Source organism: Pelodiscus sinensis, chromosome 31 (assembly GCF_049634645.1).
Source record: "Pelodiscus sinensis isolate JC-2024 chromosome 31, ASM4963464v1, whole genome shotgun sequence".
Taxonomy (NCBI): Eukaryota; Metazoa; Chordata; order Testudines; family Trionychidae; genus Pelodiscus; species Pelodiscus sinensis.
In genome coordinates this window covers 11478345-11763846 of record NC_134741.1, presented here as the reverse complement: position 1 = coordinate 11763846, position 285502 = coordinate 11478345, and the positions used below count along the sequence as shown (strand labels likewise).

General features: G+C 50.1%; 6 protein-coding genes and 1 long non-coding RNA gene across 24 annotated transcripts; 4 read left to right on the top strand and 3 right to left on the bottom strand.

Annotated features, from left to right (window-relative positions):
* Window positions 1-10289: 10289 nt before the first annotated feature.
* Window positions 10290-13206, bottom strand: LOC142821507 (uncharacterized). Its single transcript, XM_075912648.1, has 2 exons — window positions 11031-13206; window positions 10290-10835 (listed from the first exon to the last, which is right to left on the bottom strand). The coding sequence occupies exons 1-2, from the start codon at window positions 11584-11586 to the stop codon at window positions 10441-10443; spliced, it is 951 nt and encodes a 316-aa protein (XP_075768763.1). The 5' UTR covers window positions 11587-13206; the 3' UTR covers window positions 10290-10440.
* Window positions 13207-69738: 56532 nt separating this feature from the next.
* LOC142821495 (uncharacterized) lies at window positions 69739-96931 on the top strand. Of its 9 annotated transcripts, XM_075912594.1 has the most exons (5): window positions 69863-69879; window positions 72471-72559; window positions 82384-83546; window positions 83886-85665; window positions 92204-96931. In XM_075912594.1, the coding sequence occupies exon 5, from the start codon at window positions 92278-92280 to the stop codon at window positions 93946-93948; it is 1671 nt and encodes a 556-aa protein (XP_075768709.1). In that variant the 5' UTR covers window positions 69863-69879; window positions 72471-72559; window positions 82384-83546; window positions 83886-85665; window positions 92204-92277; the 3' UTR covers window positions 93949-96931. The 9 variants fall into 9 exon arrangements, with proteins under 9 accessions (XP_075768707.1, XP_075768706.1, XP_075768711.1 ...); XM_075912596.1 differs by lacking the exon at window positions 72471-72559 and having other exon boundaries at window positions 69740-69879; window positions 83890-85665; XM_075912593.1 differs by lacking the exon at window positions 72471-72559 and having other exon boundaries at window positions 69740-69879.
* Window positions 69745-220080, top strand: LOC102461324 (uncharacterized). The gene is made up of 7 exons (XM_075912497.1): window positions 69745-69879; window positions 110770-110897; window positions 111774-111974; window positions 195319-195519; window positions 207786-207851; window positions 213354-213467; window positions 213947-220080. The coding sequence occupies exons 3-7, from the start codon at window positions 111788-111790 to the stop codon at window positions 216427-216429; spliced, it is 3051 nt and encodes a 1016-aa protein (XP_075768612.1). The 5' UTR covers window positions 69745-69879; window positions 110770-110897; window positions 111774-111787; the 3' UTR covers window positions 216430-220080.
* On the top strand, window positions 126661-134987 carry LOC142821502 (uncharacterized). The gene is given in 3 exon segments (XM_075912632.1): window positions 126661-127859; window positions 128631-129702; window positions 129704-134987. Coding segments are annotated over 3 exon segments (1377 nt in total). The 5' UTR covers window positions 126661-127831; the 3' UTR covers window positions 129981-134987.
* Window positions 148435-167909, bottom strand: LOC106732200 (uncharacterized). Of its 7 annotated transcripts, XM_075912583.1 has the most exons (6): window positions 167550-167909; window positions 166804-166835; window positions 158967-159036; window positions 157754-157880; window positions 156530-156643; window positions 148435-152864 (listed from the first exon to the last, which is right to left on the bottom strand). In XM_075912583.1, exons 2-6 carry the CDS (start codon window positions 166827-166829, stop codon window positions 151363-151365), a joined length of 1839 nt encoding a protein of 612 aa, XP_075768698.1. In that variant the 5' UTR covers window positions 166830-166835; window positions 167550-167909; the 3' UTR covers window positions 148435-151362. The 7 variants fall into 7 exon arrangements, with proteins under 7 accessions (XP_075768698.1, XP_075768700.1, XP_075768699.1 ...); XM_075912585.1 differs by lacking the exon at window positions 158967-159036 and having other exon boundaries at window positions 167550-167908; XM_075912584.1 differs by lacking the exons at window positions 166804-166835; window positions 167550-167909 and adding an exon at window positions 165670-166069.
* Window positions 220081-259586: 39506 nt separating the features above from the next.
* Window positions 259587-272961, bottom strand: LOC142821513 (uncharacterized). Its single transcript, XR_012898259.1, has 4 exons — window positions 269434-272961; window positions 267896-267971; window positions 267698-267812; window positions 259587-259820 (listed from the first exon to the last, which is right to left on the bottom strand). It is a non-coding gene; the product is annotated as an uncharacterized LOC142821513 (long non-coding RNA).
* Window positions 264723-279105, top strand: LOC142821498 (uncharacterized). 4 transcript variants are annotated; one of them, XM_075912623.1, is made up of 7 exons: window positions 265685-265731; window positions 267706-267793; window positions 268509-268635; window positions 272954-273067; window positions 275718-275918; window positions 277534-277647; window positions 277912-279105. In XM_075912623.1, the coding sequence occupies exons 2-7, from the start codon at window positions 267755-267757 to the stop codon at window positions 278826-278828; spliced, it is 1512 nt and encodes a 503-aa protein (XP_075768738.1). In that variant the 5' UTR covers window positions 265685-265731; window positions 267706-267754; the 3' UTR covers window positions 278829-279105. The 4 variants fall into 4 exon arrangements, with proteins under 4 accessions (XP_075768739.1, XP_075768740.1, XP_075768738.1 ...); XM_075912622.1 differs by having other exon boundaries at window positions 277531-277647; XM_075912624.1 differs by lacking the exons at window positions 265685-265731; window positions 267706-267793 and adding an exon at window positions 264723-264792 and having other exon boundaries at window positions 277531-277647.
* The last annotated feature ends 6397 nt before the right edge of the window (window positions 279106-285502 follow it).

The window sequence follows — 285502 nt, the reverse complement described above, 5'->3', positions numbered from 1 at the left end:
ACGACGTTCGTCACCAACAAGATTTCCCTGGTCCTTGCTTACACCGTGGATAACGCAAGCCTTCTTTCTCACTGACAAGAAGATTTCCGTAAGCTCTAGCTACATCGGTCTGCATAAGCTGGAAACCTTTTTCAGTAATGCCATTCGTGTTTGCAACCATCGTCTTTAGAAAACGCTGACTAGGTGCGGGCACAACATTCTCCACATCAGTTTTGCTTCTGAGCCTCTTTTCCACACACTAGCTACAGTGAGCTCAGAAGTACTTATCCTGCCGTCCCTTCTGCAAACCGCAGCAACTCGCTCTACCGCCAGATTAGCTCGTGCGCTTCTTAACATGCAGAGCACTGACTCGTTCACTAGGTCTCACACGATCGTTTTGTCAACTACCGCTTCACTCAATGTCCCTCATAGATGAAATCGATTTGGATTGATTTTTAGCAATCACGGAGCTGTTCGCAGCCACAGCCATTCGTAAACTGCGACTAGCTGTACGCAACAGTCCCCTATTTCAGTTTCGCTTAGGAGACGCTCTCTTGCCAGGTTTCTTGTGTTGCTTCAGAAATGTGTGAAAAATATTCCACACGTTCTGGAGGACGCAACAAGTCTGTTGAACTAGATCAATGTTTCCCAATTTTATTTGGCCGAGGAACCCTTTTTAGCTTTTCAGAATTTCAAGGAACCCCTAGGTTTGTCAAGCAAAAAGAAGAAAAGAAAGGGGGGGAGGGAGAGGGACCCAGTAATTCATAAAATCCCCACCAATGCATGAAAATCACATTCCTTCCCCAAGACCCTGCCATCCTCCTTCCTTGAGGACTCATTCTCTCTGTTCCCCTCCTCTCCATCGCTTGCTATCCCCAGCCCTTATACACTCTCAGGGTATGTCTACACTACCCCGCTAGTTCGAACTAGCGGGGTAATGTATGCATACCGCACTTGCTAATGAAGCCCGGGATTTGAATTTCCCGGGCTTCATTAGCATAAGCGGGGAGCCGCCATTTTTAAATCCCCGCTGCTTCGAACCCCGTGTAGCGCGGCTACACGGGGCTCGAACTAGGTAGTTCGGACTAGGGTCCTATTCCGAACTACCGGTACTCCTCGTGAAACGAGGTGTACCGGTAGTTCGGAATAGGCACCCTAGTCCGAACTACCTAGTTCGAGCCCCGTGTAGCCGCGCTACACGGGGTTCGAAGCAGCGGGGATTTAAAAATGGCGGCTCCCCGCTTATGCTAATGAAGCCCGGGAAATTCAAATCCCGGGCTTCATTAGCAAGTGCGGTATGCATACATTACCCTCCTAGTTCGAACTAGGAGGGTAGTGTAGACATACCCTCACTAGGTTGAGACAAGAGGTGTGGGGTGGGAATGAGGGATTTGGGTGTGGGAAGGGGTGAGAAGTAGAAGCTCTGGGAGAGAATTTGGATGCAGGAAAAGGGGCTATTGGCTCGGAGAGGGGGCTCCAGGCTCGGGAGTGTTAGGCTCAGGTGGAAGGTTGGGGTACTGAGCAAGCCAAGGGCTTGTGGCTGTGAGGGTGCAGGAGTTTGGGCTGGATATGTGAGGAACTCAGGGCAAGAAGGTTGTGAGTATGATGGGCTCAGGACACAGATTTGTGATGTGTGGATGGTGCAGGAGTGTTGTGGCAGAAGACTGAGGGTTTGGGGATGTAAGAGGCTCAGGACAGGGGGTTCCAGTGTATGATAGGAGGAAAGGTCTGGGTGGTAGGTAGGGCGCAGAAGCAGGCTGGATGTAAGGTGTCTGGCCAGCGGGAGGGAGCAGGAGCAGATTGGGGGTAGGGTGTCTGGCTATGACAGAGGGTGCAAGGAGAGGACTTGGGTAGGAGTCGGACCTCCCTGATCTGGCACCCTCTGGACTTGAGTGGTCCCAGATGAGGGATTTTTGGACCAGGGGAGGTTATTTCAGGGCTCCTGGTTTCCCCCCCACACACAATAGGCTTCTTTGCACCTCTATCCCCTGTAACTCAACTGAGCTGCCCACCCCTGCTGGTTCCCTGCACCTCCCCCAAAACCATCCCCCACAATCCAAGGGAGTGCAGCACCAGTTCCCTTCAGCCCCTCACAGCCCAGCTGAGCTGCCCGTCTGTTCCGTACGCCCTCCCCCATCCACCTCAGCCCAGCTGAACCCTGCACTGGTTCCCTGCATGCCTCCCCCACAGCACAGCTGAACCCCGTTTCCCTGCACCTCCCCCAAACCCCACAAAACTGCTGCACCAAACGCCGATTCCGTGCCCCTCCCTCCCCTTGAGTCTAGCCCCGGTTCCCAGCACCTTCCTCATCCTGCAGCCAAACTGAGCTCTGAGCTACACACACACACACACACACACACACCAGCTCAGCCCAGCTCCCGGGACCTCCCCAATCTGCAACCCAGCTGAGCTCAATTTCCCTGCACCTTCCCCCAAACCATGCAGACATGCTGAGCCAGCACTGATTCCCTGCCCCGCCTCCTTCCCTCCCTCCCCTTGGCTGTGTCTACACTGGCACGATCTTGCGCCAAAGCGGCCACTCTTGCGCAAAAACTTGCTTCCTGTCTACACTGGCCATGTATTCTTGCGCAAGTAAACTGACGTTCTCATGTATGAAATCAGGGCTTCTTGCGCAAGAACTATGATGCTCCCGCTCAGGAATAAGCCCTTTTGTGCAACTGTACTTGCGCAAGAGGCCAGTGTAGATAGGCAACATGAATTTCTTACGCAAGAAAGCCCTGTGGCTAAAATGGCCATCGGCACTTTCTCGGGCAAGAGAGCGTCCACACTGCCATAGATGCCCTTGTGCAAAAGCACAGTTCGCACATGGCAGTGTGGACGTGTTCTTGCACAAGAACTCTTGCACAAGAAACCGCCAGTGTAGACATAGCCCAAGAGTTTCCTCCCATGAGCAAAATGAATTTTGTGTTGTGCACCAGCACTGAGTTCATGTGGCTTGTTTGGATGTGCCACTGTGGCACCCAAGTTATTAATAAATATTTTTAAACCTTTACCTTTTCTCTCTGCTGCCATGTCTCCGCCACTTGCTCCATCAGCTCCCCTGGTGCCTGCTGCCTCCCCCCCCAACTCCTCACCATCCTCTGCTGTCCTGACTCCTGCCCTTCTCACTGCCCTCAGCCCTCCTGCAACCTGCCCCCCTCCACCAGCCCTTCTCTCCACCCTGTGCCCACTCCTCCAGTAGCCCCATGTGAGCTACCCCTCCTCATCCCCTCTTCTAACACCTCCCTCTACAAACCTGCCCTGTGTCTCTCCTCTGGTGCTGGTCCCATCCCCTGCAGGTGTCTGCCCTTCTGCTTCACCACCAGAATCCCCTGGCACTTGCACCTTCTCTTACTCCTGCACCCTCCTGTTGCCTCCCCCTTACCTCACTGCACCTACCTCCTTTGCCCTCTTTTTTCCCTGATGACTACCACCTCACTGCCCTCTGCCCCCGTTCCCCTCATGTCCCTGTGCTCATGCCCCTGTGCCCTCCACACATGACTTGCTCCATCCCAGCCTTCCTCATGCCCACCCCTTCTTTCAAGCCTTCTCCCAGCACCTCCCCCTCCCCTCTCTAGCCCCCAATGCCCTTACCCTCTCCCCTCCCAGCATCACCCTGTCCCCCTCCCACTGACACCTTCTCTCCTGCCTTTTTCCTCATTGTCTGCACTTGGCCCCCTGGCATTTGTCTCTCCTCTACCCTGTCCTTTTGGTGCTTTCCCCTCTCTTCCCCCTCTTTTCTCCCCCTCTGCACAAGCCCCTTCCTCTCCCAGCCCTTCCCCTTCCCCTACCTTCTGCCTTCCACTTTGTGGGGCTGGAGTCTGTGCTCCATCCCCAAACTCTGAACCCACAACTCAGCCACACGGTGCAACGCAGCGCCCAGCAGTTTTAAAATCCCGGGCCATGACGTTATGTCACACCCGGGCGTCTCCCCGCCTACCGGTTTGAGCACGCCATGCAGGGAAGCAGCAGCCAGCAAAGAGGAGTTCAGTAAAGGTCGTACGCGGCAGGGACGGGGATGGGACTGGGGGAGAGATGCTCTGGGACCGGAGTGGGAGGACACACAGGGCCCGGGCCCGCTTCAGTTCCAAATATTGGGAGCATACTCTGGGAGCAACCAGACACAGGACAAGGGACACCCTAGAAAGTAAGGAGGTGGGATGGGTCAGGAAATAAAGCACCTGCCCAAGAAGGACAGGGTTGTGGGTTGGAGCCTCCACCCAGCAGCCCAAGCCCCACCCACCCTGGGAGTGACCAGACAGCCAACACAGAACCCACCAAAGTCAGGGGAGGTAGAGAGGGCTCAGCTCTGGAGTGGCCTAGAGCAGTGTTTCCCAATTGGTGCTCCGGGGAACCCTGGGGTTCCGCAAAGCAAAACTAGGGGTTCTGCGAGGAGCTGGCACTCCCCCACCCCCTCTGAAAGAGAGAGAGCTGGCTAGCCAGCAGAGGCATGGGCAGCAAGTTGTATGGGCTCGTGGTGTCCATGCTCCACCAATATTTGGAACTGAACCTGCTCCCCCAGCTGCCCCTCCTGCTCCCGCTCCTGCTTCCTCCACACCCCCCGTCCCTCCTGCCCCACCCTCCACAACCATTCCCCACCGACGCCCCCGGACCCGCAGAGACGGGAGAGGCAGCCGGACTCCCACCCCTCAGCTTTCCTTTCCCTTCCCTCCCCTTCTAGCTCCCTCGTCCCAGGTTTCCCCCTCCTCTCTCCCACCCTCCTTCCTCCCTCCCCCCATCCCAGTTATGTGAAATAAACAGACGTTTTTGGTTAAAAAACAGGTGTCTTTATTTTACAGTAGCCTGGTGTTCCGGGGCACGGATGGGGATGTGTGTCCTGTCGATGGCCCCCCCGCAGTTGGGGAAGCCGAGGGCGCCGAATCCCCGGATGACGGCGTCCGGGTCGGCGAGGCGGACCACCCTGCGGAACAGCACCCGGTTGATGGCCTTGACCACCTGCGGAGAGAGACACAGCAAAGTGCCAATCAGTGGGGCGCCCGGGTGGCTGGGAGCGTTCGTGCCCTGGCAGTGCCCCGCGCCCCACTTCCGGAAGCAACCCCTCTGGCGGCGTGTAGTACGGCCGGGACAGACCAACCCCTCCGGTGCGGGGTGCTTTCACCTCCTCCTGCCCCCCCTTTGTCCCTGGGGCGGCCCATCCCCTCCTCGCAGCCCCCCTCTCCCCCGGCTCGGTGGCCGACGAGTGCCGTACCTGCATGAGCACCGCTCTGACGGTGGATCTCCCCACGCCGAACTGGTTCCCGACGGATCGGTAGCTGTCCGGCGTGGAGAGCTTCCAGAGGGCGATGGCCACCCGCTTCTGGAGGGGGATGGCGGGTCTCATGCGAGTGTCCCTTCTTTGCAGGGCAGGGCCGAGCCACTTGCAGAGCTCCAGGAAGGTGTCCCTCCTCATCCTGAAGTTCTGGGTCCACTGTCGGTCGTCCCAGCGCTCCAGGATGATGCGGTCCCACCAGTCGGTGCTGGTGTCCAGACGCCAGATGCAGCGGGGCACGCCAGTTCCGGGGCGCCGCCGCGGCTCCTCCACGGCCCCCTGGGCGGCCAGGCGGAGAGGCAGGGGGCTGACGTTCACCAGGTGGTGCCAGGCAGCCTCGAGCCATTGCTGGCAGGCTTGCAGCAGTAAGTCCAGAATGTGCACCAGAAGGTGCAGGGCGAGCCGTGGCTCCATGTTGCCACCTGCGGCGGCCCCCCCGAAGGGAAGCACCGACACAGACGGGCACAGAGACCGACGCTTTGCTGTCCCTCGGCGAGGTTGTCAAGCAAGCAGGAAAAGCTGAGAACCGGCTGTCCAGGGGGGTCCCTTTAAGCTCGAGCCTCAGATAGCCTCAGACAGCAGCCACACAAAGCAACTACTGACCTGATGCCCTGCCAGAACCGGTTTCAGCTGCCCTTAAATGCCCCCCTGCGTCCAATCAGTGTGGACGCGCTAGTTCGAATTAGCAAAACGCTAATTCGAACTAGTTTTTAGTTCTAGATGTGCTAGTTCGAATTAGCTTAGTTCGAATTAACTAATTCGAACTAAGTTAGTTCGAATTAACGCTGTAGTGTAGACGTACCCCTTTGGATTCTTCCAGCCCAAGTCCAGGACTCTGCACTTGTCATTATAGCTAGAACATTGAGGTCCAACAAGGACAAGAGGTGCTGCAGATTACTGAACAATGTAGACTGTCAGCTTTCCTGCAGCATCTGCCAATTAGGGATGTAATAGTGTCACTGGTTAAACAATTAACCAGATGCTTATCGGTCAACACTAGCAGCTACAAGCCACCTGTATTTAAAGTATTTTCAGAGCCTTTGGGGAGGCCATTGGCTCAGTCCCAGCTCATGCTGGAGCCAGCAGCAATCACACTGCAGCTCTGCAGTAAAAGGATTTTCAGAGCTTGCGATCATATGCAGAGCACAACGGGGGTAGCTGCCCGACTTGGAGTGAGCCAGGACTGAGCCAGCATGCCTGCCCACTGGCTCTTAAAGTGTTTCTAGTGCAGAGCCACAGCAGGGGTAGTTGACTGGACCAGGCACACACTTGGACTGAATATTTGCAGTTCTAATTCTAACTGATTAATCGTGTGACCAAGAAAACATTGGTTGACTACTCGATTAACAAATTACGCACTTCTTAGCGTCCCTACTGCCAAGGGGCTGAGAGTCTCATCCACACAGACTGGTAAGGTGCAAAGAGGATTATGCTGCAATGGGGAAGGGAGGCAAAGAAGCAGGAAGAAAGGGAAGTGCAGCTTCTGCAAAGGAAAATTGTACCCACCTCGCTCCCATCTCGCTCCTCTCAGCCCCATGATCCCTCCCCAACAACGCTGCCCCTCCTCCTCCTCCTGCCCCAACCCCTGTGTCCCCGAGCACACACCGGGCTGTAGCGACAGCAGCGTCTCTCAGACTCGGCTCCTTAGGGCGCGCTTTGAAGACGCCCCCTACCCCAGTGAACCATGCGCAATATCCCGGGCTGAGGTGTGCGTATAGCGACAGAAACAGCTGCGCCGCAGAACGCGCTGCGAAGTGTTTAGAGCATGTGCACTGGAACTGAGCATGCTCAGTAAGAGCTGTTGTTGCTGTTGCCCTCACTCTGCCCTTATGTGGATTCGGACACTGCTCCAGCTCTTTACCAGCTTTACCGACGAACGCGGGGGCCAGAGGGAGCAGGGCGCTTCAGGATGGAGCAGAAAAGCGGATGGACTAGAAAAATCAGGCGGGGGGAGGATCTGGCTCGGGGGGAGATGTTGTCAGCCCGTGTGTGTGGAGGGGGTAGAGGCTGGGGTTGTGCTCAGTGGGGAAATGCTGCCAGCCCCTGTGGGGTGGGGGGCAGGAGAGGGAGGGAAGGCGTGGAAGCTGAGGTCTCTAAACTTCCTGTTAGCACTCATCAGTAGTTCTGCAGAAAAGGATCTGGGGGTTACAGTGGATGAGAAGCTGGATATGAGTCAACAGTGTGCCCTTGTAGCCAAGAAGGCTAATGGCATAGTAGGCTGCATTAAAAGGAGCATTGCCAGCAGATCCAGAGATGTCATTATTCCCCTTTATTCGGCTCTGGTGAGACCATACCTGGAGTATTGTGTCCAGTTCTGGGCTCCCCCCCCCCTTACAAAAAGGATGTGGATGCTTTGGAGAGGGTTCAGTGGAGGGCAACCAAAATGATTAGGGGGCTGAAGCATGAGACCTATGAGGAGAGGCTGAGGGAGTTGGGTCTGTTTAGTCTGCAGAAGCTAAAGAAGTGAGGGGGGACTTGATAGCAGCCTTCAACTTCCTGAAGGGAGGTTCCAAAGAGGATGGAGAGAGGCTGTTCTCAGTAGTGACAGATGGCAGAACAAGGAGCAATGATCTCAAGTTGTGGTGGGAGAGGTCCAGGTTGGATATTAGGAAAAACTATTTCACTAGAAGGGTAGTGAAGCACTGGAATGGGTTACCTAGGGAAATAGTGGAGTCTCCATCCCTAGAGGTGTTTAAATCTTGGCTTGACAAAGCCCTGGCCAGGTTGATTTAAGTTGGGATTGGTCCTGCCTAGACCAGGGGGCTGGATTTGATGACCTTCTGAGGTCTCTTCCAGCTCTATGGTTCTATGACTCTATAGGTTTCGCACAGCAGCTGCCAGCGCGCACACGTGTGTGTGTGGCGGGGGGAGTTAGAGGGGTAAGAGCTAGGTTTTGGCTCAGAGGGGAGATGCTGCCAGCTCCTGTTTGGGTGGGGGTGGGGGTGGGGGTGGTAAAGGCTGGGGTTGGATTTAGCTGGGAGATGCTGGCTGTCAGCCCCTGTGTGTTTGTGTGGGGGTACGTCTACACTACAGCGCTAATTCGAACTAACTTAGTTTGAATTAGTTAATTCGAACTAAGCTAATTTGAACTAACTCGTCTAGAACTAAAAACTAGTTCGAATTAGCGTTTTGCTAATTCGAACTAGCGTGTCCACACTGATTGGACGCAGGGGGGCATTTAAGAGCGGCTGAAACCAGTTCTGGCAGGGCATCAGGTCAGTAGTTGCGTTGTGTGGCTGCTGTCTGAGGCTATCTGAGGCTCGTGCTTAAAGGCACCCCCCTGGACAGCTTCTCAGCTTTTCCTGCTTTCTTGCCAACCTCACCGAGGGACAGCAAAGCGTTGGTCTCTGTGCCCGTCAGTGTCGGTGCTTCCCTTCGGGGGGGCAGCCGCAGGTGGCAACATGGAGCCAGAGCTTGCTCTGCACCTTCCGGTGCACTTTCTGGACTTGCTGCTGCAAGCCTGCCAGCAATGGCTGGAGGCTGCCTGGCACCACCTGGTGCACGTCAGCCCCCTGCCTCTCCACCTGGCCGCCCTGGGGGCCGTGGAGGAGCCGCGGTGGCACCCCAGCACCGGCGCGCCCCGGCACCGGTGTGCCCCGCCACATCTGGCGTCTGGACACCAGCAGCGACTGGTGGGACCGCATCGTCCTGGAGTGCTGGGAAGACCGACAGTGGACCCAGAACTTCAGGATGAGGAGGGACACCTTCCTGGAGCTCTGCGAGTGGCTCGCCCCTGCTCTGCGCAGAAGGGACACTTGCATGAGGCCCACCATCTCCCTCCAGAAGCGGGTGGCCATCGCCCTCTGGAAGCTCTCCACGCCGGACAGCTACCGATCCGTCGGGAACCAGTTTGGCATGGGGAGATCCACCGTCGGAGCGGTGCTCATGCAGGTATGGCACTCGTCGGCCACTGCGTCGGGAGGAAGGGGGCCTGCGAGGAGGGGATGGGCCGCCCCAGGGACAAAGGGGGGGCGGGAGGAGGTGAAAGCACCCCGCACCGGAGGGGTCGGTCTGTCCTGGCCGTACTACACGGTGCCAGGGGGGTTGCTTCCGGAAGTGGGGCACGGGGCACTGCCAGGGCACGAATGCTCCCAGCCACCCGGGCGCCCCACTGATTGGCGCTTTGCTGTGTCTCTCTCCGCAGGTGGTCAAGGCCATCAACCGGGTGCTGTTCCGCAGGGTGGTCCGCTTCGCCGACCCGGACGCCGTCATCCGGGGATTCGGCGCCCTCGGCTTCCCCAACTGCGGGGGGGCCATCGACAGGACACACATCCCCATCCGTGCCCCGGAACACCAGGCGTCCTGGTACATCAACAGCAAGGGGTACTTCTCCATCCTCCTGCAGGCCGTGTGTGACCAGTGGGGACAGTTCACGGACATTAATGTGGGCTGGTCCGGCAAAGCACACGATGCCCGGGTGTACTACAACTCCTCCGTGTGCCAGCGGCTGCAGGACGGGACCTTCTTCCCCAACCGCCACATCAGGGTCGGGGACGTGGACATGCCCGTGTGCCTGGTGGGGGATGCCACCTAACCACTGCAGCCGTGGCTGATGAAGCCCTACACGGGGCACCTCAATCCCTCCCGCCTGGCCTTCAATGCCAGGCTGACCAGGGCCCGTATCATGGTGGAGGGGGCCTTTGGGCGACTGAAAGCCCGCTTTCGATGCCTCCTCACCCGTCTGGACCTGGCCGAGCACAACATCCCTCCCGTGGTGGCAGCATGTTGTGTGCTCCACAATTTATGTGAGCGAAAGGGGGAGGCTTTCCTGCCAGCCTGGATGGCTGAGGCTGACCCCATGGCTGGCCACTACGGTCAGCCCCGCACCGCCTCCGTCCGGGAAGCCCAGTGGGGGGCCGTCCGGATCCGGGAAGCCCTGTGGGAGAGCTTCCTGGTGGAGGAGGAGGACTGACCTCTCCCTGCATGCCCCACTGGGGCCTTCGTCCACCCTACCCTCTTCCCCTTTCCCCTCCCTACCTACTGTCAAATAAAGACACCTGTTTTTCAAACAAAAATGTCTTTTTATTTTACATAACTGGGGTGAGGGGAGGGAGGATGGAGGGTGGGAGAGGGGAGGGGGAAACCTGGGACGAGGGAGCTGGAAGGGGAGGGAAAGGAGGAAGGGAAAGGAAAACTCAGGGGTGGGGGTCCGGCTGCCTCTCCTGTCTCGCAACGCTGCGAGTCTGGGGGCGTCAGTGGAGAATGGTTGTGGAGGGTGGGGCAGGAGGGACGGGGGGTGTGGAGGAAGCAGGAGCGGGAGCTGGGGGAGCAGGGGGAGGAGAAGGAGGAGAGAGAGCAGGGGGAGCAGGAGCAGGAGCAGGAGCAGGAGCAGGAGGAATTGGGAAGCGGTCCAGCAGGCTCTGGAGGTGGCCTCGCAGGGCACGGCCCTGCTCCTCCAGGGCCTCCAAACTCCTCCGGCGCAGCCTCAGGTCCTCCTGGACCCAGTGGTCCTGGATACGGATCTGTTGCTCCAGGAACTGGAGGTGCCATCTCTGGTACTCCTCCTGGTTCCTGGCTCTCCTGCTTGCCCGGGCATGGGCAGCTGCTGCAGGCGGGGTGGTGCGCCCTACAGGCCCAGGTGCTGCGGCTGTGGTGAAACAAGACCAGCGGTCAATTACCCCAGGGGCCAAGGTGTGTGAAACCCAGCTCCCCTCTGCAAGGCCAGGGCCCCTGCAGGATCCCCAGCTGCTGCTCCGTGGTGGGCAAGGCCCAGGCGCATGGTCCCGGGGCTCCCTCTCACCCCAGTCCCCCGTACACATAAGGGGAGCAAGATGGTACTCACAGGTGGATGCCTCCCCGGCCTCGGACAACACAGGCGAGCGGCTCTGTGGGGTGCCTCGGGGGTCCCGGGTCCTGAGCAGGCTGCTGGCAGGCTCCTGGCTCTCGGAGCCCTCCTCCTCTTCCTCCTCCTCGGTCTCTTGGAGCGGTCCCTCTGCCCTGGCGTCTATCACGTCCCGGGGGGCAGGGACGGCATGAGCCCCCAGGAGGCGGTCCAGGGCGTGAAAGTGGGGGCACGCCTCCAGGTCAGCTCCTGGCAGGCAGGCCCGGAAGTAGGACTGCCGCAGGTCCTTGATTTTGTAGTGCGCCTGCTCCCAGCTGCGCTGGTGGCCCCTGGCAGCCAGGCTGTCAGCCATGCGGCCGTATACAGCCGCATTCCTGTGGCTAGTGCGGAGATCGTGGACATTGGAGGCTTCCCCCCAAACCTGGATGAGGTCCACGATCTCCGCACTAGACCACGCGGGCGCCCGCCTCTTGCGGCCCCGGGCAGGGTCCTGGGAGCCGCCAGGCTGGTCCCGGGATGAGGGGGAGGGCTGGGTTTCCTCGGGTGGCTGGCTCATGGGTGTCAGGTGCAGGGTGTGCTGGCACGGGTGCTGGCAGCCTTGCAACTGGCACAAACTGTGTAGCCAGCCCGTGGCCCTTTAAGGGCTCCTGGGCCAGGAGGGGGGCAGACAAGTTTGCCTGGTGTTGGCCATAGTGGCCACCAGGGCAAGCTGGGAAGGGCTAGCCTCCCACTAGTTCGAATTAAGGGTCTACACAGCCCTTAATTCGAACTAGCAAGTTCGAACTAGGCTTAAACCTCATGGAAATAAATTCGAACTAACGGAGCGCTAGTGTAGCGCCTATGAAAGTTAGTTCGAACTAACGTCCGTTAGTTCGAGCTAACTTTGTAGTGTAGACATACCCTGGGTGGGTAAGATCTGGGCTATGTCTACATTTGCAAGATTTTGTGCAAATACTTTTAATGAAAGAGTTTTTGCATTAAAGTATTTGCACAAAAGAGCATCTACACTGGCATGTGCTTTTGCGCAAGCATCCATACCAGTGTAGAGGCTGTCTTGCGCAAGAAAGTTCCTATGGCCATTTTAGTCATCGGGCTTTCTTGCGCAAGAAATTCACGTTGCCTGTCTACACTGGCCTCTTGCGCAAGAACACTTGCCCAAGAAGGCTTATTCCTGAGCGGGAATGTCATAGTTCTTGCACAAGAAGCACTGATTTTTTACATTAGAACATCTGTGTTCTTGTGCAAGAACTTGCGGCCAGTGTAGACACAGCCCTGGGGTTTGGCTCAGGGGCGATGCTGCCAGCCCCTGCGTTTATGTGTGGTAGGAGCTGGGGTTTACCTCAGGGTGGAAGATGCTGCCATCTCCTATGAGTGTGGGGGTAAAAGCTGGGGTTTGGCTCAGGCACGATGCTGCCAGCACCCATGTGGTGAAGGGGAGTAGCTAGGGTTGGATTCAGGGTGGAGATCCTGCCATCCCCTATGAGTGTGGGGGTAAGAGCTGGGGTTTGGCTCCGAGGGGAGACGCTTCCACTCCCTTTGTGTGTGTGTGTGTGGGGGGGGGATAGGAGCTGGGATTTGGTACAGCAGGGAGGTGCTGCCAGTTCCTGTGTGTGTGTGTGTGGGTAAGATCTGGAGTTTGTCTCAAGGGGGAGATGCTGCCAAGTCCTGTGTGTGGGGGGGATCTGGGGTTGGGCTTAGTGGGGAAATTATGCCAGCCCCTGTGTGTGGGGGAGGGAAGGTATAGGAGCTGGGGTTTGGCACAGCAGGGGGATGCTGCTAGCGCCTTTGTGTGTGGGGTAAGAGCTAGGTTTTGGCTCAAAGGGGAGATGCTGCCAGCTCCTGTGTGTGTGTGTCGGGGGTAGGAGTTGTGGTTTACCTTAGAGGGGAAGATGCTGCCAGCCCCGTGTGTGGAGGGGGGAGTAAAAGGCTTGGGTTGCCGTCAGTGGAGAGATGCTGCCAGCCTCTGTATGTGTGTGTGTGTGTAGGGAGTAAGAGCTGGGGTTTGGCTCAGAGGGGAGATGCTTCCAGTTCCTGTAGGGGTGGGGGCTTAGGAGCTGGGGTTTGGCACAACAGGGAGATGCTGTCAGCCCGTGTGTGGGGGTGGGGAGAGAGCTGGGGTTTGGCTCAGGAGGGTGATACTACCAGCCCTTGTGTGTGTGCGGGGGATAAAGGCTGGGGTTGGGTTCAGTGGGAAGATGCTGCAAACACATGTGGTGGGGGTAGGAGCTGGGGTTTGGTTTGGGGGGGTGGGGGCGACTCTGCCAGTCCCTGTGTGGGGGGGTGTAAGAGCTGGGGTTTGGCTCATGGGGGAGATGCTGTCAGCCCCTGTTGGGGGGTAGGAGCTGGGGTTTGGCTCAGGGGGGAGATGCTGCCAGCCCCTGTGTGTGTGGGGGGGGGTACAAGCTGGGATTAGAGTTGGGGGAGATGCTGCCAAACCATAGGGCGGGGGGAGGGGAGGAAGAGCTGGGGTTGGGTTCAGGAAGGAGATGTTGTCAGTCCGTGTGTGTGCAAAGGCTGGGGTTGGTCTCAGTGGGGAGATGCTGCCAATCCGTGTGAGTGTGAGGGGGAGTAAGAGCTGGGGTTTGGCTCAGGGGCAGATGCTGCCAGCCTCTGTGTGCAGGCTGTGTAGAAACTGGGGTATGGCTCAGGGGAAGATGCTGTCAGTCCCTGTGCTGGGCTTTTGCACATGGGGCAGCATGGGGTAACAGTTAACCAGGGGAATAAGCCACCTTTCAAGTATGCAAAGATGGGGGGCAGAGAGGGGTTTTTATTTCCCCTCTCAGGGCAAAATGTATCAGGACCTGAGCATAGGACAACTTCCTGATCATGCTCATAAAGATAAGTGTCCCTAATGCTCTCCTGAAACAAAAGACAGGACTATGCAGCACTTTAAAGACGAACAGATCTGAGGAAGTGGGTCTGGCCCATGAAAGCTCATCACCTAATAAACCATCTTGTTAGTCTTTAAAGTGTTGCATAGTCCTGTCTTTTGTTTCAGCAAGACCAGACTAACATGGCTACATTACTATTCTAATGCTCTCCCTGGTAGCCCCCGCTGCGCCTCTCTCTGCACTGCTACAGTACAGGTGACTGAATGTGAAGCTGTATCCACATGTTGGGTGTGTCTACACTGGGCCACTTATTCCGGAAAATCAGCCGCTTTTCCAGAATAAGCTGTGAGCTGTCTACACTGGCCCTTGAATTTCCGGAAAAGCATCGACGCTATACTGTACAAAATCAGCCGCTATTCTGGAAACCGTATGCTGCTCCCGCTCGGGCATAAGTCCTTTTTCCGGAAAAGCTTATCCGGAAAAGGGCCAGTGTAGACAGCTTTTCCAGAAAAGCAGAAGAAACGGAAAAAAGCGGTTTGGACGGCGGGAGACCCCGTAGAAGCTGCGGACTTCCGTGTTACCCGAGGGCTTAAAGAGCCCGCACGCTACTGGCCGCACGTGGCAGGAGCCCCCCAGAGACCACCCTTCCCCGCTCTGCCATGTGGCAACTGTGCTGCCCAGCCACCTCAGTGCAGGCATGGCAGCTCCAAGTGATCGTCAGCCACCGTCACCCGGGGCAGGGGAGGAAGCCCCCAGGGGCCGCAAATGCAGGGCCCCCTCCTGGACCCCTAGGGAGCTGGAGACCCTCCTGGACTTGTGAGAGGAGAAGGAGGGTCTCCATGACCTGCAGTCCCACCGCCGGAATGCAGAGCTGTACACCCGTCTGGCACGGAACCTGGCCCAGCAAGGCCACCCCAGCTGCAACTGTGAGCAGGTGTGCTCCAAGGTGAAGGAGCTGCAGCTGGGGTACGTGCGGGCCATGGAGGGGAGGGGAGCAGGACCCGATGCCTGCCCCTATTTTGAGAGGATGCACTCTTTTCTGGGTGAGCCAGCCCCGCAAGCCCCAGCTGTCCCTGTAGACACCTGCCAGCACCCCCCATCAACCATCCCACCGAGCCGGAGGAGGGAGACGACAGTGGCGGCGCGTCGGGAGAGGAGGCCAGCATTGCCACCCAGCAGGCCCCCTCCAGCAGCTCCTCTGTGGCCGGGGAGGAACCCACTGGTGAGTCTTTGCAGGTTACACTCCCAAAGGGCGGGGGGCGGAGGGCGGGGGGGAGGGAGAGCCAGGTGCCCGGAGGGGGGAGGGGGAGAGCATGTCACTCAGGCCATGTCAGCTGCACGCTGCATAACATGAGGCAGTTAGCAGCACGTGCAACCACGTGCAGCCTGGTGACCGAGCGGCAGGTGGCCGTGGCAGGCAGCTGCAGGGCACGCCTGGGACCGTGCTCCTCGCACACATTCAGCGGGACCAGGGGGAAGGGTGGATGCCGGCTGGAACCGGCCAGGGCCCCAGGGACTCAGCCCAGAGCCCGCAGCCCCACCAAGGGGTGCAGCACAGGGAACGGCACACTGTCCCATGCCTGGCTGTGAGGCACAGCCAGCTGCTCCTGGGATAAGCGCAGTGTCACAGTCCTGTGACCGTGGACCCCCACCAAGCCCCTCACCTGCTCCCAGTGCCTTGGCAGGTTCCCCGAGGGAAGTCCCCACTGTGGCCACAACTGTCCCTGGGCTACCAGGCTTACGGGAGGGATAGTGGGAGGGAGAAGGGCCCCTGAGTTTTGCTGCAAGGATGGGACATCCCCCACCCAGTCACCCTTCTGGTTCTGTCCAGGAGATATCCCACGCGAGGGGATCTGAGAGCCCAGACCGCCACTGACAGGTGTGCATCCAGGCACTGCCGTGGGGATGCATCTCGCTCCCTGTCAAACACCACTGATTAGCCCTAAGCTTTTCACAGTGTCCACCGGCAGGGAGTTCCACAGGTGAACGCAGCATAAGCACCCTCCCGCCCTGCACGGGGCCAGGATACAGACTGGTGCTTACAATACTGGAGGGAGGACCCTACTCCAGGGGCGGTCCTCCTTGGCAACATACAACACTGGAGCAGGAGGGGAACCGAGTGGGCCCAAGCCACAACTGTGCGGTCACCTGGGCTCCGGGGTGGAGGGCATGGAGGTGTGGGGACAGTGGACGGCCTGCTTGACTGACCCATCCTTTCTTCTCTTCCCTGCAGCGGGACCCAGCACCAGACCCGCGACTCCAGCAACAGCAGCACCCCCAGCTGCCCAAGCCCGGAGGTCCAGGCTCCGACACCGGGACCAGCTGCTTCGGCGTCACGTCACTGCGGTGGAGGGGATCCAGACCTCCATTGCGGAGCGTGTGCAGGGGGACCAGGAGTGGCGGCAGGAGGGATGGGCTGCGTTCCTGGAGGAATGCCGCGAGATGCACGCCACAATGGGCACCCTGACGGCACATTTAATACATGCCATCCACTACGGCATGGCCGGACCGCATGCCCCTGCCATCCCTCCCGGAGCACAGCCCATACCCCCTCCTATCCCTGCTCCTCTCCCAGCTCCTGCTCCTCTCCCTGCCCCTGCCCCTATTCCTGCTCCTGACCCTGCCCCTGCTCCTGCTCCTGACCCTGACCGTGCTCCTGCTCCTGACCCTGACCGTGCTCCTACTCGTACTCCTTCTCGTGGCCACCTCAGCGTGCAGGCTGCCCCAACACAGTCTGCCCAGCGTGGGCAGGTCCGCCCCCAGAGGGGCACTCACAGGGGCCACCCGTCCCAGTAACTGCCCCCCTCCTTCTCCCAGTTAAAGGTCCCCCCCGCCTCTCCTTTGTAAATAAAAAGTTCTGTTTTCATTTGAATCTTGTGTGGTTATTGTGTTCCTCTAGTAACTGTAAAGAAATTATGTGAGATGCCAATTAGCCACTTCAATTTAACAGGGTTACAAACTGTGGACAACAAATTCATGACTCTATCACCGGGGGGGGGAGGGGGGAGGCCTTTTTCAGTGGTCATTGGTTTGCGGCGCATAAAGAAATACTGAGACTTTTCAGTAAAGATGTAAACCACAAACTATATTTACATAGCAACAAACAAGCACAAATGGTTAAAAGATGCAGTACAGTACAGATTCTAAAACATAGTCGGCGCAGGGAGGACGATTGTGGTGTTGCTGGCCACCTCAATCCTTTGGTCCTTCCGGGCCTCAGGAGAGGAAGAGCCAGGAGATCCCTCGACAGACAATGACAGCGAAGCTTGCCACGTCAATCCTTTGAACCTTCCGGGCCTCAGGAGAGTAAGAGCCAGGAGATCCATCGAAGATGGCACTGATGTGAGCCTTCCGCACAAGTCCCAAATCCTGTTGGCTGTTCTTCAGGACAGGCGATGGTGGCCTAAACCCTAGCCTAACTTAAAAGTAAAACCCTAACTACGCCCGATGCACCCGATGAACAGACTCGATGACGGCCGATGTGCTGTGACCCGACGCTTTACTATTGGGGGGGAGATAAGGGGAGGAAGTGGGGAAGGGTAGGAGCTGGGACGGAGTACTCTGGGGTGACCCAAGCGACCCTGCTACGGGGCTTGGGCAAACATGTCCACCAGGGCCTCTCTAATGCACACCGCCTCCTGACGCGCCTGGCGGATGGCAGCTGTGGCAGGCTGGTCCAAGGTCTGTGCCTCAGCTGCCACCCATGCAGGGAGGAAGGCCTCCCCACTGCGCTCCACAATATTGTGGAGCACGCAGCACGTGGCCAGCACCTCCGTTGCATTCTGCTCACCCATGTCGAGACGGGTGAGCAAACAACGGAAGTGGGCTTTTAAGCATCCAAACGCCAGCTCCACTGGGTTTCGGGCCCGGTTGAGGCGGTCGTTGAACCGGGCCTGGTTCTGGTCCGGCTGCCCCATTTAGGGCCGCATGAGCCAGGGCATCAGGGGGTAGGCTGCGTCCCTGACGATGCAGATGGGCATTGGCACATCCCCGACAGTCAAGTCCCGCCAGGGGAAGTAGGTGCCCGCCTCCAACCTCTGAAACAGTCCTGAGTTCCGGAGGATGCGGGCGTCGTGTGCCCGGCCGGACCAGCCGCCGTAGATGTCCAGGAAGTGGCCCCGGTTATCCACGAGGGACTGCAGGACGATGGAGCAGTACCCCTTGCGGTTCATAAAGTGGGCTGCTTGATGCTCCGGGGCCCAGATGGCGATGTGGGTGTCGTCCAGGGCTCCCCCGCAGTTGGGGAACCCGAGGGCAGCGAAGCCGGCCATGATCTCATCGACGTCGTGCAGGCGGATGATTCTCGGGAGCAGGACGTCATTGATGGCGTGGACAACCTGCAGAAGGGTGCAGAGAAACACAAGGGAACACATTACATACAGCCAGGGGTGAGTGTGCGCTCCCTTGGGTCCCCCCCCTTGATTCCCTCTGTCCACACACACACACACACACACACACACACACACACACACACACAGACCCCAGGGCCCCCCTTGCCCCACGCCCTCCCCCCACCAGCGGGCCTGTGCAAGGGAGGGATGGCCGAAACCCCTGGGCGACCCAGCCTGGAGTCTTGGGTGTCCCTGGGCCTGGAGTGGAGCACCCTCCCCCCATCCCACTCCCCCTGGGACTTACCTGGATGATGATCACTCCAACGGTGGATCTTCCCACCCCGAACTGGTGTGCCACCGAGCAGTAACATGTCCGGTGTGGCCAGCTTCCACAGCGCGATGGCAACCTTCTTGTTCACGGGGATGGGTGCCCGCAGCGGGTGGCGGTTCTCTGCAGCGTGGGGGTGAGCCAGGTGCACAGCGTCATGAAGGTCCGCTTTCTCATCCGAAAATTCCGGATCCACTGGTGGTGGTCCCATCGTCCGAGGACCACATGGTCCCACCAGTTGGTGCTCGTCTCCAAAGTCCAGATGGGCCGGTCTATGGTAGGGTGCTGATGCCACGCAGTTGCCAGGACCTCCCTGGTGAGGGAGTCCAAGGCGATCTCTGCCTCCGGGTATATGAACGCCAGGGCACCAGCCTGCAGCACAAGCTCCAGGCACCTGTACAGGTCCAACAGGGGCCCGAGGAGGTACATGGCCACCCACGGCTCCATGGCAGATAGAGCAGGGCAGACAAAAGAAGACGCTGGGAAAAGCAGTTGGGGGCCAAAGGGTGGTGTCCCCAAAACTCACAGGGCAACCACTGACCCTGCAAACGGTGCCAGTCCCTGGCAGAGGTCCCAAGGCACGGGAGCACGAGACCAACAGCTGCCCGGCGAGACCCCTTTAACCACATGTCTGGACGGAGCTCCGGCCCTGCCCCCGGAAAGGTCTGGTGGCCTTTGCCCTTTTCAAAATGGTTCCGGGCTTTTGCTTTTCCGGAAAAGCGCATCGTTATCACGGAAACGTCGCGGCCAATGTAGATGCTCCTTTTCCGGAAAAGCTGAAAATGGAATAGTATTCCGTTTTAAGCATTTCCGGAAATTCATGCCAGTGTAGACGTAGCTGTTGTGTGTTAGGGAGAGTGTAACATGTTTTGAGGATTTTGAAGTCTCATCAATTTATATGTCAGTGTGAAGTCTCATAACAGTTTTGTCTTATCTGTTGCCATGAATCCCTGAATTGCACTGCATCCAGTTCTTGTAATCCATTTTAATTTTGCTCCTTTACACATTATTTCTATTTATCTTATTACACTTCATCATTTCTCTGTATTATCATTGTGCAATGCATGTCAGGGCACCATTTGTTTTTAAGAGCTAATGCTCAAAACCATTTAAGTAAATAGTAGTTACTGATTTTAGCAATTCCATCATTGCTATGGTTTTTGTACTTTCTTTTGTAACTTGAAGTTTATTTTACCTTTATTTTTATAGAACAAGTTTTATTCTATTGGGTTTGTTACTACCAGCTCTGTATTCTTGGGGAACGAAGGCATAGTATCTAGCCTATCTGACTCATGAAAGATGCCCTCCCACACAGACTCACCTGTCTCTGCTTGAACCAAAGCTGATCAGAAGAAAGACTTAGAAAAAGAAGTGAAAAGGCAGGGGAAGATGCACCCTACTCTCCCTCCACCCTTTGAAAGCTCCTCAGCCTCATGTGCCTCACTCTGATAGTGTACAAAATGGAGAACAGAAAGTCCAAGGCAACAACCACATTGAACTCTGGTATGCAAAAAGCAGGGAAGCAGTGCCTGGTGGGAAATCCCTGCTCCAACTGCTAATGAGCCCTTGCCTACAAGCCATGGGTTGCATCCACCCCATGGACACTGTCTGGTAGGGGGAGGAAATGGCACTGAACAGCAGCACAGTGAAGCTGTATCCCTATGTTCGCTTGCAGGCTACACCCCAGTTTTTCCTACTGGCCAGAAATTGCAGCCAATGGGAGTATGGGGGGGGGGTTGCCTGTAAGTGGAGGGCCATGCGGAGCCACCTGCCATCCCTGAGAGGTGCACCAGATAGTTGCCCCCATGCTCTGTCCCCTCCTGCCCAGGAGACACACTCCTAGTTCCTTCTCACATCATCAACCTTCTCAGACTCTGCACCTCACTTCCTACCCAGACTCCCCACTCCCTCTGTACCACACATCCTGCCCATATCCTGCACCTCTATCCCCAGCCTGCACCCCAGCTTCCACCGACTCCCCACCTCGCTCCCACACATCCCACCCTACCAGACCCAACATCCCCAGCCTACTCCTGTGCCCTACATCCTGCCTCAACCCTTCACCCCTAGCCTGTTCCAGGCAGCCCTCTCCCATATATTGAACCCCTTATTGTTGGTCCCACCTCTGGGCCCCACAAAATCTAGTTGCCCTGGGTTTCCAAAAGAGTTAATCTGGTTTTGGGGGAAGCCCTGAGTCTCAGTGCCTTCCCTGCATTTGTGAAGCAAGAATGAAGTGTGTGCGTTAAGGAAGGATATTGATATGAAGCATCACAGAAATACGGTGGAATGAAGCTAATCAATGGGACATAGTAATACCAGGGTACAAAATATATTGTAAGGACAAAACAGATGATGATGGTATGGAAGTGGCTTTGTATGTGAAAGAGATAGATTCATATGAAATAAGTCTTACATGAACCAAACTATCATCTCTCTTTAGATAATAATTCCTTGCTCCAATAATAAGAATATAGCAGTAAGGATATATTGCCAGCCACCTGACCAGAATGATGATAGTGACTGTGAAATGGTAAGGGAGCATAGAGAGGCTCTAAAAACAAAAAAACTTAAAAGTAATAGGTGTAATGGCATTGCGCAAGAGGGTTTTTCTTGCACAAGACAGGGCAGTGTAGATGCTCCTTCTTGTGCAAGAGCCTCTTCTGGAAAAAATGGTGGCTCATTAAGTATGCAAATGAGGCTCGGTGATATTCCACGCTTAGCCTCATTTGCATATTACTCACAGAAGAAACCGCGAGTGTACACATAGCCTAAGTGATTACTCATGTCCATTCAACTTAGGTGTGTGCAGAGCTCATGGAGCACAGCAGAAAAAATGCTATTGGGTGTCTTCACTGTCACCAATGCATTAGCATGGTCACACTTGTGGCACTTTTGAACAGTGCACTCCCACAGAGCACCTCTTCCTCTTCTGCCACAGAGGTTTGTGAGGAAGTGCAGGGCATCTTGGGTCCTATCTCAATGCCCTGCGGTTCACTGCTTTACACCCCAGCAATTCCCACACTTTTATCTGCATTTGGCATAGTCTTTCAACAGCTTCTGTGCTGCATACAAGTACTTCTCCAGTGTGTAGGAATGGCTCCCTGGCTTTTGACAAAAATGTGACTGGTCTCACTTGCATGCTATGCATGGCAGTTGATTTATTCCTAAAACAACAAAGTGACGGTGAGGAGTCCCAGCAGTGTTTGTATGACACAAGATTTCTTGTGGCATTCATAGGGATGCTGACCACAATAGAACACCACTTTTGGGCTCAGGAAACAAGCGCTGAGTGTTGGGATCCCCTCATAATCCAAATCTGGGATGATGAGCAGTGGCTGCAGAGCTTTCAGATGAGAAAAATATATTCCACAAGACTGTTTGTTGAGCTTGCCCCCACACTGTGGCGCAAGGACATGGGTATGAGTACTGCCCTGCCGGTAGAGAAGTATGGGGTGATTGCACTGTGGAAGCTGGCTACTTCAGGCAGTTTTTGCTTGGTCACCAATCATTTTGGAGTGGGAAAGTTGACCATTTGAATCATGCTGATGGAAGTGTGTAGGGCCATCAATCATTGCATCCGATTCTGAAAAACATGACTCAGTTCACGAAACTGTGGCTGGCTTTGCACAGATAGACTTTCAAAATTGCAGTGGAGTTATAGATGGCACACACATTCCAATTCTGGCACCAGACCACCTAGCCTCTGAGTACATTGGCTCCAGGAGAAATACCCCTTGAGCTTAAAGATCACTGTGGAGGAAGTGAAAATGCCCATTGTGATCCTTGGAGTCCTTCCCTACCCCTTAATGCCATGGCTCATGAAAACATACACAGGGAGCCTTGACAACAGAAAGGGGTGTTTCAATAACAGGTGAGCAAGTTCAGAATGACTGTGGAGTATGTTTTTGGCTGTTTGAAGGCCTGTTGGTGATGTTTATACAGGAAGCCAGACGTGGTCAATGATAGCATCCCTATGGTTATTGCTGTATGCTGGACCCTCCATAATATTTGCAAACGGAAGGGTAAAATCTTTATTCAGGACTGGGCTGCCGAGGCACAGTGCTTGGAGGCTGAGTTTGAACAGCCTGACAGCAGGGCTATGAGGATCAGAGATTCTTTGAGGCAGCAATTTGATGCTGAATGTCAGTAAAAATGGTTGATATGCATGGGATTACAGTGGCTGCATTGGGGTTACTCTCATTGGTCCATGTACTGGACTTAGTGCTACACTGACCTTAGTTTTGCTGGAGTATTCTTGCTTGCTTTCATATCTAGCTTCTCATTCACTGTAATCCCCAGGTCCTTTTTTGCCGAACTGCTACTTAGCCATTCGGTCCCCAGCCTGTAACAATGCTTGGGATTCTTCTGTCCCAAGTGCAGAACTCTACACTTGTCCTTTTTGAACCTCATCAGATTTCTTTGGGCCCAATCCTCTAATCTATCCAGGTCACTTTGGACCCTATCCCTGCCCTCCAGCGTATCTCTCTCCCCCCCCTAGCTTAGTGTCATCTGTGAACTTGCTGAGGGTGCAATCCATCCCCTCATCCAGGTTATTAATAAAGATGCTGAACAAAACCGGTCCAAGAAGAGATCCTTGGGGCACTCCGCTAGAAACCAACTGCCAACCTAACATCAAGCCATTGATCACTACCCATTGGGCCCGACAGTCTAGCCAGCTTTCTATCCATCTTACCGTCCATTTATCCAATCCACATTCCCTTAACTTGCTGGCAAGAATATTGTGGGAGACTGTATCAAAAGCTTTGCTAAAGTCAAGGTATATCACATCCATTGACTTTCCCATATCTACAGAGCCAGTTACCTCATCATAGAAGCTTATCAGATTTGTCAGGCACAACTTGCCCTTCATGAATCCATGTTGACTATTCCTAATCACTTTCCCCTCTTCCAAGCGCTTCAAAATGGATTCTTTGAGGATCCCCTTCATGATTTTTCCAGCGATTGAGGTAAGGCTGACTGGTCTAGTTCCCTGGATTGTCCTTCTTCCCTTTTTTAAAGATGGGCACTACATTTGCCTTTTTGCAATCATCTGGAAATCTCTCCTGATCTCCACGAGTTTTCAAAGAAAATAGCCAAAGGTTCCACAATGACATTTGCCAACTCCCTCAGTACCCTGATGGCCGAGCGGTGTGATGTGCCCAGTGTGGGCACTCCGGGCACTCCAAGCCAGGACTGGTTTTCAAGCAGGGCATCCCTGAGAACTGTCTGTCCGGGGTGGGGGTCGGGTCCCTTTAAGCGCAGCCCTCGGCTAGCCTGAGACAGCATCTCCATGCTCTAAGTCCTCCTCTGATGCATTAAATCTGGCCCCATGGATTTGTGTATGTTTTGCTTTTCTAAATAGTTCATAACTTGTTCTTTCCCCACCAAGGGCTGTCCACCTCTTTCCCATGCTGTATTGCCTAGTGCATTTGTCTGGGAGCTGACCTTGTCCATGAAAACAGAGGCAAAGAAAGCACTGAGTACTTCAGCTTTTCCCATATCATCTCTCATTCATCCAGAAAGGGTATGTCTATACTACAGAGTTAGTTCGAACTAACTTAGTTCGAATTAGTTAATTCGAACTAAGCTAATTCGAACTAACGCGTCTAGAACTAAAAAAGCGACGAGGAGTCCTGTGGCACCTTATAGACTAACTGAAGTGTAGGAGCATAAGCTTTCGTGGGCAAAGACCCACTTCGTCAGATGCATGTAGTGGAAATTTCCAGAGGCAGGAATAAATATGCAGGCCAGGATCAGGCTGGAGATGACGAGGTGGATCCAATCAAGGAGGATGAGGCCCACTTCTAGCAGCTGATCTGGAGGTGTGAATTCCAAGAGAGCAGAAGCTGCTTTTGTAGTTAGCAAGCCATTCACAGTCTTTGTTTAATCCAGAGTTGATTGTGTCAAACTTAAAGATGAACTGTAGCTCAGCAGTTTCTCTTTGAAGTCTGGTCCTGAAGTTTTTTTGCTGCAGGATGGCTACTTTTAGATCTGCAATTGTGTGTCCAGGAAGATTGAAGTGTTCCCCTACAGGTTTTTGTATGTTGCCATTTCTAATATCAGATTTGTGTCCACTGATTCTTTTACGTAGGGACTGTCCTGTTTGGCCGATGTATATAGCAGTGGGGCATTGTTGGCACATGATGGCCGGAAGCAATGCCGGCAGGGCATCAGAGGAGGACTTAGAGCATGGAGATGCTGTCTCAGGCTAGCCGAGGGCTGCGCTTAAAGGGACCCGACCCCCACCCCGGACAGACAGTTCTCAGGGATGCCCTGCTTGAAAACCAGTCCTTGCTTGGAGTGCCCGGAGTGCCCACACTGGGCACATCACACCGCTCGGCCATCAGCCCGGCTGCATTTGCCGCAGGCTGCCATCTGGGGAGAGGGGGCAATTGGGGGGCTGCAGGAGAGCTTCCACCCCCAGAAGGCTGCAGAGCCAGCCCAGTCCTCCCCATCGGGGGCTCGTACCCCATTCCTCCCTCACCTTCTTCCACTTACCCTTCCCTAGCCCTCCTTCCTGATGTACAAAATAAAGATAACGTTTCTTCCAACATTGACTCTGTCTTTATTGAACAAAACTGGGGGAGACTGGGAAAAGGAGGTGGGAGAGGGGAAGAGAAAGGCTGGGAGAGGGGAGGGCAACTAACATGATCAGGTCCCAGATGAAGAGAGGCTACAGAGACTGGGACTGTTCAGCTTAGAAAAGAGGAGATGGAGCGGGGACAGGATAGAGGTCTCTAAAAGCAGGGGTTGGGTGGAGAGGGTGCATTCAGTACAGTTCTTCATGAGTTCCCATAAAGAAGGACTAGAGGACACCAAAGGAAAAGAATGGGTAGCAGGCTTCAAACTAGTAAGAGAAAGTTGTTCTTCTTCCCAAAGCAAATAGTTAACCTGTGGAACTCCTTGCTGCAGGAGGCTGTGAAGGCTACAACTAGAACAGAGTTTAAAGGGAAGTGAGATCAAGTCATGGAGGTTGGGTCCATGGAGTAGTCTTAGCCAGGGGGTAGGAGTGGTGTCCCTGCCCAAAGTTTGTGGAAGGCTGGAGAGGGATGGCACGAGACAAATGGCTTGGTCACTGTCTTCGGTCCATCCCCTCCAGGGTCCCTAGGGTTGGCCGCTGTTGGCAGACAGGCTACTGGCCTAGATGGACCTTTGGTCTGACCCACGACGGCCATTGTAAGCTCAGGGTTCAGGGACGGGGGTCTCAGTGGACCCCCTTGATTTTCATGCACACCTGCTCCTGGGTGGCCAGGCTGGCAGCTGTCCTGCCCTAGACGGCCACTTTCCTGTGCCTAGTGCGGAGATCGTGGATGAGGTCCACGATGTCTGCACTAGCCCAGGAAGGTGCCCGCCTCTTGCAGTCCCGGGCAAGCTCCCAGGAGCCGCCAGCCAGGTCCCGGGAAGGGGGGGGGCTGGGGGGCATCGGGTGGGTGGCTCTGTGCCGTGCCAGGTGCAGAGTCTGCTGGCTGGGTGCTGGCAGGCTTGCACCTGGCACGGGCACCGTAGCCAGCCTGTGCCCCTTTAAGGGGTCCGGGGCCGGGAGGGGGGCAATAGAGTTTCCCTGGTGTTGGCCAGAGTGGCCACCAGGGAAACCTGGGGAAGGCTAGCCTCCCACTAGTTCGAATTAAGGGGCTACACACCCCTTAATTCGAACTAGTAAGTTCGAACTAGGCTTAATCCTCGTAAAATGAGGTTTTCCTAGTTCGAACTAAGCGCTCCGCTAGTTCGATTTAAATTCGAAATAGCAGAGCGCTAGTGTAGCGCCTATGAATGTTAGTTCGAACTAACGTCTGTTAGTTCGAACTAACATTGTAGTGTAGACATACCCTAAGTTACTTCCCTCATCCAATAAGGGCCTCACACCCTCTCTGATCACCCTCTTATTGCTAACATGCCTGTAGAAACCTTTCTTGTTATCCTTCACATCGCTTGCTAGCTGCAATTCCAATTGTGCTTTCGTTTTCCTGATAACTCCGCTGCATTCTCGAGCAATATATTTATACTCCTCCCTAGTCATCTGTCCAAGTTTCCACTTCCTGTAAGCTTCCTTTTTTCTGTTTAAGCTCACCAAGGATGTCCCTGGTAAGCCAATCTGATCGCCTAACATATTTGCTTTTCTTGCTGCACATCGGGATGGTTTCCTCCTGTGCCTTCAATAAGGCTTCTTTAAAATGCGGCAGCTCTCCCGGACTCCTTTCCCCTTCGTGTAAGAATCGAAGAGAATTCTGCCCATCAGTTCTCTGAGGTAGTTAAAGTCTGCTCTTCTGAAGTACAGGGTGTGTATTTTGCTGCTCTCCTTTCTTCCTTTGGTCAGGATCCTGAAATCTATTATCTCATGATCACTGCTTCCCAGGTTGTCACCCACCTCTACTTTCCCTACTAGTTCCTCCCAGTCTGTGAGCAGCAGGTCAAGCTGCACATGGCCCCTGGTTGGTTCTCTTCAGCACTTGTACCAAGAAGTTATCCCCAACATTCTCCCAAAACTTCCTGGATTGTCTATGTACTGCTGTAATGGTCTCCCAACAGATGTCAGGGTGATTAAAGTCGCCCATGAGAACCAGGGCCTGTGATCTGGAAGCTTCTCTCAGTTGTCCAAAGAAAGCCTTGTCTACCTCATCCACCTGATCCGGTGGTCTATAGCAGACCCTAACCACAACATCACCCCTGTTGCTTCCACCTCTAAACCTAAACCATAGACTCTCCATGGGCGGCGAGTTGTATGGGCTTATGGTGCCCATGCTCCACCAATATTTGGAGCTGGAGCGGGCCCAAGCCCTGCTGCACATCCTCCCATCCCAGCCCCAGAGCATCTCTCCCCCAACCCCGGAGTGTCCCTGCCATGCACAACCTTCACTGAGCTCCCCCTTGCTGGCTGCTGCTGCCATGCACGGCGTGCTCAGACTGGTGGGCAGGGAGACCCCCAGGCATGACGTAACGTCATGGCCTGGGATTTTAAAACTTCTGGGTGCTGCTTTGCGGGTTTGGAGTCTGGGGATGGAGCACAGACTCTGGCCCTGCAAAGTGGAAGGGAGAAGGTAGGGGAGGAAGAGGGAGAGGGAGAGGGCTGGGAGAAGAAGGGGCTTGTGTGGAGGGAGAGGGGAGGGGGGAAGAAAGGGGAAGGCACCAAAGGGACAGGGTAGAGGAGAGACAAATGCCAGGGGGCCAAGTGCAGACAATGAGGAAGGGCAGAAGGGGAGGTGTCAGTGGGAGGGGGACAGGGTGATGCTGGAAGGGAAGAGGGTAAGGGCATTGGGGGCTAGAGGGGGGAGGGGGAGGTGCTGGGAGAAGGCTTGAAAGAAGGGGTGGGCATTAGGAAGGCAGGGATGGAGCAAGTCATGTGTGAGGGCACAGGGGCATGAGGGTGGTGAGGGGGTGGGCATCAGGGAAAAAGAGGGCAAGGGGGCAGGGGCAGTGATGGAAGGGGGAGGCACCAGGAGGGTGCAGGAGTAAGAGAAGGTGCAGATGCCAGGGGATTCTAGGGTTGAAGCAGAATGGCAGACACCTGCAGGGGAGGGACCACCACCAGAAGAGAGACACAGGGCAGGTTTGTAGAGGGAGGTGTTAGAAGAGGGGATGAGGAGGGGTAGCTCACATGATCAGAGTTGGGCTACTGGAGAAGTGGGCACAAAGGGGAGAGAAGGGCTGGTGGAGAGGGGCAGGTTACAGGAGGGCTGAGGGCAGTGAGAAGGGAAGGAGTCAGGACAGCAGAGCAGGGTGAGGAGTTGGGGGGGCAGTAGGCACCAGGGGAGATGATAGAACAAGGGGAGGAGACATGGCAGCAGAGAGAAAAGTTAAGGTTTAAAAATATTTATTAATAACTTGGGTGCCACAGTGGCACATCCAAACAAGCCACATGAACTCAGTACTGGTGCACAACACAAAATTCATTTTGCTCATGGGAGGAAATTCTTAGGCTATGTCTACACTGGCTGTTTCTTGCACAAAAACATCTTGCGCAAGAGTTCTTGTCCAAGAAGTCTTGAGCAAGAATACATCCACTCTGCAATGTGCGAGCTGTCCTTTTTCACAAGACCATCTATGGCAGTGTGGACGCCCTCTCGCCCTTTTTAGCCATAGGGGTTTCTTGTGCAAGAAATCCCTGCCAAGCATCCACACTGCCCTCTTGCACAAGAGAGCTTACACTTGTTAGAAAAGAGCATAGCTATTGCACAAGATACCCTCTCTTACCATGCCGTACTGTAAATTTCCTTGCACAAGAGCAGGCGGGCAGTGTGGATGCTCTGTGGGTTCTTGCACAGGAACGGCTGTACTTGCACAAGAAGCCACAAGTGTAGACATAGCCTTAGAGGGAACACTTCCCCCAGCCTCTCTGCCCCCGAGTTAATGTCCCACACATTGGGTTAATGCAACTGCAGGATAGTTGCATGAGAGGGATTTGGTGGGGGCCAAACTAATCCCTGTTGGTAGGAGGATGGTGGGAAAAGCCCTTTGAGAGGGGTGGCATGTCACCTTTTACTTCTGGTCATGTGTACCTCCAGAGGCATAGCTAATGGGAGGCGGGGGACCAAGGGGCATGGCTAATGGGGCACCACCAAAAATTATAGAAACCTGCCACCCATGAGACTCTCAACTGTCTTTTCTTCCTCTAAATACTAGAGCTCCGAACAATCATACTGCTCTCTTTCATACAACTCCTCCTTTTCTCCCCCACCTGTTCTTCCTGAACAGTTTATACCCTTCCATGACAGTGCTCCATTCATATGAGTCATCCTACCAAGTCTCCGTTATTCCAATCAAATCATAGTTCTTTGACTGGGCCAGGGCTTCTAGTTCTTCCTGTTTGTTTTCCAGGCTTCTTGCATTTGTGTACAAACACCTTAGATAACCCGTTTATTGCTCTACCTTTTCCATCCGAATCAGGGGTCCTCCTTTATTGCTTGTTCCTCCTTGTGATTCTTCCTGGTGTCCAACTACCTCACAGCTTTGGTCACTATCCCCCAACGAACCTAGTTTAAAGTCCTCCTCACTAGGTTTGCAAGCCTGCCCATGAAGATGCCCTTTCCTCTCTTGGTTAGGTGGATCCCATCTCTTCCTAACAATCCTTTTGCCTGGAACACAGTTCCATGGTCGAAGAAACCAAAGCCCTCTTTCTGACACCACCTGCATATCCACGCATTTAGTTCCTCAATTCGACGATCCCTACCCGGACCTTTTCCTTCAACCGGAAGGATGGACGAGAACACCACTTGCGTTTCAAATTCCTTGATCCTTCTTCCCAGCACTACACAATCTGCTGTGACCCACTCAAGGTCATTCTTGGCCATATCATTAGTTCCTACATGAAAAAGCAGGAAGGGGTAGTGATCCAAAGGTTTAATCACTTTTGGAAGACTCTCCGTCACATCCTGAATGTAAATGCCCAGTAAGCAGCACACTTCTTGAGACTGCAGGTCTGGACGGCAGATGGATGACTTCCTCTTAGGAGGGAGTCTCCGACCCATCTTCTTCTTTTGGGGGTGGTGGTCGTGGAATCCCCATCCCTAGGACTACGCATCCCATGCCTTCCGGTAGATGGTGTTCCCTTCTGATTCCTTCCCTGAGAGGTCCCTGCCAAAGCATTCTCCACTGCAGTGCCTGTGGAGAGAGCCTGATAGTAACTTACCTCTACAGCAGTGGTCTCCAACCTTTTTCCACCCAAGATCACTTTTTAAATGACAGACCAAGCCAAGATCTACCGCCCGCCCCTTCCGTGAAGCCCCACCTCTTCCTTGAAGCTTAGCAAGGGTGCACCACGCTCCACATGGGCAGGCGCAGAGGAGAAGCTGCCTGGCCAGCTGGCTGTGGCCTTCAGCCCAGAGGAAGCTGAACCGTGCTCCAGCTGATTGGGCAGTTTCCCCTCTGCGCCTGCCCACGTGGAGCTTGGTGCACCCTGGCTGAGCGCCATGGCCAGCCGGCCAGGAAGCTGCTTCTCTTCCCTCCAGCCTGGCTGCCCTGTGCTCAGCCCGGGAAGCTTGCTCTAGCACAGCAGGAGCCTGACGCAACCTCCCTGGGCTGGGCGCAGGGCAGCCGGGCTGGAGGGAAGAGAAGCAGCTTCCCGGCCATCTGGCCATGGTGCTCAGCCAGGGTGCACCAAGCTCCATGTGGGCAGGCACAGAGGAGAAGCTGCCGATCAGCTGGAACGCGGGGCAGCCTCTTTCAGCTGTAAGCCACAGTCAGCTGGTTTGGGTGTTTCAGCCCTCCCAACTTCCCAGCTCCCACCATTCCTTGCAGCTACTCACCTGTGGTGTTGCTCGGTGAGTAGCTGCTCCTCAAATGAGGAAATCTAATGTAAATGTACTGCGCAGACACGCAGTTCAGAGAGGGCTCAAGAGCTACTCTTAGGGTAGGTCTACACTACATGGCTCCATCGACGGAGCCATGTAGATTTGTTTATTGGGCAAAGGGAAAGAAGAGGTGATTTAAATAATCGCCGCTTCATTTAAATTTACATGGCTGCCGTGCTGAGCCGACAAACAGTTGATCAGCTGTTTGTCGGCTCAGCGCGCTAGTCTGGACACTCCCCGGCCGACATCAAAGCCCTTTGTTGGCAGCCCCGGTAAACCTCATCCCACGAGGAATAACAGGGCTGCCGACAAAGGGCTTTGATGTCAGCAGGGGAGCGTCCAGACTAGCGCGCTGAGCCGACAAACAGCTGATTAGCTGTTTGTCGGCTCAGCGCAGCAGCCATGTAAATTTAAATGAAGCGGCGATTATTTAAATCGCCGCTTCATTTCCCTTTGCCTACAACCCTAATCTACATGGCTCCATTGATGGAGCCATGTAGTCTAGACACAGCCTTAGAGCCCCTGAGATCTACCGGTAGATCGCGATCTACTGGTTGGTGACCACGGCTCTACAGGGATGGGGGATACCGGAGTTGGCCTTCTCCTTCTAGAGGTTACATGCTGCCAGTTCTCTTCCTTAACCTGTACTGCCCTGACTGGTTGTTCAGCCTGCTGTGCCTGCAGGATTAAATGCTGCCTTGTATTAAGGAAGTGTTCATCCTCTCTGATAGAACATAGGTTCAATACTTTGCCCTCAAGTCCTCTAATTTTTTCTTCCAAAATGGTGACCAGCTTGCTCTTAGTGCAGATGGAATCCCTTCTGTCTTCTGGGAGGAAGACAAACATGGCACATGCTGTGCAGGTAACAACAGCAGACCTATTACCATCCATACCTGGCTTCCTTCTGAGAGACTCCTCAGTTGTTATTAAATGCCTCCTTGAAGGGAAAGAGTATAGTGAAAAGATGTTAAAGAATGGTGAGTATTTCACTCCCTTCCCACTCCCCTTCCTAATTCCCTCTCCAAATTTCCTGTTAACGCCCCTGTTCACAAGCTCCTTGGTCGCTGACTCACTCCTTGATAAAGCTGTTGCAGAAAAGCTATAGTTCACGAGGGCTAAGCTGCATGCAGATTGTTGTTGAATGCATTGGCAGCTTGTGGAGGCTGTATGGGTGGAAGCTGGATGGGCAGGTGTGGAATGTGGCAGGTTGCACTTGGAATAGAGTGATCTCCAAATTGTGCTGGCAGGGATGGGGGTGTTTTGGGACACTGCCTATAGGTGGGGCTAGTTGCATAGCTGCAGTTTCAGCAGTGTCTCTAGTGCAGTGTGTGACGTAGTGGGGGTACTTGCTGGGCTGTGGTGACCCCTGCTGTCTGGAGCAAGACCCAGCAGGGAAAACCTCACTAGGCAGAGGTAATGCCAAACTTGTTGAACCAGTGGCCAGACACCCCCCATGGAGAGGAACAAAGGAAGGTGGATGCTGCCCTGGCTGGGGGGCAGGGCTGTAAGTTAATGAGTTGGTGGCTGGCTGTCTGTGAGCATGGAGGAGACAGCCTAGGGAGAGGAGCTGGAGTTTAGGGGCCCAGTCTCCCCCCAACTCAAGGGGGCCTGAGGCATCCTAGCCCAGCTCTGTGACCAGATTCCATCTGTGCTGTATCCTGGAGAGCCAATAAACTTCCTCTACTCCACCGGCTGGTGCGGTCTGTTTGTGCCATTTCGGGGTGCAGGAGACGGGGGACCCCCAACGCGCCGTCACACTGGTGTCAGGGGTGGGATGCACTGCACCCCATGGATGGAGCTTCCAGCGGTGAGCGACAAGGCGCTGTAGAAGCAAGAGCCCTGGAGCCAGGCGTGCTGGAGACAGAGCGAAGCGGTTCCTGGGAATCGTGGGGCGCTGCAGCACTAGACTGGTGAGTCTGCACCGAGGGGACCAGCGGGCAGATGGCCTACGCCCGACTCTTGAAGGCAGAGCTGGTGGGGCTGTGCAGAGAGAGGGGCTTGCCTGTGCGGAAAGCAACCAAGGCCCAGCTGATTGCTCAGCTAGAAGAGAACGACCAGCCACAGGGCCAGGATCTTGTCCCCAGGGGAAGCAGCCAGACCCCCCCTGAGAGTGTGTCAGGCTCAGAGATGGGGAGGAGTGCTGGAACTCACCGGAGAGATGAGACAGATTCCCCCAGGAGGCCTGCAAGCTGCAGCCCATCTAGGGCAGGGGCCAGCCAACCAGAGCTGCGGCGGCTGGAGATCCAGCTGCGGATCAAGGAATTGGAAGTAGAGGACCGAGAAAGGGATCGCCAAGACCGAGAGAGGCAGCGGCAGCATGAGCTGGCCATGGCAGAGCGGAGAACCGGCGGGGCACCGGCTGTGCCAAGAGTGGATGGGCAACAGGGTCCCAGGACTGCCAGATGCTTGGAGAGGCTCGTGGTGGCCCAATTGAAGGACATGGGCGACATAGACGGGTTCCTCAGCTCCTTTGAGAGGGCCTGTGGACTGCAACGGGTTCCCCCAGCTGACTGGCTGCAGGAGCTCATCCCCGCACTGAACCAGGAGGCGGCCGGAGTGCTCAGTCAGCTGGAGGACCTACAGCCAGGGGATTACAACCGAGTCAAGGAGGCCCTGCTGCACAAGTTCGGGCTGACCCCCGAGATGTACAGGAAGAAGTTTCGGGGGGTACAGAAAGGGCCACGGGAGACCTATGTGGACCTGGCCTCCCGCCTGGCGCAATACTGCCGCAAGTGGGTGTCTGGAGTCGGAGCCCAGACCGCAGAGGAGCTGCTCAAGCTGGTCATGATGGAGCAGTTCTGTGAAGCGTGCCCACCCAAACTGAGGCTGTGGCTCAAGGACCGGAGACCAGAGAACCCCCAGGATGCCGGGAGACTGGCGGATGAGTTCACGGAGAGCCGGTCCGGGGGTGAACGGGAGTCCCGGAGAGAAAGAGAATCGCGCAGAGACCGGTTCTCGGCGGAGCAACGGAGAGAGACACCTCCGAGGCGAGCCCCAGGGACCAGGACCAGTCATCGATACCCCAGAAAACCAGCCAGGGCCCGGGCAGAGCCGACCCGAATGGGCCCACAGAACCTAACTTGCCATCGCTGTGGGCAACGAGGCCACAAGAGGGCTCAATGCACCAGGCGCAAGAACAGGTCCCATGACCTGGGACGTTCCAGGGTTAACTGGCTGGGGCGGGAGGAAGGGCCGGCTGCCCCAGTGGCAGGAGTTGGCCGGCAAACCTCCGCTCAGGGAGGGAGGAAGGATGCTCAGTGCACCTCCCCTTGGAGGTCCGACCCTCGGGAGACAGATTTCTCCGTGCACCGGGTGGGGGCGGGGCGGCCCCTACGGAGGGACTGCCTCGTACCCCTGGAGGTGGATGGTAGGAAGGTGACGGGTTTCTGGGACACGGGGGCGGAGGTGACGCTGGCCCGGCCCGACATAGTGGCCCCAGACTGTATGCTACCCGACACTCAGCTGACACTGAGGGGCATAGGCGGCACCCCCTTTAAGGTACCCGTAGCCAGGGTGCATCTGAAATGGGAGGCCAAGGAGGGCCCCAAGGAAGTGGGGGTGCACCCGCACTTGCCCACCGATGTGCTAATGGGGAGTGACCTAGAGGAGTGGCCAGACGGACCCCACAGGACGCTGGTCACCACCCGTAGCCAGAGCAAGCGAGGGGCTTGCGGCCCGGAACTCGAGGAGGTTCCCCAACAGGGGGCCCAGGGCCCCGTCCCAGCAGACCTAGAGTTGGACCTAGGCAGTGGGGGGAACCACGGCCCTGTCCCAGCCCCAGCCGCTGAATTCCAGGCGGAGGTGCGAGCGGATCCCTCCTTGCAGGCCCTGAGGGACCGGGCTGACCTGGGCGCCGCTCAACCCCTAGGAGGAGATTGCCAGGAGAAGTTCCGGTGGGAGAGGGGATTTCTGTACCGGGAATGGCTTTCCCCCGGGACGGTAGGCAAGTGGGGGCTCCAGTGGCAGCTGGTGGTTCCCCAAAGGTATCGCCGCAAGCTGCTATACCTGGCCCATGACATCCCGTTCTCGGGACACCAGGGGATCCGGCGCACGTGGCTGAGGCTGCTCCAAAACTTCTATTGGCCGGGGATGTTTGCAGCTGTCCAGCGGTACTGCCGGTCCTGCGACTCCTGCCAACGAGTGGGGAAGGCCCAAGACAGGAAGAAAACTGCATTGAGACCCCTGCCCATCATAGAGGAGCCTTTCCAGAAGGTGGCGATGGATATTGTGGGGCCCTTCAACAGAGCGACCCGGACAGGGAAGAAATACATCCTGGTGGTGGTGGACTTTGCCACCCGCTATCCCGAGGCCGTGGCCCTGCCCTCCATCGAGGCAGACACGGTGGCAGACGCCCTGCTGACCATTTTCAGCAGGGTGGGGTTTCCCCAGGAGGTTCTCACAGACCAGGGATCCAACTTCATGTCGGCCCTGCTCCGGTGCTTGTGGGAGAAGAGTGGGGTGCAACACACCTGGGCCTCGGCGTATCACCCCCAGACCAACGGGTTGGTGGAGAGGTTCAATGGGACTCTGAAGCAGATGCTACGGACCTTTATGCACAAACACCCGCAGGACTGGGACAAGTACCTACCCCACCTGCTGTTTGCATACAGGGAAGTGCCCCAGGAGTCCACGGGGTTCTCGCCGTTCGAGCTGTTATATGGGAGGCGAGTGAGGGGCCCCCTGGACTTATTGAAAGACGAGTGGGAGGGGAAGGTCTCCCCGGAGGGTGAGCCAGTCGTGGAATACGTCCTGACATTCCGGGAAAGACTTGCCGAGCTCATGGGCCTGGCCAGAGAGAACCTGAGCAGGGCCCAGAGGAAGCAGAAGGTCTGGTACGACCGCAATGCACGGGCCCGCGCCTACGCTACCGGGGACCAGGTGATGGTCCTGATCCCCGTGCGGAAGAACAAGCTGCAAGCCGCCTGGGACGGCCCCTTCAAGGTGGTTAAGCAGCTGAACGAGGTGAACTACGTGGTGGAGCTGACGGGCCGGACGCGCGGCCAGCGGGTATATCATGTTAACACGATGAAGCCGTACTGGGACAAGGAGAACTTGGTGCTGGCCGTGTGTAAGCCCTGGGAGGAGCAGGGGGAGGATCCCCTGGTGGGCCTGTTCCCTGGGACCGGAGAGGACTCTTCGCTGGAGTCAATTTCTCTCTCGGACCAGCTCACCCCAGCCCAGCAGGCCGAGATCCGGGAGGTGCTGCGCTCCCACCAGCAGCTGTTCTCCAACAAGCCGGGTCTCACCAACCTGGCTGTCCACCGGGTGCAGACGGGCACTCACCCCCCGGTGCGCTGCGCCCCATTCAGGGTCACAGGGAAAACAGCCCAGGACCTGGAGAGAGAGGTCCAGGACATGTTGGCCCTGGGGGTGATCCAGCCATCCTCCAGCCCCTGGGCCTCTCCCGTGGTGCTGGTTCCCAAGAAGGACGGGTCGATCCGGTTCTGTGTGGACTACCGGAAGCTCAACGCCATCACGGTGTCCGACGCCTACCCAATGCCAAGGCCCGACGAGCTCCTGGACAAGCTGGGGGGAGCTCGCTATCTCACCACCCTGGACCTAACCAAGGGCTACTGGCAGGTGCCGCTAGACCAGGAGGCCAGACTGAAATCGGCTTTCATCACGCCACTGGGGCTCTATGAGTTCCTGGTCCTGCCCTTTGGCCTCAAAGGGGCGCCGGCCACCTTCCAGTGCCTGGTGTACCAGCTGCTGAGGGGAATGGAGAACTGTGCCCTAGCGTACATCAATGACATCTGCGTCTTCAGCCAGTCCTGGGAGGACCACGTGGCCCACGTCAGCCAGGTACTGGATCGGCTGAGGGAGGCTGGGCTGACTGTAAAGGCTGGGAAGTGCAATGTTGGAATGGCCGAAGTGTCCTACCTGGGCCATAAGGTGGGGAGTGGCTGCTTGAAGCCAGAGCCGGCCAAAGTGGAGGCCATCAGGGACTGGCCTGTGCCCCAGACCAAGAAGCAGGTCCAGGCTTTCATTGGGATGGCGGGGTACTACCGGAGGTACTGAGGGGGAAACAAAAGTTTTAATGGCAACTCATTTCCACAGGCTGTGCCATCTTGGAAAACATTTAATAGTTTAGGGTGAGCAGGGAAGCAAAGGAAGGTCTTTTACTAGACTGTAGGTTTCATCCAGTACCATACATGCAACATACACAGCTTGCCTTTGTGCAGCGATGGTCCTCCACTCCCTCCTGATGACGGCACAGTAGGGAGGGACTATCAGCCTTCAGGGCCAAATACCACATTTGCTCTGCCAGCTTATTTGAGGAGATGGGTGGCACAGCAGCTGCTTGAAGATTTTGATGAGGTCTGTGAGATAGATTATCAAGACATCTGTGATGTTATTGGATTTTAATAAGTGCAAGATCATTGTTGCACCCACTGTTGTGTGTTTGCCCCAAATTCTGTGCTTAGTTTGCTATGTGACATGTCCAATGAAAGCTTACGCTACACTGATTTTATTTATGCTACTCATGAGCTACGCCAGTCACCTTCCAGGTCTAGCAGGAAGATGAGTGCTACTGTGCAGCTCTGGAAAGGCAGTGGGTGAGCTTAGAATTTTTTGTGCATGGCCGCGCAGGCATGCACCATAGAGGGAACGCTGCTGGGAAGCCCCCTGCCACTCCATACTGCAGAGGCAGCAGGGCAGGGTGCCAGGCAGGAGCTCGTCTGTGAGGGGAACCCATGTAAAAACCACTTCTCCACGCAGACTGGCTGCCAGCAGCAGCATGTGGTGGCAGTAGCCTGTCTGTGGAGGGTCCAAGTGTAACCAATGCTTCTGTTACAGCCAGCTGGAATGGGAAAGAAATCCTGGGTATGTTTATGTAAATACAGTTTGCCCCTATTTTGCTTACATGTGTTAGATATTCAACTGTTACAATGGTGTTTTGTCAACGAATTTGGCTGTTGTGGGGTCACAATTTGTGTAAAAAAAATAAATGGAGGAATTGTGAGAGATGATCAACAATGCTTGCATGCAGTTGCTGTGGGAACACAGAAAAGTCAGACTATGTTTAACTCAGTTAAAAGGAGAAAACATGTCAGGGTACATACACTTGGCTGGACAGAGGCTCGACTTCCAGAGCCCTATAGGTACTCTGACCATATGTCCCCTTTTTTCCAGGACTGTCCCAAATTTAAATGCTCCATGCTGGTGCTCTATCAAGTAGTGAAACATCCAGAAAAGTCGTTTACATTCCTAGTCTGTACATTATTCTGTAATAATGTAATATATCTGTAGCTCCCTTGATATTAGAGGTGGGCTATTTGCTTCCCTCCAGGTCTCTAGTAGAGTAGCTGTTTTCAATGCCAATGCATATTCTGCTGGCAGCTCAGACCATTATTCAGTATTTCCTCCAGAGCTCTGAGCTGTGTCCATCTGGGATTTGTTGCTTTTTCCATGGATCAGTCTCCTCCAGCCCTGCTCTGCCCCTCAGCTACTGATAACACCTCATTGGGACTGCCAGAAAATAAGCCTGTCCCAGGGAGACCTCTCCCATCTCATAGACTCATAGACTCATAGACTTTAAGGTCAGAAGGGACCATTATGATCATCTAGTCTGACCCCCTGCACAGTGCAGGCCACAGAATCTTGCCCACCCCTCTTAGAATAATCCTCTCACCTATGTCTCAGATATTGAAGCCTTCAAATACTTTGAAGGCCCCAACATGCAGAGAGTCCTTCAGCTGTAATCTGTGCCCAATGCTACAGAGGAAGGCGAAAAACCTCCAGGGCCTCTGCCAATCTACCCTGGAGGAAAATTCCTTCCTGACCCCAAATATGGCGATCAGCTAAACCCTGAGCATGTGGGCAAGACTCACCAGCCAGACACCCAGAAAGTTCCCTCTAATGAATGGTCAATTAGTTACCAAGATCATGTTATTTCATCCAACCATTCCCTTATCATAGAATCATAGAACTGGAAGAGACCTCAGAAGGTCGTCAAGTCCAGCCCTCCGCTCTAGGCAGGACCAATCCCATCTAAATCAACCCGGCCAGGGCTTTGTCAAGCCGAGATTTAAACACCTCTAGGGATGGAGACTCCACTACTTCCCTAGGGAACCCATTCCAATGCTTCACTACCCTCCTAGTAAAATAGTTTTTCCTAATATCCAATCTGGACCTCTCCCACCACAACTTGAGACCATTGCTCCTTGTTCTGCCATCTGTCACTACTGAGAACAGCCTCTCTCCATCCTCTTTGGAACCTCCCTTCAGGAAGTTGAAGGCTGCTATCAAGTCCCCCCTCACTCTTCGCTTCTGCAGACTAAACAGACCCAAGTCCCTCAGCCTTTCCTTGTAGGTCATATGCTCCAGACCCCTAATCATTTTGGTTGCCCTCCGCTGGACCCTCTCCAATGCGTCCGCATCCTTTTTGTAGTGGGGGGCCCAGAACTGGACACAGTACTCCAGATGTGGCCTCACCAAAGCCGAATAAAGGGGAATAATGACATCTCTGGATCTGCTGGCAATGCTCCTCTTAATGCATCCTAATATGCCATTAGCCTTCTTGGCTACAAGGGCACACTGTTGACTCATATCTAGCTTCTCATCCACTGTAACCCCCAGGTCCTTTTCTGCAGAACTACTACTTAACTGGTTGGTCCCCAGCCTGTAACTATGCTTGGGATTCTTCCGTCCCAAGTGCAGGACTCTACACTTGTCTTTGTTGAATCTCATGAGATTTCTAGTGGCCCAATCCTCCAATTTGTCTAAGTCACTCTGGACCCTATCTCTGCCCTTAAGCGTATCTACCTCTCCCCCTAGCTTAGTGTCATCTGCAAACTTGCTAAGGGTGCAATCTATCCCCTCATCCAGGTCATTAATAAAGATATTGAACAAAACCGGTCCTAGAACCGAACCTTGGGGCACTCCACTAGAAACTGACCGCCATCCTGACATCGAGCCATTGATCACTACCCGCTGGGCCCGGCCTTCTAGCCATCTTTCTATCCATCTTACCGTCCATTTATCCAATCCGCATTCCCTTAACTTGCTGGCAAGAATATTGTGGGAGACCGTATCAAAAGCCTTGCTAAAGTCAAGGTATATAACATCCACTGACTTTCCCATGTCCACCGAGCCAGTTACCTCATCATAGAAGCTAATCAGATTGGTCAAGCACGACTTGCCCTTTGTGAATCCATGATGACTATTCCTGATCACTTTCCTCTCATCCAAGTGTCTCAAAATGGATTCCTTTAGGATCCCTTCCATGATTTTTCCAGGAACCGAGGTAAGACTGACCGGCCTATAGTTCCCTGGATCGTCCTTCTTCCCTTTTTTGAAGATGGGCACTACATTTGCCTTTTTCCAATCATCCGGGATTTCGCCCGATCTCCACGACTTTTCAAAGATAATGGCCAAAGGCTCCTCAATGACATTTGCCAACTCCTTCAGTACCCTTGGGTGCATTAAGTCTGGACCCATGGATTTGTGTACGTTTAGTTTTTCTAAATAGTTCCTAACCTGTTCTTTACCCACCAAGGGCTGTCCATCTTCTTCCCATCTTGCGTCGCTTAGCACAGAAGTCCAGGAGCCGACCTTGTCCGTGAATACAGAGGCAAAGAAAGCATTGAGTACTTCAGCTTTCCCCACATCCTCTGTCACTAGGTTACCTCCTTCATCCATTAGGGACTGCATACCCTCTCTGATCACCTTCTTCTTGTTGACATGCCTGTAGAAACCTTTCTTGTTATCCTTTACATCCTTAGCTAGTCACAACTCCATTTGCGCTTTCTCCTTCCTGATAACCCCCCGGCATTCTCGAACTATACATTTAAACTCCTCCCTAGTCACTTGTCCAAGTTTCCAGTTTTTGTAAGCTCCCTTTTTGTGCTTAAGTTCACCAAGGATTTCCCCTGTAAGCCAGTCCGGTCTCCTATCAGGTTTGCCTCTCTTGCTACGCGTCGGGATGGTTTCTTTCTGTGCCTTCAATAAGGCTTTAAAATACTGCCAGCTGTCCTGGACTCCTTTCCCCTTCATGTTAACATCCCAGGGGATTCTTTCCATCAGATCTCTGAGGGAGTCAAAATCTGCTTTTTTGAAGTCCAAGGTGTGTATTTTACTACTCTCCTTCCTTTGGTCAGGATCCTGAAAACTACCATCTCATGATCACTGCTTCCCAGGTTGTCACCCACCTCTACGTCCCCTATTAGTTCCTCCCTGTTTGTGAGCAGAAGGTCAAGCTGTGCACGGCCCCTGGTCGGATCCTTCAGCACTTGTACCAAGAAGTTATCCCCAACATTCTCCAAAAACTTCCAGGATTGCCTGTGTACTGCCGTATTGGTTTCCCAACAGATGTCAGGGTGATTAAAGTCCCCCATGAGAACCAGGGCCTGCGATCTGGAAGCTTCGCTCAGTTGTCCGAAGAAAGCCTCATCTACCTCATCCACCTGGTTCGGTGGCCTGTAGCAGACACCAACCACAACATCACTGCTGTTTGCTCCTTTATACCTGACCCATAGACTTTCAACAAGTTTTTCTCCCTCATCGTAGTGCTCTCTTACATATAGAGCAACTCCTCCTCCTTTTCTCCCCTGCCTATTCTTCCTGAACAATCTATACCCTTCCATTACAGCGCTCCAGTCATGCGAGTCATCCCACCAAGTCTCTGTTATCCCAATTAAATCATATTTCTTGGTCTGGGCCAGGGCCTCCAGTTCTTCCTGCTTGTTGCCCAGGCTTCTCGCATTAGTGTACAAACACTTCAGGTAACCAGTTGATTCTCCATTCGAAACTGGGGTCCTCCTTTCTCGCTCCTTGCTCTATGCATTTCTTCCCGGTATCTGACTTTCCCACTCCCCTCAGGGTTTTGGTCACCGTCCCCCGACGAACCTAGTTTAAAGCCCTCCTCACTAGGTTTGCAAGCCTGCCCGCGAAGATGCTCCTTCCTCTCTTCGTTAGGTGGATCCCATCTCTTCCTAACAATCCTTGCGCCCGGAACAGAGTCCCATGGTCGAAGAAACCAAAGCCCTCTCTGCGACATCACCTGCGCAACCACGCATTTACATCCTCAATTCGACGATCCCTGCCCAGTCCTTTCCCTTCAACAGGGAGGATGGACAAGAACACCACTTGCGCTCCAAAGTCTTGGATCCTTCTTCCCAGCGCTACATAATCCGCAGCAACCCGCTCAAGGTCATTCTTGGCCGTATCATTCGTTCCTACATGGAGAAGCAGGAAGGGGTAGCGATCTGAAGGTTTGATCAGCTTGCTAAGCCTCTCAGTGACATCCCGAATGCGAGCTCCTGGTAAGCAGCACACCTCTCGAGATTCCAGGTCTGGACGGCAGAGGGATGGCTCAGTCCCTCTTAGGAGGGAGTCCCCGACCACCACCACCCGTTGTTTCCTTTTGGGGGTGGTGGCCGTGGAACCCCCATCCCTAGGACTATGCATCCCATGCCTTTCAGTAGATGGTGCTCCCTTCTGGTTTCTACCTTGTGAGGTCCCTTCCAGAGCTTTCAGCACTGCAGAGCCTGTGGAGAGAGCTTGAAAGCGATTGCTTACCTCTATAGCATCGGGGGAATCCCGTGCTGGCCTTTTTCCCCTTCTAGAAGTTACATGCTGCCAGTTCTCTTCTTGGTCGCGTACTGCCCTCACTGGCTCCTCTGCCTGCCGTGCTTGAAGGATCAATTGCTGCCTTCTATCGAGGAAGTCTTCATCCTCTCTGATCAAGCGTAAGGTCGACACTTGGGCCTCCAGTCCTCTAATTTTTTCTTCCAAAATCTCGACCAGCTTGCACTTGGTGCAGATGAAATCCGTTCTTTCTTCCGGGAGGAAGACAAACATGGCACACACCGTGCAGGTAACAACAGCAGCAGACGCATCATCAACCATCGCTGCTGTCCTGGAGAAGGGATTTAAAAAGAAAGACAAGAGAACCTCCCGCCCTTCCCTCTCCCCTTGCGAACTCCCTCTCAAAACTCCCTGTTAGCAATCACCTGTTCGCAAGCTCCTTGGTCGCTTGCCCACTGCCTTATAAAGCCCCTCCCCCTACCAAGGCTCAGCCAATCAGCAGAGGCTTCTAGAATTCAACTTTAATTAGAAGCCAACAGTTTCCACCTGCCAATCACAGCCCCTACCAATCACAGCACAAACTCTATCAAGGGGAGGGGGAAAAAAAAAAAACCTCACTCTCAAACACAGGGGAAAATAAATAAATAAACAAACAAACAAAAAAGAACACACACAACCCTTACTCACAAACACAAGCTCAGCATACAGCAAGAAATCCCCAAGCACAACACCCACTTCTCCCAAGACTCCTGTATCTACTTCTCCTCTACCTGGAGAACTCCCCCTCTAAAGCCTCACTCAAACAGGGGGGGAGGAGGGAAAGGAAAAAAAAACCCCACAAACCACCACACACCAAACAAACACAAGCTCTGCACACACTAAGAAAGCCCCAATAACAAAACACACTTCCCTCAAGAGTCCTGTATCTGCTTCTCCTTCTCCTGGGTTGGAAACTGATGCACACAAATCTATCACTTCCCAACAAGGGTCTGATTTCTTCCTTTAAAGCTTGCTGCAGCTTCCTGATCCTTTCTGCTGGCTTCACTCCAGCTGGATTTCTATTTCCTGCAGATCTCTGTCTGTGTTGAGCAACCTAGGTTAGTGACAACCTAATCTTGTCACTTAGCCAGACCCTCTGCTTTACAGACTCCCTTTCTGCTTCCCTTGCTGTTCAGACTGAGCTGTGCTTCCTTCAGAGACTAGGGCCTTTATTTAAGTAGCATCCACCTCAAAATTAAGGATTAACAATGTTAGTGTCATTAAGCTAGGTGTTTTAGCCTGCCTTTCTCAAGGTATTTTATCTGTGTAAAAGCACTTAGAAAATTGCTGCATTAAGAAATTGTCACCACTCCAAAACAATCCTTCTCACCAAATAAGATTTTAAATAGGCCACTAGTATATTTACCAAACTCATCAGGACAAAGAAACATTCCAAATGCAGTATCTGGTGAAACAGCCATAGTTTCTGCTGTTCTGACAATGAAATGACGTGCGCTAGTAAAATGTGCAATTACTGATCAAAATGCATGCTGCATTGTAACTGTGAAAAATTAACCTCTCATTGCTCTGCCCAATTTTAAAGAAATCTGCAAAAGCTATTCAGCAGATTCCACCTTGTTCACTTGCAGTTTTTTACATGAATCAAAGCTCCCATTACTGATGATTCCCTTCTTCTACAACCACTTTAGTGTAAAAGCAAACAGTCAGAAATATGACAGCAGTTTTCCCATGGTTTTGTATTTACTGTTTAGATTTTCCGAGGGGAAAAAAATCTTGTGACCCAAACAAGTTACTTTTCTGTTTATTAGACAGAAATGCAAGTGAAAAATCTTCTTATTGTAGTTGTCAGATAACCTATTGTATCTTGGCAGATTCTTATCACTGTTCAACCACAAATTAACAGTTATTAGCTAGGGAAAGGATGTTCATCATGTGACAGAAGATTTTCAAAAGTATTTGATTTTTGCAATTCTGTGCCCAAAACAACAGGAGTCAGAGCAACATCCATCTGGGAAATCTGACCCTATTTTTCTAACTGAAATAAAAAATTATTCCTGATACTGAATACTTGTTGGCTTAGGATTTTTAACATAAATAGCTACTTCAACATCTACATGTAAAAGTGAATCAATGTTCTTTTTTTTACTCTTAGTTTCAGAGTCACACAGATGCCATAGGAACCACAAATCTCCATTATAACCCAGAAAGGCACCTGGGATACCACCCTTCCCCTTCCACAGATAGAAGTACAATTACCAACCAGCCACAAGGATTTTGATTTGCAGCTATTTGGCTGCATTCTCACCCTCTCACCTTTTCTGCATTACTCCCTCAAATCCCTCCCATACCCACACACTCTCCTGCTTCCAAACTCCTTCCCAGAGCCCTCCTCACCCCTCCTACTTCCCACTGTCTTCCCCAGCCCAAAGCCTGCACCCCAAATCCTCTCCAACATCCAGATTCTCTCAGAACTTGCCCTTCTCACCCCCTCCTGCAGCCCACCCAGCCCAGAGCCTGCATCCCCAGATTGCCCCCCAACCCAACTAGGGTTGCCGGATGATTTCAACAAAAATACCGGACACACTAGACATTACATCACAATCGACATTATGTCTTATTTAGAAAATACTGGACATTTATATTTTCTCAATTTGTTTTCTGAACAGAAAGCTCAAATACTGGACTGTCTGGTTCAAAACTGGACACCTGGCAATCCTAAATCCAACCCAACCCCTCTTCCAGGGCCATAGGTAGGTGGGCGAAGGGGTGCAGGCTCAGTGCATTCTGGGCACAACCAACATTTCTGAAAACCTGCCACCCCTGCCAGCAGCTACCTCACCACCCCACCATCTCTGCAGCCTAGGGATGTCCATTCCCTTAGCCTGTGGCAGCTCAAGGAGGGCTGCAGAAGCTGGACACATCAGATACTCCTTCCTCACCTAGGGTGTGTCTAGACTACATGCCTCCTTCGACGGAGGCATGTAGATTAGCGAGATCGGAAGAGGGAAATGAAGCCGCGATTAAAATAATCGCGGCTTCATTTAAATTTAAATGGCTGCCCCGATCTGCCGATCAGCTGTTTGTCGGCAGATCGGGGGAGTCTGGACACGATGCCCCGACAAAGAAGCCTTTCTTCATCGACACAGGTAAGCCTCGTGAAACCAGGCTTACCTGTGTCGATGAAGAAAGGCTTCTTTGTCGGGGCATCGCGTCCAGACTCCCCCGATCTGCCGACAAACAGCTGATCGGCAGATCGGGGCAGCCATTTAAATTTAAATGAAGCCGCGATTATTTTAATCGCGGCTTCATTTCCCTCTTCCGATCTCGCTAATCTACATGCCTCCGTCGAAGGAGGCATGTAGTCTAGACACACCCCTACAGGCTGGGCAAGATCAATGTCGAAGCAAAAAACGCTCCTCTCTGTTTAGGCAGCTAACAAGCAGCTTTATGAATTAATAAAGCACAACATGAGCCAAACGTGGTCCCAGCAAAGCCAGGCCCAGTAAGGCTGGCTAATACAATCAATCCTAGTATCTTTATACCCTTAGCCAAACAGTCTGATGTCAGGTCATCCAATTACAGAAATCCTCAATTAAACTTGGAAAAACAAAGCTTTATCAACAAGATGGCAGATAGGTACGAAGGATTAATGATAGAAATGTAGCCATGTTAGTCCAGGGTAGCTGAAACAAAATACAGGACTATGTAGCACTCTAAAGACTAACAAGATGGTTTATTAGATGATAAGCTTTCGTGGGCCAGACCCACTTCCTCAGATCAAATAGTGGATTGAAAGAGAATCCTCTGAACTGTTATTCATGCTAAAATTCAACACTTTACGCCGGGGTCTTAAAGACTCTAGTTATCTTACCCATTACAAAGATAGCTTCCCCAATTATCACCTCTAGTATCATTAGCTCACAGACATTTATCTCCCCCTCCCCCCCGCATCCTCCTTCTGTTCTGAAATTTGATTTGTCCTTTTCATATGTGTTCATTTTTTTAATTGTATCCTTTGGTATCTATGGTTGTGACTATTTTCTTCCACTATTTGATCTGAGGAAGTGGGTCCGGCCCACGAAAGCTCATCATCTATTAAACCATCTTGTTAGTCTTTAAAGTGCTACATAGTCCTGTATTTTGTTTCAGATACGAGGGAGTGCATCTCCTGTCCCAACCAGCCCAATTAACACATATCAATAGCCCATCCTGTAGGCCTCTTCTCATGGGGTGTCAGAAAATTCACTCTGGTCTACGTGCTTGAAAGAAAAGCTGAAATGGTTTCTGTTATACAAGATGGCTTCTAGCTAAATATGAAATGGTTTCTACAGTTTCTACAACTCCCCCCCTTTAGTCTTTTAAAGGCTAACCTTGAAACCATTTTATACCTCCATTTCCATTAAAGTATTTATGTACATTTCTTGTTCCTTTCTCTGCTCATCATATTTTAACAGCTCAGTCGGGGCCTCCTGGAAGGCGTCCTTAACCTGTGAATGATAAAACTGTACACACCTCATAAGTTCCTGTCAACACTTGACTATGCTTCCTTTAATAAGTGTAGCATCAGCCAGGTCAATGTCTGGGCTGCTTAACGGTCTCATAGGTTGGCCACATGAAATCTCATGTGGACCGAGTCCAATTTTCCAATTAGGGGTGGTTTTCACACTCATAAGGGCAATTGGGAGTGCTTCTGCCCAAGTTAAGCCAGAGTGTTCTCATATTTTAGCAAGTTTGTTCTTTAAAATCCCGTTTCATCTTTCTACTTCTTTTGTGCTCTCCGGGTGTCACGTGCAGTGCAGTGCTTGTCCGATAGAGTAGTACTTTGCCAGGTTTTTTTTTTTTGAACAATTTGTCCAGTAAAGTGGGTACCTCTATCACTGGAGATCACAAGGTGTATCCCCCCATGATGGGATGTAATGATTTAGACGTTTCTTTGCCACTGTGATGGCATCAGCTTTCGTGCAGGGATAAGCTTCTACTCATCTCAAAAACAAGCAAACAATACCAGCACATATTCAAAGGATTGACATTTAGGCAATTGAATAAAGTCCATTTGTAAATTTAGAAATGGTCCCAAAGGCAGAGGTCTGGTTGCCGGAACTGTCTTTACAGGTTTACTCACGTTGTGGGCTTGGCAGACAGGGCAAGCCAGACAGTAATCTTTGGCTGCTTGGGAGAATTTGGGAGCAACCCAATTTTTTTTTAAGGTTGCTACCATACCCCCTTTGCCAATGTGCAACAATCCATGGAGCACGGAGGCAAGGTGAGGTAGCAAGACCACTGGGGCAACAATGTGGCCATCAGAACTGCACTACAAGTGGTCTGGGTGCAAGGTGCATCCTGCCAGTCTCCACTCCTACTTTTCCAATTCTGGGGCTTGGTCTTGCAGGAGGGCCAGTTCTGACAGAGACAGCAAAGGAGCTGGTGGTGGTAGGAGAGAAGGGAAAAACAGCAGGTACAGGAGCCGATTCCTCTAAAATTTCACTAGAATTATAAAAGCAAAAAACCATCTGTGTAAAGCACAAAGTTAAGATTATTCAAGGGACTTAAATTATTCTTTCATTAAAACAACAATATTGTACACACAACAATGTTTGAAATACATATATCACAATTAAGACACACAAGAGACATCTGGACAGAACACAAACTTATTATGTCATGACACAGAATCATGTTTTTTTTCTTCAGTTAGTTTTCAGCTGATATTAGCGCTTCTTGATGATCTGAAAGATAAAGAAAACATTTCTACCCACATTGGGTGGTGCATTATATTTTAGAATACTTCTTCTTTACAGATGTTTTTGCTACCTTTTGATCAGCCTGCTGTTACCCAATGGTATGCTTTTATTTTGAACATCAGCTTCAGAGGGTTTGAGTAAATTACTTCATTGTTTAATTATTAAGTTAAAGGTGGCATGCCTCAGATTTCCTTTTGTACTGCAGACCAGGCTTTTTTTACTGTGTAAAGCTTCAAATGATTTACTGCCACAGAAACTTTTTCTTAGAGCAAGGTGCTTGCTAGTTACTATTTCAGCAAACAAAAAAAGTTTTCTTTTCCTGAACAGAATCACATGCAATGTTACAGGCTTACTTATGGGGGACAGTGCCCCCCCCCTTCCAGAACAGACAGGCAGTTTGCAGACCCACACAACCTTGGATCTGAAAGCAAGCCAAAAGTGCTATCAACTCAGCCTTGAACAGAAACACCATGAAGATTCTGGGCTTGGATTTTTAAAACAATAATTAGTTTCCTTGGAAGACACATTTAACCCTTAGGGTGTACGTTTTACGAATTTACAATGTATAGATTCTGTTCTTCTATGCAGTGTCAGCCAGTGGTCAGGGCAGTGAGTGGTGTGTGTGTGTGTGTGTGATACACCCGAGACTTCAACTGCTGGGACCGGGATCCCTTTGCAGCGGGCAACCTGGAGAAGGATGATGAGCGCCCCAAGAAGTTTACAGATAGATACAAAGACTCCCTGCAGTTTGATTGACAAGTTAATTGGATTCCGCCGTTTATAGCTAAATCACCTTGCCGAAGGCGGTTTTACAATAGAAATGAAGCAGTTTGACTTAAGAAACTATAATAGATTAACTAAACTTATAACATAGTAACAATTAAAGTGTACACAAACACATTGCAGGTATAATTCTCACCCCCTGCGTTCCAGACTTGGCGTGGCCAGTGTCTTTCTCTCAATCCCTCGGGAAGAAGTAGGGCGAGGTTGGGCGTCCCACAGACCTCGGGAGACAATCAATACCTGCCAGCAGGTGTAGGTGATTGGAGCTCAAATGGGGTGGGCTACTAAACCCCTCTTTATACTCCTTGGGTTACGTAGGCTTCTTTCTGGTCTCAAGTGGCCAATTAGGAAAAATGGCTTTGAACACCAAGTTTCCCACGAAGGGTGCAAAGCATAATTCACACCTGGGACAATGCAGACAATGGGCACTTCTAGTATGTGATGGGCGAAGATTCCTCTCCTGGGACAGTGCGGACGTGTTGTCAGCTAGCCCATTTACTGTCTAGTTTCTGTTTATGGTAGAGTCAGGGACAGGCAGCACACCTGTGTTCCCAGGGCATCAAAGGCTGACTGCCTTTCTCTTGCTCCCTGGGGGGATGGGGGGGAAACAAGATGGGGTTCATGTCTGGCTACATGCAGTTAACCAATTAAGTTTCAGTAGAATTCCTTATTTTCCCTTTAATAGATTTAACAAAGCGTCTGTAGCCAAATGTTTAACTTGATTGTTTCTTTGCTTAGATGATTAGAAGAGGCTGCAAGAAACAAGGAGTCATTTTTAAAGCAGTTTTTTTTCCCCCTTAGGATTTGGAAGAACACTTTCCTCACACTGTTAAACTTATTTTAAACTTGGCGTTTTGCTTTGGATCAGGCAAGTTTGTTACAGGAGCCCGTGTTTTCAAAGGGAAGAGCGAATTCCTTTCAGTTATTTTTCATGTTTTCTTTCTACCTGTGTATGTGTTATAAAGAGGGGTAGAGGGGCGATGTTGTGCCAAATGAGAAATCTCTTTTTCCTCCTCCCCCCACTTCTTGTGCATTATTTTGGCACAGAGGCGCTGCAGCAACTTTTAAGTTACATATCTTACTACAGGGAAGATTTTTGCTTTTCTGAGCTTTACTTTTATCCCTCAGGGCTTTAATTTTTCCTCTTTTCCAATTTGTTAAATGCTTACAGGTCCTTGTACCATTATGCACATACATGTAGTACACAGGGGTGCCTTTTGGCAGAGTGGGGGAGTTTAGACTAACCCCCACCTAAACTAACTTTACACACACCAAAGAAGGAGTCTGCCGGGTCTAGAGTGTCAGACCTTAGCAGCTCATGAAATAAGGGGAGTTGTCATTCCCTCACATATCCACTGAGTCTCGAGGTTCAGCTGACCCCCCCCCCTCCTTTGCATTCAGAGCTCCCTCATGGAAAAGCCCTGGTGCAGCTGGGATCAGCTCAAGTCTCAGACCTATGCAGCGGCATTCATTCTTCACTCATTACATTCATACTCATTTTCCACGCACATTTTTTTTCTCTACAGTTTTCACACTTAGATGCATCTTTCTTTCTGTCCAATTCCCATGGGTTTCTATTAAGTGGCGCTGCCCTAAGACACCCAGCACTGAATATCAGACTTAGACTTTAGACTTTAAGGTCAGAAGGGACCATTATGATCATCTAGTCTGACCCCCTGCACAGATTTCCTTAGGATCCTATACCAGAAGGCCCTTATCATAAAGGCACTGGAATTCCTGTAGACTGACCTACCCCCATTTTCTGCGCGTGCTTAAAAACAGATTCTGTAAGGCACCGAACCAAAAGTCCACCTGCTTACACTATTCTCTTCTGCAAGTCACCGAATGAAGAAGAATTTGCCTGCTCACACTGATCCCCCCCCCCCTTTGGTTGCGAGGCACTGGATTCAAAGTCCACCTGGCTCGCAGGGGTTTCCGGCACCTGCCCCTGCCCCAGCCCAGCAGAACACCACGTCCTGGCGCCTGGAGACAGCCTGGCAGAATGGGGAAATACTATGGCCTGGGGTTAGCCTCAGAGGTCAGTACTACGTCCACAAGTGACAGAAAGAGACGACAAAGCTTTCCCACAGTTCCGTGCGCTAAGAGAGAGTAATGGCACCACACCAGTTTTTAGCATCCGAACACAGAGGGTCCAGCTCATGGCTGCCTCACTAGAGACACCAGTGTGTCCTTTTGGAACTGTGACACATAAGACATGCCTAATAGACAAAGAGACACAGACAGACAAAATGTTAGCCACTCCACAAAATTGAATTCCGTAGCTCCCCTTACCCAATGGCCGGCCATCACTCCAAATCCCAAGCCCTCAACCAGGAGATTTCGTAACAGGTATCCCCTTACCTTCTATTGAGCGCTCTGAGAGGTTTGGAAGTGGAGTGCCGGTCCATCCATATGGGCAAGTGGCGCGTTAGGAATCTCGCTGGAACCTCCAAATCATCGAAGCAAAAAACGCTCCTCTCTGTTTAGGCAGCTAACAAACAGCTTTATTAATTAATAAAGCACAGCATGAGCCAAACGTGGTCCCAGCAAAGCGAGGCCCAGTAAGGCTGGCTAATACAATCAATCCTAGTATCTTTATACCCTTAGCCAAACAGTCTGATGTCAGGGCATCCAATTATAGAAATCCTCAATTAAACTTGGAAAAACAAAGCTTTATCAACAAGATGGCGGCCAAGTACGAGGGAGTGCATCTCCTGTCCCAACCAACCCAATTAACACATACCAATAGCCCATCCTGTAGGCCTCTTCTCATGGGGTGACAGAAAGTTCACTCTGGTCTATGTGCTTGAGAAAAAAGCTGAAATAGTTTCTGTTATACAAGATTTAGCTTCTAGCTAAATATGAAATGGTTTCTACAGTTTCTACAGCAAGGAGAGAAAAGCTGCAGAGATGGGGCATGAGAAAGTGTGCCAAAAAGTGAGAAGTACCAGAGGGGTAGCTATGTTAGTCTGAATCTGCATAAACAATAAAAAGTCCTGTGGCACTGTATAGACTAATAGATTTATTGGATCATAAGCTTTCGTGGGCAAAGACCCACTTTTTGTTAGATGCATGTAATGGAGATTCCAGAGGCAGGTATAAATACACAGACAAATGAAAAGAGTACCAATCAAGAGTAAGGCTAGATATAACGAGGTCAGCTCAGTCATCTGACAACTTCTTGTTGTTTATTCAGATTCAGACTAACATGGCTACCCCTCTGATACTTGTCACCATGCAAGGCACTGTATTTAGCCCTATGTAGTGGAAATCCATCTACCTCATGCACTTGCACAAGTACAGACAGATACCATCTTCCTCTCCAAATGCAAATGGATGGGCATCAAACTAAATGGACCGAAGCTAAAAAATCCACTGCAATTGACATACTGTACAGACTATGGTGAATAGTGATAGAAATGTAGCCGTGTTAGTCTGGGGTAGTTGAAGCAAAATGCAGGACAATGTAGCACTTTAAAGACTAACAAGATGGTTTATTAGATGATGAGCTTTCGTGGGCCAGACCCACTTCCTCAGATCAAATAGTGGAAGAAAGTAGTCACAACCATATATACCAAAGGATACAATTAAAAAAAATGAACAAATATGAAAAGGACAAATCACATTGCAGAACAGAAGGGGGATGCGGGGGGGTGGGAAGGGGGAGGAAGGAAGGTAAGTGTCTGTGAATTGCTGATATTAAAGGTAGGGAGAGTGGGATGTTTGTGAGTTAATGGTATTACAGGTGATAATTGGGGAAACTGTCTTGGTAATGGGTGAGAAAGTTCAAAGTCTTGTTAAGTCCTTGTTGACAAGTGTCGAATTTTAACATGAATGACAGTTCAGAGGATTCCCTTTCAAGTGCAGATGTAAAAGGTCTTTGTAGCAGAATGCAGGTGGCTAAGTCATTTAGAGAGTGTCCTTTCTGGTTAAAGTGGCAAGAAACTGTTTTCTCTTTGTAATCTTATCTGATATCTGTTTTGTGATAACCTCCCCAATAATACCATCCTTGCCACCATGGATGTAGAAGCTCTATATACCAACATCCCACATGAAGACGGATTACAAGCAATTAGAAACACTATCCCAGAGGACACTACTGCCAACCTGATAGCAGACCTATGTAACTTTGTTCTCACCCACAATTATTTCCAGTTTGAGAACAACTTATACCTCCAGATCAGCGGCACAGCCATGGGTACACGCATGGCCCCACAGTATGCTAACATCTTTATGGCTGACCTAGAACAACGTTTCCTCAACTCCCGTCCCCTTTCACCCCTCCTCTACCTACGGTACATCGATGACATCTTTATGATCTGGACACATGGCCAAGAAACACTGGAGATATTCCACAGAGATTTCAACAACCTACACCCCACCATCAACCTCAGCCTGGACCATTCTACACGAGAGATCCACTTCCTGGACACCACCGTACAAATCAACAATGGAAAATTAGACACCACTCTCTACAGAAAACCCACCGACTCATACAGTTACCTACATGCATCCAGCTCCCATCCAGAACACACCACACGATCCATCGTCTATAGCCAAGCCCTTCGATACAACCGCATCTGCTCTAACCCCACTGACAGAGACCAGAAGCTTCAGGATCTCTACCAAGCATTTATAAATCTCAACTACCCACCCAGAGAAATAAAAAAGCAAATTGAAAGAGCCAGACGAATACCTAGAAACCATCTACTTCAAGACAGACCCAAGAAAACCAACAATAGAACACCACTTGTCATCACCTACAACCCCCAACTTAAACCTGTCCAACACATTATCAATAAACTACAGCCTATATTGGAACAGGATACCATACTCAAAGAGGCTCTGGGAGACAGACCCATAGTCTCCTATAGACAACCACCTAACCTCAAGATGATTCTTACCAACCACCACAGGACATACCACACTAATACCAACCCTGGTACCTTCCCTTGCAACAAACCCCGTTGCCAGCTTTGTCCACATATTCATTCTGCTGATTCCATTATTGGACCTAACCAAGTGAGTTATAAGATCAAGAACACATATTCCTGCGCATCCAGAAATATAATCTATGCTATCATGTGCCGAAAGTGTCTGTCTGCTGTGTACATTGGACAAACATCTCAGACACTTCGCCAAAGGATTAATGCCCACAAAACAGATATCAGACAAGATCACAAAGAGAAAACAGTTTCTTGCCACTTTAACCAGAAAGGACACTCTCTAAATGACTTAGCCACCTGCATTCTGCTACAAAGACCTTTTACATCTGCACTTGAAAGGGAATCCTCTGAACTGTCATTCATGTTAAAATTCGACACTTGTCAACAAGGACTTAACAAGACTTTGAACTTTCTCACCCATTACCAAGACAGTTTCCCCAATTATCATCTGTAATACCATTAACTCACAAACATCCCACTCTCCCTACCTTTAATATCAGCAATTCACAGACACTTACCTTCCTTCCTCCCCCTTCCCACCCCCCCGCATCCCCCTTCTGTTCTGCAATGTGATTTGTCCTTTTCATATTTGTTCATTTTTTTTAATTGTATCCTTTGGTATATATGGTTGTGACTACTTTCTTCCACTATTTGATCTGAGGAAGTGGGTCTGGCCCACGAAAGCTCATCATCTAATAAACCATCTTGTTAGACTATGGTGAGAGATTGTGCCATACACTCTCAAAGAAACTGAGGAACCAACTGATTAGCATCCTGTATAGCAAAAAAGAGCTCTCAAATCTGGAGAGTCTCATAAAAAACCAACCTTCCACACAAACTTCCACATGGCTGGACTTAATTAAAACAAGATGGAAGATTTACATTGCACACTTCACTTCTCTACAGAGGAAAAAGGACTGTAAGCTACTCCTACTTGCCACATGGGGCCACAATAGTGATACCCTTAACTCACCCAGAAATATTGTCAATCTATCCAACTACACACACAGTCCAGCAGAAGAGTCTGTTCTATCTCAGGGACTCTCCTTGTGCCCCACCCTTCCACAAACATGATACAGTTCTGCGTTGATCTGGAAGCCTACTTTCACCGTCTCTGACTCAAGGAATACTTTCAACGCAACACTGAACAGTGCACTGACACACAAATAACCTCCTACCAACAGTACAAGAAGAAGAATTCTGCATGGACTCCTCCTGATGGTTGAAATGACAGACTGGACCTATACATAGAATGCTTCCACTGATGTGTGCAGGCAGAAATTGTGGAAAAGCAGCATCACTTGGCTCCATAACCTCAGCTGTGTAGAACACAATGCCATCCACAGACTCAGAAACAACTCTGACATTATAATCAAAGAGGCTGATAAAGGAGGTGCTGTTGTCATCATAAATAGGTCAGACTACCAAAAGGAGGCTTCCAGACAACTCTCCAATACCACATTCTACAGGCTACTTTCCTCAGATCCCACTGAGGAGTACTCAAAGAAACTACATCATCTGCTCAAGACACTCCCTACACAAGCAGAGGGACAAATCTATACAGACACGTCCCTAAAGCCCCATCCAGGGTTATTCTATCTACTACCCAAGATCCATAAACCTGGAAATCCTGGACACCCCATCATCTCGGGCATTGGCACTCTCACTGCAGGACTCTCTGGATATGTGGACTCTCTGCTCAGACCCTACGCCACCAGCACTCCCGGCTATTTTGGAGACACCACTGACTTCTTGAGAAAACTACAATGCATTGGTGATCTTCCAGAAAACACCATGGATATAGAGGCTCTCTACACCAACATCCCACATGTAGATAGAATACAAGCTGTCAGGAACAGTATCCCTGATGATGCCACAGCACAACTGGTGGCTGAGCTCTGTGACTTTATCTTCACACACAACTATTTCAGATTTGGAGACAATTTATACCTTCAAACCAATGGCACCGCTATGGGCACCCGCATGGCCCCACAATATGCCAACACTTTTATGGCTGACCTGGAATAATGCTTCCTCAGCTCTCCTCCTCTACTTACGCTACAGTGATGACATCTTCATCATCTGGACCCATGGGAAGGAGGCTCTGGAAGAATTCAACCACGATTTCAACAGTTTTCACCCCACCATCAACCTCAGCCTGGACCAGTCGACACAAGAGATCCACTTCCTGGACACTACAGTGCGAATAAATGATGGTCACACAAACACCACCCTATACCAAAAACTTATTGACTGCTATGCTTACTGTGGAGGCAGGAAAAGGGAATAAGGGAATTTGTGTGCAGCCATCTTGGTCTTGTTAACAAGAGAGCAAGAGTCAGGCTAAGTCTGTGGCCTGACAACGCAAGATCTGTAATTAGATGCTGCCTTTGCCTCTCGCCTCCATACAGAGATAAGGATAGAATGCTGACTCTGGCAGGGACCTTGAGATAAGGAGCATCTGGGTGGAACTAAATAACTGTTAACCATTGGTGTTAGTAATGGGAAGGAGATTAACTTTTATTGTTATTATATCTAATAGACAGTATATAAACTGCTTCATAATTGCTTGTATTGGAAGATCTACCTCGGAAGGGGGGGGGCTCCCCCCCGTCTGAACCAGTTTTTCCCTTGCTGCAGCTCGTAATAAAACTGCCTCTGGCTACTTGTTGCTTAAACACAACACAGAGTGAAGGCTTGTTTTCTTCCACATTACTTACATACCTCCAGCTTCCATTCTGGATACACCACACGATCCATTGTCTACAGCCAAGCACTAAGGTACAACCGCATTTGCTCCAACCCCTTAGACAGAGACAAAAACCTACAAGATCTTCACCAAGCATTCTTAAAACTACAATACCTGCCTGAGGAATTGAGGAAACAAATTGACAGAGCCAGATGAGTACCCAGAAGCCTCCTGCTACAAGACAGGACCAAGAAAAAAAACAACAACAACAGAACACCACTACCTATCACCCACAGTTCCCAGATAAAACCTTTCCAATGCATCATCAGTGGTCTACAACCTATCCTGAACAATGTTCCCTCACTATCACAGACCTTGGGCCAGTCCTCGCCCACAGACAGCTCACCAACCTGAAGCAAACTCTCACCAGCAAATATACACCATACCACAGTAACTCTAACTCAGGAACCAATCCCTGCAACAAACCTTGGTGCCAACTCTGCCCACGTGTCTATACCAGCGACACCATCACAGGACCTAACCACATCAGCCACACCATTACAGGCTCATTCACCTGCACATCTACCCATATAATATATGCCATCATGTGCCAGCAATGCCCCTCTGCCATATACATCTGCCTACGTAAAAGAATAAAACGGACACAAATCAGATATCAGGTATGGTAACATACAAAAACCTGTAGGAGAACACTTCTATCTCCCTGGACACACATTAGCAGATTTAAAAGTAACCATCCTTCAACAAAAAAACTTCAGAAACAGACTTCAAAAAGAAACTGCAGAGCTACATATCATTTGCTAATTTGACACTATCAGTTAGGATTAAACAAAGACTATGAATGGCTAGCCAACTACAAAAGCAGTTTATCCTCTCTTGGGCTATGTCTACACTCGCGGCTTCTTGTGGGAGTAATATGCAAATGAGGCTAAGCATGGAATATCGCTGAGCCTCATTTGGATACCTAATGAGCCACCATTTTTTTCAGAAGAGGAGAGTCTACACTACCCCTTCTTGCACAAGAAAAACCCTCTTGTGCAATGCTGTTACACCTATTACTTTTCAGGAAGAATGGCATTGCGCAAGAGAGCTTTCTTGCACAAGAAGGGGCAGTGTAGACACTCCTTCTTGTGCAAGAGCCTCTTCTGAAAAAAACAGTGGCTCATTAGGTATGCAAATGAGGCTCAGTGATATTCCACGCGTAGCTTCATTTGCATATTACTCGTGCAAGAAGCCACGAGTGTAGACATAGCTTGGGTGTTCACACCTCCACATCAGGTGCTAGAAGTGGGCATCATCCTCTCTGACTGATTTGACCTTACTCTTGATGGGTACTCTTTTCATATGCCTGTATATTTGTACCTGCCTCTGGAATTTCCACTACATGCATCAGACAAAGTGGGTCTTTGCCCACGAAAGTTTGTGCTCCAATAAATCTGTTAGTCTGTAAGGGCCACGGGGCTTCTCGTTGTTTTACCAAGAAGTGAGGCAGCTAAAGGGAAGCAAGGTATGCAGGGTGTCAGCCTGCCAGCAGAGAGTCACAGAAGCCCAGAGAAAGAGAAGTCTGCAAGTCCCATGGTGTAATGGGCAGCGTTCAGGGCTAGGGCGGTGCTGAGTCCTGCGGTGTGAGGCAAGGTGCTGGGGCCAGGACGGTGCTAGGGTGGATGGCAGGGCTGCCAAGGAGTGGGATAGGGATGGGGTGCAGGATCTGGGAGGGATCTGGGGAGAGGAAGGGGACAAGGTCTGGGTAGGGTGCAGACCAGATAGGTCGGGTACAGAAGCAGGCTGGATGTAGGGTGTCTGACTACGAGGGAGGGGACTTGGATAGGAGTTGGACCTCCCTGATCTGGCACCCTCTAGATCTGACTGGTCCCAGATGAGGAATTTTTGGACCAGGGGAGGTCATTTCAGGGCTCCTGCCCCCCCCCCCTTCCCCACTAGGCATCTTTGCACCTCTATCCCCTGCAACCGAACTAAGCTACCCACCCCTGCTGGTTCCCTGCACTTCCCCCCAAACCATCCCTCACAATCCAAGGAAGTGCAGCACCAGTTCCCTGCAGCCCCTCACAGCCCAGCTGAGCTACTTGTCTGTTCTGTATGCCCTCCCCCATCCACCTCAGCCCAGCTGAGCCCTGCACTGGTTCCCTGCATGCCTCCCCCACAGCACAGCTGATCCCCATTTCCCTGCACCTCCTCTAAGCCCCACAAAACTGCTGAGCCAAGAGCCAATTCCCCGTCCCTTCCTCCCCTTGAGTCTAGCCCTGGTTTGCAGCACCTCCCTCCTCCTGCAGTCAAACTGAGCTCCACACACACACACACACACACACCGCACCCCACAGCCCAGCCCAGCTCTCCAGACCTCCCCACTCTGCAACCCAGCTGAGCTCAATTTCCCTGCACCTTCCCCCAAACCATGTAGACATGCTGAACCAGTGCTGATTCCCTGCCCCTGCCTTCCTCCCTCCCCTTGGCTGCATCTACACTGGCACGATCTTGCGCAAAAATTTGCTGCCTGTCTACACTGGCCGCGTGTTCTTGTGCAAGTACACTAACGTTCTCATGTATGAAATCAGAGCTTCTTCCACAAGAACTACAATGCTCCCACTCAGGAATAAGCCCTTTTGAGCAACTATTCTTGCGCAAGAGGCCAGTGTAGATAGGCAACATGAATTTCTTGAGCAAGAAAGCCCTATGGCTAAAATGGCCATCGGCACTTTCTTGGGCAAGAGTGTCCACACTGCCATAGATGCTCTTGTGCAAAAGCACACCTTGCACATGGAAGAGTGGATGTGTTCTTGCACAAGAAACAACCAGTGTAGACATAGCCTAAGAGTTTCCTCACATGAGCAAAATGAATTTTGTGTTGTGCACCAGCACTGAGTTCATGTGGATTGTTTGGATGTGCCACCCAAGTTATTAATAAATATTTTTAAATCTCTACCTTTTCCCTCTGCTGCCATGTCAGCTCCCCTGGTGCCTGCTGCCCCCTGACTCCTCACCCTCCTCTGCTGTCCTGACTCCTGCTCTTCTCACTGTCCTCAGCCCTCCTGCAACCTGCCCCCCTCCACCAGCCCTTCTCTCCTCCTTGTGCCCACTTATCCAGTAGCCCCACTCTGATAATGTGAGCTACCTCTCCTCATCCCCTCTTCTAACACCTCCGTCTACAAACCTGCCCTGCATCTCTCCTCTGATGGTGGTCCCTCCACTGGGCAGGTGTCTGCCCAGAATCCCCTGGCACCTGCACCTTCTCTTATCCCTGCATCCTCCTGGTGCCTCCCCCTTCCCTCACTTCACCTGCCCCCTTTGCTCCATTTTTCCCTGATGCCCACCCCTCACCACCCTCTGTCCCCATTTCCCTCATGCCCCTGTGCCCTCTCACATGACTTGCTCCATCCCAGCCTTCCTCATGCCCACCCCTTCTTTCACGCCTTCTCCCAGCACCTCCCCTCATCGTTCTAGCCCCCAATACCCTTACCCTCTCCTCTCCCAGCATCACCCTGTCCCCCTCCCACTAACACCTCTCCTCCTGCCCTTTTCCTCATTGTCTGCGCTTGGCCCCCTGCCATTTGTCTCTCCTCCACCCCTGTGCCTTTGGTGCCTTCCCCTCCCCCTCCACACAAGCACCTTCCTCTCCCAGCCCTTCCCCTTTCCCTCTGCACAAGCTCCTTCCCTTCCCTCCTCCTCCCCCTCCTTTTCCCTCTCCCTCTCCCGTACCTTCTGTGATGGCGCATTGGGGGTCCCCCGTCTCCTGCACCCCGAGATGGCACAAACAGACTGCACCAGCCGGTGGAATAGAGGAAGTTTATTGCCTTTCCAGGATACAGCACAGCACAGATGTAATCTGGTCACAGAGCTGGGCTAGGATGCCTCAGGCCCCCTTGAGATGGGGGAGACTGGGCCCCTAAACTCCAGCCCCTTTCCCTAGGCTGTCTCCTCCATGCTCCCAGACAGCAACTAACCAACACTCTTCCAGCCCTGCCTCCCCCAGCCAGGGCAGCATTCCACCTTCCTTTGTTCCTCTCCATGGGGGGGTGTCTGGCCATACTGGTTGAGAGATCCCTTTGCATAGTGACTCACCCTGTTTTGCTGGGTCATGGTTACCCCAGAGCCAGCAGCATAGAAACCAGCCAGGTACCCCCACTACATCACAGTTCTCCCCCCTCCGAGAGAGAACTGAGCAGTGTCACTCTGCTCGTGACCGAGGGAAGTTCAGGTCCTCTGCGTGGGAACCCATCCTGGGGACATGGGTGCTCCCCTTGTCTCGGGCCGGCCGCGGCAAGGCCCCACATGAATTGGCTTCCCTCTGTCCACTCGCCGCCCCGCTCCAGGGCAACTGGCACAGGCCTGTCCTCGGGGGTCACACCCACCCTTCTGCTGGCCTTGATCTCTGGCCAGGGTCTCTCGGGAGGGGGCCATGAGCCCAGCGAGCCTTCTCTGGATAGCCAGGGCGGCTTCCACACCCGACGCTCCATTCAGGGGGGGTCTTCCCCTCCCATAACTCTTTCAGCGAGCCCAGGGGGTCCTCTATATGGGGTAGGAACCCCCAAGCTGCTTTCCTCCTGTCATGGGCCTTCCCGCCCCTCTGGCAGGAGTTGCAGGGCCGGCAGTACCGCTGCACCGCCGCAAACATCCCCGGCCAGTAGAAGTGTTGGAGCAGCCTCAGCCGGGTGCTCCGGATCCCCCGGTGGCCCGCAACGGGGATGTCGTGGGCCAAATACAGCAGCTTGAGGCGATGCTTTTGGGGGACCACCAGCTGCCACTGGACCCCTCATTCCCTCACCTTCCTGGGGGGAAGCCATTCCCGGAACAGGAATCCCCGCTCCCACAGGAATCTCTCCTGGCCACCTCTCCCCAGGGGCTGAGCTGCACGGAGGCCAGCCTGGTCCCTCAGCCTCTGCAAGGAGGGGTCTGCCTGCACCTCAGTCTGGAATTCAGCCGCTGAGGCAGGGATCGGGACCTGTTCCCCACCTTTGCCTAGGTCCGGAGTCCCAGCCTGGCTGGACCCCATGTCCGCTGGGATGTGACCCTGAGGACTCTGCCTGGAGTCCTTCCCTGGACCCAGGTTGTCAGCCCCCCGCTGGCTCTGGCTCCGGGTAGTGACTAGAGCCTGCTGGGATTCATGGGGCCACTCCTCTAGGTCATTCCCCATCAGCACCTCGGTGTGCAAGTGCGGGTGCACCCCCACTTCCTTGAGGCCTTCCTTCGCCCCCCATTTCAGATGCACCCTGGCTACAGGCACCTTAAACGGGGACCCGTCTATGCCCTTCAGGGTCAGCTGCGTGTGGGGTATTATCCTGTCTGGGGCCACTATATCAGATCGGGCCAGAGTCACCTCCGCCCCCGTGTCCCAGAAGCCCGTCACCTTCCTACCATCCACCTCCAGGAGTATGAGGCACTCGCTTCACAGGGGTCGTCCTGCCCTCACCCGGTACACGGAGAAATCCACCTCCCGAGGGTCAGACCTCCCAGGGGAGGTGCACTGAGCATCCTTCCCCCCACTCTGAGCTGAGGTTTGCCTGCCGGCCCCTGCCTCTGGGGCAGCCTGCCCTTCCTTCCGCCCCAGCGTTAACCCTGGAAAGTCCCCGATCCTGGGACCTGGTGCACTGAGCCCTCTTGTGGCCTTTTTGCCCACAGCGATGGCAAGTTAGGCTTTGGGCTGTCTCTGTCCAGGCCCTGGCTGGTTCTCAGGGGCACAGACGACATGTTCCTTGGGCTCGCCTCGTAGTTGACTCCCTCCGTCGCTCAGCTGAGATCCGGTCTCTGCGCGATTCCCTTTCTCTCCGGGACTCCCATTCACACCCGGACCGGCTCTCCGTGAACTCATCTGCCAGTCTCCCGGCCTCCTGGGGGTTCTCTGGTCTCCGGTCTTTGAGCCACAGCCTCAGTTTGGGTGGGCACGCTTCATAGAACTGCTCCATCAGGACCAGCTTGAGCAGCTCCTCTGCGGTCTGGGCTCCGACTCCAGACACCCACTTGCAGCCGTATTGCGACAGGCGGGGGGCCAGATCCACATAGGTTTCCCGTGGCCCTTTCTGTACCCCCCGGAACTTCTTCCTGTACATCTCGGGGGTCAGGGCTTCCTTGACTCGGTTGTAATCCCCTGGCTGTAGTCCTCCAGCTGACTGAGCACTCCAGCCGCTTCCTGGCTCAGTGCGGGGACGAGCTCCTGCAGCCAGTCAGCTGGGGGGACCCGTTGCAGTCCACAGGCCCTCTCAAAGGAGCTGAGGAACCCGTCTATGTCGCCCATGTCCTTCAATTGGGCCACCACGAGCCTCTCCAAGCGTCTGGCAGTCCCGGGACCCTGGGGCCCGTCCGCACTTGGCGCAGCCGGTGCCCCGCTGGTTCTCTGCTCTGCCATGGCCAGCTTATGCTGTCGCTGCCTCTCTTGGTCCTGGCGGTCCCTTTCTCGATCTTGGCGCTCCTTCTCTCGGTCCTGGCAGTCCCTCTCTTGGTCCTCTACTTCCAATTCCTTTATCCGCAGCTGGATCTCCAGCCGCCGCAGCTCCGCTGGACTGGCCCCTGCCCTAGATGGGCTACGGCTTGCAGGCCTCCCGGGAGACGCTGTCTCATCTCTCCAGTGGGTTCCAGCGCTACTCCCCCTCTCTGAGTCTGACACACTCTGAGGGGGGGTCTGGTTGCTTCCCCTGGGGACAAGATCCTGGCCCTGTGGCTGGTCATTCTCTTCCAGCTGGGCAATCAGCTGGGCCTTGGTTGCTTTCCGCACAGGCAAGCCCCACTGTGACGTAGTGGGGGTACTTGCTGGGCTGTGGTGACCCCTGCTGTCTGGAGCAAGACCCAGCAGGGAAAACCTCGCTAGGCAGAGGTAATGCCAAACTTGTTGAGCCAGGGGCCAGACACCCCCCACGGAGAGGAACAAAGGAAGGTGGAATGCTGCCCTGGCTGGGGGGCAGGGCTGGAAGTGGGTTAGTTGGTTGGTGGCTGTCTGTGAGGATGGATGAGACAGCCTAGGGAGAGGAGCTGGAGTTTAGGGGCCCAGTCTCCCCCCAACTCAAGGGGGCCTGAGGCATCCTAGCCCAGCTCTGTGACCAGACTACATCTGTGCTGTGCTGTATCCTGGAGAGGCAATAAACTTCCTCTATTCCACCGGCTGGTGCAGTCTGTTTGTGCCATTTCGGGGTGCACGAGACGGGGGACCCCAACGCGCCGTCCCTGCCTCCCCCAGCCAGGGCAGCATTCCACCTTCCTTTGTTCCTCTCCATGGGGGGTGTCTGGCCATACTGGTTGAGAGATCCCTTTGCATAGTGACTCATCCTGTTTTGCTGGGTCGTGGTACCCACGGCAGCCAGTGGGGGTTACCCCAGAGCCAGCAGCATAGAAACCAGCCAGGTACCCCCACTACGTCACAGCTTCTGCCTTCCACTTTGCGGGGCTGGAGTCTGTGCTCTGTCCCCAGACTCTGAAGCCGCAACTCAGCCATGCAGTGCATCACAGCGCCCAGTAAGTTTAAAATCCCGGGCTGTGAGTTTATGTCACGTCTGGGCATCTCTCCACCCGCTGGTTTGAGCGCGCTGCACAGGGCAGCATCAGCCAGCCAGGGGGAGCTCAGGGAAGGTCGTGCACAGCAGGGACGGGGGAAGAGATGCTCTGGGGCCAGGCTAGGAGGACTCTCGCACGCGGGATCGGGACCAGCTCCAGGTATTGTGGAAGCATGGGCACCACAAACCCACACAACTCGCCAACCATGCCTCTGCTGGCTAGCCGTCTCTCTCTCTCTCTCTCTTTCTCAGGGGGCCGGGAAGTGCCGGCTCCTTGCGGAACCCCTCGTTGTGGAAACCAATTGGGAAACACTGCCTTAACCAAACAAGTCTGATGCCAGGGCATTCCATCAAAACAAACTCCAAAGAGAAATTGTTATCAGCACAGAAAGAAACAGGTTTTTTTTTTTAGGGAGTTTGAGCTTCAGCTCAAAATGGTTCATTAACACATTCCAACAGCCCATCCTCCTGGCCTCTCTCACATTGGTGAACATCAGTTAACTTTCTAGTGTACGTGCAGAAGCGAGAAACTTAAATGGCTTCTGTTACATGAAGTGGCTTCTAGTTAAATATGAAATGGTTTCTACAGTTTCTACACTGGGAATCCAAATGTTTGGCATCCTTGTCCTTAAATGCCCCAGAGTCTTTTCCCTCCTACTGGGTGACTGATACTCACTGGAGTTAGGACTTTCCGCCATCTGTTTCAATGGGGTGGCTACTGAATGCTGGGCCCCTAGAACTTACAGTCTGGCTAGAGATTGAGGGGGACTGAGGTTGTGTCTCATGCTGCTTCATCGGATGCCCATACATTTGGTCCCTTTATTGTCAGCTTCCAGGCTCTTCCCTCTTTCCTCCATGGAGCTTCAAGGAAGAAGCAGCAGAGCCAGGCTTAATAGTCAAGGCAGAGTTGCTGACTGGACCTCAACACACCTTTCCTCCTCTAGGCACATGGAGCAACAGCAGCTAGGACTGACAGCTCTGTGGTAAGGCTCAAAAGCCAGAGAAGAGTCAAAAGGAGGGGAGGACCCTGTTTAAATGTGGCCTGAGGACCTCCACAAAGATCCCAGACTATCTACTCCCCACTCCCAAATGTTCCCTCAGGCCACTCCCAGAGTGTTCTGTAGCGAGCATCACAAGGTGTTAGCCTGGGGTCAGCAACCTAAGGAACGCAAACCAATTTTCAGCTGCGCATAGGAGGGAGCTCAGACCCGCCCTTCTTCCCCCACACAGATGCTGGAGAGCGCTCCCTTCTCCCTGCAGCAGGTTAGGCTGATGTTGGATGAGGCGCTTCTGTGGTGGTTTTTTGCTTCTCACTTGTTTGGTCCCTAACAGATTTTTCTGTGGGGAAACCCAGGGCTTCCTCTTATGTGGGAAGGGTCATGGCTTTCATATCTTTCAGCTGGCTAATTGGTAGCACCTACAGGACTGTAACAAGGGGGAGGCAAGCAGGGCACTTGCCCCGGCACATCATATTCAGGGGCACAAATACAAAATACAGACAGTCCCCAACTTACAAACGAGTTATGTACCAAGCACTTGGTTGTAACTCGATGTGTTTGTAAGTGGGACCCCATTCATTTAAATGGGACCACACTGTTTGTAAGTGTGATCACTGTTTGTAAATTGGGGCAGCACTTAATGGGAGGTTGGTCATAAGTGCGGCTGGTGATATGTTGATGCATTTGTAAGTCTGGGACTACCTGTAAGTAAATCTAATAAGCTGCAAAAGTAAAGAATGCACTTCATCCTAAGTTAAGGAGATGGGGCACCAGTTGCCTCTGAGAACAACCCTGTCCCCACTCACAAGCACAAAGTGGGGAACAGAAAACGCAAGGGAAGACGCTTGTATTAATGTGGGGAAAGAGCACAAGCAGGATGCTTCCGAAAGCACCAGAAGCCAAACGCCCCAGAGAAACCTGGGCAGGGCCCTTTCACTTGGGTCCTTAAAGCCAGCCACCAACAGCTCTTGTGAGTCACCCTCCCTTCCCTGCCCCGCACTCACGGCAGGTGGGCGGTTCCAGCATTCAGTCTGCTGCCGAGCTAAAGGCGCTGCAAGGAGAGACCAGGAACTAGCCCGGCAGGACCTTTCAGAGCAGAGCCGGGGAGCTACCCTGTGAGGGGCAATAGCTGCCCTCCAGCCCTGCCTTTGCATCCCACTGGGGTAACTCGCAGGGGCTGGCAGCATCTCCCGCTAGGACAAAGCCCAGCTCTTAGCCCGCCCCTCTCCGCCAGTCACTCTTTGCTCCTGCTCAGGCCCCGCCCTCCTCATTGCAATTGGCCCCTGGGTAGGGCCCGCAGTAGCGTCTAACTCCACGCGCGGGCGTAGGGAGGCAGCCTCGCCCATTGTGGTCACTGCGCATGCGCTGCGCGCACTGATGAGCGAATACTGAGAGAGCCGTTTGTGCGGTTACTCGTTCGCGCTACTGCTTCCGGTTCCGCGCCCGGAAGGGGGGAGCGGAGGAGCAGAGGTGAGGCGGGGAGACACCTGCTGGGGATCGGCGGGTGCGAGGGGGAGGGCCAGGTGGGGAGCTGGGGGTCAGATACTAAAAGGTGCCAAAACCAGCGCGCGGCCGGTCTTCGTGCGGTGGGGAACTTGCGCTTCAGCCGCAGCAGGGCGGCATCGCGCGGAACCTCTGGCCGGGCTGGAGAGACCCGCGTGCGGGTTTGGGGAGCAGCCTGTGCGCTGCTCAGGCACCGCCGAGACTCAGCGTTTGCCCGCACTGCAGCGCGGGGCCCGTCTGGGGAGAGCGGGGTTAATGCCCCGTGTTCCCGCTAAGATTTCCCATCCACGAGCGGAGTGAGTCTTGTCGCGCGCGCCTGTTCGGATGCGAGCTCCCGGCACTCCCGTTATAAACCTCTACTGCCTTGTCTCCCTCCCTCCATCTGTCCCCCGGGGCCTGCAGCTTCCCCTCACCCTCCTCTGCCCTTCTCACTTCCCTCAGCCCTCCTGGGACCTGCACCCGCCCTTCCCTTCCCTCTCCTCTAGCCCCTCTCAGCATCCACTCTGCTAACAATTGTCTCTACCCACCTGCCCTGCCTCTCTCCTCTGCTGCCCATCCCTCCCCTTCTGCTTCACCCTCACAGTCCCCTTGGTACCTCCACCCTCCCCCTTCTTTCACTGCCCCAGCCCTTCCATCAACTGCCCCCCTGACCACTCTTGGTGCCAGTTCTCCTCATGCTTCTCTGCACCCTCACACGTGACTTGTTCTGTTCCCTGCCTTCCTCATGCCCTGGGGCCGCAAGTTTGTATAATTTTCCCCCTCCTCTCCCCACAAGCCTCTTCCACCCATTCCTGCTAGTTTTCCCTCTTCTCTTCTCTTCCCCTCCCCTCGCCTCCCCTCCCTTCTGCCTTCTATTTTGTGGGGCGGAGTCTGTTCTCGGACCCCAGAAGTTCCTGGTCTCTGAACCTGGAAGTAGGCTGCACAGTGCACCGCCGCACTGAGCAGTTTTAAAGTCCCGGACCGTGACGTCATGGCAGCAGCAGCCAACTGCAGGGAGCTGGACTGAAAGCTCCGCACGGCAGGGACGGGATAGGGACGTTCTGGGGTTGGGGTGGGAGGATGCGCAAGGGGGCTGGCAGGCAGGGCTGGGGGAGAGACCCAGCTCCAAATATTGCTGGAGCAGGGCCTCTGGCTCTAAATATAGCTGGAGCCCATATACCCACGAGCCCATATAACTAGCCGCCCATTCTCATGCCATCCCTCCTTTCTAACTCTCTTCTCCCAACATCCATTCTCCCCTTCTTCCTTCCTTTTGCCCTCATTGCTCCTCCCCCTGCCCTTTCCCTTTCCCTGTAAGGGGCTGGGCCGAGTCTGGGCACTGCTGAGAGTGTCCACTCAGGGCAAATTGCTCAGAACAAAGGCTCCTTACAGCCCCTGACTGGAAACCTTTCCCAACAGGTCACAGACCAGTCACTTCATCTGCCAGCAGGAAGCCTCACGAGCAAAACCCCTCAGACACCCTAGCTCTCCTTGTGTGTTAGGCCCAGGGCTGATTGTGGCACAAGTGAGGGGTTATAGAACCCAATCTCACATGCCCCGAACTGGTCCCAAAGAACAAGGCACAAATCCCTGGTCAGTTTACACTTTGGATCTTACCCACAAGATCACAGTGGGTCAATCCTTTAGAACGTGGATTCCCAAACTGGGGGTCGTGAAGAAATTCCGGGGGGGGGGGGGATTCGAGGCGACCTAGCCACACACACCCCTGTCAATCCCACCCCAAGTTTTGCTGCTATTTTTGGGGGGGGTGAGGGTTTCTCAAAAATCAAAAAGGGGGCGTGATGTGGAAAAGTTTGGGAACCACTGCTTTAGAATCTAAAATCTAAAGGTTTATTAATAAAAGAAAGAAAAGATGGAGAGTAAAGTTGTTAAGGAAAAATACATTACATGCACCAGTCACCAAGCTCTTGATGAAGACTTTCAGTGGAGATGATACAAACTGCTATCTTAAAAGTCTCTGGTATACATCCTATGTCAGGATGGGTCAGTAGTCCTTCACGGCTATCTGTTCCTTGCGAGACTGCATCTAGGTTCAGTAGCAGAATTGAAGACCAGATGGAGTCCGCCTCATGGCACTTGTATATCTCTCCTGGAGTCCTCCTAGCCAGAGCAGGTCACATGGTCAAGTGACCTGTTTGTGTTTCACATGCTGGCAGCCATTATGCCCTGGCTGGTTTGCATGTTCCCAGATATTCCTCAGGTGTGTATTGGGCACCTTGAGAGCCATTCCTTGGTGCTCTGCTAGTTAACGTAGTCATTTATTGGACATTCCTTCCTTACAGCAGGCAGAGAACATCCACAGTATAGGCACAGAGTCCGTATTCATAACTCCATATACAGACATCACACAAGTACATGAGTAGCATATATAGAATCAGTAGAATATAAGCTTTCATTTGACACCTCACATGGCCCCCTTTGTATATAGTTTGGGGCAAACACCTCCCCTGCTGGCGCAGCAGTGATCTGGCTGCTCCCCTTAAAATCCAATAATTTGACAGTTCTATTCCCTGCCTTCCTCATGCCATCCTTCCTTTCAACCTCTCTTCTCCCAGCACCCACTCTTCCCTTCTTCCTTCCTTTTGCCCTCATGGCTCCTCCCCTCTACCCTTTCCCTTTCCTCGCCCAGCATCCCCCTGTCCCATCCCTTCTTTCACCCCCACTGACACCTTCCCATCCCCTCCCCTCTGCTCCTTCTGCCCTTTTACTTCATTGTTTCCTCTTGGCCCACTGGGATTTCTCTCTCCTCTTAGTGCTCCTTAGTGCCTTCCCCTTTCGTATGCCCTGGCCCCTCCTCTGGCCTCAGCATCAGCCCCTTTCACTCCTCACCCCTGCCTTCCCTTTAGTTCTCTCCCTGCACCTTCCTCACCTTTGCGACACCTGCACCCCTCAGTCCCCTTTAGCCCTCCTGGTGCTGGGACTGGAGCTGGGGTTGCAGTGCTGTTTTTACCAACATGCAGCATTCCTTCAGCCTGAGGAAGGGCTGAAGCTAGAGCCAGGGCCATGTGGTTACTGCCCAGCTGCTCCTGTGGTGGGTCATATGGAGCAGTTACTTCATGGCTTTGCTGAGGAGATGAGTGACAGGCAAATTTTTGGTGCTGCAGGACACATCTTAGGGGAAACTATGTTGAAGCCCATTCTGAAATGTCTCCAATTGCCCTTCTCATCCTGACAGGCTGCCGAACACCCATGTGTTGCTCCAGCTCATCCATGAAGAAACAGGCAAAGAAAATTGTTGTGGTGGAGCCAGTGTCCTTTGAAGACGTGACTGTGCATTTCATTGAGGAGGAATGGGCTCTACTGGACCTGGGTCAGGGAGCCCTCTGCAGGATGTGATGCAGGAGAATTATGAGTCTCTCAACTGGCTGGGTAAGGATTCCTGTCCCCTTAGGTATCAGAAGCTGGGTTGGGTCTGGAGCCACTTGGCTGAGTTTGGTTCAGGTTCCAATGTCAGAAATATCAGCCCCAATAGTGCTGGCTTCTGTGTGAGACACCTCTTCTGTGTGAGAACCTCCCAGGGAAAGCAGGTTCAGGCACATGACATAATGGCTCTTCCCATACTCAATGTGCTTCCCCACCATCTTGCCCTTGTTCTGCCTTGGCTGGAGGTATCTGTGGAAATGCTCAGGCAGGAATGGCAGGTGGCTGAGTTCTGGTGTTGGATCTGGATGCTGTTAGTGCCTGCAGGACCCTGGAAGGACGGTGCAGTTCCCAGAGTCCTTTCCTGGCTGTGGCTAATCTTTGTGACATGCTGGTTCCTGCCTGTGGTGTTGGGGCTGAGGGAGGGTTGATGAGGCAATTCAAGCTGTACGAGTGCTTTATGGGGTGTATTGCGGTAGTGCTTAAACGTGAAGACACTTTGGGCAAGTGACTTAGACTGTCTGTGCCCCAGTCCCCAAAATAGGCATTATAGCATGTCCCTGTTTCACAGGGCTGGTGAAAGACAAATACATTAATTAGGGGAGATGATCAGCTCCACATAAACACCCCGATAGCACAGTGGTGTCCTGGAGGTCCCAGGTCTTGCTGTGACTGATAAGCTTTGTTTCCTGTAATGACTGCAGTGCCATATGAATTGCTGCTAGTGCTGCAGTGTGTTGTTAGAGCTGCTCAGGGCGGCTCTTGTCAGAGCTCTGATGCCAGCTGCACTGGCAGAGTGTGCGGCTTGCCCATGCAGCACAGCTCAGGGTTATTGCTAAAGAAAGGCACAGGCTCCATTTGGGAACTAAGGTGCTCGGACAGGCTTGTTGTTGAAGGAGCAGACTAGTAATTCAGCTCCTTAGGCACAGGTATAGTAAGATAATACCTCCAATAATGGTACCTGCTCAGTTAGCAACCAGAACACTGCTTTTCAGCCAAACACCAACATGTCCCTTGTGTGACTTCTCCTTTCATATATTAACACAAACAAGGTGAACATTGCACTCTGGGTGTTGCTACTTCCCTTTTCCTTGTTCCCGTTTGTTAGAACAAAACATCTGTATCCATTATACCCTCATCCCCCCTCCTGTCTCTCTCCCCCCCTTCGCCCTCCCCCCCCGATTTGCACAAGGGTCAGTATGTTCCTCTGACATCTCTTAGGAGTGTGTGTTTGCAGGTACTGCAGAGATCGGTGTGTTCTGAATCCTCTTTACTCATCTGGAATGTGCTTACATGGTTAGCTGGTACTTAGTGTAAGGAGGTTAAAGACTAATCAACTATCCAATAAGCATTTGTTTATTGGGTAGTTTTTGACTACTCAACCCGTCGATAGGCATTTCCACATTCCTCCTTTGAAATGTACAAGAGCCCCAACAGGTTCTGGAATAACATGTGCCTTAAGATGCAATCTTACTGATCTAAGTCACAGAATACATTCCCTGCTGTGCCCTCGTCCTGCAGTGATACGTGGTTGCCTTTACTAGAATGAGAAAGACGCCAACAAAGAAGCTTGAAGACTTGTGGAGACAAATGTGGGCAGTGAGTCCATACAAATGTGAATGCAAAAGTGCAGCTAGAGTCTCAAAAAGAGGTTCTGGAGGAGGCAGAACAGGGGCTGTAACCTGGAACACTCCAGATACAGACAGGCCTGAGCTCTGGGACTCCCTCTTGCCTAGAACAAACAAGTGCCAGGGAAAGCTGAAAAGGGAGTCAGCTACATGACCTTGCTTCGCTCTTCCCAGCCATCTCTAATTCCTGCTGGGCCATGGAATGATGGCGGAACACAGGCTGGCCTCTCTTTAAGAGGAGGCAGCATATTCAGCCTATGTGTATCTGGGTAGAACACTGGCCCAGGGGAATGACTGGGGGCAGTGTGAGTGTGCAGAGCTTCTCTGGGGGTGAGACAGAAATTCTCAGAGTTATCTGAAATGGGAGGTTCAGAGCAATGGGTGGGAGCTGATGTGGCAGGGACCTGACATCAAGCTCTAGCGAGCCTGGTGATACAGGCAGGTGGAAAACACTGCCTGAGAACAGCCATAGAGGCAGGGGACAGGGCAGCCTTTACCTCTCGGAGCACACTATGGAAGACGTGGTTGAGTTGGGAGTGCTATATCCTGGGCAAGCACACTGGGGTCCACCCTGGGCTCCAGCCATAGTCCAGAAGGTCACTGACTTGGGTGTCCCAGAGGCAGGTCTTGGTGACACCATCCAAAGGAACCTCCAGCCCCTGTGCCACAGGATGGAGGTTGTGCTAAAGGAGTTCAAGCAGGAGGTCTCCACCCTCAGGATATGGGGCAGATCTGGTTGCAGAGACCAGCTTTCAGGAGCTGAGGAGATCTCTGCAGCTCTCAGAGATTTTAGAGAAGACTTGTCAGAGGGAGGACAGCAAGTTGCTCATGGTATCAGAAAACTGGGAGATAGTGGAGGCAGATATAAGACCACAAGACTATGAAAGTGGCCCTAGGGGGGGATTCCTCTATTTGTCCCTCTCCATTCTGCCACTGCCCATTTATTCCTCATCTTTTTTTCCCTTTCCTTAGAAATCCCTCTGGCCCGCCAGCAGAATGGTGCTTCTGTTGTGTCAGTCGCTAAAGTGGGTTGATGAATGAAGGGAGCACAGGGCCTTCTGGTGAGTTCATGGCAAGCTGCTGCTGAGATCAGTGCTGCTCTGTGGGGGCAGAAACAGAAGCCCGTTGGGTTGCTGGGTTAGCTGCTGCTGATGCCTCCTGCTGGTGGGAGCTGCTCTGAAACCCTGCATGGGCTGTGCTGTGGTAGCTGCTTTTTCAGGCAGCCCTTCCTTTGCTGGATTGTTCTACTGCTTCCGCTGTTCCCTAAGTGCCGCCTTTGTTCCCTCTAAAGTGTCTGCCTGGGCAGCTGCACATGAGGGTCTGAAGGGCCACACACCTAATGAGTAGAGCCACGCTGGTGGGGTTCCATTAATGAGGTGTCTCCTGGATCCTGCAGAGGTAGTGGAATAAAGTGAGGGGTGGGGGGTATATTGAGAGAAATAGGCAGAGGGTAGGAGGACAGTGGGATGAGGTGGAGATGGGGAGTTTGGGGTAGGGTTATAAGTGAGTAGTTAAGCTTAGGCTTATTGGGTAGCTGTCTACTCATCAGGTAGCTGAGTTGACTACTTGATTACCTCTCCGTCCCCCCCGTCCCCCCCTTGCTGCCTGTGTATCAGAGGAGCAAAGTTGGAGAGAAACAGGAGCAGGTGCTGGGGGGAGCACCATCTCTTTCCCCCAGCACCGTCTCTGTGGTGCCAGCTGTTCTCCCCCCCCCCCCCCGCCGCACTGCAGGGGGTAGCAGCAGCCTCTGCCCACAGTGGACTCGGGCTGGCCGTGGGAAGAGGCTGTTCTTGTAGTAGCTCCTCTTTGGGGCTAGCTCCAGCCACTGTGAACAGGGGCTGTTTCATGGCAGCAGCCCGTGCCCATGGGGAGGCCCAGCTCCCTGCGTGAGCTGGGATTGAGCATGCCCAGGTCAATCCCAGCTTGCGCCAGTCTGGGACAGCTGAGGCTCTGCATTTTAAACGTAGTAATAGCCACTTGGCTCTTACTATATTTAAAATGCAGAGCTGCAGTGATCCCAACTCATCCTGCTATGGGGCCTACCCCCGCTGTGGCTCTGCAGTTTAAATGTAGTAGGAGCTGGGTGGCTCCTGCGAACCTGGGTCCTACTATATTTAAGCTGCAGAACCCTGGTGGTGGTAGCTCCTGGACTGGCACGAGCTGGGACAGAGCACCTTCCCTTATTGATTAATTGTGTAGTTGATACAAATAGTATCAACTACATGATTAGTCAGTTACGCCTCTTAATAGCCTTGGTTTTGGGCATCACAGCCCCAGCTGGGCTGCAGCTGCTGATGCCGGGGAGAGACTGCACTCTATCCCAGGCTCAGACTATGCTGAGGGGGAGCAGGCAGCACAGGGGGTAGGGTACCAAGATTTTGAGTGGATTGCTGTCATTCTGGGCAACTGAAGAGGGGATGCAGCTACGTGGGAATTGGGGTGCTGGGGAAATTTCGTTGTCTCATTAATGTCAGATTGAGGTCAATTCAAGCTCATCTTCCCTTCTCTTGTTGAGGCAACTATTAGGCTGGGATGAAGAGCTGGTAATTACCACCTGACTGTTGATGATATTCCTGGTATATTTCAGACGTCAAGCCCTGATTATGAAAAGCGGCAGTGAGCTCGCCAGCTGTGTGGCTTGGCACGCTGCGCATGCGCTGACCTCACTGCGCGGCCGCACTGGGCTAAAATCTACTTGCTGCGGGCGAGTAGATTGCCCTAATTGTTGAGCCCTGTTCATAATTATGTGATAAGGAGGGAGTATCGTGGGGCCCTCTCTGTTTTCCACTGTTAGAATTATAGAGCAAATCCAAAACAGTGAATTCTCTGCAGTTCTAGGCCAACAGATTTGTCATCTATCAGCTGGCACAGAAGTGCTTGCACTTGGCCAAGGTGTGTTTCAGTTTACTGCTGGTGGACATCTGGTGGGAAATGTTAGAAAGCCTGGGCTAAGAGGTAGTTTGATGAGAGGGATAAAGATCCAGAGCAGAGAGGTACAAAGGGCTGAGGGATTGTACATTATCAGAATTCAATTCAGGGTCTGATTTGGACTTTTTTTTATTGTAAAGCACTTAAGATGCTTTTGTAGAGACGTGTTAATAATCTGTGCTCTTTGTAGTGTTCTGAGAAGGTGGAGTATTTTTAAAGTGCAGATGAAGTTTAACAAGTGCAGGATCAGGCTCTGAATCGCTGGCAAGCCTACAGTGAACAAACTGAATAAACACTTCAGTCTTTCTGTTCTAGTGACCTTCTGAGTGGTGCACCCACAATGCCAGGTGAAAAAAAATAGCTCTGTGGTTTGTTGTGATTGGATTACTTTAAGAAGTTGCTTTCATGCATTTATTCTTTCAGGTTTTGTTTACAGCAGCACTTTAACTCGGCAGCGTGGTTGTGACAAGAGGGCTGGGAGAGAACTCTTCTGATGCCCTAGACCAGGGGTCAGCAATCTACGGCACACATGTCACTTATTTTGAGTGGCATGTGTGGCTCAACACCCCGCCTCCCCCCTAGGCAGGAGCTGGAGCTTTGCATTTGCCAAGCAGCTGCAGGCTAGAGCAGTGTTTCTCCACCTTTTTTTTTTTTTTTTTTTTTTTTTTTTTTTTTTTTTTTGAAATAAAGCATCCCTTTAAAAAAATTATAAGTATTCCCAGTACCTACAGTTTTCTGACACACAATTTTTTTCAACTATTGCAACACACTTGTTTAAACAGCTTAATCATAGCTGGGCAGATGATGAAATTTTTGGCTGTAAAAAGTACAAAAATAATAAAGCGCTGTAAAACTTAAAAAAAAATCATTTTTCTCCAAATTTCAGTTGTTGACGTACCCTCCAGACTTCTCTCGAGTACTCCTAAATGTACTCGTACCACTATTTGAGAAAAACTGGGCTAGAGAACCAGCTCCAGCTTCCTGCTGGAAGGGCAAACAGAGATGAGGGAGGCATGGGTGTGTAGGTGTGCGGGTGGCATGATCATACACTGGGCTTCTTGTCTCTGGGGCTGCCGCTGCCGAGCCTGTGCATGTAGTTCCCAGGAGCTAAAAGGGTTAACCCCTTTCCTCTCCCTCCCCCTTTACAGGCTCTGCTTCAGGAGGGGGTGGGGCTGGAGCCACTCTGCAGATCCTGGGCTGGGCAGCCAGTCACAAGCTGCTGCCTCTGTGGGATGCCTGGGCTGCTCCCCACAGGGAGAGTGCAGAAGAACGGGGAGCCCCTTCCCCAGCACCCTGTTGCACCTGGCTGGGCTGGAACCAGCCCTGGGCTCCACCTGCCCCAGAGCAGCAGCCTGCAGGTGAGGGGTGTACCCCAGCAAAGGGCTGGGCACGGCAGGGAAGTGACTCTGTCTGTCCCCCCCCCCCCCCCCAAGCCTCTCCTTGGCCCTGCGCTACTCCTGGGGGACTGTGGGTCCCAGCATACTGCCCTGCCATTGTGCACACTAGAGGTACAGGGATGTGGAGGTAGGAGGGGTGAAGGAGGATATGGGGGCAGGGGTTATACTGAGGTGAATGGGCAATGCAAGGGATCAGGTTGCGGGGCATCATGTGCTGTAGGGAGTGAAGCTGGAGCAGAAGGAAGATGTGAGGGGGCATATCATTTTACTTTGCAGAAGCTGCACTTTCCTTCACTTCCCACTTCTTTGACTCTCTCCCCAGTTAGCTATTTGGCTGCATTGTCACCTTCTCACCTTTTCTGCATTACTCTCCCAACCCCCTTCCAACTCCTTCTTGTACCCCCACCCCACACCCACTCCCACTGCCAGACTCCCTTCTAGACCCTGCTTTCCTCACCCACCTTACATCCCACCTCCCACCCAGTTCCTGCATCCATATCCCACTCTCTGGCAGCCCTATCCCACACATTGAGCCTCTCATTTTTGTCCCCATCCCGGAGCCTAAGGAGGTCCACCAAATCCACTAACTCCGGAAACCCAGAAAAGTAAATCTGGCCTATGGGAAGTCCTGAACCTCAGTCCCCCTGGCCCCCCTCGTCCTTTTCCCTTACCCAGTGAGGCCAGAAGAATGAGGTATGTCAGTTGGGGGACACATCAGTGAGGTTTGGGGATTTTTGTTGTTTTGCTTCTCATTTGTGTGGTCCCCAACAGATTTTTCTGTGGGTCTATGGCCCCGACCCAAAAAAGGTTGCCCACTTCTGCCATAAATAAAGAAAACATTGAAATCTTTTGTGTTGGACATAAATTAATATTTTACTTTATCTAAAATGAAGTTTGATAAACTAACATTATGTTAAAACTTAACAAAACAAATAGTCCTGCAGCACTTTAGAGACTAACAAAAATGTAGACAGTATCATGAGCTTTTTGTGCCCACAAAAGCTTATGATACTATCTACATTTTTGTTAATCTCTAAGGTGCTGCAAGACTAGTTTTTACAGACTTACACAGCTATTCCTCTGAAACATGAGTTAAAACTCTTAATCTATTTAATTTAAATTAAACCATTCTACCTAGCCGTAGCTGGTTCAGAAAATATGGTAACTATACCCAGCCTGCCTCTGTCTCCTCCCCTGAGCACACAGATCCATAAATAGAAGTGAATAAGTTAAATCTGGGTACACCACTTCTGAAAGGGTTGACGACCCCTGGTCTAGATAAACCACCTTCAGGAGGGGAGTAGCTCACAGCCTTGGGGATGCATTTACACTGGTGCTTCACAGTGCTGTGACCAAAGAGTCCATGCTGAATAGTGATTCTGAGCACCAATTCCTCAGGACATGGAGGTTCCACTTCTCCAGCAGGGTGCGCCCAGCCTGCCTCCATGACAGAAGGAGCCACACACTGCCCAGGGGCTCTGCCTAGTTCATAGCAAGGACATCCCAGAACGTGTAGTAGTGCTGCATGATCAGCCATTGTTGCTGTAGATTGGTTAGTGGGCATCACACAGAGCCCTTCTGAGGGCTTTGCCAGAGTGTGACGAAGCTCTAGCTGGTTTCAGGCGCCCGTGTTGACCACCAGGAGCACATCTCACAGGGCCACTCAGAGATTGGTCAATCTGGAAAGGAAAGGCTAGCAGTGTTCCCGCTAATCCAGGGGTGGGCAATAATTTTGGAAGGGGGGGCCACTACACAAATTTCAGAAGTAGCCATGGGCCAATCACAAGAGGTGGAGTCGCGGGCAGAAGGGGTAGAATTGAGAACTACCCTGCCAGAAGTTTTGCTTGGCCTGGGGGCCCTGCCTCCTGACTTCTGGCCAATGGAAAGGACCTGGAGCAGATGGGAAGGTGCTGGGGGCCAGAGTCCTCCCAGAGTTCTAAGTGAAGGCTTAGAATTCACATAACATGGCTGGCAGCACCTGCCCCTGCTGCTAACCTGTTGCCTGGCAGGCTCAAGCCCTTTGAATAGAAGCAGTTGAAAGGGCACCTCCTGTGCAGTTTCCAGGCAATGGGCCAGTGGGACTGAAAGCTGTGAGCCCTTTCAGAGGTGCAGTGCTGGGATTTGACTTATTTGCCTCGTTATACAGGTCCGAGTGCTGGTGATACTTTTTAAAGTAAAAAATAGTCCTATCTACAGCAGCTTCATTATTAAATAAATTAAGATGCAGATTATACCTTTTAGTGCAAGGGTTGGCAACCTTTCAGAAGTGGTGTTCTGAGGTTTAACTTATTCAAGGATCTGTGTGCCGGGGGACGGAGTGAGGAAGAGAGGCAAGGGCAGGTTGAGTACGGTGATCTTATTTTCTGAACCAGCTGCAGCTAGTGAGAATGGTTTAATTTACATTTATGAAACAGATTAAGCATTTTAACTTTCTCATGTTAGTTTATCAAACTTCATTTTAAATAAAGTAAAATATGTCCAACACAAAAGGTTTCAACGTTTCCTTTATTTATGGTGGGGTGGAGAACCCTTTTGGGGTTGAGGGTCACTGAACCACAGAAAAATCCGTTGGAAACCACCCAAGTAAGAAGCAAAAAACCTTCTCCAAAATCCCCGAACCTTCACTGACATGGCCCCCAACTAAGACACCTCACTTCCTGTGAGGCTGGGGCACCAGAGGTGAGGAGAAGGGATGGGGAGGTTCAGGGCTTCCCATAGACCAGATTTACTTTTCTGGAGTTTGAGTTACTGGATTTTATGGCTCTCCTTAGGCTCTGGGGTAGGGACAAAGATGAGGGGTAGAGCGTGCGAGACAGGGCTTCCAGAAAGTAGGATAGGGATGGGGTGCAGGATCTGGGAGGGAGGTAGGGTTCAGAAGCAGGCTGGGAGTAGGGTGTCTGGCCAGGTGGAGGGAGTGGGACTAAGGGAGGATGCAGTGTGTGTCCAGGAGCGAGGGTACAGGAACAAGGGAGGGTGTGAAAGCAAGCTTGGGGGAGGAGTGAGGGGATTAGGATGGGGGAAGTCTGGGCATGAGGGAGTAACCTTACCTATCTTCGTGTCCTCTTGTAACAAAGGCTTCAGTCATGCTGTCCCGGATGCTCTGGAGGGAGGTCCTGCTGCTGCAACAGCCACGCAGCCCTGGGGCCAGCCCTGGAGGCTGAAGGCGCTGCTGCGGACATGCAGCCTCGGGCTGGTCCCAGAGGCCAGCAGACCTGCTGCAGCAGACACGTGGCCCTGGGCCATGTGGCCACAGAAGTGATGCCTCCAGGGCTGGCCCCGGACCGTATGGCTACGGCACCCTTGTCCCTACTGAGGCATCACTGATGAGCCTCAGCCCCAGTGCTGCCTCCTCCCATGGTAGCCTAACCTGCTGCAGGGAGGAGGGAGCATTCTCCAGCAGCTGCGTGGGGGAGGAGTGCTGGGGCTGAGCTTCCTCCCCCGTACTGAAAATTAGCACATGTAGGTTGCTGACCCCTGCACTAGGGGGCAGGGCCTGGAACTTCCTCTGGGCTGGATCAAAGCCCTGGGTGGAGCAGATTTTGCCTGCCAAGAGGCTTTTGCCCACCTCTGCTCTAAGCTGTGTAGCATCACAGGTGATTAATCATCCACACCCAGTCAGTGAGCTCTGCACAGAGCTCTGAGCCTCTCACTGGGTAGGGCTGATTAATCATCTGTGAAGCTGTGCTGTCCTGCACTGAAGAGTGGTGTTGAAAACTCGCCCTTTATTTCATCCAGATGCTAGACTTAATTAGTGGTTATGATTTAAAACCAGTTTCGTTAACCAAAGGTTCTTCTGCTGCTAAAGGACCAGCCATATATCCAGGTCAATAAATAATTCAGATGTTATCCAAATATAACATGGTTGCCAATTCTTTATTCTGTGATGTCTAAAGGTTTCTGCAAGAGAAGAGAGAGAGGTGAGGGTTACAACTGCAGAAAGCAATAAAATACAAGCCCACATTTCAATGTTTCTGCATCAGGTTTGAACCAATGATGCAATAAACTGTTGGCTTGTTGAATTTCTGGTTGCTTCCAAAAGACTGGAAGGTCCTCTGTCCTTTGGTTAGAATGCTCCCATTAGTATACATCCATAGTCTGGAGATCAGTGCAGGGAAGAGGCCAAATGGAGTTGTTCTATCCTTTTATGCAGGGACGGGCAATAATTTTTTGCCAGGCCATACCGGAAGGAGTGGGGCCAGGATGCTTCGGGCTTCCCCAGTCATAATCTGGGGGTAAGGGAGCCCCTTTGTCCGCTCCTTCCCACTAAGCACCGTGCCCTGGCATTAGGAAGAGTTTCCGTGCTCCCCAGGCCAATCAGGGCCTGAGAACATGTGAAGCTTCCTCCTGCCCTGCCAGGAGCATGTGGCACTTCTAAGTGCCATGCGCTCCTCGCAGAACTGGGGTAGAGCGGAGGAAACTTTGTGTGCTCCCCCCACCCCCAGGCCAATCAGGGCTTGAGGACGGGGGAGCGTGAGAAGTCTCCCCCTGTTCTGCCAGGAGTGCGTGGCACTTTAAAGCGCCGCCTGCTCCTGGCAGGGCGGAGGAAACATTGTGTGCTTTCCCCCCCTACTCCCAGGTCCTGATTGGCCTGGGGAGGGGAGAGCAGCAGGACCCCTGTGGGTCGTATCACCCTGCTTGGCAGGCCAAATCCGGCTTGCAGAGGCCCTTTTGCCCACCTCTGCTTTTATATCTCTTTAGCATGTGAACAGCAGGATTCCTTCTATTTTTTTCATCCATGTGTGGAATGCATGTTGTTGTGTGCACTGACACATGCTCTTGTGCACCACAGGTAGAAACAAATCCCCTGGATTTCATAGATACTTTTTAAAAGTCTCCACTGTGTATAAAACACACACAGTGTCTGCGTCTAGACTGGCATGATTTTGCGAAAATACTTTTAACGGAAAAGTTTTTCCGTTGAAAGTATTTCTGCAAAAGCACGTCTGTCTAGATTGGCAAGGATGCTTTTGCACAAAAAGTGCTTTTGCGCAAAAGCATCCGTGGCCATTTTAGCCATCGGGGCTTTTTTGTGCAAAACAATTCTTCCCTGTCTACACTGGCCCTCTTGAGCAAGTATTCTTGCACAAGAGGGCTTTTTCCCGAGCAGGAGTGAAAGTATTTGTGCAAGAAGCACTGATTTTGTACATTACAGAGTCAGTGCTCTTGCGCAAATTCAAGCGGCCAGTGTAGACAGCTAGCAAGTTTTTGCGCAAAAGCGGCTGCTTGCCAGTCTAGACGCACCCATAGAGAGAGAGAGAGAGAGAGAGAGAGAGTGTGTGTGTGTGTGACAGTGGGTGTCTTTGTGGGTGATGCAGACAGGTTGTGTGTGTGAGAGAGGAACAGAGGAGTCTGTGTGTGTGGTGGCTGCTGCTGGGCAAGTTTCTGAGAAACCCAATGAGCTGTTTCCTTACGACACAGCAAGCTCTGTCCCTGTGCCCTGTTGTTTCCCCTCCCCTTGCTCAGCGAACAGAGGAAGGGAGAGAGAGACAGTGTGAGCTGGCTGCTGGGGAAATCTCAGATTCAGTATAGGTATTTAAAAGAGTAGCTGAGTCAATTACACTCAGTGCTGGAGAAATGTTCAAATGACAGCAACTCAGAATTCTGAGCCAGGCTGTGTCTTCTCTCCCTTGCTCTGCAGAGTTGAGGTACAGGGGCAGGGGACACCCTGACATCAACACTGACACACACACACACACTCACTCACTCACTCACTCACTCACTCACTCACTCACTCTCTCTCTCTCTCATGCGCACGCTACACATAGCTATCAGGAAAGTCCCTCCCAGGAGCAGCTACAGTATGGTTATGGTAACCATATTTTCTCAACCAAAAATGGGGACACTTTAGCCATGCCCCTTGATCCCATTACCTAGGCCCTGCCCACCTACCACAGGAAGTCTGTGGGTAGTACTTCTGGGGTCAAGATGGACACATGATTGAAAGTAAAGGGTGTCATGTGACCCCTGTAAGAACTCTTTCTACCATCTTCTATCCAAAGAGATCGGTTTGGACCCATAGTAGGGCCTCATGCAACTATACTGCAATTGCATTAACCCGGGCCCCAGACGTAGGGTCCTGTGATGAGACTGCAGCCCTAAGGGTTCAACCTCAATTCAAGATGAGATCCAGGATCTGAACCCTATTACTTTGCATTTGACTAAGGGCCTGAGAGTCATTCAGAACTATCCCACAATTTCATGGGACAATGTCCTTAGTCCACTTAATGGATGATTCTTACCAATTCCAATTAACTGGGGGCTGTTTTAGCCCTGCAGGGGGGCCATTACAGACAGGGTTTGCTCTTGTTCAGAGTAGCCCCTGTCGGTGGGAGACCCAGGGTCCCTGCAGGCAGGGACTGCACTTGTGTGTGGAGCTGCCTTTCTCTGTTGGAAGTCCAGCCTGCGGTGGACAGGGGTTGCTCCGGAGGGGGAGTTGACCCCTCAGGGTCTAGTAGCTGGCCCCTCATGGTATGTCTACACTGCAGCATTTTTCCAGAAAATGGCTGTTTTTCCGGAAAAACTATCCTTACGTCCACACTACTATTCTGTTCTTTCGACAGAAAGTCTAAAGAATGGAGGGGATTTTCTGACAGCAGTAAACCTCTTTCTATGAGAGAGAAGCCGTTTTCTGAAAGAGCTCTTTCGGAAAAAGGTGTGTATGTTTGTGGAAGAGGCTTTTTTTTCCCCAAAAGAAGAGGCCTCCAGAAATAGCTAACCTGGTGGACACTGTCCAAACTAATCACAACTTTATAGTTCCTGTCTTCTGCCAGCTCTTAAAGCTGCATGTACCCTGGACAAGCCTTGTGGCAGGAAGCTGGCCCTGGGAGCAGCACCTGACTGTGTGGCTCTCTGCCACAGGCATTGCCATTCATGGTCAAGCCAGAAGCCCCCCAAAATTCCCCTGACCTTCACAGGGAGGAACAGCAGGGCTCTCAGGACGCTGCCAAGAGTAGCAAATGGTATGCGCCCTCATAGTCCAGACCAGAGATCCTGTCCCTCCTCAGGCTAAGGGGGGAGGAGGAGACCCTGAATGATCTTCGCCCCCAGTGCTGATAACACCGACATCTATGGGTGCATGGCCAAAGCCCTGGCAGAGAGGGGACACTCCCCCTTGGACCTTGGAACAGGTCTGGAGTAAAGTTAAAGAGTTCTGCCAGGGCCAGGCCAGGGAGCACAGTTCTCACTCTGGGTCAGGACCCCATTCCTGCCCCTGCTACCAGAAGCTCCACCAGATCCTGGGGGGGGAGCCCTTTCCCCACCCATGGTGGTAGACTTGGGGCTTGAGACACCTGTTGCCCACGCTGAGCTCACTGTGGAGGAGGAGGATGAAGGACAGCAGGCCAGATGGAGGAAGACACGGCCAGCACTGTGATGCTGACCCTCGAACTGGTATCCCAGGGCCTGGACGTGTCACAGGCATTCTCTGACTGCATGAAGAGATCATCAGGTGAGAGCTCTCAGTTTTACACACACACAGGGCGGGGGAGGCGGGCACAGAGGGGAGGGGGTGCGACTGTCACTTGGCCTTCTTGGCCTGGGCATCATATTCTTTCAGGGCATGTGGAAGCATGTGCAGCACCAGACTGCTACAAAGCCTCCAGAGGCAGTCCCGGAGCACTCCCAGGATCCTGTTCACAGACTCGGGAAGCCACACACACGTCTGGCCCCTGGGGAGGATGCCCTGCCATCACCATCCACCACTGGAAGCAAACTTGGCATAAGGGTGCGTGCATGACCTCATATACCCTGAGAAGATGCAGGTGTGTGCGCAGGCCCAAAGGAGGGCCAGGCTGCTCCAGGCCCCTCTCCCACCCATGGGAACCCACTGTGGCTGTACACTTCCCTTGTGTGCTTGTCTATGGGGGACAGAGGGGAGTGGGCAGCATGGTGCCCTGGGCACTTGGTGTGGCAGGGCTGCTGTGCAGGCCACACATGGCCTTGCTCCTGGGACATCCCTGTCCTCTGGGCCAAGGACTGTTGGTCACTGCTCACAGAGGAGGGCATGGCCTCAGGGACAGTTTCTGCATGGATGACTGACCGCCTCTCCCTCTATTCTCCACAGCCAGACCAGGCATTGCTGAGGGGTGAACCTCCTGAAACAGCATGTAGGCATCCTGTGCAACATGCAGCAGGCCCTGGCTCATAAGGTCCGGGAGAATGCTGAGTGGTGGAGCGGCATGTGGGACCAGCCTGTGTGGCAGGGTGACAACATGTATGCCATCATGTGTGAAATGATGGCACACCCAGCTGCTCTCCTTGCTCCTGCCTTCCACCCTTCTGCCCTCCTGCTATGCATATTCCCCCTGCCTCCCAAGTAATACCTCTGCTCCCACCCCTGCTATGCCTATGCCCCTTTCCTCTGCCCCCGTCATCCCTGCCTCCAGCCCCCCCCTTCATGGTATCCCCCTGCTTGTCCCAGATTCCATCAACCCCAAGTTTGTTGAGGTTCCTTGACCCGAGGTGGCACTTCCAGCCGCCCCTCATGCCAGTCCCAGCACTGAGCCCCACTCATTTCTCCCCCCTCCAAGTTCTCAGCCCCCTTCCTCCCCAGTTTATTTTATTGAAATAAAAATACAAAGATTGTTTTGTTAAAATCAAAACAGGTGTGTTGAGACTGAAGGGAAGAGGGGAAGGGAGGGGTTGTGGTGGGAAAGGGATAGTGGAGCAAGGCACAGGCTCCTAGTGGGGAGGCCCTGGGGAGAGTTACTGAGTTACTTTCCCTCAGGGCCTCCCAGATGCGCATCCCCAACTGATGGGCTTAGAAGATGGCAGTTAAACACAGCTGCTCGAAGGCCCTCTCTTCATGGCTGGCCTCTGCCTCCCACTGCAGTAGGAAGACCTCCCCCTTCTTCATAATGTTGTGGAGGACACAACACACCAACACCACCTTGGGGATGTCATGCTCCCTCAAGTGCTCCTTCAAGAGGCACCTGAATCATGCCTTGAGGTGCTTGAAGGCACACTCCACCTAGATTTGGGCCTCACTGAGGTGGATATTGAATTGGTCCCTGCTGGGGTCCAGGTGGCCTGTGTACACCTTCATCAGCCACAGAATATGGGGGTAGGCGACATCCCCCATGATGCACAGTGGCATCTGCATGTCCCCGACCCCAAAGTCAAGGTGGGGGAAGAACGTGCCCACCTCCAGCTTGTGGTACAGGCTACAGTTTCTAAAGACTCGGGCATCACGTGCCCTGCCCGACCACCCGACAAAAATGTCTGTGAACTGTTCACAGTGGTCGACCAGGGCCTGCAATGCCATTGAGAAGTAGCTCTTGCGGTTTACGTATTGAGCTGCTCGATGATGTGGTGCACGGATTGGGATGTGGGTTCCATTGATTGCTTCACCGCAGTTAGGGAACCCCAGGACAGCAAATCCTGTGATGATTGGATCCAGGTGTCCCAGGCGGATGATCCTGTGCAGCAGGATGGAGTTGATGGCCCTCACAACATGCAGAAGGAGACAAACACACAAAACAGAGAATGAGAGTGCTTGAGCCTTGGGAGGTATCTGTCCCCTTCTCCAGACAACCCAGGAGCCACCCCCTATCAGGTCGCTCCCCAGCAGCAGGGCTGTGTAAGAGCGGGACAGCACAACTTCCTGGGGATGGAGCTTCCCCCCAACCCACTCCTGTATCCTTTTGCTAGGGTACCCCTTTCCAGGACTCCCCCTCCCCCCACACAGATGCTGCAGCCCAAGAGTGCCTTACCTCCATAAGGAGGGTTTTGATGATGGACCTCCCCATGCCGAACTGGTTGCCCACTGACCAGTAGCTGACTGGGGTGGCAAGCTTCCAGATGGTGATGGCAACCCGCTTCTTCAAGGGGATAGCATGCTGCAGGTGGGTGTTGCATTGTTGGAGGGTAGGGGCAAACCAGGCACACAGCTTCAAAAAGGTGGCCTTGCACATGTGGAAGTTTTGGAGCCACTGCTGGTCATCCCACCACTCCATAACCAGCCAGTCCCACCAGTCAGAACTGGTGTCCAGCCTCCAAAAATGTCTCTCCACTGTTGGGTGCAGTTGCATGGGTCTTGCTCCTGCACAGAGGAAGAGGATCTTAAGGATGAGTTCAGTGTCAAGCTCATGCAGGTCCATGAAGCCAGCATGCACAAACTGCTGCAGAAACTGCAGCATGGCAGTGTGGGGCCGTTACATGGCATGGGGCAGCTCCGGCTCTGTGTCATGAAGAATGCTGTGGCGTCCAAAAGCTGGGCAACCGGACCACGCACTGCTAATGCTTTGCTGTCCTTCAGAGAGGTAGGCAAGCAAGTAGCAGAAGCAAAGAAACAGATGTCCAGGGGGGTCCCTTTAAGCGCATCTCTCAGCTAGCCTTAGGCAACAGCACTCAGAAGCAACTGTTGACTTAATGCCATGCCTGAACTGGTTCCAGGTGGCCTTATATATGATTGCTTTTTCAATGTGCTTTTGCTGTGTAGATGCTCTCTTTCAAAAAAAATTTCTAGAAGATCTCTTCTCAAAAAACTTCTTTTGAAAGAAGCTTGCAGTCTAGATGTAGTCTCAGTCAGAGGCATGCATGCAGATACACACAGACCTTCAAGAACACAAGAATCAAATCATCACCTTAAAATAAGTGATTTTTATTACAAAACAAAAGACAAACTTGATAAAACATACTTGGATGCTAGATGTTACAGAGCAACTAAGGAAAACAAAACAGAGAAAAAAACTTGGCACAATCCTTTGATGGTAAAGGGGGAGGGAAGGCATAGAATCACAGAGCAGGTCAAACCAAACCACAAAATAAAGAAAAATTACCCTGAACACAACTGGATTCACATTTCCCTTGTACTTGCTTCTAATTTTCTCTTTGTTCAGTCAACTCTCATGCCCTGAATTCCATGGGGGTTCGTGGTAGTTCTGCCTGGGTTTAAATGATTCTGTCTCTCTCAATTCCTGGTTTAACTCTCCCACACAATAAAAACAGGCAGGGAATATATCCAATTCAAATTTCAACCTTCTATCTCAATTGGTTCTCTCGGCCCTCTGGCTTACATCTTTGCTAGGTACCTGAGTTAACCCCTTAGTCACTGGGTGCTGGTCAGCACTCCTCCTATTCATGACACCAGAGGTGCCTCTATTTTAGTGGTTCTCAAACTTTTTTGCCTGTGAACCACTTGGCTCCATGTAAATCTTTCCACGAACCACCAGTTGATAATGGACACTCACCGTTAATTACATAATTATGCCTGAGCTGTTTTGCTAGTGCTGCAGCTAGGGAGATGGGTTTAATTTAAATTATTAAATTAATATAATATTAATATTAAGTGTTTTAATATTATCATGTTAGTTTATCAAACTTCATTTTAAATAAAGTAAAATATTAATTTATATCCAACACAAAAGATTTCAATGTTTTATTTATGGCAGGGGTGGGGAACCTTTTCTGGGTTGGGGGTCATTGACCCACAGAAAAATCAGTTGGGGTTCACACAAGTGCGAAGCAAAAAAATTCCTCCCAAAACCCCCAACCCTCACTAATGTGGCTCCCAACTGAGACATCTCACTCCTCTGGTGCTCCAGTCCCACAGGACGAGGGGAAAGGACTTCCTGTAGGCCTGATTTACTTTTCTGGGGTTCTGGAATTAGTGGATTTTATGGGCCTCCTTAGGCTCTGGGATAGGGAAAAAAGGAGGGGTTCAGTGGGCAGTATAAGGCTGCCAGTGAGTGGGATAGGAATAGGGGTACATGATCTGGGAGAGAGTTGGGGTGCAGAAGAAGGAGCGGTTGTGAGGTCTGGGTGGGTGGTAAGGCAGCATGGGTGTCTAGCCAGGTGGAGGGAACAGGAGCAAGGTGGGGGTAGGTGTCTGGCAAGGAGGTAGGGTACAGGAGTAAGCTGGGAGTAGGGTGTCTGGCCAGGAGGAGGGTGCAAGTACAAGGAATGGTGTCAGAGCAAGCTGGGAGTGCAGGGTCTTGGTGGCGGGAGGGTAGCCAGTGAAGGAGATTGGGGTGCAGAGGTCCAGATATGAGGGGGAATGTTTACCTGGCTTTGCGCCCTCTTATGTTATGGAAAGTTTCTGGACAGTGGGCTGCTGTTCCTCTAGTGGGGTGGGGAGAGGGCAGGGAGCTCAGGCTCATACACACATAGCGGGGAGCTTTTGCAGCTGCGAGGTTGCAGTACCAACTCTGGCTTCCTGCTCAGAGGCATGGCGGGGGAGGGGTGTGTGTGAAGAAAGCCCCAATCCTGGCAGACTGGTTCAGACAGAGCAGCAGAATGAGCAGCTCCATGCGCTCCTGCTCCCCCAGTAAAGGGTGGGGAAGAGAGAGTGGCAGTGCACGGAGTGCACTTGCTGAGCCTGAGTATGCTCCGAAGGGGTGCCATCTCACCAGCCAGGCCCTGTGTCGAGACTCAGCAGCCCAAGACTCAGCAGCCCAAGTGCCGAGATCTGGGAGTGGCTTTGGTGGCCATTGTAACAAAAAATAAGTGGTTGCCTGCACATGTTGAGGAGAAGGCTGCACAGCTGGACCAGGGGCCCCGCATAACAGAATCAGTCCTGCGGGGGAAGAGAGGAGGCTATGCAGCCCAAAGTGGTGGGTTAGGGGGTGGCGGAGGCTCACTGGGTGGTGTGCTGGAATGCAGGGAAGTCCAGAAGCCACCCTAGCTGCCCTCTGGCACAGTGCCAAGGCAGGCAGCCGCCTACATGATCTGTGGGGAGGGCAGAGAAAGACTGTGGCTGCTGAGCCGCACACTAGGGGATGATTCTCTGTGAGTTCTGCCAGCTGGGGGAGGGAAATGGCAGTATACTGAGTCATTTCCAGCTTGCTGCTCCTCCAGCAGGGCTTTCCAGGACATTTTGCTATTTGATGGGAACATCAGGACAGAGTATTTAAATTCAAGACTGTCCTGGCTTTTCCGGGATGTACGGTTGGCATAAGTATGGTGCAAGGTGGTGGGAGAGGCATGTCCATGCAAAGCTAGCAGCATGTGCTCTCTGCTGATCAGCTGGCTGGTGTGTGAATCTCACTTGCTTGGCTGCATGTGGCTGTACCTTACAAGGAACACAGGTGGAGAGGAATTAATTGTTCCAGCACTGTGAATTGAAAAGCACAGGGGCTAGATGGAGTGTATTGTCACATAAGCTAGTCACATGCCCATGGCTGCTCTGATGAGCCACGGCAGGCATTCCCATGGACTTTTTGGGCAGATAGTGAGTAATGTCCATGGGAGATGAGATTTGTTTTTTCTTGATGGAGCATCAATCTGAATGTTCCATTCACAATGTGCTGGCTGGACTGGATGGAAACTACCTTGTGCTTCCAGCAGAAACCATATTTCAAACACACATGCCTGGTTCATATTCATAATTTGAGGTACAAAAATGATGTACCTCAAATTGATGTATATAAATTGGATAATCATATTCACCACATCAGAACTTTCCCATTGACACTGCAAATGACACACTTTGCACAAGGCTTGTTGCAATTGTGTAACAGTGGTAGCACAGTGACCTATATGTTCATATTTCAATCCTTTAATGTCACGGGGGAATCTTCCCAGCACTCAGTGGTCTGACAAGGAGACTGGTTGAAGATGTGAGGAATGCACCCCACAAGATGTAAAATGATTCTCTGCAGCTGAGGGTGTGTAACTGAGCCACCTCCACCCAGACATAGGTGAAGGAGGTGGGGGATCTGGGCACCCAAGGAAGGCTGGGAAATCACACAAGTAAGCTGCTATTGCTGGCTGAGTAGAACTGAGGCAGCAGAGGGGGAGCTCAGTTGCAGCAACAACCACACACTCCAGAGAAGCAGCACAGCCTAAACTGCAGGAGCAGCATCTGTTATGGGCTGCTGGCAGGGCCCACCCAGACACAGACACAGGCAGCCAGGGGTTGTGGATCAGGTGTGTGGGAAGGGTCTGAAGAAGCCACCCAGGAATTCTCTCAGCAGTCCTGAGGGAGTGGACAAGGTGTTGACCAAGCCATGCTCAGCTGCCCCCTCTGCCTGTGGCTGTGCAAGCCAGTGACCCTGATGCACTACCACCGATGAGCCCAGCCCTGGATCAACATAGTGCTAGACAACCTGTTGGAAAAGTGGCTGAAGGAGGAGAGCCAGGCTGTGCAGTGATCACAAGCCTTGAGCAGCCATGTGGGCTGGGGAGGAGGGGGAGGGGGGACTGAGCTCCCATCAGGGAACAGCAGTGCAGTGATATGCTGTCTGGAGGCTTTCCCTGCTGCTCTCTTGGTCCTGCCAATGGGAGCAGTGGGGATGGTGCTTGGGAGCAATGGGGGGTAAAGCCAGGTAAGCACCCCTCCCTTGTGCACAGACCCCTGCACCCCAATCCCCTCTCACTCACCTCTGCCAAGACCCTTTCACCATCCTGTGTTCCCCAGGTGAATCCCTGCTGTATCCCTGAGTTCATTGGAGATCTCACTCCACCTTCCTACCTTCAGTGGGTCCCTTATCTTGCCTTCCTAATGCAGGAGCCAGCTCCATCCCTGAGGCATCTGTGCTGGCTGTCTCGCTGTTCCTAGGGTAGGCAGGACTTGAACCCACCACCCTCCAGGCAGATACCTTATCCCCTACTCTACTCCAGAACCTACCCCACCTCTCTACCTTCAGCAGATCCCTCATCCTGTGTTGGCTGTCTGGTCACTCCAAGGGTGGGAGGGGGGACTTGAACCCACCTTCCCTTGCTCCTGCACCCTTCCACCTGGCCAACCACCCTGCTCATAGCCTGCTTCTGCACCCCATCTCCCACCCAGACCTCCCACCCTCACCCCCCTACACCTCACCTCCTGCCCAGATCCTGCACCCCATCCTACTCTCTGGCAGTCCTGTCCCATACACTGAACCCCTCATTTTTGTCCCTACCCCAAAATCCACTAACCCTGGAACCCCAGAAAAGTAAATCTGGCTTATGGGAGACCCTGAATCTCAGTCCTCCCTGTCCCTTCCTCTTGCCCTGTGGGGCTGGCACACCAGAAGAGTGAAGTGACTCAGTTGGGAGCAATATCAGTAAGAGCTGGGGGGGTTTGGAGTTTTTTTGCTTCTTATTTGTGTGGTGCCAAACTGATTTTTCTATGGTTCAGTGTCCCCCAACCCCAAAAAAGTTTCCTTCCCCCTGCCATAAATAAAGAAAACATTGAAACCTTTGTATTTAAATTAATATTTTATTTATTTAAAATGAAGTTTGACAAACTGAAATGAGAAAGTTAAAAAGCTTAGTCTGTTTAATAATTTAAATTAAACCATTCTCTCTACCTACAGCACTAGCAAAATTGCTTAGACGTAATTATGTAATTAACGGTGAGTTTCCATTAACAAGTGGTGGTCTGTGGAAAGGTTTGCATTGAGCCAGGTGGTCCATGAGGTGTGCAGTGGAGAGAACCCCTCCCCTGCTCCCGGGAGATGGCATGGCCCAGAGCAGGAGGGTTAGATCTTGGCAAACCAGTAAATGCAGGCTCTTCGCAGAGATGTAGTAAACTGCTGTCTTAAAAGTTTCTGGAGTACAGCTTTTGTTAAGATGGGTCACAAATCCTTCTCGGCCCTCTGTTCATAGCACTTCAGTCTGAAGTGAAGAGCAGGACTGAAGACCAAAATGGAGGAACCTGTGGGATATTTTTATGACCTTGCCCATGCAGAGGGAAATTCAATGTTCTGTCTGAAGGTATCTCCCAAAAGGGAGTTGACCACATGATCAAATTACCTGTCCTATGTCCTTTTTAGGCAGCCATCCATGGGTATATTTGATGGTCTGTAGGTTTGCAGCAATATCCTCAGGTGTTTGTTAGCAACACTTAAGGGCCATTGTCCATGAAACATAGCTATTCACTGAGCACAGTGAATTAATTCACTGAGTGCCCACAATAGGTGAGCAACACTGCTGCTTGTCTCCCAGTCACAAACATTTAAAACACAAGTAGAGCGCCAATACTCATAACTTTACATACCGAACCTCTAATACATGCATATGAGTAGCATAAATAAAATCAAAAGCTAAAGCTTACCTCACTTGGCCCACTTTGCACAGAATTTGGAGCAAACACAGAATAGTAGGTGCAACAATGATTTGCATGTTCCTATTAAAATCTAATAACATCACACATTCACACAGGTGAGTAATCCACTAAACTGACTCAGAAACCAATTTCTGTGTCCTCATAGCAAGTGTCACTTGTGCATTTTCATCAAGACTAACCCTTAGCCTGTTTTCAACTTCATTTGGGGGAAGTGGGGAAGCCAGATTTTCTCTTCTGAGGAAGGGTTGTGAGGAAGGAGGATGAACTCAGCTCATGATTATTCAACCTTTCCAGCTATTATTTGTCTGTGTCTCCCCTTTTCTATTCTCCTTTCAAATTTTTCCTTTCAGCTCAGCATAGAGAATGACTCCTGAATTTTCTCTCTGTCCCAGCAGGTGATGGGACAGGGAGTAAAAACAATGAGGAGAGTCTTCAGCAGGAAGGACTAGAGCCAGTGGCTCCATGCGGGATGCTATTGGGAAGATCTGAAGGACATGTTTCCCAAATACCTGAGCAGGGAAAGACCTGTCAGAGTCAGCATAGCCCAGAAAGGCAGCAGGGAAACCATCCAGGAGAGGGACAGGGGAAATCCTGTCATGGGAACAGAGGGGTGAAAAGAAACACAGAAACTGTTCAACAGAAAATCCCTCATCAACAAGCACCCTACACTTGCAATGAGTGTGGGAAAGTCTTCCAACGGAGACAAGCCCTTGTTTTACACCAGAGAATCCATACAGGGGAGAAACCCTTTGACTGTTCTGTGTGTGGGAAATGCTTCAGTCGGCGCTCCGTTCTTATTATTCATCAGAGAATCCATACTGGAGAGAAACCCTTCAACTGCTGTGATTGTGGGAAAAGCTTCAGTCAGAGGTCAGAGCTCATTAGACATAAGAGAATCCACACAGGAGAGAAACCATTCAGCTGCTCTGTGTGTGGGAAAAGCTTCAGTGGGAGCACGTACCTGGCTATACATCAGAGAATCCACACAGGGGAGAAACCCTATGACTGCTCTGTATGTGGGAAAGGCTTCTGTCAACGCTCAGTCCTGATTAAACATCATAGAATCCACACAGGGGAGAAACCCTTTGATTGCCCTTACTGTGGAAAAAGTTTCAGTGTTCGTTCAAGTCTCATTAGTCATCAGAGAATCCACACAGGAGAGAAACCTTATAACTGTTCCGAGTGTGGGAAAAGCTTCTGTCAGAACACACACCTGATTAAACATCAGAGAATCCACACAGGGGAGAAACCTTTTGACTGTTCTGACTGTGGGAAGAGTTTTAGTGGGCACTCAAGTCTTGTTAGACACCGGAGAACTCACACAGGAGAGAAACCCTTCAACTGTTCTGACTGTGGAAAGTGCTTCAGTCAGCACTCAAGTCTTAGTAAACATCAGATAATACATACAAAAGAGACACCCTATAACTGCTCTGACTGTGGGAAAAGCTTCAGACAGATGTCAAACCTTGTTACACATAGGAGAACCCACACAGGAGAGAAACCATTCACCTGCTCTGAGTGTGGGAAAAACTTCTGTCAGCGCATAAGCCTTATTAAACATCAGAGAATCCACACGGGAGAGAAACCCTTTGAGTGCTTTGACTGTGGGAAAAGCTTCAGTCAGCGCTCAAGTCTTATTAATCATCAGAGAACTCACACAGGAGAGAAACCTTTTAACTGCTTTGAGTGTGGGAAAAACTTCAGTCAGAACACACACCTTATTCAACATCAGAGAATCCACACAGGGGAAAAACCCTTTGAGTGCTCTGACTGTGGGAAAAGCTTCAGTGGGCCCTCAAGTCTTATTAGTCATCAGACAACCCACACAGGAGAGAAACCCTTCAACTGCTCTGAGTGTGGGAAAAGCTTTCGTATGAGCTCACACCTTGTTACACATTGGAGAACCCATACAGGAGAGAAACCCTTTGTGTGTTCTGACTGTGGGAAAAGTTTCAGTAGGCACTCAAATCTTAACAGTCATCGTACAATCCACATAGGAGAAAAATCCTATAACTTCTCTGACTGTGGGCAAAGCTGCAGTGAGAGTGCAGACCTTGTTAGGCATAGGAAAGTTCACACCAGAGAGAAACTTTCAACTGCTCTGTCTGTGGGGAAAACTTCTGTCCATGCGCAGACCTGATTAAACATCAGAGAACAGGTGAGAAATCCTATAACTTCTCTGATAGCAGGAAAAAGTTCATTCAGAGCTTAGACATTGTTAGATTAAGGACAATGCACACAGGAGAGAAACCTTTAATTTCTCTGACTGTGGCAAAATCTTCAGTCAGAACACAAACTTCATTGAATATCTAAGAATCAAGATAGGTTAGAATCCCCTATAACCTAAGTTCCCTTTAAGCTGTGTTGCCATGCAGCCTATTAAGTGCTATTCCAGTGCTTAGGGCTGTGATGGGGAGAGATGCCTCTACCCATTGGTCTCAGTCCTAGACCAGACTTGTCATGGCTGAGGGAGGATGTTTGGCTATCCCGCAGTCCCAGCCCCAAAGCTGCCATGGCAAATAAAGGTACCTTTCTTCTTCCCTCTCACAGCAGCACCTGAGCTGGAGGAGAGAGAGCTGGTGGGATTCTCTTTGCTCTACTGTAGCCTGAATCTCATACCCCTCATCCTTGGCCCACCATAGAGCCCACACTCCCAGGTGGAGCCCTCAGACTCCTGCTCTCCCACTCTTTGACCCAACATTCAGGGATCTATGGATTGTCCTCTGCATCAACCCTGTATTAATAGCCTTGGATTTCACTAAAGAATTTATCTTGCAGACCCATCCTGGACAATGATCCCTCGCTTTCACAGGCCTTGGGAGGTAGGCCGGTCCTTGCCCACAGACAACCCGCCAACCTGAAGCATATTCTCACCAGCAACTATATACCGCACCATAATAACTCGAACTCAGGAACCAATCCTTGCAACAAACCTCGGTGCCAACTCTGCCCACATATATACACCAGCAACACCATCACAGGACCTAACCAGATCAGCCATACTGTCACTGGTACATTCTCCTGCACATCCACCAACGTAATATATGCCATCATGTGCCAACAATGCCCCACTGCTATATACATCGGCCAAACAGGACAGTCCCTACGTAAAAGAATCAATGGACACAAATCTGATATTAGGAATGGCAACATACAAAAACCTGTAGGGGAACACTTCAATCTTCCTGGACACACAATTGCAGATCTAAAAGTAGCCATCCTGCAGCAAAAAAACTTCAGGACCAGACTTCAAAGAGAAACTGCTAAGCTACAGTTCATCTTTAAGTTTGACACAATCAACTCTGGATTAAACAAAGACTGTGAATGGCTTGCTAACTACAAAAGCAGCTTCTGCTCTCTTGGAATTCACACCTCCAGATCAGCTGCTAGAAGTGGGCCTCATCCTCCTTGATTGGATCCACCTCGTCATCTCCAGCCTGATCCTGGCCTGCATATTTATTCCTGCCTCTGGAAATTTCCACTACATGCATCTGACGAAGTGGGTCTTTGCCCACGAAAGCTTATGCTCCTACACTTCAGTTAGTCTATAAGGTGCCACAGGACTCCTCATCGCTCTTGCAGACAGATGCATCAAAGTTGGGTTGGAGCCAGTTCTATTGCAAATATTTGGGGAAGAGGAGCATCCTGTACTAAACCTCAGCAGAAAATTCCTCCTGAGGGAATGTAAATATGATGTGGTTGAGAGAGAGTGCCTCAGTGCTGATGGCCTGTCATGCATGCACTGCTTAACATGCCAAGTTACCCAATCCTTGGGTGTTGAGCAGGCAGGGAGGATATGTGACAACCCTAAGCTGGCTTCCACACACTGATGGAGGGAAGACAAGCTGGGGCTTGGGTGAATCATTGTCTCTTCCCTAAATAAAAACAAATCTCAAATCTAACTGCAGCATAATCAGTCAGGCACCTGGGGTCAATTAAAGCTTGCTAGAAGCTAGGGCTGATTAGACACCTGCAACCAATTAAGGCCTGTGATGCCACTTTAAAATGTGTCTCCCAGGCAAAGGTGGGGGGAGGGTGAGAGTGAAGGATAGGAAAGTGATGTGTGCAGGAACTGTGTAGGTATGAATAGAGGACTGACGAACAGGTACCAAAGGAAAGGTGCTGGGAGGGATCTTCGGGGAAGTGGCCCACAGATAAGCTGCCAGATTGAGAGTGACAGTAACTCTGCCTGTTGCCTATGCCCTAGGGTCCCTTGGCCATAACCCAGAGTAATGGGAAGGCCTGGGTTCCCCCCAAACTTCCCCACAACATTTTAAAATCTGCCTTGAGAAGAGAGATCAGGACTCCCAAGGGGATTTTACCCCAAAATTATGAATTAGCCTGTGATAAGTATGGTTTGGTAGACTGGCTTCCACCTCTAGTAAAGAGAAAGATACTGTGTGGAGAGCCACAGCAAGCCTCTGAGGCTAACACTACCTACCAATAATGTGTAGTTTATGGAGAATAGTTGGAGTTTGCCACAATGTATATCTTTTTTTAAAAAAATCATTTTTTTGGTGCATGATTTTTTAATTTTTGGTTCTGTCCATACTGTATATCTGTGTGGCACTGCCCAAAGACACATTTAGTAGGTTAAGTGACCTACATTTAAAAGTATATGAATGTTAATTAAGACAATTCCCTATAAATATCTAACATAGCCATGTTAGACTAGAACTTTGAAATGTAAAACTGTATTGTTAGAGAATTCAGTGTAAATACTAATCATATTTAGATATTGCTTGTTAGATGTTAACAATATAACTTTTGGATATTAATTCCCTTTTGTGTTTTAATAACATTGTATTCTGCTTGTGGAGGATTCAGTTAAGCTTAAGATCAAAGATGTCAAGAGGCTGCCACTGCCTGCTAGAAATCTATAAAAGCTCTCTAAGGCCTGATCCTGTCATCTCAGATCTGCTTATACTTGGTCAGGGGATGCTTGAATTGCAAGACTGAAGACTCGAGCTCCAGTCTAAATTATGCTGCTAATCTTCATGGAAGAATTTGAAGTCTTTATATGGACTGTCTGCTTGGAGAACTTCATTCGTTTCTGTATGCTTAATGGTATTTAATTGCAACACTCTTTCTGTGGTCTTACTTCATAAATCTTAATGAAAGAATTGGTTGTAAACATGTATGTTGGGGAGATATGACATAATCATTAATCTGGTGGGTAACGTGTCTGACTCTTTAGGCTTGATAGAACATTATTAATGACGAACAAGATTTTCAGTAATCCTCATCATATTTAACTTGGCTGTCTAGTTGGGGGCCCAGCCCTAGAACATTTTAAGGGAGCTGTGCTTTGGCTTCTGGGTAACCAGTAGGGTATTGTAAAAGTTGCTTTGTTGCTGGCTTGGTGAATCTAACTATTTGAATAATAATCTGTCTCCTGCTTTCTTTCAAACAACCCCTGGCCCCCCGTTACCTGATCTGCAGAGAGGAGGCTTCAACAACTTGCCTAGGGTGGAAAAAAATTCACCCCTTCCATACGGTCCCTGTGTGCTAGGGGATCCCCACACAGCTTTGCAGCCTTGGCTACACTCCTGAGATTTGCAAGGATGTAGGCTAGTGACTCTGCATCTCCAGTCCCCACCTCCTCCCTGCACCCTTCACAGCACCCCACCAGTCCTCCTCCCCAGCACTGGTCCAGGCTTTCCAGGACATGGAGTGACCAGGAGGTTCCCTCTAGAGCAGGGATTCTTAACCTTTTTACCTTCACACCTCCCCTGAAAGTGAACTTCATGTTCAAACCCCCTGGCAGCCATTTTGTGCACAGCCTAGCTCTGCCCCCTCATCTAACAGGAAGTTAAGGGGTATGGCTAGGACTATTAAGGACTCTGCCAGGGAGCTCAGTTGGGGCCCAGCCTCTGAGGGAGACAGAGGCCTGCCTAGAGCTCCTGGCTGACGAGGCTGAGACCTGGCCTAGGCTTCCCACAGCCGCCTTCCCTCAGGCCAGCAAAGGCTTCCCTGCCTGGGCTGCGGAAGCATGGCCAAGCCGGCCAGCCAGCAGGGCTACCCTCTGACCTAGAAGAACCCAAGGCTCTACTGGTGCCTGGTGATTCAGAGGACTGGCCTGAGCTGAAGGCCCAGCTTGAACCCCAAAGCTTGCCTGGGACCTGGCGAACCAGCTGGACACAGCTGTCCGAGCTAATTCCCAAGTTTAATAGCTGGTGGCCCTGTGGGGTAAGTGAACCCTGTTACAATGCCTAAATGAATAATATGAGCTTTTTACTTTGAACCTTTTCCTAACAAATTTACATAATATTTGAAGATGAAAGTCGGCAATGCTTGCATACTGTTATTGTAGTGTGTTGTCACATAGGCCTGATTGATTTGCACTGCTATTGTAGTGTGCCAATCTCTAGAAGTTAATAAGGAATTAATGTTTATAATTTTAATTCATAATATTAATTATCAGGGTCACCAGCCGCACTGTCCAGCAATCTGCGCATGCGCAGATCACCTGAACCTGGCTCTTCTGGGTTGTAATCTACTCACCACAGGCGAGTAGATTACATAGATTGTCGAGCCCTGTTAATTATGTAGAAATCTAACCTTTAGGGATACGTCTACATTGGCAAGATTTTGTGCAAATACTTTTAATGCAAGAGTTTTTGCGTTAAAGTATTTGCGCAAAAGAGTGTCTACACTGGCATGTGCTTTTGTGCAAGAGATGTGCTTTTGCACAAAAGCATCTGTACCAGTGTAGATGCTCTCTTGTGCAAGAAAGCTCCGATGGCCATTTTAACCATTGGGCTTTCTTGCGCGAGAAATTCATGTTTCCTGTCTACACTGGCCTCTTGCGCAAGAACAGTTGCACAAGAGGGCTTATTCCTGAGCAGAGCATCATAGTTCTTGCGCAAGAAGTACTGATTTCTTACATTAGAACGTCAGTGTTCTTGTGCAAGAACTCGTGGCCAGTGTAGACAGGCGGCAAGTTTTTGCGCAGAAGCGGTTGCTTTTGTGCAAAATCTTGCCAATGTAGACACAGCCCATAATTTTATCCAGTGAGAAGGCAATTGCGATAAATTTTCTGGGAGGCACCTCACACCTCCACGTATCCCCTTCACACCTCCCCTAGGGAGATACACCTTAGTGGTTAAGAACCCCTGCTCTAGGGAATCTCAGCTCTCAGCACAAGTTCAGCTGTAGTCTCTATGCTGCTGACTCATAGCTTTACTTTCCTTCTCCAAACCTGCCTATTTCCACCCACACTGAAATCTCTATCTCTCTCTGACATCTCCTCATGAATATCCAAGCTCCAGCTGTCAACTCTAAGTACTTGTTATCTTTTTCTTTTTATAGCACAAGTTTATTCTGTTGAGTTTGATACCTACCAGCTCTGTGTTCTTGGGGAATAAGGGCATAGTGTTCAAACTGTCAGACTCACGAAAGTCTCCTCCATTGTCTCCCCCTCTATCTGCTTGAACCAAAGTTGATCAGAAAACAAAAAGCAATGAAAAGGGCTGGGGAAGACACAGATACAGAATAGAGAACAGCAAGTCCGAGACAAGGGAAGCATTGCCTGATGGGAAATCCCTGCTCTAGATGCTGATGACCTCTTGCCTACACACACACAGATCAGAAATTATCAGATAATTTGCAAGAAGATGTGTACATTGGCATGATCTTACGCCAAAGCAGCCACTTTTGTGCAAAAACATGCTGCCTGTCGACACTGGCGGCGAGTTCTTGTGCAAGAACACTGACGTTCTGTGTGAAATCAGTGCTTCTTGCGCAAGAACTATGATGCTCCCGCTCAGGAATAAGCCCTCTTGCGCAACTGTTCTTGTGCAAGAGGCCAGTGTAGACAGGCAACATGAATTTCTTGTGCAAGAAAGCCCAATGGTTAAAATGGTCGTCGGAGTTTTCTTGCGCAAGAGAGCGTCTACACTGGCACAGATGCTCTTGCACAAAAGCACATGACGCTCTCTTGCACAAATACTTTAACACAAGAACTCTTGCATTAAAGAGTATTTGCACAAGAAAGAGGGCTCTATTTTGAAATAAGTGCTGTGTAGATGCTCCCTGTTTCAAAATAAGCAACACAACTGATATAGCTCAGTTTGTGTAGCTTATTTCAAGTTAAGCCCTGCAATGTAGACACACACCCTCCTGGTGGGGCAGAACAGGACTTGGATCCTTCCCCAGTAGAAGAAGATGCTCATGTCTTGCCCCCTTGTAACTAATCCACTGACCTGGTGATACAAATTCTGGCTGCCCACAGTGTCCATCAGAGACAAGTGAGGGCTTCTGTCTTCCCTGGCCCTGGCTGAGCTGACTGCTGAGTTTCCCCTCCTGCTTAGCTGGCTGGCCCCAGGTAAGGTCACATGAGACTATTCAAATATGCTCCCATCAGAACATCACTCTGAGCCACAGCCCTTGTGCCCATATCTAGGGCCAGCACTGGATGGACTTTAGCCAAGGAAGCAGTGACTGAGGAGTTGAGGGAGGGGGAAGGACAGTGACTGATCAGATGAACATGAGTTTCCAGGGCCCTAGCTGAGGTCCAAGCAGGCTCTGGGGTGGGGAAATGCACCAGCAACTCCAGGAGTATGTCTATGGCTGAGGCTACTACCCTTACTTTGCATATAGGCGCCCCTGCACAGACCATGTGCAGTAACTGGCTGCTGTCTTTACTCAGCATGTAGTCACAGGCAGGCAGGGGCCAGAATACTGGGTGCAGCTGGCACCACACAAATGGCTTCAGACACCGCCTGCCCTGGGCTTGGTCCAGCTGTGACTGGGCAGGGCCCTGGCACCCCACAGAGGGGCAGCAGTGTGTGACTAGAAAGCCCCCAGCCTCCCCCCCCCCCACAACAGTACCCAGTATGCGGAGTCACTGACTCTTGCCCCAGCTCCCCAGGGGCTGCCCCAGGTATCGCAGCCTGTGTTAGGCCTGGTGACCCTAGGGCTGCCCCTACCTGGCCTGGTTGTGAGGCTCCTGGGAACTAAGGGTATATCTACACACAAGTTTTATTTCAGGAGAAGAATGCAAATAGTGCTGGGCATTTGCATACTTCCTCTAGGGTTTTTTTCGGAAGACGCTCTTCCGATATTTACCTGCATCTACATGCAGCCAAATTTTGAAATAAACCCCTATTTCGAAAGACCCCTTATTCTTCCTACAATGATGTTTACAGGGGTCTTTTGAAATAGGGGTTTATTTTGAAATTCGACCTTGTGTATACACGGATAAATACCAGAAGAGCGTCTTCCAAAAAAAACCAACCCTGGAGGAAGTATACAATTGCACAGCGCTATCTGCATCCTTCTCCCGAAATAAAAATTGTGTGTAGACATACCCTAAGGGATTTAAACCTCTCCTCCCTACAAGCTCTGTCTTCTAATCTGGGAGTGGCTGCTGCAGGAAGGGACGGCCCTACTCAAATGGGGGAGTGTGGGCAGCTAGTCACACCCTGCTGTAGCCTCTGTGGAGCGCCAACACTGGGGTGCACCACAGGCTGCAGCTGAAGAGTGAGCCCCAGGAGAGAGGCTGGGCCAGGCAGGGAAGTGACTCTGTCCCCTGACCCTCCTCCCAACCTCAGTGCTGCTCCTGGGGAGCGAGGCTGTGACTCCCAGTGCTGCTGTTCTGCTGGTGAATGTAGTGGGAGCACATGGATTGGGGGGCAGGTGGGGTGAAGGAGGATGTGGGGGGAGTATGAGGGGAGGCAGAGGTTGCACTGTGGGGGGGATGGGAAGATGCAAGGGGATCATGGGGTTGAAGGGAATGACTGACACGGGCTCATTCCCTGTTCCCAGCCAAGGGGAGTTGTGAGAAGTGGCAGCCAGCATGGCCCTGTGGCCCCTTTGTTTTCTATAGTTACATTGATATATGGCTGTGAAGTTTTGCAAGTGACAGTGTCACTGCCAGTAAATCAAAATCACTGTCAGTAAATTATTCATTGCTTCCCATTGGCTAAAATCCTCCCCACCACCTGCCGAATTCCTTACAACTGTGAACATCTGAATAGAGAAAATTTTTAAACAAACTCTTCAAACCCACCACTTGAGGAAACCATTTAAATCAATCAACATTTACAAAATGCTTCCTAACAAACATCTCTCCAGCCTCAGAGTCTCTGGGAATACCTCTACATGGTGGGTTTTTTCTGCAAAAGATATGCAAATGGTGCTTTTATTTGCATATCTTCTGCTGATCCTTTTTGTGGAAGGACATCTGTAAACTTCATTTTTTGAGGAATAAGGGATCTTACGCAAAAGGGTTTTTTTTTTCTGACAAATGGCCCCATCTACACAGGGCTTTTTTGCAGCAAAACCTCTTCTGCAAAAAGGATTGTCAGAAGATATGCAAATGAGAGCATGATTTGCATATCTTCTAGGGGGAAAAAACAGCAGTGTAGATGTAGCCTGGGAGAGATTTCTGCCAAGCCCTGTCCCAACTCACTGGTCAGAGCTCTCCTGAGAGACGTAAAACCCTTGTTCAGAGCTGTGTCCCCACTTGAGGAAGGGGAAATGAGCCCTGGGCTGCTGCCCTCTGGGCAAGAAGACAAGTGGGCTGAATGTTCTCAAGCAGGGGCAGATGAGGATTTTGCAGGGCCCAGGGCAGCACAATTTCGCAGGGCCCCCCTTTTGACATGGCGCATGCGCAGGGCTTCTTGAAGTGCGGGGCCTGTGGCAGCCGCCCCGCTCGCTCTGCCCTATATCCGCCCCTGTTCTCAAGGACACCACATCAACACCCCTGTTCTCCCTCTAACAGGGGGTTTCCTACATGGAGCAGCCCAAGCCCTGACTTCCAGGAGAGGGGCTCCCAGCTGGGGATCCCCAAGAGCAGCCATAGGATGGTGAGAGCCAGAATTTCAAATCACCTTGACATGCTGGAGAGCTGGTCTGAATTGAACAAGATGAAATTCAGTGAAGACAGGTTGCCCTGGGGCAGGTGCACCCTGTTCCCCTTTGGAGTGGGGTAAGGATCCAAGGAGTGAGTCTGCCTGACTGCCCTTGGGCCTCAGAGTGCTACAGCCTAGGGGCCAAAGCCTCCCAATGGCCCCACCACTGTGCCCCCCCAGGACCAGGAAGTGCAGACCTAGCCCCACCCAAGAGAGTGACCCCCATCCCAAAATATCTGGGGCCTGGAACTGGCTGGAGGGGCAGGAGAGGCCGGGGCAATCCCCAGATCTCTACCACACTGGATAAACAGGAGGCTGTAGGGGCAGCTGGAGACTGTGCTCAGCCCCTTAAGCCCACCTCAGACAAGCTGGAGGCTGGGACTGGGAGGGGCCACTGGCTGAGGAGTGCAGCCCCAGCCTTGTGGAAGGGGTCACCACTGGAGCAACACCACCCTTCTGCCAGTTATTTCCAGTAAGCTCCTCCCCCAGCCCTGTGCCCTACATCTCCTACAACCTACCATCACCCCCCACCTGCCTCTTGTTCTGAACCCCTCCACACTGACCCATGTGCTAGAGAGAGGATGGAGTGGAATGCGGCACTCACGCTACGTCGTGACGCCTACTCACCGCTCTGGTGGGTGATTTAAATCCGCTGGATGCTGAGGCTGAGGGAGGGGGGCAAGAGGAGAGGCTTCAGTTGCCCAGCAGGATGGCAGGTGAGCCCGGCAGCTCGGATAGAGGTAGGCGGAGCCTGGATGCCTCAGACAAGGGTGGAACTGCTGTGGTGGCTTGGAGGAGGACAGAGCAGTTCTGCGAGTGGACAAGGGGCCCTGACATGCTGACGGTAGGGCCACACTGAATAGTAAGTTGGATGAGCCCCCGAGGAGGGGAGAGAGGAGGAGTAGGAAATGGCCCAGGGTGGGGCCTTCTGATAGCCTGTGGATTGGCGAGTTTCAGACGGAGTGCCTGTCAACCAGGCAGGGGAGTGACTGTATCCTGCCTTAGAGCCTTTGGGAAGACCTGCCTAACCCCAGAGAGCAGGGAGTGGCACTGGGTGGGGCATCCCCAAGAGAAGAGAAGAGTTGCCAGCATCATAGGAAGAGTGTCTCCTCAAGGCAGGGAGCAGCTCCAATGGGAGAGCCCAGCCTTGCCCAAAGGAAAGGCCGGATGGGGGAGAAGAGCAATGGGGAGCCCCCCCTGCACTGGTTTGAAAAAGAGGGATGAGAGCTCGGTGCAGACACTGCTAAGGGAGAGGGTTTCTGTGCAGCAGCCTGGGCAGAAACACAGCCCCACAGCTGGTGTCAGGCATATTTGTGTGACATCAGCTTGTGATCCCCCCACAAGTTCTGGATCCCAAGCTGACATCACACAAATACGCCTGACACCAGTCTTGGGGCTGAGGAGAATTGAGGGATGAGGGAGCACGTGGTCCTGCAGCTTGTAGCCCTACCACTCCATGGCTCCTCCCTACTGTTCCTCTTGCAAGTGAGGCCCTGCCTCCTGATCTGGCTGTGAGCCTTGGCCGCTGTGGGGACCCCCTGACTCTCCAACTGGCTTGGGCCACGGTCCAGGTGGCCTGAGAGCAACCCCCCAGGCCATGTCCCCATTCCTTGGAGTGTACCACCCAGGACAGGGGCAGGATCCATGGCTCAAAAGGTAACCTGGGCCCAGTATGGGGGGGGGGGGTTCTAGCCTGCCCAGGCGGCAGGGCCTTAGGGAAAGAGGAGCTGGGGTGCGGCCACTGAGAGGGGCCAGCACAGGGAGGAGGCTCTGACTTGTTCTTCCAACAGTTTCAGGGGGCAGCCAAGTTACTCTATACAGGTAAACTGAAAAAACAACAATAATCTGGTAGTACTTTATAGACTAACAAAACATGTAGATGATATCATGAGTTTTCGTGGGCACAGCGCACTTCTTCAGATGATGTTCTTCCAGTTCAGGAGAAATCTCCTCTGGCTGCTGGAACTGCCCCGTCTCACACCTGGACAGAAACAATGTCATATGCTGACACTGCATTGAATGATTCAGAGTTCTGGCTAGTGAGTCACTGTTCTGATGGGCCTGGAGTTAGAATCCTTCCAGTTCTCCCATCGCCAAGCAACATTCTCCAGCTCTGGGGACGAAAGGGGAATTGAGTCTCCATGGACAATTCTCTCCTTGGTCTCCAGGCCCTGAGGGACAAGAGGTTCCCAGGTGAAGGGCTTTAGAAATCTGCTCACTAGGAACTAGACTGAGACACCAGCTCCCCACTCTGCAGTTCATTCCACACAGATCTCCAAACAGCCCTTGGCTGGGAAAGACTCTTGATCCCTGCTGCCCTGGGCTGAATGGTGCCCGGTGCCCAACAGTGACAGGCCCGTGTTCCATCCCCACAGTCCTGAGGCAGCCAGTGACAACTCCAGGAAACACTTGAGGTCAGACAGTGCTGCTGAATGGGGAATTCCAAAATCTGCTGTGCAAGGACAAGACTCTTAGAATTAAATGAGTCACAGAGATTTGTATCCAAAATGTGATCTTCCCCACACTTTGCTGTAGAGACCTGGGGAGGTATGGTGCCAACACCAGCAACATTTTTCCCAGCACTGAACAGTGTGAAGGGAAAGAGAGCCATGTTGCTGCTCAAGATGCTTCTGATATCCTAGAGGGGAAAGAGAAAAGAATCTCAGCCCCATCGGACACACACAGGGGACCCCAGGGAAGGGATTTTGCATGGGGAAGAGAGGCAATGCTCTGATCCAAGACTATGCATCCTTGGAGCGAATGGGGCTTTGAGATCTCTAATCTCTTTGTCTGTAACTGCAAAGAACAACAGTCACTCACATGTTAGCAATGCACATGTTAAGCTACACCCAGATCTGACTGCTGAACCCTAGCAATTGTGATTCAGGAGCCTCCTTTCCCTGAGCGGGGAGCTGGGACATTTCACCTTCAGTCTCACCTGCAGGAATTCACTCGCTGGCTTCTGACATGGTCATGGAGAAACCAATCGGCTCACTGAGGCTATGTCTAGACTGCAGGCTTCTTTCGAAAGATGCTCTTTCGAAAGTATCTTTCGAAAGAGCATCTTTCGAAAGATCGCGTCTAGACAGCAGGCGGATCTTTCGATAGAGGAAATCCGCTTTTTCGAAAGAGAGCACCCAGCGAGTCTGGATGCTCTCTTTCGAAGACGGCCTCTTTACATTGAAGAACGCCTTCCTTCGAAAGAGGAACTTTCGAAGGAAGGCGTTCTTCCTCGTGAAACGAGGTTTACCGCCATCGAAAGAAAAGCTGCGTTCTTTCGAAATAATTTCGAAAGAACGCGGCTTGAGTCTGGATGCAGGGGAAGTTCTTTCGAAAAAAGGGTACTTTTTTCGAAAGAACCCCTGAGTGTGGACATGGCCTGAGATGGGAAATCTTCACGGAGAGTTTACTGATAGTGTCAGTCTGGAACCTCCCAATCTCCTTGACCAGCTTCTCCAGCTCTTGTACCTCCAGGAACTGCCACAGCTGCTGAAACTCAGCCACAAACTTCTGCCTTTCATCTTGTGTCTGTTTCCATATGAAAACAGGGAAAGGGCTGGTCAGGGGCATGAATGGAGCCCAGGGCCCCTTCACAGGGAGCTGAGTGCACAGCAGGGAGAACTTCTTTGCAAACTCTCAGATTTCTGACATTTGACTCACTCTCATGGATACTGGGGCTGAGGCATCCCTCAGCTTCCCCTTTGGCCCGTGTCCCTCTGAAAGGGCCAGTTCCCTGCCTGCCATGGGCAGCGTGTTCTGTTACTTATGGTCTTTGGGAATTCAGACCCAGAGCAGCAGGAGGCAGGACTCAGCACCAGCTTGACAGACACACCCAGGGGAGAAAAAAGAAACAAAGTTGTTAACGCAGGAAATGAGCTGATACAGCAGACAGCCCTTCCTAGGGACATTCAGGTCACTGAGGGAAGGATTTTCTGGGAAAGCCACAAGGGATAGACATTAACTCATCCACTGACTTGTCTGCACATGGATCTAACCCAGCAATCCATGTTCATGGAGAAACCCATCTTCCGAATGCCATACAGGAGTCTGCCTCCAAAGAGCCCTCCGTCTTGCCAATCCATAGCCACAGTCACCTACCAGATACTCCAGGCTTCTCCCTCTCCTGTTGCTTTCCATCACAGCAGCTTTTCTCTCTCTTCCCTCATGTCACGTTGCTGGATCTTGAGGGGAGCAGCCAGATCCCTGATGCACCCATAGGTGGGGGTGTTGGCTCCAAAAATGGTATAGGAGGGGGCCATGTGAGGTATTGAATAGAAGCTTATTATTTGATAATCCTATGTATGCTGTTCTGGTGTTTGTATAATGTGTGTGTAATTATTAGCATGTACTTGTATGGACACTGAAGATTTCCCTGCATGTGGTTAAGCATTGGGCAGGGCCGAGCCTATGGACATGCTAATTATCGAGGCCCTGTGGAACAATGGCTCTCAATGGGCTATGGACACACCTAAAGAATGGGGGCTGTCACCTGAGAGCAGCCAGCAGGGAACACAGAGATTGGCCTCTGTCCAGGTGACTGGCTACATACTAGAAGAGGCCAGGAAGGCGGTATAAAGAGGCCATGCGGTCGATGCCATTTTGTTCTCAGCTCAGCACTTCATCCCAGAGGCAGCACTGCAGGGATCGAAGAGCCCGGAAGACCTGTGAACCCATCCTGACCCTAGGATGTGCAACAAGAACTTTTAAACCAGCAGCTGTAACATCTCTGCTAGAGCCTGCACCGAGGACTGGGAGATTCGATGCATGTAACGTACTAATCTTTAACAACCTTACTCTCATGCTTTTCTTTCTTGTGTTAATAAACCTTTAGTTGTTAGATGCTAAAGGATTGGCCCAGCGTGATTTGTGGGTAAGGTCCAGAGGGTAAATTGACCAGGGATCTGTGGCTGGTGTCTTGGAACCGGACAGAACTTGTTCAGGGTAGGTGGGATTGGGTGCTAGGACCCCCCACCTCTGTATGAGGCACGGGGCCGTCTGGGGCACGGATATTGCCAGGGGGTCGGAGGGGTTTTGCTTGTGAGGCTTCAGGCAGGCAGCTGAAGTGCTCTGTGGGACTGGTTTGTGGCCTGTTTGGAGAGGTCACCAGTCTGGGGGCTGTAAGGAGCCCCAGATTTGAGCAATTCGCCCTGAGCAGACACCCTCAGCTGTGCCCAGACACGGCCTGGTCCGTCACACCTCAGTCTTCAAATGGGCCTCAAATTTTTCATGAAGAAACAGAAATGAGTTGGGAGGTTTCATTGTGAGGGCTGAGAGGGATGTGGAATGGGGTGCTTTTCCACCAACAAGATGACTATTGGCCCCTAGGGAGATGAAAGGTCATTAATGCAGACTGGGAGTGTCCAACTTGTTACACATTCAGGTTCAGGTATTTTAGTAATTAGAGAAGGATCTTAATTATCACCAACCTTTATTGGTATTTATGAACAGATAGGTGGTACAGCCCGTAACATGGCACTGGAGTTACATGGGGGTGAATCAATAAATGTCATAAACGGTTCAGCTAAGTGATACAAATCACAGAAGCCACCAGTTCTGTGGAGCTCTGTCCCTATCCTGTAAGGCTCAGCATTGGATGTGGCTTTGTCCAGTGAAAAAGAGACAGAAAGCAACTGTGGATGCAGGAGGACACATGTGAGGATGGGAATGGGGGTGGCACTTCCATGCAGAATGGCTTAGATAGGGAAGTTTTGACAAAGCCAGAAGCTGGCTCCCATAGTCTGATCTATACAGGTCAGGGTGGGCCCGGGCAGGTAGGTGAAGGGTTTCCTATGTTCTGGAGATGCCTCAGAGGCCCCTTTATTTAGACATGCAGAGCTCTATAAGGAACAGTTGGGGTTTGCCCCTGTTTTGTCCTAAACCCCTGGGCTACGTCTACACTGGCCCCTTTTCCGAAAGGGGCATGTTAATTTCACAGGTCGTAATAGGGAAATCCGCGGGGGATTTAAATATCCCCCGCGGCATTTAAATAAAAATGTCCGCCGCTTTTTTCCGGCTTTTAGAAAAGCCGGAAAAGAGCATCTACACTGGCCCCGATCCTCCGGAAAAAAAGATCCTCCGGAAAAGGGCTTTTTTTTTCCGGAGGATCGGGGCAAGTGTAGACGCTCTTTTCCGGCTTTTCTAAAAGCCGGAAAAAAGCGGCGGACATTTTTATTTAAATGCCGCGGGGGATATTTAAATCCCCCACGGATTTCCCTATTACGACCTGTGAAATTAACATGCCCCTTTCGGAAAAGGGGCCAGTGTAGACGAGCCCCTGCAGTAGCAACACCCTTTGGGCAGGTACCCACTGTCCCAGTCCCTGGTACAGCTCCTGGAAGCAGTGCATTCTAGGAGATTCCCAAAAGGTGCCTGGTGGGACTAACGGAACCACGTTGGCTGGTCTGTGCCCATGCACTCACTAGCACAGGTCAGACTGGCACTGGGCAGCTCCAGCTTGGGGCTCATTTTGCTCCAATCCAGTCTAATCTCAGTAGTACCTATCATGGACCTGCACTTCCTGGAGCCCTGTTATGTGTGAAGGTGCTCAGGGTCCCACACAGCGTCCAGCCCAGTGATCTCCTGTAGAGCTGGCTGCAGCACCTGATTGGAGCAGCCCAGGAGTTCAGCATCCCAATGGGAAACATCCCCTCCCTGCTGGGCCTGGGGCCTTTAGCAAGGCAACTTTCCCTTCTAACCAACAGTCTCATCAGTGGGGTGGAACTGAGGTTCTATGCTGAATGCATCCACCAACCTGCTGGGTGACAGTGGGCAAATCTCTGTCTTGCTTTGTGCCTCAATTTCCTTTCCTATCATTTGTTTATTTAAACTGTTCAGGGCAGGGATTGTCCTTCACTGTTTTTTGTGTGTGCAGACCCCAGATCTTATTTGGGATCCGTAAGAGCTACAATGATTGAAAATTAATGGAATATCAAATTCTATTGATCAAATCTTTAACAGCTGCTAGTAACATCCCCTTCTCCAGGCTGAAAGCAGCGCTCTCAGAACTACCTGACCTAAACCACGACTTCCCTTGAGTGAAACGAGCCCTTATTTCACCAGCAGGAGCTGGGCTCCAGGAGAGTTCAGCAGGTCAGAGAAAAGAATTCCCACATCCGGCGTCTTTACAGATTCGATATTTGCCTCTATGGCCCCCTCGGCCGGAGCATTTCTTTTGTCACGGCCTCTCCCGGGCCAGCCAGGCTTTAGCTGGCTGGTGAGTCGCACGGGACCAGGGCACAGTCAGGGGCATTAGCCAGTGAGTAAAACCCAGAGCGACCCGCCGCAGACAGGGCAGCAGCTCCCGGCCTTGCACCCCTGGGCAGCCTCCGCTAGGGGCACACCCTCCGCGCTCACTGCGCATGCGCCGTGCGCCCTGAGGCGCCAAGTCTGAGGAAATAGTTCGTGCAGTTACTCGCTGCGCGGCTGTTTCCGCTTCCGGGGAGTGCCGCCCGGGCGGGGGGCAGGAGGAGGCGAGGCGCGGTGGGGAGGCACCTGGAGGGGAGGGGTGGGGCAGATGACGTGTCAGTTCCGGTGGGCGCTAAGGGGAGGGTTGAGGCCAGGCCAGATAAATCTCTGGGGGGGGGGGGGCAGTGAGGGGAAACATTTACCCTGAAACCCACATTACGGCTGCGGGGGTTCATGTCACACACGGGGGGGGGGGGGTTGTGAGGGTTTGTAGAGATCACGTGACACTGACCCATGCCACAAACTGTTTCCCAGCGACCGGTCCAGCACTTTGGTCTTCATCTGCGGGGCGGAGCAGCCCAGTGCGCATGCGTAAGGCGGAAGGCGGTGCGAGGGAAGACACGGCGGTGGCTGGGGGCGGGGGGCTGATGATGGGAGGGTCTCTGGGGTGGGGGCTGGAGCAAAGGGAATCACTGCCAGGCAGGGCGAGGTGTTGGCAGGGAAAAGGCAGGGAGATGACACTGATATCACACCAGTTAGGTGCCAGGAGTGACTCCATTGAGCACTGGGGAGCTTGGTTTCAGCTGGTGCCAGGCCTCCTCTTTCCAGGCCCTCCTTGTAACTCCCTGGAGGGGAGCGGTTCCCCCAGCATTCCATGTCTCAGACTGGTTTTCCTCTCCCTCTTGTCTTGCACTCTGCAGGAGAGCAGTAACGGCCACATAAGGCCTTCTGCCTCTACTGGGCATTGCCTGCATGCTGTTGTCTGCCCAGGTGAAGATATTTCCTAGATCGTCTTAATCTACTTCAGTTCCTTTTCCAGTCCTTTCTGGTAAGCAATAATGCTGAATTGTAATATGGGGCACTGCTAGAGGGATCCTCAGTGCTTTTATCTGCGAAGCTTGGGGCAACTGGAACCCCTTCGTAGATGTAACTATTTAAACAGATTGGCTTAGCATGTAAGCTCATAGAAGCTGTGTTTTACTTCTGTGTTCACACAAGGCCTAGTGAAATGGGACCCTTTGGCTCTATGCCTTTGGTGACCGACCGTATGTCCCTTTTTTCTGGGACGGGGGTGCTGCTAATGGCTGATCCCCCTGCCTGTGTAGCTGCTTTTGCTGGCAGCTTTCTAGGAAGTATTCATTGGGGAAATACAGGTTTGTTTTGGGGGTAACTGGGTTACATAAAATGGCTTATAATACAGATGAAACCAGAATACATGAAAGAATAATTCCTCTGAATCCATGAATCTTAGAATCTCATCCTGTAAACATTCAGCATTTAATTTAATTTTAAGCATCTGAATGGTCCCCTTGATTTCACCTCTTTTCTGCCAAATTAGTCCTGATGAGAAGGCCTAGGTCTGTGCTGCTAATAAATGCACGAAGGGGCTTTAAATACAGGAGCCTACATTTGAAACCTACATTCACGTTCAGGCAGGTGAATATGCAACTTGTTTATCAGACACATTGGGCTCACAGAACCAAATCCCGTTGTTGCCAGTGCAGTAATGTTAAATCTCAAGACAGGTATTGAGAGAATGAATGTGTAACTTGTGTAAGTGGTTTATGAAATATCTAGACTCAAGCATTTTCCCAAAATAGCCGAGTCTAGCATGTGTATCACCAAGTATCTCAGCAGAACGGGGGTGTAGGAAGGATTAAAGCCCCTTCTGAAATTTTTCCAATTGCCCTTCTCTTCCTGCCAGGCTGCAGAACACAGATGTCTTGCTCCAGCTCAGCCCATCACCTGCAGAGTCAAAGACAGGAAATGGCTGTGATGGAGCTGGTGAGCTTTGAGGAGGTGGCTGTGTATTTCTCTGAGGAGGAATGGGCTTTGCTGGACCTGGATCAGAGAGCCCTCTACTGGGATGTGATGCAGGAGAATTATAAGGCTGTGAGCTGGCTGGGTAAGGATTCCTGTCCCCTTGAGTATCAGAAATTGGGTGGGCTCTGGAGCAGCTAGGTTGGGTTGGGTTCAGAGTCCATCATTGTCCCTTGCCCCCCAGTACCAGGAGTATCAGCCCCAATAATCCTGGCTCCTGTATTAGAGACTGTCTCCTCCATGCCCCCTCCCAGGGGAAGCAGGTTCGGTGACATAACAATGGTGCTGCTCTTCCCTGCACTCAAGGTCTCAATGTGCTTCCCCACCATCTTGCCCATGTGGTGCCTTGTTTGGAGGTGTGAGTGGAAGTGCCAAGACAGGAACGGTAGGTACCAGAGTTGTGGGACTGGTGCGGCTGCTGTTAGTGCCTGCAGGGTACCTCTGGCAGGGTCTGAGGCAGCCAGCCAAGGATTCACTTAGGTTCTCAGGCAACTTCCTCTGCCTCTTTCTGCTTCAAGGAGCTCTTGAGCCAAAAGAGCAGAGTGAGCTGAGCCCTCTAGCTGGGAGCTTTGTGCACAGAACCCTTGGGGAGCTAGAGCTCTGCTGGGTCCTTTCTCTCCAAGTCCTAGTGACCTGCCACTGCAGTCTGAGCCCTGCCTGGGGTCCTTGGTGTCAGACCTGCCAGCTCCCACTGGAGCTCACTTTCTGAACAGTGTGTGTCTGTACTGTCCTGGGATGGAATAGGCCATGAAGGAGACTTAATTGTACCCTACAGAGTGTGGCAGAGCTCTCTCCTTCCCTGGGGGAATCAACTGGGCTATTCCCCTGGCAGGGGGATGCACGTTTACTGCAGGTAAGTGTGTCCTGGGATCCTTGTACCTGTTGGAAGAAGGAGCACAGGAAACTCTAGAGCAGCGGTTCCCAACCTTTTCCAGATGGGGACCCCATTTTAACAATTCAGGAAGACTTGGTGACCCAAGGCAATTCAGAAACAGGGGGAGGAGAGGGAGCAGAGCTACCTGGGGAGACACTTGGCTACCCTTTTGAAATGTAATGGTGACCCATATTTGGGTCCTGACCCATAGGTTGGGAAATCCTGCTCTAGAGGACAGAGAAAATGGGCCACTTTATCGCCCATACATGTTTACCTTGGACTGCCAACACAGAGTTCTGAGTGGCAAAGATATCGCAGCAGTTACTAAAACTGATAAAGGAATGTATGTAAATTTGCACGACTATCACTATTTTTCATAAACCTTTATTTAGTAAGGTTAATTCCCATACAATGAATATTAATAACGTGATGAATACAGTTATACCCACTGCTGTTTGTTTACTGATTTTTAGTTGAATCAGCTTTACATATGGTCTTAATCTGCAGCTTACAAGGGAGGAGAAAAGAAACTGTGACCCCGATAATAAGTTTTACAGCAAGTGAGAACAGGCAAGGGATGCAATTAGGGTGGATTTATCAAGTTACAGTTTAGTGTAACACTGCCCCATCTATCTCATCATCAGAGAGAAGGATAAGTGGCCTCACTTATCTTTTCTACAAGCAGCAAGGAGGGAGAAAGCAGGCCTCATGCAAGAGAAAAACAGGCCTATAATTTAGTAAGGAAAATTTACAGGTGTTGCCAGACCCTTGCCAATCTCACAGGCCTTCCCAGACCCCAATGAACTCTGAAATATCCCAACACTCCTCCACCCTATTTCAAAGAAGGTCCCAGGCACCCTTCCTTCCCAGACGCTGACCACTAGGGCATTTAGGCTAGAGGCCCTAACTCTTAACTACCTGATTCCTTGATCCACTCTCCATGCTACAGGGTGGGTAGCTGACCTACAAATATGGCTTCCAAAGAGTGGCCAGGACAGTGAATAACTTAGAGCCCTAGTAATAATAATCAGTGGTACAATCAGCAGGAACAAAATCCCAATACTATGGATAATCTGAGAAGCGAATGAGTGTACATAAGGCCTGTTCTAAGGGTGCAGGTTACATCAGTCCAAGCACACACTGTAGGCAATTCAGTTGCCAGTTGGAATGCATTGGTCCAGTCCCTTGGATGGCCCAGGTTTCCAGGATCTGCACTTGGCATTGCTCAGCCTGGAGATGCTTTAAAAGGTGTGTCAAAGTTAATCCTGGTAGGTTCAGATACTGCCTTAGTCCAGTCAGTGTGCACCATCGGACAGAGGCGTAGCAAGGGTGTTATGTGCCCGGGGATGAAGGCAAAATTGCCCCCAGGCCAAATGGTGGGGCCCTGAACCTGGTGCACAGCTGAGGCTGAGCCTGACCCTGGGAGGAGTGGGGGGAGCTTGTACTGTGTCTTACCCAACCGCCTCCAGTTTGGGGCTGGGTCCTGCATGCACTAACCCTCTGGCAGAGGTGGAGGGGGTCGGGCTGGGGGCAGAGAGGTGGGTCGGAGGTAGCTCCAGCCGGTGGCGGAGGGCAGAGAAGGAGCAGGCGAGCAGAGGGATGACCGGGAGAGTGTAAGGGGACTATACTGTCACCTCACTAGTGTGGCGCCCAAGGGCCATTCCCCCCCCCCCCCCCCCCCCCCACTTCACCACTGTAAATAATCCACCTCTTAGGATATTTATTGTTTAATGAATTACTTATTTTACTAACGACAGACATATAAGTTATAAAGTTTTGTGGTTTACATTCTGTTAAATATTTTTTCTCTTTAATTTGTTCATATCCTATTCTCATTAGGTTCATGACTTTTACATAAAAAATGTCAAATTCTTAAATATGTAAGTTTTATAAAACACAAGAGAAATTAATGTTATACAACCTAAATATGAATTTCATCACTATATTTCATTTGAGCATTTAAAACCACTTAACACATTTTTTTAATGAATAAAAAGTAAAAAAGATTTTGATCATATCAAATTTATTGTAATAGAGGTAGCTGTGTTAGTCTGACCTTGGTAAAACAAAAAAAAAATATGATGTAGCACTTTAAAGACTAACAAGGTACCTAATACATTTATTGTAAGCAATCTGTAATGCTTCCTAACTGCCCATTTACTTACCTAGTTAACCTAATTGTTTTTCACATTATTGCACAGCAAAAACTACGAGAGTTATGAATGTTAGGGTATGTCTACACTACCCCGCTAGTTCGAACTAGCGGGGTAATGTATGCATACCGCACTTGCTAATGAAGCCCGGGATTTGAATTTCCCGGGCTTCATTAGCATAAGCGGGGAGCCGCCATTTTTAAATCCCCGCTGCTTCGAACCCCGTGCAGCGCAGCTACACGGGGCTCGAACTAGGTAGTTCGGACTAGGGTGCCTATTCCGAACTACCGGTACACCTCGTTTCACGAGGAGTAACGGTAGTTCGAAATAGGAACCTAGTCCCAACTACCTAGTTCGAGCCCCGTGTAGCTGCGCTGCACGGGGTTCGAAGCAGCGGGGATTTAAAAATGGCGGCTCCCCGCTTATGCTAATGAAGCCCGGGAAATTCAAATCCTGGGCTTCATTAGCAAGTGCGGTATGCATACATTACCCCGCTAGTTCGAACTAGCGGGGTAGTGTAGACATACCCTTAGAGATTAACTTACCTGTTAAAATAACACTCTGAAAACTTTTAATTAAACTAACATACAACACAAGAATCACCCTCGCTTTCTTGAAGTTCACTTGAAGCAGTAAGTAGCCTAAGGCTGAGGATACCCTGCAAACGTGGCTTTCTGTATGCCATGAGGACTTTTTCCTTCAGGCTTCTGTGAGATTCTATCTTTAAGTAAAGGAGAAAAAATTATAAGTAACCCTAATAAATCCACCTCTCCCCCCAGAGCCTTTAATTGGGTGGCTATATCAGTTCCTTCCAATAACATAGGCCTGAGTGGGCATCCCGCAGGAGGCTTACAATGTGGGCAGTAAGAGTTTGTTGTACTTGACCATAGGCTTTACACTGCCTACTAGGTTAATCATGAGAGACTCAGTGATGTTTCCCAGAGTTAAAATGACATCCCCTAACAGGTGATTGGTGGAGCTAAGGGCAGATCTCTAACAGTCCCCACTCCTCCTCATCCAGTAACCTCCGAGCATGTTCCAGCTTTTGGATCTGAGTGGAGGAATCAGCTTCTTGCAGGGAATTTCAACATTCCCATATATAATTGGCAAGGTCTTGCTGTCCCTGGGTACTTCTGTCAATTGATTTCTTGATGGCCTATAGCAGTGCTTTTTCTCCTACTTTGTTAAACTGGGAGCAAATGTGTTACTAAGATACCAAACAATCCGAGTGATAGATATTTTGCAAACCTGGTGCATTAAAAACTACAGGCCTTTGGGGAAGAGTCAACCACCATGGAGCTAAGTGTGTAACTGACTATTTTCCCTGAGGGATGGAGGTAGAGGAGGAACTTTAATTCGTGTGAATTTCCCTTTATTTCAAAAGGGGATGGCATGACATGCCCAATAAAAAGGGGTGCTATGCTTGTAGAGTACAGGAGAACACAGAGGGTGGGCGAAATTCCCATCTGATGCCCCCTCTGCAATATTGGTTTCTATATCGTTATAAAATGCTTATTAATTTTTCTGCCAAATGCAGTATTCCCTCTTTTTTCCCAAACACAGTACGTAACCATGCTAGCAACGAGACAAACGCCACAAGATAAACATGAAATACAAAACCGTCTTTGTTGTGACAATAGAGCCATGTTATTTTCAGTTGCTTTTCAGCTGGTACCAGCTCTTATGTTCTGAAAGACACAAAGAACATTTTGTACCCCTTTGGGGATGGTGTATAATAGCTTAAAATACCCGTTTCGTTTACAGATATTCTTGCTGGATTTTTTTAATTTCCTGCAGTTACTCCAATACTTACCTGTACATTTGTTCTATAAGCCTACCAGGTTTCAATGGCTTCTTCCCTTTAAGGGTCTAGGGCAGTGGTCCCCAACGCGGTGCCCACGGACGCCGGGGCATTTGTGTGCGCCCACCGACAACCTGGGCCGGCCCGGCGCGTGGCGCACTGGAGGCGCCGGCTCCAGGCACACGACACGCACCGGCGCCTAGTGCGCAGCGCTCGGGCGGCCCCAGTCCCGGGGCACATGCGGGCGTGCGGCGCCGGTGCCGGCCCCAGGCATGTGGCTCCGGCCCCGGGCCCACGGCACAAGGCGCTCAGGCGGCCCCGGCCTTGGGGCACATGCCGGCGCCGGGTGCAAGGGCATCCCCGCCTCTGGTGTGCCCCAGGACGCGTGGCCCCGCCCCCGGGTGCCTGGCGCATGAGTGGCCCCGCCCCCGGGTGCCTGGCGCATGAGTGGCCCCACCCTCGGGCGCCCAGAACATGAGTGGCCCCGCCCCTGGGTGCCCGGGAGCCTGTAAAGGTTGGGGACCACTGGTCTAGGGTGAATTATCCAACTGTGTGTTCATTACATTAATGAAGCGGCGAGGAGTCCTGTGGCACCTTATAGACTAACTGAAGTGTAGGAGCATAAATTTTCATGGGCAAAGACCCACTTCGTCAGATGCATCTGATGAAGTGGATCTTTGCCCACGAAAGTTTATGCTCCTACACTTCAGTTAGTCTATAAGGTGTCACAGGACTCCACGCCGCTTTTGCAGATTCAGACTAACACGGCTACCCCTCTGATTAATGAAGTGATATACTTCAGTTTCCTTTATATACTGCAGACCAGGTGTGTTTACAGCTACCATTCCAGCATGCTTAAAGGCTCTTCTTTTCCCAAAAGAAAATGAGATGCATTACGCATTGTTACTTATTAAACTTAAATGTATCTAAGGATTTAACAGTAATGTAAAGTCTCTTACAAGTGCATGTTTACCATGCCTTTTATTAGACTATTTATCTTTCAGGCCAGTGTGTCTGGAAATCTTTGCATAGGCCTTAATTTTTCCTGGGGTTTGAGTGAATTGAAAGATAGGATTATCATGCATAATAGCAGACCCCTCTTATCTGTTTTCAGATTTCAGCACTGTGCCTACAAATTTTTCTACCTAGGGTTGACCCCCCCACTTCCCCGATTCTCAGGATTGACACCCTTGCCAATCTCCCCTCTGGAGGATTACAGTATGAGTGTAGCTGCTGCTCAGGTCTATTAATCATCCACAACCCCTTTGTGCTGCCACTTATGGGCAGTTCTCACCCTTCCCCACTAGCCAGACAATCTGCATTCACACAGACACTTTCTGGCTTGTTTCAGATCCAAAGTTATCAACAGCTCAGAGACCCTGCCTTAGAAGGGACACAGTGAACTGCCAGAGTTCTGATTAATTCTTACTTTCAAGTTCTGCTCCCACAACACTCAGTAATCTGAAAAAGAAAACAGTTAATTCTTCGAGTGGCCCCGTGGGTGCTCCACTCCAGGTGTCGGGTCCCGTCCCGGTGCCGCGAATCGGAGAGCTATCAGAGCCGTGGTCTGCCGGACCGCGCATGTGTGGCTGCCCGAGGCGGCGTTTGCGCCTTTGAAGTGTTGCGCGTGGTCCGGCTTGCTCAGTTCCTCTCAGCCGCCCTCAGTCGTGGACGAGAGCTCCTGCTTGTCAGTTTCACTTCACAATGGCTTTTTCAAAGAAGCCTTCACAATTGTAAATAGTTCAGATCCTGATTAGTTATTTAGTTCTTGTTGGTTTCTAGTTTAAAAAAAAAAAGAAAGAAAACAGAAGAAGAAAGAAGGAAAGTTTCCCTCAGACTAAAGGGGGAAACGGACTGGATCTCACAGCCAGTTAAGGAGACAAGCGGAGGAGAGACTACTCAATTTCTTCCTCCTCCTTAATTCACTATGCCAGGATCCCCCGTTTTTAAAAAATGCTCCGTCTGCCGGGACCCTATGCCGGTATCGGACGGTCATGATTCTTGTGTGAGGTGCCTGGGTGAGACGCATGTCCCCCAGAAGTGCACTCACTGCAGCGTTAACGGCGAGGGCTCGTAAGGACCGAGACTTGCGCCTCAAACTTATTCTTTATGGCAAGGTGCTGGAGTCTGATGCTGTACCTGCCTCTGGCATAGCAGCTCAGAAATGGCGGGCAACGTCTCCTGGGATGACCGTTAGTAAAAAATCTAAGCCATCCCCAGCGCGATCCCTCCCTGCCACCACCAAAGTCAAATGCCCTGACGAATCATCAGGGGTACCTGCCCCAGGGCACCAACGGGCTCCTAGAGCGAGGAGATCACCTGAGCCAGGACTGCACGGGACAGCAGCACCGGCTCCGGCAACAGTGTAGAAGCCGGCATCAGCAGGAACACGCAAGCCAGCACCGCCAATGGCTGTGCTAGTGGCACCGGCAGGGGCGCCTTTAAACCCCCCGGTGCCAAGCCGGCAAACATCCCAAGCGGCACCGCAGGCATGCTCTGATCTACCGGCACTGGGCTTATCCTCAGCACCGCCAACACTGCCTTCATGTGGCTCTCCATCGGCACCGCAGCCAGGTTCAGCCTTGAGCTCTCCACCAGCAGTTGAAATTGACAAGGCTTCATTGCCTTGTAAAGCTGCAGGGAAAGAAATCTACAGGGCTTTGTCACCATCGCTTACCTTCTCCCCGGGACCGTCTTCTTCTCCACCCAGATACCGACGGCACCGAGACTATAGCTTCTCGCCTTCTTACCAGCTACTTGGAAGACCCTCACGGGGGGACACAGTTTATATAGAATCAAGACGCTCTCTATTGCGTTCTCGCTCCCCCAGGAGGTCACCAAGGCGCAGATCACCGAGACGGTCACCATGTCGAGTCTACTACATCTGCAGTTCAAGATCTTCTAGATATTCTTCGCCAGTGCGGTCAGACCACTGCTATGGCCACTACTGCAGGGATGATTATGACCGCCCCCGCCCTGGCCATGCTATCCTATCCTATAGCGGCTCTTTATGTACTCGTCCATTACCCAGTGCGCACTTACCTGACCATCCACAACAATTGTTTTCTTCGCCTCCATCAGAAAACTTAAGCATCCATCAAGATCATTCAGAACCAGAAGAGGGCCAATTGTCCGATACAAAAGATCCTCAACCACACATTCCCCCAGCCGAATGTTCCTCCTCCTCTCCGGATGACGCAGTGATTCCAGAAGACACCCCTCCCTTGGATTACCTTAAGCAGTTCCAGGATCTGTTCAAGAGAGTCGTGAACACACAGGAGATACAATTAATGGATGTACCAGTAAAGAAACATCGTCTTTTAAAAAATCTACGGCAACAACAACGGGCAAACATCGCCCTCCCTATTGATGAGGCCATTATGGAAGTGGCAGACGAAATATGGCAAACCCCTCCATCGGCTCCCCCAACTAGTAAGTGAGTTGATAGAAAATATTTTGTACCTGCTAAAGGACTAGATTTCCTTTTCAACCATCCTCAACCCAATTCCCTTGTTGTTGATGCGGTACAACGTAGAGCTAAAGCTCCCCAATATAAAAATACATTCCAAGACAAGGATAATAAAAAATTAGACGTTTTTGGAAGAAAGGTTTACTCCTCGGCTACGTTATTGTTACGAATCACAAACTATATGGCCCACCTTTCTAATCACAATTTTGATAATTACTCAAAATTTACAGAGCTACTACAATATCTCCCTGATGCCAAGAAACCCTTTCTAAAGGCCATAGTCCAAGAGGGATATATAGCCTGTAATACTACTTTACAGATGGCCATGGATGTGGCCGACACGGCTGCACGGGCCACGGCTACCGGGGTCACAATGAGACGGTCTTCCTGGTTATCATCTGCAGGAGCCCCACGGGAGCTTCAAAATAAAGTTGAAGACCTACCCTTTGATAAGCAAAAGCTCTTCGCTAGTATCACCGACGAGGTTCTCCATTCTGACAAAGACTCCCATACCACTTTATGTACCTTGGGAATGTACACACCTCCCTATAAGCGTAAGCACTACTATCCTTACCAACAAAGGTACGATTATGCGTTCAATAAGAATCAACCGCGTACCCAAGACGATCAGCGTTTCCGACAGCGTCCTCAACGTAAGAGATCTCATCCGAACCGTTTGTCCAGTCAACCTGCTCAAAAGCAGCAGATTTGACTTTTCTGTCGAGGATGCAAGAACGACTCCCACGTTCAACGTACCACAAAATTCCTTACATCTGTTTCACCATCACTTAAAACAGTACCATCTTCACTGGTCCAATATCACCACGGACAAGTGGGTACTGGAAGTGGTACAATCTGGTCTCTCCATCCCCTTTCTATCCATTCCCCCTACCACCCCTCCTACTCCGTCCCTTTTCAGGGACCCCTCGCATGAGCATTTGCTGAAGCAAGAAGTTCAGCACCTTCTGAATATCAGCACAATAGAGAGGGTACCAAGTCAGTTTCGGGGGAAAGGATTTTATTCCCGCTACTTCCTTACCCTGAAGAAGACAGGAGGATGGAGACCCATTTTGGACCTACGCAGGTTAAACCGCTATCTCAGGAAACACCGTTTCAAGATGGTGACCCTAAATGCCATCATCCCATCGTTGAACAAGGGGGACTGGTTTGCAGTCCTTGACCTGCAAGACACCTACTTCCACATAGCAATCCACGTGGCACACAGGCGTTTTCTCCGTTTCCAGCTAGGCCGAGAACATTTCCAATACAAAGTACTACCTTTCGGTTTGGCATGCGCACCCAGAGTTTTCACAAAAACCTTAGCGGTAGTGGCTGCCCACTTGCGCAGACTAGGAGTGACAATTTTCCCATACTTGGACGATTGCCTTATAAGAGGCCTAACGTATTCAGAGGCCGAACACATGGTGACAACAGCCTCTCGGGTCTTTCACTCTCTGGGTCTCCTCATAATCATGCAGAAATCCTCGCCAGTGCTGACACAAGATCTGATTTTCATAGAGGCAAGGCTCGACTCGAAAACAGCACGCGCTTACTTATCTGCCGAACGTTTTGCCGCCATTCGAGATCTTGTTCACACATTGACACATGCCCCAACGAGTCCAGTCCTTGACAACTGTTGTCCAAAATGCAAGGTTACTTTTTTGCTGCCTCCAACACTGGCTGGCTATAGTATATACTCCAGTAAGAGACAGCATTCACAAGGTGGTGGTGATACCACCACATGTACGACAATCCCTGCAATGATGGACCAAGCCGACCAATCTTACGGCGGGCATTCCCTTTCACCGTCCACAACCGTCGAAGCAAATAACAACGGATGCATCCCTTACTGGCTGGGGAGCGCATATGGACAACATGACGGTTCTAGGTCACTGGTCTACACAGGAAATGCTCTTACACATCAACATTCTCGAGTTAAGAGCAGTGCGTCACACATGTCACCATTTTCAGTCCCATATAAGGAATACAACCATCAGAATCCTTACAGACATTATTGCCACCAGGTACTACGTGAACAGACAGGGAGGAGCTCGATCCCGATCCCTCTGTATAGAGGCGATGCGCTTGTGGAAATGGTGTATCCGTATCAATACCGTCCTGTCAGCCACCTACTTGCCAGGCGTCCAGAATACTGTTGCAGACTCACTCAGCAGGCTGTTTCCCCACGACCACAAATGGGAACTTCGCATGGACATTCTGCATTATATTTTCACCCAATGGGGGTTCCCCTCAATAGACCTGTTTGCTACGGCGGCCAACCCCAAGTGCCCCAATTATTGCTCCAGGGCAGGGATCGGACGTCACTCCTTAGGAGATGCTTTTCTTCGCAATTGGGGAATGTCATTGCTATACGCTTTTCCCCCAATTGTCCTAGTTCCCAAAATCCTGGAAAAGATCATTATGGAAAGGGCTCGAGTAATCCTCATAGCTCCAGCTTGGCCATGGCAGCCTTGGTATTCATTACTCCACCAGATGTCCATCAGGACACCGTACACCCTTCCTCTGCTTCCAAACCTCTTGACTCAAGACAATGGTTCCCTTTGTCTTCCAAAACCCGAGACCTTATACCTCACAGCGTGGATGCTCGCTGGTTTAACCCAGTCGAATGCTCATGTTCACAGAGAGTCAAACAAGTATTAGTACACAGCAGAAAAGAGTCTACTCGAAGGACCTACCTCACCAAGTGGACCAGATTTGAAGCGTGGTGTGGCAGTGATGTCAGGGACGCGCATGTGACAAAAATATCCCAGATACTTGCTTATATTTTGCACCTCCAAGACACGGGTCTTGCAATAGCCTCGCTGTGAGTGCACCTAGCAGCAATTAGTGCTTTTCATCAGGGTCAGGATGGGTTTTCTGTATTTGCTCATCCCATCACAAAGAGGTTCCTAAAAGGACTTACAAACCTCAACCCACCACGGTGACCACCACCACCTTCCTGGAATTTAGACTTTGTTCTGGATTCCCTGACACACACACACCCTTTGAACCCTTAGCTACTATACCATTACAGCTTCTGACCACAAAATTGCTTTTTCTGCTTGCCATTACATCAACCCGCAGAGTGAGCGAAATAGCTCGTCAATTGCTCAATTGTCATGTCGTCACCTCCTTACACGATTTTTACTAAGGAGTTGGTGACTTTGAGATCTCATCCAGCGTTTGTTCCAAAAGTTTGTTCGGATTTCCACATAAACGAGCCGGTTGTTCTATCCCAAGCCTCATGCTTCAAGGGAAGACACAGTGCTGCACACGCTGGATGTGAGGAGGGCATTAGCTTTTTATATCGAAAGAACCCGACACTTTAGAAAATGGACCATCTAATAGTGTCGTTAGCGGATAGAACCAAGGGACAACCCATCACATCCCAACGAATTGCAAGATTAATAGTGTTGTGTATTACAACCTGCTACTCCATACGTAACAAACCTCTTGTATGCTCTCCTAAGGCCCATTCTACAAGAGCAGTAGCCACGACTACAGCTTTTCTTAGAGGTGTTCCGTTCCGAGACATTTGTCAAGCAGCAGCATGGTCCTCTCATTCTACCTTTATGAAGCATTATGCTGTAGTAAACCAATTTGCTGCTGATTCCTCTGTGGCTACGGCAGTTCTTTCGCATATTCAAAAACATTAATTCCAGAGCGCTCAAGTGTTCGAGTACTGCTCCGAAGTCACCTGGAGTGGAGCACCCACGGGGCCACTCAAAGAAGAAGAAGAAGTTACTCACCCTGTGAGGTAACGATTGTTCTTCGAGATGTGCCCCATGGGTGCTCCACGACCCGCCCTTCCTCCCCACTCCAGAATTTTTCACTCTTTTCTTTTCAGGGAGCGGCTGAGAGGAATTGAGCAAGCCGGACCACGCGCAACACTTCAAAGGCGTGAACACCACCTCTGGCAGCCACGCATGCGCAGTCCGGCGGACCATGGCTCTGATAGCTCTCCAATTCGTGGCGCTGGGACAGGACCCGACACCTGGAGTGGAGCACCCACGGGGCACATCTCGAAGAACAATCGTTACCTCACAGGGTGAGTAACTTCTTCTTGTGGCTTTTTTTGGAGCCTTAATAAGATGTTAAGTAGCATGCTTGTTTGCATTTCTTTTAAAATGAAAGAGAGAAGAGGGGTGGGAAACAAGGAGCAGAGGGAATGAAACTATCAAAGGGAAAAACAAGTAGGCAGAGCTGGTGCCTATAAGCACCTGAAGGTTGGATAGTTAAAAGGAAGTAGATAAGGATCAAAGGCAACGAACACAAGTGTCTTGTCAGTTTTTCAACTTAAAATTAAAATTATTAAAAATAAAACAAAAAACTAATTTATCCTAAGCCTAAAAAACAGAACTTTACAAATCATGATTTACAAATCGTGTTTGTTTAAATTTTAAAACCCTTATATATTTACACAACATTTGTGTGTGTGTGTGTGTGTGTGTGTATGCATAAACACGCACACATGCGTGCACACACCATATTCACACACAAATTACTTCAGAGGGGTTTGTTAGCCTGTAACGGGAAAAACTTAAAAAAAAACAGTCTAGTGGCACCCATGAAAGCTCATGATACCATCCACATGTTTTGTTAGTCTTTAATCTGCCGCTAGACTATTCGTTGTTTTTTAAGTTTTTTTCACATGCCTGATTATTTACAGACATTTCTTTGAAAAGGGCCCATTTTTCCATCAGAATGGCTGCAAAGAAACCTAGAATTCTTTTCCTATAACAATTTCCCTCAACATTTAAACAACATTTAGTTGTTCACACAGCTCACACAGACACTCTGCAGAGTTAGCATCTCTCTCACTCACTCTTTTTCCTTTAATTACTTGCTTTATCTCCCAAAATAACACTCCCAAATAGCTTACACTTGGTGGCTCAAACCAAGTTACCGCCATTCACAGGGATGTGAATTCCCTATATACTTTTTTCCTTACTCCTCTGACTATACCATCCCCCTGCCTGTTTTTACAGTTCATCTGTTGCATGCCAGCTTGTCTGGGCCTGATCCTTTTTTCTCTTACATGGGCACAGGCTTTGTTTCACTAATGATTTAGCAAGCCCTCACATTTCCTGGTCCTTTTCTTACAAATTTTCAAATGCCCTATGTTTGAGTACTTATTTTTGAAGAGGAAAATGAATTGTTCTTTAAGGCATTTGCTTGACCCTTCAGGGCTAGGTTCTTAAACTTAAGGCAGTTAAAAATTGTCCATACAGTTCTTAGCCAAGCTGACTGCCAGCACACTTTGATGGTTAACTGCTCTTCAGCAATTTGCTGAAGAGTTTCTACTTTAATTAAAAGTTTAGTAACTTCCTCCCAGACAGACCCTCACACAGAGCCTGGATCAGAAAAGCTGCCGCCTTCTTCTCTTGGGAAGTTTTGAACATGAGAGGATTCTACCTGTCCCTGAATGGCCCGCCAATCCTGATATTCCCCAGATGGACACTCATAAGGTCCCCACTATTTACCCATCAATTTGATAATAAAACACCTTTCAGTTGTTGCAGTAAATTGCCTGTCAGATTTACCCATATGATCCATTGAAACATGTTAATGAGGCATAAATCTCCCTTGAAATCCTGTTCATGATTCCAGATGTTAGAAAAGAAAAAGGAGACTCAGTAGTGGACGGAGTAAATAGACCTCTTTAGTGCAGGTGCTCATTCCCATCATACTCCCAACCCCCCATTCTGAGTGAACAAGTATTTGGCATGAGTTACATTCCTTTATCTATTTTAGTATGTTAATTCACATGTCTATCACTACTCTCCCTAAATCCTTATTCAGTAATGTTAACTCCCATATAATGAATATTAAAAGGCAGGGAATAAATATTATTATATCTGCCCTTGTTTACTGGATTTTCTGTTAGATGAGCATGTTTCTACATTATGGACTTCCCAAACCAGCAGGTTACAGAGATTGCAAAGGATATGACCCTGAAAGTAGTTTTATAACGCATGTGAAAATAAGCAAAAGACAAAACAAAGAAGACACTGTTCAGTGCAAATATCTTTTAGGGTGCAAGAATGAACGGAAAGAGCATCTTTATACATCAGAAATCATAATTCCCCCTCTGGCCAGACCTTTATCTATCTTTCCAGTGTGCAAGGATGAAGGGGGAAAAAACATATTCAAAGGAGAATGTCTGCTCTTGCTAGACCCCTTTCACTGTTGTATTGCCTTCCCAGAACCTATTAATTCTTACATATCCCAACAGTATTCATCACCATGCTCCATTTTGAGGAATAGGGGAGTCAGACACCTAACGGATATGTTAATTCATCCTCATCTCCCCAGCTTTCAGGGCCCAGAAGCAGGAGACTGTTCTATTCATTATTTCTCCTTCACACATCGTTCACCTGCCTTCTTGGGACTAGTTACATCCATAGGAAAGTCTCTAGATTTCACAGGCTTGGAAATAGGCAGGAGTTAATCATAGATCTGTGTGCGTGTCAGCAAGTCCTCCAGAGCCCACAGATAATTAAAACTCCTAGTGAGGGCATGTCAGCACTCTGTCACCAAGGGGGGGAGGGAGTCAATGGACCCTGCACCTCCACCCGCAACCAGATGTGACTCTCAGGTGGCAGGTAGAACAGAAAGTTCATTAGTTTATAGGGATACAGACTGGGGATGTAAGTGAGTAGTCAGCTACCTGATAAGCCTAGGTCCACATTTCAGAGGCAGTGGAGGGCAGATAGAGCAGGAGCCAGTGCTATCAGAGGCTGCAGTGCAGGTGGGGGTGGGGGCAGAGGAAGCTGTTGCAAAGCAGCCGCTGCCCGCAGTGGACCCATCCATGGAGGGTCCCAGCCCAGCTCTTACTGTATTTAAACTGCAGAGCCGCAGCGGGGGTAGCTTTAAGACCGGCACAACCCAGGACTGAGCACTTCTTCCCTTATTGACTGATCGTATAGTCGATGAAAATTCTGTTGACTACATGATTAGTTAAATACCCGCTTAACATCCTTAGAACTGACTTGTTAGCCCAGGAACCAGGAGCAGTCAGTACAATTCATTTTGGGGAGAAGGGACTCCAGAGCCAAAGGCCACGATCCCCTCCATCTCTGCCCCTAAACAAGTAAGACTCACTTCTGTTCTCCTCAGTTTGTCCGTTGGTGCAGCCAGACCCATCTTTAGTCCAACTTCCTGGGCAAAAGGTGTCACCAGGTCACACGCCTGTCAGGCTCAAATTACCATGAATCTGGGCCATTGTGAATGTGCTGGCCTGGGCATCTCCTACAGTGAGTCACCCCCATGTTCTCATCTCCATCTAGGTAGTGGTACAATGCCCAGGGAAACTGACACACACACACACACACGGTTACTACAGGCTGTAGAAATCGCATGCAATGTAATAGAGTGAATACAACCCCGACTTTGTCACATCCCTCACCCCATTCTGCCCCAGAACTTTGCTGCTCTCAGATGTCTGAGTTACCACAGTCCCATGTAGGATCAGATTGTGCTCAGGGAATGTTCCACATGACACATACTCTGCCAGGACTCCATGTGCCTTCACTTTGCCTGATTTCACCCCCGTGCAGGATTCTCCATTCCTAAACCTGACCTGATCACCCCACTGGACCAAGGGGAAGAGCTGTGGGTCCCAGATCTCCAGCCCCCCAAAGAAATGGAGAACCTGAGAGGCAACCACACAGGTGAGGATTCAAGGAAACTGACACAGAAACCTTCTGGTCAGTGCAGGAAAAAGCTGGGACTCCCAAAATGAGCAGTGAGTGAGAGCTCTCACTTCTCCCCATGTCTCCCAGGAAGGGCTGTAGGTATCAACCTTGCACATACCTGCCACAACTCCCTATCCTGTTGGCTGTCAGGAGTTTCCTCCATACATTCCCTTCCTTGGGAGTGTTTAGGTGGGGTCTGGAGGCAGAATCTAATGTCTCAGGCTATGTCGACAAAGTTTTTTCAGTAAAACGGCTGTTTTTCAAAAAAAAACTTCACTTACGTCCACACTGCAATCATGTTCTTTCCAAAAAAATTTGAAAGAACAGAGGGGTTTTCCCAATATTGGTAAACTTCTTTCTATGAGGAAGAAGTCTTTTTCCGAAAGAGCTGTTTTAGAAAACGGTATGTGTGGATGAGGAAGAAGTGTTTCTTTTGAAAGAAGAATAGGAAAAAGCATAGGTGTCTTGGTGGCCACTTCATCCATAGTAATTACAGCTTTTAAATGCAAGATAGCCTCCGTTCAGTGTGGAAGATATCTTTCAAAAAAGCAGATTGCTTTTTCAATGTGCTTTGGCAGTGTGGACGCTATCTTTCAGAAGTTTTTTCAGAAGATCCCTTCCAGAACAGCTTCATCTGAAAGAAGCCTGCAGTCTAGATGTAGCCTTAGTCTGTTTTTGCCATTCCCCTGTGGGTCCGTTCTTCTCAGCACAGACAATGACTCTTGCCTGGATTCTGTCTCCCAGCAGGTGATAGGACAGTGAGGGAGAACAATGAGGAGAATCAACAGCAGGAAAGTCCTGGACTGGTAGAATCTCAGGAAACATTTGTGGAAGGATCTGAAGGGGATTTTCCCCAGTGTATAAATCAGGGGAAAGCCTGGGGAAATCGACACAGGGCAGAGAGGCACCTGAAGAACAATCCAAGCAGGACAGTGAAGGAATCCATTGAATGTGGGGGAAGATCCAAGGAAACAGCAGCCCAGCAGACAAATTGCAAGGTAAAAAAACCCTGTGAATGCTCAGACTGTGGGAAAAGATTCAGTGAGTGTAGGAAAATCTTCACTTTGAGATCACACCTTAGTAGACATCAGCATACCCACACTGGAGAGAGGCCATATAGATGCTTGGAATGTGGGAGAAGCTTCATTAAGAGGTCACATCTCAGTGTACATCAGAGAATTCACACTGGAGAGACACCATATAAATGCCATGAGTGTGAGAAAAGTTTCATTGAGCGATCAGCCCTCATTAGATATGTCAGAACCCACACAGGAGAGAGACCTTATAGGTGCCTTGAGTGTGGGAAAAGCTTCATTCAGAGTTCACACCTTATTCTCCACCAGAGAATGCATACAGGAGAGAGACCATATAAATGCCATGAATGTGAGAGAGATTTCACTGAGCGATCAGCCCTTATTGTCCATGAGAGAATCCACACAGGAGAAAGACCGTATAAATGCCATGAATGTGGCAAAGTTTTCACTGAACAATCAGCCCTTGCTGTCCATGAGCGAATCCACATGGGTGAGAGACCATATAAATGCCACGAGTATGGGAAAGGATTCACTGCACGCCCAGCCCTTGTTGTCCATGAGAGAATTCATACGGGAGAAAGACCATATAAATGCCATGAATGTGGGAAAGATTTCACTATACGATCAGCCCTTACTGTCCATGAGAGAACTCACACAGGAGAGAGACCATATGAATGCCGTGAATGTGGGAAAGGTTTCACTATGCAATCAGCCCTCATTAGACATGAGAGAACCCACACAGGAGAGAGACCATATAAGTACTTCGACCGTGGGAAAAGTTTGTCAGACTGCATACCTTATTAGTCATCAGAGAGTGCATACAGGAGAGAGACCTTGTAAATGCCATGAGTGTGGGAACGATTTCATTCGTCAATCAGCTCTTGCTGTCCATGAGAGGATCCACACAGGAGAGAGACCATATAAATGCCTTGACTGTGGGAAAAGCTTTGGGCACACCTCTCGCCTTACTAGACATCAGAGAATCCACACAAGTCCTGCTTTAGAAAATCCCCCAGGGAAGAAACCTCTCAGATTTCAGGAGCTGGTGTGTAAAACACTTTAATTAGAGCTTCGGCACCAGAGACTGCTCTACACCAAAGGGAAATTCTTTCTGTGTGCTACCTAATTCCCACAAACAGATGAGTGGCATTTGGCTCCCAGGGATCCAGCTGTCCAGCACTGGGGTGAGGAGATGCATCACCCAACAATCAACTGGTCAGTAACCCTCTGGCTCTGGCTTGTTTGAGCAAACCCTAGGTGTGGGAGGAACACCAATCAGCCCTCCTGCAAACTGCAGCCCTGTCTGATGGGCCACAGGGGGCAGAAGGAAGAGACACAATCTCCTCCAGATGCTCCCTGGGCCTGCCTCAAGTTCTCCCTCTCCTTTTCTGTTCTAGCTAGGATCCCTCAGCGATAGGCATTATTAGAAGGACACTTAGGCCAGGCCCCACTTTCCATCTGGATCCCTGTCCCCACCCCCCATCTTTCATCTCCCCTTGGCAGGCCTCCCATACTGCCCTAGAACTGTTCCCTGGAAGGGGCCTGTGCAGAAATGCTGCAAAATCCTCCCCTCCCCAAATCCCACAGGGATACTGGAATTCCTCCGCTCCCCCTCTCCCCCCTCCCCCGTTAAGCAGAGTCATTGCTAGTGATTAGCTCATTCCCAGACACTCCTATGACCCCAGGCCATGCTGAAAAGCATTTAGTTTTTGTCCATTTCCTGCCTGATGGGCCAGAACTCACTAGGTCAGGGATCAGCAACCTTTCCAAAGTTGTTTTCCAAGATTTAACCCATCTTCCCTGGGCCATGCTGTTGTCCCAGGAAATGGGAGGTACTTTCTCTACCACATGCCCTGCTTGGTGTCCTGCCCTGGGCTCCACACTGGCTTTTCCTGGGGGGAGTGGAGGAGCACCACGCACGCACTTCCCTGCAAGCTGGATCAAGAGTGCAGCCTCAGGACTTTCCAGGCCAGCCTGAGTTGCCAGATTTGGTCCTTCAATGCATACATACATGCACCTCTCATTCTTGCCCCCTCTCCACTTGCTGCAATTGGCTCCTATCCTGGGGGCTGTGATGGAGCCAGGAATGTGCTGTGAAGTCAACACCCCAAGTGGAGAAAGAGAAGGGGCCAAACTGCCTTAAGGGTCAGTTCAGCTTCCTTACATCATTTCCGATTCTGCAAGCAGATATAATGCACATTTAACGCCGTGCATTTTGCAGTGGCAGCACACAAACATCCCTAGTCTCTTTCTTCACAGCCATCCCCAAGCTCAGTGTCGATGGGGCATGTGCAACAAATGGGCTCCTCCTCGCTCCACTCCTGCAGGAAACCAACTCTGGCTCCAATTTTGTGGGGGGAGTAATGCTGGATTGCAAACACAGGCTCCCTTTTGTAGGTGTGGAGGGTGTGGGGGCCCATTTATTGTTTGGCACTGAAAATCATCTTGCGTGCCACTTATAGCATGTGTGCTGGATGTTGCCAACCCTTGCACTAGATGCTAAAACACTGAACATAAGAACGGCCGTACTAGGTCAGACCAAAGATCCATCTAGCCCAGTATCCTGTCTGCCGACAGTGGCCAGCACCAGGTGCCCCAGAGAGGGTGGACCGAAGACAATGATCAAGTGATTTGTCTCCTGCCATCCCTCTCCAGCCTCTGACAAACAGGCCAGGGACACCAATTCTATCCCCTGGCTAATAGCCTTTTATGGACCTAACCTCCAGGAAATTATCTAGCTTCTCTTTAAACTCTGTTATAGTCCTAGCCTTCACAGCCTCCTCTGGCAAGGAGTTCCAAAGGTTGACTACACGCTGTGTGAAGAAGAACTTTCTTATATTAGTTTTAAACCTGCTACCCGTTAATTTCATTTGGTGTCCTCTAGTTCTTCTATTATGGGAACTAATAAATAACTTTTCTTTTTCTGCCCTCTCCACACCACTCATGATTTTATATACCTCTATCATATCCCCCCATCTCCTCTTTTTCTAAACTGAAAAGTCCCAGTCGCTTTAACCTCTCATATGGGACCCGTTCCAAATCCTTAATCATTTTAGTTGCCCTTTTCTGAACCCTTTCCAAGGCCAAAATATCTTTTTTGAGGTGAGGAGACCACATCTGTACACAGTATTCAAGATGTGGGTCTACCATAGTTTTATACAGTAAGATATTCTGTCTTATTTTCTATCCCTTGCTTAATAATTCCTAGCATCCTATTTGCCTTTTTGACCGCCGCTGCACACTGTGTGGAAGTTTTCAGAGAACTGTCCATGATAACTCCAAGATCTCTTTCCTGAGTTATCATAGCCAGATTAGCCCCCATCATACTGTACGTATAGTTGGGGTTATTTTTCCCGATGTGCATTACTTTACACTTATCCACATTACATTTCATTTGCCATTTTGTTGCCCAATCACTCAGTTTGGTGAGATCTTTTTGGAGTCCCTCACAGTCTGCTTTTCTCTTAACTATCCTAAACTGTTCGGTATGATCCGCAAACTTTACCATCTCATTGCTTACCCCTTTCTCCAGATCATTTATGAATAAGTTGAAAAGGATTGGTCCCAGGACTGACCCTTGGGGGACACCACTAGTTACCCCTCTCCATTCTGAAAATTTACCATTTATTCCTACCCTTTTGTTTCCTGTCTTTTAACCAGTTCTCAATCCAAGAAAGGACCTTCCCTCTTATCCCGTGGCCATGTAATTTACACAAGAGCCTTTGGTGAGGGACCTTGTCAAAGGCTTTCTGAAAATCTAAGTATACTATATCTACTGGATCCCCCTTGTCTGCATGTTTGTTAACCCCTTCAAAGAACTTTAATAGATTAGTAAGACATGATTTCCCTTTACAGAAACCATGTTGACTTTTGTCCAACAAATTATGTTCTTCTATATGCCTCACAATTTTATTCTTTACTATTGTTTCAGCTAATTTGCCCGGTACTGAAGTTAGACTTACCAGTCTGTAATTGCCAGGATCGCCTCTAGAGCCCTTTTCTAAATATTGGTGTCACATTGGCTACCTTCCAGTCATTAGGTACGGAAGCCGATTTAAAGGATAGGTTACAAACCACAGATAATAGTTCAGCAATTTCCCATTTGAGTTCTTTTAGAACCCTTGGATGAATGCCATCTGGTCCCGGAGATTTGTTAACATTAAGTTTTTCTATTTGTTCCAAAACCTCCTCTAATGACACTGGGGACAGTGAAACGTGGTGTTTTCTCTCCATTGCCATTGGAAGGGGACAGGTGAGTCTGAGGCTTCCCTCCTTCCCCCATCCTTCACCCTAGACACAGGAACCTCTGTCTCAGCCATGTAGAGTTTTATTTTCTTCCTGTTCTACTGCTGCACATTCCCAAGGGTCACTGACCACAGCAGCCTGGGTTCTCCATGTTTAAGAATCCCAGAGTGATTTCTGTGTCATAAGTCAGGCTCCTGGGGGCTGCAGGAGAGTGTCACGGGCATGGGTAGGGAAACACCAATGAATCTCCCAGCACAGTGTGACTGGTCCTATCTCTCAGCCCTGGTTCCATTTCTGCGTGCAGTTTTTTCTGGGCTACTCTAACTCATTTGTTCATGGGAACTTGAGGGCTTTTTTTTTTTGTTTTAGTATGATGACATATAGAACTTTTGTAACTAATACAGTCAAGTAATGAAAAATAAAGCAGGTTTAGCCACTTGATAAAAAAATGGGTAAATTTTATTTATTTTCATGATTCTGAGGCTTAAAAGATTCCCTGATGTTTCACTCTATGGGTGTGAAAGTGATTAACTGCCCACCCTGTATTGTGGGTTTTCTCTCCTTGTGAAGACCATTGGGTATGCTGACCATCCATCCTGGAAAATCTGCGAAAGTCACAGTTTACCTGCTTACAGCCCCATGGGTTGGTTTTTGTTCAGTTCCCTGTTGTACCTCGGTGTTTTCGTACCTCGGTACCTTCGGTGGTCTGGACTGTCAGTGTCAATGTCATCTGGTCAGGGTCGTCCTGGCGTGCTCCTGACAGGACCTCTACTCCGTCTGTGATAAACTTTTGGCTGCTTGCGTAACAATCAGTACTCCCTTTATCTAGAGAGTTAGACCCCGTGCACTTGGGTCAACACGGGAGATCTCCGAGAGGCCCCGGAAACGGCAGATGTAGGCAAGGTTTGAAATCAATCGAGCAGGTTTGTTGTCAAATGCGAAGCTCTACCAGTTGGTAACAGAGATCAGTACAATATTATACCACTGGGCACTATGGCCCACGTTGACAAGGTACCAACATCAGGCAGGCCTATTGCCATATAACAAATATTAACAGCAGTTAGTCAAAGTTAAGCTAGTGTGCGTTCAGGCGCCTACTGCGCCTTCCCCCCCCCCCCCCCCCCGTCAAGGTCGGCCGGAAAGCACCTTTTGTGGTGTCCTTTTATAGACAGATACAAACAACTTACATCATTTCTTTATGTACGGGCTACCACCCTCTGTTGCTTAGATACCACTCATCACCTACGGAAGGGGGGCTTACTTACTGTCCTTCATGCTGTCAATGCCGACCTGGTCCTGAACCTAGGTCAGTATGTGCATTCGTGTTTAGGGAGTTTTTGTACCAGGACATTCCTTAAGATGTTCTGTTACTCCCTTTCGGCTTACAGTCCTAACTTACACAATTACACAGTTATGAGTATTGAGTTACTGAACCAAAGTCTTGCTCACTAGATTGCAGGCCTGTTGCTGTTTTCATGTTACAGGCTTTAGGCCAGCTGACTCCATGTTACTGACCCTCAACTTACTACATTCCCCCACTTTTTGTCCTTTTATGGGGAGGATATTTACCCATTGTCCCGGAAAAGCATAATACATGAACTGAAGGTGACGCAGTGGGCGAAACACTGTTATGCAGACACCTTTGTTGTACCGTTCACAAACTAATTCCCCATCTATCCCTTAGGGTACGTCTAGACTACATGCCTCTGTCGCAGAGGCATGTAGATTAGGCTACCAGACATAGTAAAATGAAGCGGCGATTTAAATAATCCCCTCAGTATGCCTCAATAGTGGTACAGCAAACAACAATTGGTTTTACATAATAGCTAGGTTTAAATTAACTAACAATAATTTTTAGCTGATTGCCAACTTAATTGTCCATATATGGGACATTGACGTGAACAGTCTTTTGTTTATAAAGTACTTCATTTTTCTTTTCTTTATGCTTAGGCATTTCTTCACTGTGTGCTGGTAGTGTTTTTGTGCTGTGATATCATATGGGTTTTTTTTATCTGTAAGATAAAACCTTAAAAATCTTCAGTTAGTTGACATAATAAAAGTTTTTGCTTTATATCTGTCTTGTTTTTAGTAACCCAAATTTAATAAACAGGTTAGTTAAGTTTGTTTATAATAGGGACCAAGTCTTTTATAATACAACTAAACTTTTGCAATTGTTGTATAGGATCTATTTTCACTTGAGGTTTATTACCAATTTTGTCTTCCAAACGTAATGCTTAATTGCTAAAATAGATATTCTCAGTGTTCCATGAGATGGTGTATTGCTTGTCCCTCAAAGTGTTTAGCAATTTTACCAAGTTTTTAGAGTTAATTTCCTTGTGATACCAATTCCACTTTTGTTAACTGTTTAAAGGCACAAAAGTTAACAACCACTATTTCCTGTTAACATGCTATAAAAGAAAACAGAATTTATATCAAAATGAAGTTTTAAAACACATGCATGTAGATGCTTTGAAAATATTAAACATTCATAATGGTTTGTTGTGTTACGAGTTCAAGGTGGAAACCTGTTGAAAAAGTTTGGTTAGCTTTATGCGTTATTGCTATACCATTCTTATAACTGCATTTAAAAGTAAAAACAAGGTTATAAAATCCATACCAAAATTGACATTTTGTTAATGTTATCTGAACCTTAATATTGGACCTTTAATGTTAAGAGTCTGGTTTCCTTTACATTTCCTTTGAATTAAAAAAAAATAAATAAAAAAATTTGATTAATAAAAGAAAAAAATTGTTTGCAATTGCATTTTTTGTTGAGGCATGAAATATATGTACATATATTGTACCTGAAATCTTTCTGAACTTTGAAAAAAATAGTATTCATAAAATGATTATAAAATAGTGTGGTATCACATTTAAAAAAAAGTATAAAAATTGACTTTTGTTGCAACACAATAAAAATAATAATAATAAAAAAGTCAGGTGACATACAACATACAACAAAAACAACATACATGACACATAGGACAACTTACAATTTAAAACAAATAGCACCAACATTACATTTATAACTATACAAAATTTTTAAAAAATGGAGTCAGCAGGCCTAAGGCCTGTAACATGGAAACAGCTACAGGCCCGCAATCTAGGGAGCAAGACTTTGGTTCAGTAACTCAGGGTATGTCTACACTACAGCACTAATTCGAACTAACTTAATTCGCCCCCAGTCCTCCCCATCGGGGGCTAATGCCCCATTCCTCCCTCACCTCCTTCCACTTACCCCTCCCTAGCCTCCCTTCCTGACGTACAAAATAAAGGACACGTGTGTTCAAAAATAGAAACTCTCTTTATTGAACAAAACTCGGGGAGACTGCGAAAAGGAGGTGCGAGAGGGGAAGAGAGAGGGTGGGAGAGGGGAGGGCAACTAAAATGATCAGGGGTTGGGAACAGGTCCCATATGAAGAGAGGCTAAAGAGACTGGGACTTTTCAGCTTAGAAAAGAGAAGACTGAGTGGGGATATGATAGAGGTCTATAAAAGCATGAGTGGGGTGGAGAGGGTGCATAAAGAAAAGTTCTTCATTAGTTACCATAATAGAAGGACTAGAGGACACCAAATGAAATGAATGGGTAGCAGGCTTCAAACTAATAAAAGAAAGTAGTTCTTCACAAAGCAAATAGTCAACCTGTGGAACTCCTTGCTGCAGGAGGCTGTGAAGGTGTGACGGGGCAAGCGCCGCAGCTGCGCTTCCCCGCTGTGATGGGGCAGGCGCCGCTTCTGCGCTTCCTCGCACGGAGCCCGGAACCGGGGGGGAGTGAAGCAGGAGCCATCCCCACGGCGCCGTACACGGGGCCGGGGTCCGGGACAGGGCTTGGCCCGCCGGGAGAGCGGGGGAGATCCAGCTGAGCGAGGCTCGGGGGGGCCGAGCCGAAGAGGGGAAGCCCGGCGGGGCCAGGACATTCGGGCGCGACCAGAGGACGTCACTGGACACGTCAGGGAGGCGGGGCTAAAGGACGTGGACGTCGGGGGTGGGGCCCCTTACGACCCGAGCGAGGAATCCAAAAGGACGGGATCCTCAGCCGGAGGAGGAGGGACGGGGCGACGGACAACCCCGCACCGGGACAGGAGGACGCCGAGGGACTTCAAGGCGCGAACCCTCGGCAGGGACCGAGACTGGGGGTAAGCTTATTCCCCAGCTGGGGAAACCCTCGGGGCTGAGCCGGGAAGAAGTGACCCAGGGCGGGGCCGTGGTCCCCGCGAGTGGAGGGTTTGGGGGAAACTCGTCCCCCTCCACTATCCAGGGACTACCGTCCCTGCCTTAGGGCCCTGGGTCGGGGCTCGGAGTGTGGGAGGGCCTGAGCCCCCTTCCCGGCCCCCTCAGGCCTGTCGGAACGCTGGCCGACAGCATATACGGCCGGGGCCACTAGCAGGCGGTCGAGCGTGAAACTTAGGGAGCACCCCGAACTTGGGGTGGCTGCCCGAGACTGGGGAACACTTGGTGACAGAAGGCTACAACTATAACAGAGTTTAAAGAGAAGTGAGATAAATTCATGGAGGTTGGGTCCATGGAGTGATATTAGCCAGGGGGTAGAAACAGTGTCCCTGGCCTTTGTGGAAGGCTGGAGATGGATGGCACGAGACAAATGGCTTGGTCATTGTCTTCGGTCCATACCCTCTGGGATAGCTGGTGTTGGCTGCTGTCGGACCTTTGCTCTGACCAAGAACGGCCGTTCTTATGTTCTAAGCTCAGGGTCGAGGGTCTCACTGGACCACCTTGATTTTCATGCAAACCTGCTCCTGAGTTTGCATGTGGCCTTTGGTGGCCAGGCTGGCAGTTATCCTGCTCTAGACAGCCACTTTCCTGTGCCTAGTGCGGAGGTCGTGGATGTTAGGGGCCTCCCCCCAAACCTGGATGAGGTCCACGATCTCCACAGCCCCGGGCAGGCTCCTGGGAGCCACCAGCCTGGTCCCAGGAAGAGGCGGAGGGCTGGGTGGCAGCGGGTGGCTGGCTCGTGCCGTGCTAGGTGCAGGGTCTGCTGGCTGGGTGCTGGCAGGCTTGCACCTGGCACAGGCACCATAGCCAGACCATGCCCTTTTAAGGGCTCCGGGGCCAGGAGGGGGGCAGAAGAGTTTCCCTGGTTGTGCCCAGAGTGGCCACTAGGGCAAGCTGGGAAGGGCTAGCCTCCCACTAGTTTGAATTAAGTGGCTACACAGCCCTTAATTCAAACTACTTAATTCGAACTAGGTGTTAGTCCTCGTAGAATGAAGTCTTTTTCCGAAAGACTTTTGCCCGAAAGGGCCAGTGTAGACATCATAGTTCTGTTTTCCGCAAAAAAGCCCCGATCACAAAAATGGCGATTGGGGCTTTTTTGCGGAAAAGCGCGTCTAGATTGGCCACAGACGCTTTTCCGCAAAAAGTGCTTTTCCGGAAAAGCGTCCTGACAAATTAGATGAGCTTTTCCGAATACGCTTTTCATGGAAAACTTTTCCGTTAAAAGCATTTCTGGAAAATCATGCCAGTGTAGACGTAGCCCTTGGGTTCCATGGGTAGGCCCAGTAACCCTTCAACTGATCTGGTGGAATGGCAATGGGTCTTTAGCTGACCCAAGCAACTCTGTCTGGTGGGAGGGAATCTGGAAGCACACTAATATGGTTGCACGAACTAAAACTTGCAATTGGTTCAGCCAGCTTCAAGCCCAGCTTCAGGGGTGGAATCCCACTAATTCCTCCATTTTTCTTTCCACCAACTTGAGCTCACAGCAGCGGGTTATTTTGTGGTCCCAATGGTGGGATAGCAGTGTCCAAGTTATAGAGCCATGTCTCAAAGGGTATGTCTAAACTACAGCACTTATTCGAATTAACTTAATTTGAATTAGTTAATTTGAACTAAGCTAATTTGAACTAGTGCATCTAGACCTAAAAACTAGTTAGAATTAGCATTTTGCTAATTCGAACTAGCATGTCCACATTGAGTGGACCCTGAACCGAAGTTAAGGCTGGCCGGAAGGACATCAGGTTAGGACTTACAGTGTAGAGTTGCTGTCTCAGGCTAGCCGAGGGCTGAGCTTAAAGGGACCCGACCCCCACCCCGGACAGACAGTTCTCAGGGTTCCCCGCTTGCTTGTCTACCTCGATGAGGGACAGCAAAGCAGTCCTGTCTTAGAGTGCCCTGAGTGCCCACACTCGGCACATCACAGCACTTTGCCATCAGCCCTGCTGCACTTGCCACAGGCTGCCATCGGTGGGGGTCAATTGGGGGGCTGCAGGACAATTGTGTTCAAAAGGACAATTGTGTTCAAAAATAGAATCTCTCTTTATTGAACAATCCTCCAGGGGTTTATTGTCCCTTGGAGCTGATCGGAGAAGGATCATCGGGGTACCAAATAATAACTGATATGGGGACAAATGGGAATTCAACCTGTTTTTGCTCCTAAGAACTTCCAGAACTAAGGGGAGCTTCTTCACCCATGATCCTTTTTGCTCTTCTAATACCTTCCTCAATGCCTCTTTAATAGTATGGTTCATTCTTTCAACTTGACCCGAGCTGTGAGGGTGGCGTGAGATATGCAATTTGCATTTAATACCTAACGCCCCCAACAAATTTTCCCACATCTCTGAGACAAATTGTGGCCCTCTATCGGAGTCAAAGACCCCCGGAGAACCAAATTGGCAAATGATTTATCTAAAAACTAACTTGGCAGTGTCTGCTGCGGTATGTCGCTTCATAGGAAAAGCCTCTACCTCTGCTGAAGGCATCTATAATCACTAGACAACAAGTATGTCCTTGTGGGCCGGGGGGAAAACCTTCAATAAAATCAAGCTGAACACAGGACCATGGCCCCTCCGGAATGCGCTGATGTCCCAGTGGCAGCACTTTCTCTGACTCGCTACCTACTTGGGCATTATACATGGCACACACCAGACAGTTGTTTCCTCTGACCTGGCCATCGGCCTATCTCCCCCACTCGCTGGTATGTAACTTCCACTCCCTCATGGCCCAAACTGTGAGCCCATCATATAATATCCTGCCGGTCCCATTTTCCAGGAATTGACACTGGGAATTCAGAGGGGTCGCCTGCTCCTTTTAACTGCTTATACAGAGCACCTTGGGTAGTAACAGCTGACACTGCTGGTGACTTAGCCAATGCATCTGCCCTATTATTCCAGAAGGCCTCAGGGGACCCTTCTGGGTCTTGATTTCCTCCTACATGAGTCAGATATAGTTGTCCTGGATGTGCCTGGACCCATTTATACACGACCTGCCAATCTTCTGCATGTGCTAGTGGTTTCCCATCCATACTTCTCCACTGATCACGGGCCCACTGCCACATCTAGTTCCTGGTTCCTTCCACTACATACTTTGAGTCACTAAAAACCACCAGTGGTCCCAGATTCTCAGACCAAAGTCTCAAACACTCAGCTAGGCCTTTAAGCTTAGCAAGCTGAGCTGATCCAGCAGCCTAACTGTGGACCAACCTGCGATCCATTAAATTAAGGCATGCTGCCTGGATATGAAGTTTGCCATCTATTCGGGTTGCTGACCCATCGGTAAACCAAATATTTTCTGGGTGAGTAATTGTCTGGGCTTCTTCTAAGGAGGTGGCCTGCAGAACAGCCTATTTTGGTGCCTGAAACAGACATTCATGGGTCTCTCCTGTACTTTACAGGAGACCTGCAGTTGCTGTAGCTGTTCCTGGGGTGGACTGATACTGCACTCCTCTGTTGACTTAGGCTAGGGTTCACTGTACCAATTGGGGGTTGCTCACACCACTCCCCTTAAGTTTGCCTGACAAAATGAATCGCAGAGGTGTATGGGAGCTCTGAATGACAATGGGACTATCCCCTACCATGGCAGCAGATACCTCCAGGGCCCACACAGCTGCCAGACACTCCCTCTCACAGGGACCAAACTTCTGCTCAACTGGGGTCAGAACCCGGGAGTAATAGGCAATGGGGTGAGCTGGTTCTGCTTCTATTGCTTGGAACACTGCCATGGCCAAAGCCTGGGGTGAGGTGGCAAGCCTAAATTGAAAGGGGAAACCTACCCTGGGGGTGGCCAGCACAGCTGCCTGTGGGACCCCATTTTTAATCGCTGCAAAAGCTTGGGATTGTTTTTTCCCCCACTCAAAAGGCACACCATCTTTTAGAAGGGCATACAGGGGCTGGGCCAAATTGGCAAAGTCCCCAGACATGTGCACGAACAAAATTAAAGGAGCCCAGAACCATCTGAAGCTAGTGCTTATCAGAGGGCACTGGGAGAGTCTGCAGTGCCTGCAGCCAATTTTGACACACCTGCCGTCCCTTCTCTGATATTTGTACCCTAAGGTATGTGACATGTGGCTAGACTAGCTGGGCCTTTTCCCAGGAGGCTTTAAAACCAGCTTCCTGTAAGATGTGCAGAACCCGCTCTGTATGTTCTTGGGTCTCCTGCTGCTCTGTCCCCATGGTTAAAATGTCATCTACATAAGACACCACCCAGGGCTGATCTAAGGGTCCCAGGTGATTAAGAGTGGCTGTCACAGCCTGGTGGGCTAGTGTCGGAGAGCTGAGGGACTCGGGTAAATGTATATTGTCAGTTCTGAAAGGTGAAGGCAAAGCGGTCCTGGCTTTCGGGTGCTAAAGGCAATGCAAATAAACAGCCAGATCGACCACCGAGAACCATCTTGCTTCAGGTGGCATGCTTTCTAATAAGGAGGTCATATCTGCCACTATAGGGGCTCGCTGTGGGATGTTTGCATTAATTCAGCGATAATCAATGGTCAATCGCCATGATTTGCCATCTGCCTTTTGCAGAGGCCAGACAGGGGAATTGAATGGAGAGGTGGTCTCCCTAATTACCCCTTGTTTTTTCAAAGCCTCCGTAATTTCCCTGACTGCCTGTTCAGCTTCTATTAGATATTTATATTGCCGCTGTGGAGCAACCAGAGGGCCTTTAATCACAATGGCTGTGTCTAGACTGCCCAGTTTTTCCGGAAATTCAGCCGCTTTTCCGGAAAAACTTGCCAGCTGTCTACACTGGCCACTTGAATTTCTGCAAAAGCACTGACTTCCTACTGTAAGAAATCAGTGCTTTATGTGGAAATACTATACTGCTCCCGTCGGGCAAAAGTCCCTTTTGTGCAAAATTTTTGTGCAAAAGGGCCAGTGTAGACAGCTGAGATTTGTTTTGCGCAAAAAAGCCCCGATTGCAAAAATGGCGATTGGGGCTTTTTTGCACAAAAGCGCGTCTAGATTGGCAAAGCATCCATGCCAATCTAGACGCTCTTTTCCAAAAATGCTTTTAACAGAAAACTTTTTCGTTAAAAGCGTTTCCGGAAAATCATGCCAGTCTAGACGTAGCCAATGGGTTCTCCCTTCCATTAGCCAATATCATATTTATCTGTAGCCCAGACTCCAGGGACCCTATAGCACCACTCATCATCCTCTGGAACATTCACAGAAGAAACTCCTAACATTGAGTGAATTAACACCCCTGAGACACCTCCTAGTGCTTCTGGATTCCAATCTCTCTTAGGGACCTGCCACAAACCACAATTAGCACAGTTTACCACCAATTGCATTTCCTTTAATTGATCTATCCCCACAATTGGCTCTTCTACTAAATTAGACTGGACCCAGGGTAACACCAAGATGAGGTCTCCCACTTCCCATCAGGTTGGAGACAAGACCCGTCCTTTTTCTTCTTGATCCCCATAAGCAGCTAAAACAACAGACTGGACTACCAAACATTCAGGAGGTCTGAAGGGAAGAAGGGACATAGCAGCTCCAGTGTCCACTAGCGCTGCACAAGGGGTTCGCGCCATTCCCACCCTCATTTGGACCATAAAGCGTCCCTCTGTATCGGTGGACAGAGTGGCAATCCATTGCCATCTGCCCTCCGAACGCCGATCCTCCTGTGGGCTTCCCTATGGGGTTGGGGTCAGCCGGTGGTTCTCGGCTGACCAGGTGTGAGGAGTACAGCTAGTTCGGATTAGGAAGCCTAATCCGAACTAGCTACTCCATGCCGCGTGTAGCCGTGCGGCACGGGGTTCGAACTAGCCGAGATTTAAAAATGGCGGCGCCCGGCTTATGCAAATGAAGCCCGGGAAATTCAAATCCCGGGCTTCATTTGCAAGTGCGGTATGCCTACATTACCCTCCTAGTTCGAATTAGGAGGGTAGTGTAGACATACCCTCTCTGCCACCGTATGCCCAATATTCGGGGCCTCTCCTCCCCCTTGCGGGGTGGGCCCATCAGTCCGGACTATCCTTCGGATTGCTGCAACCCGATGTCTGAGATCTGGCCCTCCAGAGTCTGGATCTGGGTGATCCAGGTCACCCCATATATCCCCATCCCAATCTTCACCCCAGTCACTTCCCAGTCTAGGTATTGATCACTTCTCTTAGGAAGCCCTACAGCCGCTTAGAAAGCAGCCTTCTCTCTGGCCTACTCTCTCCCAAAACTAACCCCTTGAGACACTGTACCCTTTCACTTAAAGTTCTATTCTCCTCCTGGACATGCTCCTGTTCCTCTTCTGCAGCTGCCACTTGTATGGTGGCAACAGAAAGAGAAGAAGCTTGGGCGTTGGCTGTAAGCACCTGAGCTTTCCACATATCTTGTTTCTCCAGTTCCTTCTTCTGTTCCTTCAACTGCTCCACATCCTGTGCTAGCTGACTCTTAGCTGCCTGCCACTGATGTACTGCCTGCCATAGCAGCCAAGCAGCTGCTCGCTCCTTACCTCGCTTGTACAATAACATATTTGCTCTCTCCTTACCTCGCTTATACAATAACATATTTTTCCATCATTAGTTCCAAATCAGTCACTGAAGCACCAGAGAGCACCGCCCCTTAAGTCCAGGGGTCAACCCCTTTACTTTGGATCCATTCCCTCAGGGGTCCAGGCACAGGTGCTGCACTCCACCCTTCTGGGAGTCCTTTACACCTCCCTTTCCTTTACCCCAAATGGGCTTCTTGTTGACAGGAACCTGGACTGTGTGCTGTGGGTTGCTAGCCTACCACGTTTCAATGCACCCCAGTCCCCCAAAGTTCACCGTCTCAACTTCCCATGGGGAAAGGACTTTTACTTATCCCCTCTTCCCCAGCATCTCCACCAAAAATGTTGCAAGGGGATGTGGATTGCAACTGCTTTAAACACTAAGGAGAGGGGATCACCACATAGGAGTGTAAAGGGTTTGTTTATTCAATTAAAACTGGGAAGGGAGGGGAATCTCACTCATACACTCAATCACACTTACAGTGCCAGGCAAGATGATAAGGCGAGCAGAAGGCAGTTCATATTGTTTGATATTCCCAAGTAGACTCCTAAGCTGGTCCGCTGGCCAGGCAATCCAAGCAGAGGGTGTTCTGGGAGGTTCCACTTGATGGTCAACCCACTCTATCTCTGTCCCTCTCTCCTTCAGCCACATGCAGCCTCTGAGTCTGGGCCTCTTGGGGCTGTGTGCACTCCCTGCTGGGGGCCATGTGCATTGTTGTTTACTCCTGCTGTTTACCTCAGACGTTCTTCTGCACTCACTCAGGGAAGGGATAGGGGGTTAACAGACAACACTCCAAGGCTGTGTCTACATTGGCACCCTTTTCCGAAAAAGGGATGCTAATGAGACACTTCAGAATTGCAAATGCAGCAGGGATTTAGATTTTCCCCGCGGCATTTGCATGAACATGGCTGCTGCTTTTTTCCGGCTCGGGGCTTTGCCAGAAAAAAGCGCCAGTCTAGACAAGGATCTTGCGGAAAATAAAGCCTTTTAAGAGGCACATGGGATCTTCCGGAAAAGGGTGCCAATGTAGACACAGCCCAAAAGTTTAGGGAACCAAATATCATCATTAACAGGTGAGAAAGAACAACCACCAGTTTAACTCTCCCCTTACTCCTCCTTTGCCTCCAACATGCTGTACTTAAAATTACTGCATGGGATCTTTTCAGGGGGATAAGGCACAATGCCACATTTATTGGTAATACATATAGCAATCAACATTTATCATATCCACATGATATATTATAGTTACACACACAAGCACACTCTGTCTTGTTGTTACCAATAGTTGCTCCCCCCTAACTGCACTGGCCAAGTGAGTTGAGTGGGCAAGGGATGAAGCCGGGCTTCTGTCGATCCAAATTGGTGCTTCCATTTTGACCTGGAGTCCTCCTGCAAGATACCACTGATTTATAGTAGCTCTTTTCTCAAACAACTCTATCATCTTCTGCATATGCAAAATCTGTGAGAATCATTATATGTATATGCAGTTAGTCATCTGTGGTACAGTCTGGGTATTGTCTTAGTGCTGACACATTCATCTCCAAAGAGGGGGTTTCCAAAAGCAGGTACTTGCTGCTGACTCCCAAGGTGTCCATATGTCTAATCTTATTTCAATGAGTCCACTTAACAGGTCTCCTTGTTCTTGGCTCCCATCCCCTCCAACCATTGCAACAGTTCGGAGGTGCATGCCTTCCATATCATACCCATTTACACTTTATTCACTCAACAGAGCAATCAATTAAATAAAAAGGGGGAGCTCTATTTTGGTACAAAGACATTCTCTTTACTTTATTTTTTGGGACTATTCTACCAAGACTTAATACAAAAGACTTGATACAAAGTTTCTATTTCTATATGAAAAGATACATTTCTATATAAAAGGACTTAATACAAAGCTATATGAAAGGACCTGATACAAATTTAAAAATTTAATATGGAGATTATATGAAGATGATTCATACTTATATGAAAATGATTAATACAGAGGTTTATGATTAACACAGAAATGTATCAACAATTTCAAAATAACAGGCTAGATAGTGTGAATGCTCACCTTGGGTATGTCTACATTATGGGATAAGGTCAAAATAAGATATGGGACTTCAGCTACGATAATTGCATAGCTGAAATAGAAATAGCTTAACTCAATTGTTGACACAGGAAGTCAAGGGAAGAACACTCTTACTTTACTCCTCATGATAGCAGAGTTGCTAGCACAGTCCAGAGTGCCCCTCTCAGTTCAAATTAGCTGTCTTAACTAGACCCACTAATTTTAACCCCAGAAGATGACAGCAGCAACTTTGATCATCTCTGCAGGGTAGACATACTCGTTATTTCAAAAATTGAAGACATTTCCTCAGGGAGGGAGTGTCACCACCAGAGCAGGCTAGGCAGTTTCTTGTATCAGAGAGACGGTCCCAAAGCAGGACTCATGCTTAGAGCTACATTTAGTCCTTGTCTATACTAACTCCACCATTGCCTGGTCCCAAGTCCAGGATGTGAAAGGAGGAGGATTGTACGTCAGGCTAGCAACCCACTACGTAAAAAACTCTTGCTACAGAAACGTCAATGAAAACTTTAAAAAGCCATCAAAGGGGTGATCAGCTGAGGATTGAGGCAGCAACGCCTAACATGATGAGCAGAGATGAAAGCCAAAAGGAAGTTTCTGCTCCGATTCAGTCCCTAGCGAGACCCAAGCAACAAGTGAGAGTGGCAGTATGGAAAGTAAGAAACATGTACGAGACCAGGAAAACAGCACAGGTGGTGAGAGAAATGACCAGGTACAAGATCAATATTTTGGGCATTAGTGAAATGAGATGAACTGACTCAGGGATGCTAACACTTGATTCAGGGGAGACTGTCTGGAAGGAGACTGTCTGGAAGGTCAGATGGACAGCATCAAGAAGGGGTTGGCATCATCATGGATATTCAGGCTAAGAAGAGCCTTCTGGGATGGGAACCAGTCAACTCTCAAATCATCAGAGCAAGATTCTTTTCCAGCTACGCCAAAACCACCATTATTCAATGCTATGCACTCACTGAACAAGCAACAGAGGAGGAGCAGGACTTATTCTATAGCAACCTGCAAGAGCAGATAGACAAGACACCTCGCCACGACGTTTTGATCGTAATGGGGGATCTGAATGCAGAAGTCGGGTCGGATAACGAAGGCTACGAATCCTGCATGGGCCCAGAGGGTGTCGGTGAAAGAAACAATAATGGACAGCGTTTTGTAGATTTGTGCCTGGAGAATGGTTTGGTGATAGGAGACACTGTCTTTCAACATAAGACAATACATAAGTTGACCCGTATATCTCCAGATAGAAGGACTTGTAACCAAATTGATCACATTCCTATCAACCAGAAGTAGAGAAGATCCATGAGAGATGTCCAAGCACTGAAAGGAGCAGATGCCAACAGCGATCATCATCTTTTTCTTTGCAAGCTGCAGCTCAAGCTCAAATGGCTGAAAAGGACAGACAGAAAGACTGGTGGCCATCTCTTTGACTCCAGTAGACTAAAACATCCAACAGTGAAGATCCAGTTCACTCTAGAGCTGTCCAACAGATTCAGCCTGCTCGAAGACCTGATAGCAGATGATATTAATATCCACTGTGAGAAGATCCAGAAGGTATACCTGGAAACCAGCAAGATTGTATTGGGGTACAAGAAGAAACAGAGAAGGGAGTGGATTTCAGATGCTACATGGCAGCTCATGTAGAACAGAAAGATGGTTAAACAGCACACACTTGCAGGCAGTGACGAAGATAAAATAACAGCTGTATAGGTCTACAGGGACCTAAACATTGCCGTGAAGAGAAGTGTACGAAGAGATAAGAGAGCGTATGTGGACAATATTGCCACGGAGGCCTAGTCAGCAGTAGACAGAGGTGATTCTAGGACAGTGTACAAGATCACCAAGACTCTTATAGGAGACTTTACCAACAAATCTACAGTAGTAAGAGACAAGAACGGGAAAATGCTGGTGACAACAAAAGAACAGCTCAGCAGGTGGACGGAACACTTCAGGGAGTCTCTCAACAGACCAGACCCAGAGGAAGAGGCTGATATTAGAAGTATGAACCTCCAAGTAGACATGGAATGTGGGGACATCAGTGAGCTGGAGATAGCAGACACTATCAAACAGACGAAGGGCAACACAGCGCCAGGGGAAGACCAGATCACTGCTGAAAGCTCTGAGGGGTCTTTTCAACAGGGTCTGGGAAGAAGAGAGGGTACCGGAGGCCTGGAAGAAGGGTATCATTGTGAAGTTACCCAAAAAAGGCGATCTGTCCATCTGCGGGAATTGGAGAGGCATTAATCTGCTGTCTGGGCCAGGAAAGATTTTCTGTAGAGTCTTGCTACAGAGAATGCGAAAGGACATTGAGAAAATCCTCAGGGAAGAACAGGCTGGCTTCAGAAGTGGAAGGTCATGCATGGACCAGATCTTCATCCTACGCACCATAGTGGAGCAGTCAATAGAGTGGAACTCTTCGCTCTACATTAATTTCATCAATTTTGAGAAGGTGTTTGATAGCATCCACCACCCCTCACTTGGAGGATTCTACAAGCATACGGGTTCCCTGAGAAGGTCATTAACATCCTGAAGGACCTGTATGCTGAGAATCAATGCTGTGTGTGACATGAAGGACAGCAGAGTGACTGGTTTCACATGAAGACAGGGATCAGACAGGGCTGTGTAATCTCACCTGTTATTCTTCCTTGTGGTCATTGACTGGGTGATGCACAGAGCCACTGAGGGCAGATCAAGGGGAGTGCTATGGGGACCGATTGCTTGGCTTGAGGACTGCAACTTCGCAGATGAGCTGGCGCTTCTCGCGCATGATCAGCAGGACATCCAAGAAAAGACTGACATTGTTGACCGGACAGCCAGAAGCGTTGGGCTCAGAATTCACCCTGGCAAGTCCAAAGTGATGAAACTGAGGACAACTAACACCGATAAAACCACCATCATGGGTGAAGAGTTAGAGGAAGTAAATGACTTCAGGTATCTCGGCCGTTACATCTCGGCAGACAGCAACATCGACAAAGAGATCTTCGCTAGAATTGCCCTGGCAGCGCAAGCCTTCCAAAAGCTTAACAACATTTGGAAGTTGTCACTGTTGCAGACCAGGACTAAACTGATAATCTATAGGTCAAATGTGCGCTCAGTCCTGCTGTATGCCGTAGAGACTTGGAGGACTAACAAGAAGATTGAGAGCAGACTCAGAGGCTTTGAAGGACAGTGCCTTCGTCGTATCCTCAGAGTCTGCTGAGAACAGCATGTTACCAACAAGGAGTTGCCAACGCACTGGCATCAACAATGTTATGAACAAGATCAAGCAGAGATGCTGGAGATGGCTGGGGCATGTCCTTTGGATGAGCGAATCAAGACTCCCTCATATGGCACTCAAATGGACTCCACCTGGAAAGCGTAAAAGAGGGAGGCTGTTGGGCACCTGAAGGACGACTGTGGAGGAGGACATGAAAAGGAAGGGCACAACCTGGGAAGAAGTCAGCTGGCTTTCTCAGGACTGTGAAGACTCGAGAAGATTCGTTGGCGCCTTATGCTCCATCAGGAGCAAAGAGGACTAATAATAATAATACTAAAAGGAAGATGACTGCTGTTGATCTTCCAGAGTTCAATTTAGCAAGTCTAGTTAAGACTCATTGAAGTCAAACTCAGGGGGCACCCCCATCAATGTCTGTTACTTTACTTTTACAAGTCTTAAGGAAAGCTGTGACGGACCGGTCCAGGTCTGGGCACGGCTGAGGGTATCCACTCAGGGCAAATTGCTCAAACTCAGGGCTCTTTACAGCTTCTGATTGGAGGCCCTTTCCAAACAAGCCACAAACCAGTCACACCGAGTGCTTCAGCTGCCGATCCAGCCAGCCAGAAGCCTCACGAGCAAAACCCCTCAGCTCTTCCTATGCCCCAATCAGCCCCAGGCCTAACACACAGGTGAAGGATTTTAGAACCCAATCTCACCCACCCCAAATGGGTTCTTCCAGTCCCAAGAAACCAGCCACAGTTCCCAGGTCAATTTATTCTGGATCTTACCCACAAGACCACGCTGAGCCAAACCTTTAGAATCTAAAATCTAAAGGTTTATTACTAAAAGAAAGAAAAGCATGAGAGTAAGATTGTTAAAGGATAATACAGCCTTTTCCCGACTTACGAACCGGTTATGGACCAAGCAATTTGTTGTAACTCGGTCCATTTGTAAGTCAGACCCCATTGAGTTACACACGACCACACTGTTCGTAAGCGCGGATCGTGTTCGTAACTCAGGGTCCGCCATTTACGACACCTTTGGTCATAACTGCGAATGGTTGTAAGTCGACCATTCGCAACTCGGAGACTGGCTGTACATTACATGCATCGAATCACCCAATTCTCAAGGCAGGCTCTTAGCAGTTCATAACATCTCTGCTATCTTAAAAGTCTTTGGTATACATCCTATGTCAGGATGGGTCCACAGTTCTTTCTGGCTCGTGGTTCCCTGCATCTGGGATCAAGAGCTGAGCTGAAGACCAAGATGGAGGGTGCCACATAGCACTTATATACCTCTCCTGGAATCTTCTTGGCTGCCACAGGTCACCTGGTCAGTGGCCTATCCCTGTGTTCCATGCTGGTAGCCCTTAGGTATCAGTCACAATCCTGAGATGTGTATTGGCACCTAGAGATTCATTGTCTCCTTGCTCATTGTCTCCATAGGCTGAGTTTTCCTTGCCCCTTTGCTCAGCCACCGAGAATTTTGCAGCATTCATACAGAGTACATATTTCTAACTCCATACAGATATTATACCATTACATGAATAGCACACACAAAATCAGTAGAGCAGAAGCTTTCATGTGACACCTCACATGGCCCCCTTTGTATACACTTTGGGGCAAATACCGCCCTCTCCCCCCATGGGTGCAGCAGTGATCTGGCTGCTCCCTTTAAAATCTAGTAACATGACAGAAGCCAAAGGGAAAATAAGGGAAACCAACTCCAGATACATATTCTACATAGCTGGAAATGTGTCCCTTATGCCGAGCTGCCAGTTCTAGTGTAGACTGAGTGTTGCTCAGTTCTGTTGTCACAAGGTGAAGAACAAAAGGGTAAAGTGGTACCTGCAGCATTTCAGAACAACCCTATCACTCATCCACCCACCAGCAACTCTATCTCCTCTCTCTCAGCTATACTTTGTGCTTCTTGACTATTTCAACATAAGGACATTGAAGAAGCATATGAAACAGCTATTCAAGGTTGTTTACTAGAAGTAACAACCAGCTATATGAAAATGCTACAAAGTTATACGATGCTATAAAGTTACATGAACATGCTTAATACAGAGATGTATCTACAGCGCCTCACCCCAGTGCTGGACACCCCTGCGAACCAAATACCACTCATCTGTGTGTAGGAATTAGGCAGACCATGGAGAGAATTTCCCTTGGGTGTGGAGCAGTCTCTGGTGCCCAAACTCTAAAAGCGGTGTTTTACATCCTAGCTAATGAAGCCTGGGAGATTTTTTCCCTGGAGGATTTGCTGCTGCAAGGACCTGTGTGGATTCTTTCATGTCTAATAAGGTGTGAAGTGTGCTCAAAGCTTTTCCCACAGTCAAGGCATTTATATGGTCTCTCTCCTGTGTGGGTTTTCTCATGGAAAGTAAGGGCTGCTTGTATAGTGAAACCTTTCCCACATTCATAGCATTGAAATGGTCTCTCTGCTGAGTGGGTTCTCTCATGAATAGCAAGGGATGATTGCTCAGTGAAACCTTTCCCACATTCATGGCATTTATATGGTCTCTCTCCCGTGTGGGTTCTCTCATGTTTAAGGAGGTTAGAGGGCTCAGTGAAACCTTTCCCACATTCATGGCATTTATAAGGTCTCTCTCCTGTGTGCAATCTCTGATGGATAATAAGGTATGAACTCCTGCTGAAGCTTTTCCCACAATCAAAGCACTTACATTGTTTCTCTCCTGTGTGGGTTCTCTCGTGTGTAATGAGGACTGATCGCCTAGTGAAACCTTTTCCACACACAAAACATTTATATGGTCTTTCTCCTGTGTGGGTTCTTTCATGTCTAATGAGGACTGATCGCCTAGAGAAATCTTTTCCACACTCATGGCATTTATATGGTCTCTCACCTGTGTGGGTTCTCTCATGTCTAAGGAGGGCAGATGGTTCAGTGAAACCTTTCCCACACTCCAGACATTTATATGGTCTTTCACCTGTGTGGGTTCTCTCATGTCTAAGGAGGGTAGATGGTTCTGTGAAACCTTTCCCACACTCAGGACATTTATATGGTCTTTCTCCTGTGTGAGTTCTCTCATGTCTAACAAGGACTGATCGCCTAGAGAAATCTTTTCCACACTCACGGCATTTATATGGCCTCTCCCCTGTGTGAATTCTCTGGTGTTCAATAAGGGTTGTCCTCTGACTGAAGCTTTTCCCACATTCCAAGCATCTACATAGCCTCTCTCTAGTGTGGGTTTTCTGATGTATACTAAGGTTTGATCTCAAAGTGAAGCTTTTCCCACATTCAAAGCATTTATGGGAGGATTTCTCTCCCATGTGGAGAATCTCATGTTTAGTACAGGATGACAGTTCAATCAAACTTTTTCCACACTCCAGGCACTTGCAGATTCTCTCTCTTGTGTGCCCTATCTGGGGCAGATTAAGGCCTGACTTCTCATTGAATCTTTTCCCACAATCTGAGCATTCACAGGGTTTCTTTCCATTGCAATTTGATTGCTGGGCTGGAGTTTCTATGGGATCCTTGGATCCTCCCCCACATTCAATGGATTCCTCTGCTTTTCTGCTTAGACTGTTCTCTAGCTGCCCTCCTGCCCTGTGTTGATTACCCCAGGCTTCCTCCTGTTCTATATTCTGGGAAAAATCCCCTTCATCTCCTTCCACAAACATTTCCTGTGGTTCTACGGTTCCAGAACCTTCCTGCTGTTGATTCTGCTCATTGTTCTCCCTCGTTCTATCACCTGCTGGGAGAAAGAGAGAATCCAAGCAAGGAGTCACTGTCTGTGCTGGGAAGAAGGGACTGACAGGGGAATGGCAAAGATAGAAAATACAACACAATAATAATTGGGGAGACTGAGACATTGAATTCTGCCTCCACATCCCCTCCCCCAAACACTCGCAGGGAAGGAAACATAGGGAGGAAACTCCTGACAGCTGAAGGGTATGTATGTGTTCATTTTAAACAAAATGTGGTTTGGAAAGTAGATATGCATAAAGAAGCATGCTGTGGCTCACCATCCTAGGAACAGTCTAGAAAAGGCCCAGGGGAGGGTGGTGAACTCAACATGTGGAGTGGAGAAGTACAAGCACGTGACAAAGCCATATATGGAAAGGTTGAATCTGATTGGTTTAGAAGTTTGTGTTATGTAACCTGTTATGTAACTGCCATGTGCTATAAAACAGCAAGGGGAGGGGCTCCTTGCTCGAGGGGCTCTGGCTGATTTTAGTACCAGGGGCTCTCCCTTTGTGCACATTGAATAAAGTCTTGTTGAATTGAATTGAATTGAATTGAATTGAAGTATTGAAGACCCTTGATTCTGCCCAGCACCTGATTCTCTGGGAACCACAAAATCCCAACACATCTAACAGGATATTAGCTATTATTGTGATAAGTATTTGCCAGGATGATACCAGCAGCCCTACCTGGGGTACATGGGGTGGAAGTGAGAGCTCTCATCCACAACTCATTTTGGGAGTCCCAGCATTTTCCTGGACTCACCTGATGGTTTCTGTGCCAGTTTCCCTAGGGTTACCATATGTCCAGTTTTCCCCAGACATTTCCTCCTTTTCACTTATTAAATCTCCATCTGGCTGGGCTTTTTCAATGGCTAAAAATATCCAGGATTTTGCCCGGAATTGGGGAGGGGGCAAGTGTCTGTCAAAATTGATCATTTAGAGCCACGTGCCTGGACCACTCACAGTCACTCTGCACACCTGCCCCAGTGCCTGGAAGGAAAAGTGCTGGCTGCATCTTCGGTGAGACCAAGGGCAGGTTGGATGTGGGGGATGGGTTTGGCTCGTCCCATGGAGTGACTGCTTTACCTTCCACCTGTGACGACGCAGTCGGGGTTCCCCTGACACTGCACCTAAGTAGCAGCAAGAACAGACTCCCCCAGCCAGTAGAATAGAGGCTTCTCCAGGATTCAGCACAGCATAGACGTGCTATTGCTACAGGAGTCTGGGCCAGGATGCCTCTTACCCCTTGAGATGGGGTCCCTGGACACCTAGGGTACGTCTAAACTACATGCCTCCGTCGACGGAGGCATGTAGATTAGCCAGATCGGCAGAACCTCGTGAAACCAGGTTTACCTGTGCCGATCAAGAAAGGCTTCTTTGTCGGCGCGGCGTGTCCAGACTGTCCCGATCTGCTGACAAACAGCTGATTGGCAGAGCGGGGCAGCCATTTAAATTTAAATGAAGCCGCGATTATTTTAATTGCGGCTTCATTTCCCTCTGCCGATCTGGCTAATCTACATGCCTCCGTCGACGGAGACATGTAGTCTAGACACACCCCTAGATTCCAGCCCCCTCCTTAGACTGGTTCCTTCATGATTCCAGCCCAAGACTAACCCTTCCCCCAAACACTCACTTCCCTAGTTCCCTCACTGCCCCCAATTCATGCGGGGCAGTGCTGGGCAGTGCTCACAGGCAGAGGCCAGTAGGGGTTAAAGCAAGGGGCTGGGGTTGGCTTGTTCTGGGGGAGGGCTGCGGCACTGGGTTAGAGCAGGGAACTGGGCATTAGAACTTCTGGCTTCTTTCCTTTCCTGTAGGTGGGCAGTGGATCTGTTGGCTAGATTTGGGGCTTCTAGTCTCAGCTCTGTGAGAACTGTGGGTGCTGGTGCTTGGTGGGGTGGGCAAGTGAAAGTAAGGGATTCTGGGAAGCAGGATTCCTGGGTTCCTTTTCTAGCCAGCCACTTCTCCCCTCGCTGCCTTTAATTTCAGGATCTGGCCCAGCCAGCAGCCTCCCTGGACCCCCACTCTTTCCTCCTGGCCCTGCAGCAGTCTGGGCTGCTGGCTGGTTGGTGGCGCTGCTGGAGCCTGTGCTGCCGCATGTCTTGGGGCGACGTGGCAGGGAAGCAGGATCCCAGCATGCAGTGTTCCCTTACACCTTGAGAGCCTGAGGGGGCAAAGGCAGCCCCAGCAGCAGCAAGATAGCCCCAAGACTGGTATGCATGGGGATGAGTTTGCCAGCTCCTAAGCCTGGCCTCCTGTATGAGTTGCGCAGCCACCCCACAGCAGCACCAGCAGGAACCAGAGAAGTGGCGATGGGAAGCCCAGTAGCAGCTGGTGTCTGAGCAGCTGCAGCTCCTGCACTCAGGTCGCTACACTGGACAGCAGCAGCAGCAGCTGGGGCTCTCTGGTGAAGCCAGCCCACCCTCCCCTGCAGCAACAGCACCCCGGGTAAGGTGCAGCCCAGTTACCACATAGGGGCTGGAGGGGGGAAGGAAGGCTTAGCCAGTGGGCCTGGGGACCTGGCGTGCTTGTCAATGCAACACAGCAACAGGGTAAGAACAGTGGGGTAACTCAGTGAGTCTGGGATTCAGTGTCTTCTGGGAGTGCCCAGTATGCTTTTTTATATTATATTCTCACATTGTATACTCACTGTTACTTGTATACAGTATAGATTATATATATATATATATATATATATATATATATATATATATATATATATATATATATATATATATATATATATATATAAACCCACATTAATACAATGTGAGTTAGTAGCTACTGATACAGATACACTCCCACTCAGGAGTATCCTCTTTTTTGAAAGTTCAGATATGGTAACTGTGATGGGACGCCCAAGCCCTGCACTCAGAATGGATTGCGATACAAGCTGGACACCACCCCCACCCCGGGATCATGGGGGAAAGGCCAGGCCGGACGCGGTGGGACGCAACCCTCCCGCAGGCAAAAAGCGGCCTGGACACTGCCTGGCGGGGAGGGAGAAAGGGGGCGGAGTCTGGACGGGGAGTAAGACATTGGGCTGCACCCAACTTCTAGCGTACGGGTGATGTCAGTGCTGGCGGGGCCTTTGAAAGGTGGCCCTGACCCTGGAGAAGGGGGAGACAGCAGGAGAGTGTCAGGAGGTGTGGGGAAGCAGCCGGGAGCCGATTGGCAGGAGCTTCAGAGGAAGCGGCCACCAGGAAGGGGATACAGCACCTCCAGACAGGGGAGCAGAGTGTCTGGATCCCGGGAATGGCCTCGATGCAGAGCGGACACGGACACAAGGACAGCAAGGGTAGGAAGCAGCCCAGTGCAGGGTGTAATTGGAACGCCCTTGGGTTAGCGGGTGCTATTCCCCCACTAACCTGTGCAGGGGGCCGTTCCTGTGCTTTAGGGCCCTGGGCAGGCCTGGGTCCCCCTACCCCACCATTTCACTTGGGATCATAGCCAAGGAAACTCTGGGGAAGGAAGAGGCTTGCCTGAAGACCCATGGGGGGTCTAAGCAGTTATGGACTCAGAGAAAGACTTAGGATGTGATGAACGTTTGTCTATCTAACGGGTATGAGTACTGTTTAGAGAGGGGGGGGCACTAAAGAGGAACACAGGTACCTCCAAAGGACCTCTACATGGAGCGTACCCCATTACAGTAACCCTAGTTTCCCCGACTCCCCACCTGTGCAGATGCCTCTCAGGATCACCATTTCTTTGGAAGGCTGGAGATCTGGGACCCATGGCTCTTCCCCTTGTTCCAGCTGGGCAATCAGGTCAGGTTTGGGAATGGAGAATCCTGCATGGGGTGAAATCAGGAAAGTTGAAGGCACATGGAATCTGGGCAGATAATGTATCAGAAGAAAACTCACTGAGCACAATCTGATCCTACATGGGACTGGGGTAATTCAGACATCTTAAGAGCAGTAGACTTTTGGGGAAAAATGAGGGTGGGAGATGTGGCGAAGTCAGGATTGTGTTCTCTCTGTTCACTTTTTTATGGTGTATCTGATTTCTACTGCCCTGTAGCAACCCCATGCATGTGCCTCAGTTTACCTGAACACTGTACTACTATCTAGATAGGGATAGTAGTTTGGCTGTGACTCACTAGGGGAGGATGCCCAGGCCAGCATGTTCAGAAGGACGCATGCTCATAATAATCTGAGTCTGGGAGGGGTATGTGATCAGGTGACACCCTTTGCTCAGGAAGCTGGACAAAGATTTGAGATGGAGCTGGCTGAAGCCAGGGATGAGCTGTGGAAAGTGGAAATGTGTCTTGCTGGCAGAGATGGGGGCAGGGCCCTTGGCTCTGGGACCTTCTCCCAAGATGGACTGTACTGATTGCTCCTGGTCCCTGTGCTAACAAGTCTGTTCTACGCTGTAACCCTGTGAACTAATAAAACTTCTGTTCTACCTGCCAGCTGAGAGACACGTCTGGCTGTGGATAGGAGTGCAGGCCCAGTGACTCCCCACTCCTCGATGACAGAGGGTGTTGTCATGCCCTCACTAGAAATTTTAATGATCTGTGGGTTCTGAGGGACTTGCTGACACACACACACATCTCTGGGGTTGAAGTCTAGGCTATTTCCCAGCCTGTGGAACCTAGAGCCCGCCCCACAGGTGGAGCCAGTCCCAAGAAGACAGGTGAATGGTGTATGTAGGAGAAATAATTTTGGTAGGACAGTACCGCAGGTCTGGCCCTTGAAAGCTAGGTAGATGGGGATGAACTAGCCTGTCCCTTATGTGTCTGACTTCCCTGTTCCAGAAGGGGGCATGATGATGAAAATGTCTCTCACATAGGGGCTGTGGGCCCCACTTCCCTCTAAGCAAACTGACCAGGAAAGAACCTGACCTGATGCTGAAATGCTGGCCCCAGGGCTTTGCTAGCTGAGGGCACAGGAATTCTTACCCAGTGAGGCCACAGTCTCATAGTTCTCCTGCATGACGTCCCTGTAGAGGGCTCTCTGAGCGGGATCCAGAAGAGCCCCCTGCCCTGGAGTGAAATACACAGCCACCTCCTCGAAGGTCACCGGCATCTGAAACAACAGGAGCCCCCCACTTAGCTCCTGCCACCCCAGCCACAGCCCCACTAGTCACAATGAAAGAGGCCCGAGGAGCAGAATCCCACCCCACCCTGGCCAGAGATGCCAGGAGGGCCCAGGGAAGAGAGACGGGTGAGCTCCTTGTGCCTCCCAGCAGATGCAGCAGGGCAGGGTCTTCTCAGTCACCCACTTACCAGCCACAGGCTGAGGTGGGAGCAGAGCTCTGCACAGGTGATAGGGACAGGAATCCCAGCAGCTTCCTAATTCATGGCAGCCTCTGGCTAGTGAGCTCTGTCTCCAGCAGGAGAAAACAACAACAGGAACAGCCAATGCAGGCAACCCAGAGGGTACGTCTACACTAGCCCCCTAGATTGATCTAGGGAGTCTAATGAGGGTGACCGAAATTGTAAATGAAGTGTGGGATTTAAGTAACTTCCCGTGTCTATACGTGGCAGTGAAACGGGATTCTGAAATAAAACCCTAACTCGAATTAGCTGATATTCCTCCTGCAATGAGGTTTACCAGCTAATTCGAGTTAGGGCTTTATTTTGGAATCCCATTTCACTGCTGCATGTAGATGTGGGTAGTTACTTCCGGCTAGTCAATTTCTAAAATGGCGTCCGGCTAGGAACATGCAAATCAAACGCGGGATATTTAAATCCCGTGCTTCATTTTCAATTTCGGTTGCCCTCATTAGCCTCCCTAGATCAATTTAGGGGGCTAGTGTAGACATACCCAGAGGAAATGAACAGAACAGGGAATCCTGAAGTGATCCACCCCCTGTTGCCGATTCCCAGCTTCTGGCAAACAGAGGCTCAGGACATCCTTCCTGCCCATTCTGGCTAGTAGCCACTGATGGACCAGTGGAGACTCTGGTCAGTTTCCCAGCCCACCCGTGGAGTGTTTCCTCTTTCAGAAAACGGAAAATGTTCACCCTGCCCCCCAAACAGGCCTGTTCAGACAATCAGGCCCTAGGTTGAGTAAGACCAGCATGTTTATCCCACCCTGCCCCACCCTGTGTATTTCCTGCCCCTCTCCCACTGCAATAACCCCCCTACAGCTTCCCACAAAATCCCCTACCTGAACTTCCTCCACCACAGCACTGCAAGATGAGACGATCTGGAGCACAGTGTGGATGTGATTCATCAGCCTGTCAGAGTGAGAGGGCTGATTGGGGAGGTTTTCAAAGTGGGTTTGTTCCATTTCACACCCCAGTCTCCCCCAGCTTCTCTCTGCAGACTGATGTTCTAGGCCAGGGGTGGGCAATAATTTTTGAATGAGGGGCACTTCAATTTTTTTTGAAGCGATTATAGGCCAACCCAGAAGGGTGGAGCCATGGACAGAAGGGGCAGGTCTTTAAATAGCAGGAGTTGAAAGGGCTCGCGCCTCCCCTGTGGCTCCCAGGCATTACATTAACAGCTGCGAACCCTTTCAATTCCTGCTATTTAAAGAGCTTGCTGCTCCAGCCCTTGCTGCTAGTGTGTTGCCTGGGAAACTGGGATGCTAGAGCCCTTTCAACTGCTTCTATTTAAAAGGCTCACACCAATAGTGTGGGGAAAAGTAAATAGCTTTTCCTTAGTCACTTTTTCCACACCAGTCATGATTTTATAGACCTCTATCATATTCCCCCCTTAGTCTCTTTTCTAAGATGAAAAGTCCAAGTCTTTTTAATCTCTCTTCATTAGGAAGCCATTCCAAACTCCTAATCATTTTTCTCGCCCTTTTCTGAACCTTTTCAAATGCCAATATATCTTTTTTGAGATAAAGCGATCACATCTGTATGCAGAATTAAAGATGTGCATGCACTGTGGCTTTATATAGAGGCAATAAGATATTCTCTGTCTTATTCTCAATCCCTTTTAAAATGATTACTAACATTCTATTTGCTTTTTTGACTGTCACTGCACATTGAGTGGATGTTTTCAGAGAACTATCCACAATGACTCCAAGATCTCTCTCTTGCGTAGTTATAGCTAGATTAGTCCCCATCATATTGCATGTATAGTTGGGATTATTTTTTCCAATGTGCATTACTTTACATTTATCAACATTAAATTTCATTTGCCATTTTGTTGCCCAATCAGTTAGGGTATGTCTACACTACAAAGTTAGTTTGAACTAATAGACGTTAGTTCGAACTAACTTTCCTAGGCGCTACACTAGCGCTCCGTTAGTTCGAACTTAATTCGAACTAACGGAGCGCTTAGTTCGAACTAGGTAAACCTCATTTTACGAGGACTAACGCCTAGTTTGAACTAGCTAGTTCGAACTAAGGGCTGTGTAGCCCTTTAGTTCGAACTAGTGGGAGGCTAAGGCTTCCCAGGTTTCCCTGGTGGCCACTCTGGCCAACACCAGGGAAACTCTATTGCCCCCCTCCCAGCCCCGGAGCCCTTAAAGGGCCACGGGCTGGCTACTCACTTTGTGCCAGTTGCAAGGCTGCAAGCACCCGTGCCTGCACAGCCTGCACCTGCCACAACATGAGCCAGCCATCCGAGGGCTCCCAGCCCTCCACTGCTCCCCAGGACCATCCTGGAGGCTCCCAGGAGCCTGCCCGGGGGCGCAAAAGGCGGGCGCCCGCCTGGTCAAGTGCGGAGATCGTGGACCTCATCGAGGTTTGGGGGGAAGCCTCCAATGTCCATGATCTCCGCACTAGCCACCGGAACGCAGCCGTCTACGGACGCATGGCTGCCAGCCTGGCCGCCAGGGGCCACCAGCGCAGCCGGGAGCAGGTGCGCTGCAAAATAAAGGACTTGCAGCAGTCCTACTCCCGGGCTTGCCTGCCAGGGGCCGACCCGGAGGCCTGCCCCCACTTCCGTGCCCTGGACCGCATCCTGGGGCCTCATGCCGTCCCTGCCCCCCGGGACGTGATTGACCCCGGGGCAGAGGGACCGCTCCTGGAGACGGAGGAGGAGGAAGAGGGCTCTGAGAGCCAGGAGCCTGCCGCCAGCCTGCCCAGGACCCGGGACCCCCGAGGCACGCCACAGAGCCGCTCGCCTGCATCGTCAGAGGCCGGGGAGGCGTCCATCTGTGAGTACCCTCGTGTTCCCCTTATGTGTACGGGGGGCTGGGGCAAGAGGGAGCCCCGGGACCGTGTGCCTGGGCCTTGCCCACCACGGAGCAGCAGCTGGGGATCCTGCAGGGGCCCTGGCCTTGCACAGGGGAGCTGGGTTTCACACACCTGGGCCCCTGGGGAAATTGACCGCTGGTCTTCTTGCACCACAGCTGCAGCACCTGGGCCTGCAGGACGCACCACCCCGCCTGCAGCAGCCGCCCGCGCCCGGGCAAGCAGGACAGCCAGGAACCAGGAGGACTACCAGAGGCGGCACCTTCGGTTCCTGGACTGACAGCTCCGTCTCCAGGACCACTGGGTCCAGGACCTCAGGCTGTGCCAGAGGAGTCTGGAGGCCCTGGAGGAGCAGGGCCGTGCCCTGCGAGGCCACCTCCAGAGCCTGCTGGACCGCTTTCCATTTCCTCCTCCCCCTGCTCCCCCTCTTGCTCCCCCTCTTGCTCCCCCTGCTCCTCCTGCTTCCGCTCCTGCTTCCGCTCCTGCTTCCTCCACACCCCCTGTCCCCTCTGCCCCCCCTCCACAACCATTCCCCACCGACGCCCCCGGACCCGCAGTGTGGCGAGACGGGAGAGGCAGCGGGACTCCCACCCCTGAGCTTTCCTTCCCCTTCCTCCCTTCCCTCCCCTCCCCTTCCAGCTCTCTCGTCCCAGGTTTCCCCCTCCCTTCTCCCACCTTCATTCCTCCCTCCCCCCACCCCAGTTCTGTGAAATAAACAGATGTTTTTGTTTGAAAAACAGGTGTCTTTATTTGACAGTAGGTAGGGAGGGGAAAGGGGAAGGGAGGGTAGGGTGGAAGAAGGCCCCAGTGGGGCATGCAGGGAGAGGTCAGTCCTCCTCCTCCTCCACCTGGAAGCTCTCCCACAGGGCTTCCCGGATCCGGATGGCTCCCCGCTGGGCTTCCCGGACGGCGGCGGTGCGGGGCTGACCGTAGTGTCCAGCCATGCAGTCAGCCTCAGCCATCCAGGCTGGCAGGAAAGCCTCCCCCTTCCGCTCACACAAATTGTGGAGCACACAACATGCCGCCACCACGGGAGGGATGTTGTGCTCGGCCAGGTCCAGACGGGTGAGGAGGCATCGAAAGCGGGCTTTCAGTCGCCCGAAGGCCCCCTCCACCACGATGCGGGCCCTGGTCAGCCTGGCATTGAAGGCCTGGCGAGAGGGATTGAGGTGCCCCGTGTAGGGCTTCATGAGCCACGGCTGCAGTGGGTAGGCGGCATCCCCCACCAGGCACACGGGCATGTCCACGTCCCCGACCCTGATGTGGCGGTCGGGGAAGAAGGTCCTGTTCTGCAGCCGCCGGCACACGGAGGAGTTGCAGTACACCCGTGCGTCGTGTGCTTTGCCGGACCAGCCCACATTTATGTCCGTGAACTGTCCCCGGTGGTCACACACGGCCTGCAGGAGGATGGAGAAGTACCCCTTGCGGTTGACGTACCGGGACGCCTGGTGTTCCGGGGCACGGATGGGGATGTGCGTCCCGTCGATGGCCCCCCCGCAGTTGGGGAAGCCGAGGGCGCCGAATCCCCGGATGACAGCGTCCGGGTCGGCGAGGCGGACCACCCTGCGGAGCAGCACCCAGTTGATGGCCTTGACCACCTGCGGAGAGAGACACAGCAAAGTGCCAATCAGTGGGGCGCCCGGGTGGCTGGGAGTGTGCGTGTCCTGGCAGTGCCCCGCGCCCCACTCCCGGAAGCAACCCCCCTGGCGGCGTGTAGTACGGCCGGGACAGCCCGACCCCTCCGGTGCGGGGCGCTTTCACCTCCTCCCGCCCCCCCCTTTGTCCCTGGGGCGGCCCATCCCCTCCTCGCAGCCCCCCTCCCCCCCGGCTCGGTGGCCGACGAGCACCGTACCTGCATGAGCACCACTCCAATGGTGGATCTCCCCACACCGAACTGGTTCCCGACGGATTGGTAGCTGTCCGGCGTGGAGAGCTTCCAGAGGGCGATGGCCACCCGCTTCTGGAGGGGGATGGCGGGTCTCATGCGAGTGTCCCTTCTTTGCAGGGCAGGCGCGAGCCCCTCGCAGAGCTCCAGGAAGGTGTCCCTTCTCATCCTAAAGTTCTGGGTCCACTGTCGGTCGTCCCAGCGCTCCAGGACGATGCGGTCCCACCAGTCGCTGCTGGTGTCCAAACGCCAGACGCGGCGGGGCACGCCGGTGCCGGGGCGCCGCTGCGGCTCCTCCATGGCCCCCAGGGTGGCCAGGCGGAGAGGCAGGGGGCTGACGTTCCCCAGGTGGTGCCAGGCAGCCTCGAGCCATTGCTGGCAGGCTTGCAGCAGCAAGTCCAGAAAGTGCACCAGAAGGTGCAGGGCGAGCCGTGGCTCCATGTTGCCACCTGCGGCGGTCCCCCCCGAAGGGAAGCACCGACACAGATGGGCACAGAGACCGACGCTTTGCTGTCCCTCGGCGAGGTTGGCAAGCAAGCAGGAAAAGCTGAGAACCGGCTGTCCAGGGGGGTCCCTTTAAGCACGAGCCTCAGATAGCCTCAGACAGCAGCCACACAAAGCAACTGCTGACCTGATGCCCTGCCAGAACCGGTTTCAGCTGCCCTTAAATGCCCCCCTGCATCCAATCAGTGTGGACGCGCTAGTTCGAACTAGCAAAACGCTAGTTCGAACTAGTTTTTAGTTCTAGATGCATTAGTTCGAACTAGCTTAGTTCGAATTAACTAATTCGAACTAAGTTAGTTCGAACTAGCGCTGTAGTGTAGACGTACCCTTAGTTTGGTGAGATCTTTTTGAAGCTCTTCACAATCAGCTTTGGTCTTAACTATCTTGAGTAGTTTGCTATCATCTGCAAATGTTGCCATCTCACTATTTACCCCTTTCTCTAGATCATTTATAAATAAATTGAATAGGATTGGTTCCAGGACAGACCCTTGGGGGACCCCACTAATTACCTCTCTCCGCTCTGAAAACTTACCAGTTATTTCTAGCCTTTGTTTCCTGTTTTTTAACCAGTTATCAATTCATGACAGGACTTTCCCTCTTGCCCCACGACAACTTACTTTACTTAGCCTTTGGTGAGAGGCCTTTATTAGATTCAGGGATAGCCGAGTTAGTCTGTACAGGATAAACTTAAAAAACAGCAAATAGTCTAGTAGCACTTAAAGACTATCATGAGTTTTCGTGAGCACAGTCCACTTCTTCAGATGGTCATCTGGAGAGTTGTTAGTAGGGATTTAATGTTATTAGAAATGCACTAAAACCAAAATAGAGACTGTGACTAATGGGACAATCCAAGATGGAGTTGTGGTGGGATTTCAACATGGAACCCAACAGACTGAAAGGACTTTTGCCGCCAAAACCATCCTTTGCACATGGCATGTGTCCATGTACACCGCACCAGTTTGTCTGCACCCAGCACCATTCTCTGCACTTGGCGCTTCAGCTGCTTTCCTGCCCAGAGGCGTTTTATAAGCTCGGACCCTGAGAGAGTTCGGGTTCCTGAGTTCCTGATTTTCTCGGGTTCCGTCGTCTCTTCGTGAGTTCATCGTTCACCTAGCTTGCTGTCTTCAGGACCGTGGTGAAGGCCGGGACCTATCCTAATAACAGACCAGCAGAGTGCTTCAACCCATCACTGCGGTGAAAGCCCAGTGTAAGTGGACTCTAGCTACCTGTCCTGACGAGCCAGACACACCGCCTAACTCCGATTGCTGTGGTGAATGCCCTCTACTCCAGAGCGGGGAAAACCATCTTGTGTGTTTTCTACTCACAAACTGACTGTCACACCATCGACAGAATAACAACAAGGACTCCTCAGTTTTCCTCCCCCAAGGCTATCTGAGCTAAAGGGTTGCAGGTCCTGAGCCTTGGCTGTCAGTTACCATCTCCAGACAGACTGAGTATAATCTCCTTTACACACTGCATAACATCTCATTATTTTAAAAGAGTGTAGGGTTGGTTTTACAGTGTCGTATTGTGTTTATTCAAGTTTATTGGTTACCTGTTGTATTCAATACACTTTTACATCTTTTAAATTTGAAATCAGAGTCTGTGTTTATTTCCATCTGAGAAATCCTCTGGTGATAGATACAGTGGGTTCCAGGCCGGATCTCCTTCTGGGACAAAGGCATTTACCATCTAGTCAGCAGCTCCAGTCTAAATTAGTTTACTAGTGTGCCTTTGCTGGTAACAAAGTGGGCTGTGCCCACAAAAGCTCATGGTACCATCTACATATTTAGTTAGTTTTTGAGGTGCTACTAGACCCGTGGTCACCAACCAGTAGATCGCGATCTACCGGTAGATCTCGGAGGTTCTAAGAGTAGCTCTTGAGCCCTCTCTGAACTGCGTGCCTGCCCAGTACATTTACATTAGATTTCCTCATTTGAGGAGCAGCTACTCACCGAGCAACAGCACAGGTGAGTAGCTGCGAGGAATGGTGGGAATTTTTTTTTAAAAGCAGCAGTATAAGGATTGGAGATAGCAAGTGAAGGAGAGGAGGAGAATAGAGAGGGAGGGGCTTCAAGGAAGGGCGGGGCGGTAGATCTTGGCTTGGTCTGTCATTTAAAAAGTGATCTTGGATGTGTAAAGGTTGGAGACCACTGTACTAGACTATTTGTTGTTTTTTAAGTTTATCTAGTATATTAGTAAGGCATGATTTCCCTTTAGAGAAACTGTGTTGACTTTCCCCCGACAAATTATATTCATCTATGTGTCTGACAATTTTATTCTTCACTATAGTTTCAAATAAATTTGCCCGGTACTGATGTTAGACTTACCTGTCTGTAATTGCCAGGATCACTTCTAGAGCCCTTTTTAAATATTGGCATCACGTTAGCTACCTTCCAGTCATTAGGTACAGATGCTGATTTAGAGGATAGGTTACAAACCACAGTTAATAGTTCCACAATTTCACAATTGAATTCTTTCAGAACTCTTGGGTGAATGCCATCTGGTCCCATTGACTTGTTACTGTTAAGTTTGTCAGTTTGTTTCAAAGCCTCATCTAATGACACCTCAATCTGGGACAATCCTTCATATCTGTCACATAAAAAGGATGGCTCAGGTTTGGGGATCTCCTCAATAAAGACTGAAGCCATAAGGACTGAAGCTAAGAAATCATTTAGCATTTCCACAATGACTTTATCTTCTTTGAGTGCTCCTTTAGCATCTCACTCATCCAAGGGCCCCACTGGCTGTTTAGCAGGCTTCCTGCTTCTGATGTATTAAAAAATGTTTTACTTTTTTATGAGGTTTTGGCTAGTTGTTCTTCAAACTCCTTTTTGGCTTTTCTTATTATATTTTTACACTTAATTTGAAAAACTTTGCTTCTTTCTATTCTCCTCACTGTAAGATATTGCTACTGGAAGTAGCACAGTCCTATCTTAGCTCTGTACAAATCACCAACCACCTCCTCTGCACCTGCCTGCTACATGCATGGAACCAGAGCTGGGAAGTGACACTGGCATGACGGGGCAGACACAGCCAGCAACCAGATGCATGGGAAGCTGCCATGTCCCACTCTCAGTGGGAGATGGAAGCTGCAGCTGCAGAGACCTTTCTGCTTCCTGAAGCCAGGTCAGCAAGCTCCGGGAGCTACAGTCAGGGCACAAAGCCAGCCTGGCAGCCATTGCTGGGCATTTCCCAGGGGGACAAGCTCCTGCCCAGCTAAGAAAAGTGGAACCTTCCAGCCAAGGGGCTGACAGGCCCCAGAATCTCCATCTAGGTGAAAAATCAGCTAGGCCAAGGCTTGGACTCACTGCAGAGAAATGCAGTCACTTGAGGGCAATTGATTATTGGTCATCATTACCAAAGAAGGGCTCTGGCATAGCTACAAGTCAGCTATTCAAAAGTTCAAGCAAGTTTATAAAACCCCAGACAAGACATTGACATTATGTTCATATTCCATTTACCTTAATGGTGAGGTTTCCCCTTTCATTTTGTCCTTAAATTAAAAAATAAAAATAAACAACAAAACCGTAATTAACAAAAGAGATTGGTTTTTGTTTACAAGTACGTTATTTGTTGAGGTAGAAATATATGTACCTATATTTATAACAGTGACTTCTTTGAACTTTAAAAATATTGATATTAATAACATTATGATTATACCAGAAGCAAGATGTTAAAATAATGTTGTACCATCTATTTTTAAAAGAAACCATAGAACAGTGACTGTTGCTGCAATAAAATAAAAATAATAAAAAAGTATTCATATGACACACAACATACAGAAACTCTAGGACAAGTTACAATTAAAAACAAGTGGGGCCAGAATTCTATTTATGACTATTCAAAATAAGGCAAACAAAAATAAAACATTAAAAGGGTTAAACATATAAATAAACAACTTAATGCCTTATGGAAACATGCAGTGATAACTGATACAAATGCATACTGATGCTTGCCAAATTTCTTCCATTAATATAATAACGTTTGGCATTTTCATGTATTTATATAAACTCTGTTTTAAAACGCTGCTGTCTACTGATAGGAAAAGCCCACGTTTCAAGCATTAGTGCTTAGAAGCAGAGTAGACATTTCTGTTGCTCAGCAACCATCTCTTCCAGGAAGCTGGGACTCTTTCCAGCTGTTGCATTCCTGAGGGTTCAAATCATTGTTATTAAGTTACTGGATTTATCGAAAGAAAAGTTGTTACCTTGTTTTCTCTTTGTTTTTTGTTTCGTTCTGTTTTCAATTGTTTTACCTTTGGGAAGTGTCTGTAAAACCTGTCACTTTCACTAGAGGAAGCCTCAAAGCGAGGACAGCAGAGAGAGGGGGAGAAAGCAGGGTGGGGGTGGGGTTAAGAGCAGCCTAGGAATGTGGGAAGACCTGAGCCGACAGCGATTAACTCTTAAGGTACACGCAGCAGCCAACTGAGGAAGGCTCTACAGGTGATCATCCCTGCATGTAAAAATACTGGTGCAGGAAGAGTGTAGTTGCAGCTAGTGTGGGTCTTTCCAAGCAGTTGGGAACCTGCACCGGGGTGTTAGCCCTGGCTCTGAGATGGGGGAGGAGAATCATTATCTGCTCTCGTAAAACCTCCGTTTCCTTCCTCAGTGCCTCTTGCTTTTGTCTCCGTGCCCACTGCATTGTGGGAGCAGGACTTGATCCTTCAGATTCATGCTGCCCTCTATGTGGGGGAGGGGTTGCCTCAGGAGGCATCTGTGCCGATTGAGGTGGGGGCAGGAGCAGAGCAAGGAGGCATGGACGCAGGAACGAGGAGTGATTACAGTACCCAGGGCCAGATTAAGGGGGGGGGGGCTAACCAGGCAGCTGCCCGGGGCACCAACCTATGGGGGGTGCCTGATTGCAGCTGTAAGGGGTGTCATGCGGTCTCCATCCCCAGGTGCGCTGAGCCCCTTACAGCTGCAATACGGCACCACATGGCCCCTGCCCCTGAGCACACAGTGCCCCTTACAGCCCGGGGGCAGGGGCCGTACAGAGCCTGATTACAGCTGTAAGGAGCACCTCGGGGGTGGGGGGGGGCATGCATGCACCATGTGCCTGCTGCCCGGTGCACAAGAATGGCTCAAGCTGGCACATGCAGTACCCTCTCATTTCCATGGGCTCCCAGCTGTTCCCACCGAGCACCTATTATATTTAAAGTAGCACACACACACACACACTCTCTCTCTCTCTCTCCCTTTCCCCCCTTGTTGTTACCAATAGTTTCTCCCCCCAACTGCAATGGCCAGGTGAATTAGGTGGGGGAGGGATGGAACATATAGGCTGTGTCTACATTGGCCGTGAGTATTTGTGCAAGAACACTGATGTTCTACTGTACAAAATCAGCGCTTCTTGTGCAAATACTCTGACGCTCCTGCTCAGGGATAAGTCCTCTTGCGCAAGTGTTCTTGCGCAAGGGGCCAGTGTAGACAGGTAACATCAATTTCTTGCACAAGAAAGCCCAATGGCTAAAATGGCCATCAGAGCTTTCTTGTGCAAGAAAGCGTCTACACTGGCACGGATGCTTTAGAGCAAAAGCAAATCTTTTGCACAAAGGCACATGCCAGTACAGACGCGCTCTTGTGCAAATACTTTTAATGTCAGATGCACGAAGTGGGTCTTTGCCCATGAAAGCTTATGCTTCAACACTTCGGTTAGTCTATAAGGTGCCACAGGACTTCTCACCACTATTGCAGATTCAGACTAACATGGCTACCCCTCTGATACTATTCTATCAAGACTTACTACAAAAGAGTTAATACAAAGTTTCTATGTTGTATATCAAGGGTTCCCAAACTGAGGGGCATACTCCACTGGGGGGGAGTGAAGAAATTCAAGGGGGGGGCGTGAGGTGACCCATCCCCTCCCATCAACTCCCCCCCCCCCCACCTAAGTTTTGCTGCTATGCTGCTATTTTTGTTTTTTGGCTGCGGTCAGTTCCCTTTTTTTTTTACTCAAGTTTTGCTGCTGGGGGGGGGGGGGCATGAGAGTTTCTCAAAAATCAAAAAGGGGGCGTGATGCCAAAAAGTTTGAGAACCACTGTTGTATATGAAAAGGTACAAAGTTTCCATATAAAAGGACTTAATACAAAGCTATATAAAAGCTATGTACAAAGTTAAAAACTTCAATGAGAAAATGATAAATGCAGAGCTTTACGATTAATACAGAGTTGTATCTACACTGTCTCCCTTTTGGCCCCTCAAGAACAATTCTTGAGTGGGTCACACTTTATACCACTGATGAATGACAACACACTGAGAAGCAATTTGAGCTTGTGGTTGTAATTTAACAAATGTTTTCTTTGTCCAACATCACATACAGCACACTCATTAAACAATATTTTAATATGTATTATCACAATTAGAGTGAAAAAAACTCCCAATATTTTAGATGGAAGTGACAATCCCTTAAAAGCAGTTTCTCCTGGATTGGTGTTTGTAGTAAATTGAGGGTCAGTAACATGGAGTCAGCAGGCCTAAATAGAGGCCTGTAACATGAAAACAGCAACAGGCCTGCAATCTAGTGAGCAAGACTTTCGTTCAGTAACAGGAGCCAAGAAAGAGGCCCTATTGATAACTGTGCGATTGTGTAAGTTAGGTCGAGCATGGAAGGACACAGGGAGGCACTGGATACAGACTGTGAGCCAAAGGGGAGTAATGGAACATCTTAATAAGAAATGTCTTGGTACAAAAACTCCCTAAAAACTAATGCACATACCGATCTAGGTTCAGGACCAGGTCGGAACTGACAGCATGAGGGATAGTAAGTAAGCCCCCCTTCCATAAGGTGAGGGGTGGTAACTAGGCAACAGAGGGTGGTAACCTGGTGCGTAAAGAAATGATGTAAGTTGTTTGTACCTGTCTATAAAAGCACACTGCAGAGGATGCTCTCCGGCCGACCTGGGGGGGGGGCGCACTAGGCGCCTGAACGGCAGGTGTCATTGCCTAAACTTACAGAATGCACAGTAGCTTAACTTTGACTAACTGCTGTTAATATCTGATATATGGCAATAGGCCTGCCCGGTGTTGGTACCTTGTCAATGCGGGCCATAGTGCCCAGTGGTGTAACATTGTACTGATCTCTGTTACCAACTGGTAGAGCTTCGAATTTGACGATAAACCTGCTCAATTGATTTCAAACCTTGCTTGCATCGTCGTTTCCGGGGCCTCTTAGAGATCTCTTGTGTTGACCCAAGTGCACGGGGTCTAACACTCTAGATAAAGGGAGTACCGATTGTTATGCACGCAGCCGAAAGTTTATTATCACCGATGGAGTAGAGGTCCTGTCAGGAGCGCGCCAGGACAACCCTGGCCAGACGACGCTGACACTGACAGTCCAGACCACTGAAGGTATCGAGGTATGAAAACACCGAGGTACGACAGTGTTCACACCTCCACATCAGCTGCTGGAAATGGGGCAAATCCTTCTTTGCTGAATTGATCTCATTATCTCTGGCCTTCCCCTCGATTGGTAGTCCCTTCTTTTTATGAGCCTGTATATTTATACCTGCCTTTGGAATTTCTATTACATGCATCTGACAAACTGGGTCTTTGCCCATGAAGGCTTGTGCTCCAATAAATCTGTTAGTCTATAAGGTGCCACAGACTTCTCGTTGTCATAACATTGATGAATACTTATGTTTAGCTTTATGTGAACCTTTGGGGATTTTACACCCTTTAAGTAAAATTGCCAAACTGTATGTTTAAATCTGAACCCCAGTGGCATTCGTTAGTTGGCTAATTTGCTCACTTTAATAAATCCAATGATATAGTTTTGTTCAATTAACTTCTAATGATAAACCAGAATCGATAACATCAGCCACTATGTTCCTTTTGTTTAATAATTTAACCTTGTACTTTCTTTATGTTTATTAGTTTTCATTTTTGCCAACAAATAATCCTTGTGCCTATTCTGCCTTTAAATGTGTCTTTATCACTTTTGGATGCTTTATTAAGACTGGAATTCTATGGTCTCTGCCCTTCTGAGACACTGGATTCTGAAAAAACAGTCAAAAAGCTTGATGCTTATGAAACCTTTTCCGCTTAATGCAGTACTGTTTTAACACAATACACAACAATGCTAACAGTAAGACAAACATAAAACATAATCTTTGTTGTGACAACAGATCCATAGTATTTTAGAGTATTCAGCTGGTACCAACTTGTACTGATTTTTCTGAAAAACATACTCTCTCACTCTCTCTCTCCTTCTTCCCCTTTGGGGGTGGCACAGTATTGCTTAAATACTATTTTATTTTACAAATATCCTTTTTGATTCCTCTTTGCTTACAATTACTCCTATAGTAGTTACCTATGTTTTTGTTTTGTAAACCAGACAGATTTTAATGCAGGGCTACTCAGCACGCACTACTTTTAAAACAAAAAAGTAGTTAATATTTGACATGCGTTTTAGTGGTTAAATTCCTGGACCGTCATTGCTCATTAACAGTCAGCAACTGGCGCCCTAGGCGGAATGCGCGATCGGTGCCACCGCCTCCATAGCCCTCAATGCCATGACATTATCATCGGGCGCCGCGTTAAATGTGGCACTCTTGGCAACTGCCGAGGTTGCCTTCATCCACGGGCCGCCCTTGTTAACAGTGCTGTCATATGGGTGGAAATCAGGTAAATATTTCATTTTATTAATATCAGCGGAACGGACCTGTGTGTTGTGTAGTCTTCCCTTAATCTTTGTATTCATGCCCATCAGTGTGAAAGGACCTATTTGCATATATGGGTACAGCTAGATTACAAGTTTTTGTTGGAAAAAGATACACAAAATGTGCTTTACATTTTGCGTACGTTTTTCCAATTCTTCTGTCAAAGAGGCTTTTCTGACATTTGGCCTGTGTAGACTCCTGCCATGAGGGCAGGGGTCTGGACTTGATGACATCTCTAGGTCCCTTCCAGTCCCAGTATTCTGTGATTCTCTTTTTCCTTGTAGAACGAGGAACACAAGGGCTTCCGAAAGAGCATGTTTGCTCTTCCACAAAAAAAATGGAAGAGCAAACGCGTTCCCTGGATGTGATGGAGTTTTAGACATACCCTAAATTTGCATGTATATGCAACCTCACTTAAGTTGTGGCCCTTGACATATGCTGTGAGCAGGGGCGGCAGGTTTGTATAATTTTTGGTGGTGCCCAGAATGGGTCTAGTCCACCCCCACCCGCACTGTAAGCTGATATATATTTTATTAAATAATGTAAAAATGGACTGGAAACTGTGTCGAACAGTTTCCTTTTATTGCACAATATCACTATCATAAGAAAAAAATACGGGACTGCCCGTAGCTTCTCATCCACTGTAACCCCTAGGTCCTTTTCTGCAGAACTACTACTTAACCGGTTGGTCCCCAGCTTGTAACTATGCTTGGGATTCTTCCGTCCCAAGTGCAGGACTCTACACTTGTCCTTGTTGAACCTCATCAGATTTCTTGTGGCCCAATCCTCCAATTTGCCTAAGTCATTCTGTACCCTATCTCTGCCCTTAAGCGTATCTACCTCTCCCCCCAGCTTAGTGTCATCCGCAAACTTGCTGAGGGTGCAATCCATCCCCTCATCCAGATCATTAATAAAGATATTGAACAAAACCGGTCCTAGAACCGAACCTTGGGGCACTCCGCTAGAAACCGACCGTCATCCTGACATCGAGCCATTGATCACTACCCGCTGGGCCCAGCCTTCTAGCCATCTTTCTATCCATCTTACCATCCATTTATCCAATCCACAATCCCTTAACTTGCCGGCAAGAATATTGTGGGAGACCGTATCAAAAGCCTTGCTAAAGTCAAGGTATATAACATCCACTGACTTCCCCATGTCCACCGAGTCAGTTACCTCATCATAGAAGCTAATCAGATTGGTCAGGCACGATTTGCCCTTTGTGAATCCATGCTGACTATTCCTAATCACTTTCCTCTCAGCCAAGTGCCTCAATATGGATTCCTTAAGGATCCCTTCCATGATTTTTCCAGGAACTGAAGTAAGACTGTGTCAGCCGACGGTCAGGGCAGTGTGTGTGGGTATGTCTCCTAAGTCTTTGACTGCTAAGACACGAAGTCTCGTCGCAGTGGGCAGCCCAGAAGGCTGAAAGGAGCCCCGAAAGTTTTTAACGTCCGTGACTTTACTGCTAGGACCACAGTCCCTTCGCAGAGGGTAGCCACACAGGCTAACAGACGCCCTAGTGTGTAGGAAGAGCTTATTACACCTTAGATTTTAGCTGCTAGAACACAAAGTTCCTTTGCAGCAGGCAGCCTAGGGAAGGCTGGAAAGGTGCCCCAACGGATCTTGTCACCTGGGAGTGACACAGATCCAAACGCCCAAGCTCTCCCTATGTCTGTCCCTTTATGACCAGCTGAAGTTCTTTTAAATTGTGCTTGGTTCTATTACAGCAACTGAAGGAGTCATGTCAAAGCTTAAACAGTTACAGGTTTATTAAAGGAACTTATAAATCATATGGTTACAATGACTATTGCTCTATTTCTTAAATGCTAGTAAAATATAGATAGATCTTTAAAAAGTGGTTACAGGAAAAAGATAAAGATAGAAAATAGAAATAATGGTACTAAATGACAGCTTAATCTTTAAAGAGCTCTAACACTATGTATATATACTTAAATAAAGGACCACATCCAGGTACAATTTTTACCCCCATCTGTGCCTTTCGACTCCAGCAAGTCAGGCCAGGGCCGGTCTCTCAATTCCTCGGAAAGAGGAATACGAGGTGGGCGTCCCCTCTGGAACCTCGGGAGGTCAAACACCAAACCCGACCAGCAGATAGGTGGTAGATTGACACACAAATCAAGTGTGCTGCTGGACTCATCTTTATACCCCTGGGGGCCCGTATTCTCTTTCTTATCTTAAGAGGCCAAATTTTACTGGTCCGTTTTGTGGTGCCAGTTCTTACAAGCAGGTTACAAGTTAATTTACACTTGTAAGAGAGGAAGATAACTAAATTAGGACTGCCGGATGTTCTTGTTGGGCGGGAGATTCCTCCCCCCGCGGACGGTTATGTGTTCGTATCAATATGGGTTAAGTCCAGGGCACGATGTACAGACTCTTAGTTTGACCACCCTCTTATCTCTGCTTACTGTTGGTCATGGTCACTGAGGCAGCATATCTAAACCTCTTGCTCTAAGGTTTTCAAAGAATATGCTGTTTTCCTGCTCTTATGTGCCCTGCATGGTTTCAAGCAGACAAAGACGGATGTTAAAATGGGGGTTCACGTCTAGCTACAGACTGACCGGCCTATAGTTCCCTGGATCATCCTTCTTCCCTTTTTTGAAGATGGGCACTACATTTGCCTTTTTCCACTCATTCAGGATTTCTCCCGATCTCCATGACTTTTCAAAGTTTGAACTAGCGGGGTAATGTAGGCATAACGCACTTGTAAATGAAGCCCGGGATTTGAATTTCCTGGGCTTCATTTGCATAAGCAGGGCTCCGCCATTTTTAAATCCCCGCTCATTCGAACCCTGTGCCGCACGGCTACACGTGGCACGAACTACCGTTACTCCTCGTGGAATGAGGAGTAACGGTAGTTCGAACTAAGAAGCCTAGTTCGAACTGCCTAGTTCGTGCCACGTGTAGCCGCGTGGCACAGGGTTCGAACGAGCGGGGATTTAAAAATGGCGGAGCCCCGCTTATCCAAATGAAGCCCGGGAAAGTCAAATCCCGGGCTTCATTTGCAAGTGCGGTATGCCTACATTACCCTCCTAGTTCGAACTAGGAGGGTAGTGTACACATACCCTCAGTACCCTCGGATGCACTAAGTCCGGACCCATGGATTTATGTACGTTTAGCTTTTCTAAATAGTTCCTAACCTGCTCTTTACCCACCACGGGCTGTCCATCTTCATCCCATCTTGCGTCACTTGGCGCAGAAGTCCAGGAGCCGACCTTGTCCGTGAATACAGAGGCAAAGAAAGCATTGAGTACTTCAGCTTTCCCCACATCATCTGTCACTAGGTTACCTCCTTCATCCATTAGGGGCCGCACACCCTCTCTGATCACCTTCTTCTTGTTAACATGCCTGTAGAAACCTTTCTTGTTATCCTTCACATCCTTAGCCAGTCGCAATTCCATTTGCACTTTCGCCTTCCTGATAACCCCCAGCATTCTCAAGCTATACCTTTAAATTCCTTCCTGGTCATTTGTCCAAATTTCCACTCTTTGTAAGCTTCCTTTTTGTGCTTAAGTTCACCAAGGATTTCCCCTGTAAGCCAGTCCGGTCTCCTACCATGTTTGCCTCTCTTGCTACGCGTCAGGATGGTTTCTTTCTGTGCCTTCAATAAGGCTTCTTTAAAATACTGCCAGCTGTCCTGGACTCCTTTCCCCTTCATGTTAACATCCCAGGGGATTCTGCCCATCAGATCTCGGAAGGAGTCAAAATCTGCTTTTTTGAAGTCCAAGGTGTGTATTTTACTACTCTTTTTTCTTCCTTTGGTCAGGATCCTGAAATCTACCATCTCATGATCACTGCTTCCCAGGTTGTCACCCACCTCCACTTCCCCTATTAGTTCCTCCCTGTTTGTGAGCAGAAGGTCAAGCTGTGCACGGCCCCTGATTGGATCCTTCAGCACCTGTGTCAAGAAGTTATCCCCAACATTCTCCAAAAACTTCCTGGATTGCCTGTGTACTGCCATATAGGTTTCCCAGCAGATGTCAGGGTGATTAAAGTCCCCCACGAGAACCAGGGCCTGAGATCTGGAAGCATCGCTCAGTTGTCCGAAGAAAGCCTCATCTACCTCATCCACCTGATTTGGTGGCCTGTAGCAAACACCAACCACAACATCAATGCTGTTGTTTGCTCCTTTAAACTTAACCCATAGACACTCAACAGGTTTTTCTCCCTCTTTATACTGGAGTTCAGAGCAATCGTAGTGCTCTCTTACATATAGTGCAATTCCTCCTCCTCTTCTCCCCTGCCTGTTGTTCCTGAACAGTCTATACCCTTCCATGACAGTGCTCCAGTCATGCGAATCATCCCACCAAGTCTCTGTTATCCCAATTAAATCATATTTCTTGGTCTGGGCCAGGGCCTCCAGTTCTTCCTGTTTGTTGCCCAGGCTTCTCGCATTAGTGTACAAACACTTCAGGTAACCAGTTGATTGTCCTATCTTCTCCATTCGAAACATGGGTCCTCCTTTCTTGCCCCTTCCTCTCTGCATTTCTTCCCAGTATCTGACTTTCCCACTCCCCTCAGGGTTTTGGTCACCGTCCCCTGACGAACCTAGTTTAAAGCCCTCCTCACTAGGTTTGCAAGCTTGCCCGTGAAGATGCTCCTTCCTCTCTTCGTTAGGTGGATCCCATCTCTTCCTAACAATCCTTGTGCCCGGAACAGAGTCCCATGGTCGAAGAAACCAAAGCCCTCTCTGCGACACCATCTGCGCAACCACGCATTTGCATCCTCAATTCGACAATCCCTGCCCAGTCCTTTCCCTTCAACAGTCCTTTCCCGTCCGCCATGGGGTGCTTCTCGTCCTTGTTCATCTGGGGCCCTGGCTCCCTCCGGCCTCCCGCATCCTCTGCCGGCCTCATGGTGGAGTGCTTTGCCCCCTTTCTCAGCTATGCAGTGCTTTTGAAGTGCCCACGGGGCCGCCGGAGCATGCACAGAGCACCAAGGTGCGCCAGGGGGTGCAGCTTCTGATGACGCAGTCGCCGGCATCTTCTTGTGGGGGTGAGGGGACGGGCTTGCCCAGTCACACCCCTTCTCCACCAGCAGCCTCCAGCTGGCCTGTCTGATGATAGCCCACTGGGAAATTCCCCTGTGTCCCGCCGGGCCAGTCTGTCCATGGCCGAGGCCTGCTCCAGGCAGGGCTTGGGGAGAGACCCACCTCCAAACATTGGAGGAGCAGGGCCCCCGGCTCTGAATATTCCTGGAGCATGAGCACCACAAGCCCATATAACTCGTTGCTTATGGCTGTGAATATTATTATGGCCCCCGGGGCTTTCAAAGTTGAATTGCCCTGTTACCAGTAGATCCAGAGAAGTGATTATTCCTCTTTATTCGGCTCTGGTGACGCCACATCTGGAGTATTGTGTCCAGTTCTGGGTCCCCACTACAAAAAGGATGTGGATGCACTGGAAAGGGTCTAGGAGAGGGCAACCAAAATGATTAGGGGACTGGAGCATACAACCTACGAGGAGAGGCTGAGGGAGTTGGGTCTATTTAGTCTAGACCTGGATGAAGGGATGGATTACACCCTCAACAAGTTCACAGATGACACTAAGCTAGAGGGAGAGGTAGATACGCTAGAGGGCAGAGATAGGGTCCAGATTAGAGCATGGGTTCCCAAACTGGGGTGTGTGAAGAAATTCCAGGGGAGTGCGAGGTGACCCAGCCCCCCTCTACCCCGTCAATTCTCCCCCAGGGGCGGCCCTAGACTAGCTGCCAGCAACTGGCACCCTAGGCGAACCATGCAATCGGCGCCCCCCTCCAACCCAAGGGCAGATATCGATTGAGGGTTTTGGTTCTGTGCTGGGGGAAAGGGGCTGGGGCTGGAGTTCTGGGGCTGGGGGCCAGGAGACTGGGAGCCGGAGATGGAGTTCTGGGGCTGGGGTCTGGGGGCCAAGGGGTTGGGGATGGAGTTCCGGGGCTGGGGAGAGGTAACAGGGTGCTGGGCTGGGGAGAAAGTCCCCCGTACCCACCTCCTCCCAAGATCCCACCCCCCGAGAGAAGCCGGCATGCACCTCTCTCGAGGCTGACCCCCCCACTCCCATGGAGTAGGGTAAACTCCTGAATTTCTCCTCCCCTGGGGCCGACCTCCCCTCCTGTGGCACAGGGAAAAACCCCTCACGCGCTGCCTCTCCCAGGACTTACCCCCTTCCTGGCTGCAGGGAGGCCGTGCTCCAGGTAAGGCACCGGAAAGGGAAGGGGAAATGGAAGGAGCAGGATTTGGAATTTGGTGCCCCATGTAACTTGGTGCCCTAGGCAGCTGCCTAGTTTGCCTATAGGCACGGGCTGTCCCTGTTCTCCCCCAAGTTTTGCTGCTATTTTTGTTTTTCAGCCCTGGCCAGTTCCTTTTTTTTTTTTTTTTGCTCACCAAGTTTTGCTGCTATTTTTTTTTTCTTTTGGAGGGGGAAGAGTTTCTCAAAAATCAAAAAGGGGGTGTGATGCTGAAAAGTTTGGGATCCACTGGATTAGAGGATTGGGTGAAAAGAAATTTGATGAGGTTCAACAAGGACAAGTGTAGAGTCCTGCTGTCGGGATGGAAGAATCCCAAGGATTGTGTCAGCCGACGGTCAGGGCAGTGTGTGCGTGTGTGTTACACCCAAGTCTTCAACTGCTGAGACGCAAAGTCTCGTTGCAGTGGACAGCCTAGGATGCTGGAGGGCGCCCCGAAAAATAGTTTAACGTCTGTGACTTTACTGCTAGGACCGGGGTCCCATTGCAGAGGGCAGCAAACAGGCTCTCAGATGCCCCGAGTTTATAGGAAAAGCTTATTACACCTCAGATTTTAGCTGCTAGGATACAGAAATCCCTTCACAGCGGGCAGTCTGGGAAAGACTGAGAGATGCCCCAACTGATCTGTCACCTGGGAGTGACACAATCCAAAACGCCCAAGCTCTTCCTATACCTGTCCCTTATGACCGGCTGAAGTTCTTTTAAATTGTGCTTGGTTCTGTTACAGCAACTGAAGGAGTCAGGTTAAAGCTTAAACAGTTACTATTTTATTGTTACAGGGTAAACTTAGTTGTTAAATTCTACTACTGTGTTACAGATAACACAGTTACTACAAAGGACAGGACAGAAATAACACTAATAAGTCACTTACAGGTACCATGAAACCCTTTTGGTTCTCTGAGCTCTTACTAAATGCATGCAAAATAGACACATAGCAGGTATATATTCTCACCCCTGCGTTCCAGACTTGGTGTGGCCAGCGTCTTTCTCTCAATCCCTCGGAAAGAAGTAGGGTGAGGTTGGGTGTCCCACAGACCTCGGGAGACAATCAATACCTGCCAGCAGGTGTAGATGATTGGAGCTCAAATGGGGTGGGCTACTAAACCCCTCTTTATACCCCTTGGGTCATGTAGGCTTCTTCCTGGTCTCAAGTGGCCAATTAGGAAAAATGGCTTTGAATGCCAAGTTTCCCCCAAAGGGTGCAAAGCATAATTCACACCTGGGAAAATGCAGACAATGGGCACCTCTAGTATGTGATGGGCGAAGATTCCTCTCCTGGGACAGTGCAGGCATGTCAATTACTGATACTAGCCATCAGGACGGCGGGAGGCCCTGGGTTGTCAGCTAGCCCATTTACTGTCTGGTTTCTGTTTATGGTAGAGTCAGGGACAGGCGGCACACCTGTGTTCCCAGGGCATCAAAGGCTGACTGCCTTTTTCTTGCTCTCGGGGGGGGGGGGGGACAAGATGGGGTTCATGTCTGGCTACAGATTGTTACAGGCTGGGGACCGAATGGCTAAGTATCAGTTCTGCAGAAAAGGACCTGGGGATTACAGTGGATGAGAAGCTGGATATGAGTCAACAGTGTGCCCTTGTAGCCAAGAAGAAAAATGGAGCATTATTTGGCTCTAGTGAGGCCACATCTGGAATATTGTGTCCAGTTCTGGGCCCCCCACTATAGAAAGGATGTGGATGCATTGGAGAGGGTCCAGCAGAGGATGACCAAAATGATTAGGGGGCTGGATCGCATAACCTATGAGGAGAGACTGAGGGATTTGGGTTTTTTTAATCTGCAGAAGAGAAAAGTGAGGGGGGATTTGATAGCAGCCTTCACCTTCCTGAAAGGAGGTCCCACACCTGGGGATAATACTTCTACCTGGACAAGATGGACAAGTAAAAGATGTCACGTGACCCCTCTAGGGGTATGTCTACACTATGTTAATTCGAACTAACTTAGTTCGAATTAGTTAATTCGAACTAAGCTAATTCGAACTAAGGGTATGTCTACACTACAGTGCTAATTCGAACTAACTGGGGGGGCTACAGGAGAGCTTCCACCCCCCAGAAGCCCGCAGAGCCCCATCGGGAGCTCGTACCCCATTCCTCCCTCACCTCCTTCCACTTACCCCTCCCTAGCCCCCCTTCCTGATGTACAAAATAAAGGACAATTGTGTTCAAAAATAGAATCTCTCTTTATTGAACAAAACTGGGGGAGACTGGAAAAAGAAGGTGGGAGAGGGGAAGAGAGGGTGGGAGAGGGGAGGGCAACTACAATGATGAGGGGTTTGGAACATGTCCCATATGAAGAGAGGCTAAACAGACTGGGACTTTGCAGCTTAGAAAAGAGGAGATGGAGGAGGGATATGATAGAGGTCTATAAAAGCATGAGTGGGGTGGAGAGGGTGCATACAGAACAGTTCTTCATTAGTTTCCATAATAGAAGGAGTAGAGGACACCAAAGGAAAGGAATGGGTAGCAGGCTTCAAACTAATAACAGAAAGTTAATTAAAAAAGTTCTTCACAAAGCTAATAGTCAACCTGTGGAAATCCTTGCTGCAGGAGGCTGTGAAGGCTAGAATTAGAACAGAGTTTAAAGAGAAGTGAGATAAATTCATGGAGGTTGGGTCCATGGAGTGGTATTAGCCAGGGGGTAGGATTGGTGTCCCTGCCTGAAGTTTGTGGAAGGCTGGAGAGGGATGGCACGAGACAAATGGCTTGGTCACTGTCTTTGGTCTATCCCCTCCAGGGTCCCTAGGGTTGGCCGCTGTCGGCAGACAGGCTACTGGGCTAGATGGACCTTTGGTCTGACCCAGTATGGCCATTCTAAGCTCAGGGCTCAGGGTCGGGGGTCTCAGTGGACCACCTTGATTTTCATGCAAACCTGCTCCTGGGTGGCCAGGCTGGCAGCTCTCCTGCCCTAGACGGCCGCTTTCCTGTGCCTAGTGCGGAGGTCGTGGACAAGGTCCACGATGTCTGCACTGGACCAGGCGGGTGCCCACCTCTTGCGGTCCTGGGCAAGCTCCCAGGAGCCGCCAGCCTGGTCCCGGGAAGAGGGGGAGGGCTGGGGGCCATCGGGTGGCTGGCTCGAGCTGTGCCAGGTGCAGGGTCTACTGGCTGGGTGCTGGCAGGCTTGCACCTGGCACGGACATCGTAGCCAGCCCATGCCCCTTTAAGGGGTCTGGGGCTGGGAGGGGGGCAATAGAGTTTCCCTGGTGGCCACCAGGGAAAGCTGGGGAGGGCTAGCCTCCCACTAGTTCAAATTAAGGGGCTACACACCCCTTAATTCGAACTAGTAAGTTCGAACTAGGCTTAGTCCTCGTAAAATGAGGTTTACCTAGTTCGAACTAAGCGCTCCGCTAGTTCGAATTAAGTTCGAACTAGCGGAGCGCTAGTGTAGCGCCTATCAAAGTTAATTCGAACTAATGTCCGTTAGTTCGAATTAACATTGTAGTGTAGACATACCCTTAGGGATGATCTAGACAGTGCTTGGTCCTGCCATGAGCACAGGGGACGGGCCTTGATGATCTCTTAAGGTCTCTTTCAGTTCTAGTATTCTATGATTCTTTGCCTATCAAACATCTATGCCTCCTTACTAGTCTGAATCTGTCTGGCTTTAGTTTCCAGTTATTGATTCACACTGAGCTGTATCCACTAGACCAGGTCTACTCAATACACAGCCCATGACCTATTTGTTTGTGGCCTCAGCGTAGGGGCTCAACATGCAGCCTGAGGTTGGGACCCTTTGAATATGGCCTCCACTGGGAACACGTTCCACAGTGGCAGGTCAATATAATGGTCTTCTGTTGATATGCATTTTAGTAGTTAAATTCATGAACTGTCATTGCTTATTAAAAGTGCTGTCATATGGGTGGAAATTGGGTAAATATTGCATTCTATTAACATCAGCAGAACTGACTTAAATGGGCCTGTGTGTTGAGTAGTGTGATGGACCCAGCGGTTCCCTGGCTAGGGAAAGACATGCAGGTGGCACGAACAGCTGGAGTAGCCCAAGCCAGGCTGAGACCTGGCACAGCCCTGTGGCAAAGGAGGCGGGGCCAGACACAGCGGGGGCGGGCGGGCTGGGAGCCCGAGGAGCGTGCCGGCTGCACGGGGACGCGCAGAGCGGGGGCGGAGCTCTGGGCCCCGGCCGTTATGCGACGGGGCGTGCGGACACCGGAGGGGCAGGGCTGGCGCCCCCAATGTCCCTGCCTGGGCTGCTTGAAAAGCGGCTGGGTGAGACAGCGGGAAGTGGCTCAGGGAGGAACCGCCAAACTTCCCCCAAAAGAATGAGCATCCTGCCTCGCTGGAGGGAAAGAAAAGCGATGCTGGAGCCCCCAGGACACTAGGCAGATGGGGCCAATAGCTCAGGCGTGGTAAGTGGCCAGAACGGACACCCCAGCAAGGCGGCAGGGAGTTAGGAGTGGAAGAAGCCCGGGGCAGAGCGCTCATGGCGCCACCTGATCGTCCCCACCTGTCGTGGAGGGAATGCGTTAGTTGTTCCCCATTTAGGGCCCCAGGCTGGGACCTGGTGGAGAGGGCAGGCCTGGGTCCCCCACACCCCCCCCTTTTTGTCCCCGCCACCTCAACCTACCCAGTAACTACATCACGCCATAACTCCTGGGGAGCCAGGTGACCTTCAAGACAAACTGAACGCTTGATATTCCACCCTTCCCCCTTTCGGGGAGGACCTTTCCTAGGAACTGGCCCCTGGAAATCCCCCCTATCCTATGGGACCCCTGGACCCTAACGAGGGCGGGGCAGTGAGTCCGCCGAACCCCGGCACCAACTCGGCACCGGGCAATCACACTCATGTACCCCTCCCCAGGGAGCAGGCCCCGGGACAGAAACACGTCAGAGTCAGACGTCGGGAGGGGGTGCTCACACCCGGTAAATCAATCACAGTGGTGGAGAACGTGGGTAGTCATGTTGTTGTGACAGCCCCCCCTCCCCCCCCCGAGCTTAAACGGCCAAGCAGCTGGTGAGTATTCCGAGCGTCAGACGATAGCGGCCCTGATGACCCCATGGAGCCAAGGCAGTTACTGGAATGGTTCGGAGAAACCCAACGGCAACAGCAACAGACCCAGCAGGAACAACAGGCCCAACTGATCCAGCAGTTAGCCACGCAGTTCCAGGAACACCAGTGGATGTTGGTGCATGAATTAGCAGCCCAGCAAGACCAATGGTGCTAGACAGTGGAAAAGAAGCTGGAGGCACCGGTCAGGACACGGGGAGGAGCCCGGACTACCCTTACACCTCACCAAGTTGGGGCCGCAAGACGACCTGGAGGCATTCCTCACGACATTCGAGCGGGTGGCTACAGCAGCATGCTGGGCCCTGGAGCAATGGGCCACTCTGTTGGCACCGTATTTGAGCGGGCCCGCCCAGCTGGCCTATCGTAGCCTATCGGTCAGTGACGCCCTTAACTACCATAAAGTAAGGGAGGCGATACTAGACCAGCTGGGGCACTCCCCCAAGACTTGCCAGCAGAGTCATTTAATGCTGGGGACCGGCCACGAGAGGGAGCACAGCACCTCCGAGTGGGCTTCCCGGTGGCTGGAGCCCGAACACAAGACAGGCGCACAGGTAACGGAGATGGTTGTGATGGAACAATTCATACATATCCTCCCACGGGAAGGTCAGCGATGGGTACGAAGGAACCAGCCTACGATGCTTAACGAGGCAGTGAACCTGATGGAGGCATATCTCATGGCCGAGGCGGAGGAAGGGGGCGGTAGATAAGAGACACTACCGGGCCCGAAGGTAGTGGGACCAAGGCCCCAAAGCAAGCCCACAGGAAGAGGCCAACCCCTAGGGCCTCGGTGGGGGTGGGACGACATTCCCAGGCTGGCCCCGGTATGGCCTGCCAGGATCGTGGAAAAACCAGAAGGGGATGAGGCCCAAGACGGGACTCAAAGGGAGGCGAGGCCAGGCTTGCGGGGGCCCTGCTTCCAGTGTGGCCAGGAGGGACATGTCAAGCGGGATTGCTGAAATGGACTGTACCCTGAGTCAGGAGGAACAGACCGGCCCCAACTCGGTCCCCGGAGCGGGGAAGCATCGGGTCCTCACAGAGATGACGATAGAAGGCCAATGTACTGAGGCCCTGGTGGACTCGGGCTCGACGATGACACTGGTTCAGGCAGACCTGATACCCTGAGGGTGGCCAGAAGGAGAGCCAGTGTGGATGAGATGCGTCCACGGGGACATGAGGGCATACCTGACAGTCTGGGTCAGGATAGAAGGGGGTGGACAAGACTGGGTATGGAGAGTGGGGAAGGCAGCGAACCTGCCCTACCCCATGCTAATTGGGTGAGACTGGCTGGGGTTCGGGCAGCTATTGTAGAGCCAAGGCCGATGGATCACCAAGGAACGAGCCTTGGAGAATGCCGAAGGAGATGCTCAAGAGAGGCCCAGAGGGGGAGTGGCCTGTTTGGAGGTAGAATCGGCCCCAGACTTCATGACGGAACAGAGACAGGACCCCACGTTCCAGCATGCATGGGACCAGGCTATCAGCCCCGGAGAGCCGGAGGAGCCCCAAGACTACCAAATCCAAGGACCGCACTTCCAGGTATTGAACAACCGCCTATATCGGGTGACTGGGGAGAAAGAGGGAGGAGAATTGAAGCAGTTAGCAGTCCCCACACGGTTCCACTGGGAAATATTGGAACTCGGACATGCGAACCCTTGATCGGGACACCTAGGGTGGGAAAAGACGTTAGCCCGGGTGTTACAAAGGTTTTACTGGCCTGGGGTGTTTTGAGCCGTGCAGGACTTTTGTGAATCGTGCCTTGAGTGCCAATGGACCGCCCCAGCCCTAGTCCTGAAGGCACCTTTGGTGCCTCTACCATTAGTTACGGTGCCATTCGAGCAAGTGGCCATGGACCTGGTGGGACCCCTAGAACCCTCGGGGAGGGGACACTGATATATAATGGTGGTGCTAGGCTATGCGACCCGGTACCCCGAGGCCATCCCCCTTAGGAACACCAAGGCCCCTACCTTAGCCCGAGAGTTGGTGAAAATCTTCTCGAGGGTGAGATTGCCCCGGAGATCCTAATTGACCAGGGCCCAAATGTTACCTCCTGGGTCATGAGGGAACTGTGCCGAATGCTGAAAATTAAGTGGCTAAAGACCTCGGTATACTATCCGCAGACCAATGGGCTGGTTGAGCGATTTAACCAAATGCTAAAAGGGATTGCTGAGGAGGTTTGTGCAGGATGACCACCTGGGGCTGGGACCAAATGCTCCCAGGCCTTCTGTTTGCAGTACGAGAGGTCCCCCAATCATCTACGAGATTCTCCCCCTTCAAACTGCTGTACGGCGACGTCCTCAAGGAATCTTGGACCTTTTGTGGGAAGGGTGGGAGAATCAAGCCATGACAGGACACGGGACCGTCCAGTATATTATGCAACTACGCAAGAAGTTAAGTCGTCTGGGGGAATACGCATGTTTAAATCTGGAAGATAGCCAGAGGAGGCAAGCACGGTATTATAACACCAAGGGTGTGTCTAGACTACAGGGTTTTGTCGACAAAAGTGGGCTTTGGTCGACAAAACTATACCTGCGTCCACACTGTCTTTGAGTTATGTCGACATAATGTCGACAAAACTCAGCAGTTTTGTTGACGTATGTAAACCTCATTCTACGAGGAATAACGCCTTTTGTTGACAGAATTCTGTCGATAGAAGGCATTATTGCATCTACACTGTCCTTTGCATCCACACTGTTATGTCAACAATGCGGCTTGCTTTGTCGACAGAACTGGATGTAGTCTAGACGCTCTTTGTCGACAGAAGCTTTGTCAACAGTATCTGTCGACAAAACTTCTGTCGACAAAACCCTGTAGTCTAGACATACCCCAACACGTTTCAATGAGAATTTCAACCGGGAGACCGGGTGATGCTCCTGTTGCCGACAAAAGAGTCCAAACTGTTGGCACAATGGCAAGGCCCCTTCGAGGTGGTTAAAAGGATAGGCGAGGTGGATTATGAGGTGAGGATGACAGGCCATTGCCGGGGCACCCAGGTTTTCCACACTAACCTGTTGAAGAAGTGGATTCCCTGGGAGACCCTAATGATCGCACCCCCGACAGAGGGAAACGACCTCGGACCATGGGGCAGGGACGAGAACACAAGGCTGGCGGTTTGCATAAACACCGACCTAATGGCCCAGCAACAAGAACAGCTGCAAGATGTCCTTCAATGACACCAGCAGACCCTTACGACCCAGCCCGGGTGCACGACCCTAGGAGTGCACTGAATTATCACGGCAGACAGCAAAACCGTGCGGGAGCCACTACGGCCGCTGCTCCGGGAAATGTGGGACACCATGGCGAAGGAGATCCAGCTGATGCGGCACTGGGGGGTGATAGAAGAGTCAAACAGTGAGTGGTGGAGTCCGATCGTCCTAGTACCGAAGTCCGATGGGTCGACCCGATTTTGCATCGATTTTCAGAAGGTCAACTCAATAGCCTGCTTCGATGCGTACCCAGTACCTTGGGTGGATGAGCTCCTGGAACGGGCTAGGGCAGGCCGTCTATATATCCACTGTAGACCTCTCAAAGGGATTCTGACAGATACTATTGGACCTCGAGACCAGGGAGAAAAACACCTTTTCGACCCCCTTCGGCCTGTTCCACTTCATCACCATGCCCTTTGGCCTACACGGGGCTGCCCCCACCTTCCAGTGGATAATGGATCAATTACTGACACCCCACCATGAATATTCGACTGTGTATATAGACAACATCGTTATTTACCGCCAGACCTGGGAGGACCACTTGGGACATGTAGAGAAGGTACTCACCTCCCTAGGTAAGGCTGGCCTTACGGCCAACCCAAAAAAATACCACGTTGCGCAGAGGGAGGTTTCCTACCTAGGGTATACGGTCGGGCAGGGAAAACTGAGTCCAATTTATAGCAAAATACAGGCACTACGGGATTACCCAATGCTGACTACAAAGAGGCAGGTACGGAAGTTCCTGGGACTCACAGGCTATTACAGGAGATTCGTGCCGCAATTTGCCACGCTGGCGGCACCCCTAACCAAGATGGTAAAGAACACTGAGCCAACGAAGGTGAGGTGGACCCCGCTGGCTGAACAAGCTTTGCAGGCGCTAAAAGGGAAACTTTCGGCCTCCCCGATATTGGCTCAGCTTAATTTCAATAGACCTTTTCTCCTATATACAGATGCCTCTGAGGTGGGACTAGGCGTGGTACTGACACAACATCACCAGGGAGAGGAACACCCCATCCTGTACCTCAGCCGGAAGCTCCTACCTCATGAGCGAAGCTACGCCACCATAGAGAAAGAAGCTCTAGTGGTGAAGTGGGCGATAGACGCGCTGAAATATTACTTACGGGGTAATAAATTCAAACTGATAACTGATCATGCTCCCTTAGTGTGGTTAAATTCGATGAAAGAGACGAACGCTCGCATTATGCGGTCGTATCTGGCGCTCCAACCATATTGCTTTGAAGTGGTGCACCGGCCTGGGGCTTCCCATCAAAATGCGGACTTCTTTTCGTGAATAGGGGAGTCGGAGCCAACCCCAAAGGAGTTACCCAAAAGGGGAGAGGTATGTGACCAGGGTCGGGGGACCACACACCCCACCTGGCTAGGGGAGGGCAGGTGGGAGGCATGAACGGCTGGAGTAGCCCCGGCTGGGCTGAGACTTGGCACAGGGGAACACGCATGGCCCTGCAGCAAGGGGGGTGGGGCCAGACATGACCAGGGCAGGCGGGCTGGGAGCCCGAGGAGTGTGCCGGCAGCACAGGGACGCGCAGAGTGGGGGCAGAGCTCCAGGCTCTGGCCGTTATGTGACGGGGCGTGCGGATGCCGGAGGGGCGGGTCTGGCGCCCCCAGTGTCCCTGCCCGGGCTGCTTGAAAAGCAGCCGGGTGAGACAGTAGGAGACGGCTCAGGGAGGAACTGCCAAACTTCCCCCAAAAAGACGAGCATCCCACCTTGCTGGAGGGAAAGAAAAGCGCTTCTGGTGCCCATGGGCAGGTGAGTTTCAGGGATCGTCCCCACCTGTCGTAGAGGGAACATGTTAGTTGTCCCCCACTTAGGGCCCTGGGCTGGGACCCGGTGGAGAGGGTAGGCCCGGGTCCCCCACTCCTCCCCCCTTTTTGTCCCCGCTGCCTCAACCTACCCATTAACTACGTCACGCCGTAACTTCTGGGGAGCCAGGTGACCTTGAACGCGAACCGAACGCTTGATATTACACCCCCCCTTCCGGGGAGGACGTTTCCTTGGAACTGGCCCCTGGAAATCCCCCCTACCCTATGGGACCCCTGGACTGTAACGAGGGCGGGGCAGTGAGTCTGCTGAACCCCGGCACCAACTCGGCACCGGGTGATCGCACTCATGTACCCCTCCCCGGGGAGCCAGTCCCGGGACAGAAACACATCAGACTCAGACAGTGGGTCTGCTCAACCCCCCTGCTCTGTTGGGAGGGGGCGCTCGCACCCGGTAAATCCATCACATGTAGTCTTGCCTTAATCTTTGTATTCATGCCCATCAGTATGAAAGGAGCTATTTGCATATATATTTGCAAGTATATGCAACCACACTTAAGTTGCAAGGAAGAACTGTCTTGTCTAAGCCCTGGATAAGATTGTGCCATTCAGATCACAGCCCTGGGAAGCAGGCCCTGAGATGTCCCAACTTGGAAATGGGAAACACACCATAACTGCCCCTACACTCCATTTTTACTAGCACTGTAGAGGACTCCCTGTCCCCACCCCTATCACTTCCAACCCCTCTGCCAGTCCCTATCCTGGGGTTTCCCCTTTGCTAGTGGCTCACATAGCCTCTCTCCTGCCCCAATGTTGCCCCTTGGCCCCTTTCCTGGCCCTGTAGCCAGCTGTGTAATGCACTCGTGTGGTCAGTTTTGCCCTTGCACAGACTTGCCCAATCCCCACTTCCCTACCCATGGTTGTTGCCCGGCTACTCCTGGGGTAGGGCCACATGGAAGGCGGCTGCACCATGTGCTGGAGCCATGGTGTAGCCAGACATAACCCCCCCTCCTCCCTCTGACACACTTGGGAGAGAGAATCCTTGAGAGCAAAACTGTCTTCAAAGGCTCCAGGGCCTCCAGAGGTGCTGGAATAACAATGGCCCTGGCTGCTAGACAGGAACCAGATCACAGCAACAATTGGGCCAGCAGGTGGTCGGGGGTCTTGGGCTACCTTTGGCTGGTACCGGTACTGATACGCCTACACACACCATTCCAGAAGAGGAATCTACCGCCCCATCAGAAAAAGGACGTCTGGCCCTAATGATTTAGTTACCTCCACCTCACACGTGCAAATGAAGCTTTGGACCCCCTGTGGGAATGGGCGTCACAAAGACGTTCCAACTTAATTGGCATTTTAATGACAAGAGAAGCGTCTATGTGACCACAGGGGTATAAAGTGTGGTCGTGTGCCCCACTCTAATTGGAGATCCACCCATATACCTGCTGGTCAGGCAGTCTTGGACCCCCAAGACTTTAGGGATGCATTTGTCTCGTACCGACTGCTTCCCATTGGGACTGAGAGAAACGCTGGCTTCGCCGGAGTAAGGATCGCAGGAGTAAGAATATACTCGCTAGGTGTCTATTTTTGCATGCATTCAATAAGAGCTCAGAGAACCAAAAGGGTTTCATGGTACCTTTAAGTGACTTTTCATTGTATTTTCTTCTTGGCTTTTGTAGTGGCTGCGGTATCTGTAACACAGCAGTAACATTTAACAGCTAAGCTTGTGAAAATGGCGATCGGGGCTTTTTTTTTTTCAGAAAAGCACGTCTAGATTGGCCACAGATGCTTTTCCACAAAAAGTGCTTTTCCAGAAAAGCATCCTGCCAATCTAGATGCACTTTTCCGAAAATGCTTTTAATGGAAAACTTTTCCGTTAAAAGCATTTCCGGAAAATCATGCCAGTGTAGACGTAGCCTTGCTGAAGACACTTCTCAATTTTCAGTCAGACATTATTTCATCCCCTCTGTCACAAGACACATCATCTGCTTTTTTAATAGCACTGTTGTTTTTGTCTATTTACACATGTACATATTTGCATTCTGTTGTTTTCACATTAACTTCCAGAAATATGTACCATATAAAACAGGTTATTTTCCATTTTTAAATTAATATGAATTATTTTCTCCATCTAAGCAATTGTTTTAACTTTAATATGTATGTAAAGTACCAAAAAGAAAGTGTAACTATAGAAGGCAAGTAAAGGCATTGGAAGGGAGCTGAAGAGTTCCCTTTTATTTCTGACATGCAGCAAAATTGTGTAACTGGAAAATGACAAAACAATATTCCATAATAAAATCCAGTTAAAATCCACTACCAGTTATTATATCACTAAAAAGAAATATTTCCCCAGACCGATTTAATTTGGAAACATGAGCAATATTATCCAGCACTGTACACTGGCAGCTACCGAAAAGGGTTTAAAATACATTCTTGAAGATACATTCTCACACAACAGAGTATAGATTTTGGTGTAGACACAAAAGCTGTTTTTCAGCACTTTTAACTTAATTTCTATATGCACTCAGATTAGACAATTTGAAACCGTTACCAAAACACGAGTTTTAAATTATTTTCAAAGACATACAGCAGACAAAATTACACAGTTGGACATGCTATAACACACTGGTGTACGAGCAGATGATAGAAGTGGCTATAAAGTATCTTCTTTAAAAATAAGTAAAGTTTTGTTTTATTTTACTACATATCTCAATGCACAATCAACTCTCAAAACTCAGATTCTCATGGATTTTGGGACCCCCAAGATTTGTCCACCTCGCATCCCCCCAAAAATTTTGGGCTTCTGATAGTAACTAGTAAAGCTAACAGATGAACACAACGTTTACAAATAAATTTCACTCGCTGCTTTGTTTTTAATGTTTGTTGGGCTTTTTTTAGTGTGTTTTGTAAATATTTACAGTAGAATAGATGCAAGAGAAACAATAAATTTTCTTGCTAATAACCCGGTCCAAACCACCTGTTGAAAAGGTCTGTCAAGAAGTCAAAATGCTACCAATTGGCAAGAATTTAATAAGAAAATATTCCAGCATCCAGACGGGGTGTGACCGAGTAATATGAGAATAAACCCTGAGAATTAAGGATTCTTAAACCCCATAGTCTCCTATAGACAACCACCTAACCTCAAGATGATTCTTACCAACAACCAAAGGACATACCACACTAATACCAACCCTGGTACTTTCCCTTGCAACAAACCCCGTTGCCAGCTTTGTCCACATATTCACTCTGCTGATACCATTATTGGGCCTAACCAAGTGAGTTATAAGATCAAGAATACATATTCCTGCGCATCCAGAAATATAATCTATGCTATCATGTGCCGAAAGTGTCCGTCTGCTATGTACATTGGACAAACGTCTCAGACACTTCGCCAAAGAATCAATGGCCACAAAACAGACATTAGACAGGATCACAAAGAAAAAACAGTTTCTTGCCATTTCAACCAGAAAGGACACTGTCTCAATGACCTAATCACACGCATCACGCATCACCTAATCCTACTTCAGAAGACATTCAAATCTGCACTTGAAAGGGAATCCTCTGAACTGTTATTCATGCTAAAATTCGACACTCTTCGCAGGGGGCTGAACAAAGACCCCAACTACCTTACCCATTACAAAGATAGCTTCCCCAATTATCATCTCTAATACCATTAACTCACAGACATCTCCCCTTCCCCACCTCTAATATCATTAACTCACAAGCATTTACCTTCCTTCCCCCCCCCCCCCCATCCGCCCTCTGTTCTGTAATGTGATTTGTCCTTTTCATATGTGTTCATTTTTTTAATTGTATCCTTTGGTATATATGGTTGTGACTATTTTCTTTCACTATTTGATCTGAGGAAGTGGGTCTGGCCCACAAAAGCTCATCATCTAATAAACCATCTTGTTAGTCTTTAAAGTGCTACACAGTCCTGTATTTTGTGTAAACCCTATTCCAAAGTCTTTCTCTGCACTCTTGGACAAGCAACATCACCTCCAGGCCTCTGCTCCTCTTTCCCCTCTGTACCCGCACGCCACACAACATGTATCAGTTAAAATTTGTCAAGACTCCCGAAGAAAAACGAGCGGTTGCAGGAATCGGCCTGACACATGGAGCTGGACCCCTGCTGTTCCCCCACCCCCGGCGCCTTTGCACCTCGGCTCCTCCGATCCCTCCCGCCCGGCGCTTCCCAGAGGCAATAGCGCAGATGGTGCTGCCTCCCTCTGCCCCCCGCGGAGAGTCAGACGCTGCTGCGGGCTCCGCCCAGGGGCAAATCGCAGCAGAGGCGGGCGGAGCCTGAGCAGGGGTCGGGAGTGTCTGGCAGAGAGGAGCGGACGTACTGAAAACCCAGCCGGATTTATCCGGAATGGGGACGTTAGACTGCGCGTGCGCAGCGGGTCAGTGACTCCGGTCCCGAGCCAGCGCCAGGGCTCAGCTCAGACCGGGAGCTGCCTGGCCACGCCCCAGCCCCAGCCGCTTCCGCCTCCCGGAGCCGGGCCGCAGGCTGCAGGTGTGGGGCGCGCTCGGGAAATTGGGGGGGAATCTGTGCAGGGGCCGCACCCATCGAGCCGAGCCGAGCGGAGCGGAGCGGGGCGGGGCGGGGCAGGGGAGCAGCGGCTGCCGGCGGGGCTGGAGCCCAGCCAGTGATCGCTCCCTGTCGGGCTGCGCCGCGCCCGGCGCCCTAAGCTCCTGCTCCTCCGCAGCGCAGCTTTCCAAGGGAGCAGCTCGATACAAACCTCCGGCGGGCCGGGGGTTGAAGTGGGGCGGACCCATCTGCGGTGTTTGCATACCGGCCCCTGGGGCAGATGCGGGTGTTTCCCATTCCCGGGACCGGCATGCGGTCGGTCTCAGGCCCCTTCCCACGTCTGGGATCTGACTGGCCAGGGCGGCGCTTCCCTGCCGAGTAAGGGGCACTCGCTTGCTAACGGGGCTGGATGCAGGGAAATGTTTTAGATGCAGCCGCTTGTAAAGCGCGCTATGTCAAGGTCTGGCTTTAGCGTCTAAAGAATCTCTGATCCGCTTCAGTGTCTGCTTAAAGCTGCCTGGCTCATGCTATAAAGCAGGAGCTGGGAATCTATGGTCTGGGGACGGACATGGCCCCTAGCTTGCCATGGCCAGGCCTGGCTTTAGGGTCTAAAACAGGGGCGAGGAACCTTTTTGGGGTCGGGGGCAACTGACCCATACAAAAAACAATCAGGAGCTGCACATAAGTGAGAAGCAAAAAAAAACAAACAAAAACCAAACCCTCACTGACCTGGCCTCCAACTGAAAAGGAGAAAGACACTCCACACCTTCTCCTCACACCCCAATTCTAGTGGGGCCCAACCTAATAGATTTTGTGTGTTCCAGCCTTGTGGTTGTTCAGCGGGGTGGGGGCTGGGGTGCCAGTGCTGGCTCCCCAAAGCTGGGAGGGCCCTGAGCTTTGGGGGCTGGATCTAGGCAAGTCAGGAGTTGCATTTGGCCCCTGTGCCTGGAGTTCCCACCCCTGGTCTAAAAGATTCCCTGACCCTCTTCTGTGTCTGCTTACAGCTGACTGGCTTCTACTCTACACATTCCTTTGTTTATGGAGGGAAATTGATGGATCAAATGGGAGGTGTGGGGGCCAAACTGACTGCACATGGTGGGGGGGGGGGGCTGGCTGCACAACCAGGAGAGGGGTTAAGAATCAGATTCAGCCCTATCAGGATAAAAGATACTGCAGTGCGGGAGGGGACATCTACAGTGTTTGCAAAAATAGCAGGGAAGGGACAGAGGGTTTTTTCCCCACTGCCAGGATGGGGTGTCACAGGGCTGTGTTGGTGGCCGGTGCCTGGAGAAGGCACTGCCAAAGGGGATTAGATTCAGTGGCTGGGGGCTGCCTGCGTGAACTTCTGTTTTGCCTCCTGTCCAGCACCCTAGTCAGGGTGAGTAGCACCTGAGTTAAAGGGACAGGGCTGGACTTAAGCCCTGCTGCAGGTGTCCTGACTTTTTCTTAAAAACAGGCAAATTGTCCTATATTTTCTGTCTCCATCTGTCAGTGCTGGTGAGTCTTGCTGCTGCAAGGTCCCTGCTTACCAGCCACCTGCCCACCAGCAGGAAGTGGGGGGTCCAGTGGCTGCAGCTGGTTCATCTGTGCAGCCTCTGTTGTATGTCAGTGTAAACCAGCAGCTCCCCCCTCCCCCCCATCCCGTTTCCATCTGGCACTGATTGCACTACTAGCAGCAATGGCTGGTCCATGTTAGCAGTTGCCAGGTGGCAGCCAGTGACCTGTTCCCTCTGCTGCCCCCATCGGTCCTTTCCATTCTCTCCCTTTTTCTGCTCTCTTCCTGCTCTGCTCCTTCATGGCCCGTAGCCTCCTGCTCCTCCATATCTCCCTGCGGAGCATAGCCCTGCCCATGTGCTGCCTCAGGGAGATGTGATTCCAGATCCTAGTAGAGGGGAGTGTGTCCTGGGGGCTCAGTCAGGCAAGCAGAGAGGTGAGCACCAGCCAGGGAGGAGCAGGTCTATCAGACACCTCACCCATGTGAGAGAGCTTTACGCGGTGGGGGAGGGATGTTCACCACTGACCATGTGATCCGTGTGCACGAAGCATTGCGCGAAAAGCCAGAAGTCCCTGATGATGTTCTGTGCTGGCAGTTTCCACATCCCATAGTCCTAGGGTAGCATTCCTGTCTGTGCTGCAGTTTTCCAGTCTACATTTTTGTACTTGCATTTCCTGCAGAACTTTATTCTTTCAGATCCCCTGATATCAAGGTGACAGATTTCCTGGGTTGGCATCAGAGCTTTTGCACCTAAACCTGTATTCAGACAGGTGAATCTGCAGCTTTTTTAGCAAAATCACTGGACACTCAGAACTGAATACCATTGTTACAAGCACAGTAATGTTGAAACTGAAGCCAGGTATTAAGAGAAATGAATGTGGATTTTGGATCTTAACTTTTATGCATTGTTTATGGACTACCTAGACTAAAGCATTTGCCCAAAATATGTGTCTCCAGGGACAGAGTCTGGGCAGAATGAGGGTGTGGAAAGGATTAAAGCCCCTTCTGAAAGGTCTCCATTTGCCCTTCTCCCCTTGACAGGCTACAGAACATCCATATCTTGCTCCAGCTCAGCCCACGGCCTGAAGAACCAGGGAAAGGAAGTGTCTGTAGCGGAACCGGTGAGCTTCAAGGAGGTGGCCGTGTTTTTCTCTGAGGAGGAATGGGCTCACTGGGACCCAGCTCAGAGAGTCCTCTGCCAAGATGTGATGCAGGAGAATGATGAGGCTGTGAGCTGGCTGGGTAAGGATTCCTGTCCCCTTGAATATAAGAAGCTGGGTGGGTGCTGGAGCAGCTGGGTTGGGTTTGGTTCAGTTTAGGGTCCCTCATTGCCCCTGCCCCCCAATGTCAGGAGTATCAGCCCCAGTAATCCTGGCTCCTGTGTGAGAGACTGTCCCCTCCATGCCCCCTTCCAGGGACAGCGGGTTCATGGACATAACAGTGGTGCTGCTCTTCCTACAGCCAAGGTCTCCATGTGCTTTCCCACTATCTTGCCCATGTTGTGCCTTGGCCGGAGGTGTCAGTGGAAGGGCCAGGCAGGAATGGCAGATACCAGAGTTGTGGGACTGGTGTGGCTGCTGCTAGTAGCTGCAGGGTACCCCCTGACAGGTTCTGAGGCAGCCAGCCAAGGATCCACTTAGATGCTCAGGCAGCTTCCTCTGCCACCTTCTGATTCAAGGAGACCTTGAGCCAAAGAGCAGGGTGATCCAAGCCAGGAGCTTTGTGGACAGAACCCTAGGAGAGCTAGAGCTCTGCTGGGTCCTTTCTTTCAAGTCCTAGTGACCTGCCACATGGCAGCTGCAATCTGAGCCCTGCCTGGGGGCCTTGGTGTCAGACCTGCCAGCCCTCACTGGAGCTCCCCTTCTGAGCAGTGTGTTCCTGTCCTGCCCTGGAATGGAACAGGCCATGAAGAAAGTCTTAGTTGTACCTTAGAGAATGCAGCAGAGGGCTCTGCTCCCCTGGGGAATCAGCTGGGCCATTCCTGAGGCAGCGGGGGATGCATCTTTACTGCAGCTGAGTGTGTCCTGGGATCCTATACCTGTTGAATTTCCTGTGCTCCTTCTTCCAAGCAAACAGGCCATTTTATTGTCCATGCACGTTTACAGCATTCTGAGTGGCAAAGATTTGGCGGCAGTTGCATTCCTTTATCCGTTTTGATATGTAAATTTACATGACTATAACTACTTTCCATAAACCTGTCTTTAGTAAGGTTAACTTCCATACAATGAACATTATAAGCAGGTGATGAATACAATTATACCCACCCCTGTTTGTTGTTTACTGGTCTTAATTGGCAGCTTACAGAGAGGGGAAAAGAACACTAGGCCCTGATAATAAGTTTTACAGCAAGTGAGAACAGGCAGGGCTACAATGAGAAGCCATTAACAATGGGTGGATTTATCAAGTTGCAGTTTAGTATAACACTGCCCCATCTATCTCATCATCAGTGGAGAAGGAGAAAACTGGCCTCACTTATCTTTTCTACAAGCAGCAAGGAGGGAGAAAGCAGGTCTCATGCAAGAGGAAAACAGACCTATAATTTAACTAGGAAAATTTGCACACCTTGCCAACCTCACAGGCCTTCCCAGACTCCTATGAACTCTGAAATATCCCAACACTCCCCCACTCTCTTTCAAAGACGGTCCAGGTGCCCCTCCTTCCCCCACACTGACCCGCAGGGCATTCAGGCCAGAGGCCCTGGCTCTAATTACCCAATGCCTTGATGCACTGATCATGCTATGGGGTGGTAGGAAAAGTAGGTCACATGTGGAGTGGGTAGCTGACCTGCAAGTATGGCTTCTGGGGAGTGGCCAGGGCAGCAAATAACTTACAGCCTGCCAGTTGTCAGACGCTGCCACCAGTGTGGTGCTCTGGCATCCATTCTGCTCCCTTCAATGTTGATAACTGTTCAACTTCGTATGGTGTGTGTGCTCTTTCCAAATGCTGTGCAGGTAGCCTAAACCGCAGACTTCTAAGAGCCCCCAATGACCACAAATCAGACAAGGTGAAAAGGCATTGGAACCAGGTTTATTGTCAAACAACTTATGGTCTCTAGCACCGTGGGCGTCTAGACCAGACGTCAACAGTTTACACTAGTACATACGCAAGCCCTGGCAACAGTCTTAACTCAGCGGCCAGGAGTTTCCACTATCCCCTAGACTGGGCAAGACAGCCCCTCTGAGATACGCTTTTATACACAGACACAAGTTATACATCATGTCTTACATATCAAGGTGCCACTCTTAAATGTATTTGGTTGACACTCCCTGACGTACCTAGATACCTCCCATTACCTTGTTTCTGATGATTTGAGCAAAACATTACTCTTCATCATGCTGTCATCCCGACCCTGTACTGAACCTGGGTCAGTATATCCCTGTTATCGATGGGGAGCGTACTGGTACCGAGCTGTTTCTGCAGCGAGATGTTCTGTTACCATCCTCCTGGAATGTTTACGTACCTGTCCTGTGCCTAGTACCTCCTAGGTATTTGTGTTTCTGTAATACCAGCAGCCCTGCCCTTGCCAAGTGTCTGTGAACAGGACCTGTCTTTTGCTCACAGCTTAGCTCTGCTTTATGGTAGCAAAACACTGACTGTTGCTCAGGCCTCCATTGTCAGGCCCTCTGATTACTACACCACTAATCAATGGTACAGTCAGCAGAACAAAATCCCAATAGCGTGGATAATCTGACTGAGAAGCGAATGTGTGTCCATGAGACCTGTCCTAAGGGCATAGTCTATATTAGTCCAAGCACAATCTGCAGGCAGGTCAGTTGCCAGTTGGAATGCATTCGTTCCTTGGATGGCCCAGGCTTTCAGGATCCACGTTTGGCATTGCTCAGCCTGGAGCTGCTTTAACAGGTGTATCAAAGTGTTCCAATTTATCCAGGTAGGTTCAGATACTGCCTTAGTCCAATCAGTGGGCACCATCAGATCTCTGATCAAGTTAAGCTGCTGTACAACTGGAATATGAATTTAGTAGATGGAGTTCCCTAGCTGCAAGGAAAAATGGCCAAACCAGGTCCCATCCTTCCCAAGCATTGTCATCCTCCCCGCCCCCAAAACCTGCCCATTGAGCATTGCTGTTCCCTCCAAACAAATTCTATTTCCCAGTTACACCCAGTGCTGAGAGACTAGCTCTGCACATTGCAGGGATGGTGTTTCTTGAGGCCCTTCCCTCCAGGTATTCTCAGGTTAACCCAAGGTGTGGACAGTATATCTCTGACCCTTCTAAAACCAAGTATAATTTCCCCCAACCTTAACTTGCCATACTGGCTCTTGGGACCATTTCCATGTGCACCTGCCCCCAAACCCAGACTGTAAGAGGGTGGCTGGGGTCCAGTTCCACCTTAGCAACTTCCTTGGTGGTGAGGATACATTGGGCTAGTGTGCATTTCCCCAGGGTTATGTGCCAAGTGGCCCTAAAAGCCCAGCAGTCCTTTAATTGGTTGGCTATATCGGTTCTTTCCAATACCATAGGCCCTAGCAGCTATCCTGCAGGAGGGTTACAAGGTGGGCAGTAAGAGTTTGTTACATTTGACCATAGTCTTCACACTACCTGCTAGATTAGTCATGAGAGACTCAGTGCTGTGTCCCAGAGTTAAAATGATGTCCCCTAACATCAGGTGATTGGTGGAACTAAGGGCAGATCCCTGTAACAGTGCCCCCTGTCCAATAATCCCAGGTGTGTATTTTCAGGCAGAATGGCTCTTGCACAAGAGGGGGTTTTTGCGCAAGGAGGAGCAGTGTAGAATGCTCCTTCTTGCACAAAAACCCCTTGCACAAATATGGCAGCTCATTAAGTATGCAAATGAGGTGCAGCAATATTAATTGCCATGCCTCATTTGCATATGTTCTTGCGCAAAACTGGGCAATGTAGACGTAGCCTACGTGTTTTATTAGTCTTTAAGGTGCTACTAGTCTATTTGTTGTTTTTTTAATTTTTCCTGTTACAGACTAAGGGGTTTTTTTCTGAAGAAGATATGCAAATTGTGCTCGCATTTGCATATCTTCTTCTGGTTTTTTTTTCCTCCCAAATGAGGATTTTCTGACATTTGGCCTATCTACATGGGGCCAAATGTCGGGAAAAAACCCTCTTTCAAAAGCCCCTGTAAACCTCATTTTATGTGGAATTTGCATACCTTCTTCGACACCTCCTCCCCCTCCCCAGCGTAGCCATACCCTAACTTGGCTACCTCTCTGAAGCTAGTGAATAGATTGTTCAAGTTACAAGAGGCTGATAAGAACAATTAGTACCTCCATTGTTTGGTTGGTTAACTCTTAAGTCAGCCAGGTCCTGAACCTAGGCTGGTATGTACTTTATTTATGGGGAGGTGATTGGTATCAAGATGTTTCTCAGCAAGGCATTCTGTTACAGCCCCTTTGGTATGTGCTTGCAGCCTGTGATTGGTACCTGTGCCTGGTACTTTTTGGTGTTCTTTATGCTTGACTTGGCTTATACTATTTCTCTTTAGCCAAGCCCCTTTCCTGCTTGCAGTTTCACTAAGCCAAAGTCTTGCTCACTAGATTTCAAGCCTGCTTTTTTTATGTTACAGGACGTTATTCAGGCCTGCTGATTTTATGTTACTGACCCTCAACTTACTACAATTTACACTACAATTTTGTATATACACAAATATACATACACAGGCGCACACACACATACACGCATCAGATTGTCTCCTTGTCTGGATTATTTGCAGACATTTATTTGGGAAAGGGCCCATTTTCCCATCAGAGTGGCTTCCAAGAATTCTTTTAATTCTTTTCCTATAACAGTTTACCCTAATAGCATTTACACAACATTCAGATGCTCAATTCCTCCCCAGACTCTGCAGAGTTAACTTCTCACTCATTCTTTTTCCTTAAATCACTTGCTTTATCTCCCAGAATGACACTTCCAATAGCTCCCACTATCACGGTACCAAGTTCCCACCATTCACAGGAATCTGAATTCCCTATTCCTGTACTCTTTTCCTTACCTGTCCCAGCACCTGTTTTTACAGTTCATCTGTTGTGTGCCAGCATATCTGGGCCTGATCTTTTTTCTTTTGCTGAATGGTCCCCTTCTGTGGACACAGGCTTCTTTCACTACCAATTTAGCAAGGAAAGGATCCTTTCAACTAACTAGCCCCACATCTTCTGGTCTTTTTTAAAAAAAATGTCAAATGTCCTATGCTTGTGTACCTCTCTGAAGAGAAGGGATCTTGATTTAAGGCATCTACGTGACCCTTCAGGGCCAGATTGTCTGATAGCCCCTCGCACAGAGCCTGCACCAGCATAGCCACCTCCTTTTCTGGGAAGCTTTGAATGCAAGAGAGGATTCTACCCATTCCTGAATGGCCAGCCAATCCTGATGATCCATGGAGGGACACTCATAAGGTGCCCCCCATTTACCCATCAACTTGATAATAAAATCCCTAAAAGTTGTTGCAGTAAAGAGCCCGTTAGACTTACCTAAGCAGTGCATCAATATATAATGATCAGGCACAACTCTCTTCTGGAATCCTGTTCATGATGCCAGATGTTAGAGAAGAAACAAGTGACTCAGGAGTGGATGGAGTAAACAGACCTTTTTATAGCAGATACTCTATATCCTCAGATCCTCCAACACAGCATTGTGAGTAAGCAATGATTTGGCACCAGTTACATGCCATTATCCATTTTAGTAAATGAGGGGTGGGGAACCTTTTTTGGGTTGGGGGCCACTGACCCACAGAAAAATCAGATGGGGGCTGCACATCAGTGAGAAGCAAAAGGGGAAAAATTCCTCTCTGATGTGGGCCCCAGCCGAGAAGGGCTTTCCCTTTACATGCCCTACATTCCCCTCACACAGCAGAGCCTAGGGTGTTCAGCCTGGTAAATTTTGTGTGCTCCAGCCCTGTGGTAGAGCAGCAGGGGAACTGGAGCATCAGCGCAGGCTCCCCAATGCTGGGGGGGCTGAGATTCAGGGGCAGGATCCAAGCAAACCAGGTGCTACATCTGGCTCCTAGGCCTGAGGTTCTCCTCCCTGCCCTAAATCCCTATTTAGTAATGTTAACTCCTATACAATGATTATTAATAGGCAGGTGATAAATATTATGATACCCACTCCTGTTTACTGTTTATATGATTTTCAGTTAGAACAGCACTTTCCTGCATTCTGCACTTTCCTGAACCAGCAGGTTCCAGAGATTACAAAGGATGTGTCCCTCAAAATATTCTTACAGAGCAAGTGAAAATATGCAAGAGACAAAACAGAGGACACGGTTCAGTGCAACTATCTTTCTAGGCTGTGACGGAGAATTTAATCCGAGGGTTCGGATGGGGGCCCAAAACCCCTACCAAATCAATTCCAGACACCCTTCTTAAGCAACCAGCTTTATTCAGGAATGCATTCCAGGGCAAAAACCTCCAGGATACTCAGGAGAAAAAAAGTTTCTGCAAAGTTTCTGCAAATGCCCAAACAAAAGGCAAGGTCTTTTGTACTTTCTTACATGGTAATTACCCCCCTTTTACTGACCACTTACAATTGCATGCATATACAGGTCATGCCCCTTTGCACCAAATTCCCTCCAATCATCATTTGTCCCCTCACTGTCATTTTGCAGGCCTTACAACAGGTTCAAACCAGTTTCACCTGTCCCCTCCTTTTGTATACCTGTGTTCAAGCACATACCTCTTTACAAAGACCAGACTTTAACAGCAGGGGTCATATTGACAACAGTTAAGTTTATCCTTCATTCCCCCCTTTGATCCACTTGTGGATCACAATTAATCTGAAGCATCCTTTCCCATTCATCCTCAAACGTGCAAGTGTCTTTGTAGTCTTTCTTGGGAGGGTTCTGTACATTTAGCAGAAGCATCTGTTGTACTTTGCTTTCTGCTACATTTTCTATCTTTTGTAAGCACCTTTTAATACAGCATAAGGCTAGCTGTATCATTATGTATATAGAGCATATTAAGACAAGGAACATCAATATTCCTCCCACCACTTTCTTCATGAGTTCGCTTAACTCTATTCCCAACCAATTCAAAGGATTCCAGTTTTGCAACTGCTCTCTAAATGTTTTTGTCTGGACAGACAATGTTTGGATTTCCTTTATCCTTGTGGTTAGGTTTGAACTCACATCAGAAACTTTAACACAACACTCTGGGCCTATTAATCCACATACCCCTCCTTGAGCTGCTAGTAGATAGTCAAGAGCCAGTCTGTTTTGCTGGGTAAAGATTCTTAATTCATTTAAATTTTCCTGTACCACACCTAATACCCTTTCTGTGGTATTCATGAATTTTTCCATAAGCAGGGACATTGTTTTTAAATCATGATTTGTTTTTGCCTGCCCTACCCATGGAATGGTAGTTTCAGCTTCTGCAAGGGCAGTTTGTTCTATCCAGTTCCATGCTTTCTCCCAAGACCCATCCCGCTTATTCCTGATATGCCCTGGTGGCAAAGTGTCAACAATTCTCATAGCTGGTATCACAAGACCGAGGTAACAAAACCCTGAGGCATTCTGCGGAAGCCTTTTATAGGCAAATTTACCGCATATCCACCAATAATTATACATGTTCCACGAGTCAGACTGATATATCATCATGGCTCGGTTCCCAAAGGTGGTGTTACCTTCCTTGCAAAGGTCTGTACTAGTGGTCCCTCCCCATATGGTTGTTATTTCTGGTTTGAATAGGGTGCACCAAAGGTTTGTGGTAGACATAGTGGAACCATTATGCCATACATGTGTCCCATTCACCTTTGTTATAATGTGTGTGCAGCTTGATTTCCAGACAAAGGTGGTACCTGTAAGATTCCTACATAGGGGGCTTGTACCACTGAATGATAATTGGATGCACCCAGTCTGATTGAACCACACAGTTTGGTCATTTTGTTCCAGTAATGCATCACTTACTAGTCCGGTTTTGTTTAATGGAAGGGCACCTATTGGGTATCCACTATGCGCACTTTGTGGTGCCCAGGCACACACCCAACAGTTAGTTTTGTTTGCGGCTCGTGCCATACCTTCTGCCAGCTGCAGAAAGGTGTTAGTACCAATACCATTCCCCCCTTGGAGCCAAATAAGGCCTATATAAAGGAGGAACAAGAGTTTAGCCATTGTGCAGGGATTGTAATCCTTTCAGCACTTGCGCGGACGGAGGTTATAAGTAGAAAACCCACCGTCCTCTGACAAAATGCAGGTAGGGTCAATGGCAAGGTCGGGTGCAGATTGTTGTGGAATGTCAACGTGACTAGTAGGACCAGAAGGGATCTGGCCTGTAGTTAGAGCGTAGTGAATGAGGTCCAGGTCTTTGATTTCCGATGATGTATATGCCTCGTTCAGGAGAAGTGATTCAATTTCTTTCTCAGAAAGCGGTAGAAAGTTGTTCTCTTCTGGCTCTGGGCTGACAGGTTTAGTAGGAGACAATATGTCGGGAGAGGCAAATTGACACAACTTCTGAGGGTCAACGGTGCGGCGCACGTGGCTTGCGTGTATCCAAGAATCTCGCTCGGCTACCTTCACAGCCGTGTTGGTAGTCAGCAGGACTTGGAAGGGACCATTCCACCTTGGAGATAGGCAGTCTTTCCTCCGGAATTCTTTTATCAGGACCCAGTTTCTTGGTTGCACATCATGGCAAGGCACATCAGTTGGGACAGGTAAGGCTTCTGCAACCTGAGAGGAGAGACTAAAAGCAATTTTAGACAGATGTATACAGTATTGAAGTAGTTCATCATAACATTCAGACAAGTGGGAAGGATTAATTTTTCCAGGAGGCTCAAATCCAAGTAAAATTGGCCTCCCAAATAGGATTTCATGAGGGGTGAGACCATGTTTGCGGTTTGGGGTATTTCGGATATGCATGAGGGCAAGGGGCAATGCCTGTGGCCACTTGAGTCCAGTATCAGAGATAATCTTGCTTAACTTCCGTTTGATATTGAGGTTTTTCCTTTCAACATGCCCTGAACTTTGGGGATGATATGGAGTATGGAATCGTTGTTCTATGTGGTGGGCTCTACACAGATCTTGCAGGATTTTGGCCGTGAAATGGGTTCCCTTATCCGAGTCAATTTTTAAAGGGATTCCAAATCTGGGAACCACCTCAGTAGCTAATTTCTTCACCACAGTAGTGGCGTCCGCTCGGCGGCAAGGGAAAGCTTCCACCCAACCACTGAACACACATACAATAACCAGACAATACTTGAACCCACAGGAAAGGGTTAACTCTATAAAATCAATCTGCAAATATTGGAAGGGTCCATAGGCCCAAGTATGAGCACTCAGAGTAGTCTTTTCTCCACCCTGGGTAGAGAACTTTTGGCAAGTAGCGCAATTGCTGTTGATTTTAGCAGCAGCTTGGTGAATCCCGGGTGCATACCAATGCTTCAGAATCTGGTCTGCTACCCCCCTTTTGTTCATATGTCCTAATCCATGGGTAATGGTAGCAAAGTGGGACACCAACGTAGAAGGAGCCACAGGTCGTCCGTCTGGTGAAAGCCAAATGTTATTATCTTGAATACGACACCTAGCTTTGTACCAATTGTGTCGTTCCTTCTCAGGTGCCCAAGATTGCAACAGGGATAAATCATTTAGAGTCAGGGGAACAGAAACAGCAACCAGGATTTGAAATGGAGCAGGAGGTCCACAGGCAGCTGCATTCTTGGCTGCAAAATTTGCCCGTCTGTTTCCTACTGATGCAGTATCAGTTTTATCAGTATGAGCACTGCAATGCATAATAGAAATAGCAAAAGGTAATTGAATAGCAAGCAAGAGGTCATTAACAAGGGATCCATTAGAAATAGCACTTCCCGAGGATGTTAAGAATTCTTGATGTTTCCAAATCTGACCTACAGAATGACAGATATTAAAAGTATACATTGAATCAGTATAAATGTTAACAGATTGATCAGTAGCTAAAATACAGGCACGAGTGAGAGCAATTAGTTCAGCAGCTTGTGCACTTTTTATCCCTGGAAGAGAATGAGCTTCAATTATTGCATGATCAGAAACAACAGCATACCCGCTTATAAGGTTTCCCCTTTCATCCCTTTTACATGACCCATCAGTGTAATACACTAAATCAGGATTGGACAAAGGAATGTCCCTTAGATCAGATCGTGGGGTACAAGTGAGGTCCACCAATGCTAAACAATCATGGGGTTCCATCTCATGGGGCTCTCCATCAGTAGGGTTAGGAAAAAGGGTGGCAGGATTTAAAGTAGAACAGCGTACTATAGAGACATTCTGGGCTCCTAAAAGGGCTTTCTCATAGTTAGTCAGTCTTTGCATTGACAAATGCTGGGTCTTAGTCTTATTCAACAAAGCTTGCACTGCATGGGGTACAGCAAGTGTCAGGTGGTGACCCAATACCAGGCTGTGATGGGCCGGCCCCTGACCAGGGGCAGGGGGAGCGGAGCCCCCGCCGGCCGTCACTCTCCCGGGGGCGGGGCGAGCGGAGTCCCCGCCGGTGGGGTTCTGCCGGCCAGCCCCAGACCCCCCAGCAACCCCGCAACTCCAGCCGCCGGGGGCGGCAGGTGGGGGCGCTTCCCCCGCGCCTGCGCCGGCAGCTGATGGGCGGCTCACCCCCCGCCGGCGCACTCAGGGAAGGCGGGGCCAGAGCGCACGGCCACTGGCGAGGGCCGACAGCGGGGACGTGCCCAGAAGGGGCGGGGCCCCGAGTGGCGGCCGGCGCGGCGGGCCAGTTTAAAAGTGCCCGCCGCCGGAGAAGCAGGGCGCAGGCTCCTCGCGGCAGCGGAGGAGCAACCCCCGCCGCAGGACGGAGCGTGAGCGCCACACAGCCCGGCGCTGGTCCCGGGGCCTCCGGGACAGCCACTGCCCCTGGCGAGTGCTCAGCCCCTCACCAGACGGCGGGCGGACCCCGCCGCGCCGAGCCAGGAGGGACCGGGACGGACAGGAGCACGCCAGGGCCGGAGAACTCACCCCCGAGACTCCGACGGAACATCGGATGTCGCGGACCGCCGAGTTGAGGTAGGCGCCCGGGCGACGGGGATCGGCCGGCAGATCCAACGGGAGGGAGGAAGGAGCCCGGGGCAGGGCGCTTCTGGCGACCGTGGGTGGATGTGACAAAGGGGGGAGAATCCTCACCCCCCCCCCGTCCACCGTGCCGGGGCGCTAGTGGCCCCGGCGCTTAGGGCCCCGGGCTGAGACCCGGAGAGAGGGCGGGACCAGGTCCCCCTCCCTCCACATGGGGAGCGTCCAGCACCCGACAGCCACACTAACTGACAGGGACCAAACTAGAACCCCGGACCGGGGGGGAAGACTTAAAGCTAGGGGCTTCGGCCCCACCCCGCTCGGCGGGTACTCACGGCCCGGGGTTCGCTGACCCCCCCTTCCGGCTGGGAGGGGGTGATCGCACCCCAGGGGCCCGGACCCCACATCGGTGGTCCAGGGACAACGCAGAACGAAAGGAGGACCAAAGGGGTCCTCAGACCCCCCTCTCGGACCGGCAGGGGGTGATCGCACCCCGAAACCCTCCCACAGGCATTGACTTTTTTCTAATAGTACAGCAGGTGCGGCTACAGCTCTAAGACACGGGGGGAAACCCTTTGCTACTGGGTCAAGCTGAGCACTAAAATAAGCTACAGGACGAAGGCGATTTCCAAATGGCTGACATAATACTCCCGAAACGACCTGATCCTGTTCGTGGCAAAAAAGAGTAAAGGGTTTATCATAATCAGAGAGCCCAAGAGAGGGTGGAGAGACCAAAGCAGCTTTCACTTTTTGAAAGGATTTTTCTTCCTCCTCTGTCCACGGGACGGGATCCTTCACCTTGTCACATGTCAGAGATACAAGGTGTTTTACAAGACCAGAGAAATTAGGAATCCATTGTCTGCAATAGCTAGCAGCACCTAAGAGAGACCGAACCTGTTTCTTAGTTACTGGGCGAGGGAGAGAAAGAACAGAGGTTATGCGTTTATCAGTAAGCTTTCGCCCTTCTTGGGATATGAGGTGACCCAAATATTTAACCTCTGCTTTACAGAACTGGAGCTTTGCCTTGGAGGCTTTGTGACCCCTCTTTGCTAATTCACACAGCAAATGAACAGTATCTGTTTTACATGCTTCATGATTTGGTGAGGCTATCAGTAAATCATCAACATACTGAACAAGGGTAGACTCTTTTGGCAAAGAAATTGAATCAAGGTCCCTTTTTAACAGTTGTGAGAAAAGGGTGGGACTTTCAGTATACCCTTGAGGAAGTCTGGTCCAGGTCAGCTGCTCCCCTTTATAGGAAAAAGCAAACAAAAACTGTGAATCCTTATCAGTGGGAATGGAGAAGAAGGCTGAACATAAATCTATGACAGAGAAACATTTAACACCTGCAGGGATAGAGGACAATATTGTTGCTGGATTAGGAACCACAGGAAATCTGGGGATAACAAACTGATTTACAGCTCTTAGGTCCTGCACAAATCTATAGATCTGTCTTCCTTGATCATCAAATTTCCCCTCCTTTTTGACTGGAAGTATTGGGGTATTACACACAGACTGTGTTCTTATGAGCACTCCTTGTTCCAACAGGGAGGAGATTACAGGCGCTATGCCCTCCTCTGCTTCCTGGGACAAGGGGTACTGAGACACTCGAGGGTAAGGCCGGCCGTGTTTATACCTGATCCGTACAGGCTCTGCTGTTAACAGTTTCCCAACTTCATTGGAGTGAGAAGCCCACAAAGACGTTGGTACCTGGTCCAGCTCCACACTCTCCAGTTTGGAGTCTGGGTTTATACCTTGTCCGTCTGTTGTTAACATCATGAGGAAATTTGGTGCCTGATTATGGGGTATATCAACAAAGACCCCTTCAGGGGAACAATAAATTGTAGCATTCAATTTACACAGCAGATCTCTACCCATCAAGTTTACAGGCGTACTGGGAGATAACAGAAAGGCATGTTCCTCTGTCAAAGGCCCAATGGTTAAGGAACACGGTTCACTCATTGCATGGGGTATACTTACTCCCCCCACCCCCACAGCATTTACTATTTCTCCAGTTCTGGCCAGACTGGGAGCTTCATCCTCTCTTATTGTGGAAAGAGAGGCACCAGGATCAATTAGAAATTCATGTTTGTTTCCATTAACGGAAAATGAAACTAAGGCATCAGGTGTAGCAGAAAGAGAGACAGAAGGTAACAGAGAGCATTGCAATGTATTATCAGTAACCTCTGGGCATAGTCAGAACGGATTACTCCTTTGTCGGTCCTCCGGAGGGTAGTCTCTGTTGGGTGCACCTGCTGGAAAGGGGTTAGTATTGGGCCACCTCTGTCCTTGTGACGATGGTCCGGACTGTCTGTTGGGGCCCTGGTTAAATCTAGTTTGTCGTCTTTTACGGCATTCATTTTTCCAATGGCCAAACCCACCACAGTAATTACACACATCATTAGGTTGGGGGCCACGCCGGGGTCTGTTTAGGCCTTCCCTCTGACCTTTTGGTTGCCCGTGGCCTTGTAAATCTTGTATTTGTAGTGCCATTAGGGTATTTTTAAGTTCCTTATTCTTTTGTTTTTCTATTTGCAAGTTGTCAAAGAACTGAGTTGCAGCTTCCAAAATTTTCTCAGTAGTTTCCATTTTCCATCCAATCATATTATTAATAATCTTGTCTCCAATTTCTGGTCTTAAATTCTGCACAAAGGTGGTTACTACCATAGTGCGCATATTGGCATCATTTGGGTTAAAGGTGCTATACTTTCTCATGGCTGCAAAGAGCCTTGCCTGAAAATCAACAGGGCTTTCATCTGGCTTCTGTTTGCAGTTATATACTTTAGACCAATCAGTTTGCACTGGAACCATTTCGGTAATTGCATTCAGGAGACCTGTACGGTCATTTGCTAGCCCGGTACGTTCTGCAGCAGTAGCAGGAATTCCTGGCAAATCTTGGGGCCATTGCTCACCCAGGTGGACAGAAGTATCCCCAGGGCCTCGCCTTGCTTGGGTGTAAAGAGCTTGCTTCTCATGGGGTTCTATTATTCCCGAGAGTAGCATGTCAACGTCTCTGTGGGTAGGCTGATAAACTTCAAAAATCTGGCGCAACTCCCTTTGCAAGCCCACAGGATCCTCTCTTATTTTTGGGAGAGTAAACTTAAAATTCATGATGTCATTAGGTGTCCAGGGGACATGGATAAGTGCTGGGGCGCCCCCTGCTGGATTAGGAAATTGTCTTAGTGGGAAAAGATTAACATTCTCTTTAAACAGTCCAGGAAAACTTTTAGGTCCAACTTCAATAATCACATCCTTATTTACTTCATTACTTATAGTCACTGAGTTATTTTTGGGATCTATTTTAGTTATAACAAACCCCAGGTCCTTTAAGTCTTTTGCCAATGTCCGCTGCAGCATTTTTGAGGAGACTTCTGACTACTTCAGAATTACTGGACTCTGAGTATGCTCACAGTCTGAAGTTTTATTGGCCAGGTTGACATTCCCCACTGCCCCTGCAGAGGTGTGAGTATGTGCGGGGGATTTAAATTGGGCTGATGCAGCTGAATGATCGGTAAGCAATATTTGGTGATGCTGGGGCAGGTCGGTGGGAAGGGGAGCCGGGAAATTGGGGACCCACAGGTCCAATAGATCTTCAGGTGGGTCTGGCAGCGGAGCTGGTGGTTTCGAGATGGATGGGTAAATTCCGCTGGGCACGCTTGGTGTAGGAACGTACGGAGGTGGACAAACTTTAGAGGAGTCAGATTTCTCCTTTATTTCTGCCAATTGTTTTTTCAGTTTTTCATTTGAGTCCTTTAGGCTAGCCATTATAGATTTATCTCTTAATTTAGAGGCTTGATCATCCCAGAGGTGGCAATAATTCATCTGGGAGGGGTGACTGGACTCTAAGACACCCTTTAAATAATTTAATTTCTCTAATTGAAAGGTACCTTGAACTGGGAATTGCAATTCTGATTCTACATAAGTATATTCATTCCACGCGTGTGTGAGCTTTGCCAGCCTCCTGAGCTTAAGACCTGCTGGCAATTTCCCTGGCTGGCTATAAATCTGCAGCATTTTACCCAATGGGGTTTTTGGATCTATCTTAGATCCTTTATTCCCCATAATCCCTGTCCTATTACCTATAAGACAGTTCCAATCCGGCACTAACCTGCCTTCCTCTCAGCTTCAAGCCTGAGCTGACCCTGTTTCTGTGTCTTCCCACAGTCCCCTTTTAAACAAAAACTTATTCAAAACCAAAAAAATAAAGAAAAAGAAAAGAGAAAGACTTACAGTTGCTTGGGAAGGATGTTCTAACGTAGGGTGGACGCTTACCGCCAGTGAAAGCAGCCGTTCAGGACAAGGAGAGAGGAACAGAACAGTGAGATTTTTAACACGGATCTCTTACCGATTTGTATGGCGCCTTTCTGTTCAGTCTCTCCAGTCCGGCTCGTCACAATCGCCTGGTGTCCCGATCCATCCCGCTCCTGACACCATAAATGACGGAGAATTTAATCCGAGGGTTCGGATGGGGGCCCAAAACCCCTACCAAATCAATTCCAGACACCCTTCTTAAGCAACCAGCTTTATTCAGGAATGCATTCCAGGGCAAAAACCTCCAGGATACTCAGGAGAAAAAAAGTTTCTGCAAAGTTTCTGCAAATGCCCAAACAAAAGGCAAGGTCTTTTGTACTTTCTTACATGGTAATTACCCCCCTTTTACTGACCACTTACAATTGCATGCATATACAGGTCATGCCCCTTTGCACCAAATTCCCTCCAGTCATCATTTGTCCCCTCACTGTCATTTTGCAGGCCTTACAACAGGGTTCAAATCAGTTTCACTTGTCCCCTCCTTTTGTATACCTGTGTTCAAGCATGTACCTCTTTACAAAGACCAGACTTTAACAGCAGGGGTCATATTGATAACAGTTAAGTTTATCCTTCAGCTGCAAGAATGAGGGGAAAGAGCATGTTTATATATCAGAAAGGACAATACCTGCATTGGCCAGACTCTTTATTTTTCCAGGCTGCAAGGATGAAGGGGAAAAAAAAATATTCAAAGCACAATGCCTTCTCTAGCTAGATTCCTACATGATTATATTGCCTTCCCAGACACCTATTAATTCTTACATATCCCAACAATGTTCATCACCACGCTTCCTTCTGGTGAACAGGGGTGTCAGACACTTAAAGAACATACTAATTCATCCCCATCTTCCCAGTTTTCAGTGGCCAGAAGCAGGGTACTGTCCCACCGACGTTATTTCTCCTACACACACCGTTCACCTACCTTTGAAATAGCCCAGAGTTTAACCCCAGAGCTGTGTGTGTACTAGAGCGGGTATGACAACACTCTTTGTCACTGAGATGTGGGGAGCCATTGAGCCCTGCACCACCCACCACAGCCAGTTGTGCGTCAGTCAGCAGGTAGAACAGCAAGTTAATTACTTCACAGGGATACAGCATGGAACAGATTAGGAATGTGTGTAGTTGATTATCCGATAAGCCTAGACTCAAATTTCAAAGGCAGTGGAGACCGGGGGAGCAGGAGCTGGTGCTATCAGGTAGCAGTGTGGGTGAAGGGGCCATTGGAAGCTGCCAGGAAGTAGGCCCAGGCTCAGCGTGGGCAGGGACTGCTCCAGCAGCAATTCCTGTCCACAGAGGATCTTAACTTCCTGCTGGGACCCCCTGTGGACACTGGCTGCTAGACCTGGTCAGAGTTGAGACTGAGCAAGCCCAGCTCTTAGGCTCTCTCTACACTGGACCCCTTTTCCGGAAAAGGGATGCAGATGAGACAAGTCAGAATTGCAAATGAAGCGGGGGATTTAAATATCCCCCCTTCATTTGTATAAACATGGCTGCCGCTTTTTTCCGGCTCAGGGCTTTGCCGGAAAAAAGCGCCAGTCTAGACGGGGATCTTTAAAATCAGGAATAAGGGACCTTTCGGAAAAGGCTTTATTTTCCGAAAGATCCCCGTCTAGACTGGCGCTTTTTTCCAGCAAAGCCCCGAGCCGGAAAAAAGCGGCAGCCATGTTTATACAAATGAAGTGGGGGATATTTAAATCCCCTGCTTCATTTGCAATTCCGACTTGTCTCATCTGCATCCCTTTTCCGGAAAAGGGGTGCAGTGTAGACACAGCCAGCCTGTATTTAAACTGCAGAGCTGCTGCAGGGGTACCTCCCAGACTGGCACAACCTGAATCTGAGCACACTTCATCCCTTATAAACTAATCATGTAGTTGATAACAATTCTATTGATTGCATGATTAGTTATATACCCACGTCTTAGCATTCCTAGAACAGACTTGTTAGCACAGTCAAAAAACAGGACTATGTAGCACTTTAAAGACTAACAAGATGGTTTATTAGGTGATGAGCTTTTGTGGGCCAGACCCGTGAGAGGAAGTGGGTCTGGCCCACGAAAGCTCATCACCTAATAAACCATCTTATTAGTCTTTAAAGTGCTACATAGTCCTGTTTTTTGATTCAGCTACACCAGACAAACACGGCTACATTTCTATCACTATTGTTAGCACAGGAACTTGGAGGAGTAAGTACAATCCATTTTGGGGAGAAGGGGGCCCAGAGCCAAGGGATCTGCCCCCAAGCCAGCAAGACTCATTTTCACCCTCCACAGTTCATCCCTGGCTGCAACCAGCCCCACCTCAAGCCTTTGACAAGCTTCCTTTGCATATGGTGTCACCTGGACTCACACCCCTCCCAGGCTCAGATTACAATAAGCCTGGGCCATTGTGAACATGCTGGCCTGTTTATCCTCCCTCAGTGAGTAATTCCCATTGTCATCTAGATAGTGGTGCAGTGCCCAGGGAACTGAGGCACACACATGGGGTTATTACAGGGCAGTAGAAATCACATGCAACACAAGAAAGCAAACAGAGTGAATACAATCTCAACTTCATCACATTCCCCCACCCCATTCTGTCCCCTTTCTGTCTTTGGTATTCCCCTGTTGGTTCTTTCTGCCCAGCACCAGAGAGTGACTCCTGCCTGGATTCTCTCCCTCCCAGTAGGTGCTAGGACAGTGAGGGAGAACAAGATGTCTGAGTTACCCCAATCCTATGTAGGATCATACTGAGCTCAGGGAATGTTCCTTGTGACACATGCTCTGCCCAGACTCTTTGTGCCTTAACCTTGACTGATTTCACTTTTGTACAGGATTCTTCATTCCGAAACCTGACCTAATCGCTTGGCTGGAACAAGGGGAAGAGCTGTGGGTCCAATATCTCCAGCACTCCAAAGAAATGGAGATCCAGAGATGCATCTACACAGGTGAGGAGTCAGGGAAACTGACACAGAAACCTTCCAGTAAGTGCAGGAAAAGCTGAGACTCCCCAAAATGAGCAGTAAACAAAAGTTCTTACTTCCGCCCCATGTATCCCAGGTAGGGCTGCAGGTATCACCCTGGCAAATATCTGCCATAACTCTACAGCCATCCTGTTGTCAGTCAGGAGTTCCTTCCCTACTTTTCCTTCCCTGGGAGTTTCTGAGAGTTGTGGAGACAGAATCCGATGTCTCAGTCTACCGAACTACTATTGTGCTTAAAAAACAACAAATAGTCCAGTAGCACCTTAGAGACTAACAAAACATGTTGGTATCGTGGGCACAACCCACTTCTTCAGATGACCGGAGTGTTGGAAGTCCAGATCCAAGAAATTGTGCAGTGCTTTCTGTCTTTGGGATTCCCCTGTTGGTTCTTTCTGCCCTGCAACAGATAGTGACTCCTACCTGGATTCTCTCTCTCCCAGCAGGTGCTAGTACAGTGAGGGAGAACAATGAGGAGAATCAACAGCAGGAAGGTTCTGAACTGGTAGAATCTCAAGGAACATTTGTGGAAGAAGCTGAAGGGGATTTTTCCCAGAGTGTACAACAAGGGGAAGCCTGGCAAAGTCGACACAGGTCAGAGAAGCAGCTGAAGAACAATCCAAGCAGGAAAGTGGAGCAATCCATTGAATGTGGGGGAGGATCCAGAGATCTCAAGGAAACTCCAGCCCAGCAGTCAAATTGCAATGGAAAGAAATCCTGTGAATACTCAGACTGTGGGGAAAAATTCAGTGAGAAGTCAGGCCTTAATCTGCCCCAGATAGGGCACTCAGGAGAGAGATTCTGCAAGTACCTTGAGAGTGGAAAAGCTTTGACTGAACTGTCATCCCGTATTGAACATGACATTATCCCTATGGGAGAGAAATCCCATAAATGCTTTGAGTGTGGGAAAAGCTTCACTTTGATATCAAATCTTAATAGACAACAACAAACCCACACTGGAGAGAGGCCATATAGATGCTTGGAATGTGGGGAAAACTCTCAGAGGTCAAACCTTATTTTACATCAGAGAATCCACACAGGAGAGAGGCCATATAAATGCCACAAGTGTGGGAAAGGTTTTACTGAGCGATCAGCCCTTCTTAGACATGTGGGAACCCACACAGGAGAGAGACCATATAAGTGCCATCAGTGTGGGAAAAGCTTCAGTCAGAGTTCACACCTTATTATCCATCAAGGAGTGCACACAGGGGAAAGACCTTATAAATGCCATGAATGTGGGAAAGATTTCAATATGCGATCAGCCCTTACTGTCCATGAGAGAACCCACACAGGAGAGAGACCATATAAATGCCATGAATGTGGGAAAGGTTTCATAGTACGATCAGCTCTTACTGTCCATGAGAGAACCCACACAGGAGAGAGACCATATACATGCCATGAGTGTGGGAAGGCTTTCACTGAGCCATCAGCCCTTCTTAGACATGAGAGAACCCACACTGGAGAGAGACCATATAAATGCCATGAATGTGGAAAAGGTTTCACTAGGCAATCAGTCCTCGTTACACATGAGAGAGCCCACACAGGAGAGAGGCCATATAAATGCCATGAATGTGGGAAAGGTTTCACTATGCGATCATCACTTACTCTCCATGAAAGAACCCACACAGGAGAGAGACCATACCAATGCCATAAATGTGGGAAAGGTTTCACTATGCGATCGGCACTCATTAGACATGAGAGAACCCACACCGGCGAGAGGCCATACAAGTGCTTTGACTGCGGGAAAAACTTCAGTCAGAGTTCTTACCTTATTATGCATCAGAGAGTACACACAGGAGAGAGACCATATAAATGTCATCAATGTGGGAAAGATTACATTGATCAATCAGCCCTTACTGTCCATGAGAGAACCCACTCTGGAGAGAGACCATATAAATGCCATGAGTGTGGGAAAGATTACACTGATCAATCAGCCCTTACTATACATGAGAGAATCCACACAGGAGCAAGACCATATAAATGCCATGAATGTGGGAAAGATTTCACTATGCGATCAGCCCTTACTGTCCATGAGAGGACCCACACAGGAGAGAGACCATATAAATGCCAAGAATGTGGGAAAGATTTCACTGTACGATCAGCCCTTACTGTCCATAAGAGAACCCACACAGGAGAGAGACCATATGAATGCCATGAATGTGGGAAAGGTTTCACAATGCGATCAGCCCTTACTGTCCATGAGAGAATCCACACAGGAGCAAGACCATATACATGTCATGAATGTGGGAAAGGTTTCACTATGCGATCAGCCCTTACTGTCCATGAGAGAACCCACACAGGAGAGAGACCATATAAATGCCATGAATGTGGGAAAGGTTTCACTGTACGATCAGCCCTTACTGTCCATGAGAGAATCCACACAGGAGAGAGACCATATAAATGCCATGAATGTGGGAAAGGTTTCATAATGCAATCAACCCTTACTGTCCATGAGAGAACCCACACAGGAAAGAGACCAGGGAAGTGCTTTGACTGTGGGAAAAGCTTCAGTCAGACTTCATACCTTATTATGCATCAGAGTGCGCACACAGGGGAGAGCCCATTTAAATGCCATGAGTGTGGGAAAGGTTTCAGTGATCTTACTGACAATGGAGGAAACCATACTGTAGAGAGACCATATAAATGCCAGGAATGTGGGAAAGGTTTCACTGAACGATCAGCCCTCATTAGACATGAGAGAACCCACACAGGAGAGAGACCATATAAATGCCATGAGTGTGGGAAAGGTTTCACTCAACGATCAGACCTGACTGTACATGAGAGAACCCACACAGGTGAGAGACCATATAAGTGCTTTGACTGTGGGAAAAGCTTTGGGCGCACCTCACACCTTACTAGGCATCAGAGAATCCACACAACTCCTGCATCAGCAAATCCCCCAGGGAAGAAACCTCTTAGATTGCATTAGCACTGGGCATTAGAGACTGCTTTATGGCCAAGGGAAAGTCTCTAAGTGCCCTGCCTTATTCCACAAACAGATGAGTGAGATTTGGGTCCCAGGTTTTCAGCTGTCCAGCTGTGGGGTGAGGAGACAGCTGGCCCTCTGGCTCTGCCTGGTCTGAGTAAACCCCAGGGCTACGTCTAGACTGGCATGATTTTTCGGAAATGCTTTTAACGGAAAAGTTTTCTGTTAAAAGCGTTTTCGGAAAAGAGCATCTAGATTGGCATAGATGCTTTTCTGCAAAAGCACTTTTTGCGGAAAAGCATCAGTGCCAATCTAGACGCGCTTTTGCGCAAAAAAGCCCTGATCGCCATTTTAGCCATCGGGGCTTTTCTGTGCAAAACAGTACTGTGCTGTCTACACTGGCCCTCTTGTGCAAATGATTTGCACAAGAGGGCTTTTGCCCGAACGGAAGCAGCATAGTATTTCCGCAAGAACACTGATAATCTTACATGAGATCGTCAGTGTTCTTGCGGAAATTCAAGCGGCCAGTGTAGACAGCTGGCAAGTTTTTCCAGAAAAGTGGCTGATTTTCTGGAAAAACTGGCCAGTCTAGACACAGCCCAGGTGTACGTGTGTGATCCTCATCACCTCTCCTGCCAGCTGCAGCCCTGGCTGCTGGGCCATAGGTGGGAGAAGAAACAGATACAAACTTTTTCAGATGTTCCCTGTGACTGCCTCAAGTTCTTCTTCTCCCTTCCTGTCCCAGCTGGGATCCCCCTGCCATGGACATTATAAGAAGGACACTTAAGGCAGCCCCCAGTTTACCTCTTGACACCCATCCCAATTCCCCATCTGCCACCACCACTTGGCTAGGCTCCCTCACTCTTCCCTGAAAAGGGTGTATGCATAAAGGCTGCTAAATCCTCCCCTCCCCAAGTCTTTCAGGGATGCTGGGATCCTCTCACCTTAAGCAGAGTGATTGCTAGTTCCCTGTGTGGCTAGATTGGCTGATTCCCAGACACAGGGAGGGAGGAGGTTTCATTTGATGCGCCTGCCCTTAGCAAAATTCTCATCTCCTATTGGCCAGAAACTGGCCAATGGGAGCTGGAGGATTTTACTAGGGGGCAGAGACAGCACAAAAAGCTTTTTCCTTCTTGCCCAGGCTGTATGGCTACGTACAGCTGGCTGTTTAAAGCAGCTACAGCTGCTCTTTAGTAAGAGTGCCAGTGAGGCTGCAGTGGGCCAGATCTGCCCCATTAAACACTTCTTGCCCACCACTGCTCCAGGCCATGCTGAAAAGCATTTATTATATGTCCATTTCCTGCCTGATGGGCCAGAGCTCAATAGATCATGGATCAGCAACCTTTCCAAAGTGAGTTGCCAAGATTTAACCCACCTGCCCAGGGCCGCACCGCTCTCCCAGGAGGCTGGGGGGTGGGAGAGGGTTTCTCTTCACCATGGGCCCTGCTTGGTTTCCTGCCCTGGACCTCACTCCAGCTTTTCCTGTGAGGAGTGGCAGAGCAGCAGATGCACATTTTCCTGCAATCTGGATCCAGCGTGGAGCTTTGAGGCTTCCTAGGCCAGCCTGAGCTGCCAGACTTTGCCCTTCAGTGCCCACACACATGCACCCCATCTTCTCTGCTCCCCCCCCCCCCCACTGGCTGCAATTGGGTCTCAGGCTGGGGGCTGTGACAGACCCAAGAATACACTGTGAAGTTGATGTCCCAGGTAGAGAAAGGGGTGGGGCCAAATTGCCATGAGGGGCAGCTTGGCTGACTTATGTCCTTTCCTCTTCTGCAGAGACAATGCACACATAACACCACATTACACATCCTATGTCAGCAGCACCACAAATGTACCTAGACTCTTCCCCCCACCCCAAAGCTCAGTGCCATGTCTGCAGGGCACACTTAATGAATGGGCTCCCCTTCACTCCTCCCTGCCCCCACACAGGAAGTTGGCACTGGCTCCAATTTTGCAGGGTGTATGATGCTTGATCGCCAGCACAGGCTCCCAGGTATAGGTGTGGAGGAGTGAGGGAGAGCCTGTTCATTGCACATGCCACTGAAAATCATCTTGTTCCACTTACGGCATGTGTTCCAGACATTGCTGCCCCCTGCACTAGATGCCAAAGCAGTGGGACAGTGAAACATGGTGTTTTCCTTCCAGTGCCATTAGAATGGGACCAGTGAGTCTGAGGCTTCTCTCCTTTCCCTATCACTCTCCCCCCTAGACGCAGGAATCTCTGTCCCAGCAATGGAGAGTTTTATCCTCTCCCCATTCTACTGCTACTCCTCCCCAAGGGTCACTGCCCACAGCAGCCTGGGCTCTCCAAGCACAGGGATCCCAGAGTGATTTCTGTGGTCCTAAGTCAGGTTCCTGAGGGATGCAGGAGAAAGCATCACAGGCATGGGCAGGGAAATCCCAGTGAACCTCCCAGCACAGTGGGACTGGTTCCATCTCTGGCCCAGGTTCCGTCTCTGGGTATAATTGCTGCTGGGCTTTTCTGGGCTACTCCAGCTTGTTCATTTATAGGAAGTTGGGGAATTTGTTTGAGCACAATGACATATAGAATTTTTGTAACTAACACAGTCAAGTAGTAAGGCAAGAAGTAAAGCAAGTTTAGCCACTTTAGACGAAAATGAGCAAATGTGTTTATTTCCCTGATTTTGAGGCTTAAGAGATTCCCTGATGTTTCACTCTATGAATGTGAAAATATTTAACAGCCCATCCTGTGTTGTGGGTTTTCTCTCTGTGTGAAGGCAGTTGGGTCGGACACTTTGATCTCCAGTTAGTTAGATGTATGGAGAACACAACACAAATGATCATTTGCCAGAATTTTCATTGTAATCATGTTGTATCATTTGCCACAAGCTGTGTGTGTGGTTGGAGCAATGACAATGGTCAGTATCTCTCAGCAGTGGGGGTAGGGAGGGATTGGAGCAGGGGAAGATGAGTGACATGGGGTAGGACATTGCCCTGATACTGCACCCCTCCGGGGATGACCCTAACTGCAGGTTTCTAATCTCCCACCCCAACTCCTGCAGGCTGGATCCACCTGAGCTGGGCCAGCTGCAGCCTGGCCACAGGGCTGTTCTCCGTGCCGACACCCAGGCTACGTCTACACTGGCACCCTTTTCCGGAAATGCTTAAAACGGAACAGTTTTCTGTTATAAGTATTTCCGGAAAAAGCGCATCTACATTGGCAGGATACTTTTCCGGAATCGTCATTTTCACAATCGAGGCTTTTTTGCAGAAAAGAAATCTGTGCTGTCTACACTGGCCCTTTTCCGGAACAGTTTTCCGGAAAAGGACTTTTGCCCAAATGGGAGCAGCATAGTTTTTCCGGAAAAGCGCTGATGATTTTACAGTAGATCGTCAGTGCTTTTCCAGAAATTCAAGGGGCCAGTGTAGACAGCTGGCAAGTTATTCCGGAAAAGCGGCTGATTTTCCAGAATAAGTGGCCAGTGTAGAGACAGCCCCAGAGTGTTTCCTTTTGTGTTGGTGCCTCAGGAACTCTCTCCACTTTTGAGCCCCCATGTGCGAATGCTGCTCTCTGGTGGGTGCCTGGAGGAGTGCTGGGCTGGGATGCAAAGTGCCAGGCTGAGTGGGGTGGGGACAGGAGTCTATCTTTGTTCCTTCTTTGCAAATAAAGCAGATTGTTAATTTCTCCCACTCCTGGTGTCCTTTTTTCTGCATTTACTGGCTTCCACCTTCCCATGGCTGCTGCTGGGAATCCCCATCTAGGATGGGGATGGCCCCTCTCCTGGAGGCCGGGGCTTGGGCTATTCCATGCAGGAAACCCCTTCTGAGGGGGAGAAGGGATGTTGCTGTGGTGTCCCTGAGAATATTCAGCCCACTTCTGCTCCTGCTCGCCTGGGGGCAGTAGCTTGGGGCTCATTTCCCCTTCCTCTCTTGGGTGGGGACACAGCTCTGAGTGAGGGTCTCACCTCTCAGGGGAGCTCTGACCAGTGAGCTGGGGCACGGCTTGGTTGAAATTTCTCCTGGAGACTCACAGGCTGGAGAGATGTTTGTTGAGAAGCATTTTGTAAACATCGATGGATTTAAACAGTTCCCTCAAGTGGTGGTTTTGAAGGTTTAATTTAAAAATATTCTCTGTTCGGATGTTCACAGTTGTAAGGAATTAGTGTGGGGGAGGGGGACTGTCAGCCAATGGGGAGCAATGAATGACAGTGATGCTGTCAGTCACAAAGCTTTACAGCCATAGATCAATGTAACTACAGGAAACAAAGGGGCCACAGGGCCATGCTGGCTGCCACTTCCCACAGCTCCCCTGGCCGGGAACAGGGAACCATGGCCACTGGGAGCTGCAGGTGAGATGCCTGCCGTCGGACAACACCAGCACAAGGCCTGGCAGCTGCACTCAGATTGCCCTAATGAACCATATGCGCCAGCGGGCTCCTCACCACTGTTCTCAAAGAGAACTTTTATGCCCTCTGGGTTCTGCTTGGGGAAGGAGGCACCAGTCATGTGACAGCCTCCCAGTGTGAGGAGCAAACTCCCAGCTCCCCTCCCCCAGTTGCTTTGCCATGAGGGAGGAGGGAATGTCAGGCAGTAGGGGGTGGAGGGATTTTCCCATCACAATTCAGGAGACACTGGCTGCCCTACGTGTGCCCAGGCCTGGCCTTTCAATGGTGTCAATTGGCAAAGGACTAAACAAGTCTCCCATCAACTGGTTTCTGTGGGACATTTGCTACTGCTGCAGAGGGCAGGAGCCATGGAGACAGGCCCCAGGGGGGCAGAGTTGCTTAGTTGGGGAAATGTCTTCTACACAGGTGAGGGGCAGCAGCTTGCTCCACATGATTCCCAGCCAGCTCCCTGGCGGTGAGGCATTGGCTGCTTCCTGGGTGACCTAATGTGAGAGCCCTGGCCCTTTGCCCTCTCCCTGATACTCCTCCCACAAAACTGCAGGGCTGCGTCTAGACTGGAAAGTTGTTGCTTTTGTGCAAAAACTTGCCAGCTGTCTACACTGGCCACTTGATTTTGCGCAAAAGCACTGACATTCTACTGTCCGAAATCAGTGCTTCTTGTGCAAATGCTTTGACGTTCCCATTCAGGCAAAAGCCCTTTTCTAGAAATGTTTTTGCACAAGAGGGCCAGTGTAGACAACTGAGAACCATTTTGCGCAAAAAAGCCCCGATGGCAAAAATGGCGATCGGGGCTTTCTTGCACAGAACTACGTCTAGATTGGCACGGACACTTTTCCGCAAAAAGTGCTTTTGCGGAAAAGCGTCCGTGCCAATCTAGACGCTCCTTTCCGCAAATGCTTCTAATGGAAAAACTTTTCCATTAAAAGCATTTGCGGAAAATCATGCCAGTCTAGATGCAGCCCAAATGTGCTTAGCCTGCAACCTGCAGATTTAAAGGTCAGAAGAGACAGTTAGATCATCTCCTCTGACACCTTCCCCACCCACATGTATTGGCAGCCTCCTGCATGGCACAGCAGAGAGTTTTGGACCCAAACAAATTCCAGAAAGGCATCTGATCTTCATTGCCAGCCCTGCACAGGTGGAGGAAGCACCACACCCCTTGAGAGTGGGGAGGGATTGATACAGTAACAGGAAGGGAAGTGACCCCAAAGCCACACTTAAGATGCATGCAGAGTTGGAGGGGCAGCTAGCAGAATAACCTCTGCAAGACCTGTCTGTGATTCCCATAGACAAAATTATTTCATCTCAGTCCCTCTGAAATTCAACCCCCTCCAAAAACCCCCCCAAAAGAACAACAAACCCACCCCCCTGGTTCTTTGCTGCCACCACCCAAATGATTCCAAGAAAATATAAAAATAAACCATTTTCCAGGGAAGATATCACTTGGAAAATCTCCTCCCTAAGGTAAAGCTCTTCCCCCTGCCCAAACCTCCATCTTGCTTGGAGTTGGGAAAACAAACGGGGAATCCACAGACAACAATGGACTCTGCCCTTGTAGAGTAAACTTCTAATAATCCAGCACCTTTAGGTGCTGCTGGGTTGGTCCGGTAGCGCCACCCCTTGGCGCTGCAAGATCAACCCAGCAGCACCTCAGTTGCTCTTGGGGATGCCTGGGGCAGAGCAGCTGGGGTGCTGCCAGGTTGGTCCCACAGCACCAAGGGGCGGCGCTACTGGACCAACCCAGCAGCACCCCAGCTGTCCCCAAGTCAGAGCTGCTCTGTTCCGGGCTTCCCAGAGTCAGCCACTGGTCAGTTTCAGCAGCGGCTGACTTGGGGACACCTGGGGCAGAGCAGCTGGGGTGCAGCCAGGTTGGTCCAGTAGCACCGAGGGGCAGCGCTACGGGACCTACTGGCAGCACTCCAGTTGCTCTGCCCCCGGCTTCCCCGATTCAGCCGCTGGTCAGTTTCAGCAGCGGCTGAATTGGGGAAGCCGGGGGAAGATCAGTGCTGGACCAATGGAGTTTTACTGTAACTAGGCACTGAGTCCTAAGGACACAACAATCAACCTATACCGGTTAATTAGAATAAAAAGAAAACTCTATTATCAAACCAAAACTACTGTTGCAAGCATAGTAAATTGCCTAGGTGGAAAATAGCTACAATTTGATATATCTACACTAAAGGAAAGTCCCTGGGCTGTGATCCTTAGTCACAAAAGAAAAAAAAAAACAATTAGCCACCTCAGACATGATTTCCAAATCCCCAAACAAAGAAAACAATAAACCCTGATGGACTATCTAAACTTTTCCCTACTTACACATTTTGAGAAGTCTGTTCTTGGAGAGGGAAAGTGTCTCCCATCTCCCTAGGTACCGGGGATAAACTGCTCTCATCTCAAACAAAGAAAACCTCTCTTTTCCAATTTGAAATTCCTGCCTGCATTGTTATTGGTTGATTGCCTGACCCTCCTTAGCCAACACCTTTGTTAGGTACCCTTAGTCACCGGGTGCTGGTCAGCACTCCTGATCATGATATTAATTTGACCTTATCCTGTACTGTAGACATAGCCCTGCTGAAGAAGAGGAAACCAAAGGGCACCAAGCATTTTTATTAACTCAGACAATCACCACAAATGCTGCTAAAGCTTTTCTAATTGGCCCTTCTCACAAGGAGATAGAACACAGCCAAACCTTCCAGCCAGCAAAGCTTTCACTCCAGTGTCACATGGACGTTGAGCCAAGGTAGCTGCACACAGAGCACGAACCACTCTACAGTCCCAGTGACTGGGAGAGATGTACGTTAGAGCCTCTGCCCACTGAGCTGTAGCTTTCTGTGCCCAAAGAGCCAGACACCACCAGGGCTGGAAGGAAATGGGGAATGGCTGCACTTCGGTAGTCAAAGCTGTTGTCTGGGACCATGAAAAAAAAAAGACGACAACACTGTTTCTTGTAAACAGGAGATCATCGGTTCAACTCCCAGTGGTGCCTTGCTGTACACATTTTCCTATGTCCTTCTGGGACTCCCCTGGCCACTTGTGGAACTGCTTGTTCAGGAAAAGGCTGATTGGAGAGGAGCGTTGGAAAGAAGGCAACCACAAGCCTGGAGCTGATAAAGAAGCTTCTGTGCCTGGCACTGGCAAGGCAAGGGAAGAGTTATGGGGGCATTAGCCCCCCTCCTGAGTTTGAACTCCTTGGATTTCATGCTTGAGCTCTGCTGAAAGCTACATTCCTGACTCCAGAGGCAGCTCTTAAATGCAACAGAGTTTGAGCTGCTTGTAGCTTTGCCTTTGGGACAGGGAGTTTGTACTAGAAAGAGGCAGGCAGGGTGACTAAGAATAAGAAAAGGTCAGGCATTCCCATCATTAAAAGATCATTAGATCATCATGAAAACATTGCCAGGTATCCACTTAAAGATGGGGCTGGGGGAAGAGTAGGAATGAGTCCATCAGGGGGATGAAGCAGCGGGATTGGGGTGACCAGGCCAGTTGTGAAGGGAGGAGCTTTAATGGGGCTGAGGTGCAGCAGAGATGATGATTAGGAAAAACCTCGCAGTCTAGTTGCTGCCCCGTGCAACAGGGCTCAGAACTGAGACCACTGCTTCTCTGCTACTTTCTTTTGGTCACTCTTCTGCCGATCCCATAATACTCTGGCCATCCACCTTCTCAAGCCAGTGCACTTGTTGGGCAGTTTCTCTCTCACAGCACGTCTGCCTGAAGCATCTGGGAGGGGCTGGCTCAGGGTTGCAGAGGCTGGTCTGTCCCCACTGCCCAGTAACAATGTGGAGGATCACTGAGAGGTCCCATTGCTGAGGGGTGGTGCTGGGAGCTCGGGGAAGCTGTCTGGTGCCTCTCCGTGATTCACAAGTGGCTCTGGGAGGGTCCATACAATCTAGCTGGTGCAGGAGGTTGCATGTGAGCGGGGAGACAGTAGTCCCAGGGAAGGGGGGGCTATTGCTTGTGGGCACTAGGAGGCGCTGGGAGAGACAGTGCAGGTGGAAGAGGTTCCAGGGGGCAGAGCTGCCCCAGGCTGTGCCCCTGGAGATCCCATCCCAGGAAGCTTCTTTTTCATCCCCTTGCTAAGAAGAAACAGGAGAGGAAAGGGGAACCGAAAAGGGACTGGCCTGACTCATCTCCATTCCCCAGGCTGACACCAAGGTGCATTCTCAGCTGATGTCATCACCCTCTGTCACATGGGATTATCACAGGCTCAGGCCAGGTTGTAGGAGCTGTGCTTACCTGGGCCCTAAAGGGAGCCATAGTAAGAGATGACAGTTTTTCTGACTGGTTTTGAACCAAATGCCTTTGGAGTGTTAGGCAAATATGATAACCCCTACGCTACAGAAACTCTTGCAGGAGCCTATTGTCCTGTACACGTTAGCTACGTGTAGACTGGCATGATTTTCCGGAAATGCTTTTAATGGAAAAGTTTTTGGCACTTTTTGCGGAAAAGCATCCGTGCCAATCTAGACGCGCTTTTGCGCAAAAAAGCCCCGATCGCCATTTTCGCAATCGGGGCTTTTTTGCGCAAAACAAATCTCAGCTGTCTACACTGGCCCTTTTGCCCGAACGGGAGCAGCATAGTATTTCCGCAAAAAGCACTGATTTCTTACAGTAGGAAGTCAGTGCTTTTGTGGAAATTCAAGCAGCCAGTGTAGACAGCTGGCAAGTTTTTCCGGAAAAGCGACTGATTTTCCAGAAAAACTGGTCATTCTAGACACAGCCACTGTGACAAAGTCCCTTGGTAGCTTCCTGGGGGTTCTGTGCTTCTTGGCAGTTACTTGAGCACCTCAGAGACTCACAGAGCCCCCTTTGTTGCCCTGGGATTTCCCTAGGGGCAAGGGTCCCCACTAACCAAGTCATTCTCATCACAGGCCAGTCCTTGGTGTTCAGCATTTCCTTGCTCTGCTCTGTGCACCTTCCAAAAACTCCTCCCTGCTGCATGGGAGGAATCCTTTTATAAGAACCAGGAGGCCTTAATTGGCAGCAGGTACTTAATTAACCCCAGCTGCAAGCTGACTCCTAATTAGGCTTCTGTTTTCTACCCTGGCTGCTGGGCTGTGTTCAGGTGAGGCTAATTGGGAAACAAGAAAGCATTAACCCACTTCCCAATATGGCTACCTTCTATAAGGCTGTGTCTAGACTGGCCAGTTTTTCTGGAAAATCAGCCGCTTTTCCGGAAAAACTTGCCAGCTATCTACACTGGCTGCTTGAATTTCCGCAAAAGCACTGACTTCCTACTGTAAGAAATCAGTGCTTTTTGCGGCAATACTATGCTGCTCCTGTTCGGGCAAAAGTTTTGTGCAAAAGGTCCAGTGTAGACAGCTGAGATTTGTTTTCTGCAAAAAAGCCCCAATCGTGAAAATGGCAATCGGGGCTTTTTTGCGCAAAAGCGCATCTAGATTGGTCACGGATTCTTCTCCGCAAAAAGTGCTTTTGCAGAAAAGCGTCCATGCCAATCTAGATGTGCTTTTCCGAAAATCATGCCAGTCTAGATGTAGCCTAAGAGTTTTGCAAGAGGGTGGGGAGCCCCAGTGGGCCAGCCTCTATTTGACCTTGGTTCCACTGCTCACCGGGGACATCAGTTGGAGAATCCTGCACGGTGTGGTGAGCACAGGCATGTACTTGGTGTGGTTCACGCCCATTCCCAACACTTGCCTCTTTTGTGGCATGAAGGAGACCCTGGCGCACATCTACCTTGAGTGCGCCAGGTTACAGCCCCTCTTTCAGTTCCTCCAGAATCTCCTCTCCCATGGCGGCCCGGCTGAGGGGCGCACCACTCAGCGCCACAGCGGGAGGAGGAAGGGGGGGGGCAGTGATGTACATAGCCCTGCCCCCTGGCTGTGTACATCACCTCCCCGCCCCCCTTGCTGTCCCACTGGGGCTCAGCTGAGCGGTGCAGCACCAGTGCCACAAGCGAGCAAGCGGCAGCAAGTGGCTGTTTGGGGTCCGGCTACAGCCAGTGGCTGCACCCCCCCCCACCAGGTCTGCTTCCCGCTCCCCTCCTCCCATCCAGCCCCATGGGAGGCACAGTTTGTGCGAGGCACATTTCAGCCCTCAGTGCAGAGACACTGAGCAGCAGGAACCACTCTGGCCCAGTCGGCAGCTGGCCAACATGGTAAAACTAGCCAAGCAGGTGAGTTTCTAGTCAGCAAAGAGAGCAAGATGAGACAGGGTGTGTGGGGAGCATCAGGAGGCTCTGAAGCTGTTCTCTTAAGAGGCTCAAACTCCCATCTGTGTGGTGTGTGACAGATCCTGGTCTCACACGGTGCTGCCCAGGAGTACAAGGTACAGAGTTGCTATCCAGTGTAATGAGAAATGTCACTGGGTTTTCATTACAGGCTAATTACACTGACAGTTACCTAGCACAGGTGTGACACAGCTCTGTAAAGCCTTCATGGTACAAGAGATGCAGTAAAACAGTAAATGCTCTGGCTTTGTGGCAACTTAAATCAAGTCTTTATAGATATCTGATGTGGGAAATGTTTCTCTGAGTCCTGAAACCCAGCCCTCACTGGTGACAGGAGGGGTGTTTGCACAAGGGAAGGTGTTAACAATCAGAGAGGTTTAGATCACAGGAGCTACAGGCACCTGAGTGAACTGCCTCATGGGTTCCCAAACTGGGGGGTGTGAAGAAATTTTGGGGGGGCGCGGGGCGACTGTCAGCCAATGGTCAGGGCAGTGTGTGTGTGTATGCTGAGAAAAGGTTCTGTGTGCCCTGCATGCTCCAGGCAAGCAAAAAAATGGATGTTACAAGGGGGGTTCCTGTCTGGCTACATTCCACCCCCTGATACGACACACCACATCCCAGGATACAAGATAGCGGTGATACCAGCACCTCTTGCCCACCTTGGGGGAATTTAAAAGTGCCCAATGGCCGGAATAGAGGGTTCAGGATCTAGGAATTGGCTAAGGTCTATTCCTAGTGCAGTATATCAAATATGCACAAAAAAGGTAGCTGCATTAACTAGGCATTGCACAATACATAGAGTTATGCAGAAAATGATTACAAAAATTACAGTGGTTAGAGCAGTGGTTATAATAGAGTGTAGAAAAGGAGTTAGGGAAAATCTCAGTTGTTGGACTAACCAATTTAGCTATGAGATGTTTACATTATTAGTTACAGCATGTCTTATCCCATACAGTCCGTTGCCACTTCCCTTGCCTTCCCCCAAAGTTATTTTGAGGATTGCGGTGGTCGCTGTCATCGAACCACACCTGTCCCCATTGGAAGATGTTGCTCTTGTTCCACCAGTTGTTTTGGGCTGAGAGGGACAAACTCGATTTCTAGTCCAGTAGAGGAGTCAAGTAAGGTGTTCTGGTACAGCAGTAGCAGTTGGGATGAGGAAGAAGACCGTGGCAAGTTGGAGTACCATGTCTTGCTTCAGCTTAGGTTTTTCCCATAATTCAGTCTTTAACCAGCAACAGCGATTGCAAGGGCTATAACAGCAAGCGGTATATATACAAAAAGTTCATGGTGGTTTCCTGGATCCACACCAGCGTTGTGAGGGATCCATCCCACTGGAGCACTGTTCAGGGCCATTGCCTCAGTTTTCTGTAATAAAACATAAGGTTTGCCGGTCTTGGATACAATCCAAGCCTCAGTAATGGTTATTGGTGTTAGCCCGGTGTCTGCAGTGGTCCAGACTCCTTTTCCCTTGTAGGAGTGCAGTACGTGGGTTTGCATTCTTAAACTGGGGTGTTTCATTACCACAGTGTCTCCAGGTGCATATTTAGAATCTTTGAGTGGTACAGTGGGGCTAGGAGGTGTTCTCCCTGTAGGGAAAAAAATCCCTTAGGCTATGTCTAGACTGCAAGCCTCTTTCAAAAGAGGCTCTTTCGAAAGAGAGCATCTAGACTGCACGTGGAACTTTCGAAAAAGCGGCTTGCTTTTTCGAAAGAAAGCACCCAGTGAGGCTGTGTCCAGACTCAGGGGTTTTTTCGAAAAAAGTAGCCTTTTTTCGAAAAAACTTCACCTGCGTCTAGACTGCAGCTGCGTTCTTTCGAAATTAAATCGAAAGAACGCGGCTTTTCTTTCGACGGCGGTAAACCTGCCTCTTTCGAAAGAAGTTGTTCTTGAATGTAAATAGGGCTTCTTCGAAAGAGAGTATCCAGACTCACTGGTGCTTTCTTTCAAAAAAGCAAGCCGCTTTTTTGAAAGTTCCACGTGCAGTCTAGACGCTCTCTTTCGAAAGAGCCTCTTTCGAAAGAGGCTTGCAGTCTAGACATAGCCTGAGTCTGGATGCTCTCTTTCGAAGAAGCCCTATTTACATTCAAGAACGCCTTCTTTCGAAAGAGGCACTTTCGAAAGAAGGCGTTCTTCCTCGTGCAATGAGGTTTACCGCCGTCGAAAGAAAAGCCGCGTTCTTTCGATTTAATTTCAAACGAATGCGGCTGCAGTCTAGACGCAGGTGAAGTTTTTTCGAAAAAAGGCTACTTTTTTCGAAAAAAACCCTGAGTCTGGACACAGCCTTACTGATGACTGCCCGTAGGGGTCTGCCGATTGTTTAATCTTTGCACTACAGTATTTAATCTGTTTTCCTATTTGCTATCTGTGGGCCTTTGGGTCCTCATGGATTCTTTACTTCCCCACTCCCATGGGTAGGCATGGGGAAGTTGGGGACTCACCACTATTAGGGCTGGGTGGTCAAAACTATACTATTCTTCAATACTGGCCTTCTAATTCCTTTAATTTAGTTCTGTTAGTTTATGGTTCAAATATCTGGTTAGGTCTAGTGAAGTGGACACAGAGCTGGACAGATCCTTCAAACTATCCAGGATCACTTGATTAGCTTAGCTGGTGTCTAGGCCTTTATGGGCACTGGATATTATTGCATCTACCAGCCTGGATTCTATACTATTTCTGGGCTATGACGTAAGTGTTGCTGACAGAGTTTCCAGGCCTAAGCTAATTTGTGATGGTATCTGCTAAGCCCCGTTGTTGCCTAATTAGGCACTTGCCAATTTGATTAGCCAGTCTAGCACACAGCTGGTCTATACCAGTGTGGAACATCACCAAGGTAAGGACCAGTGACAGTTGTCCTGGTTCTGGGACATGGGTCTGTTCAGGGCATGATGCACAATTGGGAGGCTCTATTTTGTCCTTAAGGACTTGGTTAATAATATCTAAATGAGGGCAAGTTAGCAATGGCCATTGTTTAACAAATGACAGCCATGCCTCAGGGGTTACCTTTGTCTGGGCTTTAAGTGGTAAGCCCCAGTGGGAGTCAGAGGTCCAACTTCAGTGGCCTAATTTTAGTATTTAGCTTCTTTCCCACATTATTCCATACAAACTTTAACTCAGAGGACTGTGTATTCTTTGTCCTTGTAGTGTTCATGTTGTTACAATAAACAAATAATTATGTGTGAATGAGGGGTGGCCCAAGGCCGTGTATTCCTCATTGCTATTAGCGTGTATTTGTTCTATGTATGTGACTTGAAGGAGGTTATGTTGACTAGAGTCACTATTTTTCTTTTAGGACTAAGCATGGTTCACAGATGTTTAATTGATAAACCATGCAATTCCATAATTCTTGAGGCCTTTTAAGTAGCAGGGCAAGTAGCTGTTATTGCAATTGTGAGGTTACTAGTTTCCTCATTGTTGTGGGCATCTTTACTTAAATATGCTGATGTCCCACTTGCCCGTGTTGTTTCTTACTCTGGCCAAACCACTTTTATGGTTGGTGTGCAAATTTGCAGAAGCTAAATATTTCATTTGTGTAGCCATTAAAGCAAAACCAATCCGGTGGGGGAGAGGGCTGGTACCCGACTCCCAGTCCTTCTGTTCACGTGATGTACTCCTTCCTTCCTTCCAGTTCCCTTTTTGTTCATCTGTGGAGATAGTTAACATTCTCCTAACCTAAACAATTACCAAACTATTATCCTTTCATTAAAACAATATCCTACACACAACAATATTTGCAATACGTATTACAATTAAGACACACAAGACAAACTTGGACAGAATACAAACTTATGTCATGACACAGAACCATGGTTTTGTTGTTGTTGTTGTTTGTTGTTTTACTTCAGCTGGCACCAGCACTTTCTGATGATCTGAAAGACAAGAAAACATTTCTACCCCCATCGGGGTGACCCATTATAACTTAAAATACTGCCTAAGATCTGCTAGGGGAACTGGTCACAGCTAGTTTCTTACCACTTCCATGGGCGAGTGAGCTGCAATTTTCTGAGAACAAGGGCACTTTATCGGTACTCGTGACCTTCCACTCCCTCGAATTACCTCAGAGTTGCTAGCCCTCCCAACAGTGGCATGCCTCAGTTTCCCTCTTGTACCACAGATCAGGCTGAATGTGTGAGGCTATAATGCTTTTCCTTAGTACAAGGTGTTGGTTGGCCAGTTACTATTCCTGCAAGCAAAAAGCTTTTATTTTCCTGAAAAGAATCATATGTACAATGTTACAGGCTTACTTATAAGGGACAGTTGGTTTCACACCTCTTCAGAAAGACAGGCAGTCTGCACCCACTTACAACCTTGGATCTGAGAGCAAGCCAAAAGTATCATCAACTCAGCCTTGAACAGAGACACAGTGAAGTTTCAGAGTTTGGATTCTTAAAACAATAACTTGTTTTCTAGAGAGTTAAATTTAACCTTAAAAGTTGAATGCCCAACACAAGCACTAACCAATTTGTGCTTTTTCTGTTTGCAATTTTAAGCAAGAGGACATTATTCAAAACACAATAAAACTAGTTCATTTGAAACCCACAAAATAGAATTACAATATTTAGAGCTCATTCTTTTATGCAGTTAACCAATTAAGTTTCAGTAGGATTCCTAATTTTTCTTTTGCAGATTTAACAAAAGTGTCTGTAGACAAATGTTTACATTTGATTGTTTCTTTGCCTAGATGGTTTGCACAGTGCTTAAGAAAGAGACTGCAAAGAAACGAGGTGTCATTTTTAAAGCAGATTTCCCTTCACATATTATAACAATCACTTAATTCCTTCCACATGCTTTTTTTTCAATGATTCATCCTAATTCCTGGTAAATGACTTTTCCCAATGACACAGGTTTGTTCAGTATCAATTTGGTAAGAAGGGTGGGCTTTCCAATTAGCCTCCCATACCTCCTGATTCCTTTTCAGTAGGTAAATCCAAATGTGTATTGCAGTCAGCTATTACTAATTTTAAACTTTTAAACTTTAGCTGCAGCAAAGTCTGTGGTGTAAATAGAGTGCTCATCTTTGGACAGTCATTTTCTTTTGGGCTATTCCCGGTGGCAACTCCTTTCCCTCCAATGTGGACTTAATGATTGGGAGAGGAGTGTGAAGTGTTATGGCTTGAGCTTGGGTTAGCTCTTCTGTTTCCCTTAGTGCTGTGTAGGCTGTCAGAAGCTCTTTTTCATAAGGCAAGTAATTTGACTGTGACCCCTGCCATAACTTCGAGCCAAACTGTATGGGACGGCGGAGTGTACCGCTTCTCTTTCTTGCCATAAGGCATAGGACATCCCTGTGTTTCCCACAGTGACGTACAAATGAAATGGTGCATTAGGGTAAATCGGACCCATAGATTGATAAGTGTGTATCTTGTTATTAGCTGTCTCAGAGCTTCCTCGTGGGTGGGGGCTCATTCCTAGCGAGCACGCTTCCTGAGCAAATTATACGGGGAGAAGGTACAAATTAAGATTCCCCGTTTTTCCAGATATTTAATTAGTTCACAGCCATAGCTTCGGCTGGAACGCTGTACTGTTTTATCTGGGTTACAATGGAAGGCGGGAGATCAGGGGCTTGAGCCAGCAAAGTTTTAAAGCCAGCTTCAAAAGCTCATTTTTTTCCATTAATTACTTTCTCCTTTTCCTCTCTAGCCTTGGGAGGAGCCATTCCTGTAGGTGCTCCATGTCCTTATTTAAGGGTTTGCATCCGGGTATCTAGGTTCTGGCATTGTTCCCAGAGTTTGTATCTCTCTCTCTCTGCACTCTTATCAGCTCTATTTTTTAAGTTCCAGTAGCTAGAGCAGGCTGCTGGCCACACACCCTTTAACAGCCAGATGCAAGCGCCTTTCCCTAACATCTCTTTATCCCCTTTAGGGTTGCCCCATCCCTTTTGGGCAAACTCTTTCTCCTTACAGCTAAAATCCATGTCCAGCGTGACAGGCTTCATGTTGCTGTATGCCAGGGGTGTCCAAACTTTTTTCAAAGAGGGCCAGATTTGATGAAGTGAACATGCGTGAGGGCCAACCATTTTGCCTGACATTCTTTGAACCATTAAAATTAAATGCAAATTAACTATTTTATGCAAAGTTTATTGCAAACGGCATACTTTTCATTTCGTCACATGGATGACAAATCTAAACAGGTGTTAAATCACTCTGCCTTTCATATCTGAAGGCCAGATGAAAAAAAAATCCAGGAAGCTGAAATATGTCAGGAACATTGTAAAGTACATTACATATTATTGGTAATAAAGGTTGTCTGTCAACTTTTAAGTTCAAAAAATATGAACAGGAACATAACGCCAAGTATACATGTTGTCCAAATATATTTATAACTGATTTAGACCAACTGACATTAACTGAGATTTTACAATGTATTCATCTCAATAAATATGGATTCGTTGGGGGCCATAAAAGATAGATATTGCCAAATTACCTGTGGGGCCGTATTAAACCGGAACACGGGCCGCAATTGGCCCACGGGCCGGACTTTGGACATGCCTGCTGTATGCGAACCAATAACACAATCCTGCTGACTACACCAATTCTGTCAGCTGACGGTCAGGGCAGTGTGTGTGTGTGTGTGTGTGTGTGCTGAGAAAAGGTTTAACGTCTGTGTCTTTACTGCTAGGACCAGGGTCCCTTCGCAGAGGGCAGCCAACAGACGCCCCTGTTTATAGGAAGAGCTTATTACACCTCAGATTTTAGCTGCTAGGATACAAAATCCCTTCACAGCGGGCAGTCTGGGAAAGACTGAGAGATGCCTCAACAGATCTGTCACCTGGAAGTGTCACGATCCAAACGCCCAAGCTCTTTCTATACCTGTCCCTTATGACTGGCTGAAGTTCTTTTAAATTGTGCTTGGTTCTGTTACAGCAACTGAAGGAGTCAGGTTAAAACTTAAACAGTTACAGGTTTATTAAGAAAAAATCTTATAAAAGCATATGGTTACAATGGCTATTGCTCTCTTTCTTAACTGTTAACAAATACAGATCTTAAAAATGGTTACAAAGAAAATAAAGATAGAAAATAGAAATAATGGTACCAAGTGACAGCTTAATCTTTAAATACCTCTAAGTCTATGTGTACACTTAAGACAAAGGACCACATCCAGGTACAATTTTTACCCCTTTCTGTGCCTCTCGACTCCAGCGTGTCAGGCCAGGGCCAGGGCCAGTCCCTCAATTCCTAGGAAAGACGAATATGAGGTGGGCGTCCCCGTTGAACCTCGGGAGGTCAAACACCTAACTCGACCAGCAGATAGATGGTAGATTGACACTCAGAATAAATGTGCTGCTGGACCCATCTTTATACCCCTGGGGGCCCGTATCCTCTTTCTTATCTTAAGATGCCAAATTGTACTGGTCCGTTTTGTGGCGCCATTTCTTACAAGCAAGTTTCAAGTTAATTTACACTTGCAAGAGAGATAACTAAATTGTGAGTACTAGGCATTTTTTTACTGGGCGAGAGATTCCTCCCCCCGCGGACGGCTGTGTGTTCATATCAATATGGGTTAAGTCAAGGGCACTCCTCGGCATCCTCATGGTCAGCAATTGGCATATCTCTGTTTACAGCCATTCATGGTCACTGCAGCCTGGGCCTTCTGTTCTGTGTGCCCTGCATGCTCCAGGCAAGCAAAAAATGGATGTTACAAGGGGGTTCCTGTCTGGCTACAGCGACCCAGGTCTCCCGCCCCCCCCCCCGTCAATTCCCCCCAAGTTATGCTGCTATTTTTTTGGGGGGGGCGGAGGGGGGCGTGAGACTTTCTCAAAAATCAAAAAGGGAGCATGATGCCAAAAAGTTTGGCAACATCTGGTCTAGTTAGACAAATGGTGGGCAGGGAAAGTGGGGCAGCAAGTTGCTCATGGTCACCAAGCACGTCAGTAATAGAGTTTATCCCGAGCCCCAGTCCAAGGTTCTAACCGCTAGGCTACACTGCTCCCTTTCCCTCAGTATCACTGAACAGTGATGAAGTGTGGTCCTCAGGAGGGAAAGATGCCTTGATAAAGCCCCAGGCCCAGCAGGGAGAAGAGGTTTCCCACTGGGATTCTGAGCTCCTCGGCTGCTCCTTGAGGGGTTAAATGCCAATCCTGCAGCCAGCACTAGAAGAGGTCATTGGGCTGGATGTTGTGTGGGGCCCCAGGTACCTTGAGTCCATCCACAGCAGGGCTTCAGGCAGTGCAGGTCCATGTTAGATACCACTGGGATTCAAATGGGTTGCAGAAAGAGTTCAAACTGGTTAACTGATGAGTTAATGCTTTTTGGTGCAGTAACTGCTTAAACTTTCCACTGCCCCCATCAGTGCTCACTTGCCCCAGCAGGTAATGTCAGTCTGCAGCTGCTGGGTATCCCCACCTGTCAGCAGTCCTTGTGCCATCCGGGGGGGAGTCAATCGGGGGGCTGCAGGAGAGCTTCCACCCTGACGAGCCCGCAGAGCCACCCCAGTCCTCCCCATCGGGGGCTCGTACCCCATTCCTCCCTCACCTCCTTCTACTTACCCCTCCCTAGCCCCCCTTCCTGATGTACAAAATAAAGGACAAGTGTGTTCAAAAATAGAAACTCTCTTCATTGAACAAAACTGGGGGAGACTGGGAAAAGGAGGTGGGAGAGGGGAAGAGAGAGGGTGGGAGGAGGAAACCTGGGAGGAGGGAGCTGGAAGGGGGAAGCCAGGGGAAGAAGGCGGAGGGCTGGCTTATGTCGTGCCAGGTGCAGGGTCTGCTGGCTGGGTGCTGGCAGACTTGCACCTGGCACGGGCACTGTAGCCAGACCGTGCACCTTTAAGGTGTCCGGGGCCAGGAGGGGGGCAGACAAGTTTTCCTTGTTGTGCCCAGAGTGGCCACCAGGGCAAGCTGGGGAGGACTAGCCTCCCACTAGTTCGAATTAAGTGGCTACACAGCCCTTAATTCGAACTACTTAATTCGAACTAGGCGTTAGTCCTCGTAGAGTGAGGTTTACCTAGTTCGAATTAAGCACTCCGCTAGTTCAAATTAAGTTCGAAGTAGCGGTTTGTATGTGTAGCGCCTATCAAAGTTAATTCGAACTAACGTCTGTTAGTTCGAATTAACTTTGTAGTGTAGATATACCCTCTGAGTGTGTGTCCTCTTTTCTAGTCCTCTTTCAGATTTTCCTTTCAGCTTATCATAGACACTAACTTGTGTCTGGATTCTTTCTCTATCCCAGCAGGAGTTGGAATGCTGACTGAAAACCATGAGAAAAGCCTTCAGCAGGAAGGACTCGAGCAAGTGGCTCCATGTGGGATGTTATTGGGAAGATCTGAAGGATATGTTTCACAGAGTCCTGAGCAGGGAGACACCTGTGAGAGTCAGTGTAACTCAGAAAGGCAGCAGAGAAACTATCCAGAGAAGGGACAGGGTAAATCTAGTCACAGGAGCAGAGGGGAGAAAAGAAACATAGAAACGGTTCAACAGAAAATCCCCCATCAACAGTCACTCTGCACTTGCAGTGACTGTGCAACTGTTACTAAATACAAAAGAGCCCACCCAGGAGAGAAACCCTTCAGCTGCTGTGACTGTGGGAAAAGTTTCCGTCAGAGATCACAACTTGTTATCCATAGGAGAACCCACACAGGGGAGAAACCCTTCACCTGCTCTGACTGTGGGAAAAGCTTCAGGGAGGGCTCAAACTTTGTGAAACACAGGAAGGGAATTCACCTGCTCTGAGTGTGAGGAAAGTTTCCATCAGAAGTAACTCCTCATTACCCATTGTAGAACCCACACAGGAGAGAAACCCTTCATCTGCTCTGAAGAGCTGAGCCAGAGCATAGGCTAACTGGGCCAAGCCTGTGAGGGTATGGCTCTTTTTGCTTCTCACTTGTGTGCAGGCACCTATTGATTTCTCGGTGGGTATGAAGCCGCCCAGCCAAGAAAAGGTTCCTGGCCCTGAGCTGAAGGGAAGGCAGGAGCACAGAGTCTCAGCTGCCAGATGAGCATCACAGCTGCCCAGAGAGCAGTATCCCAACAGGTCTCATGGTGCAATTGCTGGGGGAAAAGGGAGAGGAGCCAGGTCTGTCTGTCTGTCTGTCTTGGGGGAGCAAGTAGGAGGAGGGAGGAGCCACTGGAAGCCCTTAGTCCCCTGGCTGACTCTGTATGTGAGAAGATGGGAGGGAGGACACTCCTCCCACTAGAGAATGTGGGCATCGATCCCTCTGCCTCTCTCACGCAAAGCCACTTGAGCTAATTCCCCTGCTGCAAGGATGGTTTCCTGCCCACCCATCTCATTCTAGAGCCCACAGTGTCCCTGCAGCTCTCTGAAAGGGCCATTTGTGAGGCACTTTGCTGTGGGCTGGCTAGCCCAGCTGGTTTGTGTTTGGGGCTGATCATGCCAAGGTGCTGGCTTCAAGTCCCTTGCTGGGCACTGCAGGCTTCCAGCATGGTGGCCTGCTCTTCTTTAGCTGCCTGCTCTGGGCAGGGAGGCCAGAACAAGAAACAGGGTGAGCAGCTTGCAAGGAGCAAGCAGGAGTCCTGGTGGGAGGAGGAAGCAGCAGACACAGGCTATGTCTACGCTACAGGGCTTTTGTGGGGGAAAAAAAAGTCCACACCTGGGGGGATTTTGTGGTGTAGGTAGTCCTCTTTCTATGAGGAATAACTCCTTTTTTTACAAGAGCTCTTGCGCAAAAAGGTGTGTGTGGACAGGGAACAGGCATTCTTTGTGTCAAAAGAGCCAGTAGAAAAAAGCACAGGTGCCTGGTGGTCGTTCTGTAAATAGCAATCAGAGTTTCCTTTTAAGAGAGTGTCCATGCAGTCTGGATGCTCTCTTGCACAAAAGCATATCGCTTTTCTGATGCGCATTTGCAGTGTGGACATGTGCCTGAGCAAGAAGTTTTTTGCGGAAGATCTCTTCTGGAAAAAGCTTCCTGTGCAAGAAGCCTCTAGTGTAGATGTAGACATAGCCACAGCCCCAGTCTGCTGAGAGAGGGCTCTGGTCATCTCTTTTCCTCCCCACTTTCAGCTCCCTCCTTCTCCTGGGAGCTGAAAGGGACTTGGACCCTTCCCGAGTGGCAGGAGAAGATGCTCGTGTCTTCTCCCCATTGTCATTAATCCACTCACCTGATGACCCAAATTCTTGGTGCTCGTGGTGTCCATCAGGCAAGTGAGGGCCTCTGTTTTCCCTTATCTGGCTGCTGTTTCCCCTCCTGCTTAGATGTTTGGCCTCAAGTAAGATCACAAGACTATCCTAATGTGCCCCCATCAGTACATGAGCCACAGCCCTTGTGCCCATATCTAGGGCCAGCACTGTGGGGCATTAGCCAAGGAAGAAGAGACTCTGAGGCAGAATAGGAAGGGACAGTGACTGATCAGATGAACATGAGTTTCCAGGGCCAAGCGGAGGCCAAAGCAGACAACCTCACTTCCCCCTTTCCCGGTAGCCTGACTCTCTTCCCCACCTCAATCCCTTTCCTTCAGTGCATCAATTTCCTCCACTCTGCTGAGGGAACTGATGCTTTCTCCAGTCCTGGGTGTCTTCCAGTGCTAACCAGATTTCTTTCTGGAGTGCACTTTGGTCCAACACTCACTTCCATGATACACAAGGCCTGTGATCTGCAGGAGGAAGTCTGCAAATTTCTGCGAACTGTGGGTGGCACTGAGCAGCCTCTGGTGTTTCCATGTGCAGCCTGCTTAATCTCCAGAACTAACCCTGAGTGAAGGGGGCAGATTAGCCATGTAAAGGGGCTGCTGGGGTAGGACATTAGACTTATAGGGTAGGAGTGTGTGTGGCAGTGGCATCACAAGGGCCTTTTGCAGCCCCTCAGCATATTGGTTTTATAGTTATTCTGAAATAGCTTATTTTGAAATAGCACATCTACACTGCAGAGATGCCTCAAAATGAGTCTGAGGCAGGATTCCCTAATGTAGATGTGATGGTGTGGTCCAGCCTTGTACTGGCCAAGGGGGTAGCCAGCTGGGCTGTGCAGGCCCTGCCCCTGCAGCAGTGCTGGGCATGCTCCAACTGCAGGCCAGATATAAAAGCCAGGGAGACAGCTCAGTTGGGGCTGGCCTCCGGGGAGGGAGGAACTCCTGCCCAACCTCCAGAACTGCAACCAGACCTGCCACCGGAGCAAAAGCTGCTGGGTCTGCCGCCGCTGCCACTACAATCCCTGGGCTGAGCCTGACCACAATGCTGACCCCAGTGGGCAGCTCACCCTGCCGCGGGGGACAACCCCGTCGCTGCTGCCCCAGATGCCGGACCTGCCAATGCCATGGCTGCAGCCAACCCAGCGCCTGCAGGTGGGGTCTTTGTCAGCCACAGGGCTGGGATAGGAAGCAACCCGGGGCAGGGAACCCCCCAGTGGGCTTGGTGCATTTCGGGGAGAACCCCCTGCCGAGCCAGGGGTGGGAACCACCCACCACTAATAGGGCCCTGGGTTGGAGTCTGGTGGAAAGGGAGGGCCCAGATCACCCCATCCACCCTGAACCTGGACTAGGCCTCAGGGCTTGCGTTTGTGTTGGACTAGGCCTCAGGGCCGGTGAGTGTAATGGCTCAACCCCAGGGTTGCCCCAATGGGGCCTGTTGGCCTGGGCCCCCCACCCCAAAACCTTTCCTCCCACAACCCATCCCTGCACCAATCTCTGGACAGTGAGAACAAACACACCAGGTTTAATATAAAAAATGTTATGTTTATTAACAAACTGTGCAAATAAATAACTTTTTGCAACAAAATAAAACTGTGCAAAATGTTTTCAAAAATAAATTTTCTTGTGCAACTAGCAAAGTCTTTTTAAAATTGGGGAGGAGGGGGGATGTAAACCTGGAGGAGGGAGGGCAGATGAGCAGTTTAGGTCTCAGGGTGTTGCCTGGCCTACAAAACTCTGCTGCCTTGGGTCCATGGCCCTAAATGTCTTTGTGGTTGAGTGGGGCCTGGGACCATGGCGGGGGGGGGGGGGAAGAGTGGTGAGCTAGCACGGGGTGAGGGATGGCAGGGGCTGAAGTGGGGGCTGGAGCAGGTTGAGCGGGAGAAGCGGCAATGGGGACAGGACCTGGGACAGCCAGGGCCTCACATTGCCGTCCACTGCGGGAGGGAATACTTCAGCAATTGGTTGTGCCACCGAGCCTCTTCCTGTGCCCTTTCTTCCATGGACTTCTCCATCCTTTTGAGGGCCTCTGCATGCCAACGCATGAGGTCATTGTAGACCTACCAGTTCCTGCGGCTTCCATGGGACCGGGTGGGTGGTGGCATGGGTGTCGCACAGCACTCTGATCCAGCAGATCCGGCTGTGGAGGAGAAGAGGGAGAAGTGATCAGTTTTATGAATGCACACACTGACCCTGCTTATGATCAGTGAGTAAGTCCTTAGAACAAGGGATGGGAATGTTCTCAATGCAAGCCTACGTCTGGCTTGGCCTCACAGGGGCCCCAAGGTGACTAGAGCAATGTCCCCACCCAGACCCACCCACCCACACCCACCATGGCCATACAGCTCAGGGTAGTGTGCAGCCACAGTGGATCACAAGACGCAGGCCAGGGGCCTGGAGCAGCTTGAGTCTCCCAGGGCACACACCCACTGCCTGCCTGTGGCAGCACTGTCTGCGGGACTGATTGTTGTGTCACTTGTGCATACATGCTCAAGTGCTAGGTGTGACACTTGCGGTGGTCTGTGTGGTGTCGAGCATGCACTCTTGTGACCAGCCTACCTCCCATAGTTCCTGATGGGGGGAGGGCAGCCCTCCCTGCAGTCAGACATGTGTGGGGCTCTCCCCCAGCTGCCCACGTGTGTCCTGGGAATAAATATGCTTGCACATGCACAGAGAGGTGCAAGCTGTCCAGGAAGGGCATGGCATGTGCAGATTGCCCCGCATCCCTTGTGCTCCCACCTGCCCCCTTCTGGTGTGTGTGACCCTGACTGCACTCACCCGTTATTCCTTCACCAGCATCAGAGGATGCCTGCGAGGCCTCCTGGGTCTTGGGGACCAGCTCCAGGGTCAGGGTAACCACATTGTGGTTGGGGTCCTCCTCCTCCTCCTCTTCATCCTGCAGCTGCTCCTCTGGGTTGTTCTCAGCCCCCTCCTGGCATTTCTGCACCAGTGTCTGCAACTGGTCTGGACCAGAACGGGGGCAGAGAGAGGTTCTCCACCACCCAGAATTCTGTCCAGCTCCTGGAAGTATGAGCAGTAGTATGGCGCTTCCCCTGAGGTGGAGCTGCACTTGCAGGCTCTGGCATAGCCCTGCCTTAGTTCTTTAACCTTGGCCCACACCTGGTCCAAGGTTCTGGGGTGGTGTCCTTTTTTGGCCAGCCCCGGGCTATGTGCCTGTAAATGTCTGCATTTCAGCGATGGGGATGCAGAGCCTGGAGCGATTCCTCCTCTCCCCATAGTTCTAAAAGGGTCTGGCCCTGACCAAGCTGGAGCTTGCCTCTTACCCCTGGAAGGCTGCTGGAATGGCTCCCAGGAACGTCCTCGGGGGTTTCGGGGGACTTGGGCTTGTGCCATGATGAATTCTCAGAGAGACAGGGAGAGTCATGTGGTCAGAGGTTTCCTCTGGCTGCCTTCCTGCCATGATGGCTGCCCAGGGTGCCCATGCCTTTAAAACATGGGAACAGACAGGAACAATAGAGGTTTTTCCTGTAGATGGACTGTCCACCAGGGCTTTTCCCTGGAGGTCTGTTTTTTCAAAACAAAAAAACCCAATAACCCTGCATCCACACACGCCTTTTTTCAACAGATCATTGTCAAAAAAGGCATTATTCCTTGTAAAATGAGGTTTACCGCTGTCGACAAAACTGCCATGTTCTTTCGAAAGAATCCAGCAGTAGTGTAGACGCAGGTAACATTTTTGTGAAAAAGGCAACTTTTTTCAAAAAAACTGTGTAGTCTTGACACACCCTGAGTGATATTGCTAGGTTGATCTAAGTATAAGTGTGGAGCAAGCCTCAGAGGGTTTCCCGGGAGCTGGGTGGGGACACAGGGGCTGGGGACTGGCTGGCAGCTTAAGTGTGTGTGAGGCAGAGGCCAAGAGAAGCAGGCATGTGTGAGAGCCTGGTAGGACACAGACACACACAGCTGGCTTCAGGCCCAGGGGTCCCTGGAAACACAGATGTGGGGCTGGGAGTCAGGGAGCTGCCAGTTGCTGTTTGTTTCTACCCTGCTCAAGGCACAAGAACGTACTGATAAATAATAAAGTTTGCACCAGAGAAACACCCAACTCCTACACTCAGCATCGTCAGCCAATGGCAGAACCGAGCGAGGCCCCAGACACTGGCTGGAAGCTGAGGCCAAAGGTGCCAGGGTACAACCTGCATCAGGATCTCGCTCTAGAGCAGCAAATGTGCAGGTGGGAACATTTGCAGGCAGCCCAGTGGCACAGAGCCTGTGCAGAGAAGCAGGTTGCTGCTCCCTGGGGATTTCAGCATGTGCAGCTCTGTGTGCTGAGCTGCCCCCGATGTCCCTGCTCTCCAAACCGACACCTCTCTCTCCAGAATCAAACACACCCAGCATAGACCCTGGCTTGTATTTCCCCCCTCTCCTCCCCCATAGTTATGGGCTCAGGATTGGCTCTAGGAGAAAAAACAACTGGAAGAAACTGGGACAGCTGGAATGGGGTGGAGGATGAGTAGGGTTGTTACTTTCCCTCTTGTCTATGGAATTTTACAAAGTTTCACAGTGTGTATCCTTCCTTCCACTTGCTAGCTGCTATATTGAAGGGGCTGGTCTCTTATTTTAAGATTGAAAAGTTATAAAGCTGAGAATGTTAACCATAAAATCCTCCTTCAGCTCAAAGGCTGCTGCTAATTAATTCATATGTTGCTGACATTTCATGCCTTGTCTCTAGCACACCTTAATGCAGGGAGCCCCTGGAGTCCGGCTGTTGCCAGGCAGGAGGTGAGATGTTCAAGTCACAGCTAGGTCAAGGCTCCTCTGCACACCCAGTGTCACTGCAGTAACTCAATGGGACTAGTTCCTATCCCTTGTTTCACTGCTAGAGTGTGTGCTAGTTGAATTGCAGGCTTGTATACACAGCCTGAGGAGGGGAGGGTTCCAGCTCCAGACATGTGCACACCCTGACTCTGTGAACAGCTGGAGTGAGCACCCAGCCAGTTGCCATGAGGCAGCAGTAGCCAGGGAGTGGCTGCACTAGCTGCTGGGATATAATCCAACTGGACCCCGGCCTTGTGTGTGGACAGATCCTGTGTTTAAGCTTTAGTGTTGTTGTCTGTTTCCCCCTTTTCCCTTCATTTCCTCCCTGCTCCTTACACCTCCCTGCTCCCTATCCCTTGCTTATGTAACTCCTGCTTCCTCCTTTCTTATCTGTCTCCAGCTTCTCCTCCCGGCCTTTCCTTTCTTTCCTGCACCTGGGCAGCTGATATGGGATCCCTTATCAGCATTGCCATTTCTGGTACAGAGAGAACAGGAGGCTAGTGAGCTCCCAGCAGCCATGGCCTCAGTGTTTCCTATTTGGGAAATCCAAGAGGAAACCAAATGTCCCATCTGCCTGGAATGTCTGACAGACCCAGTGACCCTACACTGTGGGCACAACTTCTGCCAAGGCTGCATCACGCAGCCTTCTTACCAACGACCACAGGACATACCACACTAATACCAACCCTGGTACTTTCCCTTGCAATAAACCCCGTTGCCAGCTTTGTCCACATATTCACTCTGCTGACACCATTATTGTGCCTAACCAAGTGAGTTATAAGATCAAGTTATAAGATCAAGAATACATATTCCTGAGCGTCCAGAAATATAATCTATGCTATCATGTGCCGAAAGTGTCCATCTGCTATGTACATTGGACAAACGTCTCAGACACTTCGCCAAAGAATCAATGCCCACAAAACAGACATTAGACAGGATCACAAAGAAAAAACAGTTTCTTGCCATTTCAACCAGAAAGGACACTGTCTCAATGACCTACTCACCGGCATCCTACTTCAGAAGACATTCAAATCTGCACTTGAAAGGGAATCCTCTGAACTGGCATTAATGCTAAAATTCGACACTTTCCGCGGGGGGCTGAAAAAAGACCCCAGCTATCTTACCCATTACAAAGATAGCTTCCCTAATTATCACCTCTAATACTATTAACTCACAGACATCTACCCTTCCCCACCTCTAATATCATTAACTCACAGGCATTCACCTTCCTCCCCCTCCTCCCCCGCATCCTCCTTCCACTCTGAAATGTGATTTGTCCTTTTCATATGTGTTCATTTTTTTAATTGTATCCTTTGGTATATATGGTTGTGACTATTTTCTTCCACTATTTGATCTGAGGAAGTGGGTCTGGCCCACAAAAGCTCATCATCTAATAAACCATCTTGTTAGTCTTTAAAGTGCTACATAGTCCTGTATTTTGTTCACGCAGCACTGTGAGACGTGGGCAGAAGGGGACTATGACCAGCTGCAGAGCCCTGATCTGGAAAGGGACTCTCTGGAATAATTACCAGTTGGCAAATATCATGGAAAAACTCAAACAAGTGGGTTTCCAACCTGGCGATGAGGATGTCTGTAAGAGATATGGCAAAGCCCTGGATCTGTTCTGCAAAGAGGATGGGGAAGCCATGTGTGTGGTTTGCTGGAGATCCCCCAAGCACAGATTTCACCAAGTGCTGCTCCTGGATGAGGTTGCCCAGACACACATGGTAGGACACACTCAGGATCCAGGTTAAGTCCAACCTTCTGTTTTCAGACTCAGTCTCTCTGAGTTCCAGAATCAACCTATTTTCCCAGATTTTCTCCCCTGATCTCTGACTCCACCTAAATCTCTGCCTTGCAGTCTCCTTCCTCTGGGCAGGTGCAGGGAACCCAGGGTATGTCTACACTACCCCGCTAGTTCGAACTAGCGGGGTAATGTATGCATACCGCACTTGCTAATGAAGCCCGGGATTTGAATTTCCCGGGCTTCATTAGCATAAGCGGGGAGCCGCCATTTTTAAATCCCCGCTGCTTCGAACCCCGTGTAGCGCGGCTACACGGGGCTCGAACTAGGTAGTTCGGACTAGGGTCCTATTCCGAACTACCGTTACTCCTCGTGAAACGAGGTGTACCGGTAGTTCGGAATAGGCACCCTAGTCCGAACTACCTAGTTCGAGCCCCGTGTAGCCGCGCTACACGGGGTTCGAAGCAGCGGGGATTTAAAAATGGCGGCTCCCCGCTTATGCTAATGAAGCCCGGGAAATTCAAATCCCGGGCTTCATTAGCAAGTGCGGTATGCATACATTACCCTCCTAGTTCGAACTAGGAGAGTAGTGTAGACATACCCCCAGGCACTGATACTGCCCCAGCCTGTCATTAGGGAGAGGTGGGCACAGAGGTGAAAGTGAGCTGGTGTACTCTGCTGGCTTGGGCACTCCGTTTCAAGAGGAAGCAGGCTCCTGGGGCTCTGCGGCAGTCTGGTGCCCTAAGCACCAGGGAGGCAAAGGGTCTGGCTGGCAGTGCCCTCCTCTCCCATAGGGCACCATTAAGGAGGACAGGGCTAAAGTACCCCATTCCTGTTGAGGCTGCTTGTTGTTCCCCCGCTCACTGTCTGAGAGCGAGAGGAAAGTGCAGAGTCCTTTCATTTCTCTCCCTTCTGGTTGCTGAGGGCAGGGGGCAGAGGAGTGTGTGTGGTTTCCTCTCACTCCCTGACAGCTTCAGCCCCCTGTGCCTTCCCTAAATGGCACCCTTTGCAGCCTCTCCCCTCCAGCTTTAAGGCTGTGTCCAGACTCAGGGGTTCTTTCGAAAAAAGTAACCTTTTTTCGAAAGAACTTCCCCTGCGTCCAGACTCAAGCTGCGTTCTTTCGAAATTAAATCGAAAGAACGCGGCTTTTCTTTCGACGGCTGTACACCTAATTTTACGAGGAAGAACGCCTTTTTCGAGGGAGATCCGTCGAAAGTAAGTGAGTGTGGACGGGGGGAGCCCTTTCTTTCGAAAGTATTGGCCTCCAGGAAGAAGCCCTGGTGGACAATCTGGGGCATGGGTTGCACGTCTGTGGTTCCTGGCTGCAGCCATTCCTTAAAGGGACAGGCACCCTCACAGACACTTGTTGCAGAGAAGGAGCCAGAGCACACGGCTACTTTGCTGCAGCATGTCCCAGCCCCAAGACCGTCCTGGCCCTTCCACTGAGCCTTCTGGGGACCCAGCCAAGGGCTCCAAACGCTGGGCACCATCCTGGTCTGGCGCAGAGAACAAGAGCCTGCTGGAGCTCTGGGGAGAGGAGGAGGCCTTACAGGCCCTCAAAAGCCGGCGGCGAAACGCTGATATTTATGGCCGCTTGGCTGAAGCCCTGGCCCAGAAGGGCCACTACCCCCGCACCCAAGACCAGGTGCGGTCCAAAGTCAAAGAGCTGTGCCAGGGGTACGTCAAGGCCAGGGAGGAGAGCTCCCGTTCTGGGGCAGCCCCCTACTACTGCCCCTACTACTCCGAGCTGGACCAGATCCTGGGTGGCAGTGGAGAAGCACGCACACCCCGGCGGTTCATCCAGTCTGGATTGGCAGACCCCGTGGTGGACGCTCCCGAGCAGGACCCAGAGCAGTCTGGAGACGGGGACATGGTCCCAGAGGAGGAGGACAGTGAGGAGACGGCGACCCTCACCCTGGAGCCAGTCACCCAGACCCCAGAGGCCTCCCAGGCGTCATCTGGTGCAGGAGAGGAAGCAGCAGGTGAGTACAGTGAGGTTGTGTCACACCCGGGGGGGGGGGGAGGTAGGTGGGTGCACAGTGGGTGATGCACAAGGGAAACCTGTCATGCTCAGGCTGATGCCCAGGTCACACACACACAGTGTAACCTTCAGAATGTCTGATTCCCCTGTCTCAAGGGAGAGGGCATGCCCTTTTGGACAGCTGTTGCACACATGACTGATTGTGATAGAAATGTAGCCGTGTTACTCTGATCTGAGGAAGTGGGTCTGGCCCAGGAAAGCTCATCCCCTAATAAACCATCCTGTTAGTATTTTAAGTGCTACAGAGTCCAGTTTTTAGGACTGATTGTTTCTTCTTCTTTTCCTCCACAGCCGGACCAGCCGTGGAAGAGAGCCGCAGCACCCAAGCCCCACCTCCATCTCCATCTCGGGGACATGGGAGCCGCAGACACAGGCGTGTCTATGCGGACATCCTGAGGCAGCACGTGGAGGCTGTGCAGGAGCTCAAATCCATCCTGCGAGAGAGGGCGGAGGCAGAGGATCGCTGGCGTGACCAGCTCATGGACGAGCTGGTCCTGCAGCGCACGTCCCTGTGCACCACTCTCAGGGAGGTCTGCGGCTTGCCTGCTCCTGTGCCTGTTCCTGCTCCTCCAGCACCCCATGACCCCACCCCACCAAACCCCCCTTCCACAACAGCATCCCTTTCCCCCCTTGGACCTCCCTCTCCCCCAGCCCCCCCAGTTCCCCAGCCCCTCTCTCCCCCTGGCCCTCCTCTCCCCCAGGCTTCCACGTCCCAAGAGCACCCCAGCCAGCCAACCGACAGGTGCACCACCCGATCCCGTAGCCGTGGAGCACCCCAAACACGAGGCCCAGGCAGGAGAGGGAAATCTGGCAAGCCCCATGCAACCTGATCCCCTTCCCCCCTCCAGGTTTCCAGTCCCCTTCCCCCCTCCAGGTTTCCAGTCCCCTTCCCCCCTCCAGGTTTCAAGCACCCCCATCACTCCAGTTAAAGCTCAAACAAAGGGTTCAACAAAATGTTTCTTTATTGTAAATAGTGTTTTCAACAACAAAAATGAAAAAAAAATTGTTATGTTTGCTACATTTATACTATTGTTTGAGAATATGTACAAAAATTAAACAGAACATTTTATTTTGCAACACACCCTGGTGTTACTGATGTGTCCAAACAGGGTCAGGAGATGGGTTGTGGAGGGAAGCTTCTATTGGCCCAGGGCCCAGTCCCCAGGCAGAAGCCCCTCAGTAGAGTCAGTGGCCTCCACTGGAGAATTGCTCCCGGAGGGCCTCCCGGATGCCAACAGCAAACCGGTGAGCCTGGCAGATGGCAGCTGTCCGGGGCTGGGCAAAGAGCCTCTCCTGGCCATCAGCACCTCTACCCCACCCTGGTAGGAAGGCATCCCCTTTCCTCTCCACGAGGTTATGGAGGACACAACACGTGGCCACCACCTCAAGGATGTTGCTCTCCCCCATGTCGAGGCGTGTGAGCAAGCACCGGAATCTGCCTTTTAAACGTCCAAACGCACATTCCACCTGGTTGCGAACCCGGTTAAGGTGAGCATTAAACTGCTCCTTGCTCGCATCCAGGTGGCCGGTGTAGGGCTTCATCAGCCACGGCATCAGGGGATAGGCGGCATCAGCCACTATGCACACCGGCATGTGCACATCCCCAACCGCAAACTCGCGATGGGGGAAAAATGTTCCTGCCTGAAGCCTCCGGTAGAGGTACAAGTTTCTGAAGATCCGGGCATCGTGTGCCCGTCCTGACCACCCAACACAAATGTCCGAAAACTGTCCACGATGGTCGACCAGGGCCTGGAGGACCATAAAAAAGTAGCCCTTTCTGTTGATGAATTGGGCTGCTCGATGGGGCGGTGCACAGATTGCAATGTGTGTCCCATCGAGCGCTCCTCCGCAATTCGGGAAGCCGAGGGCAGCAAAGCCGGCCATGACGCTGTCCAGATCTGGTAGACAGATGAGCCTGTTGAGCAGCTCCGAATTGATGGCCCTCACCACCTGCAGAACGAGACAGACAACAAAATGTTAGAAGGGGTGCCTTATCTCTTAGGAGGAGAACCCACCGCCCACCTTCCCTCTCAAACACCCCGGGAATCCCCTCCTCAGAACCCCCCCCCCAACAATTCAGGGTGAGTGGAGGAGCTCCCTCCCACTCCCACTCCACTTGGCCCTTCCTGATAGTCTCCCTTCCCCCCACCCCAAACTGTGACTGTCCCCAGACAATGACTTACCTCCATCAGGATGGATCCTACGGTAGACCTGCCCACGCCAAATTGGTGTCCCATGGAGCGGTAGCTGTCGGGGGTTGCCAGCTTCCAGAGGGCAATGGCGATCCTCTTTTCCAGGGGGATGGTGGGCCGCAGGTGGGTGTCTTGCCGTTGCAGAGCAGGGGCGAGCCAGGTACACAGCTCCTGGAAAGTGGTCTTTCTCATCCTGAAGTTGCGTAGCCAGTCTTGGTCATCCCAGATCTCCATCACGAGCCGGTCCCACCAGTCAGAGCTGGTGTCAAACCTCCAAACACGCCTGTCCACGAAAAAGTTTGGAGGCAAGGGCAGTGCGGCTGCTTGACGGAGGAGCCCCTCGTACCTCTGGTCTGGGTCCAGCTTGGGAAGTAGCCTCATGACAGTGTCATGCAGATGCAGCAACAGCTGCAGTATGGTGGTGTGGGGCCATCGCCTGCCCAGGGGCAGCTCTGGCTCCATGCCAAAAAAAAGGGTCTCAAAGCAAAAAACCTCAAAAGAAAAAAGCTGCTGGGGTGTCCCAGGAAGCTGAGCACTCCAAACCAGCACTGCAATGCCTTGCTTACTTCCTCGAGGGACAGCAAAGGCAGCTGCAGGAGCAGAGCAACGGGTGTTCAGGAGTGTCCCTCTCACCACGAGTCTCTGCAAAGGGCAGGCAGGCAGCACCCGGAAGGAAATGCTGCCCCCATGCCCTGGCAGAAGCAGTTCCGGGTGGCTTTCAATTTCGAAAGAGCATCCAGCAGTCTGATGAGTATTTTTCGATCCGCGCATTGCAGTCTAGACGCGCTCTTTCGAAAGAGGCTCTTTCGAAAGATGCTTTCGAAAGAGCCTCTTTCGAAAGAAGCCTGCAGTCTAGACATAGCCTAAGAGTGGCCAGGAGACAGGAACTATAGAGCTGCGATGAGACCACCTGTGCTTTTTCCTGGAGGCCATTTCTTGTGCAAAACCCCCCTCCTGCCTGTCCACACAAGCTTTTTTGCAAAAGAGCTCTTGCACAAAAAGGCTTCTTCCCCACAGAAAGAATACCAATTGCACAAAAACTCTTCTATTCTTTCAATTTACTGTCAATTTTCTGTCAAAAGAACGTGCTTGCAGTGTGATTGCTCTGCAAGTTTTTGCAGAAAAAATGGCTGTTTTCTGCAAAAACTCTGTGAGTAGACATAGTCTGAGTCTTCCAGCCTCCTCCCCTCTTTCACAGTCTGGAGTCTGAAACTTTTGGGCCTCCAAGTTATCTCTCCAAACATTAATAGTTTATTCACTACTAATCCCGAGAACTACACAATCATTTCACATATGGGAAAAGAGACACAATTGTCCATACAAAAGGGATCAATCGAATTCCTAACATAAAGCTTCTATTAGTACAAACTTTTAATCATTCATCATATTTTCTTTAGAACACAATCTATATTCTAATTACTCCTAAGAGCAACAGTGTGATCATGCAAACTCACAAGACCTTTCTGAGAGGGTGTGGGGAACACCAGGAGGCTCTGAAACCTTTCTGTGAAAATGATCAAACTTCTTCCTACCTGGCTTGCCATCTAAGCTTATATTCACAGAGTTCACATGGTGGATCCCATGGAGCAAGGGCGGGGAACCTTCCCCCACCTTGCCTGGATCCAGCCCCGAAGGCTTGGGGTTGCCGCCCAGCACTGGGAAGCCTGAACTGGTACACCACCCCCCTGCCATTTTCCCATGGGTTGGAGAATACAAAATATATTAGCCTGCTCCTCTCCCCCCTGGTGTGTGAAGAAAAAGTAGGGAGTGTCTTTCTCTTTCTCGGTCAGGAGCCACGTCAGTGAGGTTTTCTTTTTTCTTTTTTGCTTTTCACTTCCGTGTGGCTCCCAACTGATTTTTTTCTGGCTCAGTGGCCCCCAGCCCAAAAAGGGTTCCCCAGCCCTGCCATAGAAGAAGCAGTCCAGGAGCACAAGGTACCGAGTTACTGTTTTCATTTAATTGGCAATAACTTTGGATTTTAATAACTGGTTATCGGCATCATAAGCTGCCTGTCACAGGTGTGACTGAGTCATTCAGCTCTGTGCTGCTGTCACTGCACAAAAACAGCTGCACAAATCAGTGACACTCCAGCCTTATAAGAAAAGTGACAGTGGAAGATTATGACTGTGTCTGATGTGGAACGTTTTCTCTGAGCAGCTGAACTCAAATCCGGCTTCTAGTAGGGACAGTCTAGACATAGCCTTAGTAAAAAGCTTGTTGGGCAGTGCGCAGACAGCATCAGTAGAAATCTGGGTGGTGCTGAATGTGCTGGGAAAAACAACATGTGGCAAAGCCTGCAAGTCAAACTAGGGGAAGAGATCTTTGATTTTGGTTGGGGTGCATATGAACCACATTGTTTATCATTCATGAAAACAGTAGCTGAATGTCTTCCAATTTTTATGGAGTTCTTTGCAGTGAAAGTTTCATATTTACATTATGTTGAAGAATTGAAAGACTTCTGCCAATGTGTTGATGATGAGTATTTTGAATTGCTAGAACAGTGGTCCCCAACGCAGTGCCCATGGGCACCATGGCACTCACTGGGCCATTTCTGTGCACCCGCCAACTGATCAGGGCCGGCCCTGCCCCCGGGCACATGGCACAGGGGCAGCGCCAGCCCCGAGCTTGCAGCACATGGGCAGTCCTGCCCCTGGGCACGCGGTGCATGGGCTGTGCCAGCCCTGGGAGCATGGTGTATGGGCGTCCCCGACCCTGGGCACTCAGCATAGGAGCAGCACTGGCCCCAGGCACACAGTGCATGGGCACTGCTGGTTCCTGGGCACACGGCACAGGAGCGGCGGTGGTCCCGGGCATGTAGCGTATGGACTGTTCCAGCCCCAGGTGGGCCCACCCCTGGGCACACAGCACAGGAGCGGTGCCAGCCCCGGGCACGTGGCATATGGGCAGCTCCACCCTGGGAGTGCGGTGCATGGGTGGCGCCGGCACTGGGCATGCAACGTGTGCACGGACCCCCCGGGTGTGTGTGCGGCCCGCCCCCGGGCGCCCAGCAGCCCCAAAAGTTTGGGGACCACTGTTCTACAGCAAGGCAGTGCACAATTACTTTCTCTTGGGCCAGCGCTAGAACAAATTTTGTTGATTTTTTTTTTTGATGGGCACAAGGCATATTTTTCTCTCCAGACATATGCCCAATACTGTTCAAGAAAGTCTTCAGTGACCCTTGCACAAAACTGGGGCTTGTTTAGGCTAGTGATCAAACAGACAGCTTCCAAAACAAGTAGAGGCAATTGAGAAAAATTCAACAGTGATAAAAGTTGCACTGCACATTCGTACACTTCAACATAATTTAGCATGAGGCTGAGACGGTGGTTATGTCTAGACGGTGGTTATGTCTAGGTGGTTTTTTTTGGCAGAAGATACGCAAATTGCACTTTCATTTGCATATCTTCTGCCGATCCTTTTTGTGGAAGAGGTTTTTCTGATATTTGGTCCCCATGTAGACGGGACCAGATGTCAGAAAAAACCCTTTTTCACAAGACCCTGTAAACCTTGATTTATGAGGAATAAGGTGTCTTGCAAAAAAGGGGGGTTTCCCGACATATAGCCCTGTCTACACGGGGCCAAATACTGGAAAAAACCTCTTCCGCAAAAAGGATCAGCAGAAGATATGCAATTTGCATATCTTCTGACGGAAATAAAATGGCAGGCTAGACATAGCCAAAGATTTGTCACATCACACACAAGGACCCTGCTGCAGTCTTTGGTTGAGGGTGGAGAAATTAAGGAACAGAAATTTTACAAGTCAAGAATTTGTATTCAAGTTCTCAGAAGTACTTTGAACACTGGAAACCTGTCTAAGTCAGACAACTTGAGTGGTTCTTGTTGAGAAGGATGCTGATGTGGGATAATGTACAAAACAATCTTGCTTTTGCCACACAAGTATTCCCACCTCAGATGAGATGAGAACTGAGTTTTTGATGAATGGACAAATGCAAACCCAATAATATCCTGTCATATGTCTGACAGGGACGCTCAGAAAATCCCCACTTCTAAAAGGGGGTGGAACATTTTTCAAAAGATGGACAACAAGGCAGCAGAACAATTGGATCTGGCAAAGGCCATTGAATTCATTTTATGTTTGCCTGGCAGCACAGTCTCTGCTGAATATGTTGTTTCAGGAATGAATGCAGTTTGGTCACCTGAACAAAAATCACATCTGTTTTGTTTGTGCCAGTAAATTTTGCCCTAGACTGTGCTGCATTTTATAACAAGTTGCTGAAAAGCATGAGGATCCTATGAAAAATGTCTTCATGTGACAACTACAGTCCACAAGAAGTATCACTCTGTGGAGGAAGCAAGATGAGAACAAGCCAGCACTTTGAGGCTATGTCTACAAATAAAAGTTATTTTGGGATACCAGACGTATCCTGAAATAACTACCTAACATCCTCACAAACTACTCATTATTGCAAAATATTTTTTGAAATAATGGGCATGCTATTTTGGTATCCCAGTAAGCCTCGTTCCACGAGGGTTTAAGGGATGTCACAAAATGGCACTTTATTTTGAAATTTGGTGCTGTGTAGACAGCACCAAAATTTTGAAATACCCTATTTCAAAATAAACTCAAAATTAGCTACATAATTTGCATAGCACAAATTGCGTATCTTATTTCGATTTAAGAGTACAGTGTAGACATAGCCCTAAAGAACAGTGACCTATTCTCTAGTTGCTAGAGAATTTACACAGTCCTTGTTGGGGCTCCGGTTAGGGGGTGGAGGAGGTGGATCAGTCAGTAGAGGGAGCTGGAAGGTGTCGAGGGGCTCAGGACAGGGGGCTGATAGGTGTAGGAGTCAGTGCAGGGGGTGGTAGTGTGAGGGGGACTGAGGGCAGGTGGTGGGGGTTCCGGGCAGTGGGGAAGGAGGTCTGGGATTCAGGGCAAGGGTGTGTGGAGGAATTGACATGGGGCTCAGGATAGGCAGCTTGGAGGTGGGGGATTTACTGGGGGCTTGCTGGGGCCATGCGTCACGTTACTGGATTTTGAGGGAAGCAGCCAGCTCACTGCTGCACCCATGGGGGGGTGTTGGCCCCAAAAGTGGCACAAAGGGGGCCATGTGAGGTGTCCAATAGAAGCCTGCTTTCTTCTGATTCTATATATGCTATTCATGTGATTGTATAATAGACTCATAGACTCATAGACTTTAAGGTCAGAAGAGACCATTATGATCATCTAGTCTGACCCCCTGCACAGTGCAGGCCACAGAATCTCACCCACCCCTCCTAGAATAATCCTCTCACCTATATCTATATCTAAGATATTGAAGCCTTCAAATACTTTGAAGACCCCGAGATGCAGAGAATCCTCCAGCTGTGATCTCTACCCCATGCTGCAGAGGAAGGCGAAAAACCTCCAGGGCCTCTGCCAATCTACCCTGGAGGAAAATTCCTTCCCGACCCCAAATATGGTGATCAGCTAAACCCTGAGCACGTGGGCAAGACTCACCAGCCAGATATAATGTCGGTATGTGACGTTATAAGCATGTATTTTGTGTGAATACCAAATGTTTCTCTGTATGTGGTTAAACTATGGGCAAAGCAGTTCAGCCTATGGACATGCTAAGGAGAAAAGCTCTGGAACAATAGCCCTCTATAGGCCAAGGACACACCTCAAGAGTGGTGACTCATACCTAAGGGCTACCAGCAGGGAACACAGGGATAGGCCATGGGCCAGGTGACGTGTTGTAGCCAAGAAGAGACCAGGAAGGAGGGATAAATAGGCCATGTGGTCAACTCCATCTTAGTTCTGAGCTCAGCACTTCATCCCAGAGGTAGCAATGCAGGTATTGAAGAGCCAGGAAGAACTGTGGACCCATCATGATCCTAGGATGTGCAACAAGGACTTTTAAGCCAGCAGCTGTAACATCTCTGCTAGAGCCTGCATCGAGAATTGGGAGATTCGATGCATGTAATGTACTATCCTTTAACAACCTTACTCTTGTGCTTTTCTTTATGGCAGTAATAAACCTTTAGATGTTAGATGCTAAAGGATTGGCTCAGCGTGATTTGTGGGTAAGGTCTGGAGGGTAAATTGACCAGGGATCTGTGGCTTGTTTCTTGGAACCGGACAGAACTTGTTCGGGGTAGGTGGGATTGGGTTCTAAGACCCCCCACCTGTGTATGAGGCTCGGGGCCATCTGGGGCACGGATATTGCTGGGGTGTCGGAGAGGTTTTGCTCGGGAGGCTTCAGGCAGATTGCTGAAGCGCTCTGTGTGACTGGTTTGTGGCCTGTTTGGAAAGGTCACCAGTCTGGGGGCTGTAAGGAGCCCTGGATTTGAGCAATTCGCCCTAAGCAGACGCCCTCAGCTGTGCCCAGACACAGCCCAGTCCATCACACCATGCATCATGGCAAGGGTGGCACTGCTCCAGCTATGGCTCTTCCCATGGGGCTGGAATTGTGCTGCCCTGGTGGATCCTCTAGTGTGAGCAGGAGGAGTCATTAGCTGCCCCATGAAGCTGGAGGCCAAGCCCACACCTCAGCCGGTGATTTTTGGAGGGGTGGCTATCTGCCCCCCATCCTCTAGTCATGGGGGAATCAGGACTGGGGGTAGACTACTCAGCCCCGCAGCCTCTACCCACAGGGCTGGTGGGATGCAGTTCCTTGATCTCTCTCCTCCTCTTGTGGGGGGCAAGACAGGACTGTGGCTTCTGAGCCCCATGGTGTCTCCTGAGGGCATGCAGGCCAGGCCACGGTTCCCAGCCTTCCTGGTCTCTCCTTCATGGGAGCAGGGCCAAGCCACAGTTTTCAGTGCCATTGGTGCCTCTGTGGGGAGGGAGCTGGGGCCAAGTTGCAGTTCCCTGTTCCCTTGGCATCTCCTCCTGGGGGAGGCAGTGCCAGATCAATTTTTGTCTCTCATTATCTCCTGGTGGAAGGGGGGCTGGGGCAGCATGGTACAGCCCTGGGTGTGGTCCAAGGACTGAGGGCCAGGGAGTAGGGGTTTAGGGGAATGGAGCCACTTACCTGATGCAGTGGCCAACAAGATGGTGAGCCCCAGCCTCATGTGTCCCATATTTGGCATAGGGAAATATGGTCACCCCAGTGAAGGGTGACTTGTAAGCTTGTAAGCTGTGACTGTTATTACCGATTGTAACACAGTGTTAGTTATTATTTATTTTATTTGCATCCCAACAGCCCCTACAAACTGTAGATGACCTCAGATGGAGGTGGCGGGGGGGGGGGGGGGCGGTTCCTGCATAAAACCCAGGGTGGGACAATCCCTGACTTGAGCAATTTACAGTCTAACTAGAAAAGAGAGACAAAGAGTGGGAGGGGAAACTGAGGCTTAGAGAGGGAAAGTGACTTCCTTAAAGCCACTTAGTAGGTCAGTGGCACAGCTGGGTATAAAATCCTGTTTTTTTCAAGGTCCAGGCCAGTGTTCTAACCATTAGGTCATGCTGCCCCCTGCAGCACTGAGCAGTGATGAAGTTTAGCCTTTAGGTGGAAAAGATGCCTTGATAAAATCTCCAGGCCCGGCAGGGAGAGGAGGTTTCCCACTATGGTTCTGAACACCTGTGCTGTTCCGTAGTAATTTGATGATGAAGTCATCAGTTACCTGAGAATGGCTTTGTTTTTCCCACAAGCCCAAACTCTGGTTGGTCTTAGAAAGACATGTGGCCAAACCACTTGATGCTAAAACTCATTTTGAGTCTGGTACTTTCAACTCAAGATGAGAAAAATGAGAACTGAACACAAGGAATTCCTGCCTTGGGCAAAAGAGATATAAAATGGAAAAACCAAACAATAGTGCTATGTCTAGACTACGTGGACGATTCAAAAGAGGAGATTCAAAAGTAGTCGGGATGCGGCTTTTTTTGGCACCTCCGCCCTCTTTTTCGAAAAGCTGCGTAAACCTCATTTTTTGAGGAAGAGTGGCTTTTCGAAAAGGGGAAGGGTTGCTGAAAAAGCCACGTCCCAATTACTTTCACTTTCAAAAGTTCTGCTTAGTCTAGATAAGCCCTAGGAGAGTGGCAGAAGCCAGGTAACCCCCTTTTAACATCCAAGGTATCTGCTGGAAACATCTAATAATGAACAGGAGGAAAGATTGGAACCATGCCAGGAGGCTGCCAAGCTTGTGGGAGAGATGATTCGAATAACTGTTAGGGTAAAAATGTGCATGTAAGAAGTTTCTAAGTGGATTAGGTTTAGCTGGCATCTTTTGTTTGTTTTGTCATATCAATTTACTTTGATTTGTTTGCTTTACTTGCAATCACTTCAATCTTACTTTCTATACTTAATAAAAACATTTTATTATCAATCCCAGTGTAAATAATTGTTACTGGGGGAGAGGGAAAGCAACCACTGTGCAGCTCTCTTTAATTTATAAACAGGGTGAACAAATAAACTTTCTCTGTGTAAAACTTTTATACAGAGTAAGATGGATTTCTTTGGGGGTTTGGGTCTCCTTTAAGGCTGTGTTTTTGGGGTTCCATCAGCAGCCTTACAACTCAGCTGCATAGGTATCTGTGTTACTGTGCTGGGGGGGGGGGGGGGGGCTGTTACCTTAACTCTGTGCCTTGGCTTAGGGAAACCAGAGCTTCTGGCCCAGCAGTACAGGGATGTAGGGTGTCTCATAGGGCAGGTTGCTTGATCAGTATTCCAGATGACAATCTCAAGGAGATCCCTGTGATCCAACCCATGATATTGAACTCCTGGGCTGCTCCGTGACAGGCTAAACTGAGTCACTGGCCTGGACTGTGCTAAATACTCCCTGGACCCTGAACACCTTTGGCTACGTCAACACTGGCATGATTTTCCGGAAATGCTTTTAACGGAAAAGTTTTCCGTTAAAAGCATTTTCGGAAAAGCGTGTCCAGATTGGCAGGATACTTTTCTGCAAAAGCACTTTTGCCAATCTAGACAAGCTTTTCCGCAAAAAGGCCCCAATCGCCATTTTTGCGATCGGGGCTTTTTTGCAGAAAAGAAATCTCTGCTGTCTACACTGGCCCTTTTGCGCAAAAGTTTTTCGGAAAAAGACTTTTGCCTGAACGGGAGCAGCATAGTATTTCTGCAAAAGCACTGACGATCTTACATGAGATCATCAGTGCTTTTGCAGAAATTCAAGAGGCCAGTGTAGACAGCTGGCAAGTTGTTCTGCAAAAGCAGATGATTTTGCGGAAAAACTTGCCAGTCTAGACACAGCCCTTGAGTCCACCCACAACAGGACTCCAGACAGCACAGGTCTGTGCAAGCTACCACTGGGATCCGACTGGACTGGAGCAAAACTAACCCCAGGCAGGAGCTACCCAGTGCCAGTCTGACCTGTGCTAGTGGGAGCATGGGCATGGACCAGTCAAACTGATACCATTAGCCCCATTAGAATCCACTGCTTCTGGGGCCTTTGCTGGGGACTGTGTAGTTTAGGACAGCACAATGGCAAACCTCAGGAGTTCTTAACACAATCCAACATATCTAAGGGGGCTTGCCCTAAGGCTCAGATCACTGCTGCCCAACCAGTCCAATCCCTTGGAGTTCTGTGCTGAAAATTAATGGAATTGGGCTCCTTTGATCATGCCAGTCTATCTGGCTGCCTCCAGTGGCTTCTGGGATTGGTATCACTTCAGTTGTTAAACCTCCTGAAAGATACCTTTGCATATTCACCATCATGTGACACCAGTTTTCTGCTGGTTCAGCTCAACAGAGAAAGTGAATGTAAGAACTCCAAATCATCTGAATCTAAAATAAACCCAGTTTCCATAAACAGGGTTTCATTTCCTTTTGTCTCTGATGTCCTACATTTAGACAGACTCATTGTGCTGAACAACATTGTAACCATGCTGGTCGTGGGAGGTTAGAGAGACAAGGTAAGGGAAGCTGTATCTGCTACTGTCCCAACTGCTGTGGATGAGTGACAAGCTTTGCAGCTTACACAGACCCTCTCTTCAGGTCCAGGAAAGAGTCTGTTCCTCAGAGCTGAGCTCTGTGAAAGTCCAAAAGCTCAGCTGTCTCGCCGCAGGGATTGGGCCATGAGAAGATATTGCCTTTTGAAGTTTTCTTGGGGAAACACCCTCTACAAACAGTCATCACTCAAAGATACCAAATCACTTCTGTTTTGTCAGGAAATCCTCCAGTCTCATTTGAGGACTCTGAGGGTATGTCTACACTACAGTATTATTTTGAAATAGTTTATTTTGAAATAATGCATCTAGACACAAAATGCATTTCGAAATAGTGTTTTGCTATTTTGAAATAGCTCATCCACACTTAAGGCCGTCCGGAACAGGGTCTGGCAGGGCATCAGGTCAGGAGTTAGCCTCAGGCAGCAGCCACAAAAGGTATCTCAGACCTGTGCTTAAAGGGACTGTGATAGACCGGGCTGGGTCTGGGCACAGCTGCGGGCGTCTGCTCAGGGCAAATTGCTCAAATTAGGGGCTCTCTCTAGCCCCCAGTCTGGAGACCTTCCCAAACAGGCCATAAACCAGTCCCATCGAGTGCTTCAGCTGCCTGCCTGAAGCCTCACAAGCAAAACCCCTCCGACACCCCAGCAATATCCGTGCCCCGGATGGCCCCAGGCCTCATACACAGGTGAGGGGTCTTAGAACCCAATCTCAACTTCCCCAAACAAGTTCTGTCCGGTTCCAAGAAACCAGCCACAGATCCTAGAACAATTTACCCTCTAGACCTTACCCACAAATCCCACTGAGCCAATCCTTTAGAATCTACAATCTAAAGATTTATTACTACAAGAAAGAAAAATATGAGAGTAAGAAAAACAGGATATGCTAAAGCAGGGGTCTCCAAACTTTTCTGCCCAAGGGCCGCATTAACTATCAAACAGCAGTTCGGGGGCCAACTACACACTTGAGGTCCAAATAAAAAACAATCAAAACATGGATGTTGTTTTTAATTATTTATTTAATATTATTTTATTCAGTTATTATTTAATAACACATTGATTTATCAGCCCTGTAGATCCACTGTTTGAAATTGGGGGTGGTGCTTGTCCTAGTCCTGCAGGAGGGGCTCCAGAACGGGGAAACTGCTGAGAACTCATTTCCACCTGCGCAATGTGATGAAAATTGTAAGCAACATAATCCTGGCAGTATGTTCAGCCTAAGACGCTCACACTTGAAGAGATGTGATCGCTCTCCTATCATGCAGGGAATGAGGTGACAATTTGTAACATAGCCCCATGGAACAAGGGGCATGCATTTTAATGGGAAAAGCTGGTTTGAAAGCAGACACGTTATCACTTGGTAAAGGAAGTTGGAAAGCAGTGCCCAATGCTCCCACAGACTGATACCCGGCAGGGCGGTGCTGCTCTGGGTTGTGGATGAGAGAGACCAGACGTGGAAGGGAGAGGGATGTTTCTTCAGGGCGCACTGCAGGCACCAGGGCAGCGCGCTAGGCACGGCACAGCATCACCCAGAGGCTGTGCCACAGCAACCAGACCGCCTCCTGCAATGGGCACCAGCTCCTCAGGTATCCCCCCCCGCGCGCGCGTGCGAAGTACCCACTTCAGCCCCCTCTCGCGCCAAGAGCCCCATAAACCAGCTACTAGCCCCTTCGCTGATTGGGTGGCATAAAGGAGACTACGTCATAGCCCTGTACCAATCCAAGGTCAAGCTGGGCCACGAGCCAATCGAACGCAGATTTAGGCTCGTGCGCTCAACCAATCGAGAGCCCAGCCCACTAGTGACCTCATGAGAGAGCTAGCCAATAGGATAAGAACGCACTGGCCAATAGGGAGCAATTGTCCACGCCAAGTCCCAACCCCTCTCGCTGTGAGGGACGCGCAGAGCCCGGATGTTCACAAGCAATAAAGCGCAACGGCCACCAACAAGCCAAAAAGGTCTCCACGGGCCGGATGAGAGGGCCTCGCGGGCCGCATCCGGCCCGCGGGCCGTAGTTTGGAGTCCCCTGTGCTAAAGTATCATACGTTACATGCATCGAATCTCCCAGGGTATGTCTACACTACCCCGCTAGTTCGAACTAGCGGGGGTAATGTAGTCATCCGCAATTGCAAATGAAGCCCGGGATTTGAATTTCCCGGGCTTCATTTGCATGAAGCTGGCCGGCGCCATTTTCAAATGCTGGCTAGTTTGAACCCCGTGCCGCGCGGCTACACGCGGCATGGAGTAGCTAGTTCGGATTAGGCTTCTAATCCGAACTAGCTGTACTCCTCGCTAGTTCGGATTAGGAAGCCTAATCCGAACTAGCTACTCCATGCCGCGTGTAGCCGCGTGGCACGGGGTTCGAACTAGCCGGCATTTAAAAATGGCGCCGGCCGGCTTCATGCAAATGAGGCCCGGGAAATTCAAATCCCGGGCTTCATTTGCAATTGTGGATGACTACATTACCCCCGCTAGTTCGAACTAGCGGGGTAGTGTAGACATAACCCCAGTTCCTTGATGCAAGCTTGCAGCATAGATGTTATAGCTGCTGGCTTAAAAGTCCTTGGTGCACATCCTATGCCAGGATGTGTCTACAGTTCTTCCTGGCTCGTGAATCCCTGCGAGGCCACATCTAGGGTCAGGAGCAGATCTGGAGACCAAGATGGAGTCAGCCACATGGCATATTTATACCTACTTCCTGGTCTCTTCTTGGCTGCAGCAGGTCACCTGGCCCGTGGCCTAGCGCTGTGTCCCCTGCTGGTAGCCCTTAGGTATCAGTCACCATTCTTGAGGTGTGTCCTTGGCCTATAGAGGGCTATTGTTCCAGAGCTTTGCTCATTAGCATGTCCATGGACAAACATTCCTGGCCCATTACTCAACCCCATACAGAGAAACTTCCAGTCTCCATACAGAGTACCTATTCATAACTCCACACACAGACAGTATACAGATATATGAAGAGGATATACAGAATCAGTAGAAAGTAAGCTTTTGTTTGACACCTCACATGGTCCACTTTGTACCAACATTTGGGGCAAACATCACCCTCCCATGGGTACAGCAGTGATATAGCTGCTCTCCTCAAAATCCAGTAATGTGACAGGGACTCCCCCGGACAGTTGACTCTAAGGTTTCCCTGCTTGCTTGCCTACCTTGCTGAGGGACAGCAAAGCATTTTTTTCTGTGTGTGCTCCAGTTGCCCTCACTCAGGACACCACAGCACTCTGCAGCATGGAAGCCAGAGACACCCCTGGGCACTCTGGTGCTTCTCCTGGATGTGTTGCTGTGAATCTGGCAGCACGTTCTGCAGGCAGTAACAGTCTCCCTGGTGTGCCCCACTGGGGGCATTTGCCTCATTCCTCCCTCACGCCCTTCCACTTACCCCTCCCTAACCCCCTTCCTGCTGTACAATAAAATGTGTTCATTACAACAAAGCCTCTTTATTGAACAAAACTGGGGTGAGGGGGAATGAAACTGAGGTGAGACTGGGGAAAGAAGGTGAGAGAGGGGAGGAGGGAGGGTGGGAAAGAGGAGGGGAAAACCTGGGAGGAGGGGGCTGGCAGGGGGAGGCAAGGGGAGGAGAAGCTCAGAGCTCAGGGTTGGGGGTCTCGCTGGCCCAACTGCCTCCCAGCATCACGGGTGCAGGGGCCTTGGCATCCCTGGGGGTATGCGGAGGAAGAAGCGGAAGGGAGGAGGAGTGGTAGCAGGGAAGGCAGCAGGGGCTGGAGCAACAGAAGGCAGCAAGCTCTGCCCCAGGGTCGATGACCAGATGGGGGGCACGGACTGTCCTGTCCCCCAGGATGTGGTCCACAGCATCAAAATAGGGGCAGGGGTCTGGGTCTGCCCCTGGTTGGGAGCTGCCCCCTGTGGCCCTGGCATATGCCTGCCACAGCTCCTTTATTTTCAGTAACTGCTGGCTCTGAGCTGGCAGGCTTGGAGCTGGCACAGGTACTGTGGCCAGAGTCTACCCCTTTAAGGGCTCTGGGAAGTGGGGGAGGGAGAGGAATTTTCTTGGTTGTGCCCAGAGTGGCCACCAGGGCACCCTGGGAAGGGCTGGAGGCCCCCTATTTCAAAATAAGCATCTACACAACGCTTATTTCGAAATAGCAATTTCAAAATTGGTGTTATTCCTCGTGGAATGAGGTTTACTAATTTCAAAATAAACCCTCTGCTATTTTGATTTAATTTCGAAATAGCGGTTTCGCTGTGTAGATGCTGGTAAAGGTATTTCAAAATAATGGCTGTTATTTCGAAATAACTTTGCTGTGTAGACATTACCCTGAGGCTGTGCCTACACTGGCGGGATCTTGCCAAAATCAGGATGCCAGAGCGTGCCTCCTTCAGGCCCGACTCCTCCCCGCCCCACCCATGGCGCAGGGAAACCCTGTGCGTGCCTGCCCCGGGGCCAACCTCCTCCCTCCTGCAGCAGGGCCAAACTCCCACGGGCGCCTGCCCTGAGGCCAAACCCCCCTCCTGCCGTGCAGCCCGGCCAACCCCCTCTCCTCCCGCAGCACGGCCAAACCCCAGGGCCAACCCCCGCTCCCGCGGCACAGAGAAACCCATGCTCGACTCACCCCTCCGGCACCAGTGGCGCACAGAAGCCACCGCACTCCTCCTCCAGGGCTGATGCCCCCTCCCCCAGCACGCAACAGAGCTGTGGGAGGGGAGCAGCCCACACACACACTTCTGGGCTTCAGACAGGACTTCCGTCCACCCCGCGGAAAGCCGGCACTACACTAGAAGTAGGTAGAGGAGCTTCTTGGGAGTGGGGATGCCTGAATGCCTCATGATCTACTGGTCGATTGTGATCAACTAGTTGCTGACCATGACAGTACATCCTCCCCAAATGCCAGCCAGGGTTCAGGGAGAAGGCTAACAAGTCAGCATGAGTTGTGACAACCATCCCTCACAGATGCCAATCTGAGCTCAAGGGGACGCATTGATGAACTACACACAGTTGTCATTGTTGTGTTCTATTTACTGTTCTCTGTACTTTAAGAGCATCTAGGAATATACCTGTGGGCAAACCTGTCTGCAAAGTGCCACCCACCATTCCCATAGACCTGAAATCTGGACTTAACTTACACACTGCAAGAGGAAGATTTTGAGGAATAACACCTGTGTAGTAGCAAACATGTAACCCTGACCCATGGGTGGAACACTCATGTAACCTTTTAGATTATTGGCTTATTGTGCCCATTATGCCTTGACACTAGGACCAATCCAGGGGCTCAGGAACTCCCATCCCATTGCTTCTTTCCACCCACTGACGCCCTCTGTAATCTACTGGAATCCATTGTTGGGCAGCGCCTCACTGAGCAGGACAAGCCAAGTGACCCTCCCCAGCGCTGAGCATAACAAACCCCCCTGCTTGGATCCACAAGGGGTCAAACTTCTGTTCCTTCAGGCAGCGTATGGGCCGGGCTGCTCTGCAAAGGGAGATGAAAGGGGGGGGCATGAAGGGGCAGGGAGGGGGCAGCAAGAGGGAGGGAAATGCCGATGGGAGCAGCAGAGGGAACAAGTCACCAACTCCCACCCCAGTTTTATGGGGGGACGGGACGGACAGCACTCTACATACCCTGGGTGTCACTGTCACCTGATCTGACACCTCTTCTGCACAGACAGTGATCTGGGTCGCAAGGCAAAACCTCCCCCCGCTGCCCTTGCCCAGCAATTTATCTGCCCGCTGACATGTCACCTGCCCCACCCAGAGGCAGAAGCAGCAGGGCAGTGAATAATGACACTAAGCAGGGCTGGATTACCCACTAGGCAGACTAAGCACATGCTTAGGGCACCAGCAAAGCAGGGGCACCCCAAAAATGAGATTTTACATTCTAGTATTGTTTTTATTTTGAATTACATATGGGGGGCACCATAATCTTTTGAGTGCTTAGGGCCTCTAAAGATCTGAATCCGGCCCTGCCACTAAGATTTCCTTCAGAATTTGCACGTCCGTGGGCGCTGCACATGCGCATTGACGCACCCTCCCTCTGCTCACCCATGAAGTCAGACGCTGCTGCGGGTTCCTCCAATTGCAGCAGGGTAGGCGGGGCCTGAACAGGAGCGGAGAGTGACTGGCGGGGGCGGGACACACTGAAAACCCAACGTGGGGGAGATTAGACCATGCTTGTGCAACAGGTCAGTTACTCTGGTTCTGCTGTACCGCCAGAGCTTACTTCAAACCTGGAGATGCCTGGTCACACCCAGCGCCGTGTGGTAGGGGTCCCTGGCGTAAGCCAAACTGGAATTCTCTGGGCCCTAAAGCCCACGCGGGTTTGCAGTAGCTGAAGCTAAAACATTTCCCTGCGTCCAGCCCCGCTTGCGGGCGTGTGCCCCTCACCAGGCAGGGAAAGGCCACCCTGGCCAGTCCCTGAGCAACTTATGCCCGTCAGATCCCAGCCCTTAGAAGGGTCCTGAGATACCCCCCCCCGGCCCCGGGAAACACCCGCATCTGCCCCACGGGCCAGTTTGCAAACCCTGCAGCTGGGTCTCCTTTGCCCCTCCCAGCCCGGGGTCCCCCCTGCCCCGCGCTACCCCGCACACGCGCGGTTTGGGCCTCGAACAGACCCCTCTAGGTCTAAGTCCCTAACCCCGCACGCACCGGGCTGCAGCGGTACGAGCAGCTGCTCTCAAAGTTCGAGCTTTAGGACACGCTACGCAGGCGCCCCAGATCGGAGCATGCGCCGTAGCCGCGGCTGAGGCTGCTGCCCTCACTCTGTGCGCAGGCGGACAGGTCTTGGAACGCTGGGGGCAGCTGGGTCCGCGCGCTGCCGCCCAGGTTCTGTCCGACTGCGGGGGGGGGGGGGGGGGTTCAGTGTGTCCCGCTCCGTCCCTGCTCAGGCCCCGCCCACGCTTCTGCAATTGGCTGCTGGACGGATCCCGAAGTAGCGTCAGACTCCGCGCGCGAGCAGAGGGACCTAGCCTATCCGTCGCCGCGGTCACTGCGCATGCGCCGCGTAGTGCGCGGCGCGAATTCTGAGGGAGCCGTTGGTGGCATTACTCGCTGCGGGCTGATTCGGGGAAGCGCCGGGGCCCGGAGGACGCGGGAGAGCCGAGGCGAGGGGGGTCTGGGTCAATGTGAGTGGGGGCGGCTGACGTGTGAGATATGGAGGGGAGCTGAGGCCGGGGCAGATCAATCGCTGGGAGGGCTCCGGGGGGAGGTTTTGCCCTGGGATGGGCTGCTTGGGGGGGGAGGGCTCCTTGTCATACACCGGGGGTGTGTGTGTCAGAGATCACGTGACACTGGCATCAGTCTGGGGATGCGGGGGCGGGGTTGCTGCCAGAGGCGGGGGAGGGTATTTCTCTATGTCGGGCCCCGCCCTACCCCGACTGCGGGTCAGACCCGTCCCTGACGCGGCGGCGGCTCCCAAAGACCCAATTCCCCCAAGGTATGGGTGTGGGTGTGGGTGTGGTGGCTGGGAGGGAGGCAGGTGGAAAAGGGAGCCTGGGGCAGGAGCTGGGAGGGGGGCAGATGCAGAAGGGAGCTCAGGGAGAGTTAGGGGAGGTATAGAAGGGGGTGCAGGGTCCAGCAGTGGGTATGGAGATGGGTTGTGGGCAGGGTTCGGAGGAGGAGGAGGGGAGGGGAGGAGTGCAGGAGGGAGAGATGGGTTGTGACCTGTAGGGATGTAATAGTGCAGTTGATTATTCAGTAAGCAAAAGCTTATTGGTTGTTGCTATAGTTTACTGCTATAGCATTTTGCCCCACCCCTCTGACCATCAATATTTTAGTGGGCTGGCCAGCAGTGGGATTCCCCCTAAGATTTTCCATTTTTGGCCAGGTTAAATTTAGTTTTGGGTGGATTGAACTTTCTTTTGAACAATGCCAATATTGAGGTAGTGTGTGGATTACTAACCATTACAAACAAAAACTACAGCTATAAATGTATCTGAATAGTCCATAGTTATGGAAGAAAATACATTAAAGAAAGGGATAATTTACAAGGAGCTATGCTTATGATGTTTTAATATGAAATCAAATAAAAAGAAAATTTAACACTGTCCTTGGATGAAAAACTGGGTTGTGCCCACGAAAGCTCATGATACTATTTGTATATTTTTATTATTCTCAGGCACTACAAGACGATTTTTGTTTTTTAAGTTTAGTTACAGACTAACACAGCTACCCCCTGAGACCTTGCAGTGCATGTATCATCTTCCTTTCTAATGGATGCATATATGTCAAAGTTCTTGCAAATAAGCATCACACCTTGCATTATCTACTTCTAACTCATAAGAGCCAGAACTCTGCCTGATAAATTATATTGTATTAAGGTCAGATATTTGCCATCATATATTTTAATTAGTAACACTGGTTTTAAAAAAATCATTAGGATCAGAGTTCTAGATATCTGCAACATTCCAAAAAAAATCTGTTAAAAGAATCTTTCATTTTTGATGTGGTCTGTTCCAAGAATTTGGTAAATGGTCAAGGGCTACACTCTTCCATGCTATTAATGGAGGATCTGGTAGGCATCCAAGAGAGAGATTGGGGAGTTTGGGGTGTGGGATCTGGAAGAGAGTTTGGGTAAAATAGGGCAGGTTTTCTCAACCTTTTTTTTAAAATAAAGTACCTACAGTTTTCAGACACACATTTTTTTCCTACCATTGGAACATGTTTGTTTAATCAGCCAGGTGGTCAATTAAATTTTTGGGTGTAAAAAGTACAAAAATAATAAAGCAATATAAAACTTAAAACAAAAATTCAGTTTTCTACAAATTTCAGTTGTGTTGCCGTACCTCCAGACTTCTCTTGACTACCCTGTGGGTATGTGTACCACTGGTTGAGAAACACTTAAATAGAGGATTATGACAGGGCAGGAGTGTGGGGGAGTGAGGGGTGGATTTGCACTGTGACCAGGGATAGTGAATTTGGGTGCAAGGTCTGAGCACGGCTGGAGCAAGGGTACACAATGTTTGGATTACATGGGGTGGGGGGTCAGAAGGTTGGGAATGGAGAGGCTGGGGTCCCAGAGTCACCCTTCTTGGAGGAGAGTGTGAAATGAACCAAACCCCCTTTGGAAACCTCCTCAATTGCCCCTCTTACCCTGACAGACTGAAGAATCACGTCCACACTTTGCTCCAGATCATCCCATCTTGTCAGATGCAGGACAGGGAAGTGACTGTGGTGAAGCCAGCTCGGGTAGGGAGTTTTGTGGGAGCTGTGTGTGTATAGGGGGGTTAGTAGATGGGAAGTGCAGAAAATACACAGGATGAGGCAGGAAATGGGCAGGGTGAGATATACCTGCTGGGACGTGCTCAGCCTAGGGTCTGATGGTCTGAACAGGCCCATTAGGAGAGTGGTGAACGTTCTCCCATTTCTGAAAGAGGAAAAACCCCATGGTCAGGGCTGGGAAAACTGACCAGAGTCTCCATTGGTCCATCAATGGCTACTAGACAGGATGGGCAGAGAAGGTGTCCCGAGCCTCTGTTTGCCAAAAGCTGGGAATGGTCGACAAGACTTGGTGATTCATTGTTCTGTTCATTCCCTCCAGGGTGCCTGCATTGGCCACTGTGGGCAGGCAGGACACGGGGCTAAATGGGCCTTTTCTCTGACCCAGCCTGGCCATTCCTATTGTTGTTTTCTCCTGCTGCCATGAGCTAGGAAGGTGCTGGGATTCCTGTCCCTGTTGCCTGTGCAGAGTTCTGCTTCCCTAGTAGCCTGTGGCAGGCAGGTGGGCGACTGGAAAGACCCTGCTGGGAGGCACAAGGAATTCTCCCCTCTTTCTCCTTTGGAGCCTTCTGGCCTCTCTGGGCAGGTTCGAGGGGAGATTCTTCTCCTTGGACTTCCTCCACTGTGACTTGTGGGGCTAGAGCTGGAGTGGCAGGCGCTGAGAGGGGGGTCTCTGTTGTTTCAGATGCCGGTGACCTTTGAGGAGGTGGCTGTGTATTTCACTGCGGGGCAGGGGGCACTGCTGGATGCTGCTCAAAGAGCCTTCTACAGGGACGTCATGCAGGAGAACTATGAGATGGTGGCCTCGCTGGGTAAGGATTCCTGTGCCTGCAGCCAGCAAAGCCTGGGGGCCAGCATTTCTGCATCTGATCAGTTCAATTAGAGGGGAGTAAGCTCTACAGTCCCCATGTAAAAGACATTTGAATCACCGTGCTTCCTTCTGAGGAACAGGGGAGTCAGACACTTAGGAGACATGCTAATTCATCTCCATCTCCCTAGCTTTCAGAATCATGGTACTATCCTGCCTACATTATTTCTCCATTCACTTGCCTTCTTGGGACTGGCTCCATCTGAGGGGAAGGAACTAGGCAGGAGTCTAACCCCGGGGGGGAGGGGGCGGGTTTGCGAGTGAGAGAGCCCCTCAGAGCCCTCAGATCATTACAACTTGTGGCATGACAGCACTCTGTCACCAAGAGATGGGGAGTCACTAGGCCCTGCATTCCCATATACAGCCAGACATGACACTCAGTATTTTAAAGAAGCCTTATTGAAGGCACAGAAAGAAACCATCCCGATACGTAGCAAGAGAAGCAAACATGATAGTTTCGGTAACCGGGTTTGGTTCTTTAAAGGATTTGAAACCACAGAGAGAGGAATACTTCTTTTTAGGGTTAAACAAAGATTATTTATTTTTTCTATTTACTTTATAATCAATTTTCCATTTAAATCAATTCATTATTTTTGATTCTTTTAAGACAATATAATATACAAAGAAAAAGTAGAAAAACAGTACAGTTAAAAATAACAAGAAATAACAACTTCTCCTACTGATATACCCTCCTGAGTTACCTTCAAAAAATCTATGGAGTTAACAGTTATATAATACTCACGTTAAGAAAGATAGAAGCATTGCTTAGATTCAGGAGATATTCTTTTCTTTATGTTTTTCCTTTCTTTGGATTTTTCGTTGCAACTTACGACCGGTATTCGTTCCCCTTTCGGAGCTTATTTGTTCCCCTTTCGGAGCTTATATGCGGCAGCGAGATTCAGCGCCGGGGAGGGAGCCCTGGTTGATCAGACCTGGCTTTTCGGATTCGCAACCCGTCCGCTCGTGGTCTGTTTCAGCCCACCTTATATACCTGTTTCGGTATTTTGGTACTCCTCCACTCGCCTGACAATTGCTGACGTTAGATTTTTGTTGTCTCATTCTGCCCTTACAAAAAACTTTCGTCTGCTCCATTTGGGGTAATCAGCACTTTGTTGCATACTGCTGTCTGAGTTACTTACTTCCCTAAAAGCGGGGTTATTGTTGGTCAACCAATCAAATTTTGTTTTTATTTTTATCTCCTGTATCTGAGAGTGCTGCCTTTCCTTTCCACTTACAATTAAACTGGTGCTCATTTGACATATTCTGGGTAGGCCTCAATACCTTCCTTTCACAGATAGGAGATCGGATTGGCTTACAGGGGAAATCCTTGGTGAACTTAAGCACAAAAAGGGAGCTTACAAAAAGTGAAAACTTGGACAAATGACCAGGGAGGGGTTTAAATGTATAGCTCGAGAATGCCGGGGGGTTATCAGGAAGGCAAAAGCGCAAGTGGAATTGCGACTGGCAAAGGATGTGAAGGATAAGAAGAAAGGTTTTTATAGGCATATTAACAAGAAGAAGGTGATCAGAGAGGATGTGGGGCCCCTACTGGATGAAGGAGGTAACCTAGTGACAGATGATGTGGGGAAAGCTGAAGTACTCAAAGCTTTCTTTGCCTCTGTATTCACGGACAAGGTCAGCTCCCGGACTAATGCGCTAAGTGACGCAAAATGGGATGAAGATGGACAGTCCTTGGTGGGTAAAGAACAGGCAAGGATCTATTTAGAAAAGCTAAACGTACACAAATCCATGGGTCCAGACTTAATGCATCCGAGGGTACTGAGGGAGTTGGCAAATGTCATTGAGGAGCCTTTGGCCATTACCTTTGAAAAGTCGTGGAGATCGGAAGAGATCCCAGATGACTGGAAAAAGACAAATGTGTAGTGCCCATCTTCAAAAAAGGGAAGATGGACAATCCAGGGAACTATAGGCCGGTCAGTCTTACCTCGGTTTCTGGAAAAATCATGAAAGGGATCCTTAAGGAATCCATTTTGAGGCACTTGGAAGAGAGGAAAGTGATCAGGAATAGTCAGCATGGATTCACAAAGGGCAAGTTGTGCCTGACCAATCTGATTAGCTTCTATAATGAGATAACTGGCTTGGTGGACATAGGAAAGTCAGTGGATGTGATATACCTTGACTTTAGCAAGGCTTTTGATATGGTCTCCCACAATATTCTTGCCAGCAAGTTAAGGGAATGTGGATTGGATAAATGGACGGTAAAATGGATAGAAGGCCAGGCCCAGTGGGTAGTGATCAATGGCTCAATATCAGGAATGGTGGTTGGTTTCTAGCGGAGTGCCCCAAGGTTCGGTTCTAGGACCCGTTTTGTTCAATATCTTTATTAATGACCTGGATGAGGGGATGGATTGCACCCTCAGCAAGTTTGCAGATGACACTAAGCTAGGGGGAGAGGTAGATACGCTGGAAGGCAGAGAGAGGGTCCAGAGTGACTTAGACAAATTGGAGGATTGGGCCACAAGAAATCTGATGAGGTTCAAGAAGGACAAGTGCAGAGTCCTGTACTTGGGATGGAAGAATCCCAAGCATTGTTACAGGCTGAGGGCCAACCAGCTAAGTTATAGTTCTGCAGAAAAGGACCTGAGGGTTACAGTGGATGAGAAGCTGGATATGAGTCAATAGTGTGCCTTTGTAGCCAGAAGGCTAATGGCATATTAGATGCATTAAGAGGAGCATTGCCAGCAGATCGAGAGATGTCATTATTCCCCTTTATTTGGCTCTCTAGTATTGTGTCCAGTTTTGGGCCCCCCACTACAAAAAGGATGTGGACGCACTGGAGAGGGTCAAGTGGAGGGCAACCAAAATCATTAAGGGGCTGGAGCATATGACCTATGAGGAGAGGCTGAGGGAGTTGGGTCTGTTTACTCTGCAGAAGCGAAGAGTGAGGGGGGATTTGATAGCAGCCTTCAACTTCCTGAAGGGAGGTTCCAAAGAAGATGGAGAAAGGCTGTTCTCAGTAGTGACAGATGGCAGAGCAAGGTGCAATGGTCTCAAGCTGTGGTGGGAGAGGTCCAGGTTGGATATTAGGAAAAACTATTTCACTAGGGCTTTGTCTACATTGGCAAGATTTTGCACAAAAGTGGCCTGTCTACACTGGCTGCAAGTACTTGCTCAAGAACACTGACGTTCTAATGTAGGAAATCAGTGCTTCTTGCGCAAATATTGTGATGCTCCCGCTCAGGGATAAGCCCTCTTGCACAACTGTTCTTGTGCAAGAGGCCAGTGTAGACAGTCAATATTAATTTCTTGCACAAGAAAGCCCCTTGCACAAGAAAGCCCTATGGCTAAAATGGCCATCAGAGCTTTCTTGCGCATGAGAACGTCTACACTGGCATGGATGCTTTTGCACAAAAGCACATCTCTTACTCAAAGGCACATGCCAGTGTAGACGCTTTCTTGAGCAAATACTTTTAATGCAAGAGTTTTTGCGTTAAAGTATTTGCGCAAAATCATGCCAGTGTAGACGTAGCATAGGAGAGTGGTGAAGCACTGGAATGGGTTATCTATGGAAGTAGTGGAGTCTCCATCCCTAGAGGTGTTTAAGTCTCAGCTTGACAAAGCCCTGGCTGGGTTGATTTAGTTGGAATTTGTCCTGCCTAGAGCAGGGGGCTGGACTTGATGACCTCCTGAGGTTTCTTCCAGCTCTATGATTCATCTGGCAGGTAGAACAGAAGGTTTATTAGTTCACAGGGATACAGCATAGAACAGAATTCTTAGCCCAGGAACAGTCAGTACAATCCATCTTGGGTAGAAGAGAGCCCAGATCTCTGGCCCCAAGCCAGCGACACTCACTTCCACTCTCCACAGTTAATTCCTGGCTGCAGCCAGCCCTGTGTGAAATTTTGTCCAGCTTCCCAGGTGAAAGGTGTCATCTGGTCACACACCCCTCCCAGGCTCAGATTATCATGAGCCTCAGTTATCATAAATATGCTGGCCTGGGCATTCTCCTTCAGTGAGTCACCCACATATTCACCTCCAGATAGTTGTGCAGTGTCTAGGGAAACTGAGGCAAACACAGAGAGTTACTACAGGACAGTAGAAATCACATGCAACAGAACAGAGTGAATACAATTCTGACTTTGTCACATTCCCCACCCCATTCTGCCCCAAAAATCTGCTGCTTTCAAGATGTCTTGAGTTACTCCAGTTCCATGTAGGATGAGATTGAGCTCAGGGAATGTTCCTTGTGACACTGCCCAGACTCCATGTGCCTTCACCTTGCCTGATTTTACCTCTTGCAGGATTCTCCATTCCCAAATCTGACCTGATCACCCAGCTAGAACGAGGGGAAGAACCGTGGGTCCTAGATCTCCAGCCCACCAAAGAAATGGAGATCATGAGAGGCACTCAGACAGGTGAGGAGTCAAGGAAACTGAGGTACAGAAATATTTTGGCAAGTGCAAGAAAAAGCTGGGACTCCTGAAAATGAGCAGTGAGCAAGAGCCCTCACTTCTGCCCCATGTTCCCCAGGTAGGGTTGCAGGTATCATCCTGACAAATACCTGTCTCAGCTCCCCAGACATCCTTAGTTGTCAGGAGTTTCTTCCCTTTTTTTCCTTCCTTGGGAGTATTTAGATGGGATGTGGATGCAGAAACCAGTATCTCAGTCTTCTGAACTAATATTCTGCTGTGCTTTCTGTCTTAGGCTATGGCAGGCAATACTTTTTTATGGGGGCGGGTACTCTAAGATTTTGGAAAGTGTTCGAGTGCCGCATTCTTCCATGGTATTAATGGAGCAGGTGCAGGCTCTGGGATGGAGGTTGAGTACAGAAGTGAGCTTGGGGTAAGGGACTGGGGTGCAGGGGTTTGGGATGTAACATAGGGTAGGAAGGGATTGTGATCTGGAGCAGGAGATTGGGGTGCCAGATGCAGGCTGTGGCCAAGAGACTTACTTGCTGGCTGCCAAACTAGCCTGCCTGCTTGCAGAGTGTAAAATGTTTCCCAGCCAGCCTTCTTGCCTGGCCATATGCTTGATGAATAACATCCCAGGGGAAGAGGCATGGTTCTTCTTGGCTGCCTGTTACTCCAACAAGCAGCTCACATTGGGGTGGGACAGCTCCTAAAACTTCCCCCCCTCCAGTTTTAAAACAGAAATTGAGCCCCACAGCTGCTTTTCTGCCTAGCCTGCAGGACAAGCTAGGGAGCCTACCAGGGGCTTCCTAATGCCTCCGCAGGCTGTCTTATGCTCAGATCTGCTTTAGGGTCTATAGAAACCCTGTTTGGTTTCTGTCTACTTAAAGCTGACTTGCTCACGCTGTAAAGCAGGAGCAGGGAGCCGATGGCCTGAGGGCCAGACATGGCCCCTGACTTACCTGAATCTGGCCCCTGAAGCTCAGGGAATCCCCGGTATTGGGGAGCCTGCACTGACCTGTATCCCCAAAAAGTTCCTTTTTTAACCCCTTTTAAAATGAAGTCAGCAAGAAATTAAATTTAGGCAATGTCTAGCTATGCTGCGTCTAAGGAACACATCTGCTTTTTCAGACCAATTTCCGAAAAAGAGGACACGTTCTTTCACCATCCTGTGCCACAGTGCCCAGAGCCCAGAGCTGCTGGGGGAGGTTGGCCCCAGGCTACTCCCAGCAGAGCTGGTTGTGATCCCTGCCCAGAACCCAGGGAAACAGCTCCCAGCATGTGTGGGGTGAAGGAGCCAGCCCTGGGAGGGGGCTGAAGAGGGGAACAGGGATGTGTGAGGTAGGGGCAAGAGAGGCATACAGGAGATGCTGAAGGGAGATGGGGGGGGGGGATTCAGGAGAGATATGAGGCAGATGGGAGCAGGACTGCATTGGAGGGAAACTCGGGGGGTGGCTGGGAGGGAGAGGGGGGATGTGGCAAGGGGAAAGTATTGAAGCAAGAGCAGCCTGGGTGGGGAAGAAAGAGACACAGGTTGCACAGAAGGATATGCAAGAGATAGAATGGCAGCTCCCCCACCTTGTGGGGCAGGAGGGGAGAGGGCAGAGGTGACGTGGTAGCAATAGGGGGCACCAGCTCCTGTGTTCTTGACAAAATTTCAGGTGCTAAATAGGGTGCCCCAAATACCCCCTGGGTTTGAGGGTGCCCCTTCCTGAACCCTACTCAGCAGAGAGAGGGAAATTCTTTCTCTGATTTTTTTTTAAGTGTTGTAGATAGCGGCGAACTCTGATCATTATGGACTGGCAACATTTCATTTGCATATTGATTATTTCCATAATAAATATGCAAATGTTGCCAATCAGCCAAAAGTTCATGAATGGGTTTGCTGGTCTGTGGTATAAAAAAGTTTGGGAACCACTTGTCTAAGTGGATGCAGCTCAGTGAGAAACAATAACTGAAAGCTGAAACCAGACAATTTCAGGCCAGAAAAAAGGCACAAATGTTTGTGAAGGATAATGACGAGCCACAGAAACCAATGGCCACAGGAAGGAAGTGGTGGATTCAACTCAACACTAGGCAACTTTCTAGAAAATGTGGGGAATCAGCTTTGTGCCTGGGTAGCTGGGCTAAGTGTAGTGGCTTGTGCCACAGAGAGGGTTAGACTTCAGGGCTAACGTTCCCCTTGGATATTGTGAGTCTACAAATTTTAGCATCTCACCCTGCAACACTCACCACACATGCTTACTAATAAACATTTGACTCACATTAACTTCACTGCATCTCTGTGAGTCTGTGCTACTAATAAATGGAGGAAAACCAAGGCACTTTAGCTGCCGGAACCTAAATTTAGACACCTCCATCCATGTTCAGGAAGCGTAGTTAGTGGCTTGTATCTTAAACACTGCATATTCAGAATGAAATCCCATTGTTACAGGCACAGTAATGTTGAAACTCAAGCCAGGTATTAGGAGAAATGAATGTGGATTTGGGATCTAACTTGTGTGTGGTGGTTATGGAATATTGAGACTCAGCATTTGCCCGCAGTGGCAAAGTCTAGCATATGGGTCACCAGGGACAGAGTCTGGGCAGAATGGGGTTGTGGAAAAGGATTAAAGCCACTTTTGAAATGTCTCCAATTGTCTTTCTCCCCTGACAGGCTGCACAACTCCCATGTCTGTCTCCAGTCCAGCCCATGGCCTACAGTGCCCGGGACAGGAAATGGCTGTGCCGGAGCTGGTGACCTTCGAGGAGGTGGCTGTGTATTTCTCTGAGGAGGAATGGGCCCTGCTGGACCCGGGCCAGAGAGCCCTCTACAGGAATGTGATGCAGGAGAACTATAAGGCTGTGAGCTGGCTGGGTAGGGATTCCTATCCCTTTAAGTAATACAAGCTGGATGAGCTCTGGAGCAGCTGGGTTGGGTTTGGTTCAGGGTTCTTCATTAGCCCCACCCCCAATGTCAGGAGTATCAACCCCAATAATGCTGGCTCCTATGTGAAAGACTGGCCTTTCCACACTCCCTCCCATGTGGAGCAGGTTCAGGGATATAACAGTGGTGCTGCTCTTCCCAAAGCCAAGGTCTCCGTTTACTTTCCCACCATCTTGCCCATTGGTTGGAGGTGTCAGTGGTCACGATGTTAAATATCGGTTAATTGAATAGTTGAGTAACCTAATTAATTCTTATTGGTTAGTTGACTATTCTATAGAGCCCAGAAGGCAAGGCTTGCAGCCAGTGCACTCTGATCTCAGTCCCAAGGCGTCCCCTTCCAGAGTACCTTGCTTCCTCTGTTACAGAGGCAGCAGCACAGGGTGCCGGGCAGGAGCAGGTCCGCAAGGGGAGCCAGTTTGAAAACCAGCTTCCCATGCAGACCAGCTGCCTTCTATCAGAAGCAGCAGTACAAGGTGGCAGCAGCCCCTAGCAGGGGATCAGAGCTTCCAGATCTGGTGCAAGCTTGTAACTGAGCCAGGCTGCTTTCCCATCCCTCTCCTAATAAAATTTAACTGCAGAGCTAGAGCAGGGGTAGGCGCAAGCTAGGTCTGAGCCAGGCTGCTAGCCAGCTTGCTAAAAATTTACTGGCAGTGGGGACGAGGGGAATGTTTGTAGTCTCTGGCATTAACCTATAATCTTTTGCTTATCGATTAATTGGTTAATTGACTACACTGTTACATACGTACTCAATGGAAGTGCCCAGGTAGTAACAGCAGGTACCAGCATTGTGGGGATGAGTACAGCTGTTGTTAGTGCCTGCAGGCTACCCTTGTGCCAGTGGGCTGGACTGCTGGAAGGGGGTGCCATCTCAGAGTTCTTTCCTGCCTCTGGTAGATTCTGTGCAGCCCGAGAGGAAGGGGAGGCACCAAATGGCGAGCTAGACTGGCCACAAGAGGGAGGCTGGGAAACCACACTAAGGGTGCAGCTTCTGGCAGAGTAGAACCAAGGCTGCAGAGGGGGAGCTGAGCTGCAGCAAAACCTACAAGCAGCAGAGCAGCAGCACAGCCCATCTCCACCCTGACTGGCCACAGGAGCAACAGCTGTTGTGGGCAGATGGCAGGGCCCACCCAGGCATAAGCGGTCGGGATCTGGAGCATAGGCAGGGCCTGAAGCAACAAACCAAGGGTTCATTTTGTGCCCAGACAACTTCCTCTGCCTCCTTCTGGTCCAAGTAGAGCATCCGAGCCAAAGAGCATTCCTGTCCTGCCCTGGGATGGGGTGGGGATGGAACCGGCCTGGCGGGAGACTGAGTTGTATCCTAGAGAATGCAGCAGAGGGCTCAGCTCCCTTGGGGAATGAGCTGGACCATTCCCAAGGCAGCGGGGATGCACCTTTACCGCAGGTGAGTGTGTCCTGGGGTCTTGTACCAGCCAGAGCCCAGTCTCTGCAGTGGGGGAAAGAGCCTCTCTGATCCTGGCTCTGGAAGCAGTAATGGCACAGACCTTAATGAACAAGATCAGCACTTGACTAATTGCTCTCCAAGCAGGATTTGCAGTCTCCAAAGCTCATGTGATCTCCTGGGCAAAGCAAGGGGAGGAGCTGTGGATCCCGTATCTCCAGGGCTGTGAGAAAGAGGACATCATCAGTCATATCCACACCGGTGAGTAATCTGCTAAAATGACCTGAGAAACTAATTTCTGTGTTCTCGTGCAGCTGTCATTTGTGCATTTTCATCAAGTGTCACTGACCTTTCAGCCTGTCTTCAACTCCAGTCTGGGGAAGGGGGGAGGAGGATGGGCTCATGATTATTTAACTTTCTAGGATTATTTGGGCGTGTTCTCCTTTTCTGTTCCCTATTCAGAGTTTTCTTTTCAGCTCAGCACAGGGAATGACGCCTGTCTAAATTCTCTCTCTCTCCTTGCAGGTGATGGGATGCTGAGTGATAACAATGAGGAGAGTCTTCAGCAGGAAGCATTGGAGCAAAAGGCTCCACATAGGGTGTTATTGGGAAGATCTGAAGGACATGTTTCTCTGATACGTGAGCAAGGAGAGGCCTATAAGAGTCGGCATAGCCCAGAAAGGCAGCAGGGAAACCATCCAGAGAAGGGACAGGGTAAATCCAGTCACAGGAGCAGAGGGGTGAAAAACGTAGAAACCAGTCAACAGAAAATCCTCCATGAACAGGCACCCTCCATGTACAATAACTGTGCCACTCTTATTGAACATCAGAGAATCCACAGAAGAGAGAAATCCTTCAGCTGCTCTGAGTGTGGGAGGAGCTTCAGTAAGAGGTCAGACCTTGAAAGACATAACAGAATCCACACAGGGGAGAAACCCTTTTCTTGCTTTGACTGTGGGAAAAGCTTTAGTAGGAGCTCACATCTTTTTCAACATCAGAGAACTCACAAAGAAAAGCCATATTTCAACTCTGACTGTGGGGAAAGCTTCAGAGAGAGATCAGACCTTGTTAGACACAGGAGAATCCGCACAGGGGAGAAATCCTTCATCTGCTCTGACTGTGGGGAAAGCTTCAGTTGGAAATCACATCTTAATCTACATAGGAGAATGCACACAGGGGAGAAATACTTTAGCTGCTCTGACTGTGGGAAAAGCTTCAGTTGGAAATCACATCTTAATATACATAGGATAATGCACACAGGAGAAAAACCCTTCAGCTGTTCTGACTGCGGGAAAAGCTTCCGTGGGCACTCACATCTTATTAGTCATATGAGAATCCACACTGGAGAAAAACCTTTCAACTGCTCTGACTGCGGGAGAAGCTTCAGTAGGAGCTCAAATCTTTTTAGACATCAGAAAATCCACACTGGGGTGAAACCCTGATTGCCCTTGTGTGGGAAAAACTTCAGGGAGAGGGGAGGCCTTGTTAAACATGGGAGAATTCACATGGGAAAAACCCTTTGACAGTGGGAAAACCTGGATTTTAATAACCATGATATTGTCACAAAAGAGAGCTGTTGTATGATTGATCAGGCTGCATGACAGGGTATTGATCAGCGTCACAGAACAAAAGATCCACAGTAGCTCCAATATACCTTTAACAAGTTGTATTGCAAGCAATTCAGAAGCAATATATATATATATATATATATATATATATATATATATATATATATATATATATTTTAGTAGCAAGCAATTAAAAGATGTGTTAAAAGCACGATTTACATTGAATAGTTAACAGTCTAAATGTAATCCTTAACACAATTTAGCAGCCAAATTCTTAATCCTATTTAAAACATACACTCTCATACACATGTACCACTCACCCTCTGCGGCTGGCCAAACCCCAGGTAATTTTGGTTAATTTGGTTGAGGCAGAAGTCTGACGTGCATGTTACCCCAATATGCCGAATCGATGGGCTCCAACTCGTGTAACATGTATCCCCCTCGGTGGGGGCTAGTCAGGTGGGATGTTATCCACTGGTTGCACCCAGCTTGGGTGGGGTGAGGTTGTACCCTCCTTTTTGCTGGTATAACTACAACCGTTCTTGAAGCATCTCATTTGCACCACCTAATTCTGCTTGCTTCACCATGAGTGATAAATAATAGACTGCCCTTGATTAGGTTTCCCCCTTGTTACTCCTCATCTGGGAATAGCCCAAGAGGAGGCAATATTTCTACATAGGGGTGGCTGAGAGCCGCAGTGGTCATTGCAAGAGTAAGGTGGGCAGCTGTGGGACACAGTGGGCCCTTCATCTGCCCTGGAAATGGGCTCTGAGGAGCCCCACCCCTTCTCAGGCAAGTTCCTCACAATTCCTCAAAGCTGCTGCCTGGGCTCTTACCCTCTGCTGGGAACAGAAGTGGGGGCAGGGGGCAGGTAGAGAAGCCTGGGGGAAACTGTGCCAACCCCTCTGCATTCCAGCCCCCCCATTTCCCCACACCAGAGGAGCTTCCCTGCCTCAGGGACAAGAGGAGTACCTTGCTGGGGTGCTCGGTTAGTGGCCTGCCCTCTTTGCTGCACTTCCCAGGAGTGGTTCCTGCCCTGCCTGCGGGCAGGGAGTGGGCAGCACATGGTCTCCTCCAGCTGCCCTAATGCTAAGAGCCAGACATGCTGACTCAGGGGCTTCCCGAGGGCTGTGCAGGGACTGGTAGGGAGTTTGCAGAGCCACACACCAGACATTCCACAGCCTGGCCAGCAGTGCCGCCTAGCACCTCCTGGATTCCCTAAGGCTAGGAGTTTCCAGTCATGAACCAGGCACCTGCCTCCCTTATCCCTCCCCCCATTGCCCTGCCCCCAATCCTCTCACAGCTCCCTTCCCTTGCCCTCATAACTTCTTCCCCTCACCAGGCAAAGACAGGCGTGGATGAGGATCCCAGGGGCTAAGCTGAAAACTCCCAGGTTGGCCTACCGCATCCTATGCCCACTCCAGGCAAGTGAGGCCCCGGCCTAGCTCCTTGGCCCAGGGGGCGGCATGGCCAAGCACAGCACCTGCCAGCAGCGGGGAATTAGGTATCAAGCTCCATGAGAGCCAGGGCTTAGGTCACATGCTCTGGTGGGAGCTCCCATTGGCTAGCTCCAGTGGCTCCCTGTTTGCTTGCTGGTGTGTGTGTGGCCCATTCTGAGGGGCACATCTCTTCCCTTTCCTTGCCCAGGGAGCGCAAGGGCCCACCTCAGGCTGGGTGTGTACTGGTATGCTTCCTGTGACTGTGCAGGTGCTGGTCAGTGAGGTGCCTGGCGACTGGTCTCAGCACCTCAGGGCTGGTGAATGTGGCCACCGGGTCTTTCTTCGATGTTGTGCATGGGAATTTATTTTCCTTCTGCAGCCTCTGGGGACCCCGGCGCAGGTGTTACTGGCACAAACACAGCAAGGAGAAGGCAGGTGGGGACATGACTAAAATAAGAGCAGGAGGCTCAGGTGTGGGGCCAGCACACAGATACTTTGCTACGTCTACACTGTTAGCGTCTTGCACAAGAACTGTTTTGTGGAAAAGTTCTTGTGCAAAAAGTCTTCTGCAAGAGCGAGTCTACACTGGCATGTGCTTTTGCATAAGAGATGTGCTTTTGCGCTAGAGCATCCATGGCACTGTGGATGATCTCTTTTGCGAGAAAGCTCTAATGACCATTTTAGCCATAGGGGCTTCTCGTGCAAGAAATTCATGTTGCCTGTCTACACTGCCCTCTTGTGTCGGGGCTCTTTTCCGGAAAAGCGCGTCTACATTGGCCACAGATGCTTTTCCGGAAAAAGGGCTTTTCTGGAAAAGCAGCCTGCCAATGTAGACGCTCCTTTTCCGGAAAAACTGAAAACGGAATAGTATTCCATTTTAAGCAGTTCCGGAAATTCAGCCGTGTACTGAGTGTTTGTAGGATGAGCTCTTAAAATTCATGGGAGCAAAAGATACCCTTAATCATGCAGTCTGACCTCCTCTCTGACACAAGCCATTACACTTAGCCCAGTTACCCAGCCACAAAGCTCTGTTTCCCTAAAGCGTGTTTTCTAGAAAGTCACCCAGTGTTGATTTGAAGACACCAAGGCTACGTCTACATTGGCAAGATTTTGCACAAATACTTTTAACGCAAGAGTTTTTGCGTTAAAGTATTTGCGCAAGAGAATGTCTACACTGGCATGTACTTTTACGTAAGAGATGTGCTTTTGCGCAAAAGATGTGCTTTTGCGCAAAAGCATCCATGCCAGTGTAGATGCTCTCTTGCACAAGAAAGCTCCGATGGCTATTTTAGCCATCGGGCTTTCTTGCACAAGAAATTCATGATTCGTGTCTACACTGGTCTCTTGCACAAGAACACTTGCGCAACAGGGCTTATCCCTGAGCAGGAGCATCATAGGTCTTGTGCAAGAAGCACTGATTTCTTACATTAGAATGTCAGTGTTCTTGCGCAAGAACTCGCGGCCAGTGTAGACAGGTGGAAAGTTTTTGCGAAAAGCGGCCAATTTTGCGCAAAATCTTGCCAATGTAGACACAGCCCAAGAGATGGAGAATCCACCAGTTCCTTGCTCATTTGTTTCTGCAACTACTCCGCTTCCCTATCAAACATTTGTGCCTCTTGGCTTTCAGTTATTTGCTCTCACTGACCAGTATCGACTAGACGAGTAGCAGGCAATACATTTTGATGGGGGGGGGTCACTCCAAGATTTTGGAAAGTGGCTGAGCATTGCACTCTTCCATGACATTAATGGAGGAAATGCAGGGTCTAGGATGGTCGTTGGGAAAAGAAGGGAGGTTGAGGTAAGGGATTCGGATGCAGAAGGGAGAGAGAGGGGTCTGGGAGGGAGTTTGGGTGAAGGGGGCAGGCTGTGGCTTGGGACACTGGATTAGCCAATTACTCATTAGATATTTAAAGTAACTAATTAGAGAAGTGTCTGAGTGAACAAATAAGGGACTGTATCAGAGGGGTAGCCGTGTTAGTCTGAATCTGCAAAAGCGACGAGGAGTCCTGTGGCACCTTATAGACTAACTGAAGTGTAGGAGCATAAGCTTTCGTGGGCAAAGACCCACTTCGTCAGATGCATGTAGTGGAAATTTCCAGAGGCAGGAATAAATATGCAGGCCAGGATCAGGCTGGAGATGACGAGGTGGATCCAATCAAGGAGGATGAGGCCCACTTCTAGCAGCTGATCTGGAGGTGTGAATTCCAAGAGAGCAGAAGCTGCTTTTGTAGTTAGCAAGCCATTCACAGTCTTTGTTTAATCCAGAGTTGATTGTGTCAAACTTAAAGATGAACTGTAGCTCAGCAGTTTCTCTTTGAAGTCTGGTCCTGAAGTTTTTTTGCTGCAGGATGGCTACTTTTAGATCTGCAATTGTGTGTCCAGGAAGATTGAAGTGTTCCCCTACAGGTTTTTGTATGTTGCCATTCCTAATATCAGATTTGTGTCCATTGATTCTTTTACGTAGGGACTGTCCTGTTTGGCCGATGTATATAGCAGTGGGGCATTGTTGGCACATGATGGCATATATTACGTTGGTGGATGTGCAGGAGAATGTACCAGTGACAGTATGGCTGATCTGGTTAGGTCCTGTGATGGTGTTGCTGGTGTACATATGTGGGCAGAGTTGGCACCGAGGTTTGTTGCAAGGATTGGTTCCTGAGTTCGAGTTGTTATGGTGCGGTGTGTAGTTGCTGGTGAGAATATGCTTCAGGTTGGCGGGTTGTCTGTGGGCAAGGACCGGCCTACCTCCCAAGGCCTGTGAAAGCGAGGGATCATTGTCCAGGATGGGTTGTAGATCACTAATGATGTGTTGGAGAGGTTTTAGCTGGGGACTGTAGGTGATGGCCAGTGGTGTTCTGTTGGTTTCTTTCTTGGGCTTGTCCCGTAGCAGGAGGCAGTTGCATTGGCCTCTTCTCTCTGTAGCCAGGCCTAAGCCAGGACTGATATTGTCAGGAAGGAGAATATGACCCGACTCCCTGCACCTGGGTCCTGACTTTGTAGCAGGGACAGCAACAGTTACAGGCCCACAGGAGGTGGCTGGGTTGATACTCAACTTTCAGCCTTTGGCTCTTGGGACTCTCAGTTGAGGTGAAAAGAACCAGGGGGTGGGAGGCACCAGCCCTCTAACAATATCCCCTAAGGGACTGTCTGCAGGACCAAGAAACCCCAGGCTGTGAACTGGAGGGAGCCCCCCCAGAGGTGTTAACTGAAGGGTTGAGCATCTTCAATACCCAGGTTCCAAACTGTCCCACTTGGCTCCCAATCTGCCCCCCCCCCCCAACCACGCGGCTGTAGGTGCCAGTGTCTCCACACGGTGAAATCAGAACAGACACAGACACTGACAGTAAATGGGTCCTCTCAGAAACCCTCTGGATGCTGGGCTTCCCCTCTGCCCCATCAGAGGTATGTGTCACTGCTGTGTGACTGCTCCACTTGCATATTCCCATTGCAGAGAGCACTGTGAGCCAGACTATGAGTAGGCAGCCCATCTCTGGGCACCCAGGGGATGTTTGGGTTTGTTACCAGCACTGAGCTTTGCACAGTAGCCCAGGGAACATTGTGAACAGCCAGAACCTTCCCGCCCTGGGTGTCCCTGCACAAAGGTTCCCAGTAGCACCAGCTTTGGGTTGTTTGAAACAAACCACTCTAGCTCAGATGAGGTGACTGAGTGACTAAGGTGCTGGACTGTTAATCCATTGGGTTCTGCATGCATGGGTTCCAATCCCATCCTCATGGGGTGTAAGTAACCCTCCCTCTTGCTTTTCTTAGAGCTCTCTTCAGTTCAGTGCCAGACCCTCCTGTAAAACTGCCTGCCCCAGCCCCCTGGAGAAAGGGGAAATCTCCACAGAGACACTCCCATATGTGACCCTCAATCCCTTCTGCCCTCAAGGGGAAACCTCACAAAGGAGATTCCAGGCCATGGGAGTCTCTGAGCCCTGAAGCCTGTCATCATGGACCCTCTGTGAGGCCATTGCCGCACAACCAATGATCTGTAGTGCTGCAAAACACCCTTGTGTTGTCACTGCTGCCTAGCAGGGGCTCATGTCCTGCCCCTTGGCATGTTTGAGCTGCTCCCTGTTTCACCCCATTCACTCGGGGCTGGTTCTGGGGTTCAAGCAGGGAACATCAGAGGCTGCTCAGGGTGCCACATGCAATCTAGAGACTTAAGGCCAGAACAGAGTTCATCTAATCTGTTCCCCTTCCTCACCCCTCACCACACTTAGTATCAGCAGCCTCTTGTATGACACAGCAATGTTCCCACCATGTGGGAGCCTCAAAATTAGCCAGAGGCCGGCTCCCTTAAAACGGATGTTCTACCTCAACTTCCAGCCCCAGGAAGCACTGGAGTATCATTACTTTGACTGCCTCTGGGGAGTGGTAATTTTGAAATAGCGGCACTGGAGTGCCCACATAGCCGCTATTTCAAATTAACTATTTCAAAATGTGTTATTTCCCAAGGAAAGCAGGAGAGCAGATTTCAAAATAACCACCCCATTATTTTGAAATGACAGGCTTGATAGAGTGAACACTCAGCTTGTTATTTCAAAATAACTCTCTAATTTAGAACAAGGGCTTGGTTTCTACCCTACCAACAATTTTAGCTCCAATGATTATTTCCCACAAGAGCCTCTTGGGTCCTGTGGGTCAGAAGTGAGGGCACTGTGGAGCAGGCAGGTAACCAGAAGCCCCCAACTCAAAAGAGGTTTCCTACCCCTGAACTGAAGGGAAGCAAGGAATGCAGCATGTCAATCAGAGGGGCCCAGAGAGAGCACTGCTGGCAGGTCCCATGGTGTAAGGGGCAGCCCTCAGGACTCTGGATCCTGCTACCTGAGCTCATATCTCAGTGGGACCTGCTGGTGAAATGTTCATTTGCTGCAAATCCTTAGTAATGAAAGGTTTTGGCTTCCCTGTCCTAAAATGCCCCAGAGTCTTTCCCCCTTCTTGGGTGACTGGTGCCCATTAGAGTTAGGTGTTTTACCTGTCTGGTTCAGTGGGGTGGCTGCTGCATGTTGGGGCCCTAGAACTTAACAGACTGGCTAGAGATTGAGGGGGTCTGAGGTTGTATATTGTGCTGCTTTACCTGATGCCCACACATTTGGTCTCTGTATC

Excerpts from the sequence above, each read along its gene's own strand:
- LOC142821495 (XM_075912589.1), top strand. The coding sequence starts at position 69,801 with ATGGGCTCTACTGGACCTGGGTCAGGGAGCCCTCTGCAGGATGTGATG. Across the intron at positions 69,880-92,200 it reads TGAGTCTCTCAACTGGCTGG|CAGGTGATGGGACAGGGAGT; the intron begins GTAAGGATTCCT and ends TCTCTGTCCCAG.
- LOC102461324 (XM_075912497.1), top strand. The coding sequence starts at position 111,788 with ATGTCTTGCTCCAGCTCAGCCCATCACCTGCAGAGTCAAAGACAGGAA. Across the intron at positions 195,520-207,785 it reads TGAGGCTGTGAGCTGGCTGG|GGAGGAGATTACAGGCGCTA; the intron begins GTAAGGATTCCT and ends TTGTTCCAACAG. Across the intron at positions 207,852-213,353 it reads GGGTACTGAGACACTCGAGG|GATTCTTCATTCCGAAACCT; the intron begins GTAAGGCCGGCC and ends ACTTTTGTACAG.
- LOC142821498 (XM_075912622.1), top strand. The coding sequence starts at position 267,755 with ATGCAGGACAGGGAAGTGACTGTGGTGAAGCCAGCTCGG. Across the intron at positions 268,636-272,953 it reads TGAGATGGTGGCCTCGCTGG|GATTCTCCATTCCCAAATCT; the intron begins GTAAGGATTCCT and ends TACCTCTTGCAG. Across the intron at positions 275,919-277,530 it reads TAAGGCTGTGAGCTGGCTGG|CAGGATTTGCAGTCTCCAAA; the intron begins GTAGGGATTCCT and ends TTGCTCTCCAAG.
- LOC142821507 (XM_075912648.1), bottom strand. The coding sequence starts at position 11,586 with ATGAGCCAGCCACCCGAGGAAACCCAGCCCTCCCCCTCATCCCGGGAC. Across the intron at positions 10,836-11,030 it reads GGCCGGGGAGGCATCCACCT|CCGCAGCACCTGGGCCTGTA; the intron begins GTGAGTACCATC and ends GTTTCACCACAG.
- LOC106732200 (XM_075912581.1), bottom strand. The coding sequence starts at position 159,089 with ATGGAACAAACCCACTTTGAAAACCTCCCCAATCAGCCCTCTCACTCT. Across the intron at positions 156,644-157,753 it reads TGAGACTGTGGCCTCACTGG|GATTCTCCATTCCCAAACCT; the intron begins GTAAGAATTCCT and ends CACCCCATGCAG. Across the intron at positions 152,865-156,529 it reads CCTGAGAGGCATCTGCACAG|CAGGTGATAGAACGAGGGAG; the intron begins GTGGGGAGTCGG and ends TCTTTCTCCCAG.